Here is a 213,500-nt window from a genome sequence, read left to right on the forward strand (position 1 = left end):
ATTTATTGGTACACAATTCAATGACTGAAATCTGATTTCTGAGTAGTATGAGGTGAACTTTTTAGTAAAAAGTGACTAATAGTGCTACATGTCTCCATTTTTAGCGTAATCCAGAAAACGCCCCTAATTTAGGTGCAGAAGCGCTCACATAAATCAATCAAATAATAATCAGATCTATTTAGCAGATTATTTAGACAAAATCTATTCGCGTAATTATCACATGTATCATGCTCATAACTTAAATTAATCATGCTTTAAGAATATTGAAACCTAAAACATGCTTTTCTACGGAGAGAAAAATACTTAATTAATTCTCCAAAGAATTGAAGATGGCTAGCTTCTTCTCCACGTGATGCTTTGAGTACTAGACCACAAATCTTCTCTCTGGTTCCCGAACCGTATCCCAATATCGTGTGGGCTGATCTTACTAGTAATACTAGGACTTAAATAAAGAAGACAAAAGAAATCCTTTTGATAGGAGAGAATTCGAAAATCTCCTCAGCTGGGGAAGGGAATTTTCGAAAATTACAATAATGAAAATTGTGTTCTTTCTGTCTCCTTTATTCTCCTATTTATATTAAGTTCCTTTTGGGTCCAATGACAGGGGATCTATGGAAGGTTTTGGATATGGGCTCATCCAATTTACTTTTTACTAATTAAATTGAACCCACAATTTAATATAAGTTATAATTGGAATATTACGAGCAACCACTACGTAAGTAATATTGAACTCTCCTCATCCAAATCCGAAATTACAAGTAATCCGGGTTTCCGTTTAACTTTTATTTCCCGTGCTTAAGATTAAAATTAATTAATTAATTAATGTCTGCTATTGACTTAATTAATTAACTTCTTATTATTTCCAAGAGTGGACTTAGCATGAAACGCTTATTTATTATCCATAGAGTAATCAAACTTCAACTAGCTAGGTTCCGAATAATAAAACCTTGTTTCACGCCTCCTCTTGAGGACATTATCAAACGAGACTCAGCTCGTGCACGATTCAATATAATAGCAATCCTAGCACCGCTAGATATTGATCACCACTACCCAATATATCAGGATAATTGGGTTACGAAAAACCCGCACCATTTGATAAGTCAAAGTAGTGCATAATCAATACCGTATGCTCAATGCTAACCTACATTGATTAAGAAATAAATATTTATCAAGACCTCGCCTTTCAGGTAGATAGCCTAAGGGCAAGTCTTGCTGTTAGATCCGTTCAGTGCTATACCACACCAATGTCATCTTATTTCGAGTAAGGCTTAGAAATATGCGGACTGACATTGCAACCTTTCTCGATGGATAGTCAAATTCCAACTAGGTTGTGAAATTCATCTTTTTATTTGTTTAGAACTGACCGTGTTACCTTAAAGTGGACGACGCCCACAACCGGTCTACTAAAACAAAGACTTAGACTTTGTTAAGTTAACTTATACATTTAAACATGCATTAACATCCATTAAATGTAAAACATAACAACATTATGACAAAAACAATCTGTTTTATTTATTGAAAAATAAAATAAGAGTTTTACAGTATTCAATCACTCGAAACGTGATTTCTAGTATACAAACTCTAACAATTTAAACACTCCCGTAAAAAATAACCAACTTTTAAGTATTTAATTTAATAGAGTATACTGTAAAAATCACCAACTTTTAAGTATTTAATTTAATAGAGTATACTGTAAAAATCACCAACGTTAAAACTTCCTCATAAAATGTCTCACTATAAAAATTCTGATGACACATGGTGGATTCCGCGGTGCGGCCCAGTTGGCCCGAGAGTCCAGATTTGTCTCGTTACATTCCAATCGATTTTAAGTAGATGTCGCATTGTTTAAATTTTAAAATCATATTTGTATAATATATATAGTACTCCATACAATGCATGGCTTAAATAACTTTTCAGAAAATTAATTGAAAATTTGAAACATCAGTATATAATACTTAAGATACTACTATTCTTTCTAATTCATATTCATTTTTAGGACGTCTTCATATGAGTTTCATATGAGTGGTTCATTTCCTTTTTTGATATTCTTTCTCTTACTTATTTTCTCCATAATTTATTATTTCTCAAATTTTATTCTCTTCACTTAAATAATAAAATCTCAAATCAAATCACTTAGTCAAAGACGGAAAAATACAAAGAAAAACAATCACGCTTTAGCATATTATAATGTTTAAAAAATACTAACGTAATAATTGTAAAATAATAGATTGTAATATTTGGATAAATTACTTTTATGCAACATTAGCAGTAGAATCTCCAATGCTATTTACTTCCTCATTATAACTAAAATTTCCAATCATTCACGACTAGATACTCTTGATACAACAAAATGAAGTACAATTTTCCATAAAAAAATTCTCTCCATCCACCAAATAATGTCTACATTTTTCATTTTAGTCCATCCATAAAATATTGTCCATTCTGTTTATTTTCGTTACGGACTTGACTCGAACTTGATTCATTTGGGCCCAACTCGAACATGGGTCATCCAAGACCTGACCAATTCACCTCGACTTTGGTATCATTTGTTAGATTGTTTTTGGGTCTTTCCAAAAGACCTCACGCTAATTAAAATTGTGCAATACTTATATAGCTTTCAACTTTCTTCAATCATCGTACGTTGGATGAGTGACATTATTGTTAGTTTCATTAAAATTGTCATAAATCAATTACTCTAAGCATATATCTCAGACTTCACCAATAAAATATAGGCAATTTTGTATATATTCATTACAATGCACTTTTAAGAGTTAAACAATTTCCAAACAAATACTCCCTCCGTTCCATTTTAAGAGTCCCGGTTGAGTTCGGCACGAGTTTTAAAATATATATAGGAAAGTTGGTGAAAAAAGATAGTTGAATGTGAGTCCTACTTTTATATATTAGTTATATGATACAATGTGAGTGGAAAAAGGTGAGTGGAATGTGGGGCCTACCAACTATGAAATATTCTAATCGGGACTCCTAAAGTAGGACATCCGAAAGTAGTAAACTGGTACTCCTAAAGTGGGACGAAGGGAGTATATTATTTACCCTGAAAATTTGTTACTTATTTCTATTTTTATTTATCCAAATTTATCCCCTTTTACTTTTACTATTTTTGGTAGTGGACCATACATATTTTATTATTCCCTCTATCCCTGAAAGTTTGTCATTTTTCTATTTTTGTCCGTCCCACAAAATTTGTCTCATTCGCTTTTTACCATTTTGACAGTGGACCTCATATTCCACTAACTCATTTCTACTCACATTTTATTATAAAACTAATACTACTATAAAAGTAGAACCTACATTCCACCAACTTTTTCAACTCATTTTTCGTTACATTTCTTAAAATCCGTGTCAGATCAACGTGGGACAACATTGGGAGACAAAGGGAGTATAAAAGTAAGACCGACATTCCCCTAACTTTTACTCCATATACTAGTGGACCCTACACCCCCCCTAATATACTCCCTTCGTCCAAAAAAATAGTCTCATACGGCACGAGTTTTAATAAGAAATTGGTAAAGTAAGTGCGATGAGGAGAAAAAAATGATAAAGTAAGAAAGATAGGGAGAAAAAATAGGTAAAGTATAAGAGAGGGGAAAAAGTGAGAAAAGTGTGAGAATTTTTCACTTTAAGAAATAAGACTATTTTTGTGGAAATCTCAAAATAGAAAAAATAAACTATTTTTTATAGAAGGGGGAGTATAAAAGTAGGACTTACATTTTATTAATTTTCTTAACACATTTAATAATAACATTTATTAAAATCCATACCAAAAGACTGACAATAATAATCGAAATTTAGCTAAGATGAAGCTCAACATACACAAAGAAAAGTAAGTTTAATTATATACGTTTATAAGTAGTATATATAGTAGTAGTAGTTGAAATAGCAGTCCTGAGAGAAAATGTATATTTCCTGATTTGTCCTAATTATTTTGGTGCGCTACAATTGATGGACCAGAAAATATCGACACGCAACTACAAAAACAATCAAGTGGTGGGGATGCAAAGTCACATGCCCTCGTCACTCTCTCACCCACATATCGCCTCAAACATAAATATGCTAACAGCTCTCAATTTGCAGAGCATGCAAAGACAAAACCAGAGAGAGAAGAGATCTATTGTGATGATAGCCGTAAATATGCAAAAAGATTACTTTGCTGAAAAGTTGAAAGTACATTGTGTATGATTGTTGACTATCCAATCACCTCCACACTCCACAAAACCCTAATACTAATTATTGTTTTTCTCAGATCTGAAGCCATTGATTCAGCTCGTGAGATCAAAATTGGTGTGTGTGGTGCAGTGAGGAGATGGGGAAGGGGAGTTTGCAGAGTCATGACAGAAGAGAGTGAGCACACGCAGGCATTTCTATAATCAGTATATATATTTGTTTAGACGTGTGCTCACTTCTCTTTCTGTCATAAAACTTTCCACTCCCACTTTTTTCCATCATTACTACTTTCACTGCACCACCTATTTCAAGATTGGCCTCTTTCTGTGTGTTTATTCATTAATTCAAGAGATAATTATCAAGGGAAATAGGCAGAACATCTCAAGTGTCACACGCCTCACTCTGCAAAACACACCTACACACAGTGAGATTTTTTTTTAGAAGAACATTTTCGCAAAATGTATATGAAAGTTTGAATCTTGAAACCCTCTTAGCTCTATCTCATGTAAATTGTCTTTTCAAGTTATCTTTTTTGTATAATTAATTCATGTGGAAGCAAATTTCGTTGATCTAGTTATGACTTAGATTACAAATTGAAAATAAAAGTTTGAATCTTGATGAAGCCCTCTTAACTAGGTTTATCTAATGTATATCGTTTATTCAAATTATCTTTTTCACTGTTGTTTTGTTCTCTCTTTTATGTTGGAGGAAATTTCTGATCATATGTATCAAATCATGAAAATAAATTGTAGATCTTGAAACCCTTTTTACTACCTCTATGTATATGTTTCTTCAAATCATCTTTTTGACAATTTTTTTTTTTTGTATTTTTATGTGGAAGAAAATGAAATTAAAGCCTGAATTTTTTTTTTTTTTTTTATTAGCAAAGTCTTGAATCTTAATACAAGTAGTAGTAGTATATAATTAATTATTGTAGGATAGAGGTTATGCAGTGATTAGATTGCTACTACTTTCATTTTTAAAAAAAAATTTATACTCAGAGGCGTGACTTTTGATGTTGTCATTGTTGGAGTTGAAGATTTGGTAAGGTACGCCTGGCCACTGTTCTGAAATAACGGCAAAGTGTTTGTTGGTTTCATTTGAGCCATACTCATTTTCCTCATTAAAATACTTTATCAACAAAAAAATCAACATTTATGCCATACCCAAGTTCAAATTAATTCTTAGAGAGCAATATCTGGATTTTTTTGGCTTTTAGATTTAGAAAAATTGATTCTTTTGTATCTTCGCCTCTACAGAAAATATGGGATTTGTGATTACATTACCATATTTTATGTGATTTGTTCGTTCCAACCACATTGGTTTTCTGGGTTTGTTTCTCTCTTGAAATTGGTTATGGTAACCACTCCTTTCCTATGAAGCTTGGGTGCAGCCCAGAAAAATAAAAGGTTTTTTTAGTACTCCATTTCATATGTGAAGCTGATGCGCATAGAATTATGGGTGTCATCAAGAATGAAAATTTTTCTTACACAGGTTAGGAATATTGGATCTTTTTATTATATGGAGTACTATTTATTTATTTTGTTTCCTTACTGCAAGAATCCCCTCTAATAGATTTGGTTAATTCCGTTTCTATATCTTTTTCTTACTTTCTTGCAATCAATTTCTTGGACAGCCCTTGTTGCTGGAGGCTGAAAGTTGATTTTCCAGGTATTCTCTTTTCATGTTAATTTTATTACTATTTGTCACAGAATATTCGAGATTTGTAGGAAGCAAGTGATGCTGCTGAAAAAGAAACTCCCGAAAGTTAATTGCTTAGTTAGTGTTTGTTTTATGTAAACTAGCTAATCTGATTTTAAAGCTCCACTTTGGGTGTGTTACTGATTTTTCTTTTGTGTGTTACTGAACTATCTTTTTGGCTTTATTATCCTGCTATTTGGTGCATGTTCTTTCATGATAGATTTGGAACACAATTATGTTTGTTGGTATATTTAATCGTTATACTCCATAAAGATATCTATCTATGTATAGGTTGAATTGTGGTTCAGAACCTATGAAGAGAAACTGCTGATGGATAAGGTTTCTTATGGATATTCAAATTTTATAGACTATTAGGATGCATTGATCAATTTTTGTGTTGCTAGTAAGTTCCCTTATGAATTGAAAAAAAAAGATTACCTAATGTTGGCTTTTGTTCTAACTGGAACGTCCTTGATAAAGGCTTCCATGAATTTGTGTATATGTGGAGGATACCTAAAGATTGTCATAAATCAAATCTTGATGCCCATAGTTTATTACAACATCTTGCTTTTTTTCAGCATCTAATTTTGTTGATGTTTTCAGTCATATTATACCCCTTCCATCCACAAAATATAGAGCAATTGGTGTATGGCACGAGTTTTTAATGTAGAATTGGTAAAGTAAGAGAGAAGGGAAAAAAGTTAGAGAGAAGGAGAAAAAGTAAGTAAGAAGTAGTGTTAGTGGAATGATGTGTGAGGTTATTATTTGTTGAAAACTTTCCATAAATGAATGTGCTCTATTTTTTGTGGACGGCCAAAAATGGTAAATGTGCCCTATTTTTTTGTGGACGGAGGGAGTATAACATATGAAGAATTTTTGCTTGTCACAAAGTTTTGTAAAAATTGTTTTTTCAAAGGTTGGGATAGTTCTCTGAAGTATTTAAGAGCGAATCACATTATCCCAATCAAATGGAGTAGTACAATTCTTGGTCTTCTCAGTAATCCACCAGCTATCAGTTTTCATCGATATGCATCACCTCAAGGATATACTCTTATATTAGAAAAGAACGTATCAACTGAATAAGCGAGTATGTAATGTACAATTATATATGGCACTCATATTTACTAGCTTTATGTTGGAAACTTGATGTGTACCTTGTTGTCGTCACTGGCTCACTTAACTTTAAGTATTGTTATTCTTCTTCTTTCTCTTTGAATGAGCTAGTGTTTAGAAGGTAATACAATATCTTAACTTGTGTCGCTTATCTTATCATTTGTTATATGGAATGGATGCGTCATGCAGGAAAAGATTGAAGTATAAATTTTCTTTTAAGGTTGTTAGGCTTATTTTTGTTGCAGCCTCGGGCAGATCTCACTGAGTTATTTTGAGTTTCTTTTGTTCTTTATGGAGTTAGGAAGGGCGTGGAGTTGGAGTTGACGGGACTTGTTGTGTGGGGTGATTTTATTATTTTTGTTTGAAGTATGATTCTAGAAAAATCTCTTGCTTGGGAAAAATAAAGCATTCTAGCATCTTGTGTTTCCTTAAGTATCTTTGAACTGCATAGAACCCAATTTCAATATGCTAATAATTGACCGTTGTTTTGAACCTGAACTTGTTTTCGTATCTTCCCTTTTTTATCAATCGTCTGTGAACTATATATGTTTGAATTTAAAAACCATCATTATCCATATTCGTTTAGTATTTATTAGGAGACGTTCAACGGTGCACTAAGACCACGCTCTATGTTAAGAGATCTAGTCGGCATACATTTTGGATGGACTAATATTTTCGTTCACCGATATCCAAGCCAGACATGAATCTGGGTTTCCTTTAGTGGGAGGTCCTCATCATCTTTACTCTACTTTACATATAAGGATAACACTATTACTAGTACATAATCTGATTTGCTTTTCTTTAATTTCATCAAGTTAACAAAATAATGGAACAAAAAATTCTCCAGTTAGAAATATGCTGCATTTTGATGTCTCACTTTTTACTTCCATACTTGATCTCTCAATTTGTTTACATTTAATTATCTAATTTGAGTTAATTCTTCACTCTCCTCTACATAGGTTTCTCATGCTTGGCTTATTTAGTGGATCCATTTTTTTAAAAATTGATTGATTCCTTGTACAATGCACAAATACTGTTATTTATATATATGAGAGAAAAATTGAGTTTGATTGACTGTCTGCCTTTTATGTTATGATCATCTGATTGATTCTAATATCAAGTTTAGTGCGATGCTTGACTGAATAGATTATGATGGAAGAATCAAGTGGTAATACCAAAGATCTGTTTGGTGAAATCTCTGATTCCAACAGCTGCAGTGTAATCGGTGTGGCATCCTTGCACGACCCAAGGGCCTCTGGCTAGGTTGAGGTTTCTCTTCGAGAAGAAGCTCACGCCTAGAGACGCTGGCAAGCTCAGTTGGCTTGTCATTCCCAAGAAGTTTGCTGTCCTAAAATCCTTCCCTGTCAGGTAGGGAAAGAGGTACATAGCGTTGTTCATGATATCGAGCTTCTGTTCTTAGATCGTTCTATACAATCTTGGAAGATTCGATATTGTTATTGGAAGAGTAGCCAAAGCTTTGAGTTAACTAAGGGTTAATTGGAACAGGTTTGTGATCAAGGGATAGGATTATTTTATCTTCTTATGAAGAGAAATACTATTGGTGTTGATGGAGATGAAGGCAGTAGATGTCATTGAGAGAATGGATACTGACAATGTACAAGTGAAGGAATATGTACTTTCTCTTTGGTGTAAAGGCCTTAAACTATTTGGCGTCGAAATTGTGTAGTCGACAGCAAAGTTGGTTAAGTTGCCCTTTTCATTCTTATTATTTTCCTAATTGCAATTATATATTTTGATTTGGAATAAAGGCTTGATTGTAAGACTCCATTCGTCAACGAAAAGTTTAATTATGAAAAAACAATTGTTCAACGTTGTTTTCATCGCATGATCTGAATTGACAAAAAGTCAAATATTTTCTACTATTAAGTCACAGTTCCAACTTTTTATTATTAGTTAGAAACACACTCGTTAATATTTCATAAAACTTTCCATACACAGATATACTAGCTACTGCATACGTTTCTTATATTTTTGCATATATATGATCCTTAATTTTCTTCTTCTTTTGAAGGTACTACCAAAAAATATGACTAAGTTATTTTTTAATGCAATTAAGAATGTTAATTTGTGTCTATAAATAAAAAAAATGTCTTTATTGTTAATATCTCAACTAATATTAGTGAATACAAATAGAACTGCTTAAAAAGGATTATTTTTCAAAAAAATTCAAAGCAAATCTATTTTTTTATCATTCAAAGATAAGTTTTTTTTTTTATAGTGAAGGAAACAAACTTGTAATTAATTCAAACTCCTTGACCAAGGAGGAAACCCTAAAGTTGAAGACAACTCAAAGACGCAAGAAGTCAAGAATTAGCAAGCTCATGAGATCATATGGAAAATTACCGAATACAAAATCCAAAAAAATAATTCCATCACTTCGTCAATTCATGTTAGTAATATTCTAGTTTGGCTGAGATGGGCCAAAGTAGCGCCCAATTGGTATTTAAACACTATGATCATTTAAAGTTTACATATTTTAAACAATAAAATAATCAATTCGCATTTTAAGTATATATACGTGATCATCAACATATTCATGTGGTACGTTCAAGGTTAGTTTACACTTTACATAGTCAAGTCATAATCAATTTGCGAAATCGAAGATGTCGATGGCCTAATTTGTGTGATTAGGTAAACTCCTGCATCATACTAGTATCATGTAGTGAATATTCTGATTTCTGAAGTAAATCAAAACTCAGTGACGAATTGCAAAGATAATTCAGTTACTTGAATCATAAATATTTTAACAAGAATGTAAATAACACTTGATTTTTAAGTGAAGGGTCTTTTTGAACTCTATGGAACGAAATTTTACATTTTACACTAAAGTTTATGAAAAGAAATTATTAGTATATCTAATTAGTAGAATAAAATGTAAAGATAGAATTGTTAATAATTGCTCCCACTTGTACATATTGGAGGTCCATAAATTTGTGGCCTGCGCACAAGCACACATATTTCCCCTTGTCCAGAAAAAATAATATTTTCCGTTCGTTACGCCGTAATAAAAGCCATGACGCAATTAAACTAAGTTGAAATTAATTATTAACTTCAACTCTTAGCATTCTTAATTGTGCATTAGTATATATGTGGTTATGATTCACTGTTAAGCGTATAGACGAAACTCTAATTGTATAATCGAAGAAAATTATTAGTAAAATCGAAGAGAATGAACTGGAATGAATAAAGACGGAAATTGCAATGAAAGATGCAGTTGAAACTGGGGGTGGGGAATACCAAAATTATCGTACCGAAAATATCAATTTTTCAGTATACCGTAGTTTTTGGTACGTTATTGATAGTCTCAGGTTTTGATCTCGTGTTGTATTAAATTAAGTGGTGCGTCCAACTGATCAGGATGAAAGTCCTAACCCAGCTGAGTCGTTGGCACGATGACCGGAACCTGGTGTATGAAACAAATTTCCTCAACCCACTTCTACTGGCTAGTTTAGTGGAGGTAAGGGTCGAATCCCATAGAGATGGACACGTTCGGATAATCGCGGTAATAATCTGGGAAGGTTTTGGTTAGCTACCACGCTTTTGGGTTGAGGTTTTATCTAGACGGAAACTAAAGATGGTACTCTACTGACTAGTGGGAGTGAAAGTGACTGACATGTGGTTGTGTACGTGAAAGTAGGGGACAAAGTATCTCAGAGACATGTGGAAAGTAGACAGTTACTAAATTAGGAAACTTAGAACATCAACGTATATTTGGTGACTGGGTGGCTACTCTGACAGGTCTGGAGGGTACAATTGAAAAGTAAAAGACAAAAGCAAAAAGTAACTAAAAAGTAAAAGTGGTCTAAAGCAAAAGTAGATTGTGATGCTTTCTTCTTCAACAAGTATTAACAGAAATTACATGAACTCAAACTCCATGGATGAACTCAGATCACAAATTTAAACACAAGATCCATCGATTAAAAAGCTTAAACTTAATGATTAACGGCTAAACTGCAGATTACTCCTACTGGCTAACATGCAAGGTGGCGATGACAACGCAAAACAGGAAACTCATGCACGAAAACTTAAACTGAAACATGAACTTGAAATCTCGATCAACAACTCCAGATTTAGCCTACTCAAACGAGAACATGCGCAACACTTAGAAATTAAAAGCGACAACTAGATCTAACTTTCCTAGGCAGAATGAAACAATTTCAAACCAAAGAGAGATGTGAAATAAGAACTTCATAACTAAAACGATCGCATCTTAACGAAATACTTCAAAAGACAACAAGATTAAATGTTTGCAAGAGATCCAACGAAGAAAGCAAGTAAACTTTAAACTAGGAAAGCGATTAAATATTGTTTATGCCACTCCGGGCGAGGAAACTGCTACGGTAACAAACTGGCTGGAACGGTGGGATGATAACTCTCCGGTGGACGTCTGGACTTCATGTGACCATAGCTGCGGCGAGGAACGAGAAGAACTTGGATAATGCTAAAGGAACTGATCTTCGAGAGAGAATTCTAACTAAGTGTGGTGGTTGGACTTTTGAACTCCGGAACTCTCTCTATCTCTCTCTCCAAGTGGCTTCTTTTATAGGGAGGCTTGCCCTTGCTTTTAGGGTAGACTTCCTTCGCCAATTGACTTTTCTGCCCTTGTTTATGATCATCCCAGCTATCCTTCTTCTCCATCTCGAGCCTTTTCTCTGGCATGCATCCTGGTCAGTATTGCACCCTTCTAGCTCTCTTTTCACATGCGTCGTCCGGACCGTCTCCTACTGACTTGGACCCCTTTATCCTGCACACTTAAGCAACTATTTTGCGGATAATACATGCAGATCACGACATACTGACCAGTAACCAAGGTTTAGAATACGACTTATCAGGTATGATATCATACCGAAAGATTCGGTACGGTAACGGTATTAGATTTCCTATACCGCGGTATACTGTGGTATACCTGTGACATCCCTAACTCGAAACATGCATTATTTTACATATTATCATATTATATTGTCATTTTTAGTATAGAGATACTAAGCATGTCATAGAGAATATATTTATTGTTATGATGACTCAATATAGTCGAATATATATAGATAGTTTTGATTATAGAAATTGTTAAATGAATGTGTATATATAGATTATATTATAAATTAATATATATGTAAAATATTTACGTAAATGTGTATGTGCATGTGTTACTAATACTTATATACATACATATATATATAAATAGTATATATATAAATATATATTATGCATGTATGAATTGTGTGCATGTATGTGTTGTTAGTATATAGTCTGTATTATAATTTATGTAGTTGACGTGTCACGTAGTTAGCAAAGACATGACACTTGTAGTTATGAAATTCATTATAGTTAGTATGAGTAGGCAAAATAGCCGACGTACACGTGTACAAATATGCATATAGTTTATCATGTAGAAAAAGGGTTTAAAAAGAGTTTATAGAAAAACAGAGGTATTGAGAAAATTTTCGTTTGAGAATTATAAATCAAAGAGTTGGAATCAGGAACTCAATAAGTTTATCTATCTTAACCAGGTGTGTATAAATCACACTTTTAATTTTACATATTTTATGTGATTGATTGTTATGAGTTAAATTGGAGTGATTATTTGAATTATATGATGTGAGCCTAAAATAGTTATGTGTTATTTGATATTGATGGTTGATAAGTCGTATTCTAAGTCTTGGTTACTGGTCAGTATGTCGTGAAATACATGTATTATCTGCAAAACAGTTGCTAAAGTGTGCAGGATTGAAGGATCCAAGTCAGTAGGCGACGATTCGGGTGACGCAAGTGAAAAGGGCACTAGAAGGGTGCGATACTGACCAGAATGCATGCCAGAGAAAAGGCTCGAGATGGAGAAGGAGGATAGGCTGGGATGATCATTGACAAGGGCAAAAAGGTCAAAGTGCGGGAGAAGTCTACCCTAAAAGCAAGGGCAAGCCTCCCTATAAAAGAAGTCACTTGGAGAGAGAGAAGGAGTTCGCAGTTCGGTTCGGAGTTTGAAAAACACACTTAGTAGAATTCTCTCTAGAAGATCCATCCTTCAGCATTATCTTACCTCTCGTTCCTCGCCACAGCTATGGTCACTTGACGTCCAAGAGTCTGCCGGAGAAGTCATCAGTTCGCCTTTCCAGCCAGTTATCGCAGTAGTATAGTAGTATCATCGCCCGGAGTGGCACAAACAATCTTAATCGCTTTCTTAGTTAAAGTTTACTTGTTTTCGTCGCTAGTTATTTTTGCAAACACTCATCGTTAGTGCTCTTTTGAAGTACTTTGTTAAATTCCAGCTTCTACGTTATGAAGTTTCTATTTCGCATGTCACTTTGGTTTGAGTTTGCTTCATTCTGCCTAGGAAAGTTAGATTTAGTCATTGCTTTCAATTTCTAAGTTTTATTTCTTGTCGAGAGCAGTTGATTCGAAGTTGTAGCTAAGTTAGTCAAGTTTGCGTGCATGAGTTTCTTTTCTGCACCGTGATTACCACCTTGCATGTCAGTCAGTAGAAGTAAAAGTTGCAGTTTACCGTTTAATTCAAGTTTAAGCATTTTAATCGATGGATCTTAAGTTTGAATTTGTGAATCTGAAGTTCAGTCATGGTGTTTGTGTTTATCTGAATTCTGTCAATACTTGGTGAAGAAGAAAACGTCAAAATCAACTTTAGTTTGAACCACTTTTACTTTTAAGTTACTTTTTACTTTTGTTCCCTACTTTTCAGAGGTACTATCCAGACTTGTCAGAAAGCCCCCAGCCATCAGATACACTTTGTTTTCTAACTTTCCTCTTTTAGTAACTGTCCACTTTCATATGTCTCTGATACACCTTGTCCCCCATTCTCACGAACACTCCCACATGTCTGTTATTTTTTCCGCCTACTAGTCAGTAGAGTACTACCTTTGTTTCCTGTCTAGGTAAATCTCAACCCAAGCGTGGTAGCTAACCAAACACCCAGGAAAGTCACCACAGTTATCTAAACGTGTCCATCCTCGTGGGATTCGACCCTTACCTCCGCTATACTAATCAGTAGAAGTGGGTTGAGGAAATTTGTTTGAAGTCAGGTCTCGGTCGTCGTATCAACGACTCAGCTGGGTCGGGAATCTCTTCCTGATCAGTTGGATACACTCCAATTTCACATACGAAACCATCGAGGATAAACAACCTAGGCCAAACTCCCAACAATGGTGTAATATGATGTGGATATGTGATTTGTACAATGGATATATTTATTGATAGTATTGGAGTTATTGATGGAATATATGTATATGTAATTGGTGCAATGGATATGTTTGATGTATGGTATTGGAATTATTCGAATCATGAGATTAAAGAGAATATGTGACTGTCTTGCTCTGGATCTTATATACAATGGAAAAAGACCTACGGGTCATATACAATGATAATAGACCTACGGGTCAAAGAAAATATGCAAAGTGGGACCTTCGTGGAAAGGTCAAATCAAAGAGGGGCCTTCGTGGAAAGGTCAAGATGCAAAGAGGGGCCTTCGTGGAAAGGTCAAATAATAAAAAGGGACCTTCGGGTCGTTTACAATGGAAATCCCGAGCAGATACCAGGCTTGACCAGTCACAGAATAATAAATTGAACAGAGTGGCATATGCATATGTATATAAAATTGTTTCCAATATTTGTGGGTTATTATTATATATATTGATTAAAGAATATGTTTGATTTTGAGATGTGGAATAAAAGGTAAGGTTTATATACACTGAGTTGTGGCTCATATAAACCACTAATATTTTTCAGGAATAAGATATCAATGATGCGTGGGATGACATGAGTTACAGTTATTATAAGGGTCGGCGGCTGACGCATTTTGGCAACTTTTTCCTCCTCATCATTTTTGTATGTAGATAAATGTAGTATATAGAGTGGTGAGAGGGTCCCACTACAGTTTAGAATATTTTGAAATATGTACCTGATTTAATATGTGGATTTTATGTAGTTGACACGTGGATTATTTATTTTAAATTTTTGAATTTACTTATAGTACGTGTATAAGTCATAAGGGTTGAGGTGTGACAATACCGGTATATACCGGCATACCGAATCGTCGATATATACCGACGGCTCGGTATACCGAATGATTATTACATATATACTACATATCACACTTGTGGGATGACACGAGATTTTAGGAGGTTTTATTTTGTGTGTTAAATGAAGAGAGAAATTATAATTTTTATATTAATGTGAGAGAGAACTTTTTTCAAAAATGGAAATGTGACATCTTTTGTGCGACAAACTAAAAAAAAAAGTGTGGCATCTTTTGTGGGATGGAGAGAGTAGTTAAAAAGAATGACCGTATGAACAAGATTTGATTGTAATAAAGTTTAATTGTTTTGGACATTTTGAAGTAGTTGAACATTGGAATTATTTTTTTGAATATTTTTGGGTATAATAGATTTTATTCGGTATAACATGTATAACGGTATGTCGTATTGCAGTTCGGTATACCGAGAAAATACGATATACCAAAATGTGGTACGACATGCCGAAAATACAGTATGGTAATGGTATCAAAAACTACCTTACAGAATTTTTGGTATACCGAAAAATATAGTACGGTATCGGTAGGGTGTTTTGTCATACCGTAACTTTGGTACAGTGTACGGTACGGCGCTCACGGTACAGTTTACCGTACCGAACCACCCCTTGTTAAAACAATCCACTGTGACCAACTTATAATTTTATACTACCATAAATGAAATGGGATAGGAAGATGTGATTAAATGATTAAATCATATAAAACCTATTAACAAAAGTTCAATGACCTAATATTATAAAAACGCATTAGGTCAAATAAGCCTTCATTTAACCCAGTATAAGCCGGGCTCGGGCCAATAGATTTTCTGCCCGAAGGAGTTTCAAGATGCATGGAACAGGCCAAACCAAAATGATAAAAACCCTTATGGGCTTGGGCCATCCGGTCCGATTGAGATGTCTCAGGCTTGATTGGGCTCCATTTTCTCCAACTCGATTTCAAGTAAAAGCCCAGGTGACAACTGATAGCTGCTGGTTAGCCTGGTACCAAACAACCGGAGCCCGTCATTCGCCACCATTGGTAAAGGCCCATTTGTGATGATATCTCATATATTGCATGATCTGTATGTTATATGGTCCAGATAATAGAAACAGTTGAGAGAAACCAACACCAAACATCTAAAGAGATGTAGAAACTAACAAGGCATAACTAATCAACACACAAATAGTAAAACCCAATAGTCATAATGAACAGTGAGAAATGTTAAAAAAATCCAATTTATGAATATATATATAAGAAGTTCACAGATCGTAGTGCATAAAGCAGAATTGTCCTCTCAAGAAAAACACAGGTTTTTAGTAACTATGGATGAGGAAAAACAGAGATTTCACATCAGAAAAAGATCACAGAAAATGCATATAATCAATAAATATGTAAACCGGAAGATATGTGTTAATTTAAACAGTTTGATCTAAAGCTACTTTAACATTTTTGTCACGAACCTTTTAGTTGTTGCACATCAATGCATGCATACACAACAGGCCAAGTGGACTTTTTTTTACTAAGTTAAATTGGCCAATACTATATTAATGTCAATTTGTATCATAAGAGAATTACTAAAATTACAAATTTTGCATTGAATTGTACATATAGACTAATTTTCTGAATCTTCAGCAATAAACCAAAAAAGATTCTTATTAAGAACATTCCTCATAATGTTGCAATGCATTTTAGTAAAAATTGAAGTCCACTGAAGTTGTTACTCTATACTGATAGTTACTTTCTTGATTAAATTTGACACTCTATCATGAAGTCAAGAATGGTCGCATAAAGGACGCACCCTTGTCTGTTGTCATGAGACAATCATTCTTGACATAGTAAGAATATCACTAGCACTCTTGTCAAAACATAATGTCATTTAGTGAATCATGTCATTTGATGGTCATTCTTCACATCAGTTTTTCTCTATCATTTTCTTCACAACCACTCCCTACTTCTATCTCTAATCACTAACTAGTGTATTACTACAATTATTTTTCTCTTTTATTCACTTGTCTTTGTATTGGTTTTAGATCTAAAAGTTAAGCGGCCAACATACAGTGCAACATATGTATTCATAGCTCCAACTTAGATTTTGGTTTTAAGAAGGGTTTTGCACGTGTGTGGTAGGCACGTGTCCCTACATATTCAACAAGATTTATAAGTTCCCACTTTCCAAAATACTATTAATTAGCATATGGTAAGTTAGGATGTCGAACCCACGAAGAACGGTAGCATCCGTTATGTATTTCCTTAGAAAAGTTTTGGCGATGCCGTCACACTCTAAATTTGGGATAGGAACTAAAGTACGAAATATAAATAACACTTAAGCTAAGATTGGGAACTAAAAGTGCAAATAAAATACAATTAGAAGAAAGCAATTAAACTAGAACATAGACTGGGCAATTTAGCAGAGAATTTTGCATTTGGCGAAAATAAGAACTCTTCGAAAATAAAATCAAAGCAACATCTTGCACGAATTTTATTAAGTTCAGAAGCAAAATAATACAAAATAGTTGAAGTGGAGAAAAAGCAAAGTAAGAGTAAGAATTATGTAGAGAAGACTCTCCTCTACATAATTCTCTCTCTTACTTTACTTTCTCTCTTCTTACTCTTACTTTACTTTCTCTCCACTCTAACTATTTATTATCATTTTTCCAAAACGAAAGCCAAAAAGAAGTTAGTCGCTTATCTTGGGACGGAGGGAGTACTTGAAATAAGCTTTCAAAACAAGTCCAACAACAATAACTAAGAGTAAGAAAGATGCAAAAGAACTACAAAGGTTAAGAACAAGCAACTAGAGAAATTAAATACTACTCCCTCCGTCCCGCTTTAGAAGTTCCGGTTGAGTCGGGCACGTGTTTTAAGAAAAAAGTGTTTAATTATGTAATAAATAAATATTGTAGTGGATGTTGAGATCCACTTTTAATTGAGTGTCCAATAAATAAATGTTGTAGTGAATGTTGATATCCACTTTTAACACTTTTTTATTAGTTGTAGTGAATGTTGTGACCCACTTTTAACACTTCGTGACATTTTTTATTAAGTTATCCCAACCGGAAGTCCTAAAGCGGGACGGAGGGATAACTATAAGTTACTACTACTTCAACCCATGATGAACAAAAGATCTTGGCAGCCTTGAGTCTGAAATCTCTCCTCTTAAGGAAGAGAGAAAAGTTTCCTAGAGAGAGAATTAACTAAACTAAACTAAAGCTAAAGTGATAAAAAGTGGGTGTTGGAAAGTTAAAGTCTTTTTAAAACATATATCTAATTAAAGATATTTCTTTTTCTTTTTTACTCTCCAAGGGCTGATATGGGCATGTGTAGCAAGTGAGAGTTGTCCTTGATAAGTGTGTGGAAGTGGCTTTAATCATTTTCCCGTCGGGTTCAAGCTGGCCAGTCCAATAGCTTCGGCAGTTTGGGTCATCTTTGCCTTCTTCCTTCACTTTCTTCCATTCCTTGTCATTTGCCCTCTTTCTTGCATGTTTTCTCTTCGTGCCTTCATTAAGCAGCTTCTGAATTTAATGATCCATTCCCTGCCAAAAAGAATTTTTTTCATGCAAATATTCAACATATAGTGCAAAAGGTAATCAATTCCAAGTGACGAAAACTAGTCTATCAAGAAGCAAACCTGCATCCAATTCCACTAAGCCACACCTTCTTGTGGCATAACATCCCCTACTAGCTGGATCAGTATAACTTTAGTGCTATATGGCACAAAGGCTTGCGAATCCTGCATGTTTTACAACTATGTCATAGTTGACCATAGAACAATATACATAGTATTGTTTGCATTACATAAGGTTACCACTGCTATATAAGAACCTATAACAGTAGAAGTTGAACCAAGGATACTCCACTGAATGACATTTAATGCACCAATTCAAGAGGATAAATTTTATAGTACTCCTTACTTGGTAATTAAATTAAAATATAGTTTTCCCATAAGCAAATGATTTAAATATGTTGATAAGGGTGCATATTTAGCCTTAGGGGTACATGATTTTAATAGTAAGATATTTTGAATTATAAGATGCATAACTTAAGCAAACTATAAAACACTAAGTATGCAAAAAAAAATATCTTACTATTAAAATCATGTACCCCTAAGGCTAAATATGCACCCTTATCAACATAAAACACCAAGTATGAGAAAGAATCTTTGAACAACATTAATATCATCTTGTTAAAAGAACTGAAGTACTACAAAAAGCCACATAAGATTACAACTACTCAAAACAAAACTTCTAATGAACAAAGATTGCAACTAATAGATTCATAACATTTCCAGTTTGCTACAAGTATAGTCGTGACTCAACTTAATACATGCATGAAGGTCATAGTAATGAAGAGTAGAGACCTATGTAGCAAAAGGCAAGGTATGAAAGAAATGCACTAAATTATGCCGCTCTTGGCAGTTGTGTCCAGCCAAACAAAGTGAAATAACTAGGAACACGCTTATGACAGCTGACGAATTACTCCTGTGAACATAAACTTGCCCTGAATACAGATATAAGCTTTGACATGTGAGTGTAATTCTATTCTGATTTCTTGTATATTCTGCACATATGAAAACAAAGACCCCTTGTTCAAATATTCAAAACAATACATGCAATTTGAAACAAGACAGCTCATGAATGATCTTGGAATTTATATGGACAAAAACCAAATAAGCATATTAGTTAGAACGGGTAGAGCTTTCCTATACTTAATCAAACAGCATCAACTATACGATCTTTACACAACTATTGCCCAACAGAAAAATGAATATAAACCAAGATACAAAAATGTCCTCAAATTTTTTGTTTAGAATAAAACATTTCCTCTCCAAATAACATTCTTGGAACAAGGGATTGCCACCCTTGATTAGAAAACCCCACCTCAAAGTCTTAAATTCAAAACCATTCATATTATTCACAAGATGGGCAGGGTTATATTGAGTAGAATCATGATCAAATGAGTTCCTACAACAGACTGAAAATGGACATCCTCTATTACCTTTCAATACAAACCATGAAGGAGGAAAAGTGCACGGTAAGCAAGCAATTCAATACATGTCATTGGGCTTAGGATTCCATTCTTATTCTGTCTCAAGTAACCCATATGTAAGGTGAATCCACAAGTAAAAAATAAAAATAAATAAAGACATCCAATCTAATAAACTATAGCATAACTTGCATGAAGGACAAAAAAATTGAACTTTCAATAGCCACTAATTAAGTCTCCATTTGCTAGGTGCTATATAACCTGCGTAGCACTAGCAAGTTCCAGATAAGCAACTTTCCCCAAATAACTAGCTGATATCCCCTCCTTCACATTCGTAACTTGGGCTTTTGTCACAAAAGCAAACAGGTTTTTTATTGCCATATAATTTTTTTAATAGAGTTTTCTTTAGAACTTATAAGATACTAGTAGATTATTGAAATAAGTCAGTGTTCAAATGAACTAAGACTGCATCTACTTCCCAAAAATAAAGTGTAATATCTTATTGAGTACGTATTTTTATCTTAAGAAGATAATTAATAAGCTCCTTGCATCCCTTTTTAAGAGATCAAAACTTATTTTCTAAAGCATGGAACTTTTAAGGTTATAACAACTTAAACATCTTATAGAATAATTCAAGGTGCTAATAATGAATTTGCAAATAGTACCTTTTAAATCAGTACATTGTGATCATCATCGTTCCAAATCATGGATGATTTCTTATGGAGTATAGTTCTGCGTTTGAGTAATAGAGATTATATATCTCAATACTCTACTGCTTTCCAATGTATAAATCAAGTCCTAATGAAGTTTATAACCTGCAAAATAACATCAATTCAAAATGAAATTATATATTACTCCAGTTCACAGAAAATGTGAATCATCCACAGGGAACACTCACATGTGTGAACAAGGAAGGTCTCAAGCCTATTCTGAGATAAGTCTCAACTTTTTTTCCCTAGATTATTTATACAATCATTGCATGAGACTGGAAGTGCACCTACAGAAGGATGAGTAGCATAGGGTACAATGTTAGGGAGCTAGAAGGTCTAACAAATTCATACCCAGACAAGTGGAATTGAAAAGTGCAATTTTCAGATTTAAAAGGAGTCCTATCGTAGCCTAAGTAAATTCTACTTGTAAGGTCATGCAAAATGTTGTCACTAACATTATTCCTTCCCACAACACTTTTTACCACGTTTCTTATTTAAGAAACAGTACACACAACCCATCATCAATTTCCTTAAATACTCATGGTACCATCTTTTTATTTTGTATCCATTATTTATATCAATTTATTTATTATGTAATCTAATAAATTAATTTTTCAATTTAAATAAATATGATATTCATTAAAAAATAAAAATACATAATTAAAATTCTAATTAAGCTGAAAATTACATAATTAAAATCCTAATAAAGCCTAAAAATTAAATAAACAGAATCTATATATTTATTTGCATATAAGAAAATAAAACAAACTTCAATTCAGATCCTAATTGATTAAAAGGAAACGAAAACAATTTAAATGAAAAAAAAAAGATAAAGGTGAAGAAAACAAAACAAAAAATAAAACGAAAAAGAAAACCAAAATAAAACAAAAAAAATAGGCACAATTAAGAAACGAGGGTGGCAACTTCAAAACCTTAAAGCCACTGCCACCACTAGTCCAACCATTTAATTTGTAATTTAAAACGTCGAAAAACTAATAAAGAAATCAGAAATCAACAGGCTGTCACTTAACATTTTGCTTGAAAGAGTAACACCATTCATGCCAACCCACCCGAGTGGGCCGCGTGGACATGATAAACATCCACCTTTGTGGATACTCTAAGCCACGTGGCAAAGTTACATAGGGATAACATCTCAGTCTAACTTAGACTAGTTTTCTAAATGAAAAGCAACATAAGAATTTTAATTTCGTAGTAATAACATGGGCAGTAGGATGATGATAAGTTATACAGGGAAGCTAACCTAACCTGACTTAGTTAACAAACTTTATTGGTACACATAATTCACAGTTAATATTGTGTTTTCCTGCATATTTGTAGCTCCATCAATAACACTTGGTTTCTCTCATACTTTTCATCCATCTATACCGTTTTAACTATCCCCCTTAAGAAACCTAGATTTAACTCTTTCTCCACCTTTAGTTCTACATCAACACTCAAAATGACAAATACATATATAAACCTATTTATCTTTCTTAACAAAACCTAGTTTTCACTACCTCTCTTAAGAAACCTAGTTTCAGGTTTCAGGTTTCAATTCATAAGAAAACGTTTTATTAACATTGGAGAGTATATAGGAGGCTATAAAGTTCTTGCTATTGCAAAAATAATTATGTGACGCCAAAGCCGGACCAGACATTAATTTTCTCTTATGTTTTCCTGTTTTTTACTTGTTGCTATTTTCATAATTTTATTTGTCATGATTATATGGTTTTCTTTATGAACCTCATGAATATAAGTTTCACCAGAAATTGCTATCCTGGCAATAAAACTAAATACATAATTTATGATGAACTTCTTAAGTCCATTTCATAGGACATCATGGGTTTATCTGATCCTTTTCAATTCATAACAGTATAAAGATTTCAAAATGATTCGCTCCAAGAAAAGTGAAGTTAATTTCACATTGTTTAGAAACTAAGTTTAATTAATACCTACTTGGAAAAGATGAGCAACTGAGAAAGTTTATCTCTAGAATTTAACATAGATAGTCATAAAACACTGGCCATTTAAGAATAATATTAGAGGGTAAAACTCAATAAGTAAGGATGATGAAAAAATGGGATGAAATGGAAAGCTCATATTGGTTTCTAATAAAACATCTTCTGTAATAACACATGCATGAAAACTGCAAGTTACTAAATTGAAACCATAGCAACATCCATGACCGCATACACACTAATCAAGTGCACAATACAATGAATGTTGTAGGATCTTTCCATCTTTTATCCAGAATATTTCATGATCACCTTAATTCAACATCAAGGAAGACTTAAAGTAATTAGAGGGCTTGAAAGGACATTTCAATGCATTCCTTGTTTCATGGTTAACGATTGTTAGCATTTAGCCAGGGAAATATATTATTCTCATCAATACATCTACCCAAACAAATAATATGCGTACATTATGAATCCACCAGGTGCAGCTAGCATGCTCATCACATCAGATGCAGTTATGTGTCAGGATATCCACAAAGTAGGTCTACGGTGCATGGATACTTCTCATATTGAAAAGGAAACACACACATACATATACCTCACTCATCCATCCTTTCCAGTCCATAACCTGATATGAGATCTTCATCGGCCTTTGGCAGTTCGTGGATGAGATCCCTTACAAATCAAGGAGAAAGGCTAATATGATGTTAGGGGAAAACTGAAACTTGTAGCAATACCAAAGTTACTTATAATGACAATAGCAGGTTCCAGGCCAGAAAATTAGATAATAGTCAAGGCTCACCAACGTTTGGTCTATTGAATCAGTGCGAATTAAACACATATAACATGTTGCACACAGAGTTTTAAATAAAAATTTTCAAACTGATAGTGGAGCCTACATTCTCGTCAATTATTAAACTCAAATCTATAACATACAAATTTATAGCCTGAAGTCATGATGATATAATGGATTTGAATATTATCACCCTCATTTTGAAATATACTTACTTTGCAAGGGCTTTACCGGAACAATTAACTTATTATGAAGTCATTGGACTGCTCAACTATCTCGCATACGGCATAAGGTATATCATTCAGTTAACGATGAACTTAAAGATCGTCAATGCACATGGGCTTCCAAGATTTCATAAAGCCTTCAAAACCTAAATTAGTTGTTATTCCTGGTATATATCATGAGCAGTCACCGTATCAAAAATCAGAAAGGTTGAATACTTTTCATGAATTAGATTTAATAGTGATCTGCAAGTTTTGAGAGACTGACTATTATCTATGACCATGATTTGGTAATGACAAATAAAACCAAAAAGATACAAATCCTCTTTTAGTGGCAGTATTAAGGCAAGATTAAAGTTAGCACACAATTTCAACATCACATTCGAGCACATTTTGTATGAATAAAATCCCTAGACAGTACTCTCTCTTTCTAATTTATTCAACGGACTTTATTTTTCATTAAGGAAACCCTTTATAAGTAGTTACCATGTTTACAAATATTAATATTAATAAGAGTAAAACTGAAGAATTGCAGCAATGATTTTACACTAATCAATAGGGTGGTGTATACCTATTTCTCCATTTTAATGAACATACATAACGATTGATATAATACGAACTTTTGAGTAGGACAATGTTTTGAATTTGCTATCACTAAAACATTATCATACACAGTATTCTTAATAGTTTGACTAGCTGCCCCCCCCCCCATCTTTTCGTTTTGGAAAGCACAGTAGCGAAGTGGAACTACTTACTAATTACTAACTAGAACAACTTTGATGGTGGTTAAAGTTGACATTGCACTCAAATTTCTACAATTGAGTTGAGCCAACAAAATATTGATCGAAGTTCCTACGAGTTGGAGTTTCATTTGTATTTTGGACAACGTTCACGTCATATTAGTTTACTTTTACTCCAGTCATTATACATATTCGATCTTGCAGATACAATAGTATAGAATCTCACAAGTTCATCCTATTTCTAGATGGTTCTACAAACAAAGGCACAGTCATCGAATGCTATGTCTATGTCCAAATTGAGAAATTCATTTTTGAGGCAATCAGGACGGTTTTGACCGTCGTGCTTAAAGTTTTCAGAACCATATTAATGAATACATCAATCTCTTATAATGTCAATTCATAGAAGAGAACGTTAATTCAAATAGTAAGAAGTAAAGAACTCCAATTTAAGTTTTCAATGGCATAAATTTCAAGTATTGACATAGCTTAGCCACAATCAAAGACAAAGATTAACAGCAAACAAGGTTGACTATATGCTCAGAAACTCATAAGCTAATGGACACCATCTCAGAGCTCACCCGTAGTATCAAAATATCTCAAATCGAGTTCCAATAAATCATAAGAAAAAAGTGATCAAGAAACTACATACCTGAGGATCCGGAACTAATCACGAGAATCAATTAACTCATAGGCCTATAGCAACGCAAATTGTAAGTGAATTAAATTAATTGTGTTGTAGGAGTATATGATTGAATAAAGCTTTGGTAAAACATAAAAACATGATCTTCGATTCATACCTAAATATGAAAACATAATCAAGGACAACGAACTCCGTGATTCACACTCTTATCACAGACAAATCCAACAGAGAAACACAAACAAGATGATTAATCACATAAAATATACATCTTTTTTCCTGCAAGAACAAGATAGCAATAAACAAATCCTTCCACTCGAAAGGTGAAAGGTTTTGTATCAGGGAATCACTGTTTTACTCATGATAAAACTGACAAAAGCGCAGTAAAAATCGATACTTATCTATATGAACCTAGATTATAAAAAAAAAAAATTAAATTAAATCATATAATCACAACTCCCGAAAAAGAAGATGAGTACAAACTGGGGTTCGTCATTTTGTTGATGTACGTTGTTTGCAAAGGATGGTGTATCTTTGGCAGGTCCCCAGATGTATCAGATAGGGCAATGACGCACGCGTGCGGCGTGTATGTGTGTGAAGGGAGGAGGGATGGAGGGAGGCAGAGAGAGGCGGTGGAGAGAGAAGCTGACAGAATAGAAGTGAGCACACGCATCCACAAAGGTATAACTCTATACAATTGCCTGCTTGTGCTCGCTCTCTTCTGTCAATTAGTCCTTTCTCTTCTCCCCTCTTTCGCTCCAATCAAAACAATCCACAAACAACAACCTGAAAACCGGCCGCTGCTGAGGTCTAAACCATCCCATCAATTAGGGTTTCCGTTTCCCCGATTTTTTCTAGTGAGAGGATTCCCAGCAGAACCAGTCCCTCCTACTTATAGTAACACAGTAGACCTTTGGCTTCATTCATGCAATATATCAAACAGTTGCTGGCAGTGCCAACTCTCCTCCACGCCACCATGCCAATCTCCATACAAAAGAGGAAAAAATTAACATCAAAATTGTGCAAAATTGTGCGAGGCCTTTCCCCTCTGCCCCCACCACTACTGCTAACTTGTTCCTCACATTCAATTGAATTGAATCCAATCAATGCTATCGAATAAGACATGAACGGATTGTCGGACACACAGTGGAGAGGACTTTTCTTTGTTTCGATGTGATGACGTGGGTGAATAAGGAGCGTTGGATTAGTAGTAATGGCGGGTCATTTCCGTCCTTTGTGGGTGATAAACTTTGGGAGTTGTTCCACTCATTAAAGTACCATCTACTTTTGGGATTAATCCATCAATTAGTACATTCTCCAGACATAAAACTAAATTCAAAACTTACTTAATTACAATGGACTAAAATCATAGTACTAAAAATAAATGAATTGTTTGATAATCCAATTGTATTATCGATGATATGTCATATGACTATCTTTTCCTAATTATTAAAGAGTACTACTAGTTATGATCTTAACTAAATCGATTTACATGGGACAATGAAATACTCCTCTAACCAATAGGTTGAGGGTTCGAGTCAATCATGGGAATAGATGAGGAACCATTGTATTTGAATCGATTACTACTGAATTAGCGCTTGTATTTGAGAACCGTGCCATAGTATATGGTTATTGTAATTTCTCCTCAAAGCATCTTTTCGATGAGGCACAAATGGAAGTGGGATGACGAGTGGTTGGAAATTATGGAGCATGCAATGCAGTCGCCATGAGTGCGGGCGGCTGCATTGCAAATAACCTATAAAATTGATCGAGGCATGATCCTTGGCTTTTGGGCTTTAGTTTTTATCCAATGTATGCCATAAATATATTGAGCGTAGTATTGGTCGGTTTTAAAACAAACTATAAAAAAAATTTGTTATTTCGTGGCGAAAATATCCGCTACAAAATCTTATATTTACGAAAAGTAACCGAGTTAGTGGCGGATCTAGTAGCTAAACAAAATCACGACAAAATACTTGTCACTAAAATATTAGTGGCGGAAATTTAGAGACCTACAAAATAAACTAGTACTACTAGTATTATTTGGATTGAAAAACTTGCTCAATGTTATATAAAGAAACAAGTATGAGACCTGATAAAGAACACTAGTAGTCTTATTTGGACTGAAAAACTTACCCAATGTCACAAGGCTGCATGTTGTGTGTGAGAAGTAATGTCTTTAGATTTGTGTTCGTACGTTGTCCTACTAAATTTTACTTCATCAGTACCCCATCAAGTGTCTAATTTCTTTTCGGCATAGTTTTAAAAAATGTAAATGAAAATGGGTTGAAAAAGTTAATTAAAAATACAAATCACACTTTCAGTAATAAAATGTGAGTGGAATGAGTTAGTGGAATGTTATATTTACTTATCATTTATAGTAAAAATAAAAGTGAACACTTGATGGACGGAAAAAACAAAAGTGAACACTTAACGGGAACGAGGGAGTATTGTTTATTTTGTTAGTCTGTTTAAGAAAAGAGGATTAGACCTGTTAATGTTTTTTACTTTTTTAATAAAACTAATGGATTTATGAAGTAGTGGAGTTTTTAGGAGGATTAGTATAGTTTGGATTCACATGATTTCGACATATAAAGTCATCATGCCAATTAATGTCTTAACATATACCCAGAAATATTCGATTTGAACATGAAAATCCAAACTGAACTGAAATTACTGGTTTGATTCGATGTTCGAATGGTTGATTTTGCACATCTTTAATTGCAACAAATAATTCGATATATTCTTGTTTCCGATGTTCTTTAATGTCTCAATAGAATCGATTAATTTAAAATATTTAATTTCACCAAATCGTTGAATAAATCATACTACCAACTTGTGATTCTACGTTGACACAAAAGATAATGCCACTGTAACAAACAACACCTATATAATGAAGAGTCTTGAAATTTATTTTCTAGGTTCCATAAAATATTTCCCCAGACATTCTTTTACGCGTGTTTGGTGTGTGTCCATATATGGTTGAATTTTTCAATTAGACGTGCCTCCAAGTACCAAGTTGGAGGATCTGAATTTTCTAAAACTTCTGACTTCTTACTTTTATTTCTGTTGAAATTTGAGGATTGAACGTCATTTTGTTCAAGGAATAAAAGTTGTTAGTAGATCATAACTCAGTTTATTGATGTGGATTATATACACCAATTTTATATTATACACATGATATGCAAGTATAAGAAAATGAAAATATAAAAATATGCATAGACACTAACGACAAATCCAATTGATAAAGATACAAAAATAGAGATGCAATTACTTAATTGGAAAACTTTGAAAATTTGCCAAAATTTATGGTACAAAGAAAAATATCCTTAAGTTGAGAACATAATTTTCAATTATATTTTAGTAGTATATCATTTTTGGGAACACTTCCATTTATGTTCCTTAATTTTATTTGGAAGTTGGAACACTAAGAATGAGAATATATTTTGAAGCTTAGGTGAGGTATTTACCATTTTTTGTGAGAACATAATCAATTTGACAATGTAACACCAAACCTAACTGTTGTAAAATATAGTACTTCATTAAACCTAATTAAGTTCCTTTTATGTCAATGGATGATTGACTAAAACCTAATCCTCTTTATTCCGGCAATCATCACCCATAAAGCTAAGTGACTTTTCTAAAGAGGTAAATTTAAAATTAACAAACAAGAAATAGGAAAATGGTGCCCGATTTTAAAAATGGGATGTACATTGTGCCCTATTAATTTGGATAAAGAATTTAAAGTCGGATAGCATCATTCTTATATAGTTATATTTATGCTCCACCTTTGTGAGTTAATTATGTGATTCGGTTTTTTTTTCACTTTTCATTTTTTTTACTCCGTATTTGTTAAGCTGTCATTCACCAGAGACTGGTAGTTGAAGCTTGTATTCAATGTGTCACTAAACCAACAATCTTGGTTTTCCAATTTTAGTTCATTTATAAAGTTCACTATAATATGTTAGAGATATTGAGGCGAGACAAGATGGATAAACACTAAAACAACGTACCATATTATTTCGAAATTTCCACAATAATTCATTCGAAACTAATAGTACTACAAATTTGGTAAAAGCAAAATGCGGGTGGAAAGCATAAAAAAGATATTATTTCATTAGTTAGGACATGCAAACTTGGTTTACATTTTAAAAGTTACGCAGTTAATACTTCAATGCACATGCATTGATCATCACTCCAACTTAGGAGCAGCAATGGCTTCCTGAAGGGACATCTTTCTACCGATGGTAGTAGCTGATGATTGGACGGTCATAACCGATGTGCTAGGCGATGAAGGCCCGCCTCCACCAGCCTCTCCAATGTGCGGGGGGTTACGGGAGTGTGACGTGGCAGTGGAGATGGCGGTGGCAAGCGAAATCGGCATTAGGCACAGCCCCTTTCCTTGAAGGTATTGCATGGCAGAACCCATGTCCTCCTCCAGCAGCTTCGCCACCTGCTGTTCCGTCGCCGCCATTCCATCCTTATTGTTGTTGTTTGATGCCGCCGGCTGCCTCCCCTGCGCGCACACGCACATACATACAGCTTTAATGAATCCAATCTTCTATTTTGATCAACATTGAACCTCATTTATAAAATGATAATGCCATGTGAAAATATAATCTTGAAAAATAAAATATGAAGAAGGCATGATTATTACCTCTGGTGACTTGTCTGGAGCTAAAGGAGCCACAGCTGCAGCACCTCCTAATCTGCTCATGCTAAGAACCTGTACATTTCCACATAATTAAATATAAATAATAACTTTTGATAGAATAATAGTAAGATTTTTTTTTAAAAAAATTACTCCATGCTACAGCTCATACAACTGTCTTATTAATATACTACAACCCATACAATTTGTCAACCCAAAACAGATTTAATTAATATATTTAACAAACAAATCTAGATGTGTGAAAGTATATATTAATGCATACATATATCTATTTATAGAGGGAGAGAAAGAGATACTTTGACTTGGAGCTGGAGGAATTTGACATAATCAATTATCTCATCCAGCATTGAGGCCTTGTCCGTCTGTCATTCAAAGAAGCACCAAATCATTAGCTTAATCTCCCCCAAATCTCATATGATTACATTTCAAACCCTATTTTTTTTATAAATAATTATCAATCCAACTAGCATCATTATAATTTAATCAACAGTACCAGTAATATACCAAGCAGGAGTAGATTGCATTATATACCACACGAATAATCTTCCAGTTAATTATTGACCAATAATTTTAGATGGTATACATTGTATAATTACAGATGTGTAATATCTATAGAAATAAAATTACATGCAAATCAGTATACATTCTACATTTGAACACGTTCGCAAGATATTCACTTTGATTTATATTCCAAAGGTTCATTAAATAGCACGTGGCTCTGCAATTTGATTAGCAAAAAAATGCAAAAGATTTCTCTTTGTTATTAACAAGGAGCTCAAGACGAAGCTTCATCTTCCGCATGAGGAATGAATGCTACTAATTCCCTTTACTCTAAATTATTAGTAGTAATTAATACTCCTACAAGGTTAATTAGCTTAATTATCATATAATTACATAATTAAGGGATTGACGTTAGTATTAAAAATCAGAAGCGGGGGTATCACCTTATTAGCATTGGGTACAAGCTCCTGTAAAGACTTCATCCTCTCCGCAATTCTCTCTCTTCTTAACTGCTCATTAACCATTTCACCCACGTAAGGGAAAAACTAAATTAATATAAATAATATTCTATCAACAATGAGAAAAAAACAAAGGCAAAGAAATGACGTCACAATAAAATCAATATGGAGGAGACAAAAAAGAAGCTGCTTCTGAAGTGTATAGTAAAACGATTCGTACTCTTTCAGCGATGCTGTGAGGATCGGTAGCCTGTCCTCTCCTTGCTCTGACCTTCTGCTTCGACCGCCCCGCCGCCCCGTCTCCACTCGTCGCTGCCGCGGCCCCACTGAGACTCTGAGACTGTTGCAAACCTCCTCCCTTTCGAATATTTTAAAAAATCAATCAGTATTCATTTCCGGAGATCCTCGATTTCAAATCTAATGTTCATGAACACGCAATTTATCAGTGATGTATGAATGGGCATGAAATTGGGGGAAAACCTGAAGGTGGTGAAATTGCTGAGATTGATTGGAATTTTGACCAGGCAATCCAGTGAAGGCGTTGAATAGGCCTTTAATTGATGCATCATTTGCCTGAATTCATCTCACATTGATTCGAATTCAATTGTTGGCACAAAAAAATGAAATTAAAAAAAAAGGAAAGAGGGGAAAAAGGAGAAACGGCAGACCGGATTAGCGGAATTGGGAGACGAGGAGTCAACGACGTCGTTGTGGTCATGCATCGGCGCGGAGAAGCCTCTGGAGAGCAGCAACTGCTGCTGGAGCATCAATGCCTTGGCGGCGCCGCCGCTGATCTGGTGGTGCCTCATCCGCAGCGCGGGCGAATGATCCTCGGAATTCCCCGGCGGCGGGTGGTCGTCGGCCCAAGGGAAGGAGGAAGGGGTGGGAGGCACGGAGGAGAGCATCTGTTCGAGAAAGTCCTCGTGAGACGACGTGGGATCGAAATTGGAGGGCTGCAGCATTTCGTGGAGGAATTGGTGATGATTCATCACTGAGTTGATGCTGTTCAACCCAGGGGACTCTGGTTCTCTGCTGGCTTCCCTCATCGCAGATTGATTTTGCAGTTGAAAGGAAACTGCAATTGAATAAGTTGCAGAGGCGAGATCTTGATGGAGCACCGTTTTCTAAATTGGGAACAAATATATTATGCCACCAGAAAGATGAATCATAGTAATGAGTTATGTTTCTCGAATCACCTCAATATATATATAGCCAAAAAAACTACGCAGCCAGCTTGCACAACACTTTTTTTTAATAGAATACATAAACTAATAAACTTAATTAAAATTAATTTATTAATATTTAAAAATCTAAATTTAAATTTAATGTTATAAAATTAAATCTAAAATCATACTCCCTCCGTCCCTAAAGAGTATGAACTTTGGGTTTGTCACGAATTTTAATTAATAAGGGGAAAAGTAAGAGAGAGAAAAATGCAGTGGAAATAATGTTAGTTGAGAGTGAGGTCCACATTATAATAATGATATTATAAGTGTTAATAGTAATGGTATAAGTTGTAAATAAAATGATGTATAAGGGTATTATGTTGTTTGAGTTTTTCAAAATTAAAAAGTTTATACTCTGTAGGGACAGACGAAAAAAGAAATAGTTCATACTCTTTGGGGACGTTCCATTAGGTGTCTCATTTATAAGCGGCACGGGTTTTAATAAATGTCAAGAAAAATGGGTGGGAAAAATTAGTGAGATATGAGTCTCATTTGTATATATTAGTTTTAAATGAAATGTGAGTGATATGAATTAGTGGAAGGTGGGATCCTATTAGCATTCATAGTAAAAGTAATTGGGACTCCTATTCGTGGACGAACTAAAATGGAAAAACGGGGCTCCTATTCACGGACGGAGGAACTAGGGAGTATGTACAAGCGTATTATAGCTATTTAGGCCATCTCCAATCATTTATGTCAAACTCAAAGCCATTTTGAGTAGCTGTCACACCAAAAAATAGTTTTTACTCCAACAATTTAAACCATTTTATAGTATTTGTCTCACACAAATTTTGCAGTAAACATATTTAGTGTTATTCCATTGAAAAATCTAAAATTAAGTTACAGTTTAGCATATAAATAAGTTTTGATATATGATTGGAGATGGTCTTAGCACTTTTGATATTATATTTTTGAATACAACATTCATGGTGTGCTTGCGAATGCTTTAAGCAAGTCGTTGTAGATCGTCATGCCCACCCCTTTCCATTGCATGCTTAAAGCATGTAGTGAAGACAAACAATTGTGACTCTTCATGGAGTAGTATTTTAGATTTTTTTTCAGTTTGAAATCAAATTTATCATGTAGTTTTCTTTATTTTTTTAGAATAACATATAATTAGTCCCCACACAATTGAGATTTCACTTTCGTAATATCTACTAAATTTTACTCCAATTAGCATAAATGTGTCATTGATATAGGGAATAATCACATTTGAAACATTTATGCTTTGTTTCATAAGTTTTTACTACTTTTCCATTTGTTTATAACGTTTTTCATTTGAGTGAACTGCATGAAAGGTCCCTAACTTTTCGACTTGTTGCACGGTTGACCCCTAAAAAAAAAAAACCCACCATAGGGCTCTAACAAAAAATAAAATCACAAACCAGGTATTTCGGACAATAACACCCTTAAGCCCTTAAAGGGCATTTTCGCCTATTTGTCCATGCCGCCTCTGTTGCATGCCTGCAACATGCAGTTTGTCTGACATCCGCCCAATGATGTGATTGGAAATGTCATCTGCGACATCTCTCTCCCTTGAAATTTTGCAGGCGACGTTTGGCTTCTCACACGCAACATAGTGTGTTGTGTACCTGAATTGAAATATATTAGATAGTAGTAGGATGTGAAATTAAATCACTTACTTTCACTTCCCTCCAATTCACTTTCCTTTGAGCTCTCTCAGACGTCATTTTCATCAATGCCGCCTAAACGAAAACGAGGTGGTACCTTTGGAGCGTCCTCGTCCCGTCATTCGACGCGGCAGAAAAAGCATTCGGTACCGTCGCCGTCTCGGTCTCCGTCTCCGTCTCCGCCACCGTCACCCAGACGCCGTCCGGAGGTAATCGACGTAGACCCAGAAACATGGGACATCCGCGATCCTGCGTTGGATATCTTTTACCCCGAAGAAGAATACAGTAAGTTCAATTTTAAATTTCACAAATAGCTCACCTACCAATTTTGTGATTTAATTTAGGGTTTCGAAAATTGTTAGTTTTGGGAATTTGTTTTGATTTCGTTGCGTTCTTCACTGATTTCAGACTCTATATGTGACATTTTGGTATTTTTCTAATTTTCTAATAACCCTAACAGAGGAGCATCCAGGGAGGTTTTCCGTTGCATTTCATCACGGTGGTTCACTCTTCGAAATCAATGGACAGAAGAAGTATGTTGGGGGTCACCTGACATTCTTTGACTATTGCAATATTAACCAATTCGAGCTATTAGATCTGTCTAGTATGGTGTTGAGGTTGAAGTATGATAGGAAAACCGTCTGCGAGTTCTATTACGTTCATCCAAAGTATAGTGGTGATTGTATGGGCGTTGACATACACGGTGAGTTGATGCCCATTATTGACGACCCACATCTGGCCGCTTTTCTCAAAGTTGCGGCTACTAGCACAAGGCTAGTTCACATTTACGTCGTCGAGATAACGGCGGCGGCAGCCTTACTTAAGAAGCGAAGGGAAGAAGCGGAGGAGTTTCTAAAATTTATCAAAGATAGGAAAAAATCTAAAGTTGTGATTGAGGAGATTGACGAACCTAAAACAATTATTGTGCCCAAACCTAAACCAAAGAAGAAGAAACAACAGCCGGATGAGTTTAAGAAAACAGTGTCACCATTGTTGATGATTGAGTGGTACCCTAGGGATGTTGAGTTTGAAGAGTATTTGACCAAAAGTTTAGAAGACAAACGTCGGGAATGGAAGAGGGAAGAGGAGGCAGCCCGTAAGAATTTGGAGGAAGCATTTGCATCATGTAGGAGTGCCGAAGGAGCACAATCCGAAGCTGTTGTTGCCGAGTGTGAAAAGACTGATGCAGTAGTGGGAGTTGATGGACAGGGAGAAGTACATGCATGCGTGCAAGAGGTAGATATGGTGTTTGTGATTTATGAGTTACATTGCAATAATATTGGGTCTTCTCCTGTGATTTATTTATGATGTTTTGTATTGTACAAATATTGTAGGATGTCACGAGTATGCCAGAAACAAGTATGTCAACTGGGCAATCTGTGGGCAATCTGTACCAGATGTACAACTTGAGGTTGAAGTCGTTGAAGATAATCTTGTTGAAGAAGTTATAGTAGGTGGCCGAGATGCCCATGAATGCATAGCAGAGGTTACTACTCAACTTGGAACTACATTTGTGATTTATGTTTTATGTTTAGTATGCATTTGAGATTAATCTTTTTCATGCATTGTAGGTTGTAGTTTCAATGGAGCTTCAGAAGAACAATGTATTCGAAGTCCTCCGATGGAGCAATCAATTCCTACTCCTTCACCTGCACATCCTCGTGACCAAGTGTCTGACTCAGTGGAAGTGGAAGAGCCAAGTACAGTTGAAGAGAATATGTACCAACCGAGCATGGACTTTTCAGCCGAACCACATTGTCAACCGCGGTTGAAAGTTCCCATTGTCGAGGACATATCGGATGAAATGCTAATGTCAGGATTCCATCATGATGTGCAAGATGGAGCTCCAACGAAAGAAGTATCTGAACTGCCGGAAGTACCACATGTTGTACCGGATATACATGCTGAGCCGGAACTAGAAGCACCAGAGGAGGTTTACATACCATCATTTGATTATGTTCCGGACGGCTGCCATCTCCATAACGAGGGACCTCCGAGTGATGATGAAGATGAGGAGGTCGACCATTTTATCTCGTTGGCACACATGTGCCGAGATGAGCAGCTGTTTACGTCGTATTATGAATCCATATTCCAGCAACAACATCCGTGTCAGGAGCAAGAGAATGTACACCAGCCGGGGCCAGGGGAGAAACGACGGAGGAAGTATTCACCTTATGTGGAAAAGAAGAAGACGACAGAGAACCCATTATGCGAGGATGAAATTGTGGACGAGCTACAAGATATTGATGACCTTGAAGATTTGGAGGGTTTGAAGAAGAAAGGCATCAAGTATACCCCGTTCAAGCTCAACCTTAATGAGATACCGATGTGGAAGCCTGGTAATGTTTTTTAAGTATAGAGATTTCTTGTTTGATGTGTTGAGGTAGTATGCAATCATGACTAGACGGCGGGTGCATGTGAAAAGAAATGACGGCGACAAACTACGTGTCGTGTGTAAAGGGCAAGACTGTGAGTGGTATGTGTTCTTGAGGAAGCTCGAGACAAACAATGGAGCGGATTATGTACTGAATATGCAACGGGATCACGCGCACACATGCTACCAAGTGCTGGATCAGAAATGGCTCACTGCAAAGTGGCTAGGTGAGCGTTACATGGAAAAGATCAAAGACAACCCTCACATTCCACTAGCAGCTATACGGCAGTGTGTCGATGAAGATTTTGGGCTAAAGATCGGTAGGATGAAGGCATATCGGGCCAGAGAGCACGCACTGGATGGCATATTCGGCTCTGCGGCAACCCAGTACAGGAACCTGTTCTACTACAAAGCCGAATTGGAATGGACACACCCTGAGTCCAGTGTACATATACATTATGAAAATACGAGGGATACTGGTGCCGTAGGCCCGAGATTACTGAGGTTCTACTGTTGCCTTGGACCATTGAAAAAGGGGTGGACGCGGTTATGTCGACCAATTATCTTCTTGGACGCGTGTTTCTTGCGAGGATTGTACAAAGGGCAGCTAATGACAGCAATGAGAATTGATCCCAACAATGGCTGGTGGCCGATTATTGCCTGGGCTGTGACTGAAGCGGAGAGCTATGTCCAGTGGAAGTGGTTTTTGGAGTACTTGTCCGACGACTTCGATTTGCACGTTAATGGCCCACGATATGTCTTTATGTCTGACTAACAAAAGGTATGTACATTTTTGTGATTTCACTGTTACGTATTATACTTCGGATGTGATTTAAGTTTAATACTTTATCTGTGATTTTATCAAATATTTAGTACTGTCATTGTGATTCTATGGTAATGGTGTTGTGTTGTGTTGTGTACGCCTGTGGCAGGGTCTTGCAAAAGTGATTACTGAGGAATTCCCATAGAGCGAGCATCGCTTCTGTGTTCAGCACATATACAATAATTTCAAGAAGAGATTCGTTGGGGAAAATTTCAAAGAACGGTTGTGGGAGATAGCCGCGAGTACAACCTTCGAACATTACGTGGACAAGATGGATGCTCTGCAGATTGAGTACCCTTCAGCACATCATTGGCTTTCTGGGGTTGCTCCCAAAGACAAATGGGTGAAGGCTTTTTTCTCCCCACATACTTGTTGTGATGTGCTCCTCAACAACATTTGCGAGACCTTTAATTCGAAGATTGCATTGGCTCGAGAAAAGGCTATTATCAGTATGTTGGAGGACATCCGAACCAGTCAGATGGAAAGGCTCCAGATCAGAGGCCAGTGGATCAAAAGCTACAATTACGCAGTCCCTCCTGTTATCAAGGAGATTATTGATAAATGGTACGCGGGGGCTTCTTCATGGAGAGCTATATGGAACGAAGAGTCTTCATGTTGTGAACATGCGCGATTTTACATGCTCATGCAGACTGTGGCAGCTGACAGGGATTCCGTGTACTCATGCTATCGCAACAATCAACAAGAATGGCGAGGATGTCACGCGATACGTCTCCCGCTATTATTTGAAGTCCACTATGACGTTGCTATACGAAAATGTCCTTTACCCAATCAATGGGGTGGACAATTGGCCCAAGAGTTGTGATGGTGCATTGGAACTGGCGCCTCCGAGGACAAAGCGACAGCGCGGACGACCGAAGAAATTGAGGCGTGAGGAGCCCCAGATTCGTCTTCATGCCGACGGAGGTAAGTCCCTGCGACGAACCTTCATAATGAGATGTCGCCGGTGCGGGCAAGAAGGCCATAACATGAGGACTTGCAAATGATCCTCGGACAGATGCTCGTGCTGAAGTTGGAGAGAGTTCGCAGCAAAGTGGGTCGCATACGACGGATAGGAGGGGGAGTAACTTGCCCGATTCATCAAACAATCGCCAAAGCCAAGAGGTAGTATGCATTATATTTTCGCATAAAATAATACGAAGTGCTTTTGTATATCATATTCTTTCTTGCAGCCTAATGTTGCGGATCCGGGACCTAGCACTAGGAGCAGGACCAGGGCCAGGTCTCAGCCTCAGCGTTGTGGCCGCCGCGGTGATCAAGATTGACTATCTTACTTACTGAGACAGCAGTGCAGTGGAGGTGTTTGGAGGTATTGGAGATGGTTTTTTTTGTCATGTATTGTGAATTATGGTGTTTTTGAGGAAATATTTTGGTGCATGTATTTTGGTACGTATTTTGGTAGCAGTGGTGATGAACTGAAGTTAGATATGTTAAATTGTGGTGTCAAACAATATGGTGCATGTATTTTGGTATGGATTTCGGTGGCACAGATAAACTGATGATAACTGATTCTTAAAGCTGGTTATGAAAGCATATTCATTTGATGGTCATCTTCGACAATTCGTAGTGTGTTATTTCATCCAAAGTAGAATACCTCATTCGTGATTTTATGTTATAACTTCAAATTTGAATCGTGAACTGAGTCGTGATTTATGATATTCCATGCAAACTAAATACTGATTTCTCACATAGTTTGTGTCCTGAACTGTGATTGTATCCTAGTTTGTTTGTGGCTTATGTGATTGTAAACTAGTTTGTGGCTTCTGTGATTATATCGTATAATAAGTAAAATACTGCTATGTGACATCGAAAAATGAAAATTAAAACATGATGAATTATATTAGATAACAAAATATAGTACGTCCCACATACCATAACAAAAGACAGTACGTCCTAGTTCGTTACAAAAGTAGAAATATTACAATGCATAACAACAAGATTGTGAATTTATACTTTCGGGACGTCTTCGTTGTTTTAGCAATTTTCATTGTCAAAGCTTCACACTCGTCCGTTTTCGCTGTCAATTGTAACTTCAACGCTTCACACTCCTCACTTTTTGTGTGCAATTTCTCTTCAAGAACACCTTCAATTAACGATTTGGCTCTAAGCTGAGATTCGAATTGGTTTCGTTCAAGTTTCACTCTTTGAAAGTAACTATCTTGGCTTGGGGACAGGCTCGCATCAACCCATCGAAAAAACTTGCAATCATCTTCCTGCCAACATAACTTGGTAATTAAAGTGTCTGCCAACAAAATTCATTTTAAAATACTTAATACAATACAAGATTTTAACCTTCCATATTGGGCAGCGATAGTACCGTCTACCCGGGTTAGCAGCCGTCCTAGATATCACAAGCTCAGCCTCAAGATCATGATTACAGTTCACAATTTCTGGACGAGGCCAATTCCAATTGAAGCTTGACCCGTAAGATTGAGAAGAAGAAGAGGACATTGCAACAGGGCCTGCCTGCCTGAATTCAATTCAACATAACAAAATTCAAATCAGCATTGCAAGTTCGACGAAACCAAAATTAAATCCAGAATTAGAATATAATATGCTAAAGTTAACGCAATAGCCAAAAAACAACAACAAATGAAATCCCAAAAATTTCCACACTACTGTAACCTTAAATCGTTTGCTAAAATGACATCCCCCAATATTTGCAAAATATAGTACTCTCTAAAATGAAATCCCCCAATATTTGCATAGTACGGTAACCCTAAAATCGGAAATCCCTAAACCCCTAATTCGCTTTGCAAATCGTTTAGCCTAAACGGGAAGCAGTTCACTCTATAAAAAATAAACAGAACCACACTAACTCGAGTTAGGGATGACGATTCGTGGGGTTCACAAAACTACGACGGAGAAGAAAAAAACGAGATGGGAAGAAGGCAGAAAAAAACGAAGACGAATGATTAAAGAGGGAGAGATAATATAACTCAACATCATAACAAAATGAAAACAAATAGACTGTTTGATTTTTGACATCTCTTACACACCCTAGCTTTGTTGTCACAACATAGGTGTGCAGGCTGGCAGGTTTCAGGTATAATGAGACGCAATTGCCCTTCAAGCTATTTGGGCAATTTCGTTCGAAAATTGGCAAAATATGTAACGTTTGTGATTTTATTTTTTGTTAGAGCCCTATGGTGGAATTTTTTTTGTTAGGGGTCAACCGTGCAACAAGTCGAAAAGTTAGGAACCATTTATAAATAATATGCTAAAGTTAAGACATCAGTGCAAAAAAAGTCCTTTACAAATAAGCCAAATATGTCAACAAATGCATTACGATATATGAAATATGTATACTCTGTCTCGAATCTCTATTTTGAATAAACATATATACTCGTGTAAACTTATCAAATCTTATATGGTAGGTCAATAATTCAATTTAAAATATGTGAATTGCTACGAAAGTTTAAAATAAGAATTTGCTGTAAGGTGCGTTTGATATTTTGGAACTGAGGGTATGAATTTGAAAGAGCTAGCATTCAATTTTAAATTTATAGTTCATTTCTTAGTATAGTTTGATACATAAAAAAAAAATTGAATTAGGAATTGAATTATATAGGTAGGGTATATATTTGAATTTTAAAATAATACTAGTAAATTTGAAGAATTAGACTATGGTCGGTATAATGAGTATTCAACCCGCGATTTGCTTATGTACTATGGTGGCATTCGGTTGCCATTACTAATAATCATGAGACTATCCATCAAGGATTAAGTTGTGAGATTATTTAAGTTGAAGGGGGAGGCTATGACTAATTATCAGGAGACTATCCATCTAGGATTAAGTTGTGGGGGTTAATCTTATGAATCAAACATGATACATATTTAATCATGAGATTTAGTATTGCCAACTGAACACCCCTATGTAGACTGTCATCGGACTGATTTATCAAATTAGAAATACTGTTGGTTAGACAAAATACGTATTTGTCAATACATTCTTGTATTAATATAATAGGTAATTCGTGAATTAACAGTTTTTATTTGCAAGTTCGAATTCTTGTATTAATATAATAGGTAATACGTATTTGTCAATACATTCTTGTATCAAATTAGATTTGATTAAAGTACACATTGGTAATTCGTGAATTAACAGTTTTTATTTGCAAGCTCGAATTCCACAACACTACTTATTGGTAAGTAGCGTGATTTTCATGAGAACCTATAACGCGATTATGAATAAATAGTAGGAGTAGTATTTTTTAACCTAATTATTTATTTATATCAATGCTTCAAATTAAATAATATACTGTATTAAGTTACTCTCTCTGTCCACAAAAAATAGAGCACAATTACCATTTTTGGGCATCCACAAAAACAGAGCACATTCATTTATAGAAAGATTTCAATAAATAATCATTCCACTAACACCACTTCTTACTTATTTTCTCTCCTTCTCTCTTACTTTTTTCTCTTACTTTATTAACTCTACATTAAAACTCGTATCATACACAAATTACTTTATTTTTTTTAGGGGAGAGTATTATTTTCTATCTATCTAGGTTAATCCTAAAATACGACCTTTATACTCCTCAAACCTAATGGATTGAGCTTAGCATTTTAATGGGCCTAACCTGTGGCCCAATCTACAAAGTTGTGAAAGTGACGTCTGGAATCTTAATTAAATACTCACTTAATCATGTTTATATCATCTTAATTCCAAATAAATACTACTACTATAAAACTATTGGGTTACGACTTACGAATCTTTTGAGAAATAATGAACTTTTAATATTGTGAACTGGGCTTCGCTCTAGGCTCAATATATTAGCGCCCTTAACCTTTTTGTACATTGGGATATGATAGCGTCATTTTACAAATAAAATAAAAGGCCTACACTAATTAGTCTAATAATTATCGTACAAATACTAAAGTATTTAGATTCATAGTACTTCTTTATAAAAAAAAAATGGGGAACATGCAAAATACATTGTTTAATGCGTCAACCTTTTTCTGTTAACGAAGGAATTTTGTGTCAACATGTTTGTCTCATTTACGTCAGATAATATTGTAGTATTATTTTATTGTATTTAAAAGGAATAAAGCCTTGATAATACTATCATTTTTCTGTACTTTACCATCTTAATTAATACAGTAATTACTATGTTTTAATGCAATAATTGAGATGTGTCGACCATCGACCGTTCCCTTGATCATATTTGTAAAATCTAATGTTTTTTTTGTCAATTGTATTGATATCGACATGATAATTATTTTAACTAGTTTTTTCCTGCATTCGATGCACGAAAATATATAACTAAACTAACTAATAAACTATATGCATATCTATGATCGTTGTTGTACATTCAAATTTAATCCAAATTAATTGCCTCTATTAATTCGTAAGAAATTGACATCAAAATTGTTGTTAATGGACATGTTTATTCAAATTGACATCAAAATGACAAAATTGTTGTTAATGGCACGAATTATGCATTATGTATAGTACTTAAAATAACATAACTCTTCCTTCCCCAAATTGAAAAAGAAAAAGAAAAATAGCCTAGAAATAATTATCTTCAATAATAATCTTCGCGATATGTCCTAGAAATAACACTTTATTACTTAAAATGAGACTTTTATCCAAAATAATCATTATGCCTAATTTCGCTTTATTACTTAAACTGAGACTTTAATCCAAAATCACCCATAATTTCGTTATAAGTTATTATCATTTGTTACTTATGAAGGAGCAATTTGACAGTATACGAACCTATTGTCTCAAACTTATTGATCAGAGTATGAGTTGTAAAGCACTAAGATGTTTTAATTAGTTTGATAAGGATGTGTTATATTTTAGGAAGTTCAAATTATTTCCCAATACAATCATATTATCTTTATCATCATTATTCATAAATAATAGATATGCGGTGTCGCAATGTTATTCATTTTGCAACTCTGAATGAATAATTAAGGTATGCCCCCAACCTCTCATTTCTGATTGATGTTTATGTTGTCAAGTTTGGGAGAAACAATTTCATTATATATTGCGTTTGTTTTGAGTGACTTATTGCAAATTTAGGAAAGGGGAACATGGGACTTAAGCAACATAACTTCCACGGATAGAGAAATAATCATCCATATAACATAATGTATATATGTTACTTCTACTAAATCAAATACTATGAATTTTAACAAAAAAGGCACAATATCATCCAAAAAATAAGAACACAAGTGTTTGCATACGCGGTGTGAGCTCTACCAAACAATACACAATACAAAAAAGAGAATTTAGTCAAGAATTTAGAAAATTAAAATATATTTCAGTCATGCATCAAGATTAATCTGGTGATAATTATACTTGAAATAAGAATAATGAATTATCCAAGAAGGGCACGTATAGTTTGAGAGGAACCAAGGACATCATTGCAAAAAAATTGTAGAAAAAAAAAAACAATATCTTTTTGACATCACTTCCCTCGAAAAGGAAATTTTTCAGAAAAAAACAATATCCTTTTAGTTCTATAAGTGGACATGCCATCAAACACATGATGCTCATCCACCTTGCCCAATAAAAATAGAGACAACCCCTATCATCATTTTATTTTTCATGTTGTCATATACAATTCAATAATTGCGTTATTAATAACATCCTAATTTATTTGGGCGATTTATGATGCATCCACCACTTTCAATTCGGCGAGAAATTTACAAACGATATTTATTTACAACTTTATTCAAAACCTAGCATCACCTAAGAGCATTCCTATCCGTGGGATTCCAGTTGACTCACCGACATGCAAATACTCGTCGAAGAGGTCAGCCGTTTGCCCAGTAGCAAGTTGTCGGATGGCACAAGTACACTTTTGTAACGCCGTGAGACTTTGCCGACCGGTTGTGTCTGCACCTTCTTGAAAGTATTCAACGCGGGTGGGCAATGTGTTGACAATACGCATAAACAACCGTTTTGACATGCGAAAACGGCGCCGAAAGTAATCTTCTGAATACCGCGGCTGGTCGGAAAAATAGTCGGCAACGAGCCTTTCATGGGCTCCCTCTCGATCACGAGGGATGTAGCGACGTTTTGCTCTAGTTGGTTGAGGAGGAGGGGCGGGGGTATTGGCGGCGACATAGGCTTCATAGGCGGCACAATATTGTTCATAATATTCTTGTTCTTCGCGCTCCGCTTCCGCAATGAGATTGGTGAAATCCATTTTTGAATTTTTTAGAGAGAGTTTGGGTGAGAGGAAGATGTAGATGATTTAGTATGAAAAAGTATGAATGAGAGATAATGTGTGAAAAGTGGATGATGAATGTGTGTATTTATAGATGATTTTGGGATTAAAAAAAATCACAAAAATCCAAAAAAAACGTCCATAAACGGCTCTATTTTTTGGGAATCCAAATTTTATTTTTTATTTTTTATTTTTTGGTATTATTTTGAATTATTTATGAATTTTTGAAAAAAGAAAGAAAATTCGAATTTACCAACAGCTATGCCGTTGGCCAATAAGAAGACGCCACGTAGGGCTGCTCAGCGTCACGGACGTGCTCTTAGCTAAGAGCAGCGGCGTGCCGCTAGCACGGACGGACAGTTCGCAGCGGCGGACGGACGAGCTCGTGCTCAGCGGCACGGACGGACAGCCCACCGCTGCATATGCTCTTAATATACTCGTGATGAAAAAATAAAATTCAATTGATCATCACCTATGTGAAGCTAACAATATTAATGATCACATATATCTGAGAGGCTTAGTTTAACTAGACACAAATTCAAAATGTAATCGACTGACAAGGTTGATAAAATAAGATACCTTGAAGTTTGATGATGATTCGTAATCATTTAACTAGATAATTATTTATCACCTAATTACTGGTAGTTAATTACTTAATCATCCTTCAATTCATAGTAGTTAAGTAGTACAAAATTCCAAAACTGTCTTCATTTTGATTTTTTGCATTTTGTTAGGTTTATCATAAGGAAATCTTATTTTTCTCTGTTTTTCCATTTTAATTATACCACAATCCATTTGTTAAAACACAAAACTAAATAATCTAAATGACTCTATCCTTTATATGTACATTCTAGCGTATGGATCGTGTCTGTTTTATGTTTTATCCATTAAAATAAACAACTCTCGAGAGTTAGGAATAAGCCTTTTATTCTTATGAATGGATAGAGTAGTAGTAGTAGTAGTATATAAATTTTTGATATTCAATTACTAAAGATTGAATTCACCCAAGAATGTTGAAAACTGAAATGACCTAGATAAATGTCCAAACAATATCCTTGAGCGCCGGTCTCAGCTCTTTGCTGCAGAACTGGTTGTACTCCAACGTATCACCGCTCGCCTTCTTCACCTCCACCACCACCACCGACGCCCCCACCGAGAATATATCCGCCGCGATCCCCAGCTTCCCCTTCCTCCCCCTCTCCATCCCCTGCAGCCTCACGCTCGATTCGCTCTTCTTCACTCTGAAATTCCGACTCTTCCCCACCTCCTCCAGCTTCGATATCACGCTGCTCGCCGGCGTCGTCGTCGCAAACCTCATCTCCTCCTCCTTCTTCTTCTTCTCCTCGAACAGCGCCGACAGATCGAACCCCTGCGACAGAGATATGATGTGGAATGCGTTTAGACTCTGCGCCTCTTTTCCTTTCCCCAAACTCTTCTCATCCTCCGCCGCGAATTCCTGCTCCTCTTTAGATCTATAAATTTTCACCGACGATTTTTTGAACCACGCCGAATCTATGATTTTGGCGATGCTTATTCTGGTCGACGGATTCGGATCCAGCATTTTCGTGATCAGCTTTCTCGCCTCCGCCGAGAACCACGGCGGGCACTTGAAGTCGCCTCGGTAAATCCGGCGATACATGGCGACGATGTTTTCCTCCTGAAAAGGCAGGTATCCGGCGAGTAAAACGTAGAGAATGACGCCGCACGACCAGATATCGGCCTTGGCGCCGTCGTAGCCTTTCTTCCCTATCACCTCCGGCGCGACGTAGGCCGGCGTGCCGCACGTGGTGTGGAGCAGGCCGTCCTGGCGGAGGTGGTCGGAGAAGGCGCTGAGGCCGAAATCGGTGACTTTGAGATTGCCTTCCTCGTCGAGGAGGAGATTCTCCGGCTTGAGGTCGCGGTGGTAGACGCTGCGGCTGTGGCAGAAGTCGATGGCGGAGATGAGCTGCTGGAAGTACCCCCGCGCTGCCTCCTCCTTGAGGCGTCCGCGGGAGATCTTGGCGAAGAGCTCGCCGCCGCGGACGTACTCCATGGCGAAGTAGATCTTCGATTTGCTGGCCATCACCTCGTGGAGCTCGACGATGTTGGGGTGGTGCATCATCTTCATGACGGAGATCTCGCGCTTCACCTGATCCATCATGCCGACCTTGATCACCTTCTCCTTCCCCACGATCTTCATCGCCACGTTCCGCCCCGACTGCATGTGCCGCGCGTGGTACACCTTCGCGAACGTGCCGTGGCCCAGGAGGCGCCCGAGCTCGTACTTGCCGTGGAGCACGCCGCTGCACTTCTCTTCCGACGCAATCGTCATGTTTTTTAGAAAACTAGAGGATTTATATACTTACTAGACTAGACTGCTAAAGGAAACAAACAGAAGCTGTTCACTAGTGGTGGTGGTTAGTGGAGGCGGTTTCACCCGTCTTCGACGTGTTTGCGGTGGCAGTTACGGCCGCTGGTGAGCGGTTTCTTGGCCCTTCCGCCGCCTAATTGGGGGTTAGAAACCGGCGATCTTATCATCTCTCTGCATTCCCTGGTAGGGTTTCCTCACCAATTTTACCAGATTAAATTGGGGGAGAGGAGAGGAGAGGAGAGGAGAAGAACTTTTTTCTTGGGCAATATTTTTTCTTTCTCAATTTGAGGATTTCCAGTTTCTCTAAGCTTTCTCTAAATCAGAGGGAACTAATGAATTTATAGACTGGTTGGAGGGTGGTATCGTCATTATAGTGATTTTAATCGGACGGCTGGAATTGGCTGCAGCAGTGGCGTGTCGAAATCGTAGCAGTGAAAGTGATGCAACTCATCATTTGGCGGTATCTGAATAATTGACGACTCACGTGCGTCGCACATGCTCAACTGAAACCGTCTGCGCTTCGGTATTTTCCATTTTACCGTTGTTGGGCAAATTGCATTTCTTAGTATATTCATTTCTGGAAAGCTAATTCTGTGGGTACCATGCGTTAATTTGTGCTTTATTTGGGCAATACATTGATTCTCCTTGTAATAATGTTTGCCTGTAACAATGTCTGCTCTCCGGAACCAACTGCGCTAAGTCCGGGCAATACATTGATTCTCTATGTATGTAGTATATTGAGCTCTATATTAGTACTTGTAAAATTTCAACTTAGTAGTAATAACTGTAAAAAGTATTCTATTTCTGTTGTTATTTTTATTTCTATGTGCAAATATAATTATTGAACACACAATTTCACAGTAATGTATCCGGACCACAATGCATATTGTCTATTAAGTCAGCCAAATCATTCAAATTTGTGGCATTAACATATGCTAAGATTATGGATGAAGCAGTTATTATCCATGGTTGAACAATATTTTTATAGATCATCGATAATCATTAAGAATATAATGCTCAAACTCAATAATAAATTAGTACTCCGTATGAGACTAATTCTTTTTATTATCAATCGTTTGACCTCTATGCCAACATAATTCATATTTCATGTTCAAGGCCAAATATCACATGCTCATACTTATCATAACGTAAACTTTAAATTGAAATTGGAAATAAAAAATAAAATACTTTATTGCTGTTGAATTTTGTCAATTTATACAAAAGTACTCATAATGGATGTTGAATGTGTCACTTTATACAAAAAGTAGCTATAACGTATGAGTTCTATCTACATTGTCTGGGACACCATGATACAGTAGAAGTGTAGAACAAACTAATTTTCAATGGCTGAGAAGTAAATTGACATGTAAAAAATTTCATGAATAATTACATGAAAAAAAAAATCTAATAACTAGTATACGAGTATATGTTTAGAGTTACACCGTCTAAAACTAGTAAAAATACGGTATCCGAAAATAATTACGAAGATTCGGGTGGAATATACTTTTTGAATTTTTGATTATCCAATAGTAGTAAAAATGGTTTGTTATTTTCTGTTTTCGGAGAATACGCCTCAGACAGTTGAGTGGGCCCCAGCCCCCCTCAAATGAAATCACCTTCACCAGATGCTGCCCATCCCCACATACAACATTATCATTTTTCTTATCTCTATTTCACTTTTTTGATAAATAAAACTTTTAAACTGCTACTGTATTATTAGGTATATACAACCTATCCTTTCTTTGTATCTTCTGCCATCGAATCAATTTCCAACTTGCCTCGACTTGTAATTTCTATATATAATAAAAATATTAAAATTTACGATTAATAGAAATTTAGTTGCAATTTGCTCTGATTGACTTAAATAAATTGGTAGGTGTGCCCATTCAGGCCGCAGAGATTCTATTCAGCTGTGACGGCCCACCCAACCCACATGATAACAACGATAGCCTAACTCGTTTAACCAATAATAAGCAGCCACTTCAATTTCATTAAATTGATTGCCTTTTTTAAATTTTTCTGTAAATAAATTTTTCATTAAAGTGCTAGTAATAATTTCCTTAATATTGTGTATTAGTTAGTGCGGTTTGTTTTGCAACAAATTAGTTTTCTTCTAATTTTGGTTTTGGTTGGTCGATTCATATATGGCATGCTAATAATTGCTACTTTAATTCAGCTTTAATTTGTAGTCCAATTCAACCTGCAAGAACTAATTAGCTTTCAATACATAAGAATAGTGCGCTCTTCAATTCAATGTAATTGATCACCTTGTTCTCTATAAATTTCTAGTGTCAATAGACCACTACCTAAAAAAAATCAAGACATACATAAATACCTAATAGTATGATTCGTTATGCACCACCTTAAAATTAAACACTTATTAACCATTATTGAGATGGAGAGAATAATAGTTTATAATTATGTCCTAATACGATATTTCATTCACATAAAGACAAAGCATGCATGTGTGATGTATATACGAAATCAACACTTAATTGATATACGATGATTGTTATTTAATTATTTAATTTAGTTCTTAGTAAGAGTACGTACGAGAGCATGTTAGGAAATTTCCCTTGAAGTTCATAATTATATTTGAAAACATGAAATCCCATTCAATTTTGGGGTTCGTTATCAATTTGTTTAATTTTTCAACATAAAATCTTAATTAATAAAATAATTGGTAAATATTTTATTAAAATTTGGTGCTTTGAATATGCAAGTCAACAGTTGCCAACTAGAGATGTATTTTCTGGTTGACCGTAACTAGTCTATGAAGTGTGCCTATAAATTAATTAGATCATCTTCTTGTATTTTCGGATTGACTTGATTGACATTCAAAAAACTTATAAGTTGATATGAATAGTTCGATAAATATAGATGAAAATGATTAAAAGTTATAAGAGGAAAAAAATCGAATTGTAGAAATTGATAATGTTGGCAAATTTGATCTTTTATTATTCCTCTTATAAAGGGGGAAAAAAAAGACTTTGAATAATCAGTTCAATTTATGTGGCCTACAACGAACAACAAAAACTATTTTGTCAAATAAAAAACTGATATTTCGATTTATGTAGAATTTCGTACTAATAATTTAATAACGTAACATGCATCTTCAATCTCAACGACATTTTCATTTTGTACCTGGATGCTCACTGAACCTTCACTTGTTCTAATTGGGCATTTAAGACTAATTAATCAAGTCAAAAACTTAACAAACCTTAGATATTACGACGGGGCAATTACTCATAGTACATTTTAATCGTATTGTGTCACTTGATTTTAGACTGTATTTTATGAAATAATTAAATACACTACAAATTAAGGTTTATCGACAAACAAATTCTGTCAGTTAATACTATAATTTAACAGAACTAGAATAATGTTTATGTGCGACTACCAATTATAAACAGTTGCTTATTTTCCTCATTTTACAACTTGATGACTTGGCTAAAATCTGTGGCAAGGAACAAAATTGAATTTCTTGCGTGTCTTTGTCTTATAGAAATTCATGGGTTCCATCCTAAAACCAATTGGTGATAGGAGGAGGGGTCCATAAGAGTTATATACTAGTTTCAGTTTTCTCTTGACATTGATGTAGGACAGTTATATGTTATATTTTTAATTTCAATTGCCAACCCTATTGAATAATCAAATATTATTAATCAAAACTAATGGAGTATTCAAATTAGATACTTTTGTACAGCACAACATCTAATTATTAAGCTAAACCACCCACCAAACGAATTTTCAAAAAACAAAAGTAATTAGAAGTATATATGTCTAACACGTAACCATAATAATTTGTGCGCATATTTAAATCACCTTAGTTTAATAGTAATAATTAGTTAATTAATAGTACAATCATGTTCTTGTTCGTGAACCTTAATCAGAGCACGTGGCAATTGAACACTAAAAAAACAATCAAAGCCACGCGTGCCGAATTATGTTGCCAAAATGCCAATCGTATTGATCGATTCCATATACTATTTATTAATTAATTTTGACTAAAATATAGTATAGCAATAGGCTATATTCATAAATTGTCAAAAATAGAAGTACTAGCCCTGATTCTTATTGAGCCACCTGTGTAAATATAACTGATTTTTTAAAAAAATCGTTTGTTTTAGAGCATTTGAATGGACAGCCAAGTCAATCAACAGTAGTTCATTGAATGTATCACTATCCTATTAAAATTTTAAATTTTACTCCTATCTCTTTTGGTTATAATTTTTGGTTTTTGGTTATAATTTTTGGTAGACTTCCGGTGTTCTGAATCTGAGTTTGCGTATCACAGATAAGGTCAAAAAGTCTCCCAGCACATGGCTGAGTTTGAACTTGTAACCACAGCCTCGTGCTGTCAACTGTGCTGCAACTCGTTAGTTATAATCCTATTTATATTCATTACCACGATTGAAATTAATAGATTTTAATTAAAAAAGGTAATAATAGTACAAGATTAATTATAAACATTAAAATATCAACTGTTAATTATGCAAACAAGTTTTTTTCCAGGCATGATTGAAAAAATATATACTTATTACAAACATAGTTCACCTCAAAAATCTGTCATAGTCTCGTACTACATAGTATCCATTCATCAATTGCAAATAACTTGAATTTTCCAAAATATAATTAGACAGGAGGAGAGGACGTATATAATAAAAGACAGATGAACCAAGAATTTCACATGGAATTGCCAATCTGATTTGATTGTCCAACAATGATGCACACCCATCAAAACCATCATATTCATTTTTCATTTTATGTGCTACATTTTCGGAATCAGTTTGTTTTGCGTATTGCTTACATTACTCTCTAATTTTGATTTATTTTATTAATTTTTTCCTTTGATATTTCATAAATTATGTAATTACCTAAAATCACAAAGTTAGCAATGTGCCCAATCTGGAATGCATGATGATTTTGCTCACAGAAAATATGATACATTCACTAAGAAATATACTCCTTATACATATATTATTACATGATATCTCGGATTTGATAGTGTTATTGCGCTGTTGGTTTTGTGACCACTGAAACTACATGTGCAGTTACAAACCAGAAAAAAAATAAAAATAAAAAATTCAAAGCCCTGCAAACTTCCAATTCTATGGCGACATTGACATCTCAGAGATACTAATATCGAAAATATTAAAATAATTTTTATGCCCAGTAGTATTTCATATAATCATGACATAAATATTAATTTTGGTTGGAGAATCACATCTGCTGTTTGTCTCATGATAGCATTGCGGTTGATCTCTGGCATGATGTTAATTCTTCTCATAATTAAACTCTACGAAATTAAGGCTTGATTAACAGTATATATACACTACATATTAGTGAACTAATTAGATCAGTTGGTGTATTCAATCAGATGTGTAACGACACCTATATGCATAACAAAGACGTTCCATCTATTACTAATTGTGGGGTTTAATCACAATCAATTGATCTTTGAAGGAATATTGTACACTTTCATGTGTCTCAATTGTATAGGCTGATTTGATTTTTCACAAGGATTACAAAAATTACTAGTATTAATGAATAAAGTTTTTAATATTTCTGCATTATTTAAAGAGTAAAATTCATAATTATTTTAATGATAAAACAAGTAGTAAGTACTAGTACAATATTATAGTATATAATTGGAATGGAGGAGTGGTGATTATAGCTAGATTATTGAAACTCAATTACTGATGAAAGTTTCTCAATTAACCATTGCTAGAGATAGCAATGGATCTACTAAATCCAATACGACGGGTTTTAGGATTTAATTAGGCAAAGTACTAAAAATAGGAAGAAAATAAATTTAATATTATCAATGAGATTATTGAGATTACAGTGTGGCAAAAAATAGAGTTTTGGGGTGGAATTATTTGAATCTGGATGCTTTATTGTAGTCAGAATAAATCCATCAGATTCTATTTAGTTTCACTATTTTATTAAATTATTGAGGGAATATGTCATTTTCTAATTATTGTGTCAAGAATGGGGGCCATGCCCATTCCTGGAATCTACACTGCCTCTCCACGCCATCCCTGGATATAAAACCAGTTATATTTTATTCCATAAATAAAGTATAATCCAATATTATATTAGCTTTATGCATGATCTGTGTTTATTTGGTGAATGTCGTCTGTGTTTATTGGCCTGCACCAAGAGTAGAGGAAACCAATAATTCATTGATTAATAAATACACCAAATCAAGTGCTCTTTTTCTTCACAATGTTGAGTACTAGGATGAAGGAGTCTGAATTTTGATTACAACATATAATTAATGCAATAAAAACCCACTAACTACACTATCATAGTATTAATTCAAAATTAATTACAAATACATTGAAACTAAAGGAACCTTTAATTTTATTTTTTTATTTAAATATTTGAGTATCTTTTTAGGGCTTCAATTAGTGCAGCATGTAAATATTTTAAATTTGGAAGAGACGATCTTATGATTAATTAAGATTCCATTACAATTGAGGTGCTGAAATTACCTTCCCCAGATAATACTACTACAATTATTTACAACATAGGAGTACAATGTTTCTGTGCCAATTATTTATGTACATGATGATATATGTCTTTGTGTCAGGTGTGTACATATTCAGAAATTGATAATGCAAGAACACAGCAGAAAAATAAAAGTATGTAATATAAATGTTCTTTGCGGTCTGATTTAAGAGTGTTTCTATGTCCCAACATAAGCATAATAACTAATCAGTTCATAGTATTTTAAATGAGCTTTTGTTAATGTTGTTAGAGTATCCACAGTCGATGGACTTTCGCCATGCCATTTAATTTCCTTTTACCGCATCAATCATTCCATATTTTTCAGCGTCTGCTTACGACTCATACATTGAGACTTCCTCTTCCCAAACCTCTCACATTAATTTACAATATCCATTATTTTGATTTTAAAATTAAAATACGAGGGAACAATATTTAATGTCAAAGTACTTCTTAAAAGATCCCAAATTTTTTTCAAATTCTAAAAACTATATTATTGAAGAAGTTTGTCAAGGCTAGAAAACGTTGGTGCGAGACCAAACAATTCCTCAATCATGTCTTCTTGGAGGCAAGCACGGACTTGTTCTTCATGCATAGAAGCACGGCGGGTTACTAACTCTCGAAATTATGGAGCCGCGCCTTAAGTTGGGGGCGAACATCTAATTTTTTTAAAGAGATCGCAATATAATATGACAATTTACCTCACATATTTTGAATTGCAGTGTTAAATTAATGTATATCTGATCTCAATCCAAACTCTATCCTTGTATATCTGATCTCAATCCAAACTCTAGCAAAGGATAGGATGAAAAATAAGCTATGCCAAAAGCAAAACCTCATCAACCTACTCACATCAATGGATAAAGTTAGTAAGTAGAGAAAATAAATGTTACCCATTAATAAGATATATTTATCCATATATGCATCTCAACCTCTAAGTCACACGGCTCTTCTTTTATTTGTTACCATCCGATATTGCAACTCAAATACTATTATTATTATAATAGTAGCATTAACTATCACATGTATAGCAGTTAGATAAAACACAATATCTTCAATATATCGTTACACTTAAATCAATACCGAATAAAATAATGACACATATGCATCCATGGATTTATGTCTCCACGTGAATTCCGTAAAAAAATAAATTCTAGAAAATGACATCTTCCACAAAATTGAACACTAGTTGACGAAGAACTATATATGGTAGAACGTAGAAGGATGTTTTTGTTGTGATAGTTACGTTTTAGTCTTTGTCTATTACTAGTATCAATTTGTATGTAATTACGTGCGATGCATCAATGCCCTAGAACCCACCATATTTTAAAATAAAATGCAATATGTGGTGCAAATTCTACTATATGTACACATGTCAGTATAGTAGTTGAATTTTAAGTTTGTAACGCATGTAATTAAGGTTGAACATCAATGATTCAATATGACAAGAAAGCCAGAATATTCATTGTCTCACCAATAAAAAAGGCAGACCATTATATATATTTATATATGTGGGTGAGTTATCTTCAAATTATGTTTTTCATGAGTACATAACAACACTACACTAAACACATAAATTCAATGAATTCGTAGTAGAATTAATTGCATTTAAAAAAAATAAAAATTTCGTTCCCCATGCTTAAGTTACTTATTCGTTGAGTGAGAAAAATGCATTCATCGTAGATTATCTTAATCAAATGAATGGACATGATTCTTCATGCTCTCACGGATCGGGTGTCCGGTTCCAAAGCCAGTCTCGGGTTTTACCCGTCCACGCAATGATGGCACACTCATACGTATTTTTCTTATGAATTGGGAGATAATGATTAAATCTTGAAGATTTCTATTTGCCGCTTAAATTTAAATGGATATTTATCGGGACTTTTACGTACAGTTAACTTATCTATTTTGGAGTTATATAAAGAAAATTAAGTTAAAATGAGTGTTCTTATCGTATTATGTTTATTTATCTTCCGTGTCAAATATGCATCAAGTTATAGTAGTATTATTGCAAATGAGATTATAGTGCCGAAGTGAAATAAAATCAGGTAAGTAGCAGTTTCCAATTCGTTTTGTTTCAAAAGGTATGACCACCGAGATTTTTATCTTATCTTGTTCACTTCACTTATAATGCATAGATAAGATTTTATCAAAATTTTTAATATAAGCCAATAATACCCAATTAAGTGCAAGACATATCCGAAGAGCTTTTCTTGCTCGCGAGTCTTTATCTAATTAAACATGAAAGTTGAATTCTATATCACTCCAAGTGTTATACTCCCTCCGTCCAAGATAATTCGCCTCACTTTGATCGAGCACATGTTTTAAGAAATAATAATGAAAAGTGAGTCGAATGTGAGTCTTACTTTTATATATTAGTTTTATAATAAAACGTGAGTGAGAATGAATTAGTGGAATATGAGGTCCACTATAAAAAATGGTAAAAAGTGAAATGAGACAAATTATGTGGAACGGACCGAAATAGAAAAATAGGACAAATTATCCGGGACAAAGGAAGTACTACCTTTTACTTAAAATTACAATATTCATAAGATTTTAAATGTTGCTATTATAACATCATAAGTATTTAAATAGTTTTTTTTTTTTTGGTACCTGTAGCTTTATTATTAATTGCATTATTGGGGCAAAATGAAGAACTTGATAACACTGAGACCAAAAATGTCAATAATAACTAAATGATGTTATAGTGAATATTACGAAAATTGAAACATATTCTGTTTATTCGAAGACTTATTGTTTGCCAATTTTGCCACACCGGCCATACAAAGAATCGGCTAATCGCCTACACCCTCCCAATGTATTAGTTTTTTTCTCTTTATTTGGGATAACTTTTTTTTTGCTGGGGATAATTTTTTTTATTTGGGAAAAAGGAGTAGGGACATGTGTAATGAAATAGTTGGTTCTACTTGAATGCAATAAATCAAGTAAATGTCTGCTTACTGGCATGGAAGTTTAAGCTTATTAGTTAACCGTGTTCAATTGGAGTCCAAAAGGTTGGATGTAAGAATTAAAAAAAATGAGATGAATATGTTAATTTAAGACAGAAAGTAATTAAATGTATTAACTGGAGCGAGAGAAAATTTTCAAAATTAAAAAATCATCTTATTCGTTACGGATTGAAAAAAATGTATTACTATCATTTTAATAGTGACAAAGTATACTAGTAATAGTACTATCAATAGAATGAGAATCTTCATGAGTTTAGTTTGGAAAGTTAGACTCTGTGAATTTAAACATTTTGTACTGTTGAAATTACGGTGTCCCGCAATGATTATTATCTAGAAGTAGTCATCTTATATTCTTATTCCAAAATCATAAGATGGAATCTCGTAGCACCACTTTATTGGCTGTGCGTGGGACAAATACTCCACCGCAGGCACTTTATGTCATTAGAGTCGTCAATTTAGAACATTAAATAGTAGTAATAAATTAGTCATTGATGTACGATGGTTATATTTGAAGAAGCCAAAATTTGTGATGGATTAATAGGGATTAGATCATTTTTATCCAGAAAACAATTCAATTTCCATTAATCTTCAGCATTTCAAAAATATAATGTAGTCAATGGGTCGATTACAGATTCTATCCCATTATCCTCTTTCTATGAAAAATAAAAGTTAGGAGCCAACCTTTTTTAATTCGTTTCAAATGATCAAACCATAGTTGGATCTATTCGTTCAGCCATTAAAAAAACACAGCCTGTAAATAGTAAGTAGTACTAGTAAATTTTTACCCCAGAGAAATAAAAACAACTCACTTGCATTCAACAAACATAGGCTCTGGCAATTTGCAAGCCATATTGCTGATTTAGTTAGCCCCTTTCAACTGGTTACTATAGACAAAGGCCAGATTCGAATCCATTGATATCTATGGATGTACAAAATCTTGAGGCAAAGGCTAGGATTGAATCCCTATCGTGTCATTACAAAATCTTCACCAACTATTTGCTAATGTAAATCAAAATGAGTTTCAAGCCTTTGCCCTTCGAACACTAGCACGGTCTATTCTGACTTGTAGTAAACGAGTATGTTAGAAAACAAAGCATAGGTTAGAAGTGGAGGGAGTAATCTATTGCTTGCACCTTGCAGGACTGACAGGGAATTTTTCTTCGGGCTGCTTTCTCCACAAAATGTTGGAAGCTTCGATCCACCCTGGATTGACTACAAACTTGTTCTCCCTCACGGCCCAGCGCGATTTATCTGTCCCGGCATCCCCAGACACCACATGTGTGACAGAGTGATCAACTTCAGTTGAGCACGTAGCTCCCAGCTGCTCTGCCATTCTCCACAAGTGGTGGTGCTCAGCTGTGAAGTTGACTGGGAAAACGTGGGTGAAAACTATTTTGCAATCCTTCAAAACTTCCTTCCTAACAGTTTTAAGCACCTGCAAGTAGAAAAGCATGAAATATGATAATCTCATGTATCGGCCAGAACATCTACATGTCAAAAGGTAGCAACTTCTAAAATAAGTAGACTATCACTCAAGACTGCAATATTTCGCTGGATCATGATGACAACTAGAGGAAGAAGATGTGAACAAAATAACTTGGATTGCCACAATGTAGATAACAGCTCTGTCCCCACTTCAGCTACTTTATGTGCCAAACAACATTCCATTCATCTATAAATAATAACGTGGATATGATCAGAATTACTAATAAATAAGCTTGGTTAATATTGATTAAACAGACTCGGCTTTCTTGAACTGATGCCCTAAATGGAGCCATTCTACTTTCCTGTAGTTGGTTGTTATATTCGCACATATGGAGAAAATCCTATGTGTAAAATGTAGAAAGAACAGAGCCCTTTCAGCCATTCAACCAAGAGTTACCTGTCTCACATCTCGGTCCTCTAGATTATCCTTGCATTCCTGAAAGAAAAATGATAATTAACAGATGCAGCTAACAAATAACCAGCTATAAACTTAGTTAATAATTAGGGAGAAAGAAGAAACAATACCTTGTCAAAGAACAAACTGTGCGCTTGCTGAAGCACCTTTAAAACAGTGGCAAGTGCCCCCTCGGTCTCACTTTCATCAGTTTTTAGCAGAGAAAGTGATTTATGGCTAAAGCCAAAGTTCTTACAACTTGAGGCAAAAAAGTGATATCTATCCATCAATATCAAATTTTCCTTATTCTCTTTCCAAACCTATAAACAGATTATGGAAATCTATTAATCATGTGCTAGCAAACAACAAATTTCATGTGAATTCAAGAAGTTGCTTCAAGATTAAAATTATACTCCTAATTGAGCAAAAATATCTTAGTTGATATCTAACTGCAAGCATTTTATAACTGCAGGCTAAAATGACAGTCCCAGAATTCAAGTGACGAACCGCTTCTGTGTCGTCAAGGATTAGGACTGTGCTTTCTCGACCCAAAACAATATCAAGACCCTTTTGAAACTTCTGAGTGCAATCACCCTGTGCAATTATTCTGGAATGGAAGTATTTATTTCCAGGATCAAGTAGATCTGCCATTTCCAAAGCATAGGGACGTTCACCCATGGTATATATATACATTTCAAACAGTTTACTAGCTTCTTCCAAGAAAGTGTGTACATATGGCCTCAACTTAGTCATCATGTGCATCCTGTCAAGTCTGAACAGGCTGGTCTTCAAGGTATCTAATATTATAAAACTGTGAGGCAAGGAAATAGCATATAGGACAGGTCTTAAAACTGAAACAAGAACTAAAATCCAGCTCCCGTCATAAAAGTAAAACGATTTCACCTATCACAGCAATGCTAGATTACCAGACCAGATAACATAGAAAATCTTAAAAGGAAAATACCTGGCAGAGAATCTCTTTGGTTGTTTAAATATGCTTCTTCCTCTGTAATATCAGTTAGCCTAGATGAATTGAGTAGCGTGTGATCTAAATCAAGGACCAAATAAAGCTTCTTTCTATTGAAGAGTAAATCCTTGAAATCTTTGTCACGTAATCGAGTCATCTCATCATTAGCAAGCCTCAGATTCTGCATGGGGAATAATTTACGTCATAAGATTTAATGTTACGATTGCAATCTTATATATTTACAGCTGTTGAAGAATTTGGTGACAAGATAGGGAAGTTTAAGTTTATCAAAAAGAATTAGGCAAACATAGATAAGACCACTAACACCATTCATGTCAAAATAAGAAGCAAAAGATATAGCTAAGATGTAAGAAAATTACACAAGATGTTCTAGAGAACCTTATCAATGTATTTAAGTGCAACGCCAGAATCATCATCTGCTCGCAAGCCACATTTCATACACATGCCAGCAAAAAAACCAGGATGTGTACATATTTCCTCCTCAGACGATGACACTGCACAGAAGATTCACAATGAAGACTATGACACATCAGGGAGACATGAGAGTTCAAACTGTAATGTTGGTAGGTGCAAACAAAAAGTCAGAGTGGAAATGCAATGAAAGGAAAAGTAAAATGGAGGATACAAGGGATTGCCCCAAGGGAAACAAATGAAGTAACCAATGCCATTTTAAAATTTTAAAATAATTTATCACAATCACCTATCCAACATAACTCATATCTAAATTACAACTCCAGTAATGTTTTCTTACATACACATATAATAATCAAGTTATTTTGTGTCATCCATGTGATGAGAAAATTAATGATAACATACACATGAATTTCATCAGATACTGAAAGTGGGTGAACTTATGTTACTTCCATAAAAGAGAACCAAATAATAAGAAAGCGCTTTCAGCAGGAGACATAGAACAATGACAAAGAGAATCAAGCACCTACTACAACCATTTTCTATTTTCATGTTCTCCCCTTTCATTAGAGGGGAAAAGCCAGGTGGATTTCTACTAATTTTTAGTCTTTCAAATCATTTTACATACACAAGTAAAGTGACCAAAGAATAAAAGAATCTCAATGGATAATGACCAAGCTACCTATATTTTCTGAGGTTGCACCTTGAGATGAGGAGCTCTGTGGATTTACTATGCCTGTGTTTAACTCCACCTTCTGCCTTTTAACCCTGCAATAATGAGATCATGTTGATGGTGATGATTATGTAACATTATTTGCAAACTATAGCATAATAATCAAAAGTAGGACTAGCAGCATAAACACACCACTCAAAAATATTCTCTAGAAAAAGGTAAAAGAAATGGTATTAGCGTGGTTGTTTTGCAAGTTTAGAGACTACAATTAAATTATTTGCAGATGACTTCAAGACAAGTCTCCACCAGTATGGGGACAAGATAATTAAACACACCTCTCATGATCCAAGTCAAAGTCACTTATGTCATCGTTGTCTTCAGCACCACTCTCCTCTTCTTCCGCACCTTCTACAGAATCACCTGATGAATTAGAAGCAGCATCCAGCTCTGCCTCAAGAATGGCTGCAAAGTCATCGCTGCTTGAAGAGTGTACGGGTGAGTCTTCTGCTAAACTCATCTGTCAGAACATCCAGCAAATTAGTGATTAACAACTTTGTTCTAACAAATTCTCTCCTTTAAACATGTTATAGGCTTATAGCACAGCACATACAGTGACTTAGTTTTCATGAAGGGCTCCTTCAACTTTATAGAAACTGAACATTCATCCTATAAAACAACTATCTCAAAAATCAGCCGAACACATTTCAGTGATTCTCCAAAAGCATAACTTGCATTATTGCCAACTTATGCAACTTACAGTACCCTAAGATCAACTTTACCAGTTCACGTTTCACTATGTCTCAGACTCTCAATTTTATCAGCTGTCAAGGAAAAAACAAATCATAAGCAGCAAAACCTAGTCTCAAAAGGCAGAGTAGAAGAGAATGTAAACTACTCCGTATTATTCTATAAAAGCTCTTACAATCTGATTTCTTTCAGCGCATACTGTGACCGAGTTTCACGAAGGGCTCGGTCAAAAGTAACAATGATATATAGTAGCACATTTGTATTATTGGCTTCGAAATATCTCTTAAAACCAAATATGCTTAATATCATGGCTTTAGTTACTCAAACAATTAGGTTATACTCTCCAACTTCCAAACTGTTCGAGACAATTTTAAGCATTCCAATAATTAGAAATTGCTATAAACTGCATGCTGTTTTCCAGCTACACATACATTTTGGTATACCAATAGATTCAAATTTACACTAAAACACACACACGAAGAAATTGCAGCCGGTATTACCGTATGCTTCGGAAGTTGAAGAGTGCAGCTTGAACAGTGATGCGAGTATGGAGAAGAAGAATCTGCAATTGGTTTAGAAATTTTAGCTCGTTATGGAAGGGGAAAATGATCAGATCGTGGGAAGGATTGCCAGCGGATCTGAAGGGGCTGAAGGCGTGTATATATAGAGACAGAGCTGGCGGGCCCGGAAACCAGCCCGAGAAAAAATGATATGATTTGAACTCTCAGAATTGACACAATAATCAAATTCAAACACAATGCTAAACTGTAATCCCACATTCCCACAGAAATCACTTTAATTTTTGTGAGAATAAATATGACTCGACATTAGTGAATGCCCAAACAAAAAAATCATTGACTAACCTAACCGCCTAAGCTGTGGATGAGAGAAGCGAGGAGCTGCGATGTGGATGAATATTCCAGAATCGAGCTTTAAACTATGCCTAGTTCCCGGTTTCTTAGCCAGCCAAGCTCAGACGGTGGTCGGCGAGGTGGCTGGTGGCGGAGGCGGTCTAGGTATTGGCCGGATGGGAGAGGGGTTTTTTCGGGTTTTCTTTTTAAAATTTTGTAGGATTAATGGATATTGTTAACATTAACGAGGGCCCGTGGGCAAGGCTTATATACGTATTGTCTTATATTTGTCTTTTTTTATGGAAATTATTATGTATTTGAAAAGGTTTATTATCTAGTATTGAAAAGGTATACTATACTCCTATTGTAAAAGGTATGTTTACTTTTTCATTGATGAGAGGTAAAATTTATAACTATCATATATTCATATTTGTCATATTTTTATGAAAAAATATTCTTCAATAGGGAAAATATTTGAGAAGGTATTATATGTTTTAGAATGTATTTTATACTATTTTTAAAATTTTAGAAAATAATTTACATTTTTGTTTTAGAATGTATTTTATACTATTTTTAAAATTTTAGAAAATAATTTACATTTTTATATATATTTTTCTTTTGAAATTTATTACTTTTTGGAATGATACTTTTTTTTTTTTTTTTTTAGTTGAAAATAATTTATCTTTCTATATACATTTTCCCTTTGAATTTATTATACTTTTTCCACACATCTTACCGCTTTCTATATACATTTTCCCTTTGAATTTATTATACTTATTCCACACATCTTACCCCTTTCGAGGTGCTCATACGATACTAGTGATATTAGTGATGTGTTTGAAGGGTAGGAAACAAGAAAGAAAGTAAAAATTGTCATGTTTCTTTTTATGCCTAAGTATTAACTTAAAATTAAAATTGAAGAGACATAGAGAGAATATTTCTTATAACTCGCATACATGAAAGTACGAGTATGAGATATCTATCACGGCTGAAGAGAGTAGAATAATGAATTGTTTCAATTTGACTATGGAGTGGGTTTCTGTGCATGTATTCGAATTGAGGAGAGTTTGGTTTGAATTGTTATCGGCCGAATTTGGTTTGCAACACTTGAATTGAGACGATGATGATGTCTATACAATTTTTTTGTTCATTCAATTTTTTTGTTCGAATTTTTTTCTTTTTGGTTCAATTTTCATGTTGGTTTATTTGACCTAAGCAGAGACTAATTCATACTATGGTATGGTGAATAATCAGCTTTTGTTTAACTGTTTTGATGGTGGACCCAATATTCAGTTAATCAGCTATGAGTGAACAAAATTGAGATGATAAGCCTTTCTAATACTCCTATTAATTGTTATTTGGATAAGTCTTTAATATAAATATAAAAATTTGACTTCATTGAATTTTCGCTTGCGACAATTGGTATTGAATTCCGTTACTAGATAATCATGCATGATACTACTTACCGGGACAATTGTTTCCAGCTTTAGTTTTGTGGGTACCAAACATTACGTATCGTATTTATTTATAGTACTATTATTCAAATTTCTTTTTATAGTCGAGAAATTGAAATATTGCAGGAAAAATAAACAAAATGAAACGCAATGCCAGAAATTTATACTAAAAAAAATTAATTGAATATCTCAACACTCTTTCTTTAGTTTGCCTCTATTTTGAAGTGTAGTTGTAGGAGCTTGGGAAGAAGAATGGTGACCGTTGATGGCTTCGTGGTGGGCCCACCCCTCCGCAATGAACGACTGCTGCTGATAATGCTTGAACGCCACAAATAACATGAACACTGGTTGCCAGATTAATATTCAATTAAAATGCGTATAAATATGTTACTCCATATAGCATGCGCAATAATAAATAAATAAATACAGTAAATAGTTAGGCACAAAACATACCTGCCCAAATACGGTAAACCACGGATGACAAATTCCAGCCAAGAGCCAAGACGCCAAATCCTACTGCTTTTTTGTGACTACATGACCTCCATGCTTCTCCAAATCGTTTCATCCACATTGTACCTTCGCATTTATTCTCAAACAATTTTACACCAATCTCATTGCTAAATCAATGTATCAAATTCATCATAACCTACTCACCACCTTCACTTTTTTAACACATTGCTATTCCTATAAGTTATAAACAAAAGGTGCATTAATCGTGTATTAAAACGCATGTCGTCGATACCAACACTATTGGTACTAAAAAGGGATAGTGATATTTTTTTGTTATATTTAAATTAGTGTTTCTTTTTCGACTAACAAGTAGTACTCCATATGCATTGTTGTTTAGCGTGTTAAATGGAGAGGGAGTATTTGTTTTACCGTATGCAGTAATCTGAGAGGAGTATGGTGAGCAGATTTTAGGCACTGTAAATACTCCAATAAAACCTGCATACCAAAGGGTACATCCACATTATTATACAAGCTATACTCAACCAGAAAAGAAAATAAAGTAAATCAAAATAAGTGATGATAATAATAACTCAATGGCCATTTATTCCATGCTCATCAATCAACCATAAAATTTGAGACCGAATCAATCCTGTGATAAAATTAAATAAGCAATACAGAAACATGTCAACATCATTTTACATGTGACCTCGCAATCTCAATATAATTACACCTAATTTATTAGTATTCATTAAATGGGATAAACATAGAATGGAAGAAAGCAAAGAAACCCACTATATAAACGCGATTAGTTGGTCCAATTAAAAATAAATCAAAGTGTTAAAAGTAAATAAAATTGACCTAACTTGGCGGTTGTCCAGATAGTAAAGGAGCTTCCACACCTTGCCAAAATGAACAGCAGCACTGCCAACTGCCACAGACACAACTTGTTTCATTTCAACTGAATTTCATTTCACAGCCCCAAATTATTCTAAGCATTTACTCCATCTTACATTGTGTTAAATGTATATCAAACAGAATATTTTTGGATGTGTAAATGGAGTTTAATTACCTTCATCGTGGTGGAAGGGTCGCCCGAGAAAAGGGCTCTCAGATTGAGAAGAAACTCATTTATAAATGGAAGAAGCATTTTTGTCACCCAAATTGCTTCTTCTTCACCAATAACACAATCTTGATTTGCAGTCTCATTCTCCACTGATCCTCTGCCACATTTCAATAGAAAAGCATTCAATTTTTTCCCAATCAAAATGGTTATAGATAAAATCTGAATAAATCAGTAATTACCTGCTAATAAGGATTCTAAAGAGGAAATTTGCAGCAAGGTACACAAGTCCCAAGTAGGAAAGCAAAGAAATGAAGCTGAAAATGCACAAAATTATTTGTCAAATTTTCAGTTCCTGATAACTTTAGCTGGAAAAATTAATAAATTAATCTAAATTAAACCTGATGTTGAGATCCTTTGTGAATGAAGATGATATGATAGCAAATGTTCCAATCCCAAAAACAAATGCTGATTTTGATACGTCTCTCCACATTACAAGGTCGACTGATTTCAACCAAACCAGTGAAAAATCATTTAGTAATTGCGAAGAAAAAAAAAACCATAGTAGCTTCAAAAAACTCACCAAAACTTTGTAGTTTGCTGCTTGCTCTTGGAAAATTTTCTGAGCCTTGAAATCGGAAGCAAAGAGAAATTACACAACATCTAATTAGGTTATACACATATTTGAATACGGAGAGAGGTGAGACTTACTATTGTTGATCTTTGCTGGGATTGGATTGAATCTAGCACGATTTGCAGCAGGAGGAGGCTGATTTCTGGCAATTGATGATGAAACGGGCACTGGTTTTGGATTTCTCTGGACCGATTTCTTATCCACAATCACATTTGTCTTGTGCTTGTGATCACCGACACCAATCTCTTCAACATCAACGCTCTTGTTTTCAACTTCGATTTCCTTATCTTCATTTAAATCTGATTCACCTCCGCCATTGATTTGGGGCACAAAGCTCGTAATAGCAGCCTTGTTCTCCTCACAATCCTCGTCAGATCTCGACTTCCTCTCTCTCTCAGCATCAGCATCAACAACGGAATTGGATTTCGCCTTTCTCACACTCGAATTCCTGATCGAAACGGGGCTTTTCTTCGCCGATTCGCTCATCTGTTCATCGAAATTCCTGCTCAATTCAGATCTCAGAGCCGCAATCTTAACCGGACCCCCATCAGAACTTTCGGATTTCCATGTTTTCCTCTTCCCGCTAGGGCTCTGTTTGGGCTTCGCATCCCTGCAAATCTCAATCTCAGAGTTGGTCTCTGTTGTAACATCATTTTGAGTGTTTTGCTCGGGATTTTGATCAGCGGCCTTGAAAACTTTGATGCCGCCTTTGACTTTATCGAGCTTCATTCTGCTCTCCCAAACAGAGCCTTGTTTTGGGGCGGCGCCTCTTCTACCTAAATCCATTGATTCTTTACTACTAGTACTCATTTTGTTACTCAATGTGCTATTACCTCAAGAAATTGCAGGCGCTGCTCTGAAAGTCATGTAGCATTGGGGGAATTGAGGGAGAGAGATTATTCCCGCTTGTTTGAGTAACTCTGTTTTCTTCTTTTGCCCATAAATGGTTACTCTTTGAATTTATTGACGACAACACTACTACTACTACATCATTTTGTTGCTATCGTAATTTGGAAATTTAATTCTCAAACAATTTCAGTAATTCATTAATATCATAGTATTTGTTTCTTTTTTGGTCGAGTTTTCCAAATATTTAGTGCAGATGTTTACAAAAAGGCTGTTCTGGAACTGAATTCAAATTGTGACAGAGCATTGTGTTGGGGTGACAATGAAATGGATTAGAATGAAATAGGACGTCTTTTTTAATTTTAATATCCCTTTTGTAATCGCATCTGTGTGTTTTACGAGGCACTACAAAATGTCACATGCTACCGACTAAAACATTTTCAGCAAATTATAATTTCCGTAGAATAAAGTTGCCAAATACTAAATTATTACTGTATTTAGTTAGTTAGGAGAAGGTATTTATTGACTTCTTAACTTACAAGAAAAGTTTGTATCTTGTTACAAATAAAGAGCAGCCAAAATCTTCGTAAATGTTAATTTTTCTATTGACTTGATTGTTCATGAGAAAACGACACAAGTTTTAATTTTGCCAATATTTTTATAGTATTATATACATCTTTTTAGTATATGTTTTTATATAATTTACATGTTAGACATAGTTTTATAATTTTATTACATATTAGCAAGATTTGGTTGAAGTGAATTTGTAATAGACTTGATCACCATTATTTTCTTTTTTCCTTTTTCACTGTTAGGATTGCGATATTATGTGTGTGCGCGCGCGTGAAGCTAACTTAGGTAGAGATTCAAAATAATTATATGATTCTTCATATAAAAGCAAGTATTTTGTTTTCATAGCATTTGTCATTTGAATACTAGTTTCTCCTACTACTATACAATATACATTTACTTGATCCATTCCTGTGTATGGATATCGACAAATTCTGCCTCTTTGTACCCACCGACACGCCACATCTTTTATTTCGTGTGTTTAATTTCAAAACTCAATTTATATCTAAATTATTAGATACTACTATGTGATACACGTACCAATCGGTGAACCCTTTATTACATTACATATTGCTCTCTGTCTCCTATTAGGAGTCACTCTTTGACCGGATACGGGTTTTAAGAAATGTAAAGAAAAGTTGGTTGAAAAAGTTAGTAGAATGTATGACCCATTTTTTTGTTTGATTTTATAATAAAATGTGAGTGAATTGAGTTAGTGGAATGTGGGACATACTTACTATTTATGGTAAAAACGAAGTGTGACTCTTAATTGGGGACAGACCGAAATGAAACAATATGACTCTTAATGTGGACGGGGGGAGTATTAGTCTTTATTTAGACAACAATCCTCACTAAATAATTTTTATAATCTACCATATTCTAAGCATTTTCACACCCGTTATCAATTTGCTTTTCTTTATACTAGTATCATTTACCTACCTAAACTAATCCATATTTTCAAAAATTAAATAAAAAGCACTCAATATGCTGTTAATAAAATGAATGGTTTCAAGACGGATCTGTGATAAGCTTTTTAGTCAATCAATTAGTAAGTTTTTTAGTATCTTTAAATGTGGGTTAAATAATTGAAATGCGTATTTCCTTTAATGAACATCTGGAGATCAAACTCCACTATTTTTCTACATAATGGTATAAATAATCAAATTAATAGTACTATGGTGTACTTAAATATTATAGTACTACTACTAACATATTTTCCTAGTAAGCAGTATCATATTCTTGTTTGGTCCAGGGGCATTTTCATATTTAGTGGGCTTAATAATATCGGCCCAAGTGAATAAGGCACATTTTTTTCAGAGTAATTCTGTTAATAGTCACATTATTTATTCACTATAGGCCCCGATTTGGAAAAAAAAATACTTTAGAATATTTTATGTGCATTTTTACCCTTATAAATTACAGCCTCTAACTTAAATTTATAAAAATAATTTTTTTCATGTTAACCCCCAGATCTAAAAAATCAAGAGTTCAATAGATCTTTGCATCCAATCCCTATTTTTGGACACCGATTTTGATACTCGAGCACGTCAAAGTAAGACAATTACTCAAGGAGTATTCATTTTGGGAGCCGTAAGGGTAAATAGTAAAATTTCTATTTAGTATTTTTTTTATGAATAAAGGTGCATGCATATATAGAGCCTTTGCTTTTAACCATCTTCTTAAATATAGGTATATAGTAGTGGGGGAGCACTAGACTCCCTATACTCTTAATTTGTGTGGTCCAACCAATTGTTGTTAATTTGTTATTATATATTTTTTTTAACATCTCTCGAGCTTCAAAATTATAATTGTGTTTTATTAGAAATGGGTCACTCGCCCCTTAAAAGGCTTCATAAGGGGGAGGGTTATCCACACTTATATAGATTAGATTGGATCATCACCAAGTCGATGTGGGACAGAATTTAGAGAATTTAACACGCCCCCTCACGTGTGGGCCGGAAAGGACATCGGTCTTCCACTCGTGAGGTAGATAAGAGATAAAGAGAAAATCCATCATCGACTTGGGCCCGCTCTGATACCATATTAGAAATGGACCACTCACCCCTTAAAAGGCCTCATAAGGGGGAGGGTTATCCACACTTATATAGAATAGATTGGATCATCACCAAGTCGATGTGGGACAGAATTTAGAGAATTTAACATGTTTAATTGTTACTAACATTAGTCAAGCTAAACATATGTTGAACTTGGGCGAGTATGTTTTCTTTTCCCCAAATTTTACTTCGATTACTAAGGGTAACAATAGTCAAGCTAAACATATGTTGAACATGGGCGAGTTTGTTTTCTTTTCCCCAAATTTTACTTCAATTATTAAGGATGTCCACGGTAGTTAGCCCGTGCCCAAGCCCAATCCATAAATCCTTGTCCAGGGCAAAAAAAAACTTGTTCAGCCTTATAGTGGACAAGCCTAAGACCACAAATCACATTATTTTTAAAATTGATTGTATATTTTAATTCAATATATTTTAATTCTATTAAAATAAAAATTATCGGACTATAATAATTAGAAAAAAATGCATAATTTAATAATAATAATAATAATAAAATTTAAACCAAATCTTCGTTGCCAAATCCCGAGTCTCCCGCCGGGAGAATCACCATCTCCACCATGCATTTTAAGACAATAAAAATATAGAGAGTAAAAATTAGGGTGTAAATTGTGTGTTAATTAAAAACGTGTGAAATGGTGTATATATAGGAAACTTTTGGGAAAAAAAAACGGTTGGCTGAGCCGCGGCTCTCGGCCCTCCATAATAGAGCGGCACAGGCTCTGCCGAGTCTCGCCACCAGAGCCGTTTCCACGCCGAGTTGACAGCGTGCCCATGTCCTCCCTTGTCCAAGCTATAAGGAGCCGCTTCTTCGGGCGGAAGCCGCGGCTCTCTATTTTGGACACCCTAACTCTAGGCACTTATAAGTGTGTGAGTATACATTTAAATCACATTTATTAAATAGTCAGTTGAAAGTTCAATATTTTTAATTTAGGTTGGGTGCCACCGTCCATTTACACCGCCATTTGTTGCGACTCCACTTAATACGGAGTAAGATATAATGCATATGGAATCATCATATTTCTTGACTTATTATAGACACAAGAAATGACTTTTATAGTCATAGGAGAACAGGATCAACTTATTTATTACATTAGACCTATTTTGTCACTTTTAAAAACATAGTAGCATAGCGGAGTACTATTTACTACTACTAATTCCTAATGCAAAAACCAACTCTCGTAGGGAAGACTCAGGTATATCATTTTGCTATCACAAAAGTGTGCAAAATATTCAATCTGACCTGAACAGAATTTTTTTAGGATAAAATGTCTCATAATCTATCGGGTTTGAAGAATGGCGCGCCATTGGGAATTGGCAGCAATCTTAAAGTGTTTTATCTATAAGATCACTTTCAAAGTTAATGGAAATACCATAATTCGCCTAAAGCTGTCATTCCGACTTATATATGGAGTAGAATTTTTTTGGCACACTTTGATCCTCCGTGGCTAAGATTATAAATGAAACAATGTTGTTCGACACTATAATTCTTGAATACAAAGTTGAATGATACTTCATGTGCATAATAGGATAAAATATGTCTTGTGGATCTATCGGGCTAGAAGAATGACACGCCGTAGGAAATTGACAGTAATCTTAAAGTGTGTGTGATTTATAAGATCATTTTTAAATGAGTAAAGGCCAAACTGGTCCTGAACATATACTCATTTTATGATTTTGGTCTTATACTTTATTTTTTGAATTTTTGCATCGTGAACATTTCAACTCAGATCACAATTGGCCCTACACTAACAATTCCGTCAATTTTTAATCGGTTTTAACCCGATTTTGACCGATTTTTAAACGGTTTAAACCCGAATGGGATTGTTAAAACCATCAAACTCGGTCAAAATCGGGTTAAAACCGTTTAAAAATTGACGGAATTGTTAGTGTGTGACCAATTGTGATCCGAGTTGAAATGTTCAGGATGCAAAAATTCAAAAGATAAAGTATATGACCAAAATCATAAAATGGGCATATGTTCATGACTAGTGTTAGCCTTTACTCTTTTTAAATTTGTGCAAATTAGTCCAAAATTTATGTTTTTAAAAACCAATATCCTTAAATTCTTTCACTCATTTTCTAAAACAGTTATTGACAAAATAACATATCACATGCAAAATAGACCCCTTTCATTTTCCAGCCCTAATTTACATTGTGTCTTTGGCTATTTGCATTGGAATTGTGTGGCAATGAAAAGCACAGTATTGCTTTGATTGGGTGGATTCTGGTCCCAAACAAATTCTAACCAACTGTATGCTTCGCAGCTTTCAACTTGCTACTTAAACTAACGCTATATAAACCCCTAACCATAACATCCTTAGATTCAGGCCCCATTTTCAATTCTTCCCCAAAATCCTATCTTCAGCTCTACTGCTCACCACCCGCGTGCTGCAAACGCGGAGCGGTGAGAGAGAGAGAGAGAGAGAGAGAGAGAGAGGGTGTGAGAATTTGAAAAGGGTCTCGAGAATTCGGGTTTTTCTTGATTTCCATGGCGTCTAGACTCGCACACTCTGGCTTTCTTATCTTGGTAAGCAACCATTTTATGTGTATCGCTCTGTGTTTGCACCCAATAAAGAAACTTTTGTGAGTTTTTTCTGTTTATGTAATGTATCCTTGATTTATGTAGGGACCCCATAAAAGGCCAAATGAGGGCAACAGGATTTTTCCTCAGAGCTCTACTTCATCAGGTATTGATACACGTTGTGTGTGTGTGTGTGTGTGTGTGTTTTCAATTTCAATGATGAAATTTGGGTTGAGGACTTGAGGGTGTGGATTACGTGATGGAATTTGGTTCGTTTTTTAGGGATTTATAGAAGCCATTGTTTCAATTTTATTGTTGATCCTTGTTTTTCAAAAATGGTGAATTGAAGGTTCATATCTTCTGAAGTGGTGGGAGAGTTTTCCTCGGTGATTAACCTATATACTAGGTGTGTGTGTTTGTGTTTTTTTCTTTTCAAATTTTGACGTTGAAACTTAGATTGAGTGTATGAATAATTGTGTGGTGGGATTTGCTTCGATCATGAAAAGCTTCAATTTTGATTGCTATACTGGTTTGTAGGAATGGTTTGTATTTGAGGATTATGTAGAAATCGAAGTCACTATTTCAATTTCATTGTTGATCATTGTTTTTGAAAATTGTGAATTGAAGGCTCATATCTTCTGAAGTGGGAGAGTCTGCCTCAGAGATCAATCAAACAAAAACAATGCTTGAAATCCTTGCAAAAGCGCCAAGTGGTAAAAGCTGTGGCTGTAAATGTAGCACCTTCTCCATCAGCAGATAGTGCAGAATATAGACAGCAGTTATGTCATGAATATGGCTTTCGACAGATTGGAGAACCCCTTCCAGATAACATAACTCTTAGAGATATAATCGATACACTTCCAAAAAAGGTACTCTCTTTGTTTGCTCTTAAGAGAGCTCTAGTTTCTGTATCTGCTATAATGCTTTTAGGAAGTCATGTATCTTTCCGAACAGAGTTTCAACTGATGATCATAATTTTTTCTGTGAAAGGTGTTCGAGATTGATGATGCAAAAGCTTTGAAGTCTGTGTTGGTATCTGTAACATCATATGCTTTGGGGATCTTTATGATCACCAAATCCCCATGGTACCTGCTTCCTCTAGCTTGGGCTTGGACTGGAACTGCAATTACGGGGGTTAGTTTTGTAATCTTGGAGTACTTTTTGGTTTCATGCTGATTAATTTTCAAATGCTTGGTGGGTTAACTGGTTTCTGAAAATCATGCTAGTATCTATTACCTATAATTTCAAGCTATACTTTTACATATTTTTTCCAACAATTTCTTATTTCAGTTTTCTCCTTTTGTTATAGTTCTTCGTCATAGGACATGATTGCGCGCACAAATCATTCTCGAAGAACAAGTTGGTGGAAGACATTGTTGGAACTCTGGCATTTATGCCTCTCATTTACCCTTATGAGCCATGGCGTTTTAAGCACGACAGGCATCATGCAAAAACAAATATGTTCGTACTTTATCCTGAAACCTTTTCATAAGTTAAATACGTTGAGTGAAGTTTTGATAAATTATTGTCCTTTCCGATATATGTGTATTGGGAAGTGGTGGTTTTTTGCTTTTCAAACCAACACTAGATATATGATGTTATTTAAATGCTAATTCTGCTCTCACGGCTAGCTGAAAACTGTATCTTGTACTAGTATATAATGCCTTCAAACTAAGTACTCTAAGAGTGTCTTTATTTTGATTTATATTATCAATCTAAGTGAAAGAACCGAGTTAGGCTGTGTTATATTCCTCTACAATCTGCATAATGTTGATATTCAGGATATTTTTAAGAAGTATTGGAGAAAATGTGGGTCTCATCGTTTCACTTTATTGAAAGTCAACGAAATATCTTTGTGCAATAGAAAGGCATAGTGACACCATTCGCAATCTGGAACAGCACATCATACGACCGAATATCCGTTTGTGTTTGTGTGTGTGACTGTGCGTATGTGTGTTTATCCCTTCAATCTGATTAGACTTTCCTCACACTTCAGAACCATGAAAAGATATTTTGTAATATTACTGTATGAGAAAATCTGAACCTTTGTTCTCACGTTCATTGCAGGTTGGAAGAAGATACAGCCTGGCTCCCTGTTAACCCAGAGGAATTTGAGTCCTCTTCACTTTTCCGGAAGGCAATAATATATGCTTACGGACCACTTAGGCCCTGGATGTCAATAGCACACTGGTAAAGTCACATAATTAAATGTTTTAGGCGACGCTAAACTTTTTATTTACTATATCTCACTGTGTTTTAAAAGAACCTTGTTGATTGTAATCTGACATTTATTCAATATCTCATAGGTTGAGAATGCACTTTGACGTCAAGAAGTTCAGACCTAATGAAGTCAAACGAGTGAAGATAAGTTTAGCTTGTGTGTTTGGTTTCATGGCAATCGGATGGCCTTTGATTATTCTCAAAACCGGGGTCATGGGGTGGATCAAGTTCTGGTTAATGCCGTGGTTAGGTTATCACTTCTGGGTATTGTCTTGCTCTCACTTCTTTCGTGATTCTTTTGCAGAATGATTAGTTTAAACATTTATTTGCATTTCAAAAAGTTGAGTATATGGGAAGGAAATCAAACAACTTGCATAAGCCTCACATACATCTTTATCAACATGTTCTGATCTATTCATTCGATATAACATATGGATTGTTTGAATCCATCTATTTGTATCATGAACAAAGTTTTTCTAAATATTCTCTATTATTTGCATAATCTGTTTAGTTCATCTTCTGAGGGTTTCTGTTTGAAATTTCAGATGAGTACTTTCACAATGGTGCATCACACAGCGCCTCATATACCATTCAAGCCCTCGGAGGAATGGAACGCTGCCCAGGCCCAGCTCAACGGCACAGTCCATTGTGATTACCCGAGCTGGTAACTGAACTATGTATTGATTGAGGAGTATAAAAACTATATAAACACTAACCGGAAAATGCATTAAAATCCTGTCAGTAGGATTCTAAAATGCAGGAACACTAACTAACATAATAATACCTTTTCTCCTCTACAGGATAGAGATCCTTTGCCACGATATCAACGTGCACATTCCTCATCATATTTCCCCCAGAATACCGAGCTACAACCTGCGAGTAGCTCATCAATCTCTCCAAGAAAATTGGGGAAAGGTATGATATACGTGTGTGTGCTCGTTTATCTGTGTTTGTCAAACTATTTTCTCATCTCTTTATCAACACTTGTTCCCCATGATTGAACAACAGTACTTGAATGAGGCTTCGTGGAACTGGCGTCTGATGAAGACAATACTGACTGTCTGCCACGTCTACAGCAAGGAGAAGAACTACATCCCCTTCGACGAACTTGCACCTGATGATTCTCAGCCCATCACGTTCCTTAAACAAGTAATGCCAGATTATGCTTGAGTCATGGTATGCCATTAAGGCTTCAACAACAGCCAGTTTTGGTCCAAATTCTTGCTCCCTTAGATCAATTATTTCCTAAGTTAGGTTAATATTATTTCATTCGATGAATCCTATTATGCATCGCGTACTGTCTTTATACAGATGCAGATTCATTGTCCAAAGTAGCACCATTAGTCTTATGTTTATGTTATGTTTCTGTTTATTGTCTTTTTTGCGATCAGAATGCACTGTTGAGATAAAATCATTCAAAAACGAAAAACTAGAATATTCTTAGAAGTTTGATATTTAAATTTAGTTGGATGCAGTAGATTATGCAAAAATTATAATGCCATTAGCATTATTAATTTCAACATAGATTGAGGCAAACTTTTAATTTATCTTCTAGACATAGTAAAGTTTTTTCTTCTGCCTTTGTTGAAATCTTGAATTCTAGTGGATATCATTATTTGTCTTGCTAGAAATTATGTTTGAGGCACACTATGGTCTATGGTCGTTTACATACTTTACCTGAGTATCCATTATTATAAAATTTAATGGTGATTAATAAACTCTAGCTAGTGATTTATTAATCTTAAAAGTTAAAAGACATTGGTGAGTTCTTATTAGGTTGAATATAGCTTGTATGTGGATGTACATAAAGTGTTGTTTTTCCAAAAATTATTCTCACTTCTATAAACTTCTCACCATTTCAAAGTAACAATTCACGTTAACAAAGAAAAACCAAAGAAATAACATTGCTCAATTCTCGACCCTGGATCATCGTAACAATGCTTAATCTTCTATGTAACCAATATTCATATTCATCTTCAAATATTTTATTTCTCTACGAGATTAAGTTGGTTGAAATAAAAAATGAAATTCAAATTGTACTTTTCATTAGCTAAATTATGTTTCTTTTGTGATCTAGAGTGTTAGAAGTGAATATAACATACGCAATAGTAAATGGACAGTTTGAAGCAGTAAAACATTATGCAATTGCAGGTCATGGCTAATACAAATTTCACAAACCCTATGTACCATCTTCCAGCTTCTTCTCAAAATGAAGCTGAAAGCGGAAATTAATACACCAAAACTAAATTCATAATTGACAATACAAACCAATGATAAATACAGAATTCTGGTGTTTTGAAGCTTTGTGACACCCCACCTCCACAGCAAAAATCGCTATAACTGAAATAGGACTAGACAAAAATGATGCTTCTCTCCAATGGAATGCTTAACATTCCCCCATCATCATCAACTCATCATATCCTAAATGGCTGGTTCGCACCTCTGGATCTGTCAAGCTTCGTGCTCTTTGTTTTCAATCTTTTGTTTGCAACTTCTTGGAACAAATTTGGTCCATCGTAGCTATCAATGGGGACCCTTACCTTCTTTCGCTTTCCTCTGTCGTACTCTTCGTCCCTGTAAACAACCATCACACAGTGTGCTTCAGAATTGAATAAACTTCATCTTCCATGGAAGATGCTTATATGTTTGTCATAAAAAAAAGGAAAAAAGTATTGTAGTATATAGGAAATGTGCATGTCTAAACTAGGATTTCAAGATGCTCGAACAATTGATCTTTCTTTAACAAAAACTGTCAGTAAGTATGAGGTTACTTACCACTCATCTCCAATGTAACCGATTTGGGCAGTCCCTGCTGCTTTTCTTTTAGATTTAGTAGATAGTGAAACATCAATGCCATCCCAGCGACCAACTGTAATCAGACACACAGATTTAAGATGTTTAAGAAAATAAAATAGGAATTACTATTAGTAGGTAAACGATCACAGAAACTGTTCTTTACCGGTTGTCTCTTCCAAGCCCCTTGTAAGCATGTTCATCACATCATTTTGCCTCAATTCTTTTTGGCGCTCTTCAGAGACTACAGTTCCTTGAACTGTTGGGTGCTTTGTATCAGGTTGCTTTTCAGCAGAACCTGTGGATCCATTGAGAAGAATCCTCTCTTTAAAATCCTTATCAATAGCAACACTTGACATGCCATTATCACCACTAGTGTTTTTTACGCTTGAGTTCTGGTTTTGGCCATCTGAAACACATTTGGCTTTATTTTCCCGAGAGCATGTGGATTGGTCAACAGCTGAAGGCATTGATTCTACGGGCGCAGATTGCCCTAGCTTTGATGGTAAGCCGTTTTCAACCAACATATCCTCCTGATCAGGAGACTTCTCCTGCATAGAACTGTGCTTTTTCTTCAGTTTCTTCTTGTGCTTTTTCCTTCGTAAGCAAAGGCCGGCACCTAATATAATGTTGGAGCTGAGTGATGTGGTGACTGCCTGATACTTAAAGAGCTTCCTCTTAACTTTAATGTCCCGCCTTTTCTTCTTAGTTTTCCCAGGCTCGAGAGGCTCTGTGGTGGCTGATGGTAAGTCTGATAACTTGGACTGCACATCTATTCTTTGCCCATTTTTGACAGTCATCTCAGTATTTGGAACAACAGTCTTCATGGAGGAAGCTTCAATGCAAGAGGTGTGTCCCTGTCCATCACGAATGTTTTTCTCCGGTTTGCCAATTGCTCCCATGAGCATGCTCCTCCCATTAGCATTCTGAATTGATGAAAGAAGCAATAATAAGCATTGTCCCCCCATATATCAAAAGAACGAAAGAAATCAAAAAATGCAAAAGAGGAACAGTGTATACAATAATGCTAATAGCCTAGCAGGCTATATACAAGAAAAATACCGTTTCAGAAATGGGGCCATCCATTTTGCTTTTTTCTCCAGATAACCTTCTGAGCACAGCACTGTCCGGTGCCTTCTCAGCTGATTCGCTAGGTTTTTCCTTGTCACTCTCCTTGTAGCTTGATGGCATGGCAACAGACAATACAGCAGAATTTGTATTATGCTTTTCTACGGTACTCAACGTGTTCGCTGCAACATGACCTCCATTTGAAGCACCACCAGAGCCATTTACGCTTGAATTTAATTCCATTGCAGAATCTTCCTTCTGCGGAGCCTTTAATTGTTGCACCATCGATTTACACTTGGCATTTCTCGCAAGATCCTGATGCTCAACTGTCAATTTTTCCTTAGGTAGAGCAGTCATTGGTGCATCCCTCCGTGATAAAGCTGCAGAACCATTTATCTTTCTCTCATTTGAACCATTAACGATTTTCTCTTTTATTTCCAAGTTCAATTTCGAATATGCTGCATTTCCAATGGCATTCATGTTATTTTTCTGAAGGGCATTAGCATGATTATTTGTTCCAACATTTTTCCTATCACGAACATAGAACAGCATATAGGCTTTCTGTTCCAAAACTTTCCTCTCATTCACTTGAACAACCTGTTAAGGCCAAAATGATGGTAATGTGAATTAATTGTCAACCCACAACTGAAATAATTTTGCAAGTAGAAATGAAAGAGGTTTATGTTTGAACCACATTACAGGCTTACCGCAGAAGCGCACAAGCATTTTAACTGAAGACTTATGAAGATCCCTACATTAAAGTAACAATTATTTTTGCATACCTGATTGTCATCAAGGGAATACCACATGCCACTTGATGTGCGAACAAAGCAGTAATAATGGCCAGAATGAGTGCTCCAACCATAATGAACAAGAACTCCATAGAGAGTGTATTTTAGATCCCCATCCTGAAGTCACATTAAAGAAAAACATAAATATCATATAGTACAAGACTAATCAGTGATCATAATTCTGAACAAGCAAGCATGCAGGTATCAAGCCAGGATTTCCAGGGTAGATTGGTGGCAAGTTGTACCTGTGGTACCCCATAAGACTGTTGCTGAAAGCATGTCGGAAAATATGACAAAAATAACAAATCGAAGCCATTTACAAGAAATGGACAGAATGAGGGGGGGGGGAGGAAAATGAGGACAAAAAAACAAGTTCTTTATAGCCAAACAAGGACGAAGATGATGATAAACAGCTGTATACAACTGAAGTCTCTACAAAGACAAGACACAAACAGGAGGATAAGCAGAAGGTTCATGAGCAGGGCAGTAGTAGGATCACTATTCACTAGAATAACAAAAAGGATATCAGATTGGTCGCAAACTATTAAAAACAAGAGTAGAACTTACATAGGAGCCAGTGACGAAAGGTTTCATGTCCAAGGTAGGTTCAAAAGTAACTTTTTTATCAACTTTTTGGCCAGGAGCATGTGAACTAAAACGCTTCAGGTGAACAGCAAGTACTTGAGGTGCCTTGTGAACTGTTAGCTGCTTGGAGGCCTTTACTTTCTGCTTACATTGATCACACTGATATTCCCTGGCACCTCCATCTAACAGTTCTTTGGTTGTGAAATGAGAAAGTGCTTTATACAATGAATCTGCTCTATTGATTTCTAGACTTAGATCCAAGAATGGATCGAATTTGTTAGAGCAGTAGGAGCATTGTGTGCATTTCACCTAGAAAATGGCAAACTATAATTAGCACATAGTATATGAGAAAACAAAAGCACTTAGAGCCTCCACTTCAGACAACAAGAAATAGTGAATCCGTCAAAAAAATTACCTGACTACGCAGACGACCACCAAATATCTTGTGGACCAAACTTTTCTCATAAGCACTGGGAGATTCACTAGGCACTCCAGATGGTAAGCAGCACTTATGCATTGATTCAAGCAAATTCACCATATACTCATGAGCATCTTCTTGTCTGGCATTTCGAAAGCTCCGAGATATGCCTAATATTTTAATTAAGAACTTTAACAGAGCAAAGAGATCAACATGTCTATGATTACGTGCGGCTCTAAATGACTACCTACACATGAGATACTTCAAGAACTGAGCAATATCATCAGGAGGAACTGGGAAAAATGATGCTAGAGATGTAAGCAAGATTAAAGTGCTAGGTTAACAGAAGAGAGAAGTGGTAAACAAATATTACAGTAAAGACCAAAGAAAGAAATCATTGAGCTTAACTTAAATAGATAACACTTAACAAACAGAGAGAAGCCAGTGAACATCTTAATGGTCAAAAGTGCATAACCAATCAAAGAATTTTCATTATATAGTTTTTTAAATAATATTAAAATTGAAAGTATATAATTAGTGACCAGAGAGAATGTGAAGTAAGGATAGGTGAAAAGTAAGAGTTGGTAGAGTGACTGCAATTTTTAATCCGAAACTAATCCAAGGCACATCTCTTTGATAGGATACATCTTAAGTTCGAAACAAGATCCTTAGGCTCTAGAATCCTCCCACTTGACTGCAGAGCTCGGCTAACATGTTTCTGGATAGCACATAATGCACAGAACCCCGCAGTGCGACCTTGATAAATTACAGATGGTCAGAATATATGTGCTAGAAAATGTATGTTACAAAAATATCTGCCCGGTCCTTTTTAAAAATCAGATAAGAAACCAATAAGAGATAAAATGATTAAACGAAAAAGACTCACAAGAATTTTGATGCTTCCCACTTTGAAGATAGGCAGCTAGTGGTGCAGTATAGGTCAGACATTGCAGTACTGAATTAAGGAAACAGGTGTTTCCAAGGTTACGCAAACCTGCACCCTGAAATAGAAGTTTGAGCCTTTTTACATGCTATGTGACTCCTTAAAAAAGAATTCAAATCAAAATATCATTTCATCAAAACCATTCAGTAGATATCTCATCCATAAATGCCACTGAATGGGAATGGAATGGAGATTGAAATTTTAACAAAAGAAGCTGAAACAGAACTAACCACCAAGTGTACAAGTCAAACTGGCAGATGAAGCAGGACCTAGTTACTTTCATTAATGTTGGTCATTATGTTCTTTCTTTAGGAACTTAATTTCAATCGTTACATTTGAGAGGGCCAGTCTTACAGGTATATTAAGTTTTGAAATGCATGATAAGGGCCAGTCTTGCAGGTATATCAAGTTTTGAAATGCATTATCATGCATTTCAAAAACTCATCATAAATTAGAAGAAGCAAAATGGAGCCTATGATATATGTGCATTTAAAATTTTAAAGGGAGGGCATTCTCCCACTCCCCACAAAGTGAAGTTTGTAGGAGCATTACTATGCATGACTGCTAGTCTCCTACTTTGCAAGAAGAATCCGTTTTAGGGTGATCTTAAAAGCATTGCTCTAGTATACTTAGAGCAATCATGTGGAGGCAAAATACATTCTTAAACGAAAATAGCCAGAAGAAGTCACAGGCATGGTGTGATGGGATGAAAATATGCAGTAGGTTTCATGCAACAGTGGAAAAAGAATTCAACTGCAAACATGTAAAATCTCCTTTCTCCAATTGGCAGTGAATATGAATTTTCCACATCACTGGAGCAAGGTATCCTGCATTTAGATTTCTATCTCATCCCATCCCAACACACCAAATTACTGCCATCTTTTAATAAAAATAGCCCCAAAAAAATGAAATTTTAAATAAAATAAAACTTGAAATAACAGTTCATCAAAAACAGAGACCGGAAATACTTCACAAATCCATAATAAATTAAGGAAAAAGCAAACAAAGAAACACCTTTACTGAAATCAATGAAGCTAAAACCAATTAACGTTGAAAAAAAAGTAGCCATAATTTAGTAAATTCAAGCATGAATAAAATATTTCTAAACTCACAATTCTGCGAAATGTAATCTCGAAGCTGAGCTCGGGATCCAACCCGGCCTCTGAATGCTCCGAGGATTTTTCGGTTTTTTTCCCCAAACCGGAAGCCTTGAGCGGTCCGGATGTAGGGTTGAGCGTTACTAGCTTAAACCCATTGCTGCTTTCATTTCCGAAGCCATTGAAATGCTTCCTCGCCAGGTGGAACTCAATTCTCCTGTGAAACAGAGCCGAATCGGACTCTGGTTGGAGGTTCCCCGCCCCGTTCATGATGGTCGGCGCCGCCGTCTCCGCCATGTATAAATCTGAGCGCTCCAAAAACCCTCGTCTGAGCTCACAAACACATAAACACGCAAAAATTTATGTATTTGGATTGAGATTTCGTGGAGATTTGCACGCACTCTGCTGTGAAAGTGCGTTTGAATGAATCAGAAAGAAAGACGGTGATGATTTCGGCGGCCGCTTATAAAACCCTACATACACACAAATAGAATACACACGGAGTTGGATGGAATAATTTGATATGGGATTTAATCGTATGCGGCGAGGTTTATGTTATGGAAGACAGGTCGTCGGCTTCGTTGACATTTTAAATTGCCAAGACTTTGCTATAATTGTTGTCTTATAAATTTTGAATTGATTTCTATAAATAATATTGTTACAGATAACTATATGTAAATTTCGTAAGTACGAGTACGAGCATCAGCAGTGGGGCGCCCTATACTTCGCAATGTCAGCCTTTTATCCTCCTACCTATTCACTTGCAGTGGGGTGCCCTATAGCCCATTCTATAGTATTTTATTTATATTTTGCATTTATTTTACTTTATTAGTATTTGAATATAAATAAAGTTGCAATTTAAGACTACAAAATTTAAAAACTTCATTTTATTGAGAAAGTTGAAAGCGTACAATGCAAAATACCTAAAAAAAACTACAATTTCAATGGCAGTTATGTGCCCAAATTTCTTCAACCATGTCGGACATGAATTGAGTAATGGTATAAAAAATTAAATGAGAAATGAGGTATATATAGAGAAGAAAATATAAAACAAAAAAAACAAAAAAAAAATCAAAAATGCGTTGCATCGGGCGTGTCGGTCGGGTGCGGCGGGGCTACAGTGGCGCCCTATAGGCACGCCCGATGGCATTAGGGCGCGGAGGATGGTTCAGGCTTCGGGTGGAGGCCTGCAGTGGTGCCCTAAGGTGCGCCTGATGCATCGGACAGGCTATAGGGCGCTCCACTATGGATGCTCTGATATTTTATGAGTAATTAATATTCTAACCTCTATATATCAACTTATCAAGCGAAGAGGAATAGCATGATAAAATCTAAATTCACTTATGTATGATTTTATCTACAGCATAACTAAATGTAATAACAATTTCACAAGTACTAGTAATATTTCATTGGCCATGTTGTTATTTTAAATGTAAAAAGCTATAGCTTATTCAAATAAAAAAATGATTTATGTCAATGGCTCCATTTACTAATAAATTATAGTAGTAGTATTGTTTTAAAGTATAGTATAATGGTATAATGGTTTTATTTAAATAATAATAAAAGGATTTTTAACAATAACAAATGTACTTCTAAATATTTTGTTGAATACGTGTCTAAATCATTAGTTTTTCATACGTATGACAAAGATCTTTTATCTTTTGATTAATTGACAATAAAATTCTTTATAAAATGTTTTGATAGTCATGTCTTTCCACGTTTCTAATTGAATCTATATTTAAGTGTGTGAGGTCGGGAGATGCGAATCGACATACATTGAACACATTTTTTCTTTCTAAATGAATATCACATCTAAACGAGTTAGAATCCATAAGTATAGTTGTAGATTTTGTGTTCCAGAATGAATTGATCAGATTGTAACTTATGCATTTGTGATGACAAATTCTACAAATACAAATCAGTTATAATTGTAGTACTCAATTAGAAATGGGCTCTACATTTGGAATTCAATTAATAACTTGGTTAGTTAATATGGGCTGTGGTTTAGCTATGCATTATGGCCTTATGGCCTTATGGGCTTCTATACATATTCTACTACCTATTTGCATAGTCATGTTAAAAAATGTTATAAATACAAGTTATTATTACTGGTATTAAATTAGATTTTTTAATCTAAAATATCGTCCAATGCCACGTAAAATTGAAATGATTCAACTGTATATAGTTAGTAATTTTACTTGTCACGTAATATAAAATTGAATGAATTCTCATTCAATGATCCAGCTTTGTTGTCATAGTTTTGGCTGGATGGTAGTACATAGTTTTATTGTTAAATGTAGATTTGAATAGGATAGTAGTGTGGATGAAGCCATCCTCCACCATAAATGCAAATCATTAATCTCTCATACTTGCTTTGTTTTCAACCTGTCATTATTGGAATGCCGCTGCATCATATCCATGCGCCAATTATGCTGTTTATTCAACAAAAATTATACTAGTAGCTTTTAATTATTTATTTATTTGGGTATTTAAGGTTGTACATTATTTTTACTAGTGTTAACCCACGTGCGATGCACGAAGGAATATTTTTTCATCATACAATTTTAAATTGTTAATTGATTAAATAAAATAAGAAACAATATAACTATATAAGATTTAAAAATATAAATATATACTATATAATAACAAATCAATAATTTTATACTCCTCCATTCATTTTTACACCTAAAAACATAAAATTAAACATATTCAAAATGGAATCAAGACAAACACAATTATTTGCACAACGATGAAGAGAGTATATCAAGTATTGACACTTTTGAAAAATATGTTTAAAACAATCTTTCATATCTTTCTACTAAAAAAATGTAAATCACACTTTTAACAAAATAATGAATCGATAACTCATAATATTCAAACCGTCAAAATTATGACCATAAAAAAAAATCTGAATGATAAAGTACACAAAAATAACATTACCTTAATGGGATGAATTGACATTATTACATTATGACTGTTTAAATGTTGGACATTTGTCTTTATTAAACGTGACTTGTTGAAACATGAAACATCTATACTATTTTTTACGCTACTTTATAATTCTCAAAATACTGCAACTTTTTTTTTTGTAAAAATATATTTAATTACTGAGCATGTTCACCTATAGATAAGATAATTAGATTCTCCATATAAAATCAGTTGTATCCCATGACAATTAAGTGATAATCCTAACTTCAAAGTATTAGTAAATCAAAATTTGGTAGTAGACTATTTTATTTTATTTGAACAACTAAAAGTTTGATCAACTCGATTTTGCTAGGCTTAATTATCTCATTGCAAATATACATATATACGTATATATACATGAATTTATTAATTCATCATAAGTGATCAAATATTATTTTTTGTGACACCACTTAATAAAATAGCGCCATTGACAATGTGAATATACAAAAATAATAAATTGTGAAAAGATGAAGATAGATATTAATATATGTTTCAATTTAAGGATATTACAAATCCTCCCTCTCCAAGAATTGTAGTAAGAAATATTGTGATAGAATTCTTAAACCATATATACATGTGGTACTCTAACTATTGCAATCAAAGAAAAAACAAAACAATAAATGTAATGGAAAGTGAAAATTATAAAATAAACATAACTATTAAGTTTAGTCGAGAAAAATCATCTTCCCGCAAGACAAATTACATCATGGTTAGTGCTCTCGGATTGACATATCATCTCCAAAGATGAATACACTTTTTCCTAACGTATATTGCATCTCAAATCCGCTAGACACGATGAACTTGATGGGGCTCCAAAAATTGAGCAATACAATGTTCCTAAAATGTATAATAAAATGTTGAGAACTTAAAAGAGAATAGAGAATGTTTTTATTGGTGTGTAATTCATCCACGATGCAATGTCTTTTATAGGCACAAATGTAGAACATTAGTGATCATAGAATTAAAATATTATAAATTATAAAATTAAGACATGGAGGTTACAAATATTAATTTATGATTTAATGCGTAAACATGAATCTGCTAGCAGTCGCTATTTAGTGAGATGCACGACCTATGAATTAAGTTTGTATTTGAAAGTTTTATGCATTTGATAGAAATCGTGTACAACCCTCAAGAGGTATAATTATTCCACCAATCAATGGCAATATTAATGTCCGTAAATATAAATTTGAACCGTTTCATTTTTTATATTAATAATGACATATTTTATAAACATTCAAATTCATCACATAACTTGTAAATATTTCAAAATGAGTCCAAAACTGGGCTTTTATATATGTATAGATTTTAATGCACAGGCGTGGTAGTTTCAGAATTAAAGAAAAATGTGGCTGAAATAATTGCATCATATGTATGACCGAGGACCAAATTTACCTAAATACTAGTACTAGTAATTTAAAAGGCCATTGAACATTAAAATTATAAACTATTTGTGTTAACATATTTAATATACTATATTGACAGAATGTTCCTCAATCCTAAATTTGGATAGCTATTTTTATTTTTTCAATATTAAAAATAAAAAATAAAATTACACATTGCAATTTATAGACTATTAGATCTAAAACTTTTATATTCTAAAATTAATTATAATTAGTAATTAAGATTTGAGTTAACAATTCAATCACGTTCACACTCCTCAGCAGCTATAAAATATGTATCAATTACTATTCATGTGAATAGATTAATATCATGGCATTAACTCCAAACACTTGATTATAAAATGACAAAAGTGACAAAATATCAGAAATATGGACCATTAGAGACGTAGACAAGAGTGGTCCATTTTGTTTACCTGCCTGCTGCTACACATTAATGTACGTAAATTTTTTTGTAACTTTTTTATCTTAAGAATTTCTATCAATAAATTTTTTTTTTCTCTTTGCATAATACAGTAATTTCAACATGTTCAATTTCGTAGATTAAAAACGTCCTACTAGTACCACTTTATTACATTGCTTAATTAGGTCATATTGATTTGAACTTCAAACGGAATGAAAATATACCATGAGCGAATGTGAGCAGATTAAAATTATTTTTATTGATAAAAATAGTACTCCAATACAACCAAACTTCCTAAATATATCTCAATCATTCACGGTGTTTTATGTTTTACTCCAATAAACAAAAATAAGCTGACTTCTATTTTAACGTAATCTAGATAACTAGAGCAATTGGAGTCCTACGATTTTACATAACCAATACATTATTTTCTAGAATATGACTCATAGATGAAAGCAGACAAATAAAACTTCTAACTTCTATTAATATGTAGACTTTACCACGATTACTTTATTCCAATAAAAATTAAGTTTTAGTTTTTTATATAGTTATAACAACACTAATTGTAGGATTAGAATAAATAATACGCGACATTTTATTCCTTTTTGGTAATATTGTACATTTTCACGTGCTGATTATATACAGCAATAAATTAATATAGTGGGCATGGAATTTGGTGAAAAATCATATATAGTGGAGAATAATCTAATAACCTTTCTTTTTACCAACTTGTGGGTTGAAAATTGGAAGCATAAGAAACGAATTCAAAAAAGTAGGATTCCATTGCCCAAACAATATGTGGGCGGTGAAGAAAAGTTAATACTCCATCTTTTCAAAATTATACAATCCATTTTCTAGCCCAAATTTATATTACTGCTAACTTGATATATATGGGATATAGTAAAATAATTTTTAGTATGAAAGTATTTTTTATAAAACACTGAAAAATTGAGACCATAAATTATGACTAACTTGTATATATTGAAATTTGTGAATATTACACTATATAATTGTATAATACTATATTTATGCATAGTTTAATTATGCAAAATCAAGAAAGAAAATCAGACATCAATGGCGATGATCATCCACCACCCATAATCATTAAAACCAGAATGATTTAACTTGTATTTTGTTTATTATTGTGTTTGTTAAAGCTTGGGGGAGAGCAAATCATGAAAGCCACACCTAAACGATATCATTGAAATTCCCAACTCTATAATTTACATGATCGATTACTAGTGGTAAAAAAAATCCTTAAAAAAATTATTTACATGATAAATATAATTTGGTTACTCGAAACTATATATTGATCCAAATTCCAATACTCCACTATTAGAGATTTGGTTAATTACTAATAAAAATCCTTAAAATTTTTATTTATATGATGAATGTCACGAGGTTACTTCAAATTATAATGATCCAATTCTATTTGAGAATAATTAAAACTAATCTTATACATATGCCACTTTTTTCGAGTTATACATTGCATCAATTACACCCAACCAACCAAAATCATAGTAGTACAGTATGAAATTATTTTATGCCGCTGCAATTGCAATTGTGTTACTCTCGCATACAAGTCACAAACAAGACTCACAAAACACACAGGGTAAAAATAGAGAGAGATGTTTTTTTTTGGGCGAGAGATGGAGAAAGATTAAATGATGTAAATAAAGAAGGTAATACTGTAGACCCACAAGCTTTTTCTCATTTAAAAGGTCTCCGATTGCAGCAAGGAGAAACGGTATTCTAGTGTTGTGTGTGTGTGGTAAAGACCAAAACTTTTTTCTCGAGTTTAGTTGTTTACTTTTCTTGGCATCATTAGTACATGCACAAGTCCACTTAATAGTCTTCTCTCTCCCTCTCTCCACATTCAAGAAATTTTTAGAAAATCTCTTCCAATATTCTGGATGATGGTGTAGAGCTGTAGAAGCACCTCTCAATCTTGCAGTCTTCACTTCTGAGACCACTTTGGTGTTTTCTTGAAGCCTCACGTTTCAGAGGGCTACGGCGGCGGCGGCCTGTATACTAAATCATCTGTGTTGGTTGATGAGGCATTAATGGTGCAATAGTTGTAGTCTTGAAGGGTTTTGGAGGGGTAGGTAGTTGGTAAAAACAAAAAAAAATTCAATCTTGTTACAGTTTTTCTCTGTTTAGACCAAATTAGATATGGGTTTGGGGTATTATGGCTCCCTTATGCTTCTTGCATTGCTATTCAGGCCTTTTGTCTGCCAAGAACCTAACCCAGATGAATCTTTTGTCCTAGAATTCTTTCACAAGATGAGCCAAAATACAAACTTTTCTGGCCCATTCTGTTCTTGGAGGGGAGTAATTTGTGATAGTCATGGTGGGAATGTTGTGAAATTGGAGGTTTCAGGTTTTGGTTTATCTGGTGCAATCCCAGATTCCACCATTGGTAAACTCACAAAGCTTGAATCTTTGGATCTCAGCAACAACTATATCACAGCCTTACCTGATGATTTCTGGGATTTGGGCTCTCTCAAGAATCTCAACCTCTCACATAACCAAATTTCTGGGGTGTTACCTAGTAACATAGGCAACTTTGGCCAGCTCCAAAGCTTAGACCTTTCTTTCAACAAATTATCTGGGAGCATCCCTGAAGCAGTCAGCTCACTTCCCACCTTGCAATCCCTCAACCTAAGCCGAAACATGCTCGAATCAAGAATCCCTTTGGGGATTCTGCAATGCAAATCTTTGTTCTCCATCGATCTTTCAGCAAACAAGCTGAATGGCTCTCTTCCTACTGGCTTTGGTGCTGCATTGCCTCAGCTGAGGTTCTTGAATCTTGCTGGGAACAGCGTTTTAGGCCGGGATTTGGATTTTGCAGGGATGAAATCGATTAAGGTTCTTAACATTTCAGGCAATCTGTTTAAGGGCCCTGTCGTTGGTGTTTTTGTAGGGCCATTGGAGGTGATTGATCTGAGCAGGAACCAGTTTCATGGCCACATTGCTCAGGTAAATTTCAGCTCCACCTTCAATTGGTCGAATTTGCTGCATTTGGATGTATCTGAGAACGCGTTTAGTGGGTGGTTTTCGACTGGTTTAAGCCGTGCTGTGAATCTTAGACACCTTAATCTTGCACACAATAGGTTTAGAGAGCAAGAGTTCTTGCAAGTTGATATGCTTTCTGGTTTAGAATATCTGAATTTATCAGCAACTAATTTGATTGGTGAGATTCCTAGTGATATCTCTCATTTGAGTAGTTTGAGGATTCTTGATCTATCCAAGAACAATCTTAGCAGCCCAATACCTCGAACTATTGCAATGAATCTTCGTGTTCTTGATCTTTCTTACAACAAGCTAGTAGGAGGGATCCCATTGATGCTCATGCAAGAACTCCATGAGTTGGAGAGGTTCAACCTCTCTTACAACAACCTTAGCTTTTGTGGGTCACAGTTCTCCTCCGAGATTCTCCAAAGTGCGTTTATTGGATCAGTAGACAGCTGCCCTATAGCTGCCAATCCAGCCTTCTTCAAGAAGGACTCTCCAAAGCATAGAGGGCTAAAGCTCGAGGTGGCTCTAACCCTCTCGATGGTTTTAGTGCTCGTGGGGCTGCTCTTTTTGGCATTTGGGTGTCGAAGCAAGACCTCAATGTGGGCAGCGAAGCAGAGTTCAAGTAAGGAAGAGCTCACTATCTCGGGCCCCTTCTCGTTCCACACGGATTCGACTACTTGGGTGGCTGATGTGAAGCAAGCCACAACGGTGCCTGTGGTGATCTTTCAGAAGCCATTGCTCAACTTCACATTCGCGGACCTCCTGTCTGCAACGTCTCATTTTGATCGAGATACATTGTTAGCTGAGGGGAGGTTCGGCCCTGTGTACCGTGGCGTGTTGCTAGGAGGCATTCATGTTGCTGTCAAGGTCTTGGTCCATGGATCGACAATGACAGACGAGGAAGCTGCCAGAGAGCTCGAGTATCTTGGCCGTATCAAGCATCCAAACCTTGTTCCTCTAACCGGATATTGCTTGGCCGGGGAGCAGAGGATAGCCATCTACGATTACATGGAAAACGGAAACCTACATAACTTGCTATACGATCTGCCCCTAGGCGTGCAGGTCACGGAGGACTGGAGCACTGATACTTGGGAAGACGAGAATCATGGGATACGGAATGCTGGCTCAGGAGGCTTGCTCACGAGTTGGGGATTCAGGCACAAGATCGCGCTTGGCACTGCTCGTGCGCTTGCATTCCTTCACCACGGCTGCTCGCCTCCCATCATCCACAGAGATGTGAAGGCCAGCAGTGTTTATCTGGACTTTGAGTTGGAGCCAAGGCTCTCCGACTTCGGACTAGCTAAGATATTCGGGGATGGCCTTGACGACGAGGTTGCTCGCGGATCACCAGGATACGTGCCTCCCGAGTTTCTTCAGCCAGAAAGTGGCTCTCCGAAAGCCCCCACCCCAAAATCTGATGTGTATGGATTCGGAGTGATACTCTTCGAGCTCATCACCGGGAAAAAGCCAGTTGGAGACGAGTATTCGGACGAGAAGGAAGCAAACCTAGTGACTTGGGTGCGAGGGCTGGTGAGGAGGAGCCAGGGGTTGCGAGCCATCGATCCAAACATCCGTGGGACTGGGCCAGACAAGCAGATAGTCGAGGCCTTAAAGATCGGATACCTATGCACGGCCGATGCTCCTTCGAAGCGGCCGAGCATGCATCAAGTGGTGGGACTGCTCAAGGATCTTGAACCAGTTACACAAGAATGAAGAGAAAAATAGTCGGTACATTTAAGCCTTTAGCCTTGTTCTTGTTCTTGTATTTTCCTTCAATGATCTACTTAGTTTTGTTTGTGACTTAATTGTCTATGTTTCTCTTGGTTACAATGTCCATTTTATATACAAATGCTTTGTTCATTCAATTTCTTACAATACAACTACTATTTGTTTTGGGAGTGCTGCCAAAATGTGATTTTCACTATGAATATTTTTTTTACAATTATAATGAATGGTTATATTTGTAGGAGTACAACACTATACAATGGAGGGAGATAGGATAGGACCACTAAAGGATATTTGTATCTTTGTGTGAGTGAGACAACTAGCTAACTAACAAATATTAGTGACAAAATTTCTTGGAAATTTACCTAGGAAAATGAAAGTGATAAAAATATTAGAAAAACCATTCGAGTTCAGGGCCAAACCTAAGGTTCATGTGTTCACACAATTTTAGTAGACTAGCGCCACCATGCAATATCCTCATGTGAATTAATTATGGTGATTGTGAATTGATCAAATGTGGGGATTAGGTTCCTATCTATGTAATGATGAAATGACATTACTAAATATAATAACATATGATTGCTGCTAAGACCAGCTTTGATAAAGTATCAAAGTTGTTTAAAAGTGGCAAAAATGGCTGAGGCGATTGATAAAGTTTAAGCTTCAAATACAATCTTACAACTTCCCCCACTACCAAAGGTAATTATGCATCATTATGAAAAAGGAGTCTTAAATCTATAGTTTTATATAAAGTTACGAATATATTCAACAATCATATGGAAAAAGAAGATTATAGTATGGGCTTATTAACTACCAACAGCTTTCTATTGGGCTTATTAACTAGTACTAATATGGGCTTCACCCAATCGATAAACGGGTGGCTAAGCCCATTGGACACTACGTATTGTAAATCAACAATATGATCAATTAATATGGAGTACTACTTTTTAAAAAAATTTACTCGACTCAATAAAATTCCAAGTAAGCCGTTTCGATTTGATTTTAGATATGTTGAATTGAAGTTTGGTCAATTTCTATTTCTTAAATATCTCAAAACTTTAAATAAATTTGACTTTATTAATTTAAATAATTTTACACGTCAAATTAAATCTCTTTATACTAAAATATCGAATTAAATCTCTTTATACTGAAAGATTGAATTAAATAAAGTAATATTTTCAGAAATCGAATAAAATACTACTAGTATATCGTAATAGTTTGTACTTTATAATTAAAAAGTGAATTTACTGATGTTTAAGTAATTAAGTTATAGCTTTTGCTCTTGTGGAGATTGGTTAAACAATGGAAAATATTGATTTTTGTTTTACTCCATATCCATGAGCATTTATATAAATAAATTTTTATTTTAAATCATACTAATAAAAAAAAGTGACATTTATTGTTAATTTGTAAACTACTAAGGGGTGTTCGGTTGACAAAAATTAAATATGTACTCCCTCCGTCCAAAGGTATTAGACCAACTTTCCTTTTTGGGATGTCCCAACATATTAGACTCATTTTCTTTTTTAGCAAAAAACATCTATCTTATTTTATTCTCTACCTACTTTTTTCTCTCTTCTCTCCCCTACTTTTTCACTCTCTCATACTTTACTCTCTCCACTTTAATTATTTAAAAATCAATTCCTTAAATCATGTGCCCAAAAGAAGTGAGTCTAATACTCCGGGACGGAGGGAGTATCATGTTTGGTTCATAAGATTAACCCCCTCAACTTAATCCTAGATGGATAGTCTCATGATAATTAGTCATAGCCTCCCTGTCCAACTAAAATAATCCAACAACTTAATTCTAGATGGATAATCTCATGATTATTAGTCATGACAACCGAATGTCACGTAATAGTGTATAAATGAAAAAAAATTGATATTGTTATTATCAAATTAATTATATAAAAATATGTAACGAAGGCGAATTAGTAATGGCATGATAAATTAATAGTAATAGAATTGATTTAATGGAAATAATCCAATCCGATTTTATGCTTGAGGAGTACATCCAGCCAAAAAAGAATAATTAAGATTCTAGCACATCACATATTCAAGAAAACGAATAAAAAATCAGTGTGATATTATCTCAAAAAAGTCTTTTCTGGAAACAGTGAAACAAGGTTGAGAGAGAGAAAAAAATGTCGGACGAGGAGCATCAGTTTGAGTCCAAGGCAGATGCCGGTGCCTCCAAGACTTACCCTCAGCAAGCTGGAACCATCCGCAAAAATGGCCACCTAGTCATCAAAGGGAGGCCTTGCAAGGTTGGATTTCATTTTTGTTTTGTTTTGTTTTTGTATCAGATTTGATTTACAGATTAGGTTTTTTTTTGTATATGTTTATGTTGCTCAATTCGAACTGGTTGTTACTGATTTGATCAGATCTCGTGTGCTATTGCGTTTTTTGCCTATTGCATGATGCCTTAGACGTCTGTTTTCGTTGATTTTTTTTTTAATTTAGTACTACTGATATTCTGTCAATTGTGTTTCCATGAATTGTTTTTTTTACCGATTCAGTACTATGTCTTTTTGTCGTTATTTGGGAATCGATGCTGTTGAATTTGCTTAATTTCTTGATTTAGGGCTAGAAAATACTGTTCACTTATCTTTTTGGAGTTTGCTCTTCAAAGTTTGTGATTTATTGTAATTGCTTCTTCAAAAACTTCATTGTCGAAATTCCTCAGATGGATTTAGTATTTAAAGGAATACTTCCACTTGCTTGATAGATTTTCTAGGGCTGTGAGGTGCTTGTTTGTATGTTTTGGGAGGTAGAAATTTGTAGCATTTCATTTTGTTTAGGTTCTTTGGGGATCAAACAATTTCAGTGATATGAACCAAACATTTTGTATGCTACTACTATAATTCTTGCCCCTGCCCCCAAATTCTTATAAAAACACGATATGCTTTGCTAAAGCTATCTAGCATATTCATATGTGTAGTCACGAATGAGTTCATGGATTGCGTTAAAAAGCAAATTTTAAAATGTATGTACATGAAATCATTTTTAGTAGCACTTAAATGTATTGTCGGGTTTTAATAAGGAGTACAAGCAACCTGTGTTTGACACTGCAGATATTAAATGAGCATTTTCTAGTCTTATATACAAATGCTTCTGCAGCTGATGCCTGCTATTCTTAGTTATTATTATACGGAGTAGTGTTTTAGTATGGTGTGAGTTTCTTAATTAAACGACCATCTGTTATTCTGGAAATCTCCAAATGAGACTCTGACTGTCATTTTACTTGAATAGGTCGTTGAAGTCTCTACCTCAAAGACCGGCAAGCACGGACACGCCAAGTGTCACTTTGTGGCAATTGACATATTTAATGGCAAAAAGCTTGAAGATATTGTGCCATCATCTCACAACTGTGATGTAAAGTGGTTTTGTTCTTTTATTGTTTCTCAATCCGTCATTGTTACTCTTACCATTGACCATACCTCGCCTTTTGGTTTCATACAAAATAAATTTTGTTAATCTTGATTACTGGTCTGCTGTCTCTTCTCAGGTGCCTCATGTCAACCGTACTGATTATCAACTGATTGACATCTCTGAAGATGGTTTTGTAAGCTACCTATGCTATCCATATTGCCTTACATATCATATCTTTGATAGTACTATTTGTTTAGAAAACAGAGACATTCTACAGCTAGCTCAAGTCCGTAATTGAGATTTTGTGATTCACAGGTTTCTCTTTTGACTGAAAATGGCAACACTAAAGATGATCTTAGGCTTCCAACTGATGAGACTCTGCTTGGCCAGGTGAGCAAATTGTATTTACTTAATGGGGTGTTTATTTTGGGTGATAGGTTAGATTGACAGTACGAATGATTGAGTATTTGAAGCATTGCATAATCAACAAGCTCAAAATTGTGTCCCAATGGAAGCACCCTTTTGCTCTGCTAATTAGCAAATTCACTCATTTAGATCTCAACTTATGGCCTTAGGCAAATGCTTAAACCTTAAAGCATGGAGCTTTGGTTCATTTTTCTTTCTTTCTCTAATTATTTTGGCGGCAACCTCGTGCAGATTAAAAGTGGGTTCGAGGAAGGAAAGGACCTTGTGGTGTCAGTCATGTCTGCAATGGGCGAAGAGCAGATCTGCGGCCTGAAAGATATCGGCCCCAAGAACTAGATCTGTTGCTTGTTATTGCCATATATTGAGACAAACTCCAATATTTCCTATTATGGGTGTGGAATGTGTATTTCATAAACTTTTATTTGTCTTTGTTGATGGGTGAAACTGAAACGGTGATTATGTTGAACTTGAAGCACATATTTAAGCTTATATAGATACCTATGCGGCTATGCCTATGGTATTTCGTTTTATTTTGTGTATTTCTCTATGCCTGGATATGCTGAAGTTGGCACTGCTGCGATGCAATTTAGTGATGTGATTGATTGTTAGGTGTTTTTAGGGAAATATTTGTAGATTGCTCAAAACCTTTGGAATCTTGAATACCCTTTTCAGTTTTCACTAAGGCTTGTTTGCTTTGAGATAGATGGAAAAATATCAGAACATAATTTCATAATTCAACTATAATTTCATAATGACATGTCTCACACGCGGATTGCTTTAGAATGGATTGGGCACCTACATTATGAAGTTCACTAGAGCAAATTGCTCAAGTTGTCTTAGAGCACTCCCAATGGCACTCCCTTATTTCTCCTTTATTTCTCCCTAACTCCTGCCACATCAGCACATCAGCATCACATTTTATCCCCAGTTTTTAGCCAACTGCTACATTGGTTTCTCCCTTATTTCTCCCTAACTCAACATTTCATTTTTACATCATTATTTTTTATATTATTTAATTTTCCCTACAAATGTATTTAATAAATAGACTAATAATGAACAATTCATCGTTGTATTAATCATTGGAAAATATAATACAACGAGAAAAAAAAAACTACAAATAAAAAACGCAAATAAACAAAGATTTAAAAAAAAAAAAAAACTAAGACGGAGGGGCCGGAGGGGCGTCGGGATCGAGGCCCATCGTAATCTGCAGGCTTTGGATGCATTTCCAGAGGGCCGCCTTTCCCCTTACCCTTACCCTTACCCGAGCGGGAATTTTTCTTCCAAAAGCTCATAATTTTTGGAAGATTGATGAAGATTGAAGATTGGGAGAAGAGATTGAAAATGGAGAGAATGAAGATTGTGGGTGATGAATGGAGGAAGTGGAGGAAATATTTATAGGGGTGGTATGTAAAAATAGCCGTTGGGCCGAAAAAAAAAAAAAATTAAATATCGCCGATTTATCACCGAGCGTCGCCCACAGTGGCCGGCGATCGCTCGGCGATAATCCGGCGAAAAAATGCCGCTTGGCGTAAAATCGGTAGGATTTTCGCCGAAAAATCGCCGAAATCCTCCCAATGGCCGGCGATAAGTCGGCGATATCCGGCGATTTTTCGCCGGATTTTCGCCGGATTTTCGCCACCCCCACTGGGAGTGCTCTTATGCCTTAATTAAATTCGTAAATTCGTATCAAATCTTTTAGCCTAATCATATGAATTGTTTATGGGAGCTTGAAATGGGTAAGGCGAACAAAATCCACCTGCTATGTTACACCAACCCAACTAAAATGGAGGGGAGGGCGATCAACTCACCTAAGTCAAATATACATGCTCATTTTTCTAGTACTTTATTTGAAAATTATCTAAAGATTAATAATTGGTGCCTTTTGAGGCTACCATCAGCCACTCATTCTATTTTCCTTTAATCGGATTCATTATTGATATGGTCAATTGAGTGTATAACAACCGAATACACATTATTGTTTTTTTTGTTGTACTCTTCAATTCTCGCATATTAAATTTTATGGTTCAATTAAAGAGCAAAACACGACTCTAGGCTCTAGCTATCGCGTCCGTCCAAAATCCACAGACCGAACCGGGGTCAACTCAAGTCAACAGAAAAACCAAAACCGGAGTAAATGTCCGGTTCACTACAAATTCTGATGCGATACATTTGAACTTTCAAGTTCACTATTGACAGTCCAAAATCCTTCCCTCCACTCCCCTCGCACTACCTTAATTCCCGATTCTACCCCCACACTGCCACGGCATTCTCCGGAGATGAACCTGTAACCGGAGGTGCTTTTGGTCATTGGGCAAAAATATTCCGAAACGGGAATATCGCCAACTAATAAAAGGTATGATTACTACTACAAACGGTTCTTCAAAAAGAAAAGCTTTTTTATTATCAGTGAGAGTCGCAAAAGCACGCACCTCACACACTGACTCCGTGAGAGAATCCGCCATGGAAGGAGCGAATAATCGGAGCCCTGATGCTTCTCGGGAGAAGGTGCGCGAGGATTCGGAGGAGGGAGAAGCGGAGAATCGAGACGAAAAAGCGGAGAAAATTGATGAACAGACGCGAGTGAGCAGTGATAGCAGCACTGATTATACACTTGGGGACACTTCTAGAGGAGAATCGAAAGCTTCTCAATTACAAACCCTAGCTTCTGCTGAGCTTCCTGCCGCCGATTCCCGAGTCGAATTTGATGATTCATCCGATAACCTATCAGGTAGTGTGTTTTTCCGTTGTTATATTATTTTTGGGTTTTGCTTGTAAGCGGCATTCTGCTTTTAGTTTGGCATAGCTGAAGGTTTATTGCACATGTATAATTGCGAGAGAGAGTGAAATGTGAATGGATATTGAAGAAAATGTTGAAATTTGCAGAGGTTCCAGTGGAGTACTCCTTGCAACCGGTACCGCTGGGAGGAAAACTGAAGGTTTGAATTTAATTTGTGTCACTATGTCTTTGTTTCTATGTGAACTTTTTGGACTTCGCTTTTATCGTTCATTGTCTATAAGTAGGACAGAGAGAGGAGGATTTTTTTAATGGTTGTTGCTCTGGGCGCGAAGCTAAATTTCTTCTGTTGCTGCTTATGCTTGTTATTTAAAGCATGTTCCGACATTGAGTTGAAGTTGCATAATACCGGAAAGGTTCACAAGAAGCAAAGGTTATTCGTTTTGTGATTAAGTATGCAAACATCTTGTTGATGCTTGCTGGAAGTAGTTAGCTATAGATTCTTCCGTTTCTTTCACTTTGCAAAATATTCATGACAATATTTTCTTAGGTTAGTTTGTACATGGCAGTTATAGTGCTTAGTTAAGTTAAATGTCTTCACTTTAAAAGGAAGTTGGACGCCCAATTGCATTAAAAGTTATGTAAGGTAATTGAATGCAGTCAGTTCTATCTAAATAGCGTTCTTCTGCAACTGTTGTATTCTATTTAGTCAAATCTCTAATACTGCAACAATATAATGAGTCATTTATTATGCTGCTTGTATTTCTTTAGGCACTTGCCCTGATGCAGCAACCAACTATATTGAAACTTTGGTTGATTGGATTCAGAATAACACTATCACTAAGCTTTTAGCTAGTAGTATCTTATAATATTCCTTTTAGTCTAACCTTTTATTAATTTTTACCAGGATCAAGTAAAAGCAGTGAACAAGGGAGTGCCGAAGGATACAGGTGGTAAAAGTAAAAGCAGTGCATCTGCTACAAAATTAAGTTCCTCTATTGCAAGTTCAAACCCACAGGAACAAAAATTGCAACCAGTAGAGAGTGAGAGCAATGTGTGTGTTCCAGAACCGGATAAGCAGAATACTAAACGTTTATCTGTTGTGCCTATGCCAAGAACTCCTTCTGATGGGTACAACTGGCGCAAGTATGGTCAAAAGCAAGTGAAGAGTCCAGAAGGTTCTCGTAGCTATTACAGATGCACATTCTCAGACTGCTGTGCCAAGAAGATTGAGTGTTGTGATATCTCTAGTCGTCTCATAGAAACTGTCTATAGAAGTCATCACAATCACGATCCTCCCCAGAAATTAAATAGCACTAGAGAAAATAAGCCCACATTATCAACTCCACCAGTCAATCAGGGTATTAATACAAGTAATCTAGTGAGATATGTAAATGATTTGGTACCATCTACTCCATCCAAAGAACATGTAGTTACCCTTGAGGAGACACCTGAAACTAAACAGGAGTCAAGTGATTCTGAGGAGACCACTGGACCTGATACAAAAGAGATGCATGATGGGCCTGAATCAAAGAAAAGGCATGTTTCTTTGATGGCCAGTCATTTTTTAATGTTATGATCTTCCTTTCTAAGAGATATTATCAGATGATTTGACATTTTCTAGTTCTTTATAAATCACCAGGCAAAAAAGAAATTCCACAGGTGAAGTTGAATCCCTTCATAAACCCGGAAAGAAGCCTAAATATGTTGTTCATGCAGCTGGTGACGTGGGAATATCAGGAGATGGCTACAGATGGCGCAAATATGGACAGAAAATGGTGAAGGGGAATCCTCATCCGAGGTACCATCCAATTCCTAGTTAACTTTATGCTGACTCTTGCATTGACTTAGTTATGATCATTCCTGGCTTGTTATTTTCAAGCCACCAGAAACCTATCTTCTGCAAATGAGGCGGTAACAGATTTTTATAGCTGAACTTCACCACTTGTTATGTCCATAGTGCTAAATTATCTTCTCAGTATTTGGCATTTCCCAGCATTCTATTTGTATGTGATTCCCAGACTCACACAATATTATTGTTCTACATATTTCCTAATTAAGGTGGCCAATTTGGGAACAAACGTCTGGATGCATCAGTGCACTGCACTCATGTCCATGAAAAAGTTGCCAAAACAAGAGAAAAAAGGATAATGTTTTCCCTTGCATATACCATATAAATAGTCTTCTTTTCATTCACCATTGATTATAAGAATTTTGCAATATACTACTATGAGACGAAGGGCGTTACTTGTGAGGGCTCTTAGAATGGCAATTACTGGAAAGGCTATATTGACAGTGGGAGTATTGATATTGGAAGTGGCGGATCATCTTCAACCGAAGGCAAAGAGGTGTTGTTGCGGTTTACCATTAGCTTGAGGATAGTTTCATTTGTCTTCAATGCTTCTCTTTAGTTGTTAATTGCTGTCAAGAGTGTTAGAGATAGGTTTATCCATGTTAGAGTCAAGTTAGGAGTCTTTGGTTAATTAGGAGTTTTATTTGAATTAGAGTCTTTGGTAGAGTCTTATACTATAAGTTTATGTTTCTCAGTTTTATTTGTGGAGAACTATAGTTTGAGTTCAGCAATTGCTGTGGTCCTCTTCGGATGTATGTGCCCCTTTTTGAAGGTCCCTCTTCATATATTCCCTATTCTTTTACTGGATATCATTGTGTCATGCTCTCTGTTTGTTCCTGGGTTAGTTCTCCAGCCATTTATCCTTCTCAGCCGCCTTAACTCTATCAGAGACAGAAACTAATCGCCCTGAAAAAGAGAATGAAGAAAATGAATCTGAGTGGTAAGATACTTGCCAAACTGAAGAAAGCTTTTCTGCTTAACTGTATAGATAGCTACATCCTAGACTTGTGAGTGTTTGAACTGTGGGATTGAAAAGATCGCAATCCCCAGACAAAACCGAAGGAAGGGGTTGGGTTCTTCTCTCTATCTCTAGAATCACATGTTATATCCTTTTCCCTACGTTTCTCTTTTTTCTTATTTATGCAATAACCTAAGTAACTTAGGATTTTAAACTTAAGATTTTAAGGATGATTATCATATCATAAATTTTATTGAGGATGGATCAGTGTGGAGTTCTGAAATCTCTGAGAGTTTTAAGTGCTGGAGAGTTAAATCCTAATAGCTCATTGATTTTGCACCATGACTTGTATCATTTTAGTACTTCCAGCTTAAAGCTGTGAAGAAATATGGTGCCAGTTGTCATGCTAGCATACAATAACATTTTCTGATTCCAAGGGTACATGTGATGGCCAATGATAGTAGTGTTATGATTCACTGATGTTATAAGTTTCTGTTGTCTCTGCTCTTAGTGAAAATGTTTGACCAAGAAGCACATTCCATGAAGTTGGCACTAAGTTTATGTAATTATCCATTTGTGAAAGTTGAAATTCCATTTATTTGGATCCGTTGAGATGGGGATTTCTCCTCTTTACTAGGTAGCAAATCTTTGGTGCAAACAACTGAACAAGCACTCCAGATTCATTATACATAGGTCTTGGATTCTAGAGATAAAATGTTTGTCAAAGCCACATTCTAAGTCCATTTAAGGCTTAGTTGCATTATTTGCATAGGTGAGGTCTTGCACCTCTGATACATCCATGTCATGAACTGAAATGTCTGCATCAATATCTCTGCGTTATAAGCTCAAATAGGACCGGCGCCTATTCAGTTAAAGAGCATAACGCCCATCACTGTTCTTCCATAAATTAATGCACATCATGCTTGTATAATCTGAATTCTAACATAGGTTGGACATGAAAGAATTAAACCATTGCTAGTGTGCCCAAAATACTTCTGAAAATGTTGTCTTTTGGCCATCTGCGCCCCCACCTTATGCTTTAGGAATCCTTGATTAAAGCTGTACAGAAAGATCAAACTGTTAAACAAGATTCTATTACTTTCTGGATTCATTTGATTTAAACACATTGTGTATGAATTTTCAGGAACTACTATAGATGCACTTCAGCTGGATGTCCTGTTCGAAAGCACATTGAAAGGGCCGTTGATAACTCCAGTGCTGTAGTGATAACATACAAGGGAATTCATGATCATGATACACCAGTACCACGGAAGCATCACGGGCCAAAAGGTGGTACTGCTGTCGCTACTTCTCCCATCTCGTTAAACGATATGCAAAGTAAAAGCAAACCGCACAAGACTGAACAAACCCAATGGTCAGTGGGCAAAGAAGGCGAATTGACAGGTGAGGCTCTCGTTGGCGGGGATAAAGCATCAGAATCAGCAAGAACACTTTTGAGCGTTGGCTTTGAAATAAAGCCTTGTTGAGACCAACACTGCCACTCAAACCAAATAGTGGTGCGTGTTTCCTGATCAATTTTATTTTCTAATAACACGGCTGATTTCTTTTTTTTTTTTTTTTTTTTTTTTTACTTTTCCTCGTTTTCTATCTTTGTATGTTATATTTGTTGTGGTGTTGTGATAGTTTCAGCTAGTGTGGTAATTTCTATAAGCGGAACTGAGTAATAATAATAGGTTGATTGTAGTTGTAGCCTGTAACATTATTATATTAATGGGGTAACTTATGTAATATTATTGTGATCTTAATGAATCAAATCCTGCAGTTAGTTTGGGCAGTCTGTTAGTTTATAGTACTACTTTGGCATGTAACACTCTTTAACTGTGGTTTTAATAATTTGAGCGTATTCATTGTTATTTGTGAATTCACTTAAAACTAGAACATGCATATTTCTTTTTAAAGAATAGAGAACATTCATGTCACACCTATTACATTTTTTTAACCTTACGTGAATGATAGTACGCCATTACATTTCCATTTTCCCATTATTAATCAAAATATTTGAGGATATAGTATTATAAATATGCCGAAGTGAAGGCAAGTTTCATAAACTAAAATGATTTTTGGTAGGAGTATATTCCCTCTGTCCCATTAGAAATGAAACGTTTTCCTTTTTGGGTTGTCCCAATAAAAATGAAACATTTCCTAAAATAGAAACAACATTTTCTCTACTTTTTCTTCGCTCTTACTTTACTCTCTCTTCATTAATTCACAAAACAACACTGCATAAAATCTCGTGCCGGAAACCAAATGTTGCATATTTATTGGGACAGAGGGAGTATAATTTAAGCTAAAAGTGCACTTCAATACTTGCACTACCTAAAAAATGATAAGCATCACCTAATTTTATTGTATAGTGGCCTGAACTTTATGGTATTGTCCACAAAACGTAAAAATGCCTTTCATTTAAATACGAATAGTCTCTATGGTACTCCAAGTTTCTTGCCATTTATATCTTCCATATGAAGGAACAAAGTGCAACAAAAACTAAATAATGCGTGTTGCTATTGGTGGTTCTTAGAAAATGCCCTCCATCCTGAAGAAAATGACATATACTTGGTAGATGGAGTAAATACATAATTTAGGGTATTCAGTCGGAAAAAAAAGTAATTGTACATTGATATAGAGAGAAAATGGTGATTAAAGTTAATGAAGAAACAAAGTAGATAATTGATGATGATTTTTTTTTCAGAAATGAATATGCGACAACTTTTCGTGAGGAAAACAAAAGTAATTGAATATTAATGTAGAGAAAAACGGTAATTGGAGTAATAGTGAGAGCAAAATGATAATTAGATATATTAATGATGATTTATTTTTTTTAGAAAAAATTGTTATATGAGTATTTAGAAAAAATTGTTAGTAGTATATGAGTATTTTTTTTTGACAGATACGAGGAAGATATGACATCTTATTTAGAATGGTGAAAATGGTGCTCAATAAAAACATTATGTAATGCATGTTCATATAATAGTGTAGTCTATATTTGTATTTTAGTGGTATAATGCATAGGATTGTGAGAATGGCGCCCAAGAAAGACATTCATTAGTCGTGCTGAAAAGAAACAATGCACTTTTATTGAGAGAGAGAGAGAGTATAAATGAAGATAGATTGCCTCAATTAGCGATGCATAACCGCGGATTAAAATCGAACTAGATCAGCATTTCAAATTTTAGAAATTGGAATCGCCTCTCATGGGTTGAACCTGAACAATATATTGGTTCTGTCGGCTCGATTTCACTCTAGAATTTTTGTATCATAACTAATGGTTAATCACCAACTATGTATGACAAAAACAATGGAAAAATTGAAAATTCGAGAAAATCGATGGAAAATCCACAAAAATACCGATGACTTTGAACCAAAAAAGGAAGTTACAAATAATTCTGCTTAAAATTTGAAACCTTCGTAATCACTAAAATCTAGACCGAAATCGAAACTGTGGATTGTAAATAGGAACAAACGATTGTTGTATAACACGAGCATCATCCCTATAGCTGTGCGTGAAAGAAGCAAAAGACGGTTCTTGTTGTCATCTCCTCAAGAAGACGTGTGACATTATTATATGTATCCGAATCCGAATCTATCTCTATACCGCTATACGTATTCAAATATGTATCTATATATATCGCCACTATCAGACTAACACATTTGCTTCCTTCACTCTTCATTTCGCCAAATTGACCGCAAAGCGCATGGCTCACCCAATTGCTCGCGCCACTCTTGGCCTCACCCAGCCTACCAACATCGACCCACCAAAGGTCTCTTTCTCTCTCCATTCCTACAACTTCACTGCTTTTTCATGAGAAAAGTTTTGATTTTTTTGCTTGGTGAAGTGTCTGTGAAAAAGATTGAATTTTTCATTTGGATCACATGATTTCTTGGTAGTCGATTGTTAAATTATTTGCAAAGTGATGATTGTGCAAAGTATGTATTTTTTCTGCTTGTTTTCTTACTAGATGTGTTTGTGTATATGTGTAAGAGTTTGATTCATCGATTGATTGATTGTTGGGTTTATAAGTAGACTAATTTGTTTATGCAATTATGTTAGATCTCATTTGCTGCAAAAGATGTTGATTTGGTAGAATGGAAAGGAGATATATTAGCTGTAGGTGTCACAGAAAAGGACTTGGTTCGAGATGACAACTCCAAGTTCAAGAACTCACTTCTTAAAACACTAGATTCCAAATTACAAGGGTTGTTGTCTGAAGCTTCAGCCGAGGAAGAGTTCACTGGAAAATCTGGACAGTCGACTGTTCTTCGACTTCCCGGTCTAGGTGCCAAAAGAGTTGGTTTGATTGGACTCGGCTCAGGTGCATCAGTAACATCAACGTATCGCAGTCTTGGCGAGGCCGTTGCTGCAGCCGCCAAGCTTGCTCGCGCGAGCAATGTTGCCATAACTCTTGCTTCCTCTGAAGGGATCCCTGCAGAATTGAAGCTCACCATTGTTTCAGCTATTGCATCAGGTAAACTTCCACTTGTTGGCTGCTAGTATATTATTAGCATTTATCTTGTTTTGGTTGCAGGAATGTGATTTTGGTTTGATTTTTGAATTTTCAGTAAAATATTGGAATAGGATTAGAATTGCAAACTTGCAACATTTTCCTTTTTGCTGACAGGGAAGTGATTTTGTTTGATTTTGATTTTTGAATAATGCAGGAACTGTGTTGGGCACTTTTGATGATATTAGGTTCAAGTCAGAGTCGAAGCAACCGGCTCTCAAGTCTGTGGATATCATTGGTCTTGGTACCGGGCCTGAGATCGAAAAGAAACTCAAATATGCTGGAGATGTTTGTTCTGGGATCATCTTAGGGAAGCAACTTGTAAATGCTCCTGCTAATGTTCTTACTCCAGGTTGGTTTGTAGTATCCGACTGTCCAATAGATTTATGTTGCTTATTAAGGTTTGAGTTGTGCGTCTATAGTAGCTTTTCATCTTATGATTTCTCAATTTTATAACATTGCAGGGGTGCTCGCTGGGGAAGCTGAGAAGATTGCTTCCGATTACAGTGATGTGTTATCTGCAAAGATACTGGATGTGGAGCAATGCATAGAGTTGAAAATGGGTTCCTACTTAGGTGTGGCCGCAGCATCAACTAATCCCCCTCACTTCATCCATTTGTGCTACAAGCCACCAAGTGGAGAAGTGAAAAACAAGCTGGCCTTAGTTGGAAAAGGCTTGACTTTTGACAGGTGATAAGAGAACCTTTTGGATGTTCCATTTACTCAATAATTTCAGTGAAGATTTTCTTTTTCACACTCTTGGATTGCTTGCTACATTTCAGTGGGGGCTACAATATCAAGACGGGACCCGGGTGTTCCATTGAAATCATGAAAGTTGACATGGGAGGTGCAGCAGCAGTACTCGGTGCAGCAAAAGCTCTTGGACAAATCAAGCCTGCTGGAGTAGAGGTAGATAGTTTTCTTTGTGTGCAGATGCGTTTGCCTCGTCTTGTTCCAGAGTGTGCAGTACTTTTGCTTAGTTGGTGAACAAATGTTTCATACAATCTTAAGTCATTCTTACACATGATTTTGACATGGATGTGTATGCAGGTTCACTTCATAGTTGCTGCTTGTGAGAATATGATAAGTGGAACAGGTATGCGACCGGGAGACATCATCACAGCTTCAAATGGAAAGACAATTGAGGTAAACAATACTGATGCAGAAGGCAGACTTACGCTTGCGGATGCTTTGGTATATGCTTGTAACCAAGGCGTTGAGAAGGTAGGCTTAGGTGCCTTCATGTACGAATATTACTACATTCTTTCAGGTTTAATGCTCTTTTAATAAGGCTTGTATTTTAATGTGCAGATAGTTGATCTTGCTACACTGACCGGAGCCTGTATCGTTGCTCTTGGACCTTCTATTGCTGGTAAGTGCAGTTGCTAAAAATGGGGGCAAAATCCCATTTGAGATCCGGAAAGCAAGCAAATTTACGCCAGTGACATTTTCAATATCATTTTATACACAAGCTCAATATGATGAACTTAATTTCACAATGATCTCCAATCTTCTACACATGGAAAACAGGTGTTTTCACTCCTAGTGATGACTTGGCAAAAGAGGTCGTAGGTGCCTCAGAGGCCGGTGGGGAAAAGCTTTGGAGAATGCCATTGGAAGAAAGCTATTGGGAGTCTATGAAATCAGGCGTGGCTGATATGCTAAATACCGGTGGCCGCCAAGGTGGCTCCATTACAGCTGCTCTCTTCTTGAAGCAGGTAAAAGCTTCAACACTTTGACCATTTTTAACCAAATTCACTTGAACTAGGCCAACATATTTTCTAGTGAATATTATGATACATACTATATACTAAGTAAAGCAGACCATACTTGATCAATGATGAATTCTTGGGCCCCATTGTAGCTATGAAATGTGATGAGCAATGATATGTTTGCAGTTTGTCGACGATAAGGTGCAGTGGATGCATATAGACATGGCCGGCCCTGTCTATAGCGACAAAAAGAAGGGGGCGACAGGGTTTGGCATCTCCACATTGGTCGAGTGGGTGCTGAAGAACTCTTCTTAGGAGACGAATTAGTCTAGGCGCTACAAGGTGGGTGAGATGGATGGTTAGATTGTGTGGGAAATGTGGTTAGATTTGTCTTTTTCATGGACTGTACTCCTTATTGATGCTCCATAGGTTTGGTTGGGTCGGGTCAGGTTGGGTCGGGTAATAAAACTGAACTCATGTGTGTGATATTGTGTACATGGAATGTAGATATGAGAAAGGATCTGATTCAGTAATAAAACTGTGGCTTTTAATCTGAAAACTTAATTGGTCTTTATTATATAATCAAGAACTTTTTATTATTGAATTGAAACTCAATCAAGTTTCAATACATATTACAGATTTTTTGCTGAATATAAATTTGGCTTCAACAAAATATTTGTTACAGTTTTGCTCTTTACCTTAAAAATGAATTACAATCATTAATTTATAATGACATTGGAGAACAAATAACTCTAGAAAATTAAACAACATCAGACCAAAATCCCCACATTTTTTGTAAGACATAAAAATAAAAATAAAATTTGAAAGGAAATGTACATAAGAAATCCCCGTTTTTTATGATCATCAAAATAAATTGAAATGAAAAAATACATAAACGTATAACGTATTACTCCATAAGATTATTGTAAAAATTAAAATCAGAAAAAATAGCAAAATAAATATGGTGAATTACTGCCTCACGTGCCCATCGTCAAGACTCACGTGCCATTTCGACACAAGCCCGCATGATGTCATGTTTTACAGTGTTGCATTTCTGAATCCAACTGATTTCAAAGTTGACTTCAATTTCCAATTCCCGAGAAGCAAGCAGCAATCTCTGCAACTTTTCTTCATCTCACTGTGTGTGGAGTATGTGATTGATTGAGTCAAGAATGAAGTAAAAGGTGCAGCAAGCAAGAAAGATGAGCGTTTCATTGACTGTAATGACCTTTAATCTCCTAGAAGATCAGGCAGAGGACTCCCCCAATTCATGGGATAAGAGGAAGGATTTGTGTGTTACAGTCATCACAAGCTATTCCCCCATGATTCTCTGCACACAGCAAGGTCTCTCACTATGTGTGTGTGATTATTGTTTAGACTCTTTGCAGTTGTCGATTGTGTGTTTGTTGAAATGCTGATCTAGATTTCATTAGGGCTTTGTTTGCTTTGAAAAAAAGGTGTGATCTTTTTTTTATTGTTTCTTGTTTTTAGGGGTGAAATCACAGTTGGACTACCTACAGCAATGCTTGCCAGGTAACTTTCTTGATGATTTTCTCCTATATAATGCGCTTCATTGTGATTGCCAAATTTGGCTGAATCTGTTTTAAGTAGTTAAGTTGAGACTTTGTCAAATAGTAGTACTATTTAATTTGTTCTTTTGTATTGCTCTGTATTTTTATTTTGCTACAAACAAAAGTTGATTTTCAGCAGTTCCACATTCTTGTTTTGTCAAATAGTAGTACTATTTAACACAAGTTCTTTACCAATGCTGAAAAGGTTATGAACAATTTGGAATTTCAAGAAAAGGACCTGAAGATACATCTGATCACCATTGCACAATCTTTTATGAAAAGGAAAAGGTGAAACACAAAATTCTTATTTGAATCATCATTCGAGTGCTGTCCTATTTGTCTACTTAGCTACCAAATGATTGGTGCAGATAGAGCTTATAGAAGGCGGAACCTTTTGGTTGTCAGAGTCACCTTCAGTCCCCGGAAGCATGTCGTGGGGTTCTACAGAGCCGTGTATATCAACATGGGCTATATCCTTCAGCTCTTTCGTATAGGCATCTTAGATCTTAGAAATGTCTGACTAATTATTGATGCATTGTTTACCTTGACTAATTGTGTACACATTCCAGCTTAAAGGTGTTGAGCCACCGGGCTTTTCGTTTCAGATTGTGAATACGAACATGGATGAATTAAGTCCTCGTGCTCGCAGGCGTGGTGCTTTACTTACCTGGCAGCACATTGCTTCGTTGCCTCCTAATTTGCCCGTTTTGTATTGTGGAGGGTTTAACACACAAAAGGAATCAACTACTGGCCGTTTTCTTCTCGGAAGATCTAGGTATTACTTTTCTCTTCCATTTCTTTTTGGGACGAAGTATGACTTCTTCCACAAACAATCCTATCGATTAAAATAATATAGCGACACATTTATCTCTCAAACAAGCGTATATAGTTAAACAAAACTTTCACTCTCTCAATAACTCTGTCTAATTTGTCATGTTATTTGTGCAATTAATTCTATGTAATTTAGAGTTAGGAGTCTATTTTGACAATATGAGTATCTTGTTACTTTTCTTGCCTTGTCGACAATTTGATTGATATTATTGATAGTTTAAGTTCAGGACATATTTGTGAAACCGCTAATTGAGGACTTAAATAGATAATTGCGCTCAACCAAACCAACTCTTGCTCGTTGCTTCTTTATTCTTCAATGATGCATTGTCTTAATTGTGAACGGACATCGCACATCTTAATCGTCTGCACCTTGTAGTTTGAGTCGAGTTTTAATAGTATGGGTTGCACTTCCACGGCTATTGTTGTCACCTCTCACATTTTCAATATGTAAACTACTTGTGTTTCAGGGAACACGGAGTTGTTGGTGATATGAGGGACGCTTGGCCAAATGCTCGCGTGAGGAAAAATGTCTCCCTAATCCGCACTTATCATGGATTCAAAGGTACATATTATTATCACAATCTAATACTACCTCCCTCCGTTCACAAAAAGTATACCGCACTTGACAAGAAAATAGTTGGTAGATATGGCAAATAAGCCAATTGTGATAATACTTTATGCGGATTGAGGGAGTGTCATTTACTAAAATCTGATTACAATAAGCTTATATAAAATCCATTATCGCTGTTAGGTGATAAACAGGGAGCTCTCGAATTCTTGAAGCTGATATTTCGAGCTCTGTGTCTCTGCTGGGATCGCCAAACTCAGGACCTGCACGTCGACTGGATTCTCTTCAGAGGCAGGTCTTTGATCCCCGTCTCGTGTGAGGTGGTGAGTGACAACGTCGATGGCTATTACCCTTCGTCCCACTATCCTATTTTTGCTGAGTTCATGCTTCCGCGCACAGTGATATTGACCGAAACCCCAACTCAAAATCATCAAAGTTAAACTCAATCATTTACATCTTTATTTTTGTGAATTATTTTTTTTTGTGCAGAAGATTAATTGGAATTAAATGGTGTGGAGTTCTTCCGATGTTCTTGTTTTCCATTAATTGTGTCTGAATATTATATGTGAAAATGGTTGTTATTTGTTAGAGCAACTCCAAGAGAGAGGTAAATGGGAAGGTAAATTATGTTAATTGCCAAATTTATCTCCTTTTGAGAGAAAAACATTCTCCAAGGGGAGAGGTAAATAGAGGTATTATACATTTTCCCATTTTGAGGAGGTATCTTTACCTCTCCATCAAAGAGAAGGTAAAATAGAAAAAACTGTTTTTTGAGTCTGGCGGGAGAAAGAAGAAGCAAAATCTCTACTATAAAACTGAGCATATATAAAATTCTCTGAAATTGGTTGTTAGTTTTATGAAATAATCCCAACAACAAGAAACAGAATACCATTAGATTCTTAACCCTAATTTTCGAAATAAAAAGATACCAAGAATAAACTTTCACCTAAGGTGCTACTCCCAAAGTCAAGCAATTCCATTTCAATATTAGGCAAACGAAAATCAAAGGTATGAATGTAGAAAGAAGATAAAAGAAAGAGATCTGTGTCTGAGAGTTTGAAGACTGCGCTTTGTAGAAACAGATATGCGCCGTAGTTCTGTAGAAACAGACGGCATTTTTGGTTAATAAGTAGGAGTATTTAGTTCATGGATTTTTCATGTTTTAAATATTTGGTTTAGTGATTTTTTATGTTAAATATTCGGCCTGCCTTTAATAGTTTAGGGAAATATTTAGTTTAGTGATTTTTTATGTTAAATATTCAGCCCGCTTTTAATAGTTTAGGGATTTTTTATGTAAATATTTGTTTAATACTTTATATCATTTGGTAGATATATTGTTTAATATTTAATATTTTATACCTAGATTATGGTTTAATATATCTCTTTTAATTTGTAGTCTAGCAACTAACATTTTAAAAAATAATTATTTATATTTTTAATATACCTTTATCCTTGAAGTTGATTGTTTTTCGGAAAGGTATATTGTATTTTTTGAGAAGGTATAAACATGATATACCATTTTCATTTACCTTCTCCCTTTGGAGTTGCTCTTAGTATCAATTAGAAACCAGTGAAGGTAGTCAAAATATTCTTCTAATTTGTTTTTATTTACGAATACTTTTTCCAGTTTAAAGAGATCGAGGAATAATGAATAAATGATGAAATGTTCTACTTTCAGGTTTTGTCTGAGAACCTAATTTCTCTAATATTTTTAGTTGACTTACGACAAAGCCATTTATACGTATAAGCATCGACTACATATGCCACTAGCCAACGACTACATAACGATTACCGAAAACTTAAAAAGAAAATTTAGGGTGGGGATGTGTATAATATGAAATATATTCACAAATTCATATTGGACTTTTAAATAACATTAAATGTTAAACTATTTCTTAAATTAATTACAGTTTTCCAAACATTGGAAATTTTATGCGGTATCAGTATCATATCATTAAAATGAAATGAACTTCAATATTTCAGACGTTATTTTTGAATTGTTCAATTACGTTTAAGTTTATATTAATTTTTTTTTTTAAATTAAACTTCCTTATTTACGTTTAAGTTTATAGTATTATTTTTGAATCGTTCATAATTACGTTTAACTTTTTAGTAGTATTACTTTTGAATTGTTCAATACGACATTGATTCGTATTAAGAGTAGTAATTAATTAACTTTATCCTAATTGAAAAAGCATTTTAACTAAGAAAAGCTGAAATTCAATTATAAGTTCCAACTGGTAAAGGAAAGATTAATAATCCAACCCAACTATTTTAACTAAAATTTTAAAATAGTTACTACTACATTTTTCAACAACAAACGAAAATAAGCACTATCTCTAATTAATCATAAGCATAAACTCGGTAATCAATCAGACTACTCCATATAATCGAATGTACTTAAAAATAGGAATAACAACCTTTGTTATTTATTACACCATAATACAAAAAATAATTAGATTCTTACTAGTTAGCATGTCCCATGGAATTAATTAAGATCTTCCCGTAGTATATAGTACAGTGTATTCTTAGTACGAAGGAGTACAAAGCAAGTAGAAAATTTTCATCACATTTGTAGAGAAGAATTTTACAACAAAATTAAAGCTGATATGTCTCTACATTAAATAATGAGAAGGAAAAAAAGCACATGCATCTTTTTTTCCCGGTCAAATGGTCAATGGTATATTCCCCCGACCTTACTAATAACAGACAAATACTTCTATCTCCCTAAAACCCTAAACCATGAAAATGACTAATGTCAAAAACCCTAATTTCCCAAGATTTAATTTCAACCACACCAATCAAGCTAAAACCCTAACACATTTTGAAAACCCTACACTTTTTTATATGATTATTATTGAGCCCCAAAATCCCACAAATGAATGGTAGCATCATCACAGCATGCAGCCACAAACCTCCCATCTGCAATTAGGGCATTGCACTCTCCAATTCTCTCTCTAAAACTATACAAATATTGACCACGCTCAATATCCCAAACCCTAATCACCCCACCACCCCATGTCACTCCATACCCACCATTCATGCACCCAAATGAAACCCCCTCTCTCATTGTGAACCTACACACCTCCTCCATGCCACCCACCCGACGCACAGTCGCTTCTCCCTGTGCGTCGGGCACCAGGGCCAAATCGTTGTAGGCGTCAAAGGCGCCTACAACGATTCCTCTCTGAAACTCCTCTTCCCTCTCCTCCAATACCCCTTGGTTTAGCAAGTGGAGCACCACAACCCTATCCCTGGTGCATGCCACCGCCATGTCGCCGCTTACCACCCTGATCCGGCCAATGATTCCGGTCAGCTCCGTCAGCATACGCCACCCCATCACTGCCTCCGGATCGGTCAGCCTGCCACCGAAAGAAACCAGCTCTTCCGTTTCTCCGTTCCATATGCGGAATGCCCGCCCCGGAACACCTTTTGTAATTAAAGGCACTTAAATCAATTTCATATGATTACAAAAGTAAAGGGATAATAGTGTCATTAAAATCACAAAATTTGATCTTAGTTTCATTATTTTTGAAATTGGAATACATAAATTTTTAGAAATGTAAAGAAAAGCGGGATGGACGAGTTAGTGGATTATGAATCTCACTTTTGGGGTGCACTAGGGTGCCACCCTTATATATATAGGGGTGCACTAGGGTGCCACCATAGTTAAAATAACATCATACCACCAATATAGTCCGTTAGATCTCATCTATGGACGCCTAGGATTAAGTTTCGTGAAAAAACACGGGTTTGCAGTCTACTGTATTAGATATTGCAGTCGTGGTAAACTGCAATATTGTTGTGGTAAGACTGCAATATTCAATGAACAACACTGCAATCTGGTAACGTAAAATTAGAAATTTCCTATTTTACCCCTCCGTGTTTTTACACGTGGCAGCATGACAAGCACACGATTTTCAGATCCAATGGCCTAAAATGGTGGTATGGTGTTACAATAAAGAGGGTTGTCATCTTAGTACATCCCTATATATATATATTAGTTTTATAATAAAATATGAGTATAATTGGTTGTAGAATCTACTTACCCTTTATTGTAAAAGTAAAATGTGACTCTTATTATGGTACAGACCGAGTGACAAAATGTGACACTTATTATGGGACAGAGGTAGTACAAGTTTTTAATAATGTTAAAAGATAGTAGTATATTTTATTAAAACAAGTGGGAGTATTTTTTTCTATTAATTTATTTTCTTATTTTATTGAAATATTGTGGTTTGATTCAGAAAAGACCTACCTGCGTAGAGACCGACCCACCAGCGATGGCAGCCGGCGAAGTCGACTAGAACGCCGTCCTTGACGACATCGCCGAGGTGGGCCCTACGGAGGGGAGAGACGGCGTTGAAGGCGGCCATGTGGATGTCGCCGTCGAGGGTGGCGAAGACGAGGCGGGAGTGGAAGAGGATGATCCCGGAGACGGCGCTGGAGCGGCCGAGGCGGTCGCGGTACTGCGGGTAGAAGGTGGACAGGTGGAGGCGGCTGGGGATGTGGAAGAGGCGGACGGCGCCGTCGGAGAAACCCGCCGCGAGGTGATGGTCGGAGAGAGCGAGGCGGCGGCAGATGAGGCCGTCGTCGTTGACGAACTGGAGGGTTGCGTGCTCGTACCTGCGCGACCGGAAAGCGGCGGCTGTGCGGTGGCGGTAGACGTACTCCTCCCGCCACGACGCGCGGAGGACGAGCTCGCCAACGTTCCAGATGCTTCGCGCCAGGTTTTGCCACAGAAGATCGGACCGTGATATGGCTCGCCACGTCGAACACACCTGTCCTTATCATTATCGTCTCATTGTTAAGTAGCATTAATTCATTTTCTAAGAGATTCGTAACGTGTTATAACAAATTCAACTGAACTTAACACGAATGCAAAGATTGAGGAAATTTGAAGATTTTTTGTATCATAATTGAGCTTCTTTTTTTTATTTTTTATTTTTTAATTTTAGGGACATTAATTAGGAGTACTACTATGCACTTCATGTTCTGATGTGTTTATGATTACAAATATCATTATATTGGAAAAATAATCACATTACATAAATATTTGAACTAATTGACATTAAAATATTGTTTGCACATATATACTCGTCTTCAATAATTCCTATGACTTAGAAAAACTAAAAGGAAGTGCATTTTTCAAAGCACATGCCCTGCAAATGGATGCCGGCATTGGAAAGGAAACCCCTCTTAGCCCATGCTTGTGTCGATTAATAAGTAAAATGAAAAGAGAAAAATATTAATATTAATAGTAGTAATAAAAAGGGAGCAGAAGAAGACAGTTTGGGCATTAATCCAAGAATTTATATGCAGGCATGCCCTCTCTCTGCATTGAAAAAGCTGAATTTATATATTAAATGAAACTGTGCATGGAAACTGCAGTGGGATACAAATACAAGAACCACTTTATCAATAACTATTATAACCAGACAACCTAGACGACTTCTACTGCGAGAAAGAGAAATTAAAAACAAACAAACAAACAAACCATTCTCTCGACATAGATTATGCGAATCTAACTGCATAGTGAAACAGAACCATATATATTCAAGCATTCTTCAAAGAAATATTTGAGAATATAAATGGATGCAATTCGGAAGTGGCTGAAGACACACTCGACAGTGTAAAGCAAGCCTAAACATACATGTAGTAAGAGGAAGAGAGAGAAGAAGAGTTGTCATGGGAGCAGGCTAAATAAAGTAGGGTACTAGGGAAATGTATGTCTTGTATTATTCGAGCTGTCCCATATACTAGTAGCTATAGACATTTAAGAGAAAGAAATCCGACAGCTTCCATTGTCTTAAATGTGATCATTCAGGTGAAGAAGATAAGCTACGCAAGTACATAGATGTATAGATACAGACAGCATCAAAAAAAGTGGAGCTTACCTGAGATCTGACACACCATGCATTTTTTGTTACTTTTAACGAAACCCTTGTTTTTTCATCCAACTACAAATTCAAAGCTTCAAATCTTTATGTGTGTTGTGGGATTTGGTCAAAAAAGTAGGGGGGTTTTTAGCTCACTAACTCAAAAGGAGAGGTGGGGGGGCTGCTTCTGCAAAGTAAGCTCCATACCAACAAAAGCATCTTTTAATATAAGAGACTACTAAAATGGGAAAATTGTCTGCATTTTTTTCTTACACGTCTAGAGATAACAACATATATAGGGCATGTTAACCATGTTCTTGTCTAATAAATTTGCACCCAAACATACTTATACTACTTTTCAACATTCTATCTCATGACTCTCTCTCACTCTCCCTCAAGCTTCACAATGGGATTTAATAATTAATTCATTCATAATTAAGAAAATTCAACTATATAAATTGAAGGGCACCTGAAAAATGTTGAAGAGGGCTTGAGCAGCGGCGAGGCGGCCGATGGTGCGAGAGGCATCAACGGCGACATGGACAGCGAGGGCTTCGAGGAAGGGCTCGGGCCAAACGTCATTGCTTGACCTCATTCTACTGCGAGAGGATGAAGGGCCAGCTTCGAGCTCTCCTCCTTGGGTGGAGGACGATGAAGAGGAAGTTGACATGTTTGGTGGAGTACTTCAAAAGTGCAAAGAATGAAAAATCGCAAAGATTTCGAGACAAATAAACTATGCAAAACAGAACACACACACACACACAAATATGAGGGGCCCAAAATGTTGTGTGTATGTGTGTTTGTTTTCGAGTTTCAAGGCTTGTGTATTATGTTATGTGAATTATTTTGAAATAGTAACATAACTAACAAAAAGATGAAATAGTAATATAACTAACAAAAACGAACAACTTCCGGCATGCAGATAAAGGATGTTGGAGGACTCATCTTTTTTTTTTATTATTTCTTTTAATATTTTATATATACGTAATAAATAAATAATTTGGGAAATTTCAAACAAGTTACGACCCATATTTGTGTTATTCATTGTGCTGCGCTGTTAATTTCATTTGTTCAATAAGATTTAGTATTACTAAAATTTTGACATTAATAATTAAAACTGTATATTATATTGATGCAAGAGAATAACTATAATCCTAATTAGATTAATTATAGTTTATAGCTCGAGAAAGAGTGAGTATATTGGTTTTACATGATCAACAAAATCTTAGGCATCAATTAAATAGATTTTATTATAAAATAATCTGTGAATTTGACATTTGTTGTTACCGATATACTACTATATAGTTAAATAAATTTTTAGGTTATAGAAAAATAAATTAAATTTGAAGCTATGAACTGAAATTCGCTGAAAGTTCAATCTATAAACAAACTTTAAAATTAAACTGAAACACGGAATAATTGGTTGTGAGCATTCTAAATCTTGGAACAACTATAATTATGATTTTGACTAGTTATTAGTAAGTTAATAAATGGGGTTTGTAAAAAGCTGCTTCAAACTTTAGCTCACTACTGTTCATGTCTAACCTAATGAACTGTCTTGTTTTGCATACTACTTTTAAGAAAGATAAAAACATGTTTTTACTGTTGTTAAAGATTTTTTGTTTTCTTCCCTCGTGTTTTGTTGAGAACATATTTTGCTCTAAAGAATAGAAACTTGCCCCCATTCCCCTTTGATAATAGTAGCATTATTGCTAGAAAAAGTTCATATTTGGGATCTTGCAACATTAAAAAGGCAAAATATATAGAGTAAATATCTAAGAGTATCACTATAATGTAGGGATGTCAATTGAGAAAGTTCATCGGATTTTGGGTCAGTTCTATTCGAATTACACGTAATCAGGCTAAAATTTTATTGATCAAAAAATTTCAGTTAACTGTGCCTCAACATTTGGATTTTAAGTTAACCAAAGAGCTAATTGGACATTAACGATGAGAACTAAGTTGAGTACATTAATTTATTTTAATGGATTTTATATTTATAACTCTTAACATGTAGTACAAATTAAAGATATAAATCATATGACAAGTACAAAATATAAAGTTACGAAATTCCAAAAAATTCAATTCCATACCATAAAATAATTATCGCTTTATGGGTGCATGCATGTCTTGCATTATAGATGGTTGGTCATATGCATGACTGTATATTTTCTATACATAAAAAAAAGTAATGTTGGTATATGAAATTATGATCTTGATATGTAAAAAAATAATGTTGGTATCAATTTGACAAAATATACTTGAATTAAAAATAGTGCATGCATGGTTGGTCAGGACTATATTTTCAAATCTTAAATATAATCTTCCCTAATTATTCTCTCTATTACCTTACTATTTCTCCACCTTAACTATCTATTACTCCGTATCATTTTCATAAAATGATCGAGTTTACAAAAGTAATCGGGACTGCTAAAGTGGGACGGAGGGAGTACTACTATTACAAACAAGTAATTAGAAGTATTACAGTAATATATAATATGAAATCAAGCTAGCTATAAATATATGAAAAATATTTTTTTTAAATATGACAAATTAGAATTTTCTTTAAGGAAAAGAGTGAATGAAATAATAACCTAATTTACAAAATAATTAAGTTATCATCCGAAAAAATTAGTAGAACTGAAAGCTGCGATCAAGTGGGAGGAAAGATCAATATATATTGCTTTTTGACTGAAAAGACCAAGAAATATAGCATGCTTATGTCTAATCAAAACATTATAGTCTATATCTCTCTCGGTATATGTATCTATAATTTGTGGTTGATATAAGTGGAATTGAATTGGGAATATTGAATGTGGACTGAATTTTGTCTTGTTATCGGAGATTACAGAACAGCAGCAATAGCAATGAAGGTGTAAACATAAAGTACAAAATACTACTGACGAAAAGTTATTTAAAATGATCTCACTCAGCTTGGCTAGGAGACACAGAATTTAGGGCATTAGTCCTTTTCCATCTTCATATTTATTTCTCACACTCCTTTCATCCGAATATGTATATCTTATCTTGACTAGCGCGGCGTGAATTTTAAAAAATACTTTTAAAAGAAAAAATATCGATCATATTATATATATATATATAATAATAATTTTCAAATTAAATATTAATAAAAATGTGATATCAACTTACGTACACAATATAAATATATAATGCTCCTACAAAGTAAATGGGTATATAATGTCAGTCGTATTGAGAGGTAGCTAGTCTTAACATGAAAAATATACTAATGCTTGATCGGTAGTCAGTACTTATATAAGAACATTTATAATTTTTAGTATAAAAGTTTTACTAAAGGTCTCACAAAGTAGAAAGTGCATATGTTGTTCATAAATAATATACTACTAGCATTAATTTCATTCTATTGTAATTGAGAGGTTTCTATTACGCACAAGATTAAATAAAATTGATGATCAATGGTTTAAATTATAAAGAGAGGAAAAAACAAGATAGAGAAAAAAAGAATTGATGATTAGTGGTTTAAATAATAAAGAGAGCCTAAAACAAGATCGAGAAAAAAAATAGATAAGAAAAAGATTATACTAAAATAAGAGAAAGAATAAATAAGAAAGAGTAAAACAGAAGAAATAATTAAACCTAGTCCCATAATATGAGTCACGTTTGGTATTGGCACGAGTTTTAAGAAATGCAAATAATCGTGAATTAGAAAAGTTATTAGAATATGAGGCCTACTTTTTTATATTGGTTTAATTATAAAATGTGAGTAAAGTGGGTTTAGTTAAATGTGAGATTTACTTACCATTTAGGTAAAAGTGAAATGTGACTTTTATTAATGGACAGATCAATATGGTAAAATATGAGACATAGTAATAAATATAGTCCTATAACTTTTTATTATTAAAAAGAATGACTTAATTATATTGGGACAACTTAAAACCAACCTTATTGGGTATAGTAGAACGCATAGATTAGGTGTTTGTAACTTTGAGATGTAAAATAAAGTTGAGATTGTATCCTAAAATGAAAAAGTGACGTACTTTATTTAAAGATAATTTGAACTGTTTCCTCAGTCAAATATTATTCACACTTTATTCGTCTGATCATTTCAATTAGTCATCTTATTTTATTTTGACATTAAATTTCTATAGGCTAAAATTCAATACATAACAAAATAGATAATTTATTATACATCTTTGTGTCATTGGACTAGGGATGTCAATCGGGCCGGCCCATCGGATTTCGGGTCAATCAGGTGCAGGCTAATCGGGTTGTGGTTTCTTTCGGGTTATAAAAGTTCAACCCTAACCCTAAAAGCTCGGGTCTTGAGCTAGCCCAACAAGTTAATCTGGTTGCCACCAATAATATTAACATGCGATCAATTCAATAAATAATGATAAAAATAGTTATATTTATAAAATGTGAAATATTTAATTATGATAAATTTGAGATATATGCTTAAATACAATCATAAACATGATCAAATACTAATATTTGAGATATTTTTTAAATTTTTAACGCATGTTTTAGAAATTTAATTTTTTTTTGTGAATTTGAAGTTTTTAATTTATTTATCAATTTTTATATTAATAAAAATTAAATATATATTTTGTATATTTAACATAAAATTGAAAGTTACTCCCTCCGTCCGCCATTAGGAGTCCTATTCATTAATCAATGAAATGTCGAATTAGGAGTAAAAATATTGAATAATAGTAATTTTATCGGATTTTCGGGCCAACCTATCGGGTTTTCGGGTCTGGCCCTAACGGGTTGCGGGATAATCGAGTTTTAATTTTTTCGGGCAAGAAATTTCTGGCCCTAACCCTATAAATTTGGTGGGCTATTCGGGTCAGCCCACAAGTTGCGGGCTACACTGACATCCCTACATTGGACACACTTGTCTGCCTCTCTATCACTATTTGCGTAGTGTCAAATTTTAATATCTCGAATATGCATTAACTAATTTAAATTTCCTGACAGCTTATCATGCTAAAAATGCATCCAACCCGATTGAGTTTTGTGTAAGCTTTCTTTGGAGTCCCTCAAAGGGATATCAACAACTTGGGTTCACCGAGGACACAATTATACTCCTTCCCGATGACACATTTCTTAGATTGCACGGGATTTTAGAAATCTGGCAACACTACTCACTACTGTAAAAACAGTTTCTCACAGCTGCATAGAGAATGAATGCCTACCTTCAAGATTCTAGTGGCTTTCATCAACAAGCCTCGAAATCTACTCAACCTGATGATGCAGCAATATGAAAACCACGATCAGTCTACCTCGATCAGGCTTATCATACTCTTCTTGCTCCGAGCATGTCCTGTAACCTACCATGGAACAGATGATAATTATCGTGCCTACTCGAAAATCTTGACTTGAAATCCCAATAATACATATTAGCATCATATGGAGTACTTTCGATTGTTGCGAATACATTGTGCTCGAGTGGAGTGTTACAGTAAGACAGAAGGTAATAAGTGTTTCTCATGATGTTAGAATACACATACAGTGTTTTGAACTAATTTCAGATGGTGCATCATTAGTCTTAACTACTTAACCCTTTTGGATGCTAAAAGAGGGATCCCACTGCACATTTTAAGGGGAAAAAACTCAATAAACAGACAATCCGAGATTATACAATGTATCATATCAACTACTTGGTTTTCCAATAAGAAAACATGATGTAATACCGCAAGAGTACCTTTTCTTCTTTGGTGCTTCACCACGTGGGGCTCTTCATGAATGATTGGTCGTATAACAATGTAAATTTACTGTTCCACCAATCCAGCACAAACAATAATCACGGGTACATCCCTTCCAAGCTTAATCACTTAACTGAAACTTGATGCAATATTAGAGAAACTAAATCTGCAATTTAGAAGCCATACAAAAATTCGATGCACTAACGATTTGCTTGATATCACAACAATAAATTTCACCTCAGTGACAAGCCAAGACATCAAATCATCATGCTACTTCTTTTTGGTGCAAGGTCAAGATGTTGAACGAATCAACAAACTAATTTGCATACAAGTTGTTCTATAAGTCTAGACAATACCACTTTGACTAGTATAGCTTGAATGAGTTATGTGAATCTTTAATACACCTCATATAATATCCCAATGATCCTGAACTAGAAAATTATACCTAATCTGCATCGGCGGTAAAATCAGGCTCTGATGCCTTTTGTAGCTTGACCAGCTCCCGGGCGCTCTTGAGGTTCCGATTTCTGTGGACCCCACGCATCGCGTTGGCAGCGAAATTGGATGCCAAGAAAGTGGCACCAATGCTGTACGAGCCACTGCCAGAGTTGCTGCTTGCCCCGGCTGCTTCCGCCTCCTCTTCTTCCTTCTTCCTTAGCTGCTCGAGGAGTTTCCTCTTGGAGTAGCGTCGCCATGCTGCTTGAATGAAACAGGCGGCCCAAGTGCGCCACTGCTGCGAGTAGAAACGGAAGGTGTGCTGGACCTGTAGGCTGTGGAGCCGTCGGAACTGACTGGCGACGAACTTCAGCTCATCAGCTGTCAGGGCGAAAGCCTCCACTTCAGTCAGTGCCCTCACGGTCCGAGTGGAGGACGGCAGGTTGGAACCGGACTTAGGATCCAACGCCCATGTCAGAAGCTCCTCGCCACAGAAATCTCCTTCTTTGAGTAAACTACGGTTGAAAAAACCACTTCTTCCACCATCAGTGGTAACACTCTCGAGGTGGCCCCGTATGAGAAATATCATCTCATCGACTGGATCGCCCTCACGTACAATGTAAGTGCTTTCAGTGTATAGACAAGGTTTCAGCCTCTCACAGATGGCATCAAGCAATCTCTCATCCATATTCTCAAAGAGTGGGACCCTCTTGACTAATGCCAGACAAAGATGGCGTTTTATGTCTCTTCTGAGATCTTTTGGTAAACTCTCGACCAAACTGTGCTCGTCCACACCACGTGTCTCTAACCACTTGTACTGATCACAGCGTCTAACCCGCTCCCTAAGGTCTGGCGGGAGCAAGCGGTGATGCATCCATTGCTCCGAGTCGCGCCTTTTAACTCTCATCTCTTCAAGGCGGATAGTGAGCGACTGAAGGTATGTCTGTGGAAAGATCAAAACAGCTAAAAAGTTGAGGCACTTAAATATCAAAGGTTTGCATTATAAAGATCACAAAAATTAAAACATGATACACCAGAAAAAGGTAATTTAGATAAATTTCTCTCCAATAATGACCCCTCACAAACAGGGGAGGATCGTATTATTTTCACTTGGACTAAGAAACACTCATGGATGCATATCAGATCTGTTTTCATAATTCAGTATAGAACTTCACGAACTTCATGTGCCCCATTTTAGAACCCAGAAATGTTTTAAATTAATACATATTATTTCACTTAACAACACTGTAGAGAAGATGAAGATTGTTGCATCAAATTACAAGATGGACAAAGGAGGGTGAGGAAGATGCTCATTTGTAACATATCACTGTTTACCTGCATATTCCCAATCAAGAGTGCAAAAAGAATGAGTCCAAAGATGGCTAGTGCAATGCTGAATATAGACTCTCCAGGGTAAGTGCTGGTTTGTAATCCTTGTCCAAGAGTACTGCAGATAAGACGAAGATTCATGTCTTTAAACTTGATTATCTGACCATATCATGTTGATTACAAATATCCATGAATACACTCATCAGTGAGGGTGTATGAAGAACAACTAAACCAACTTATTGAAAAAAAGAGCAGCCAGAAAGTGTAGAAAAACTCTTCATTGGTAAAACCCAATTGTTATTACCAAAGCCTCTCTAGATGCTCCAAATCCGATCAGCATAGGTATAGCAACAGTGGTAACCAAAGACACAACAATATCCGAAATGGTAGTAGTGAAACAGAAAGCAAATTGACAATGATATCAAGCGTATAAAATGCAAATTCGTGTGGCAACATAAATTTAATTTACATGAAGATTATGGATTATACCATTCACATAAGATCAGGTGTCTGTTTACCTCAGATTCTGCAGCCCCCACCATAAACAGTAACAATACTTTGACAAGAACTTCTTTGACGAAACTATTTCAGAAGCCAAAGCCTGCCTGAAAATTCCAAAATCAAATGGGGGATTGTCTTCATCCCCCACAGGGCACGCTGAGCTTAAAACTCTCTCACTAATGTTGCTCCAGATATTATAATTAGCCATATCTTGATTTCCACAATATAAGAAATCAGTGGTACAGTTATTTTCTCTACGTTTGCAAGCTTTTTGCCAGCATGTATCATTACGCTCCACAGATAACAAGTACCAGAAAGCCCCAACTATCTGCATATAAGACAGAGAGAATATGTTCTCTTATTATTATTTCCACCGGACGGTAGTATGAGATGTCATGCAACAGTTCAAAAGGATGCTTACATGACTGGCAAGCATGTACAGCAGTAAGTAGGACACTGCACCAGCCCATGCAGTTTCAGCAAAGACACCAGAAGTTCTTTTTAATTCTGAAGTGAGAGGCATAATTCGGGCGAATCGAGGAATATATTGCAGCAAAATAATGAAAAATAATGCTTGCTTTGTAGCCAGTACATCTGATCCATTTGACCTCTGTAGAAATCTCCAGACAACAATCTGCAAGTATCAAAGAAAATGATGTTTAGCAACAAAAAACCAAAATGCTAAGGAATAACATGTTGAACCATTGAAATAGATATAGTTATTTCAAATAAGAGATTGAAAAGCTCAGACACTAAAACGTGCAAGTAAATATTGATCTTAAATATCCCCTGATTCCATGGCTGCGAAAGCTATAGCCAACCTATAAAGTTCATGCATCTAACTAAGATGTCTTACTGAAAAAATCTAGGAAAATTATAAGGAGAAATAAACTCAAGAAAGACAGCAGCAAACATTCTACATTAATCACCTCTGTTCTGGTATTGATTATAGCTATCCTGAAATCTAACTAGAAAGTAGATATCAATCAAATTTTTTAAAATTCCAGCAACTGATCCGTAAATAAAAAGCCATTTTATGTTTCGGGGAAGGATAAAGACTAAAGATAGTAGTACAATTCAAAAGACAATAAAGAATGCAATTTTTTAGAACCTGTGGAAGGGGAAGCACTGCTAGAAAATCAATGATGAAATAGCACTTCAAGTACCGCTTAGCAATTTTTCCATGATCAATTACAAGTTCACCTCGCCCAAACACACGGGATGATGGGGCAATATAAGCAGTCCGGAATTGGAGAACCATGTGAATAAGATAGAAAGCATCAACAACTGTGCGCAATGTTGTAGCTGTGATAGCCAATTTTCTATCTATGTCCAGGCACTTTTCTGATTTGTTAAAAACTGGAAGAAAGAAAAATAGAGGATCAACAGATACTGCCAGAATACATGACATCACAAATAGCTTGTTCCAAAGGGTAAGGAGTTTGTCTTGGGGGTCAAAAATCCTCTTCTCTGACACCTTGAGGTCCTCTGGGAAAACTGCTTGCGAGACACCAAAACCAAGAGACCGGCCAATAGATTTTAGACCTTGAGATCCTTTCTCCATTCTTCTCTTAAAGGACTTCGATGGAGCAGGATTTCTATGATTACCACGGCCCAAACCATCGATACTAAAGCCACATTTGTTTGTAGCAACTGAAGTAGATGGGGATGAGAGTCTGGAATCCAACTCATCCAATCTATTAACAAAAAGAAGAAAGAAAAAACCTTCATAAATACTTGTCTAATAAAAGACAGTGAAACAGCATCTGGTACTTTATCCCAAGTGCATTGAGAACACATAGTTATTGTACAGACATGATTGAAGAAGCGTCCAACATTGCAGGAAATTTACAAATTATATTTTCTCAAACCTCACTTTCTCAGAAAGCATCTTTAGCATAAGCAGTCTAAGCTCCGTGAAGCCAGCGAATTAGATAACTCTACAATTCGAGAATTATATAGAAAATGAAAAGGATACCTTACAAACTTGTCCCGCTGCCCAGCGGTGTATTGAGTCTTTGGACCACAATCAAACATTTTGTATGATGAAATTAAATTTGACTGCAAGCAGAATAGAAAGATAAGTAGTCTGAAGAAGGTATTACATGCTAAAAAACTCTGATGTGCTATACGACTGAATTGCATTTTTTCTGCCCATGTTATAGGCAATCACTCTAAAACAAGTTAAGCAGTATGAAAAATATTATCACAAGCACATGTTTTAACTCATATACATGCACAATTATCATACAAGATGTGCACACCCTTGCGAACCACTTCCTGATATACTCCCAAGTCCCAAATAGGCAAATCATGCATTACTAAAACACAGAGCTAAGCACATCAAAAGTTTATCTTTAAAAATAATACGGCATGGTTAATCAACAAGAGGAAGACATACTCCAGATGAAATTAATATTTCCACATGAATCTGGTAAGAAGTATATGTATAGCAACATGTCTAGGAAAAAGTAAAAAACTGAACTCAGAACATGCAACATAGCACTATTATGCTCTCATCAATTCCATTTCTACCTGAGTCCTACATCAAATTAATGAGACACACATACCAGAGGCTTGAGAAGATCTTTTAAATCAGTTACCACAAGCAACTCTAAGCTATAAGAGTCACTCGATGTTCCACCACCGGCAATCTTCCTAAAAGAAGCCCCCACCAAAAAAAGAAATCCATCTCAAAATTCATTTCACAAATTTAATTTCCCAAAACACTCCATCCCCAAATATATGGAACTCGTCTCTCGCAATTTTCTACGAAGAACACTCCAAAAACCTATACAATTGAACCAAGAAAACAGTTTCTCTGGTCAAGAGAATCTATCCCTCTAAGGACATCAATTTCACTTATCCTGTTCAGTGTTTTTGTCCCCTGCATATTAACTGCCTTAACCTTCACTATACCAACAAATCTCGCGACTAACAAAACAAGCATTCAAATTAAAACTTAATCACAAACTCAACTGTTTCTTCATTATACCCAAAAAACGGTAAATCGACTACAGCTGTAAATCCATCTACTGCATAAAGCCAGCTCTGCGTCAATCTAAATTTGCTCAAACCTTATTATTACTTGACGATATTGCAAAGCACAACAGTAAACTAACAACAAAATCAATCACCGCCTAACCGGAGTGGGAGGGAGAGAAGCAAAATAAATCAGAGATAAGGAAATAAAATAGATAGCGAAGTACAGAAAACCAAATCAAACGAAGAGACTTACAGCAAAACTGCAAAGAGATTAATTCATTATCCGCGCTTGTTTCAGTAACAACATGAGAGGGAGATTGCAGAGGCGAAGTCAATTTTAGAAGACAAGTGAATAGCTTCTTTGTATTTTTACATTTATTAATATATTTAAATTAAACTAGTAATAAAATTACAAATTATTCTGGCAATCGTTTTAATTGGTTTATATGGTCCAACCGGTTTATAAAATTTACAAGTAGATATTGTAAATAATAATATAGACATCAGCGAATTACTAATGTTTTAAATCGAATATGATGTCATTTTATGCATTTATTTAATGTAACTTTCAGCATTTAATTATATAATTAATTAACTAATTTTTAAAAATTTAGTCTGAGACTACCATTACACATTTAAGGATCTTATTCTAATGCTTATAGCACCCTAATCCAAAATCAAGACTAAATCTCCACCATTGGATTTTAAAATGAGTGGATGAGATTAAAGCTCACAAAATCTCAATAAATAGTAGACAAAATATCAACAAAAGGGTAATATCGTCATTATGTTATCATATGAGAATTTTCGTGAGTGTTTTTTTATATCAACATTGTGTATTATAAATATCAACAATATGACATTAGAATATCAACATAAGGACAATAAAATATCAACACATTTTTATTGAGATTGGACATGCATAATATTGAGATTTTGCCTACAATAGATTTTTTGTTGTATTTGTTGAAAATAACTGCTTATCAACATGTACGAAAATTGAAATATAATTTATCAAATTTCATCACCCGAACATCGTCGGAACATATGCAATTGAGATCTCGTTGGAATCCTTATTAAATTATCTTTAATTTGATATATTTTTTGCGAAAAAATAATTTAAATTGAGAGAGTTACGTAAATTTAAAGATTTGAGATAATTTTGAGGAGAGAGAAAGTAGTTAGTTATAATTACTACATTTGACATTAATATCCTTTTAATTTAATTAATAATTATTTAAATTTAAAATATATTACACTTGCCATTATATTAACTACAAGATCTTCTAATTTAATTGTTAAAAATTGGTCTCAATTTGGGATTAATAATTAGTTAGCAATTAATTACATCCCACACATTTAATTATTTTAACATTTAATTATTTTAAGTTTTTACTCTGCATTTTTGCAAGTTCATTGTGAGACAGCCATATTATAGTAATCGTTAAGACAGAGCAGCTAAATTATTTCCAAAGAGTATAATTTGAACAGATCCATTAATTTATAGTACTAGTACATAATTCCACTTGATGAAAATGGACCCAGTCTGTTTGCTAGCGCTTTCAGCTTCTTATTACCCAATCAAAAACCGGGTTGGTAACTGTCCAAATCTCAAAATTCAGCCTCAAATATTGGTATTATCTACTGTATTAACATACTAGCCAAATGAACATATTATAAATAAAAATGCGCCAACCATCACATCCCCCCACTACAACCATCTTTCTCACTATCTTTTCCTTGTATCAGTAAACACAACACACTTCAAGAAACCTAAATTTGTACCAGTATCAGAGTAAAGATGCAATACAAAATCTTGTGAAATTGAAAAATCCAAATAATACCAACAAAAGTATTATTCAGATCATTCCATTCCACGACTCTTAGTCTGTGAGACGGTTTCGCAAAAGACCTACTAAAAACGATTATCAAACACAAACTTTTTGCTTTATTGCTGCTCAGGCTAAAACCAGGAGTTACCACCGGAGCAGAAAAACACAGAGGATGCGCAAAAACTCTCAGCTAATACTATCTCAATGCTCCTCAAAATCTTAATTTTTGGAGAGAAACAAAATGTGATATGGTCACCTAGCCTTGACGAATAAGTTCCTGAGCAATAATATTTCTAGCCTCCTTGCAGAGTTCATCTGGATTATTTCCTACTATGTAAGGATGAATGATTACTTTCACCAATCCTGGATTCACTTCTTGTTCCATTCCAGGAGGCATGATTTTGCCTGTCCCAATCAGAGTAATGGGAACAACAGGTACCCCAGTCTTCGCAGCAATTGTGAATGCTCCTTTCTACAAATTAATCAACCATTGATCAAAAGTGATTAATTACTGTATACTTGTAGTAAACCAATATCATGCAAAGAACATTACAACTGAGGACAAGAGTATAACAATGTGGGGATCTCACATAGGCAAAAGTCACAGAATATATAACATATATTCATGAGGTACACCTTTCCTACATGCTGAATAAATCAGTCAAATATTCTCAGCACAATGGACAAAGTTCCCCTTGTTTGTGTTCAATATCTTACTATACATAAAAGCAGAAAAGTAGGTAAATATAAAATCAATTTAAGCGTAAATTTGGAATTGAGGGAAAATATGTATTTAAAATTAAATTAACAAAAAAACCAAAAAATTCACAATCAAATTAATCAAAAATTAAAAACGGCATAAAAATACAAATTAAACTGTCAACTGCTATTTTTACGTATAATTTCTTTTTTTTTTCATTTTGATACCAAGCATATTTTTTATATTTATGAAATTTGATCTATTGGATAACATATGCAAGTATTATGGATCTTAAATGAGATATCACGAAAAGATCTTTAATTTGATATGCATAACATAGGTTTAAAATAAGTGAATTGTGATTAAAGTTTTCACATAATAAATACTTTACATTTTTTTTATCAGTTTTCTCCTCACTGAAACTAGAATATTACTACTAAATCATTAACTTTTCAAAATATACAGAAAGTTTGTGAGTTTGTAAGTTAAAGAGAGATAAATAATTCACATTTAATAAATGTATGATTATAATGTGTGCAAGTATGCGTGTGGATTATAAAATGTACAAGGAATTATCATAAATTATCACTGTTTATAAATTTCAAAGGCTAATAATAATTACTGATTATCAGTGTTTATAAATTTCAAACCAACCCCTGTCAGCACTCAAAAGGAAAATGACTTTAAAGAAAACACTCAAACGGTCAAACCAATCTCCAGCTCCTACCAACATCGGTGTAAAGTTATGACTACTGATCAAAGAAAAATTGCAACTTAACTTAAGCAGCCAGAAATGCTAGTATTTAAGATAAAAAAAAGCCATACCTTAAAAGTACCCAACTTTCCATCTCTACTCCGAGTGCCCTCCGGAAAGAAAAAGACTGATGCACCCTTCTTGATCAGGGACATGCACTGCTTGAGGCATTCCTACATTTTTAAGTTGTACCAATTTAATTCCCTGACAGATGGAAGAACCTATTGCCTGTTCCTTAGTTTATCTAGTTGAGTATACAATTGAAAGACATACATATACTACTATATTAAAAGAAGTCACTTACCAATTGGCTTCTGCTGTCTGTGCGCTTTAAAGGAATGACACCCATCAGAAACATGGCCCATCCAATAATTGGATAAAGAAAAATTGATGTCTTGCTAATGAATTTAAAGCTTATCCCAAGGGTCAGAAGAGTATGTATATCTAAAAAGCTTTGGTGGTTGGACACATACATGGCGGGGGTATCAGTTTGAGGGAGATTTTCCAATCCCTCGTACTCGATCTTGAAGAAAGGAGCAACCGTCAAAAAGGCCCAGGCTTTAGCGATACGATACTGGGCTTTTCTACGATATCGATCAAACATGAGGACAAATGGATGCTGCAGAACCATTGGAACGAATAAAGTGATGGCAGCAATAGATGTTACGATATAGAAGCAAATTCCTCTAAACTTCGAATTGAACCAAATATCTGCAATGAGGATCAGAAAATTGAGTGGTGGGACTAATAAGATTACAAAGTTAGATAGAAACAGACCAGGGTAAAAGCATGCCTGATGATGGATATGAGGCTCCAGCAGTTCCGGTATCTGCAAGTTCAGACCTAACAACTAAGTCTCTTAAAACTTTTCTCTTTCTACAACTTCCCCAACCATTATATGTTCTGTGCAGCTCCTCTTCATGGTTGAAATAGCTCTGGGAAGGATAATGGCCTTCCCTCAAAACACATATTGTTTTGTGTGGACGGCCATCTACAAAAGCAAAAGGGAAAACCAATTAAGAGCAATTGATAGCACTAAGATTTGAAATCACTTGTAGCCTAGCAGATACTACTTCACAATAGCAGTATACCAAAAATAAATCATGCCTCCAAAAGACGACCCTTAAAAGAATTTCAGATGAGTTTTCTTTACTTACTGGATCAACATAATAAAGCAAAGGAAAAAATGTTGAGCAATTTCCAACTACAAGAAAATAGAGGAACTAACGGAGAGAGAAGAGAATGTACAAGGAGAAAAGCCACACTATTTTTCCAACGTGAATTTTTTCGAGAGGGCATTTCATAGTGTACAATTTTAATTCAGAATATGAAGTCTACTCTTTACAGTTAAATACACGGACCAAATTGACTAAAAACTTTCAAGAATTATCTCTAGATGCATAAAAAAGGTTCACTCACATGTGTCTGAATATCTTTGAGTTTTCCGTTTAAGAGTAACATAGCCAGACTGGAATCCATGAGGAGAAGCCAACTGCTTAAATCAATATTCAGCAACAGAATGATCATTGATTGGCACAAAAAACAATCAAGAATGCAACCCTAATCACTCTAGAACATCCTTTAGACCTGATAGCCAAGTAAACCTCATTTATATGAACAAATTAGCACTATACACATTCCTTCAATCAGACACGCTTATATTTGCTGAATTCTAGTATACTATCAAAGTAAATATTATGTTGATAAATCTAACGAATTCTATTTAAATTATTCTCTAAACTATGGGAATGTCTGAGAAGGCTTAAGCTGATATGAATGATTAACACTGCATGTCACGCATAAGTTCGCCATACACGGGGCAAGGTTGTCAAGAGGAGTTTGCATTACCAATAATTACTTTAATACTATTAGGGGTTGTTAGGTTTGCAAGATTATATCTCTATGTATTGTGTTTGGTTAAGATTGAATCGCACAACTTAATCCTTGATGGATATTCTTATGATAATTAGTCATAGCCACCCCCTCCAACGAAAACAATCCCACAACTTTATCCTAGATGGATAATCGTACGATCATGGGTCATGCCAACCGAACCGCACCTTAATGTCTTATCTCTACGTAGCTTGTCGCTAAGCAAACTGAGTTAGCATACCTTAAAACATATTTTTGCATACATAAATAGTTAGTATGCTCCATCAATTTCATCAGATTTAACTTTGTGTTTCTCAGCAAGCATACTTTAGATTAATATTAAAGCATAAACAAATTCATTGTAAACAATTAAAAAATAGGAGCAATCAGAACGCAAATACACAAACGTCTAGAGCGCGTGAAGTGATAATTACCACTCCACTGCAAGCCCCAGAGAGAAACGATCGACCCTTCTTGCCTGCAAAATCAGTAATGATCCAAAACAAAATTAGAAAGCCGAGAAAATAGAAATGCACAAAATTGATGCATAAGCTCTAATTCGCACACAGACACGCCCATATATACAAGAAGAGAAGAGAAGAGAGGAGAGGAGAACTCACACGGGTGATTATGTGAATAAGAAAGCGAAGAAAAATGAAAACTCGAGCGCCTAAAATCTATCGATAATTCCATCCGTGTTAATTTGTGGAGTAAGGAATGCTACCTTGCTAAGTCTATATTCAATTTTTGGGATTAGCTTCGGAAATTGTGCTTTGCAGCAGAGCAACATCCAAACTTCACCGCTAAATGGGAAATATCCATTTTTTATATGTTTTATAATGTTTGGAGTGGTATTTTTGAAATTAAATCTATATTTTAGCATATGTAGTGTCAAAATACGGAATTTTAGGTGGAGTGTCGTTTTATTAAAAGTAAATCCAGTATCAATTTAAATTTAATTACCAAAAATGAAATATTTTTTCCTTTCAACTTTTGAGTTCACTTGTTAGCGTACACAAGTTCAGTTTTGATTTAGTAGATTAGAGCTATCATAATTTCATATAATTGCAACATAACTCTAAAATGTTAATCTACTCCCTTCAAAAGCAAAATTCATTTGCTAAATTTAAAGATATTCGTGCAACTAGAACATACGGTCTATTTCCTGATTAATTACTAGACTAAAGTCCATTTTAATTTTAACATACGTTCGATTTAATTCACATCATTATGTTCGGTAGCTTTTAATTTTCAATATTAAGGATTGGTTATTTTCATTTAAAAATTGACAAAATTATTAATTACAATGACCAAATTAGTCAATTAAATCGTTAATTGGAACATATTTGATTAATTCTATAACGAGTTAGATTACAAACATGTCTCACATTGCAAACGTGTAAGAAACTGTCCAGCTCCATTATAATTGTAATGCTCAATAGCTAAATATAAATATTCGAACCCCTTTGAAAAATGTTAGATTATTTATGTAGTTTTATAAGTACCAAAATAATGATGGTGATAAGATCCCAAAAATTTGAGTGTAGCTAGGCCCATGACCAGTCGGAACCAACACATCGATGGCCCGGCCCAAACAATTGATTATTTGTTAAAAAACCACATGAAAAAATATAGACCCTCAATAAAAAAAAATGTGACAATAATATTACAAATGAACATAACATAAATTAACAACATGCAACAAAGAACAAACAATTCGCCGTCGGTCGGTCTAGTTCCGGGGGCGAGTGTTCTGAGGGGTGGCGGTGCCGGAGGTGACCTTAGCGACGTCGAGGGCGGTGGCCTCCGGCTTCTTCTTCGTATAGAGGGTAAAATAGCCGATCACCGACATGAACGCGAAGCCCGCGATCGCTGCCTTGGCCGGGCAGACGGGCAGCTTCTTCTGCTGGTGGAGCACCTCCTGGTAATGCTGCGTGGCTGACCCGGGCCGCGGCGTCCCCTGGTAGCCCCCCTCCGGCGGAGGTCCTTGCACTTTCTTAGCACTATCCTGTCCCGGTGCAGCCATTTTCGCTTCTTTTATTCTTCAAATTCTTTTTTTTTGTTCTTCCTCTTTTTTATTTTCAGTGTAGATCTCTATATAGGTATGGGAGTTATGCGACAAGTGGAAAATAGGGATTGAAAGTAGTATACTTGTTTTGAGGATTGGTGTGATGCTCAATGTGTTTTTTTTGTTGGTGGTGTTGAATATGTTAGACGTTTGTTTTCAAAAAATTTGGTAAACAATGTTTGCTATATATAGATGCTATATTTGGCGAAATGTTGTGGAGTAACTTATTTCATCAACATAAAAAAAAACTTGGTATGTTATTCGAAAAATTGAATAAACTTGCTATATATCATCTTTCATTCACCTTAGATAGGCATGCTATTTAGCTTGAGGTGGACATTAAACAGATTGTAGGGGAATTATTGTGCAATTTACCTAACAGAGTATAGAAGTTTTCCTAACATAACAATCAAATACTATCAAGTTTTGGCCTGCGCAGGATTGTGATTTGTGACTATATATCATCTTTCGACTTTCATATAAATATTTATTATTATACACTTGACTTCAAAACGAAATCAAGAATATAAATAGAGGAAGCATATCCGACACAGAGAAAACAAGTCAATAATAAATATTTATATAATATGATAATCACGTTACAGAATAACAATAGCAGCAACAACAAGAAGTAGCCGTAGTAATTATAATAATTAATTAATTTATTACTACTATAATAATATCACATTCCCATCAACTTATTTATAGCATCTCGTTAAGGCGATTCTGGCACTTCGGGTTGGACCAATGTTGGCATTGGCAATATTTCTCCAAGATTCGGAATCTCGAGTTTCGGCAATTCCGGAATCTCCAGAGCCGGAATTTCCAGTTTTGGCAATTCTGGAAACTCCAATTTTGGCAGCTCCGGAATCTCAAGTTTCGGAATTTCCGGCACCTCCGGTTTCGGGAGAGCCGGAATTTCCAATTTAGGCAGCTCTGGAATCTCAACCTCTGGAAATTCCGGAATTTCGAGCTTTGGCAGAGTTGGAATTTGCGGCAGGGGAATCGGTGATTCGAGGAGGCTGCGGGCCTCGATCATGGATGAAAACGAGGCGATTAAGAGCAACATTAACAATGAACAAAAGCTACGACTGTAGTTTGCCGCCATTGTTTGAGTTGATCTGAGGAAGAGAAATGTTTAAATTGATCGTGATTTTTGTGTGTTTGAAGTGATGAGTGGTGGATGCAGTTTATATAGAGGCAGAAGGTGAGACGTGAAGAAGTGTGAAAATATTTATCTCTGCTTGGTGGGAATATTGAGAAAGTTAGTTCAACTTCTAACTGCTATACTAATTGCATATGCTTAATTAACTACTCTTACTTTATTGCTTATGGTCTTGTCATTTTCTTTTAATCAGATTAAATATCATCTATTTCAGGTTAATTGTCTTTATTTTACTATTAACTCTGTAGTAGTATAATTTTGCGATCATAAATAATTTCGATTAATATTCGTATTTAAATAGTTGAAAATTTGACGGGAAATAAATTAAACGTTAACGGTTGGCTAGTAAAGGATAGCGTCGTTTTATCAACAACGTTAAAATCTTTTCCTTCTTTCATAAAGGCTAAAATCTTGTTCTCTCTTCCTTCAAATTGAAGGAGATGATACAATGTCATAGCTTAAAGTGACATCATTTTACTTATCTTCCGATTATGCTCCCTAATTTTTCAGTTGTCCAAGTTGTCACTGACATTGAAAATTGTAAAATCAAATGAAAACATAATAGTTAAATAATTTTGTTGACATATTTTCTAATAGGTAGTTAAATCAGAAAGTGGAGGATTTCGATAATTAGTAGGCAACCAGCGCAATTATTTTTATATTTCTAAACTTTACTAAGTTGATTCGTGGATTTTATGATCTAAAAAGTGATAAAATAAAAAAATGGAACCAGAACATGATTTGTATGATCGTATTGATATTTGGAGCTGACGTCATATTTTAATTTATGAAGATGTAGGAGTATGTCAATTTTTCATTCAAAACCTGTCATCAAAGCTTACCTGCATAATTAACCACAATTAAGATGTTCTGCATACCTTAATTTTTGAAGTGAACTGCACAAATGGTCCCTGGACTATGGGTTTATCTCGCCCATAGTCCCTGGACTTTAAAAATATCGCCAATAGTCCCTGGACTAAGGGTTTATCTCGAAATTGGTCCTTTTGGCTTTTTTTGATACGAAAATACCCTTTGATATTATTTTGGGGGGTTTGGGCAATTTGGTCTTTTTACACTTTTAACATTTTAAATCTGATATTATTTTAGTTATGTACTAACTTTGATATTATTTCAAAATTATCATTCTTCTTCCATTTTGTTATCCTTCACTGAATTTGTTTTTTTAATTTCAATATTAGATTTAATTTTACAAAATTTTAAATTTTATTTTTTAAATATCAATAAATTTTTTTAATTATAAAAATTATTAAATAGCAAAAATTAAAATTAATAGTTATAATCAATATTTGATAGTGTATAGTACTATGTAATCAATAAGGTATGACAACGCCTTAGTTTTCATCAATATTTAAATAGCTTTAATCATAAATAGATTATATAACACAATTTATTCTGAAATAAATATGCATCTAATGTAAGACTAATATAATTTTTGTTTATTAATTTGAAAACAATCAAAATTTACTAGAAAATTTCAACAAAAATACTCCTATATAAAATTTTAAGTAGGATCAAATTTTTAGTCAACTTCATAATATTTAATCACAAGCAATTATAATAACCGAACGAAGGCTAAATAGAATAACTCTTATTTTTCCATCATGATTAATATTATTTTTCTATACTTCTTCAATTCAATTGAATATTATATTAAATAACAAAAATTAATAGTTTTAATCAATATTTATAGTGTCCATGAATTAATAGTTTTCATTAAAAAATTTATTGATATTTAAAAATCTAAATATTAAATTTAATTTTATAAAATTAAATCTAATATTGAAATAAAAAAAAATTCAGTGAAGGATAATAAAATGAAAGAAGAATGATAATTTTGAAATAATATCAAAGTTAGTACATAACTAAAATAATATCAGATTTAAAATGTTAAAAGTGTAAAAAGACCAAATTGCCCAAACCCCCCAAAATAATATCAAAGGGTATTTTCGTACAAAAAAAAGCCAAAAGGACCAATTTCGAGATAAACCCTTAGTCCAGGGACTACTGGCGATATTTTTAAAGTCCAGGGACTATGGGCGAGATAAACCCATAGTCCAGGGACCATTTGTGTAGTTCACTCTAATTTTTGTAATAGAATGCTTATACAACATTATAGCATGTATAAAAACAAACTTTGAATTATATATATATGTATAAGTTTTTATTATTATTTATTGTTGTTGTGTAATCTTTTGTTGTTTAATTAACTGTATGTCAAGTGCATGATCACTAACCAGGTTATACTGCATCAAGTTTAATTAAATTTATGCTCAGAAACAATATACTGTATCTCAATTCTGAAAAGATATTTTTATTGATTAAAAGCTGAGCTATAGATCGAAAGCTACATAGCCTGTTATAGGCAAATTATAATGAAACATATGGAGTAGTACTTATGTAACCTATAAAATGAAGAGTAAAAGAATAAAATATCACAGATGTCGAACTTGGGCGGAGCTGAACACCTTCTAGCTGCATAAATCACGCCTTGGGTTCTTGGTTGCAGTCATGATATCATGATGGCCCCCTAATTTATGAATAAAAATTCCATAGTCCGGATATATTGACACGCGATGTGTCCAACCAATCACAATTACTGCAGTTATCATTGGCTGGACACATCACGTGACAATATGCCTGAACCACTTAATTAATTTTTACTCCCTAATTTATTGGTCTATCCTAATTAAATCACCAGAGATATGAATTAAGACGAAATTATCATAGCTCCTCCAGGTGTTCCAGTGAATGGAAGGGCGGCGGCGTTGGGTGGTGCATCATAGAGCTAAAATCCACATAGATATCTTCATTGTAGGTGCAGTAATCATTGGATTCAAACAAGGTTTGCTGCTGCTCACGATCTTCAACCGCTGGCGGAGGTTGAAGTTGAGTGGAAGGGTACTCTGCCGCCATGTTCATTTCCATCAGTTCTTTGAACTTGGAAGATTGCAGCAGAAGCCCTAGTGCCGAAGTGGCCGTGGCTGGCCGCGTCTCGGATATGGGAGGAGGAGCTTGGTGGAGGGGTGGTAGGGAGGCGGAGTCATGGCATGAGCCAGTGTTGTTGGGGTTGGTGGAGGCCGAGGCTGCAGCTGCATCGCCGGCGTTGGCGTCAGGTTTTAACCATTTTATGTAGCGGCTGAGATCAAAGTTGGTCACGGCGTTCAGTCCACGGTATTCTATCGCTGCCATGTCGTATGCTATTGCAGCCTCTTCTTGTGTAGCTGCAATAACAAATTTCAATGATTATGGAGAAAACAAATTAGTACTCATCATTTTTTATTTTATTATTCTTTTATAAATAGATTGATATTTACCATAAGTTCCAAGGTATAGGTACTTATTTCCAAAAACTCTTCCGATTCGAGCTTCCCATCTTCCATTATGATGGTGTCTGAAATTGCCATAAACAAAATCTATAAATGTTTCATAGATCATAGTAGGAAAACTAAATTAAGATGAATAATTAAGTATGCAGATATATATTACCTGGCAACTCCTCTATACTTAGAGACTCCCCTAGAAAATCCACTACTTTTCCTGTAATTAATTTTAATTAAGAACATATTATTTGTATATAAATTCAATTATATGCGTTAATTAATGTAGTAGACGTACCTTCTCAATGATCCAATGTATTCTTCTCTGGATTGACGCTCCATTTCTACGATCTCTTTCTCATAAGTTGATACCTACATTATCATGAAAACACTTATTTACCAAAAAAAAAAGGTTTAATTATTTTAAGTAAGATTTTTCAAGAGGGAAATTAATTAACCGGAAAATTGAGAATGGTATCTCGACCCCAATACTTAAGTGCAGCCAGATCATAAGATCGAGCAGCAGCCCCTTCATCATCATAAGCACCTAATTTATCAACAATAAACCAAATTCAAGCATTAATTTCTCTAAACGAAGATCACCAATGAATCTTAAAGTAACATTATTAACATACCAAGATAGACTGCGTTTGCCATCAAGATTCCATCGGAAAACCACCGCACCACAAAAAGGCATCAAGAAATTAGAAACCAAATACCATCATACGAAAAAAATGCTAATAATGATAATTAAATAGCTTTAATAATTATGATCAATAAGAAATTAGAAATAATAAACCAACCTTGTCTTCCCTTCTTATTCTGCGCCTCATTCCAACAATTCTTGTCCCACAAATGTGCTTCATACCGACCGGTCCAACGATGCCTAAATTAAGCAGCAACAAATTAAGAGTTAATATTTGACTAAACATTAATGCAAATCAAAACCATGAAACACAACAATGTGGATGCATATAATATAAGTGAGAGACTAGTCCTGTGTCAGGCTGTTTGATGGGTCAGAGCTATCGACGGTACAATTCAAATCCTATATGAATGTGTAATCCTTTTAATTTTTATACAGTTTTACACAAATTTGAATGATGTTACAGAACCTTGTTACGCCACGATAGATGGAGCTGCGTTTAGGTGGAGAGTCTCTAGGAATTGTTTTCCTGGTGCGTTTAGGCTTCATTGCGACGCCATTCACAACATTCAAATTAGTATTGTTATTACTATTGATGTTGGAATTCGTATGAGGTGATAATTTGGCCATGGGAAAGTATCAGAAAAGGAGATAATAGGGTTAAACTTAATTAAGTATGACCAAGTCTTGGAGTGAAGGCGCTTTTAAACAATTTGAAGTGGATTTGCAGTGTAAGTGCCGGCAGATTAATTGCTTTAGATTGCCGTCTAAAACGGCAAATAAACTACAATTAAATTATTATAGCTGGATTATCAAGTTAATTAAATGCTTGTACAAAATCATAAATTTCTTCTGCTAACTGTATTGTCAACTGATAAGTACTAGAACTTAATACTTTAGTAACACAAACCATGTTAAGGTGCATGAACATTTATAGCAGTCACACACAAAATATGAGATGAAATAATGTACTTAGCAAACCATGATTGCAGTTGCAGAGATGAATTTACGTACAATTAATTGTAACTTATCATGTGCATTAGTATGGTATTACTCCTCTGATTTAGGCCTAGCTCACAACACTGTTTTCAACTCTCTTTATTATCCAATGTTATGTGATCAGTTTACACCTTATATTATTATCACACGAAATTACATACAAATGTAGTAATAAAGGTTTGGATAAATTTCTTTTTGAGAATTACACATGTTTCCAGCATGTAATCAATAAGAGAAATTATGGGATCATATAGTAGATGTTTATCCCTCTTTTCAAGCAATTTTTAAGTTAATTAAGGGAAAATTGTAACTATAATTTAAACTGTTGGTAAACAAATTTAGTATGAGATTATATATATTTGAGTTGAAAGTATCAGTAAAAATTTCTAATTATAAAATACAATAAGTGGCTGAAGCTAAGTAGTAACGATTTTCAAGTATAACAGAAAGAAAAACAACAATTGTAATATAAGAGATCACAGTTGAAAATTTTGGGTGCATGATACATCGGTACAATTTTTCTAACACGGCCTTTTCAAATATATTGAACTTTAGTTAATTACAATGACAATCAAATCTATTTAATTTTCTCTTGGATACATGGTGAATTGGCTATTATACATTCTTTAAATATCTTGAAACATTTGGAAAATCCTCTATAGAGAAGGCCATATTTATGCAAATATCAATGAACTAATCAATTTACTGACTGAAATTCGTGATCAGGCTTTATCATTTTTTGCAATGAATTCATAATATTGTATAAGTATCAAATTTATATGGTACTTTATAACGTTTTTGCTAAACCTATATATATAATGAAATAAACAAATACGGAGTACAGTAATTGAGATTTGAGCATGGGCAAATCTGGCATGTACGACAGCAATTTGTGACGAAATTGGAGGTTAAGTGTGATTTTGTTCAAGGATAAAGACAAAAATAATATAGTTATTGTTGGTTATTGGTAATATCAATACAATTGTTGTTATTAGCTGCTTTTTGAAATTTTAGTTTAGATTATCCTCAAAATCGATCCTAGCTGCCTTTTGCACTTACCATCCTCATATATTCCATTTTCACAGTTAAGTCCCTCATTCAGAAACTCTTTTATTACCATTTAAATGAAATCTGTTTAGTCTATGCTATATCATAAGGTGGTGTTCGGTTGTCAAGATAAAATAATACCAAGATACAATCTAGGATTGAGTCGTGAGATTATTTTAGTTATAAGAGGTTAGCTAAGACTAATTATCCCATGATTATCCATCTAGGATTGAGTTGTGGGATTTAATCTCACGAACCAAATACACTACAAATTTAATCCCGATTACAATCTTGCAAACCAAACACCTCTAAATATATAAGTGTTGTCAGATGCAAGGTAAAATGGAGAAAAAATTCTCTAGTCATGCCACACCACAGTAGCAATATGATGTGGTATGCCTTATTAATAACATTGTGGTAAATAGAAGCATTTAAGATATCACTTCCAACTAGATAAACTATAAAAGTAAACTAAGATATCAGATTCCATATATGATAGATGGACCATATATATGTAACGCATGAGGGAGCTCCATATTTTCAGAATTTTAATTTAATTGATACAGCATATATATTCATATATTTACATGTTCGTAATAATTTTAAATAAATGACTATATCCTGCAACAATCATCTATTATAGTACTCCATATTTTTATTAAGTTTTGACATGATATATTATTATGATTTAAAGTAGTGAAATTTAGGTATTATTATTAGTAACTATTTGTATATCTTAACATAACAAATTTTCATTTATATAGTTAATGTGCAATACTGAAAAAAAAATAATTACATTATATAATTATTCATATAGACTATTTAATTTTTGGAATTCAATGCTAATAAAATTTAATTATTATTTTTTAATTGTGTAGATTTTTGCATATATGTATCCAAAAAAATTTCGTCAAATCTTAAATGGGGTGCAATATTATCTTAACACTCACTTGACTTTTTGACGATTATTCATTTTATTATCAATTGTGTGTGTATATCTATATATTTTATGAGTATATGATTTTTCAAATTGGCATATAGTTTCCATAATTTACAATAGTACCTTTTTCTTTAGAAATAATAAATGTATATGTATAATTTATGCATCTAGTTGGAATGTAGAGGAAAGTTAGAGTTTATATGTTTCCACATGTTAAAATTTTGTTAGTAAGATATACCATATCATATTGCCACTTTGGTATAGCATGACTAGGGAATTTTTTATCAGGTAAATGAGCTTTTTCTAGTTAATAGTAAATGTGTTTGCTAATTCTAAAAATCTTTAAAAAAAGGAACTAGTATGCTCCCTTTGAAAAAAGTGTGGGATCAAACTGCTATTTATGTATTCCTGTTCAGTCGTGTTTGGCAAATAAGTATATGTTCCGAATAGATAAAAACAAAAATTAGAAGTCCCTTTTTGTCATTATCTTAGTTAATCAATTCCAAATTTCCAACGCACACTTTGTAGCAAAATTAGAAGTATATGAGATACTGTTTGTTTGATGTAGTAGTATATTTTATTTTTGATGTTTTGCTACTCACTTACTCGTGATTTAAGATCTAATCAAATTCTGATTAATTAAGATTTAAAACAACTACTACTAATCTGGATGTGGAAACTGAAAACCATTATAACTTGCTGGTAACAGTAGGCTCAGATTTGGGCCTCCACTTTTAGGCCCAATAAACATTTGAGTCGGGTCAATTTTGGGAGTCATAATTTGTTGAAAAATTTAAAATATAGACCAACCAAGAAGGAAGAAGTCTATCCCTTCCATTTCTCACAAAAATCCAATCTTTCTTTCGTAAACATGGCTACTGCATCTGCAACAATGGCTGCCATCTTTTCTTTCCGCCACACGCCGCTTGCTCCGCACAGCGCAAAAGTCCCATCTACACCGTTAATCAAGAAACGCGCCTTTACCCTTAATCTCAGTTCCTCCCGCTCCATTTGCGGCCTCCGCCCCCTCGTTCTCACCAAAATTGTCAATACCTCCACGGAAGTTCGAAGAATTCCACAACCGCTCACGCTGGTGTGCGCGAAAGGCTACAAAATGAAGACCCACAAGGTAAATTTTTTGCCCACTGCGTGGCCTTCAGGATAAAAATGATCTTGACGTCGTTTGAATTTTGGGATTGTTAGGCTTCGGCTAAGCGGTTTCGCGTGACGGGGAGCGGGAAGATAATGAGGAGGCGAGCAGGGAAGCAGCATTTGCTTAGGAAGAAGAATACCAAGAGGAGATTGAGACTCTCTAAATCGGTTAGTGGTTTTCTATATACTTCCTAATTTTCTTGCTGTAGATTGATTTGTGCAGTTTTTATGTAAGCATTGTGGTGGTAGTAGCTGAAACTGTCTCTAGCAAATGTGGAAGCGAATGTAGGTTTGGATAGAGTTGGTTTGTGATTAAGATGATTGGGTTTCAAGTAGATGATTGTGTAGTGGAATTGGGATTTTGGCTTTGACATGCTCTACTAGCAAGAAAAATGGGCGTGGAAAGTTTTCTGTTTAGAAAATTTGTATATTGAAATGTGATTTCATTAAATAAGGTCTGTTCTGTAGAGTTATCTTTGTTGGTTTGAAACTGATTAAGTAGGGACCGAAGAAAAGCATGTCTAGATTAAGATTGTTCATTTAGTCTCTCATCTCCGACTCTCTGTATTATCAACATGTTATACCTGCACAAGATAACATCATTGAAGCATCTGTGACATGTAGTAGTGATTTGTGCATTTGGAATAGGGGATCGGACATTGTTTGGATTTGGAGAATGATTGACCTAGAAGGGCAGGATGAATTGGTTGCTATGATTTGTTGAATGGTTCTATCACATTTGATTGAAAGGGGCTTATAATTGTTCAAGATTGTTACTCCATAAACTAGTTGAGATTGTGGGAGATTATAGAGCTTGATGCAGAGTTACTGCAGGAGAAAAAGTAGTTGAATAGGAATGAGTGTCTAATTTTCCTCTGAAAATTGTGAAATGTCCAGTGCCACTATTTTCGTCATGAACTATATGCACGGTCAGTAAATCACGTGTTGCTACGTTCAAGTCAATAAATATTCTTTATCTACAACTTAGTGCCTACTTCGTAAAAGGAATGCAAAACTAAAGTGTTGGTATTTTCTTCTGAGTAGATTGAAGGGCTCTAGTCCCTGCTCCATTGTCCTAAACTATTATAGAATCATATATCTCATTTTAGCTCTAGCACACTGCACAGTGCTCGTTACCATTTGGTTATGTTGGTTTGTGATCAAACGCGTTAACTGAATCGGGCTCTGCAATGAAGTTTCTAGAAGCATAATCCAGCATTGATCTTATACGTTGCATTTAGCTGGCTTAATTCACCGGTACCTATGCTCTAATGAACAACTATTTGCTTCTTTTTACAGATCCAAGTTGATCGCAGCGACTACGACAACGTGATAGGAGCCTTGCCGTATTTGAAAGTAAACCGAGCCAACTGAAGCTGATGGATATTGCCACTTGTAGAGAGCTTCTTGTTTCAGTGCACTCTTCAAAGTAGCCTTCGCCTTTTGCCAATTGAAAATTTTTCTGTATCATTTGTAAATTTGTTAAGAGCATCACTTTTTAGCTTTTAATTGTTTGCTGAGACTATAGTTTTTTTGTGGAATGACACGAGATGTAATAAAATGAATCAAGATTAAATCCTCATCATTAGCATCTAAAAAAAAACGAGTACCATAAAGAGATGTAAAAGATAATACTTTGTAAGTTATTGACAAGAGTTGCAAAGTCTATATACAAAAAGATTGGATTTTAGTAATTGATTCTCATCTTTAGAGAAGGGACACCAAGCCATACTCTCACTAAACTTCCGAAATATTTACACTTGGTCTCTTCCATCACATCTTTCTGCAACAAGATCAGGAAAGAGGACGGCTTCGGGTAGCATGGCTATAGTCACTATAAAATATTCACACCCAACGGGAAGACCGTAGGGATTGGGAATCGAACCTTGATCAACAGTCGACTGGTTGCCTCCACTCTCGGAGGAGGCCAGTGTATCACTACTATCATCAGCTTGCTCTAGGGTTGGCGGAGGAGGCTTCACTACCCGTCGTTCAACATGAACCACCTTCCCTATAATGTAACTTTGATTCGGGGAAGCATTTTCAGTAAATAATGCGACAGATTCAACTGAAAGAAAATAGTAAGGGCAGCTACGGTTGATGGCCTCATAGTGCCCGGAGGAGTTGAGGACGAAAGCAGCAAGCTCGTGGATTTCTAAACGACCTAAACAAATCTTTTCTTTGTTCGCCTGTGACAAGAATTTTGATGTCTATATAAAATGATTGTGTAATGAAATGATGAGAAGAAATGGAGCATAGAATAGCTACCTGCTTTTCCAAATTAAGCTTCACATAGAGTGTGTTAACCAACTCTTTTTTCTCTTCTAGCTCTTTCTTAAGCTGCTTATTTGCAGCTTCAGCTTTCGTGGATCTTTCTAGGAATTCTGCACGCTGGCTTGACAATAGACCAACCTTAATGGCAAGTGTTTGAAAGGCTCGCACTTTCAAGTTAGTAATGTACCTGAGATTCATCGAGTAGCTTCTGATTGGCGTCCAAATCACCCCTGAGTCTGGAAATTTCATCAGTTGATGCTTGAATTTTGGCTTTCGCGTCGTCTAATTGGCTTGATTTATCTGCTAGCGCATTTTGCAGCTCCGCCAAAAGTCCACCATTTCCTTTACCATCTAAATCTGATGTAATCAGCTGAGACATGCAGACAGCCATATTACTTGAAGCGATGTTCGTCTCAGCATTTGACTGTGGCACTGCCATCTTATCTTTATCGCAAAGATGCCCTTTCTCAAGGTGTAGATCTAGCATCAATGAATCCAGCTGAGAATTCAGCATACTAGAGGAATCAGTCATTTTTTCATCCAATCCTTGTGATTTGTCAACGTGATCATTTAAAATCCCAGATTTTGAAGTTCTAGATGCACACAACACCTCCTCCACTACTCGGTGTATGTGAACCGATTCAGACCCCGATACCTCTGGCTTGTTATCATCAGTCTTTGTAGTTGAAACTGTCAAACTAGGCTCATCATCACCTTGCATATGATGATTAGAGAGCCTCTGCTCCAATTCTTGAATCCGTTTCTCATAGGATTCACACTGCTTCTGCTTCGCCTTCAGCATCGATTGGAGGTGTTTTCCGTATTCATCTTTCAGATTTAATGCTTCGGAAGTCTTTTCTGCCACGTTTTTCAGTAAATTATCTTGTTTACTTTCATCGAGTGATTCATAATCAAGCTCCACACTCATGGAACAAATTAGGGCAACTTTCGAAGCAAGTTCAGCTTTCAGCATTGCATTCTCGATTTCCATCTTGCTAGTGCCTGCAATCCCAACCAACTCCAACTCATCGAGCACTTCCCCATAATCATACTTCTCAAGGTGGCCCGGTACCCCTTCTGCTTCAACTGCTCGATAACTATTATCAGACATGGACAACGAGCTTTTGAGAGTCCCATGCTTCTCACTCTTTGAGAAGAGCCCTAGCAAGGACTCGGGAGCATAACGCTCCAAATATACAAGGTCTATGTCAAGCAAATTAGAGTCAAAAGGAGCCACATTTATGTCACAAGTACCTGGGGCGTCATACAATCCCATAGATGCTAAAATATCTCGAGGGATAAAAGTAGAATGCACTCTAAGGAACTCCTCACGTCTCCTAACCTCAGTATTCCTCCCCATAGCAAGTTTTTCAGCCAACTGACCCGCCTTGCTCATATAGATTTTCATAGCTTCTTTTCTCCTCACGACTTCAGCAAGACACGCTCTGTACGCAGGAACAATTCCACGAACAACTTTTAGTGGCTTAAACTGTTCATCTTGACGCTTTAAAGCCTCACGGAACAAAGAAAACTTGTAACGTATGTCCTTAATCTTGTACTGGCTGTATGCAATTTTTTGCAAAAAACTGTGAACAAAGATATTCATCTCATTCTTTTTATCACTGCAGAAATCGAGCAAACTGGAAATTTCACCCTCGCATGCCTGCATCCTCGGAAGATGATTTTGGTCGTGGCTATCATACATTGGCCCAAGTGCTGAGACTGCATCATGAGGACGCAGTGAAGACGACATCTGACAGGAAAGACAGTCCTCCACGAGCTTCTTCACAGTATTCACATCTTCACTGCATTAAGAGAGATTTTGTGTTCATTAAATAGTCCCCTCTTCAAGAAACTGCCATAACAAAGAAATTACATAGAAGCAGAAAAATAAAATAAATGATAAATATGATGATGTCTATGGATGCCATGCAGAATCCACAACGTGTTTCGAATATTGAGAAAAATTGCATGTGCCATCCAGTGGACTAAGTAAGTTTCTATGTTTTTCAGATTTGACAATTCCAAAACAAAAGGAGTTCTGAAGGCATCTCGACAGTTTCACAAGGCTGGGACGTTAAATGTATATTACCAATTTCGTCAATACTTGCCCATTATGATAACAAAAAAAACAATGCTAATAATAATAATGGTGATAATACCTCATTAGTTAACATGTACTTGTTTCACAATTCATATTATACGGTTACCCCAACCCCAAACTAGACCCAATGTATTTTTATGTTGTCACATACATAGATAGCAAATATGCATGTCAACTGTCAAGCCAATCAAATATACTTATAATACTAAATGGATATAAATTTCATTTACAATAAGTCTTATAATAGAAAATTAATTGGGACCTATGGACATCACGCAACTTCCACTCACCGAAATCATTTACTGACTGACCCTCTTCATACTGTATGAGTTTAAGTATTACATCCATTATATAGAAAACTTGATTTGAAGTTCAGCCAGGAAAGAGGCATATAGTTTGTTGAGTAATAAAAATGAGCTTATGCCTAAATCCAAGAACCATCCCTTGAATTTCCTTGTTAACCAGCTAAACGCATATTTCACACCTCAATCACTAATTTCCGTTTCCTCTTCACTTTTGTCATGTTTTTTTGCATTTCAATTTTCAAGCATTCAATTCTTTTACTAAGTAGAAAACAAAAGGATTGAATGAGACAAGATGACGCTTGAAAACAAAGATCTTTGCAGTTACAGCCACTTTCTACTTTTGCATACGCTAGAGAGAAACTAGAAAAATAATCAGAAATGTCGTCATCCTAAACGACAAAACAGTCGTGACAACAAGTTTGGTCCGGCTATCCAGGTGATTCTCAGTCATAAAAGAGTTACGGAAATGGTGTCAAGAAAACCTAATCTGGTCCATGTTACCTAAGGCAGTGAATTACCCAGAGATACGTTATAATGACTCATACATAAAAGGAATAAAAAGATGTGAGCATCATTATCAACAATATAATCAAACTTAATACATGCAAGATTGGGCAACGGGTGAAGAAAGAAGCGGACCTTAACGTCTGCATTATGCTCTTCTGCTCAGCGATAATCGGTTGGCCATCTCTTATAGATGACTCCAAGTCTTTGATAAGAAACGAAGCTTTGTCAGATAATATATGTTCTGCATTGTTCCTAAGCTCTCCATATTCAAGTTTAAACTCCGAAACCTTATTCTGGAACTGCTTGTGCAAACTGCTGCAATCCTTCCATGTCTTCTGCAAGTTTTCTTCCTTCACAAAATCCAGCAAGCACTTGCAATTAGCAGTCTGTAAGGCCGGCAGAACTCTTATAGATCTCAGTTTCTCCGTATCCCTCACGAACGTGGCTAGAAGGTTGGTATGATAACAGTGCTGCTGCGAATAGGATTTCATAAAATCAACGTAGTTTCGATCGATCCTCTTATAGTAATTATCCAAATTACCGCTAGCAATCGCCAAGGCCTTCTCTTGCACCTTCAGCTCTTCCAAAAGCCTCTCACATATCTCGATTTTTGCTTGAGTACGACTATAAATCGCATGTCCACGATCAAAATGATATCTGAACTGCCTCTCATACGAAGGCAAGGCCTTGAGAGCAGGGTCAGAAGCATCATCCAGAGCAAGAGAGTTTTGAGATGGAGATGGCAACGGGGGATCAGGAATATCAATGATCTCAACCTGCGCGGGCTCAACATACGGTGACTGACTCCGCATCCTCATCCTATTAAACAGAAAAACCACCCTTTCATCAGACGGAAGCTTGTAAGCTGAGAGGGTTCTATGGGGTTCAAGCTTCGAGTCCAAGCACAGAAGAAGCTGATCACTGGCCGGTATACCACATGCCGATTCTAGGAAACTCTGCACTGCCTCAACTAGAGTGCATTCATCACACTCAATCTTACACGAGTGCCCATTCTCAGCAATGTTAACCACGAGCTTGCCCGTATGAGCAACGGCTTCTGAGACACTAGAACTCATTCTCAGATCAAATGAATCCACCACAACAACCCTCAAGATCAAACTACTCTTCAGCTAAAACTCAATTCCTCATACTAAAGCACTCAAGACCTCAAATCTAACAAGTATATTATCAGCAAAACCCTTAACAAAAACCCCAATTTCTCCGATTTCAACAAAATCACAAATATCACAAAAATCCCAATTTATCCGAATTTAAAACACATGAGATGGTAACTTCCCCAGATTGAACTGGGACTCTGAAGAAAACTCCAATCGGCACCGACTAACCGAAAACAGAAAAGAGCAGAGAATTCAAAGCGACCCACCTACCATGCCATCAGCAAACTTTATCCACAACTGCAATGCACCACCGCAATCAAGCAAACCACCAAAACTAGACCATCAAAATATAAGAAAAAGGAAAATCGCGAAAATAGGGCTTAGGTGCGAACCACTCAACTACCTTAAAAACATGAACTTGCGCGACAAGAGCGAGATACTTATGTCAAAGCAGACGCGAATTTAATCCGTAAAATGCAAGAAAAAAAACTTCAACACGAAACCCATGCAGTTTTTATTCCTTCCTCTTGCGTCTGCGTCGATACATTTATATGCGCATACCTATTCCTCTATCTCTCCACCTCTAGCAATGGCGCGGAGAATCGTCTCTGTGATCAATGATTGATTGATTAATTGCAGTGTTGCAATTGTCTTCTCTTTTCCTTTTCACATATATTCTTTTGTTTTTTTCTTTCAGCACTTCCCTTTTATTGTGGAGAAATCAGAAAGATCGCAGCTGCGAGCAACCGAATAAGTTGGGATTTGAGTCTTTGCAGCAGATGCTGTTGATGTGTATGAATCTTCCAATATATATTTGAATCAGGTGGAAACTAGGATTGTCGATGACTTGTTTGATTATATTACTCCTACTATATATAAATGTTTAATGTAAATCGCAATTCATTTAGTTAATTAATCACAACTCAGGCTTATCACCGTCATTGTTAATTATGATCATGACTGGCTGGTTAATCCGACTTTGCCTCACTCCATTATTTTATCGAATTTGACAAAAGATTTAATTTTTCCGAATACTATATGAATCATGCGTTAAAAGGTTGAATTGTAGGAGTAATTGTCACACGGTGATTATGTAAATATAAATATTAAAGCATACATAAGGAGAAATATAGGATATTAGGATATGACCCTTCAACAATTTTGGCATACGGCGATGAAATATAAACTAAATAGAGCACAAACAAATCGAATCAATTGGAGTATGTATCTAGATGTATATTACTTTTACAAAATTGGATTTTTGTTATATGGAACAAAATAGATACAATCACGTGTTCGAATTTGAGAACCAATGATAAATATTGGCTCAATCTAACAACATGTGAATGTGAACAAAATATTAATTAGTCTAGATAGATTTTGTTGTGTGCTTAAAAAGTAGTATGATGTGGAGTGTGGACCCTTCACAACCTTCACATTTTAACGGTCTAGGCGCATTATTTATAGATCAATTGTCTATTTTAACATTGTTTGTCATCAAATTTGTGAATTAATTGCAAAGTGAATTTTAAAATATTGTAATTTCATAAAAATCTATCTAATTGTTATAATTACAACATTCTTAAACATTTTGAAAGTTATGCCAACAGGACATATATACTTATCCATCAACACGTCGGGCCAAACATAAAATACATACTCTCATTAACGAAAATTTGGTGAACTTTACCTATATTTTTTTTGTGGGAATTATATTATTACAAACGGTTTTATTATGTGGTGTAATTAGATAGATAATTAGTTGGTACCACAATACGTGTAGACGTGTAATAACATAGAATATACAAACTCACAAATTTTAAGGAGGTGCACGGCAGCCTCTGCCGACATCACACACCACTGCTACACATCTTTATTAGGACATTTTCAACGTATTCGTCGTGATAGCTATTGTAAAGCTCCAGTCTTTGAGCTGCAACAGCAGCAGCTTCTCGTTTAACCAGCAGCAGTTGGACAGGGTGTGGAAGCTCCCCGGCCAGAATTTCAACGTGAGCTTCGCGCACTACGCTGGCTACATCAATGTCAACCAAGAATTTGGAAGGGAGCTTTTCTACTGGTTCTTTGAGGCCGAGGACGACCCTTCTTCCAAACCCCTCGCTCTCTGGCTCAATGGAGGTCGTTGTTAAGAAGAGAATGCGAATATATCTGATTTTCTCATATGGTTTTGCTGCACATTTTCATCTTCTTGATGCGGTTGTAAGTATGATCTTGCATTTGGAGTTCTATGTTGAATTTCTAGAGTTTCTTGATACTCCTGCTAGTTTTTGATATGTAGGCCTAGGTAAATATTCAATTCTCTCTTCAGCTTGTGAGTATGTGTTTGTGTAAATTGTGAGTTGTTGGTTTTCTGGAATTACAAGAGATAACCAGGCGTAATACAATCCAAGAAGGAATACAGAAAAGAACTGAAACGAAAATTACAACCGGAAATCGAAACTATAAACCGTAGAACAGGAAATAGCCGAGTCGAGGAGGTCTCTTTCCGCAAGACGAGATACGCCCCGGTAGTGCTCTTCGGATTGACGTTTCGTCCCCAGAGATAAAACGGCTATGTCTCTGGTGAAGAAGCACCGCTATCAACAGAGCTCCGGCGAACTGGATGGAGGAGAGGACAGAGCTTCGACAGAAGAACAATGCAGAGGGATGAGAGAGTGTATGATGCAGAGTGTGGATTCTAGTTTCTGTGTCTAGACTGTAACGGTCGTCATCAATGCTAGACCGTAACGGTCGTCGATTACGAGGCATTACAAGCCGTTACAGAGCTGAGACTCTGAATCTAGAAGCTTCTAGATTCGTTCATGACCAGCCACGTTGGCTTACCGCGTCATACTGACGAGGTGTCATCCCGCTTGGCTCGCTGACATTGAAACGGCGGTGGTCTAAAAAGAACTAGACCTACTAGCCTTGGGCCAAGCCCAAGCACCAAGCCCACGACCAGGCCCAAAAAATAGCCTAAAGACCACCCAAAGACCAATTGTCAAGATCCAAGTCTAAGGACACGGGCACGGGCACGGGCACGGGCTCGAGCTCAAGGCTCGAGGCTAGCAGCTTGCGGCGGGGCGGGCGGCGCGCGTGTGCGTGCGTGTGGCCTCTTACAGCCCATCTTAGTCCACTATAATTATTACATGTAATAATCCTTCTTATTAAATACTAGTTTAATAAGGTTGTAACTTCCAATGTGGGATAATTAACTCTCTTAATTTTTCCCTAAGCTTCTCTCATAACTCATTAAGTTTGCAATTTTGCACAACTTTAATCCATTATTTCTCACTCACCGGGAATCGGATTTGAGAAAATGAATATACCACGGTCATCTACTCCGAACGTAGATCGACGCTATATCATTTAATTTCACAAAATTAAATGTCTCGTTAAAATTATAATTTGGTCAAAGTCCATTGACCGACATAGATTCCAACAATCCCCCACATGAGTGGAAATAGCCAAATGCATATGCATGCAGACACAAGCTCAACCCTCGAGAGGTATATAAGCATAAGGATAGGTAGCTTTTAGATTTGAACCTTCCATAGTCAACGCCATCGGATACACAGACGGCCTAGTAGCGCGATGCTTTGAACTAGTCCCCCACGGCGTGCACCGAGACAATGGTGTTAACACTTAAACACCTCAACCTCATCTGTTCTCACGTTTTGTGTCCTTTGCGGCCTTGGACACCACTTTGGATTCATAAGTGTGTAATTTGAAGCGGCCACACTTCACACTTACATAGGTGATTCCTGCTCGAGTATCTTGCCCTACTCGGTCTCTTTGAGAACTTAATCTCCTTGAGATCCTTAGAGCACTCCCAATGGGCTCGGCGTTAAACTCGGCGATTTTTCGCCGAAAATCGCCGAGTTTTCGCCGGCCAATGGGACGATTTCGGCGAATTCTCGGCGTTATTCCTCCCGAATTAACGCCAACCGGCGATCCATCGCCGAAACATCGCCGCCCACTGTGGGCGCGATTCGGCGATGTTCGGCGATAATTTTTTTTTTTTTTTTTTTTTAAACGGCTATATCTATAATTCCACCACTATAAATACTTCCTCTTCCTCCTCCATTCATCACACACAATTCTCTCAATTTTTCAATCTCTTATCTCAATCTTCAATCTTCAAAATTATGAGCTCTAGTAGGAAAAATTCTCGAAAAAGTAAGGGTAAGGGCAAAGAGTCGAGTTCGCAAATTCCCAACACTGATGAAGCAAATGAGCAGTGGATGAGCTCGTTGTTGTCGATGGGTTCTCCTCCCGGCCAATATCCATATGCGGGTCCGTCCCCATTGCAGACTCCTACGCCACGCAGACTTTCTCCGTACTTCCACCCTCAGCATGCCCTCTCCAGCCGACGATGTGTATCGCCCCCAGATAGTCACATCGTTGTTCGACACCCCTGGATCAACCCCAGGCGACGAAGAATCTCAGGCCGCGACGTACACAACGGATCCGACACTCAGCACGGACGACTACGAGGTGGAAGAAACGCCCGCCGAGCCGCCTTCCAGGAGCGGGAAGGGGAAGGCGCCGGCGTCGACGGCTGCGACTGATACGGCTTCCGATGAGAAGCCGAAGCGGACAAGGACTACTTACACTCTCGAAGAGTCCGAGCTGATAGCCAACTGCTGGGCGGACACGACGCAAGACGCGGTGCGCAGCAACTACCGGACTGAGATCATGTTCTGGGCGCAGGTTACGGAGAAGTACACGACCAACAAGACTGCCTCGATGAAGGACCATGGCAGTGAGGCGATCCGCCGGCATTGGGAGCGCCTCATGAGGGACTGCGCCCATTTCAACGGTATATATTCTAACTTGATGACGAACATGACGAGTGGCCAGAACGAGCACATGGTCCGAGATGAGGCCATCCAGATGTATAGTGGCCAGTTCTTGTCGAAGGGCTTCAAGTATTGGAAAATCTATGATAGGCTGAAGGATCTCCCCAAATTCCGGACGGAGATGCACAGCGCGCTGCACGGGAAATCGGTGCGCTCGCGACTTAGCGGTGCGGAGAGTGAGGGCAGCGCGATCCCCATCGACTTGTCTGAGGATGGTCCGCACGAGCGCCCTGTGGGAGCGAAGAAGGCGAAGGGGAGGCGGAAGGGGAAGGGCACATCGTCAGATGCCCAGTCGGAATCCCCGTTCTTACAACAAGCCACGTTCTCTTCCAATGCCGCCACTCTGGCGCAGTTGTACACGCTGTACTTCACCGGCGGCGGAACCCCAGAAGAGAAGCAGTCCCTCTGGTCGACCATCCAAAATATGAAGATCAAGATGGGCCTCTCGCCGGACGCTCCTCCCTCTTAGTTTTTTAAATCCTTGTTTTTTATGGTTTTTTATTTGTAGTTTTTTTTTTCTCGTTGTATTATATTTTCCAATGATTAATACAACGACGAATTGTTCATTTATAAATCTATTTATTAAACACATTTGTAGGGAAAATTAAATAATATTAAAAATGATGATGTAAAAATGAAATGTTGAGTTAGGGAGAAATAAGGGAGAAATAAGGGAGAAACCATTGGAGCAGTTGGCTAAAAGTTGGCTAAAAACTGGGGATAAATTTTGGTGCTGATGTGGCGCTGATGTGGCAGGAGTTAGGGAGAAATAAGGGAGTTTTTAGGGAGAGCATTGGGAGTGCTCTAATTCTTTAGTTTGTGGATTTCAAACCCATTCCCTCTAGCAACTTATTCATCTGATCACGGTTTAACCCTTTGGTTAGCGGATCCACTAGATTATCTATTGACTTCACATAGTCAATTGTAATCACACCTGTTGTGATCAAATGTCTCACGGTATTATGTCGTCGACGAATATGTCGAGACTTACCGTTATAGAAGCCATTGTTCGCCCTCCCGATAGCGGCTTGGCTATCACAGTTGTCCTTTGCAAGGAAACGTATTTTCGAGAAATACGGCATTCCTTGACTCGATTGTTGTTCCTACGTAATAGTCGATATTTCGCATTTGTGAACAACAAATCTATATGCACTTACCGTTATGCATATCCAATGAAGATGTATTAAATCAACCGTTTTAGGTCCAATTGTGACTCTATGAGGGAACCATCACCTTCGCAAACAATTCCACACTTTCAGGTATTTAGAGATGGTTTCGTTCCTTTCCACAACTCATATGACTCGATGTTCTTCCTCAGTGGATTTTGTTGGGCGATATAGTTGGCTGTCAAGATATTTCCCCACATGTTCCGGGTAATCCGAACTTAGTAGCAACGCTTTCATCATCTCTTTTAGAGTTCGATTTTTGCATTTCGCTATACCATTAGATTGCGAAAGAGTATCGAGCAGTTGTTTGATTAATTATACCACTTGCGTTGCATAACCTCAAACGGCTTAATTACTTGCTCTCCTTCATCATTTCAACGCTTTGATTTTATAACCAAGTTGATTCTCCACCTCATTCTTATAATTTTTGGAACGCTTCACCGCTTCATCTTTACTTCTTAAAAAGATAAATGTAGCAATATCTTGTGCAATCATCTATAAAAGTGATTAAGTACTTTTTACCACCTCTAAAGTTTGCACCATCCTTAAATCACATACATCCGGCAGAATTAGTTCATGCTCTTTGCTTTTCCGTTCAATTGAGTGAAACGGTAACTTAGTCATTTTTTTGCCTCAAGACATATTTCACATTTGTCTGGGTATCCACTTCACCGCCTTTAGTAAATCTAAATTTACTAATCTTTTTATGGCTTTTGAATTTATGGTTATCCCACCTACAATGCCACAAATTTGAAGACTCGGTCAAATAAGAGGAAGTAGATGCTTTATTATTATTGAAAGCTACCAAAGGCTTCGGGAACAAGGCGCATGTCACACTAAGCTTGAAAAGTCCGTTTCTACATAACCTTTTCCGGTGGACTTCTCAAACTTGTGGTAGCAACCCATCGACTCGAATACAAGTTTAAACCCTTATTAACTAGTATTGATCCCCACACTAGTTCTGCGGATGTCTCTGACATGCAGCACATCCTTCAAAGGGATAGTGACGCTGTACGTCATCATGGTAATCACGTTTCCAATGCCGAGGACTTCGGACGATGCTTGATTCTCCATGTTGATCTTCCTCCCTTCTCAACAAGTAGCTAGAGTACAAACTGCATTCCTATCTCGAGTAGACATGAGCAAGAATACTTGATGTCGATGTACCAGCCGCCTTGTTGTCAACAATGTTGATTTCTTCAGCACACCATCAACGAGGTCGGGCCACCTTTTGACCTTAGCCCTGAAATCTTCAACGACGTGGGTTGCCGGTTTTTCTTCTTGCTGTGCGGCAATCTTTTGGCAAAGTGGCCATTTGCCACACTAGCATTCTCGCTCAAACCCTTTTGTAGTCGCTTCCTTCCCCTTGTCCTTCGATTGGGCGCAGGGCGTTTGTCGAGGGATCGCCGCTCCAACAAGTTGGCTTTGGCCTCAAAATGGACCTTTAGCCTTTTGATCAATTTTGCGCACGCGGCCTCGATGCCTCAGCGCTTCACGATCAAATCTTCAAGGCTCATCTTCTTCGTCAGTTTATGATATTTCAAGTCCTTCCAACTAGACAAGCTTCTGATGAGTACGCACTCCATATAAAGTTGTCGCAAATTATCCCTTCAGCCTACGAGTCCGTGGATGATCATTTGATACTCTTGAATTTGTTCCATGACCGTCCAGAGTCGACTATCTTGTAGTCCGTAAATTTGGATACTAAGCAACATGTTCAAGTACCACATCATTGTCGATACTATACTTCTTTTCTGTGCTTTCCCACATTTCTGATGTGGTTACATGGAGTATACATTGTACAAGCCATCATCTAAAGCACTTGAATTAAATTTCTTTTACAAAGATAACTCATTTGCTTCATGCTTCATAGTCCTGTCAAGATCCATGATGATGATGAGACAAACAGTTTCCATGATAATGTTAAATTAAACATTATAATGTCATTTATACTGCCTTCCTTTGTGTTCACCATATCCACACTGCAAACACCTGAAACATGTCACTGTGGTCCTGCAACATTTCATGCTGCTCAAGGAGACAACAATATGGTTGGGCATGTGGCGCCCCACCATTCATGTTGGGCATGTAGCCTGTCATGGTCGCACCGGTCCCGAAGGAGCTAATACCCGTGCTCTAACCCTAAGGTTCCAACACTCGTATGAGACCCGAAGGCCCCAGCAGTCAAGGCAGACTCCGCCAAGGTCCCAGCATTCGTGTGAGACCCGAAGGCCCCAACACTTGATCCATTAAAGGATCCGAAGGAACCACTAAAAGTGTGGAGCCAACCGACCCACTCAAGGTGGATCCACCAAGGTGTCCTCTTGGCATTAGTATACACCCAAGGGGTTGCTGATGAAGATGGATAGAGTCTCCAGCTGAGAGTCTGAATCTAGAAGCTACTAGATTCGTTCATGACCAACCACGTTGGCTTACCGTGTCATACTGACGAGGTGTCATCCCGCTTGACTCGCTGACGTGGAACCAGGGGGGTCTAAAAAGAACTAGACCCACTAGCCTTGGGCCAAGCCCAAGCACCAAGCCCATGACCAGGCCTAAAGAACACTCAAAGACCAATTGCCAAGATCCAAGTCCAAGGCCACGGGCACGAGCACGGGCGCGGGCGCGGGCTTGAGGCTCGCAGCACGTGTGTGCTCTTACAGCCCATCTTAGTCCACTATAATTATTACATGTAATAATCCTTCTTATTAAATACTAGTTTAATAAGGTTGTAACTTCCAATGTGGGATAATTAATTCTCTTAATTATTCCCTAAGCTTCTCTCATAGCTCATTAATTTTGCAATTTTGCACAACTTTAATCAATTATTTCTCACTCACCGAGAATCAGATTTGAGAAAATGAATATACCACGGTCATTTACTCCGAATGTAGATCGACGCTATATCATTTAATTTCACAAAATTAAATGTCTCGTTGAAATTATAATTTGGTTAAAGTCCATTGACCGACATAGATTCCAACATGAGTAGCATTTCGGTGGATGTAGTTAGGGGTAGCAAATCGTGCGTGTTGTTGTGTCGTTATCATGTCGACACGATAACGACACGACACGATAACAACAAACACGAACACGAACACGACCCGCTACCCTCATATACGAATACGACACGAACCCATTAACGACACGAACCACCTCGGGTCAACACGACACGATAACGACACATATACGACACAACACGATAACAACACTATAATAATATTATTATAATATATTAATATTATTTCTAATATGAAAATTTTAATTTTAATTTTAAATTTTTAAAATTTTAAAATAAATAAAAATAAAATGAATATTATATATACTTAAAGTGTAACACGAACACGACACGAAATAATATTATAGTATACTTAACGTGTAACACGAACACGACACAAAATTTTCGTGTCCTTATCGTGTCGACACGATAAGGACACGAACCCAATAAGCTTTGACACATACACATTAATTTCATGCGGGTTCGTGTCGTGTTATCATGTCGTGCCAAAAATTGTCAGCCCTAGATGTAGTGATGATCTATTTATGTGACTTGCATGCATTTATGTTAAACTCAAAATTATGAATTTTGTGCTTAAATTTCCTGTTTAAATATTTGTGTAATTGTTTTGAGCTGTATGTGATATTTCGGGCCTGGGTATTCATCAATTGCCCTTGGGCTGGCTGAGGAAATTGGACCATTGCATATTGAGAAGGATGGAAAAACCCTTTATTTCAACCTTTATTCTTGGAATAGAGGTATTTCTATATCATCATCTTCTAGTTTTTGTTTGGTTGCATAAACGAAAGCAGTCGAAGATTTTGTTTAGCCTGCATTTCGTCAGCTTTCCAAATACTTCTGAGGGCTTCGAAAATTTTTATACCCTTAACTTTGAGCTTCAGATATGGCAAATATATTGTTTTGGATTGTGTATGTCCACCTAAAAACTGTTCATTTTCATGATGCTTTTGGTCTTTGCAGTTGCAAATATATTGTTTTTGGACTCTCCTGTCGGAGTTGGTTTTTTGTATTCAAACACTCTGTCTGATATAGTGAGCAATGGTGATAAAAGAACTGGTACAGTTTCTTCTTATATCTTCCATCACATCATATTCTGCATATTTGATTCAGCATCTTAATTGCAATTTCTGTTCTTTCAGCTGATGATAACCTAATATTTATCGAGAATTGGTTAGAACGTTTTCCACAGTACAAAGGAAGAGAGTTTTATCTCATAGGAGAGAGCTATGCCGGTAGGTTAATCATGCTACACTTTCCTCTATTTCTAGTTGCAGTTTCTTATACCAGATGATGGGAATTACAAAACAGAAATTTTTAAATGAGCACGAAATGTCAATATATGAATTCTTATATTTCTATTGTTGTTACTTTATTGATTCAGGGAATTATATTCCTCAACTCACTCATGCTATTGTGAAGCTCAACGAGAAACACGGAGCATAAACTATCAATCTCAAGGGTTCTTGGTATCCTCCTCCTGATATTTTAAAATGTTATGTGCTTGTGTGAAAACAGATAACCTTGAAATTGGCCTCTGCATTCAGGTTGGAAATGTTGTAACGGATGACTTTCATGACCATTTCGGGGCTTATCAACTCATGTGGTTCGTTGGCATGATTTCGGACCAAACCTACAAGCAGCTGGACGTCATGTTGGGAAAAGTGGTGATAATTATAGTATCAAAAATAAATTGATACTTGCGCAGCGGAACCAGGATAATTATTTTCCCTCCTCTGGATTAAATAATGGGACCAAACCAAGAAAACAAATTTGATGCAGAATAAAAACGTGAGACAAGAATTTTACGTGGAAAACCCAAATCGGGAAAAACCACGAGACCGAAGTCTAAATCTTCCACTATGTATATAGTAGGTTTACAAAATTCTCCCTACACTTTATAGGGGAAACACAAGTCTCAAGTTAAATAACTTGGAATATACACGAGAGGATTGAGCTACAATTCGAAGGGAGATAGGAATTTTTCCTCACTTTTTCTTCTCTCAGAAATGCACTCACCGCACTCTCTCTTGCTCTCTCTCTCACTAGCTGATGTGATTTTCAGCTCTTGCACTGCTCTTCATCGACGGAATGAGCTCTATTTATAGGAGAATTTGAGCTGCAAATTTCTACTCCTATAGCCACCTCTACCACCGCCCTATAGCCGCAACATTTGAGTTTTTGAGGGAGTTGTAGCAGCTTTGCTGCATGAAGTTAGAAAACTCATACGTAATGCATTTATTGCATTAATGCCCACTTACAATTGTTGACATTCTTAGTCAACTTTGGTGGCTTCCACACGTCAAATGTGTCTACGAGTCGTTCGTGCACTACTCAGAGGAATGCGAGAAAGTCCTTATGATCGCTGATCTGGAAGTCGGGGACATGGATACGTTCAGCATCTATACTCCTCTTTGTACTGCTACTTTCAGCAGATTAAGCCATCTTTGGAGAAGCAAGACTTATGTGTTCACATCTTTTACCTTTTCTTCTAATATTATCATATTTGGATTATTAATAGTATTTATTTTCTTGAGCTATAGAAGGCTGGTCTTCTCAGAAAACCATACGATCCATGCACAGAGAATTATTCGGTTCAATACTTCAATATCCCTGAGGTTGAAGACGCTCTTCATGTTCGTGGCCAAAAGTCCCCTTGGGAGACTAACAGGTATGCAAACTACTAGATTTTCTTTTTGATTTATTTAAGACATATGTATTGTGATTGCAGTGAAATGGTGCATGAGAACTGGTAGGATTCATCTAAATCGGTATTGGATGTCTACGCTGAGCTCTTGAATTCGATCGGGACTTTGTATCTGGATGTTCAGGTTTTTCTGTCTAATTCTGGAAATGTTAGAACAGAATACTTATAACATGCACAAAGCCAACTATTTTGTTTATGAATCTCCATATTTATGTGAAATAGAACAAATATAAGAATATGAATTCATCAAAATAGAAAATAGCTTTGTTTATTTTAGAGTATGAATTCATCAAAATTGATTATAACTTATGTTCGAAATTGGCTCCATTCTTTGGCCTAATCTTCCATTTCAAAATATTTTTGTTTCAGTTGCAACATGCCTTTGTGTTTCTTGCAAAAAAAGTAAATTTAACACTACAATGTTCCACATCTGGACAGTGGTAACACGGATGCTACGATTCCGGTGACTTCAACCCGTTACAATATAGATGCTATGGAGCTTCGGACAGTTAGGCCGTGGCACGCTTGGTATGAGGATGGCCAGGTCAGCTTTCTATCTTAACCTCACCACCTCCTCTGATTCTGGTCAGTCAGTGATTTTGGCAAACAGGTAGGCGGATGGACAGAAGAATACGAGGGACTGACACTCGTGGTAGTGAGTGGAGCCGGCCATGAAGTTCCCCTGCATAAGCCGAAGCAAGCTCTGACACTCTTCAAGTCGTTCCTATCAGGGAAGTCCATGCCGGAGATGGAACTGGTGAGCGATATGTAGTTGGGATGCGCCTCCCTCGTAGAATACAATGCTAACAATTATAGGTTTCATGAGTAAACTTTCCAGTTTTTTGCCTTTTCTCCATATGATCTGCACAATCAGATCACTTATCCTTGCTTCATCACAACATTGAGAGAGAAGACATTCTTGTTATATGTATATATTATGTACTATGTACTCCTACAAAAGAATTATGCAGCTGCAACCAAAATCCAAACTACAAAAATCTAAAATCACAGCATATATATCTCAACGCCAAAAGGTTAAACTGTACCCTCATCATGGCATTTCACTATTTTGTAGGAATAGTAATAACTTCGTCGCATAATACCTTACCATCAACATTAATTATCCCATTAAAAATAATACATATATGCACCGGAAAAGATTTATTTTCAAATTTGAACTGAATTCAAGGTGCTAAGTTTGCAACCGTGAAAATTCAATTAGAAAATGGGACAATCACACAATTTTATATTGGTATAAGATATTTGAAATCTACATACACAATTCAAAAAAAATTATTTGTGTTTCATTGTAGAATACAAAATGTTTATCATTATTTTATGTTTATGCAAAATATTCTATTACTATGAGTTAACAATGACTAATGGGTTTGTTATATTCCTAACTCACCGTTAAATTGCTAAGTACATTAATTCTTAAAATCAAAGGCTAAGATTATTCTACTAAGAGTATTAATACAATAAAAATAAATGTCAATTAGGATATTTATGTCAATTAACAACAAAGTAATTATAACTAACTTTTAAAAAATATCTCAAAACTTTAAATGCATATGTCAATTAAAGATAATTTTATAACGATTCCAATGAGATCCTACATGCATATATTTCGAGGTCAAAATTTGAAAAATATTCTTGAATTTTCGTATTTTTGAAGAAGCAGTTTTATATCAATACAACTTACATAATATGTCAATACACAATGTCAATATGAAATTGTGTTGACATTGTCATGTCTTCATATTGATGTATTTCATGCACTATATTGACATTGTGTTTCTAAATCCTAAATTTGATAGTTGCTATTATCATTTTAATATTAAAAAATTGAAAAACGAAATTACATTTCAAATTATAGACCACGAGGTTTCTAAAATCATATGATGTTAAATTAGTTGTAGTTAGCATTTAAGAAATGAGTTAGCAATTGATCACATCCCTATCTAAACATATATACATAATATATTGGGGGAGTGATCAATTGCTAACTCATCATTTAATTGCTAACTACAACTAATTTAAGACCATATGATTTTAGAAAACTTGTGGTCTACAATTTGCCACGTGGAATTTTCATTTTATTAATTAAATCGAAAAGGATAAAAAAACTACCAAATTAGAGTTTTGGATGAAAATGTCAATATAGTGTTTCGAAAATATCGACACAATCCTTTGAGAATGTCAACACAATGCTTTGAGAATGTTAACACATTGCTTATATTGACATTCTTCATATATTATATTGACATATTTTATATATCATGTTGACATTTGTTGTTATACGAAAAAATTGAAAATTTTTGAAATTTTTTTCAAATTTTGACATCGGAACATATGCAAGTGAGATATCATTAGAATCTTTATGAAATTATCTTTAATTTGATATATGTTGTGCGAAAAATAATTTTAATCGAGAAAGTAATATGCGTTTTAAAGTTTAGGGATATTTTTAGAGAAAGCAAAGAAGACATTGAAACTAAAATTTAGAGAAAGAAGGAAGAGACTCAATTTGGTGAAGAAGAGAAGCAGATAAGATTTCGATAGGAAATTTGGAACAAAGAAAAAGGAGAGCTGGGAATTTTACGGAAGAGAAGTTTGGGAAGAAGATGCGTCGGTGTTTTAACTTATTCGATTCAACTTTCATTCTGTAATTTGATATATGGGCTTAAAAAATGAGAAAGTGAGGATTCGGGTTGTGCATATTTATAAATGAGTTTTGCTTGCTGTCAAGAACAATGGAGGATGTTGCTTGTCATTTCCTTTCCAAAAGTAAGGTCATTTTAGTCATTACAGTAATATAATGTTGGTCTACAACACATAAATCATACCCAACAATGGAGTAAGTGCATAAGCATCTTCTACCAACCAACAATTTACGAAGAATTGCTATCCCTAATTATGAGAAAAAACGTGTTATTTATAAACTCAATAAAACCTTTTCAGTGAACCAATCACACGGGGTGCAAATTACCCCTAAGAAACTACATTTCCATTTGAATGGAGTTATAGGCTAATGTTACCCAAGCAATATTGGCCGATTTATCCAACAAAAAAAACAAAAAAGAAATAAAAACAAAACAGCGACATCACACACCACTGCTGACTGCCCCTCATCTTTTATTGGAACTCTCAAACAAACACTTTCTCCCCCAATTCAATCGCAGGAGCATTCAAGAAAGATGCCTTTTCTGAGATGGGTTTTCCACGTTTTCGTCGTGATATCTGTTGTAAAGCTCGAGTCTTTAAGCTGCAGCAGCAGCAGCTTCTCGTTTAACCAGCAGCAGTTGGACAGGGTGTTGAAGCTCCCTGGCCAGAATTTCAACGTTAGCTTCGCGCACTACGCTGGCTACATCAATGTCAACCAAGAAACCGGAAGGGAGCTTTTCTATTGGTTCTTTGAGGCCGAGGATGACCCTTATTCCAAACCTCTCGTTCTCTGGCTCAATGGAGGTCGTTATGTAGCAATTTTCTCTTTACTGTGTATAAATTGTGAGAAGCGAAATAGTGATTTTGATGTTGTTGAGAAGACAATGCAAATATATCATCGTGATATGCTTTTACTGCACGTTTTCATCTTCTTGATGTGGTTGTATGATCTTGCATTTTGAGTTCTGTGTTGACTCTTGTTGGAGTTTTAGAGTTTCTTGCTACTTTCTGATATTTAGGCCTAGGTAAATATGCAATTCTCTCTTCAGCTTGTGAATGTGTGTTTGTGTAAATGGTTAGTATCATTTTGGTGGATGTAGTGATGATGTTGTTGAGAAGAGAATGAGAATGGATGTGATCTAGGAGTATATTATATGCTTCGTCTTTTCGATGTGATTATGTGACTTGCATGAATTTATGAATTTTGTGCTTAAATTTCCATTTGAATATTGGTGTTAATGTTTTGAGTTGTATGTGATATTTAGGGCCTGGGTGTTCATCAATTGCCTATGGGCTGGCTGAGGAAATTGGACCACTGCATATTGAGAAGGATGGGAAAACCCTTTATTTAAACCCTTATTCTTGGAATAAAGGTAGATCGATATCATCATCTTCGAGTTTTTGTTTGGTTGTGTAGACGAAAGCAGTCAAAGATTTTGTTTAGGCTGCGTTTCGGATGGGCTTTGAAACTTTTTATACCCTAACTTTGAGTTTGAGATATGGCAAAAGATTATGTCAAGTTAATCTTCACTTGGATTGTAGATGTCCACCTAAAAACTGTTCATCTTCATGATGCTTTCGATCTTTGCAGTTGCAAATATATTGTTTGTGGACTCTCCTGTCGGAGTTGGTTTTTCGTATTCAAACACTTCCTCTGATATATTGAGCAATGGTGATAAAAGAACTGGTACAGTTTCTTTTTATATCTTCCATCACATCATATTCTGGTTATTTGATGCAGCATCTTAATTGCAATCTCTGTTCTTGCAGCTGATGATAACCTAATATTTATCGAGAAATGGTTAGAACGTTTTCCACAGTACAAAGGAAGAGAGTTGTATCTCACAGGAGAGAGCTATGCCGGTAGGTTAATCATTCTACACTTTCCTATATAGAGTCGAGGGAAGAGCAAAGCAGAAATTTTTAAATGAGCATGAATTGTCAATATATGAATTCCTTTATTTCTCTGTGCAATTTCTTATATTTCTATTGTCGTTACTTTATTGATCCAGGGCATTATGTTCCTCAACTCACTCATGCTATTGTGAAGCACAATGAGAAACACGGAGTAGAAACTATTAATCTCAAGGGTTTCATGGTATCCTCTTGATGTCTTAGAATGTTATGTGCTTGTGTGAAACCAATAACCCTGAAATATGCCTCTGCGTTCAGGTTGGAAACGCTCTGACGGACGACTTTCATGACCATTTTGGGGTGTTTCAGTTCATGTGGTCCGTTGGCATGATTTCAGATCAGACCTACAAGCAGCTGAATGTCAAATGTGACTACGAGTCGTTCGTGCACACCTCAGAGGAATGCGTGAAGGTCCTTATAATAGCTGATCAGGAAATTGGGGACATTGATATGTACAGCATCTATACGCCTCCCTGTACGGCTAATTTCAGCAGATTAAGCCATCTTAGGAGAAGCAATGCTGTACGTGTTCACATCTTTTGCATTTTCCTTTAGTTTTATCATATTTGGATTCTTAATTGTATCTATTTTATTGAGTTTTTAGAAGGTTGGTCTTCTCAGAAGACCTTATGATCCATGCACAGAGAAGCATTCGATTCAATACTTCAATCTCCCTGATGTTCAAGATGCTCTTCATGTTCGTAGCAGAAACTCCCCCTGGGAGACTTGCAGGTACGAGATCTATGCAAACTACTAGATTTTCCTTTTGATTCATTAAAGACAGATATATTGTGATTGCAGTGACTTGGTGAGTGAGAACTGGCAGGATTCGTCTCAATCAGTTTTGGATGTCTACGCTGAGCTCTTGAATTCGGGACTTCGTATCTGGATGTTCAGGTTTTCCTATATAATTCTGGAAATCTATTAGAACAGAATACTTAAAATGCGCAAAGAGAACTATTTTACTTTTGAATCTCCATATTTATGTGAAATAGAACAAATATCAGAGTATGAATTCATCAACTAGTAGATAGCTTTGTTTATATTTCTGTGTTCAATACCCAGAAACATAGCATCATAGCTTGATTATAACTTTGTTCAAAATTGGCTCCATTCTTTGGCCTAATCTTCCATTTCACAATATTTGTGTGTATCAGTTACAACATGCCTTTCCATTTCTTGGAAAAATAAGTATTTCTAATACAATGTTCCACACCTGGACAGTGGTGACACGGATGCTGTGATTCCGGTGACTTCAACCCGTTATAACATAGATGCTATGAAGCTTCGTACAGTTAGGCCGTGGCGCGCTTGGTATGATGATGGCCAGGTCAGCTTTCTATCTTCACCTCACCACCCCCCTCTGATTCTGATCAGTCAGTAATATTCGCTGTGTTTGGCAAACAGGTAGGCGGATGGACAGAAGAATACGAGGGGCTGACATTCGTGACAGTCAGAGGAGCCGGCCATGAAGTTCCCCTGCATAAGCCGAAGCAAGCTCTGACACTAATCAAGTCGTTCCTATCAGGGAAGTCCATGCCGGAGATGGAGCTGGTGAGCGATATGTAGTTGGGACGTGCCTCCCTCGTTGAATACAACGCTAATAATTCTAGTGTTTCATGAGTAAAGTTTCCAGTTTTATGCCTTTTCTCCATATGATCTGCACAATCAAAACACTTATGCTTGCTTGATCACAAGATATTGAGAGAGAAGACGTTCTTGTTATATGTATACATTATGTACAAAACTATGCAGCTGCAACCAAAATCCACAGTATAAACCACAAAAATCTAAAATCAACGCTTCAATGAAATCAGCAGATAGATCTCAACTTCCATCATAAGGTCAGAGCCAAAAGGAGAGCATTTCCTGAAACACAATACACGAGATTTATTTACTCAGAGCTTCAATGGAGAGAGAGAGAGAGAGAGAGTACCTCTGCTAGAAGAGCCATAGCCAAGGATGGCTCTTCTTCTTCTTCTCTAGTAGAGAATGCTTTTGTCGCCTTCAAACTCCTGATTTCATCATGCAACAAATTCACCTTTTCAGATATCTCATTCAACAAGTTCAGTTCTTCTCTGTTAGCAGTACTACATTTTACTGGTCTGTCATCTTCAACAATCTCTGATCTCATACCAACTTTACTCAGCATCCTATTAAACTGAGCAGTGCTTGTTTCTGGCGGTGCAGCAACCAAACGACACTCAACATCACTCACTTGGCTCGACGGCAACATCATATTGAGCCACTTGGGCTCGTCTCTAGCACACAACTTCACAGCCTCTGGCAAAACGACATTTTCTTTTTCAAAATTCTTGATTTCATCTTTCTCCATCAGTTCACACCTCCCTTCAACTTGTGGAACTTCAAACACGTCATGAGTGCTCATTGAACAAGAATTATCAGCAGCAGCTACACAATCTGAACTCTCAGCCTGACCACTTCCATCCATCATCTTGCTTGGTTGACACAAACTGCCCTCGTTCCTCGTTGAATCACACGAACTCCCTCTACTCACACGAGAATACAAGGACAAAGAGGGAGACCGTGTCTCACTCCTCCCTCCTGCAATCTCCTTCACCCTCTCATTCAACCTCCTAATCTTCTCCCAATAGCTATCGATCTTTTTCCCCGAATCCAAATACATTTCCTCAACCGCCTTCCCCCTACATGGCATGCGGCTTGTCTCCCCATTGAAGCCGTGATCAACATAACCAATCCTCAACAACTTATACCTATAAGCCTGCACTTGATAGTCCAATGCAGCCACCTCCATTTCCTTCTGATAAACTGCATCTTCAACCATGGCTAGAGATTCCTCAGCGTGCCATATCTTCTCCTCTGCAAGCCTCTTGTAATGCTCGGCCTCCATCTTCACCGCTGCCTTCTCCCCCTGAAGCCGGAGGATCACAGCCAGCGCCTCGCTGGCAGCGGAGGCAGAGGCCTCCCTCTCTGCATCCAACTCATTGTAGAGCTTCTGCAGAAGCTCCTGCTGATCACATAGTGCATCTTTTAGAGCACAAATCTCAGACAAAGCATCATTATCATCATCACCCATCGGATTCCCACACATGAAACACTATAATCTGAGAACCAATACAGAATTTTCATCAACTAATTCAAGAATTAAAATTTCTGCTAATTTATCTATATAAGCCCATTTTCTTCAAGAAACTCAAAATATTTGCCTCATCTCTATCAATGGCATTTATTTTTGAAACAAACCAAAAAAATAATTCTTACCTAAAGGTCTGCAGCAAATGAACTGAATTGTGAGGATGGTTAGAACAAATTTTGAGCATGAACGGGAAACAACCGAGCCCAACTCCTCTTTTCTTGAAGAAGAAAAAGAAGAAGAAATTTGCAGAAATAGTAGTATTTACAAAGTTCTACGCCAATGCGTATCAAATGCGAATGCGTGTGTGAAGTGTGAAAAATAAATAGAAAGCAATAAGATAATCAAATTAGGAGTATTTCCATTTTCCAGTATAAAGCTGTTGAAGAAAAAGGGCTCGGAAAGAATCGGAAAAAAAATGGAAACTGTAGGCTTTTCTTGTAACGGTTTATTAATTTGTCTTTGTACAAGAACACCTTCTGTTTCCAGTTTCATCTCTATTTCTGTTTCTAATTTTCTTTTGTTTCTCAACATTTTCTCACATTTAAGAAGAATTATCCAGGTTTAATTACTGGAATTAAATTTAGCAACATAAGTAATGAGATATTTCCATTACATGAATTGGATTGGTGAAATCTGATATAAATATATTGTGCTTTTGTCAAATAAATCAACAATCTGTAGAGTTTGATTGTTTAATTTTTCATTATATTAATTCGAACTGGATTTGGCTTTAATTATTTGACTGATTTATTGCGATTTTAAGCCTGCCTAAAAAGGACAATTCTTTGATGCATTTTCTGAATCATGTCGTAAAAAAGGACAATTTATAATCCAAAATTATTCTATCCATGGTTTGAACTTTGAATGGTTCGTAAAAAATCCTTTATTGTAAATTATTCTGTAAAAATAAATTAGATTAGTTTTAGTACGAAACTGACTCAACCTTAATTTTTTCGGCCAACTAAATTATGTATATACTTTTGATAAGTTGATGTTTACCACATTAATGCTGGGCCACATTAATATCGATAAATCTTTTAAAGTTTATTGAAGTTTATTTATTTTCCTACGTCTGATTTCAGAATCCCAAATCACGTTGCTGGAGGCAACATCGTGGCAAGTAAATGGAGTACTCTTTTGAGTAATCTACACAAATATTTTGTCCTTTGGGATAAAAGATTTTTGCTAACCACTAGTGATTATGCTGTTTATTTTAGTACTATTTTCACATTTGTTTGGTAAATTAAATAAGCCAATGTATCGTAATTCGTTGCACGCTGTAGTATAGATATAATACTCGGTCACAAATTGTGTACACCGGCTACAATTATATACTACTCTACTCCGTACTAGTAATTAATACTACTATATATGTAAGATTATTTGCTATCATCAAGGTAATTACAGCGTATGCATAAAGAAAGACACTGAATATTATAGAAATATATTTTAATCAATGTGACACCACCATAATAAAAAAGGGACCTTTTTGTGGCCTCCATGGGGCTTTAGGAGCCGAATTTCGTGCAAAACTTTGATATGATTATGCTTTGAATTTGACATTATAGTGCATTCTACTTTGTAGACAGCGATTTTTATTGTTATTATTTTTTATACACTAATTAAAAGAAGTAGTAATTCATTGATTGAATAAAGGGGCCCTTATTTAAATTAATCCAATTGGAGAAAGTGAAAAATTATTTGAAGTAGTTATTCCAACGTGTAATTATTTATTAAAACCGAAAAAATCTATATTGATAAGGATATTAATTAATAGTAGTATAAAAATATATAAGCCCGTCTTAAACTATCTATAATAGTAGTATAAAAATATATAAGACCGTCTTAAACTATCTAATCACGGTGAAGCATATTAAAATTAAAACCTGAAGAAGTCATGTCAATTTTGTTAATATTAATAGTAGCAAAATTATGAATGATGGAGTACTATTTTAGGGTGAAAATTATATATTAACTCAGACAAAAGGACAACTTATCTCATAGTAGTATTATTTATTTATATATTAACTCAGACAAAAGGACAACTTATCTCATAGTAGTATTATTTATTGTTGGTTTCTGGATTATAAGAGATAAAAAGCCGGGCGTAATACAACCCAAAAGGAATACAAGAGAAATAACTGAAACTGAATTACAAGGAGATCGAAACTATAAACCGTAGGAAAAAGGAAATAGCCGAGTCGAGGAGGCCTCTTTCCGCAAGACGAGATACACCCCGATAGTGCTCTTCGGATTGGCGTTTCGTCCCCAAAGATAAAACGGTTAGCGTCTCTGATGAAGCAGCACTGCAATCAACAGAGCTCCACTAGCTTTGGGCCAAGCCCACGACTAGGCCCAAAGAACAGCCCAAAGACCACCCAAAGACCAATTGCCAAGATCCAAGGACAAGGGCAAGGGCACTGATACGCCCGGATTTTGCACTGTTTTAAGGCCATTATTTGGTCCGTTTTTGTTATCAAAATCACTCTACATGTCCATTATTTGCATATTCTATACATTTTGGTATTTTGACGTGTTTTGTGAGAAATGTGCATATTTGAGCCGAAAAGGGGAGTAAAAACGCATAGTCTGGAAATCTGGAGTCGACGGCGACCAGCGACCGCCGCGAAGTTGTACGGCGACCGCCGGCGCCCGGCGGTTAGAGCTATGTGGCGGCCCGCCTCGGAAATTTACGCTAGGAGAAGAGTCTCGCCCGGCGACCGCCGGAGGACATGTGGCGGTCCGCCACCGAAGGGTCAGAGTCTCTGGACTCCAACGCGGCGACCGCCGGCCAAGGTGCGGCGGCCCGCCGGAGAAAGGCGGCGAATCCGACCAGCCCTAGATTTGATCCAAGATTTACCAAATTTTGAAGATCTTTTCCTTCTATGATGAAGAATAATCTTCCCCTATAAATAGGACCTCAAGCTTCATCAAAAAGGAGTTTTTTTTCCGACACACAACAAGAACACATTCATAGAGATCAAAAGCTAGAGTACTTCAATTGTGCAAGGAGTTGAAGAAGGATTTCAAGAACATCAAGAACGACAAGGATTCAACCTACGGGTTTTATTTGCTTTAGTTTTATGTTCAAATTGCTTTCCCTTCAATCTATGTTTTTAGTTTATTCAGTCATGTGTAACTAAACTCATAGGATTCTAGGGATGTGTTAGTAGCAACTTTGGTTATACAATTCCGTTTTCTATTTAATATCCGTTTTGTTTTTACTTTGTTTCTTCCCTAAGTTAATCATGATGCTTCATAATTAAGGCGCGTGTGGGCTCTTCCCAAAAATGGGAAGGGGTTAAGGGGGGAAAGCGTGCATAAAAAATTTCTAATAATCAGATCTATTTAGGGGATTATTTAGACAAATTCTTTTCCGGTAATCATCTCACATATCATGCTCATAACTCAAATAATCCCAGTTTTTAAATTAAATGAAATTAAAACATCCTTTTCGGGGTTTAAACCTTATACCTTGATGTTTTCCCAAAGAATCAAGATGGGCTACCGCCCCCTCGTGAAGATCTTTAGTACAAAACCACGGATTTTTTAAGGGGTTTTTGGGCCCGTCCGAATTTTGGGCCCGATCTCACCGCACTGGGACTTAAATAGAAAGGTTTTTCTTTCCCCCCAAAAGGAAAAATTGGCCTCACTAGGAATGAGAGGGCCGAAAATTTTGAGAAAAAAAACAAGTGTATTTTATGTCTCCTTTATTCCCCTTATTTATAATAAAATTAAATTTAAAAGGGGGGTTTTTAGGGAAGGTTTTGGATGGGGCCCCCCTTAAATTTTTTCCCAATTAAATTTAAACCCAATTTAATATAAGCTTAAGATTGGAATTTTAAAAGGGAAACATTCGAAGAAATCCACCCCCCACCCCAAAAATTACAAGTATTTTTCCCAAAATATTTTAAATATTTATTTCCCCCGGAATTTAAAAGATAAAAAACACCCAATTAAAATTATTGCCGGGCTATGGACTTAATTAATTAATATCTTATTTATTCCAAGAGAGGACTCAGGCCAAAGAAAATCTTATTTATTATTCATGAGAAATTTAAAACCCAACTAAAAAGGTTGAATAATAAAACCTTATTTCAAGCCCTTGAGGATGTTATAAAACGGGACTCATCCGGGGCCGATTAACATAATAGCAATTAAAAAGGCCCCGTAAAATACTAATCCCCCTTTACCCAATATACCAGGCTTTTTGGGTTAAAAAAAACCCCGAAACCATTTGGTAATTTGAAGGTCAAATCAATACCGTATGCTCAATGCTAACGTACTTTTATTGGGGAAAAAATTTTCGAGCCCTCGTTTTTGGAAGAAAAGATAAAGCCCTGCCTTTGTTAGATCCTTTAAAAATTAACATACCACACCAACGTCATCTTATTTCCCAAAGGCTTAGAAATAATCGGGTGACTTTGAAACCTTTTCACGATGGAAATCTTTTTTATCAAAAGGTTGTGAAATAATTCTTTTTTTTTGTTTAAAACGTGATTCCCCCAAAGTGGACGACGCCCACAACCCCCCCAATAAAAAAAAGGGCTTATTTTTGGGAAAATTTAAACATACATTTAAATATGCAATAAACATCCATTAAATGTAAAATATAACAACATTATGAAAAAAAATAACTGTTTATTCTTTTGGGAAAATAAAATAAGGTTTTAACAGTATTCAATCACCGAAAGGTGATTTCTAGTATAAACTCTAACAATCCCCCCACTTATACCCCAAAACTTTTTTTCGAGTATACAAAAAAATGTGCACTACGTCTAATTCTCCCACTTATACAAAACCCGAGTTGGGGTTTCCCGGGGGAAGTCCCCCTTTTCCCTTCTACAGGCGTTCAAACCCCAACCCCCAAGCCTTAGTGAAGGGGACCCGCGGTTGTTAAAGAACGAAAGTTAACGTCCACCCGCCATCCCCAAAACAGAAGGGCCGAAAAGGAAATAGTACCCGGGATCGATTTGAGCATGGCCCCGGGGAAGGTCTCGTCGTAATCGACCCCTTTCCCTTTTTTGGGGTATACCCTTAGCCACTAGTCTTGCCTTGAAGACTTTAATTTCGTCCAGGACCCACGTTTACGTTTGTATATCCTTTTTTAACCGTTTGTTCCTTGGGGAAAAGGGGAAAATCGGGGGAACGCCTTTGCCCAATCATAGATTTATTCCGAATCCAGCTTTCACCCATTCGAAAGATCGAACCCCCGCCTCTAACCGGGGGTTTCCGGTCCCTTTTCCGCCCGGGGGTGATCCTGGGTTCTCCCAAATCAATGTACCTTTGGGGCTCATGAAAACCCCCCAATGCGGGGGAAAACTACAATGTTAGGTGGGTTAAAGGGTTTGGGGGGAATTGGTTGTACTAATGGTATTTTGTTCTTGGTTAATGGAATTTGATAAGGAGTCATAAAGGGGCTACCTCCCCCGGGTTTTTATGATTCATAACAAAGTCTTTCAAGAATGTCGCGGATTTTAAAGACTTTCGTCTGGGAAAACTATAGAATTCTTTTCAAACCCTTTTGGGGGTACCCTATAAACAAACATACCCCCCGAGCCCCCCTTATTTTGGACCCTTTTTCCCAAAAACTTTTAAGGGACCCCCCCATATCTTTGAGATGTTTAGATTAGGTTTCCCCCGGTCCCCCTTATGGAGGGCGGGGAAAGAGTTTTGATAAAATTGTCTAAAATATGACCCCGGGAAAGAAAAGGCATGCCCCCAAAACGAAATGGGCTGTGCATAAAAAAATCATCGATCAACCATTTTTAAACCAAGGTCCTTTTCCCTTTTTAAAATATTTAATTTTTGGAGGTGTCCCCGGCCGCGTTTGGGATTAATTCCCTCGGAAAGAGCCCAAAAAACTCCCAAGAGGTATTCGCCTCCACGATCAAATCGGGGTTTTTGATACTTTTTCCATGTTTTGCCCCCAAAAAACCCCCAAACCCCTTTAACTTGTCAAAACCCGGATTTAAAAGCGCTAAATAAACATTTTAACTTTCGAGTAATCATCAATAAAAGTGATGAAAAAAGAAAAAAAGGCCTCTTCCCCTTTTTACTTTGGGTACACACATCGATGGGATTTCCCTAGTGTTTCCCTTTGGCCTATTTCCTTTCACTCTAAAAGGTCTTTTGGGAAAAAATCCGTTCCCAAAAAAGGATTCGCACGTGGAAAATGATTAAATCTACCCCTTTTAAAGAAGGTCTTGATCCACAAATTTTTTAACCCTTTCCTTTTGGGCTTGCCCAAAATCTAAGGTCCATAAGTACTTTTGTTTTTAACTTAAGGTTTCTTTTCTTTTCTTTAAAATTTTTCGATGCATTATTGAGTTCTAATTTGGATCATTATTTTTGGGTAGATACGTTTGGTACAGTTTTTTTCCCCTGATCCCACAGATATAAGAACCATCTTTCTTAATAAAAATCCGTCTTTAAAAAAAAAAAAATATCCATCAAAAACCAATTTAGAAACTAAAATTAAAATTTTCTTCAAAAAGAAGGTACCCAAAAAAACATTTTTTATAATAAAAAATCTACCCTTTAAAAAAAGGGGAAAAAAACGTCTCCCCCCAACGGCCGCCATTTTAAATTGGGGCCCGAACTTGATCTCTCCATCATATGGCCGTTTTCCCCCCCGCTTTAAAAGGGGGGATCAAAACAAATATGATCGGAGCTAAAGGTCAAAAACCCCAATATGGGGAAAAAATTGAACCCAAACAGGCCTAAACAACTAAAGCTTGGTGCATACCGTTTGCCTTGCTCCTTTTGGGCAACGGGTTTCCCAAAGCCCCTTCTCTCCACACTTGAAACACTTTCCTTTGGGTTCTTTCCCGACCTCCCCTTTTCTTTTCCCCTTTGCATCTTTAAAGGGGGGAGGTTTTTTCACTTTCTTTTTTTCCTTCCCCAACCTTTTTGGGGGGGAAGGGAAAATTTACCAACCATCGGCCCCCCGCTTGGGTTTATAAGATCTTCGCGAAAGTTCACCCAAAAATCCCCCGGGGGGTAATTCCTTTTGTTCATCTCAAAGTTGAGCTTGGGCCGGGGAAACTGGGGGGAAAAACTGAAGGATAATAGCTTGGGACTGGCATCAATGCGCCTCCCAAAACCCCAATTTGATTGAGGTGGCTCATCATCTCGAGGACATGGTCCCCGGACGAGCCCTTTCCCTTTATGACTTGAAGATATGGGGGGGAGAGACTTGGGCCCTTCGATTTTTGAGTTAAAAAAATTTGTGAGATTTTCCATAACTTGGGGGTTGCCCATGGGGCATGCCCATGTCTAAACCGTTGGGCATGGAGGCCAACATATAACACTTAGCCATCTCATTTTGCCTTTTGGGCCCCCGTCCAAAGGGCATCTCGCCCCGGGGCCCGCGGGATTAGCCCGGGCCCGGGGCCGAGGAGTAAAGGGGGCACAAATTTTGCTCATGGCCTGGAACGATGTCCAAATTTTGTTTCCATTCTATGTAATTTTTGGGTTTTAGTTTTTTTTTTTTTAAAATTGGGGGAAAGAGGATTGAGTGACATTTTGACGATTTAGGTTGCCTTCAAAAGGAATTTTTTTATTTGTCATAAACTTATGGAAGAAATTGAGGGATTAAAAACCCAAAAAATTTTCAAATTCTCACCCTTTTAAAAATTTAAAATTTTTTCCCTTGCCAGAGGTCAAACCCTTAAAATTTTAACATTTTTCCGGGGCACAACAACCCACGAATAGTCCGGAGACAAGACGGATGGGGCCGCCCAAAAGGCCTAACAGCCATCCGATTTTAGATTACGGAACCGTTTTTACAACACACTCCCCTAACAATGCTCCGGCGTTGATAACAAGACCCTATCTCGTAAATTCCCGAACTTGAAACTTGAATTTCTTAGGGTTATTTTCCAAAAAATGGGTGGGGATAATATTAAACCACTTTCTAGTCCATACTATTTTCAAAGAGAAGTCCACCATCGAAATGCCATTTTTAAGGATTATTTTTCCCCACAAAACAGGGGCGATAATATTAAAAACCCATAAGTTGTGGACCAATCGATGGAGACCATATACAAACATAGTTCGTAATTATCGGTTTTGATATTTAAGTTAAGGGTTTTTTATTAATTATCCTTTGCCCTTTGTGGAAAATTTAAAGGTTAATTAAATTTTTTGGATTTAATTATTTTATAATTAAATCTTTTTTTAATCTTTTAAACATCTTATTAAAGGATAATATATTAATTCTTTAAAAATTAATCCATATTCATGTCTTTTTAAAATTTATCTAAAATAATTAATTATTTATATCTTTTTAAATTAATAAATAATCTTAAATTAATTCCCTTTTTAAGATTAAAAAAATATATTTTATTATTTAATGAAATCCTACATATCATCCCAATAAAAGGGTTCTAGATATATAATATAATTTAGGAAACTATTTAATTATTTTTCACATCATCTAGGATATAAAAATATTCATAGATATAGAAAAAAATCAAAATATTCCCAAAATCTAAAGGGAAAACTTCCCAAAATATTTTATTTCAATTAAATAATAATATTTTAATGATATCTATTAATTTAGGAATTAAATAATCATTAAAAAAAAAAAAAATTTCATCGATATCTGTCGCCCCGGGGACGCACGCACGGGATTAAAAAACGAAATCCAAACCGGGGGGGATCCGCCGGGGCGCGACTTTGCCCCCCCCGGCCCGGGCCCCCGGGGCCCGGGCGAACCGCTCCCCCACCCACCGCGGGCAAAACGCGCTTTTTTCCTTTCCGGGGGACGCCCCCCACGAGCCCGGCCCCGCCCGCCCCACCGGGGGACCCCCGCCGTCGCCGCGACATTTTCCCCGGCCGGCCGCACCCCCCGGAACGGCGCCCAAACGGCGTCGCCCCAACTTGGGGGCGAACTTGGGGCTGTTCTTTGGGTTGTTTGGGGTTTTCCCCGGAAGGAATACCCCCGGCCCTCGGGAAACCGGCTACCGGGTTACCCCCCGCGACCGTCGACCCCCGTTAAGGGGGAAGGTGCCTTTTGCCGGCGGCCCCCGGGCGAGGCCCCCGCCTGTTCCCGTTGCCGCATGATCGCATTCTAGGGTCCCCGATCGGGGCCCCTGAGTGCCCCGGGGACGCCCGGCCCCGGGGTCACGCCGGCGGGGCACACGAAACCACTTCGCCCCTGCATCGCCGGTCGATCACCCTTCATTCTCCCACTCGCCAAACCCTTACCCCGTGTCGGGGCGCATTCCTTGCGCCAAACGGACAAAGGCCCTCTTTTAGCGTTCCCAAAAAATTTTAAATTCTTTGTTTCATAGTTCTTGGGGTTTATCTGCCCTAATAAAATTACAACTAAAAACAAGAACATGCTTGAAAACAAAAACGCATGCATACAAATTTTCCCAAAAATTTTAAAACTAAATAATCGGGGCCCAAAAACCGGCCTGATACCAATTGGGAAAGGGGGAGGGGAAGGTCATAAATCAATTACATAATAATCGGGTCTATTTAGCGGATTATTTAGACAAATTTATTGCGTAATCATCTCACGTATCATGCTCATAACCTTTTAAAAAAATCCAGCTTTTAAAATTTAAAAGAAATCTAAAAAATGTTGTTCTGGGTTTAGCCATTATCCTTTATGAGTCTCCAAAGAATCGAAGATACCCACTTTTTCCTCGTGAAGATCTTTAGTACAAAACCCCGGGGTCTTATTTTTTCCGGGGGGTTAACCCATATCGGGGGTTAATCTCCCAGGGTTTGGACTTAAATAGAAAAGAGGAAACCCTTTTCCCAAAGGGGGGAGAAAAATTGACCTTCTTTGGGAAAAAAGAGGGCCGAAAAATTTTGGGGAAAAAAAAAGTGTATTTTATGTCTCCTTTTTTCTCCTATTTATAATAAGTCACATATTGGGCCCCCACGGGGGTCTATGGAAGGCTTTGGGTATGGGCTCCCCCAAAAAGTTTTTTTCTAATTTAAAATTTAAACCCAAATTTTAAAATAAGCTTAAGATTGGGAAAATTACGAACCCCCCCAAAAAATATGCACTCCCCATCCAAATCCGAAAATTTCAAGTACTTCGGGTTTCCAATACTTTATATTTACTTCCCCTTTAAAATAAAAAATCCTTAATTAATTTTTCCGCATGGATTTTAAATTTAAAATCTTTTTTATTCCAAAGGGGGACTCCAAAAAAGAAAAAACTTATTTTTTTTCATGAGTAATTAAACTCCAAATAGCTAGGTTGAATAATAAAACCTTATTTCAAGCTTCTCTTGAGGATGTTATCAAACAGACTTTACTCGGGGACGATTAAAATAATAGCAAACCTAACCCCTTAAAAAACTTAAACCCCCACTACCCAAAAATACGGGTTATTGGGGACGAAAAAACCCGCACCATTTGGAAGTCAAAAAAGGCATAATCAAAACCGTATGCTCAATGCTAAAGTACATTGATTGAGAAATAATTTAGAGACCCCCCTTTTGAAAATAGCTAAAGGAATGCCTTGTTAGATCCTTGGCTTTTACCCAAACCCAAAGTCATCTTATTTTAAAAAAAAAAATAATGGGTGAATTGAACCTTTCCCCGATGGGAGTCTAAGCCTATCTAGGTTGTTTAAATAATTCTTTTCTTTTTTTAGAACCGGCCGTGTTAACCCTTTAAAATGGGCGACGCCCATTAAAAGGTCTACTAAAACAAAGACTTAGACTTTGTTAAATTACTTATACATTTAAATATGCAATAAACATCCATTAAATGTAAAATATAACAATATTATGACAAAAATAATCTGTTTATTCATTTGGAAAATAAAATAAGAGTTGAACATTTAAACACCCCAAAGGTGATTTCTAGATACAAACTCTAACACCATCTTAGTTCACTATAATTATTACATGTAATAATCCTTCCTTTTTAAAATTTTAGTTTAATAAAGTTGTAACTTCCAATGTGGGAAAAAACTCTCTTAATTTTTCCCCTTTTCCTACTTAGCTCTTGTTTTTGAATTTTGCAAAACTTTAATTCATTATTTCCCCTTTCCGGGAATTGGATTTGAAAAATGAATTTCCAGTCATCTAAACGTAGATCGACGCTATATCATTTAATTTCATAAAATTAGATGTCTCGTTGATATTAAAATTTTGGGTCAAAGTCTTTTGGGTAGGCATAATTCCAACAACCCCCCACATGAGGGGGAAATAAAAATCTATACATCAAACCCCCTTTTCAACCCCAAAAATTAAAACCTTCCATAAAGGTGGGTGTTTTAGCTTTAAACCTTCCATAGTCCCCATCGGTTACACGTGCGGCTTTGGGGTTTTTGAACTAGCCCCCCACGAGGCGGGGAAAACAATGGTGTTAACTTTTAAAACACCCGGGCCTCACCCGGTTCTCACGTTTTGTGTCCTTTAGGCCTTGGCCCCCTTTTTGGATTCAAAATTTTGGGGTAATTTAAGGCGGCCACACTTCCCCTTTTACATATGTGATTCTTTGGGGAAGTATCTTCCCCTTTTCGGTCTCTTTGAGAACTCGATCTCCTTGAGACCCCGGGGAGTATTAAAAGTCTAGATTTAGCCCAACAAGACAAGCTTTCTCAACACTCATTTTTTTTTAAAGGGGAATAGATGAAAGATGAGTGTTTCTCACGAACTCTATTTAGTTGATCCCCGTCATCTTTTTGGGTTACCACTATAACAATTCTTTAGTTTGTGGATTTAAAACCCCTTTCCCTCACAAAAAAACTTATTCATCGACCCGGTTTCCCTTGGGTTAGCGGTTTAAAGGGGGTTTTTATTGACTTCCATAGTCATTGTAATCACGTTTGTTGTGATCAAATGTCTCACGGTTTTTGTCGTGGGCGAATATGGGGGACTTCCGTTATAGAAGTCATTGTTGGCCCCCCAAGATAGGGCTTGGCTATCAGGTGAATCCCGATGGCGGCTTAGCCCCGCTGGAATATCCCCCAAGGAAGTTCTTAACCCCTTTTCCGGCTTTTTCCCCCGGGTTTTATCAAAAGGCATGAACTTTGTTTCCATGGTTGAGCGGGCTATACATGTTTTTTTTCGTGGTTTTCCCCGAAGACCCCCCCAAATAGAAAAACGTACCCCACTTGTTGAAAGTGAGCCCTTTTTGGCCGGGGATACCCAATTTTAGCATCCTTACCCTTCAAATTTTGGGGGTATCTAAAAAATTAAACCCTGATTTTGAGTATGTTTTAGATATCTAAAATCTTTAAAAAAACTCTCCGATGCTCTTTGCTTGGACCCCACTCGTGTAGTGACTCAACTTGTTCACGGCCGGCTTTTTCCCGGCCCCAGTGTAATTAGTCAAGTACAAAATTTTGCCCCCTTGACCCATTATTTTTCTTCTTGTGCAAGGGGTTTTCCCTTTTTTTTGTTTAAGTGAACATCGAGTTAATTGGAGTCTTAGAAAGGGCCCCTACGTAAGCATTGAATTTTTTCCCAATATCTTCTCAACATAATGAGTTTGGGGTTTAAAGATGTTTTCCCTTGGATGTTCTTAAATTTTCTTTCCCAAAGAATTACATGCTAGACCTATGTCTTTCATGTCAAATTTTTCTCTTTAACATGGTTTTTGTCTGTTAACCCGGGCAATGTTCTTTCAAAACGAAAAAACCTTTATAATGTGCAGTTATGGGTTTTTTTTAATATAGACACATTTGTCAACCTTTGAAAACCCTTTGATAACATTACATTATCAAACTTAAGTGTCGTTACCTTCCCTTGTTTCAATAAATATGGGGACTTTTACCATATTTTTTTCTCTTGTCCAGGAACACAAACCCTTCGGGTTGTTCCAAAAGTTTTCCCATTATCTAATTCACCTTTTTAAAACCCTTGTCTTAACATCCTTTGATGAATCTCAAGATTGTCAATGGGGGAATCGGGGGCCTTCGGATAGATGTAATCCCGTTCTGGTGAATAGGTATAAAAGGTCTTTGTCACTTCCTTTTTTTTAAAAACCCCTTTTAAAACCCCAATCGGGCTTTATACTTACCCCTTTGTTCCATGGGCCTTAAATTTTCTTTTAAGCCCCCGGTTTATTTCCCCCAAGGTTTGGCACCCCGGGCCCAAATCAACCCAAGTGTGGTTTAGCAAAATTATCGATTTCGTTTTTGGGCCTCTCCCAATGTAACGCCCCGGGCCATCAAAACTTTTTTTATTGCGTTGGCTCTTCATCCAATTTTGAATGTAGTCGGGACCAAATTTTTTTGGTGTTACGACCCCTACCATCTTGCACCCACTTGGAGGGGCCCTTTTAGCCCCCGATTTAGGCTCTTCATCGCGGTTTAAAATTTAATTGGTTTCACCCATTTTTTTGGGGCCCAATGGCCTCATCTTAATTCTTGTCTGGGAAATTGATTGGGATTTCTTCTTTGCCCTTGAAAAAAAATTATTTTAAAATCGGCTTTTGATTTCCGATTGTTTTTCCCAAACGTAATGTCGATATTTGATTTGTGAACAACAAATCCCAGGGTTTTCCCTTTCCCTTTCCCAAACTCATAAGGCCGATGTTTTTTCCCTTTTGAGTGGGATTTTGTTAAGGATATATTTTTTTTGTCAAATAGCCCCCCCCACATGTTGGGTAACCCCGAACTTAGTAGCGGAAATTCTTTAAATCTTTTTTAGAGTTCGTTTTTTGCATTACCCTACCCCATTAGAAATGGTAGTATAGGCAGTTGTTTGTTTTTTCCCTTTTTGCGTTGCATAACCCCTAAAAGCGAGGGCTACATTTTCGCCCCTACATCACTTGACCCTTTGATTTTAAAACCAAGTTGATTCTAAATTTTTCGTTCTTATAATTTTTGAACATTAAATTCTTCATCTTTTTCCAAAAGATAAATGTGGCAATATCTTTTTGAAATCACCCAATAAAAGTGATTAAGTATTTTTTCCCCCTTTCTAGTTTGCACCTCCTTAAATCACATACATCTGGGTGTGAATTAGTTGGGGGGGTTTCGTTTTCTATTCAATTGAGTGAAACGGAACTTAATCTTTTTTTTGCCTCAAGACATATTTCACTTTTTGTCTTGGGTACCCTCTTAATTGTCTTTATTCTAAATTTACTAATTTTTTTCATTTTTAAAAATTTACATGTCCCGATCTCAATCCACAAATTTAAAGCTCGGTCAAAAAAGAGGAAGTAGATGTTTTATTATTATTATTAGCCGTAGCCACAATAAGCTTGAAAAGTCCGTGGGGTTAAAAACCTTTTGAGGACTTCCCAAGCTTGTACAAATCAAACCCCATCGGTTTTGAATACAAGTTTAAACCTCTTTTAACTTTGTATTTATCCGACCTTTTGGGGTTCTGGGGTGTCCGGGGCATCACCCAAAACCTTTAAAAAAATGATCGTGACGCCCGGGGCGTCATCATGGATCATATTCCCAATTTTAGGGACCTCGGGGTGCTTTATTACCCTGTTGATCTTCCCCCCTTCCAAGGCGGTGTAGGGGCAAAATTGGGTCCTATACGGCGGACCCCTGGCCGTAAACGGTGGCCCATGTCCCGGGCCTTTTTTGTCAACAAAAGTTGACTTCTTGTGAACCACGGCAAGGGGGTATCCCTTCCCCATCCTTGAACTCTTTCTTAAAACGGGGAAATTTGGTTCTTCTTCTTGTTGTTTGGGGTCTTTTTTAAAAATGGCAAATTTTGCCACACTTTGTTCCCCTTTAAACTTCTGTGGCGGGGGCCCCCCCCCCACTTTTCCTTGGGTTTTGGGGGGCGTTTGTTGGAGGGACCGCCGGGTCGACAAGTTGGCTTTGGCCTCAAAAGGAAATTTCTTTTTGAACAATTTTTTCACACGTCGGCCTCGTGGCGCGGTTTCACGATCAAATGTTGGGGCCCTCCCCTTTTTCCTTTTTTGCGAGATAGTGCTTAAATCCCCTTCCCCCTAGGAGGAAACTTCTCGATTAAATTTGCAGATAAAAGTTGTCGGCAAAATCATCCTTTAACCCCGAGTCCGGGGGGATGATCATTTGGAACTCTTAACTTTTTTTGGGGGGGTCAAAGTCGACCATCTTGTAGTCGTAAATTTGGATACTTCTGACATGTTCGGTCTGCGGCATTATTCCCATCTTTTTCTTTTTCTCTAGGCTTTTTCCCCATTCCCTTTTAATTTTGGTTTTCAACGAGTATACATTGGCCAAGCTATCATCAAGCACTTAAAATGAAAAATTTTTTCAAAGATAATCTCCTTTTCGCCATGCTTCATAGTCGCCCGGGAAAAGAGGCCCGTCTCTTGATCAACAGCGTTGGGGGTAGTTCTCGTTTAGGAAGTTGGCGGCCCCAAAGTTGTAAAAAGAACAACATCTTTTGGTAAACCCCTTGAATCCCCGGGTCCTCAATTTATGTGGCTTTTGGCGGGTGGCATCCCTTCTAGGTGCCAAAGGGGGCCTTGGTCCTTGGAAGGAACCTTTTGTTGCCCCCCGAAAGGGCTTTACAACATGGTTGGGCATGGGGGCCCCCCCCATTCATGTTGGGCGTTGAGCCGTCATGTTCATGACCCGGGGATGGGAAAGTCTTTTCGTCTTTATGGGAAAGGGGCCCTACCTCTTTGGACCCAAAGGAAAACTTGTGGAAGAAGAAAAGCCCCGCCTGAAACCGTTAAAAGGGTCAGGTGGAACCCCCTAAAAGGGGGGAACCAACCCCGGCCCCCTTGAGGTGGATCCCGGTGAAAAACCTGGGTGTTAGAATACAGAGGGGTTGTTGATGAAATGAATGAGCCAAAAGTTGGCATGCGTGGTGGATGCCATGGTGGAGGGAAAGAGGGGCGGTGGTGGCGGAGTGGTGGCGGCGGTGTTTGATTCGATCGACATCTCGAAAAAAATGTATTAACGTTTGAAAGTTTTAGGTTCAATTATGTCCAAATTCCTTAAAAGCAAGTTATTTGTCTTGCATTTTTGGCTTAAATTACAAGAAAAAAGTCGGGGGGTAATACCAACCCCAAAAAGGGAATTAAAAATAAAACCCCAGATTACAAGGAGATCGAAACTATCCCCTAGTAAAAGGAAAAGCCGAGTCGAGGGGCCCCTTTACTAAAAACGGGTCCCCCCGGTAGTGCTCTTGGTTGGTTTATTGGGTAAAAAGGTGCTCACAGGAAAAAGGGGGACCCAATCAACGAGCTAGGCAAACTGGGGGGGGAGGGGGGCTTTTAAGGGGAAAAAACAATGTAGAGAAAAAAAAAAGTGTATGATGGATTCTAGTTTTCGGTGTGTAGGGAAAGCTAGAATGGCCCTTTTTATAGGCTCGGTCCCTTTTAGAGGTTACGCGGGCCCTTTATGGTTTTTCATCAAAGGAACCATAACGGGGCCCTGGTTCAGGCCTTCAAGCTCGGGGAAACTAGGAGTTGAATCTAGGCCGGGTTCTAGGTCGATCATAAAGTGGGGTACGTTGGCTTACCGCGTCATCTTGACATAGGTGTTTGCTTGGCTGGGGCGTGGAAGCGATGGTGGTCCAAAAAAAACTAAACCCCTTTGCCTTGGAACCCCACCGGGGGCCCAAAAACGGCCCGAACCCAATTCGGGCAAGGGGACGGGCTCGGGGGCCGCGGGGCGCGTGTGGGCTCTTTTGACCCTCTTAGTCCCCTATAATTATTAACATGTAATAATCCTTCTTAAATTTAAAAACTAGTTTAATAAGATTGTAACTTCCATGTGAGATAATTAACTCTCTTAATTATTCCCTAAGCCTCTCATGGGTCATTAAGTTTGCAATTGTGCACAACTTTTTTTCAAATTTTTCACTCATAGGGGAAACGGATTTGAAAAAAAATGGGTATCCCGGTCATCTACTCCGGCGTAGATCGATGCTTTTTATCATTTAATTTCACAAAATTAGATGTCTCGTTGAAATTATAATTTGGTCAAGTCCATTGACCGACATAGATTCCATCATTTATTTCTTATTTGGCTTTTAAATTTATTATAGTAATATAATACTATGATTTAAAAAAAAAGGATTTGCATCGACACTGAAAACTTGACTACCGTCGGTACTACTATATTGAAAAAAATTGTGGTCTATGAAAACAACCTTACCAAAATTTTCAAATTGGGAGAAGCTATCCTTTTTTACGATAAATGAAAAAAATTTTTAATAATACAATATCCCCTTTTCTTAAGGAATTTTTAAAAATTGGTTAGGGTTTATTATATCTCAGCAATTTTTGGTTATAGCTAAGTTCAGGTTTTTTTTAAACCCGGGGTCCCTTCAATTCATGCATGGATTTCGCCGACTTAAAATTTTTAAAACGGGGTTTGGAATACTTTACAATTTTGATTGTTTATCCCAAAACAAATTTTGGTGGAGACGTGACAATTTTTTGTTTTTGAATTTGGTAAAAATTCTTAGTTCTTACTGATTACATAACCAAAATTGTCCCCGTATATGACGTTTAAAATCTTCGTCTCCAGGTTTTGCACAAAATTGACACCTGCTAAAAATGAAGCTAAAGGGTTCTTTTTTTTACGTTGATTTGGGTTAATTTTTTTTTTTTTTTTTTTTTTTTTTTTTTTTATTATCGTAAAAATCTGGTCCATGAAATTAAAAGAATATATAGTGCATTGAAATAATAAAAGTGATAAATTTATTAGGTAGACTAAAAAAAAGTTTTCTTTTAGAGTTGAATCATCAAGTCACATATATACCAACTTTAATTTATACAACTACCTTACAATTGTGGTCTTATAAATACCACACCTACTAGTAGCATTTAGGATCAAATTATCAAAATATATTTATTCCAACTACACATCAACTGCATATCTTTTTCTAGGCTCTTGATTTTTGTTTCACTTGTAATTTGCTTCTTGTCGAGGAAGAATCATAAATATTTACAAGAATAAACATATCATTATTTTTTAAAGGAAAAAATCGTACACATCAATGCTATTAGTAGTATATGGTATATTTCATTAGCCCAATTAGTTTGATACTGAATAGGCCTGATTCAAATATACATTGGGCCCGTAGGTTCTGCCCAATTGGATTAATAATTTTATTAAACTGAATAACATATTTCTCAAATAAATTATTTAAAAAAAAACTAGTTCCACCATTACTCTTCATCTTTGGACACGAAAAAATTCAGGTTTCAGCGGTAAGCATTTTGCAGTTAACTTCGAATATTTTCTCCCTGAGGTTACATTTATGCGATTAGGAAGTTAGAAGCGTAGGGAGATAGGGACGAGCATGTGATTAACTATGTAATTCTGAGTAAGCATGCAACATGTTCGACGAAATGCGTGAGTAGGCTGGACTTGTTTGATTCGTGTTCAGGTACATTGATGGAGGTGGGGCATTGCTTCTTAGATGGGAGCGCAGATGCTGTGGAGTTTTGTGGCCATGAGTCGTACCACAACGTGCTTGCAGCCTCTACTTACGTGCTTCAAGAGGGTGATCAGCCCACTCGATCAGGGAGCATAACGCTCTTCGATGTAGATGCTGAGGCAGGCCGTTTTGAGTTGATTCAGAAAGTTGAAACAGCTGGGATTTTCGATATCAAATGGAGCCCAGGGCCCCTGCCTTTGCTTGCGCAAGCCGATGCTGATGCTTGTGTAAAGCTCTATAGCCTGCCTTGCTCTGGGTCAGAAACTGCTGAAATAGGCAGTAAGTTTTTTTTTTTTTTTTTCAAATTTTACTTTGCACTATTCTTCTTCTGGTTCAAGGCAATTTGTGGTGTGATATTCTCATCATCCTTGGGTGCTTCGAAATTGAGCCTCTCTCTTCTTCCTAAAATGGTCTTGCATCTTGATTTTGTTTACTTAATGACTTGTTCGTATCACTTTTCTGGGAGTTGATTGCTTTGTCAACAATGTTACTTGTGCTCTTGTTATGATTGTTTGTATGCTCAAATCTATACTTTGAAGTAGGGAATCAAGTTCTTCTATTCTAGTTTAGTTAAATTGTTAAATTCATGTTTAGTTAAATTGTTAAATGCGCTTGCTTTGAAAGTGCATCAAGCTTTCAAGTACAAGGTTTTGCCAGTTCTTTTTATGGCAATTCAAAAGTAAAAACATAATAATGACTGAGAGCTTGGAGTCTATGGAGGATCACTAATTTTGTTTTAGTACAATGTTAAGTTGAAGGGTGGAAATTAATGTCTTATCATATCAATTGTTGCTTGTACTACATTATAGGAAATGATCGCTGTGTAAATCTAGACTTCCCAATTGTCTATTCAGGCAATTTCTTCAAGCTCCGAGCATCATGACCCTTATTTCCATAGAGCATCAAACAGCAGCAAAACTATATAAGTTGCGAAAGAGCATGCACATTGTGGTGAAAATTAGACTTTCTCATAGTTTAACTCAATGTCGGTTGGTACTGGTACTTTACCTGTGCAATGACAATGAGGAATGTTGCATATGGTGCTTTGCTTGTAGTATAGATTCTTGATACATGGCCTCTTTGTTCATTATCTTGCATCACGATCGTGTTTACTTTGAGTTGAAGATCTTCTGCTTATTGCAGGTAGTTGCTTAACTGAAGTTCAGGGTAAATGCATCAGCTCCTCCATGTGCTTGTGCATAGATTGGAATTCGCATGCCACATCCATGGCAGTCGGCCTCTCTGATGGATCAGTTTCCATAGTCTCATTAGATGAGTCGCAGCTCAACATTCTGCAAGAATGGAAAGCACATGACTTTGAGCTTTGGGCTGCCTCGTTTGACATCCAGCAGCCGATGCTAATATACACAGGTTCGGATGACTGTAAGTTCAGCTGCTGGGACCTACGCGAGGACCCTTCTCAGTTGGTTTTCCAGAACACAAAAGCTCACAAAATGGGAGTGTGCTGCATAGCAAAGAGCCCTCACGACCCCAACGTTCTGCTCACTGGTAGCTACGACGAGCACCTGAGAATATGGGACACCAGATTAACTTCACGACCGGTGAGTGAATCTTCGATATGTCTAGGTGGAGGAGTTTGGAGGGTGAAGCACCACCCACATATACCAGGGCTGGTGTTAACAGCTTGTATGCACAACGGTTTTGCACTCGTTAAATTTCGAGCGGATCAAGTCGAGGTGATTGAGACATATACGAAGCATGACTCACTTGCATATGGAGCTGACTGGCAAAGAGGAAATGCATTTGTGTCTGGAAAGAAGAAGAGGTCTGCAATTGCTACATGCTCGTTTTATGATCGACTGCTTCGTGTCTGGACACCACAAAGCGATGATGTATTTATATGATTTTAAGGTCTTTTTTACCTGATAATGCAAACTTATATTTCTGTAACTTGTATACTATACCAATAACATTTCTTAGTACCTCTTTGGAAATTTGTCTCAATACTCATGATTTTGTGTTATCGGACGTCCTTCGACGTGCTACAAATTGAAAATCGGCAGGACTACCATGATTGCAGCACTTAATAAAATTTTAAAAATTAAAATCAGGCCAAATATCGTGATTTTTTTAACAACTAGCCCTTCTTTTCTGTCCCACAAACTTGGAATCAATTATCAGTGTATGTAAATAATGATGCAATTCTCAAATCAATGAGATCTTGATAATTTATAGAAATAGTATTTGCTTACAAGTACAATCAAGCATCCCAGAGATGTAGCACGTGAAGTAGACAAAAAACAGCTAAGTGGCTTAAAACATGAAGGATAAAAATGTCACGAACACGAGTTTAACGGGAAAATATGTATCGTTCTCATCTCTAATCTACTGGAACTTCAACTTCCATCTTCAGAACAGAACTGCCCAGGATCTGCAGGTAGATGATAACAAGCAGTTAGCAATTTATATCAAGAATACGTGCTAATGATGTAAAGTGTGATTTCTCAATGCGATAAGAGGCATGGCAGCAGCACAAGCAGCATATGTATATACAGACAGAGAGAGAGAGATATATAGAAGCAGAATACGCAACTTGCTGACTAAGATAACTATCCATTGAGATGGAACAGCCTTTCAAACATCATTAAAGTGCTTTTAAGCATTCTTAATTGATATAGAGGTGATATATTACCTTCATGAAGTCAGCTGGAACTAATACAGAATCTTTTCTGTAGCCTGCTTCCTCAAGAACTTTGGTAAGAACACGCTATATATAACAATACAGAACTTCAGATTAGCGCAACTCAGCAATTAATTAGCAACAGGATCCAGAAAACTATGAGAAAGCAAGGAAAGTACCCCTTGCACATGGCACAATAATACTACATTAAAACATTAAGAAAAATCATGGTGGTTCTGATTTAGAAGATTAATATTCATTTGATTGCTTCAATTAATTTATTTACTACAGTTTTTCTAGTTTTTGTCATTTTGTGAACAAAGGAATTGGAATTTTTCACAGCTTCTGCGTGGCAAAGAACAAATAAGCAACAGAAAGTTAGACATAAAGAAAAGAAAGTTAAAACTAATGGTAATATATAAGAGGGAAATATGAATAGAGTAGGAGACTAACTCTCTCTGATGTTCAGCTATAAATTGACCGTCAAATCACGCAATATGTCCAGAACGTCATTGAAACTAACCTTATGGTTACCATCAGAATCATAAACCTTAAAAATAACTGGGTTAAGGAAATTATACTCAGCATTGGCCAATTGGAAAACAATTTTTAACGTTGAAGTTTTAATTTACGGAGGAATATTTCTATGTTTTGCACAGCTTACATTCAACTTTCAGCTGCAAGCTCGCTCGAGAACTAAAAGCAGATAGAAATAACACAAACTCCTTGAAATTTAGCCCATCCAGCATTCTCAAAAGTCTCTGCATATGTAAATAGGAAAACGAAAGCTAAGTACAATCACCACTTCATGAACAATAGCAATCTTTAGTTGAAATAATACACACAAGCTACCCTGATTTATACTCATTTCTATTTTGGCAAAGTTGCCTAGTCTAATTGGATTTGTAGGATACTTGATCCTTTTTAAGTTTTCATTTTTCCTCCTGATAGCCCATAATCATCACTTTAATTTATAGGTCAAGGGCCAACACAAATGTTCCAAAACATGCATGCTTGAATATAGCAGTTAACCAATAAAATACTTTCCTACTCATTCATGAATCATGATTATGTTCCAAGTAGCCTGTAGCTTCCGAATACTTCATACTATCTATTGACTATTTACGGTCGATCTCCCATCAGTAGCTCATATCACCAACAGGAAGATATGTACTGGATTGGAGATTTTAGCAGTTTTAACATTTAATCAAAGTGTATATCGTCCTAATAAGGTCGTGACCACTTATTTCTCTCTCCCTCTATCCATCATAATTTATTGATTTAGGGAAAAACCGAGACAGTAGGACCAACAACAGATACACATAAATTAGATATCAATATACACTGAAGAATGCTCGTTCCTAGACATACAACGTGATCATTTGTATAATCGACTATCTCCAAAATTGTACACCTATCTCTTCTTTAACATTTCCTGTCATTAAGAAATCTACTTAAAGTCATAACATTTTACCCCCACTAAAGACCATACTTTTTCTATAAACTATGATACTACTACATTTATGGAAGCACACAAAGATTTGATTCTTTCTCCAATTTTGGTTCAAAACTTACTGCAAAATTCAAATTCGGAAACAAGTTCTTAGTTGATTTCTTTTGCATTACCCCATCAAAAACAGTTTGTACATATGATTGTAGGATTCCTAACATAACAATGCAACCAGAATAAAAGAGGTTCAAGCAGCTGTTTGTCCAACCTGAGAGAGGGGATTCATGGCAAATTCAGGCACATTCATAAACTCATCGGCGGAGATGAAGCCCCCTCCGCTCCTGTCCAGCTGGCAGAACCTCTGGTACAGTGAAACAATCTCCTGCTGGGAAACTACACAACAAGCACCAATACGCATCATTTATCAAAACTTAGCAAATAAATTAAACCAAGAACAATGCACAATCAAATGCCAATCACAATTCAATTCATTTGTTTCTTATCACTGACCCTAATCAGATCATAACTACGGGCAATCATTCATGTCTTTATCGTGACACCCACGAAAAATCATATAAAAACAGGCAAAAATAGAGAATTGAAAAGGCGAGAATCACAGAGACATGAAAACAATTATGGGATTATCATAAAAAAACATGAAAAAAAAGGTGGAATTGAGCAGAGGAATGTATTACAGGTGTTGCTGCAGTGTTCTTGGACCCCTTCAATGTCGTACTGAGTGAGCATGGAGGAACCGTTTCCCATCACAAATTCCACTTTCCAGAATCCCAGAGCGATAACAAACTAGGTTTGGTGTAAAATTAGAAACTTGGTATCAGAACAAATGGTGGATCAAGAAGATGAGGGTGGCAGATGTAGGCCTTGTTTGCCTAAGATTTTGGACAAAATAATCTGATTTCAGAGTTAATTTTTCATTTAAAATAACAAATAGAACTACTAAAATAAAATTCCTAAAATTAGAAAAATCGCGCAAATTTATTTTCTTTCTTAAATTTTCTTTTTTCTAAATTCCTTGTTCTTACTTACTACTTACAAATTGTTAAGATGACAACCCTTGACAATTGATTCTTACGATCTAGCTTTCAGCATACTACGTTATCCATAATATTAGAGGCGTATTCAATAATATTCATTTATTATGCATTTATAATAGTAATAGATTGATTACAGTGTAGATTGTTAAGTATTGCGGTATAGACGTAAGAATGTTTCGGTCGCGGTATATGTAGAGCAGTTGCTTTTATACCATTATTTTGCATTTATAGACAATAATGCAATATTCAGGCATTCTACACTACAATCACGTAAGTCTATCAGTATTCGGTAGAAATCGATCTAAACGCTTCACTGATATTTACGGATTCGCTCCAATATTGCGAGGATAGGCGTGTCACGTGGCGGAGACGGGGTTGGTGGTCGTTGTCATCTAACTATGCTAGCCCTAAATCCTAATGCTCCCCTTACTTACATATTTAAGTACTACGAACTTATTTTTTTATTAATTACTCTTCCGTCCATAAGTTGAGTCGTATTCTTCTTTGGGACGTTTCAACTATGTTGAGTCATTTTTAATAAAAACAAACATCTAATTATTCTACTTTATTCCATTATCTAATTTACTCTCTTTATCTTTTCTCCTTTATTAGTAGTAGGTTTTAAGGATCTAACTAGTAGTAGTACTACCCCTAGTCTCATTTAATATGGCGTTTTTTTAGTTTTCAAATAAGATATACGTTTCTTTTTTTTGTTAACTTTCTCTCCGATTAATGCATTCCAAGTCCCAACAATTTTTTCACACCTATTAATATTCATCTTTCTTTCTCTATTTTAATACTCACACAATTTTTCTCTCTCGATAACTCTTAAATCAATAACTCCAAAATCGGTGAATTTAAAAATACTACTAGTATATTATCCTATTTTATAGTGGTAAATCGATAACTTACAAAAATCTCATGACGGATGAAGTCGGTTTATACCACAAATGAAAAAGGAATACACTTTATTTTTTTTGTTTTTAATGAAATTTAAATGTGAGGACGATTGAATTGCAACTTAAGAAAACAGAATAAGAATTGGTGTATGACATTTTAAAATTAATCGAATCGTTTCTATCAATCTAACCAATCGAATCCAAAAAATATTTGGTTCGATTTGGTTGTACTAAATTTTCCTGGACCTTCACAAAGTTGAAATGGAAATGTAATTTTCTGATTTAATACTTTGTGCTTCTTCAAAAACATGGATTTTGGGATCTTATCATCTTATCTATAATAAATACTCTAGATCAATACATGAAAATTAGATTACGGAAAAAAGAAAAAAGAAAATAAAAAAGAAAGAAAGGCAGTTTCTTTGAATACACTCAGCTGAGCTGGCGAGGTAGATAAACTGGTTAATTTGAGTGAGTGCCCTTGTTCATCAAGCAGCTTCTCACAAATTCGCCACTATGTCCAGACATCGCGCCCAAAAGCCCCGATGACCCAAACTGTATGCTCTCCTTAATCTCTTTGTTCCAATCAATCTCTACTTTTCGAATTTCCTACTTTTATGCCCAATTATGATTCAATTGGATGGAATCAATTTGTTCGCATTTACTTGAAATTCAGTCGAATCGGCGTCTAATGTAGAAACTCCTTTGGCAGTTTTGCTTTCAATTGTATTTTTAACTTCACTTAGTAGTTTCTTTGGTTATTATGGGTGTACAAGTGTGAGTTCTGCATATAATGTTGGAATAGTGAAGAATGTTGGCCTACTTAAAGCTCTTTTCTCGGAGATGGTTATGTATTGTGTGAAATTTCTTTGTTAGCTACACGATCAATGTTTTTCAGCATTTTTGGATGTACAGGAATTGTGTATTTTTAACCAATAGCTTTTACCGAATTCAGAGACTATGGATTGGAAAGGGATGGGAAAAGGACGTGAGTCACGTGATGAGTTTTTAGTGCTAGGAGGTGAATCACTTCTTAAGAGTTAAGATCTGATCAGGAATTGTGCTAAGAAAGTTGAATTTTAGGTTAAATGAATATATTATGTGTAACATGCTAAGATTTTTGGGACAATTTTGTGTACTGTTTGATAAGTAGGTGTGACTTTCTTGATGCAACTCATCTTCTTATGGGACTGTCTGACTAGCTGTTGGGATGGCAGAACATTCGAGAGACTACTTTTTTTACATTTCTGTCTCTTCGTAATTTTGCATTGCATTTCTCTGATTTTAGGATATACTTAGTAAGTTATGTTATATAATGTTGTAAAACTGTAACGATTCGTAGTTTCTGTAGGAAGAGCGGCTTTCTCCCCGTCTAATGCTTAATTGTGTGATACTTCTGAATTACTATCGCATGTGGTTATACCTCTTTGTTTTCTATTCCTGATAGTATGATTTATAAGGGATGTCAATGCTCTTGTTCCATATGGTGAATTCAATTTGTTGTTAGTACCCGAAGGGACTTGATTTTCGATCTGTAGGTTTCATCAGTAAGTAGACCGATTGTATGTGTCTGTCTTCTGATTTGTTTTATGTTGCAGGGGATGTATATTGGGGTCAAACGCAACAAAACAACTTACTTTCTGCAATGTGTGCCGAGTGAGACAATTCTGCAGATTAAGGAGAAGTTGCATGAGATCACTGATCAGCCCGTTGAGACCAGCGTTTGATACTACTGCCAAATCGGGAAATGTTGGAAGACTCGAAATCGCTGGCTGATCAGAAGGTTTTTCTTCACTATCTATGTAGTTTACGTAAAAAAGCATTAAGAATGCTTCAAATTTTCTGAACACAGCTAATTCTCTAACACAGCCAATCAAAATATCATGAGTTTGGTTATGGATTCATTCCTGAAGGTTCTATCTTCACTATCTATATAGTTTACGCAAAAACGCGTTAAGAGTGCTTCAAGTTTTTTCTGAACATAGCTAATTCTCTAACACAGTCAATCAAAATTCACGAGTTTGGTTATGGATTCATTCCTGAAAATTGCAAGAGTTTTGATATATATATTCAGTACCTTGGCTTCAAACCTTATAAGTTATTCCTTGATATGCATTTTCAGGTTGAGAACGATGCTGTCGTTGCCCTGACACTGAGAAAAGGTACCCTTTCTGGTCACAGTCACTAATTTGATCTGCAACTGATTTTTCGTTTCTTGCCAGTAGAAAGTCTTATACTTATCACATTACGCCTCTTGCCATGATCTCCATAGTATGTTTTAAACCTGTGCAAATTTATTTTATTTCTTGCAAAACTGAATCCGAGACCAGAGATTTTAGTTCACCTTTCAATTCACCCAAAAAACTATTTAGATACTGCGTGAGAGGATGCAATACACAAAACTGAGTATTTGAAATATTACATGATCCAACAAGCTCAAAGCTGTTCAATCCATCAAACTATTTACTATGTAGTGGATTTGTCTATATTATTTTTGACTTTCCAAGCTATCACCCAAGTAACATTCCTCTTTTAGTTTCCAAAAGCCTTATATTGCACATTCTAGGCAACACTTAACTTATAAGATACGATGTTCTGAGCTCTGGCCTTGTTTGAACCCTTATGCATGAAGTAATAGTTGAATCATTATAATGAAACGAACATGGGGATTGCTGCTATATGAAAACCTAAAATGTTGTTGTTTGGCTGTTTTCTTCTCTTGATCTTTCCGCACAGTCCTTTTTTTAGTTGCTCGCAAGCTCTTGGCAAGCTCTTGACAATCTTTCTGATGTGATTCACTGCTGCCATTCATTTATGAATCTGCATAGAAATGTCCCTTTCCTGAACTTAGAGCCTATTGAATTGTGTTTTTCAATGAAATCGGAGCAATATCATACCGATTCTGAAGCTTAATTTTTACCTTATTTTTGTCAAAACTGCTGCTCTTTTGTGGAGTAGTTTATACTTAACATCTCTGTAATTGAATGTGCTCCTTTACACTTTGTGAAAGAGTAGGCAGTCTTTTGCTGCTTTCTATATTATATTTGGTCATAGAAGGTGAAAACTTTTAGTTTCTCCGATAAGCATGTGGAAATCAGTGTTCAATTAACAGAAACCTTGGTTTTTTGTGTGCTTTTGTATCTCTAATATCGATTTCTTTTTTCTTCATTGATTCATTTTTGCAGATGATAATGAGTTTGAAGAGGTAAACATTGTGAGACCAAATGATTTTTACCAATCGCGGGAGGCAGATGGTGGATCTAACTGGTGAGGCTGCTACGGTAGTGTTGAAGAAGGTCCGTCGTTGGTCAGTGTTTTTCTCAGTCGGAGAAGAAACTACTGGTCTTATATTACTTTGATTGGTTGATAAGATTTGGAGTTGGTTTATCTCCTTGTCTGCAACATGATCATTACTTGATTTTCATTTTCACTGCAAACATTTATATGCTAACTTTTCATATGCGTGTGTTTTTTTCAAATGCATGTGCTCTCTCTCTCTCTACCAAGACTACCTAAAAAGTGTATTTAGCTTAATTACGAGCATAATCTTTTCTTTCATAATCACCAAAGTATCACTAATACTTGAGAGTCAAGAGTTTAAGAAATCAGTTACCTATTTTAATAAATTTTCTGCCTGGCACAACTATATTCCGCAATGGGAATGTATGCGGCTGTTTTATTCAACTTCTAATTTATCTGCTTGGCCTAGGGAAATTGTTTAGAAACATTTTTATTATTAATGCCAATAGTCAAAAGGCACTATAACTATCCAAATGCTTTTTGCTACAAAAATGCCGAAAATCTCACTATAAACTATCATTACATTAGTAACACTTTTTTAGGTGTAGATCGTCAAAAGTGAAAAGTGAATGTGAAAAATAAGTATAATGATATGGTAGAATCAAAATTCAAAATAGACGCTTTGAAAAGAACATGCGAAAGCATGCCACATTATTAATTTGTTTTGTCATTATGTTTTAGGCTTTAGCACATGACGTCCTATCATTTGGTTCCTCTTTATCACTCCAATCATAATATATATCCATTCCCGTCCAATGTTCCTACCAGATTATAATGTTTAGAAGGGAACATGAGGAAATGCACATTAATATAATTAATTACGGGGTACGTTTTAAGCAGAAAAGAAAAACATTAAGATTTTGGTTCCTAGCCCCACGGATGATGTTACTCGATTAAAACTTTAAATTCAAAATAATTTAATACTACTAGTCTACTACAATAAGAGCATCCGGCGCAGGGGGGGAACCAGGGGGATATGCCGTGGGGGATGCCGGGCGGGGGGCAGGGGAGCGGTGGGCAGTCAGTGCCCGGGTGGGGGGGATGCCCCAGATGCAGCGAGATGATCTTTGCGGCGAGATGATAAGGGATGATGTGGTAGAGGGGCGGGGATGCGGGGGGATGCGGCACGCGGTATGCATCCGAGGTCGGGGGAATGCGAGGGGGTCACCGGGAGAGGACACGGTATATCGGCCCTCGGCGGTTGCGACGGCTTCGTCTCACCGTCGACCCCGGGCCCGGTGGAAGCGGTTCTCTGGCGATGACCTCTGTCATTGCATGATATGGAATCGATCTCGAGGATCCGGATACTCCCGTTCCAGCGACGCGGGACGCGAAGAAGAAGAAGACGAGGGGAAGGCCAAGGCGGTCGGCGAGTCATCGCAGCCTGCTGATGACGACACGCCCACGGACGGAGGATGAGTACGCCCGGGTGGCCAGGGGGTGGTCGGAGGTGGGCAAGGATGCATCCGTCGGCTTGCGAACAACCAGCCGGTCATCAACATGTGGGCGAAGATCGAGGCTCGCCTGCATAGGAGGCCCTATCCCGCACGGGAAGGACTTCAGCAACGAGGAGGTCCGGAAGGGGTGGGAGCACACTCAAGGCCGCGGTGGGCCGTTTTGAGAATTTGTACGCCAACGCCCTCCGTCAGCTCAGAAGTGGGCAGACTGAGGATGACGCCCGGAGGATAGCCGCGAGTCAGTTCTCCGTGGAGGGGAAGTATAAGGAGTTCACCTTGCTGGGGAGTGCTTCTTGTTGCTTTGAAGGGCTCCGAGAAGTTCCGGGCGCGGTGCGACGCTGGGTGGCCCGAAGAAGCAACGACTGAACTATAGCGGCGACTCCGGCGGCAGCAGCGGCGGATCCCACGACCTCCACCCGGACGCCGAGGAGTTTCCATCCTCTCCTTCATTCTTGAAAAAATTACGCCCCGCCCAGGTTGGGCCCGCCCCACTCGAGTACACTCTCCATTCGCATAACCATACGCGGGATCGGATGTACAAGGTATTCCAAGAGTGGAAGAACGCCACCTGACCCCACGGAGAAGATGTTTCTTCACGAGATGCTCGAGAGCATGCGTGTTGATTTGGAGATCGCGAGGGCACGGCTAGCGGGTTCCGACGTGGGCTCAGATACCACGGGTGGCAGCAGCGGCCAGCGGCGGCGGCGACGGCGATGAGGAGTAGAGAGTGGCGGGGCTCGTGTGTGGAAGCCCTTTTTTTAAAAAAAAAAATCATGTACTTTTTTTTTTAAAATCTTTGTACTTTTTTTTAATGGAATGGATTATCTTTCCCGTATATGTCTCGTAAATTTAATTCCGTATTTTAATCGTAATTTTAATTCCGTAAATGTAGTATATTTTGAATTATTATTATTGCGGTGGCCATGGCGGCTGACCTAAATCGATGTGGCGAGGTGGATTTTTTAGTGTTGCTGACGTGGCGGGGAGAGAAATGGTTGGCCTAAGCACCATTGCGGATGCTCTATATCTATAATCAAATCCAACTGAATAGACTCCACGAGAAGGGAGAATTATTTGCAGTTATTCGGTAGTGAAAATATACTATAGACGCATTTTATTCTAAGAGTGAACTACATAAACGGTACCTGATCTTTATTTTATATCGCTTTTGGTACCTATAAATCACATTTTTGGTACCTGATGCAATTTTCTTCCCAAAATGTCCTCTAAACAAATTTATTTTCTCATTTATGTCATAAAGGATATTTTAGGTATACATAAAATTAGTACCAAAAGTGATATTGTAATATCTTCTCTCATTCTCCATACTTTTTATACTATTATTATTAATCAATATTAATATTATCATTTTAATGTTATAAATTAATAATTAATTTTTTTTAATATCATTCAAATATAGTTAATTATAGTTATAGTTATACTTATATTTAATTATTATAAAAATATTATTTTTATAATACTAAAAACTAGCAGTAATTAATAAATAATTATAGTATAATTATATAAATTATGAATCATATAATATTATGTAATATAACTGTGAATTGTATTCATAATGATATAAAGAGTTGAATAATTTTAGTTAGGTGTTTCATTGTTAAAATGAGTATAAAGTAATTTAATAAAAAATATTAAATTGATTTAATTATTTTAATTAATTAATTTAATTAGACATTTTGTTCTTTATTTATATTATTAATGCAATTGATGTATGTATAAAAAACTAAAAGGAAATAAGAAAAAGAAGATAAAAGAAAAAAGAAAGAAGAAGAAATATAAACTAAGAAGAAAAAAAGAGAGAAGAAAGAAAGATAAAATATCAAAAAAAAGAAGAAAATGAAAAAAAAAAAGAATGAAGAAGAAACTAAAAAAGAAATAAGAAAGGAAGAAAAAATAATCACATATTTGGTACTATTTAATTGAAACATCCAAAAATATCCCCCATAATAAAAAAAATCACATATTTGGTACATGAGGTTATTTTTGTCACAAGGTACCAAAAACGATATAAAATAAAGATCAGGTACCATTTATGTGCGAAAGTGAAAGATCGGGTACCAATTATGTAGTTCACTTTTATTTTAATGATTTATGATAGACACAAATTCTTTTACAAAAACTATCTTAGGAACAAGGAAAAGTGAGAATACAAATAAGACCGTCGTACTAAGTTGGTTTTTAGTGTTAAAACTGGGTCTTGATAGGGATCCATAGAGTAAGATAACATTATTGTTGAGTCAACCTTAGATACTCGAGTGTAGCCTACGGAGCCCAGTAACTGATTTTCACATCTCCTCCATTAATACAACAAGGTAAGAAGTTTTGCAGAGAGGATCACCTACGGCAAACTCTAATCCATCTCTTAATACATACACACATACATAATAAATGATGGTGGGGTCCATCACTCATGTATGTGTGTATGTATTAGGAGATGAATTAGGAATTGCCGTAGGTGATTCTTACCGGAAATTTTGGATGTAATAATCGTATTTTTTTACTTTAGGCATATTGATCTTATTTTTGAGCAACAAAATATCAACCATTAATTATAGAATCTAGAAGAAAAAGAGTTAGCAAATCGAGAGCGGTATCAAGTGGATTAACCTTTCTTTCTCAGTATCAATATCTCCTAGTCATTTAGAGTTGTGAGTTAATAATTCATGCATCACCCTGAAACATACCACTTGGAAGTTGTCATACAAATTGTAAAATGTCGAAATGGAATATTCAGTTATAGACAAGAAGAATGGACATTTGAAGATCCATGACTACATATAAAGATTGGCTTGGGAACCCAATGGAGAAGAGGTCTACTTCCGGCTACCTCACGTTTGTTGGAGGTAACCTTGTTATATGACGAAGTAAGAAATAGAAAATAATAACCCTCTTGAATGTAGAAGTGCGATTGATAAGGATCTATATGGATTAGAACCATCTAATAGTCCCAAAATATGCTCAATACGAAATGAAAAGTTTTTTCTTATACTTTTTCCATTTTTTCTCCTCTCTCATACTTTACCCACTATGTTTCTCCTCCCTTTTACTTTATTTAATTTTTCTTCTCCTCTCACTTACTTTACTAATTTCTCATTAATACTCGTATTGTCCACAAATGAGACTATTATTTTGGACAAAGTGAGTACATATGACTTGAAATTCCTACTTTGTAGGTTATTTAGATTATTAATAAGGATTTTTATATTATATTTATTTTTAAAATCTGTGCTAAGTCAAATATGAACAATATTTTGCAGACCGAGATACTCCGACTATTTTCTATTGAAGCTCAAATTGATCACAATTCTTAGATACGTATGTTTAATTACGACTAGGCATTATTTAGTCCTTAGACTTAATAACTTAATCATATGATTCTAAAAGTGTTACGTTTTATTAGCATATAATAAGAAGGTGGTTACACTAAATGATGGAATCCATGTGATGGCAATTTGAAAATTGATGCAATAAGCCTCTAGTGCAGGTAGCCGGCTTAACTTCGAGGCTAAATTGTCAAATTTGATTTCTGATTATCTAAATATAGATTTAAATATCGACATTCGATTCATTTGTATAAAACCGAGGGCCCCAAAAAGCAAATCTAGTGATTACGCAAAATGAATGACATAGAGAAACCTTTAATCATTAATGAACTTTATATCATCATAGACTAAAATTTAGTCAAACGCCCTTCCCCTTCCGCCCAATTTTATTTAAATTTAAAAGCCCCATAAATTATAAACCCAGTCCAATTTTCATTACTTTAAGAATTGTGAAATTTTATTATTTCAGAGAGCTATCAATTCATTGATAAGTTGATGATTTACTATTGTTCAATGTACTAATTTATTTAGAATGTGTTATCTTTAATTCGTTTTTTTCTTCGTTAAGTAGTAATTTACACACACGGACTATTGTTAGTATGTTACTTATTGTGTTTGTGTTTAAATGAATAGATAGTTTGCAAGTTAAAAATGTTGCTTACTGATTATAAATTTCAAACATAAATGCTAAATTTAAGAAATTATCAACATATACTCATGAATCCATGTATCTTAAAATAAACTTATGGAATTCCGTTTTTTCTTTCTCTTGCTAAGTCTTTTTGGCGGTATAGTAGTATTAGATTTTGATTGATTTGAAATCAAAGTAGTATACTTTTTTTTCGGAAATTAATCCGTGATTAAATTGACTAATAATCAGGCAATAATAAAGTACTAAAGCCTATAGCCTCTCAAAAAAGGAAATCTATGAATATTTTTTAAAAATAAAATTAATAATTACGTAATAAATCGTCACTCCGTCTCAGTATATTATTCTTAAATTCCAACGTCTAAAACTAAAACTTCCACCATTTCGATCACGGCCGATCAAATCTGTCGACAGTCTTTGATTCTTACCGGAAAAGGTACACATTTATTCTATTGTTTCAGCTTTTGCTTTAGATTATTAGTAGTATTTTGGATTTGTAAAAAAAATTGATGCTTATTGCTGCAATTCGGTTTCAATCGTTTAATTCTTTTTTTTTTCTTTGAGTGAAATTGAGCAAAATCTTACTTGGATGGTTTTATTGATCGGAAAATGTAAAATATTTTTGGATTTTTTGGCTGCGCAATCTGGAAATTCAAGCTGATTAAACTGGATTTACTGGAGCTTCTTTTATGGAAATGATTATTGGAGAAATCTATGGTGCTGGCAAATTTAAGGACGTGCTATTGGCTATTAGCTACTTGGTGCATTTATTCATGTAAAAGAAACAAATAGAAAGTTCCTCGATGTTTAAATTCTGATCGTTTCTAAAATAATCTGATATGAACCAGATTCTGTTCCTGCATCCGTAAAAAGAAAATGCAAAAAGGACAATGCCAGATATTTATCTCAGCAATTTATGCCATTAACGATGCTTAATCGATGCAAATTAATGACAATTAGCGGTACGATTGATTATTTTATTGTTGTTGTAGTTTGTATGGGGTTGTGTGAATTCATGGGGATAGACAATGATCCTTCCAGCACGTGGCCTCCATGTCCCTGTTCTTATATTTTAGTAATGATTTTGATTTGTTTACACTTAATGGCGGAAAGAAAGTTAAATATAGTATGGATTCTTAATCATTTGTTTTGGGAGTATTAAGTTTTTACCAACAAGAAGATGTGATTTTCCATCTTGTTGGTTGGTGATCAGAAGTAAGTTAAAGAGAGTTATGATGCTGGCTTATTACTTGTTTTCCCTTCAATTTGTGAGAGAGAAGAGTGGAAATTTTCGATTATCTGTGCTTATGTGATGATCATTGGGGAGTGTGTCTGTGATGTTGACTTCTTCAATCGAAGAGATTAAGATCGACAGAATCCCATTTTGTGTGATCATAGGTTGGGATTAGTATAGGGGCTATGAATGTGAGTCTTACTTGATGTGTGTGTGTGTGTGTGTTGCATGTACAGCTCCAGCCCAGCCAGCCATGGCATTCCCGTGACAGGGACAAAAGGCTGGGGACCATAATTCAAAGAGGAAATAAGAAAAGGAGATTCATAAAAATTAAAATCTTAAAGCAAAAGAATGCACTCTTATCCAACTCTTCCCTGTCCCCACCCTTTTCCCACTCTTCCTTAATTTAAAGGAAGATTTAAATTTGCTTCTTCTGCTGCTTGGTTTGTCTCTGCTATTCATTGATAGTTTCTACTTTCTACTTCCCCCATCTTTCTGCTGAGTTGTATGATGTCAAATGCAGAAAGTACATTTCTATTTGTTGGCTGAACCCAAATTCATCCTTCTGACTTCTGAGATCTCTATTCTTTTTCATCATGACTCAATCTTTTCTCTATCTATTTTCTCAGCTGTGTCATAATTCTGGGTGCAAATTTGTTGGCAGATTTTCAGGACGGTAAAGTTCTCTTGTAAGAGGCATTGGTCCGAATTGTTGATAGATTAACTGGGCTAAGCGAAAGCCTGTCGGGTATTGAATTTAAGGTGGTCGACTAGTATGTGAAGGGGGCCGTCAATGTGGTCTAATTTGCACAATTTGGATGGATGTATATGAACCTGAGCAAGAGCAAGCGTTACAGAAGCAATCTGCTGCTGAGAGAACAAGACTACCACTGGTTTCAGCTGACAACAAGAATGGAGTCACTCCACTTGCCCAAACAAGAGAAGTTCGTTCGAGGTATAGGTCACCTTTACCATCTTCACCCACGAAACGCTGTTCTTCGCCAATCGCCAGCAGGACATCATCAACCTCAACGTTTTCAGCAGCAGCAAAGAGGGCTGTATCAGCTGAAAGAAATCGCCCCTCTCGACCATCATCGCCTCGATCTCCATCAACCCCAATTCAGGATACAACTGCAGAATTGTTGTTGGCATCGAGAAAGGTAGCCGGCATTAAGATACCGGAGTCCTTATGGCCTTCCACAATGCGGAGCCTAAATGTTTCTTTCCAGTCTGATAAGAAAGAAAAACCAGCTTCTTATATGCCTGATCGAACTCTGAGGCAATCATCTAATGTTGCTCATAGACATGCTGAACTTCCAGCTTCAAGAAAGCCTACACCTGAAAGGAAGCAGACTCCACTTAAAAGTAAGAATTCTTCTGTTCAATCCGAGAATTCTAAACCTGTTGATAGTTTGTATCCACGTATGGTGGATCAACATCGATGGCCAATCACAACAGCTGGGAAAGTTCCCACTGCCCTGGATGATAAGAAAAGACCTACATCTTCCCTTAGGAAGACATCCCCTACACCTTCTCTTAGGAAGACATCCCTGGATAGGATCACTGTTTCAAGCAAAAGTATCGACCTGGCTGATATGAGAAGCAAAACTTCACCTTCACCCCGTTCGGAAACAGGTACACCTTCCCGCAGGAAACTATCTCCAGATAGCACCGCCGTTCTTACTAGAAGTAACAGCGTTGCTGATAAGATCAGCAAAACTTCATCTTTATCCCGACAAGAAACAGGTTCACCTCCCCATAGGAGACTCTCCCTGGATGGCACAGTTGGCCCTAATAGAAGTATCGACGTGGCTGACAAGACAAGCAGGCCCTCATCTCTATCCTATGGTGGAATAGGTGCACCTTCCCATAGGAGACTATCTCTGGATGTCACTGCTATGTTAAATAGAAGTATTGGCATTCCAGATAAGAAAAGCAAATCTTCATTGTCTCCCCATTTGGAAAGAGGTACATCTTCAATGAAGAGACTATCTCCTGATGGCAATGCTGTTCAGAGTAGAAGTATAGATTTAGCTGACAAGACAAGCAGAACTTCATCTACATTCCATCCAGAAACGATTACCTCTTCAATCAGGAGGCCATCTCTGGATGGAAGCCCTGTTCCAAACCGAAGTATTGATTTGGTTGGTAGGACTACCAAAACTTCATCTTCATCCCATACGGAAAGAGGTACACCTTCCCCCAGGATAGTATCTCTGGATGGGAAAAGTAAACCTTTGGTCAAATCTACAAATGATTTGTTAGTATCTCATGATGAGAGTGGAATAGCATTGGTGAATGGGTGTTTAGTTGATGATTGTTCACCACAGATTGTAAGACCTAATTCTTCAAGTTCATCAGATAAAACAAAAATGTCAAATGCTGCCGCTAAACATCTGGTTGTTCCAACTCTTGGATTGATATCTACTGTGTCTAGATGGATCAGTCCCTCTCGAGCAAAGGCTGTCAATTCTTCAAGAGGATCCAGCCCTGCTCGGATAAGACCATCCAGCCCCACCAGAAAACTTCAAAGTGCAGCTTCAGTTCTTAGTTTCATTACAGATATCAGACATGGAAAGAAGGCTGCAAATCACATTGAAGATGTCCATAACTTGCGTCTTTTATACAATAGACTCTTGCAATGGAGATATGCAAATGCTCAGAGTGATGATGCATTGCAATCCCAGAGAGTAAAAGTAGAGGTATGAGCTTATCTAGTGTCTATAGTTATGTCTCTTCATTTTAATTTTCCAGCTATTTATCTCTTCCATCGTTAGAACAAATTGTCCATTCTCTTAGATGCATAATTTCTGCATATTTTGAACCTTTTGGACCTCCATTTTGTATTTCTGTTCCTTTTCTATTAGCTATTTTTCATTTAAGCACATCATGCTTCTATACTCCATTGGACAAAGTAAGACATGCATATATAAATTTAATTTCTTCCCTCTTGTCTTATTTCATTTTTAACTTTTAACAAACTCCTAGAAATTATAAGCCCCTCTTTGATTTGGGTGATGCAGAGAGTGATGTGCAGTGTGTGGGTGGAAATCACTTCTCTTTGGGACTCAATAATGGAGAAAAGGATTGAGATTCAGAAATTAAAGCTCAAGTTGAAGCTTTACTCAGTTTTGGACAATCAAGTAATGCATCTCTTATTTTGACCATAATTCTGATGAACAAAGATGCACCTTGTTTTGATTCTTTTCAGCTTCCTTAGTTGATATTACTCTCTTCCATTTTCTGAAACATTTCATCATATTCATTGTGTTTCCTAATTTCTGCTGTAAAACTAAACTAGTATAGATGATATATTTCTCTTTATTTACCCCCAACATGAGATTATGTGTGATGCCACTAATAATCCCGTCATGTCATGCTATTCTATCCAATGAAAAGGATTCATGCATTTTCTAATCCAAATACAACATATTCAGATCTGTGGTCTTAACGAGTGGGCATTAATTGAAACGGATCATATTAGCTCATTAACTTGGGCCATAGAGGATCTGCAAGCTAGCACAGTTCTTGTTCCAGTCATAAGAGGAGCAAGGGTATGTAGCGGACTACTCTGTATGGTAAATTATTGAAGAAAAATGAACAATTACTTTTGTATAAGAGAAAAAACTTGACTAAATCTAAATTTTTCAGGGTAATATTAAAACAATAAAGGAGGCTGTATGCTCTGCTGTTGATGTGATGCAGGCAATGGGGTCCTCCTTATGTTCCGTACTCTTGAAGGTGACATGTTGTCTTCTAATTAATTTACTTCTGTGTTTAACTAGTAACTACAAGTTCCACTTAGTTGATCCAGTATGAGTAGACCTATTTTTGCCCAATCCATGTTGGTGCTTCTCATATCATATTCACATATCAATTTTCTGGATGTAACTAAGGGACCTTATTAGGAGTTGGTGCAAATTTTCAACTGAGCAACTCAAGTTTAACATCTGGAAGCACTCATTGCATACTGATTTTCGATGTGGTTGAATATTTTTTGAGCTTTGTTCTCATACAAATAATAACATACTTACCCAAGCAAATATAGTTGCCTAAATTTTGTGGATGGTGGCTTGACCAATGAGTTTTTTTGTGACTTATGACCTTAGAATGAGTATATTTTGTAAAATAAATACTTTGATCCTTGTAACTCTATTTAAATTGTAGGATCATTTTTATATTTTTTTAGTTTTATTGGTGTAGACAGATATCTCAAAATGTTTGTTCTACATTTCAGCATTATGTCCTATAGCTTTGCTTGTCCTAGAGGTTTCTAAAGTATTCTGTTCCAAATTCTCAGAAACGTTTTGTGTTTATTTTATTGAGGATGCTACGTACATGGGGGGCAAAACGAAAATAATGCATTGAGTTCATTATCTTTTCACTCTGTTAGACTGGCCATGTGTCCCCTTGTATAATTTGAGACGAAGTAATCATTGTATTAAGTAAAAATACTTGCTCTGCTAGTAAATTAATCACCATGGTACAAACAGACTCATAGTTTACAACCACTTCAAAGTATTTTCTGTGCTTTTGTTGTTATCATCCAGAGCAACAGCCTCAAGAATTGTGCTCCAATCATGCAGGTTGACAAGATGAACTGCTTGGTGTCTGAACTTGCTGATGTAGTAATAGAGGGAAGAGCTATGTTTGATGAATATGAATCAATGTTGATCTCCATCGCTGAATTGCAGGTAAGAACAAGCACTGTGGTCAAAGGATTGAAATATTCCTGTTATCTTCCCTATTTGTGCTTTCTTGTGCAAAATATAATGAGACTCAGTGGCACTTCAATACTCATGCTCAGTTATTAAATAGTTCAGTTTGGGTGAATAAAAATATGAGGATACCATATATGGAGTATAACTTTTTATGTTTGATGATACTACTATTTTCAGGCTAGCTCCAAATGAGTATGATTTGGCATTTTAATTCACGGTTCTTGTAAGTTTGAACCAGGAAATAGCTGATTAGGTTGAATGTATTTGGCAGGTGGAAGAATACAGCCTTAGGAGCCATCTACTACAGATGAAACAAGCTTGGAGCAACGATGAAACGACAATATATGGGTATTAAGATAGTTCCAAAGTTCTTGCATGCGAGAAAGCTATGTAAGAACTTGAGCTTTTTGCGACTGTAAATGGATGTTTTGTTGCCCATTTTCTTGTCTCGCTTCAGTGTTATAGGTAGGTTGAAAAAATAAGTTATATTTATTTTTTTTACCCTTCTCCATAGGGCCTCTCCTCATTTTATGTAGTTTGTACTTTGTATTAACCTCCGGCAAAGAATTGACACAAGTTGAAATGCAAGGAAAATTACAGAGGTATTCTGATGGTGATACTAAAACTTTTTATAAAATTGAATTACTTGTTTGGTCTATTTGTTTACAAAATATGGAGATGCCTAGACTGGTCGATTTCTGTTTAATGCCTAGAACGCAATGATATCTTTTTAAAGGTGAAGCTGAGCAATCACTGCAGATGTTTCAACTGCTTTCATCAGAGAACAAAGTTAACTTGAATAGCGTAGTTGGTTTGATTCCGGTTTTCCATCCGTTTGGATCACACTCGAACCATGCATGGCTTCTGTGTGAACTCTGGTTTTGCTTCTAATTCCCGTCTACACGAGTTAGAGCTTGCTAGGACCCTCTTCGATCAATTACCCGAGAGAGCGATATCCCATTTTCATGTTGCTCTATTCGAATGTCATTTACATCCAAACTAGAAAATAGAAATCAATTCCTCCAGTTCTATTAATCCAATTGCTATCTTCATTTCCAAGTGAATTTCTAGAGAGTATATTTCAAAAAAGAAAACCAATTAAGTTTACTTGCAATGATGGAAAATTCAGCAGAAGAAAGAGAAACTTTACTTTTCCCAAGTTTATTACCCAACAACATCAACATACATAATTGTCACAAACAATTCCCAAACTCAAAGTAAAGTGAGACAAATTGTGCTACTAAAGTCTACTGAGAAACTATAATGGCTGTTCATTTGTCGTTTTTACTCAAGGCACACCATTCTTGTACAAGTTTTGCTCTGAAACTCTATACACAGACACGAGCATAGAATCATAAGAGGATAAAGTTTAATGCTACCTGATCATTTCACTTCGTGAGGATACAAAATCGCCTAATTGCACTCAAACACTAGCTGAAACCTCATTTGCTACGGCATCATCCTTTTTCTTTGGTGGTTCTTGAGACTTCTGTACAACAACCTTGTTTGGCACCAACACGATGAAGATGTTTCTGTCCTTGAAACTTTTGGCTTCCTCAACTGCCAGCTGTGAAGATAACAAGTCATTAAAACTTACCGTTGTCGAATATATACACACAAAGACACGCACAAAACCAGGCATGACTATCCATGTCATACAGAGAAATTAAATCAATAGCTAAGCAGCAATGAAGCTAACTTCATTATTGAGTTTTCATCACAAATTCTACTCAGTATCTTTCACTTCGAGCTAATATTCAGCTTACTCCAATATGAAACAAACAGTCTATGTCACAAATTGCTGGATAAGTAATATCAAATTCACTAAAATCAAAAAGGGTCACTGGTAGTACCTCCCCAACGTCAGCCTGAAACCGTCTGACAAGCTCAATAGCATTATTTCTGAATTCGTTTTCACGCCCCTTCAAATTCACCATGATTTTGACCTGCAGGAATGATGTTGAATTCTCAAAATCTGATCCTGCAATAATTAGAGTTACATTTGCTTTTCTCAGAAAAAGAAATTGAAGCAACCTTGTCTCCATCAGCCAAAAATTTCTTTGCTGCTCTCAAACGCACGGAATAGTCATGAACATCAATGTTATAACTGCCAAAGGAAGGAGAAGGTAACTAAAATCGAGATGCCAAAAAAGTAGATAGGCAGATAAAGAGAACATCTTCTAAACTATGAGATGTAACAGAGTTCATCATCCAGGCATATGATTACTGCAGGTTTGCATCAAAGAAAATGAAATGATGAAATCTGTTACACTTGCACAGGTACAAGATATTCACGAGTAAACTTTTATCATGGGCCTTTATTCGAAGTTGTGTTGGGAAAATCCATTTCTATGATTCTATAATTTCTATTTACAAATATTTTGAACTACTATTTGATGCCTCACACAGTTCTAAGGAACTCCATAACAGAATTGAGAATTGATGGCAAAATAATAATGACCACAATTAAAGCTAAAGCTCTTAACACTTGCATAATGAAAACTGGTCTAATGAGATCACTTACCCCATCTTTAGTTCCTTCAAATCCATGCGGCTAGCTGCCATTCACGTCAGCACTTTAAAAACCAATGGCTCGATTGCTTATGACTAATACAAAAATAGAAAAAAAAACCCAAAACAAGAAAAGATCTTTACCCAAGCTTTTCTTCTGCTGGTCTCGCTTCTTCTTCTGCTGCTCATACTTATATTTGCTGCACAATTTAATAAAGAAATATGTAAGAACAATCAGCCCATCATAATTAGCTTAAACAACATAACATAAAATAGATAATACACATCTGGTTTTTGACGTAAAACAAGAAAGCAATAGCCTCAACAGTGAATTTTTATATTACGGATCAGTTGGATTATAAATTCTAATATCGCTGTTACAGTCAGAGGCATCATTCCTGGCAAACACGTCAATGATTAACTTGAGAGAGACTAGTTTGATGCTCAAGATCATCCTTAACAAAAGAAAAGAAAAAACAAGGGCCAACAAATGTCTTACTTGTAATCCATAATTCTAACAACTGGAGGCTCTGCGTCTGGAGACAATATCACCTAATAAGATACAAATCCAAAACATGGAGAAACATCAAACCCTAGCCTAATACTTGTCATTGATTCATTACCATTACATTTTTATCCTAAAGAGACATAATGAAATCTTGAACTCCCTCAATATGAACCATAGCTATGAAGTATGAAGGGAGGCAGAGGAACAAATTCAGCAAGAAAGTATTGAAAAGGATACAAAATAGACCAATAAATGAGCATACCAAGTCAAGCTCAGCATCCTCAGCCATTTGAAAAGCCTGAGCTTTTGTTACTACTCCAACCTAATAAAGATCACAATTTTCAATCAAACTAAACCTTCCTCCATAAACACACTAACCACACACACTCACCATCTTCTGCTGCTGATCAATAAGCCTAACAGTATCCGACCTATTCCAAACCATAAAGATTAACACCACACAGATTAAAAAATACAAAAAATAAAAAAATCAAATCTTTATCCCGGGACCACGCAAATTCACAACTCACTTAACCGAAGAGAAATCTAGGGCTTCATCCTCCGGGGGCTTGGACCTCCGTGGCGCGCCTCCGCCCCCTCCGCCGCCGCCGCCGTAGCGAGCGGAGATAGTGGTACGAATTGAGGGGCAAGGGGCGGTTTTGGGGCTGAGGATGCGGATGGAAAAGGTGTGGAGGTGGATGGAAGAGGGTTTGAAGGATTTGGGCAGTTGGGATTTACAGGGATGATGGAAGGTGCTGGTCAGACCAGCCATGGCGGGAGGGTTGGGGGTGGGGGAGGGTTGAGCAGTGGGGGTGTTGAAGTTTTAAGCCCACCAACGCATGCAGGAGTCGATTATCATCTTATCCAGAAAATTTTTGAGAGATTTTTTGAACTCAGCTTTTGATATTTTTATTTTATGCTTGGCGAGATCAAAAAAAAAATTATTAGTAGTAGCATCTTTATTAAAAGGGTCAATTTACCAACGGGTTGGACAGCAGTTGGTAGCGTGGAACTGTGATGATCTTGAAATCACGGGATCAAACTCCATCACCAATTGAGAGACTTTCAGCCTTAATCCGCAAACCCGATTGAACAGAATTAGTCGATTACAAAGGCGGACTCGGTACACATGTGGTCAAAATCCCAAAAAAAAATTAAAGGGGTTTACATTTTTGGGACAATTGTCTCAATCTTCAAGGGGCCTACAAATTAACATGAAGAATAATTTTTCAGCCCGTCGTGGGTATCCATGGTCTGATAACATAAAACATCTAATCCCTGGCATTAGGTCAAGGATTCGATTCTTGAATGGAATATATCATTTGATTAGTCCCATATATCACTTAGGATTCGATTGGTTGTCTATGTTGGAAAATGTAAGAAAGCAAATACTATCACTAGTTTATAATACTTTCCTACTTTTCATGATAGAGATAAGTAACCCTTTTCATTGTTTGGTTGCAGTTTAGGAATTCTGCAGCCACATTTTTGTAGATTTTGTTAAAATAACAAAATAATAGAATATGCAACCAAAAAGACCACTATGTCCCTTGAATTAATTTGTAAACCCCATGTTACCCTTAAACCTAATTTAGCGGTAAAATAGGGGCGAAATTTCAGATTCCTAATTTAGCGATAAAAATAGGTGACATAGCCTTCCAAAAGTGTTCCTGTCCATCCTGAGATTATCAATGCATGCCCTGTTTGTAAGCCTAACCATTCTGTTGATATGGCATACTTGTTTAGGCCTTTTGTTTATCAAACTATAACTGACATTGGCCCAGCATGTTCCTGTTAGAGTTTGTATACTAGAAATCACGTTTCGAGTGATTGAATACTGTAAAACTCTTATTTTATTTTCCAATAAATAAAACAGATTATTTTTGTCATAATGTTGTTATGTTTTACATTTAATGGATGTTAATGCATGTTTAAGTGTATAAGTTAACTTAACAAAGTCTATGTCTTTGTTTTAGTAGACCGGTTGTGGGCGTCGTCCACTTTAAGGTAATACGGTCAGTTCTAAACAAAGAAAAATATGAATTTCACAACCTAGATGGAATTGGACTATCCATCGAGAAAGGTTGCAATGTCAGTCCGCATATTTCTAAGCCTTACTGAAATAAGATGACATTGGTGTGGTATAGCACTGAACGGATCTAACAGCAAGACTTGCCTTAGGCTATCTACTGAAAGGTGAGGTCTTGATAAATATTTATTTCTTAATCAATGTAGGTTAGCATTGAGCATACGGTATTGATTATGCATTGCTTTGACTTATCAAATGGTGCGGGTTTTTCGTAACCCAATTATCCTGATATATTGGGTAGTGGTGATCGATACCTAGCGGTGCTAGGATTGCTATTATATTGAATCGTGCACGAGCCGAGTCTCGTTTGATAATGTCCTCAAGAGGAGCGCGAAACGAGGTTTTATTATTCGGAACCTAGCTAGTTGGAGTGTGATTACTCTATGAATAATAAATAAGCGTTTCATGCTAAGTCCACTCTTAGAATTAATAAGAAATTAATTAATTAAGTCAATAGCAGACATTAATTAATTAATGGACATTTTAATCTTAAGCACGGGAAATGAAAGTTAAACGGAAACCCGGATTACTTGTAATTTCGGATTTGGATGGGGAGAGTTCAATATTATTTCTGTAGTGGCTGCTCGTAATATTCCAATTATAACTTATATTAAATTGTGGGTTCAATTTAATTAGTAAAAAGTAAATTGGATGAGCCCATATCCAAAACCTTCCATAGATCCCTGTCTGGGCCCAAAAGGAACTTAATATAAATAGGAGAATAAAGGAGATTTTGCAAAATTTTCGAAAATAACAAGCAAATTTTATTTCTCCTATTCCAAAATTTTCATTTAAAGTATTCTAGTAAGATCAGCCCACACCGATATTCGAGATACAGGAACCCGAGAGTAAGATTTGACATAGCTGCATACGTCAATTTTCGCTAGCCAAAAAGGATCTTCGATTCTTTATTTAAGGAGAATTAATTAGCCCACACTGTGTATTTTTCAAGCTGGGTTAGACTTTCCGGTTTAGTAAAAGCATCACGTGGAGAAGCTAGATCTTCAATTCTTTGGAGAATTAATTAGGTATTTTTCTTAAAGCATGTTTTAGGTTTCAATATTCTTAAAGCATGATTGATTCAAGTTATGAGCATGATACATGTGATAATTACGCGAATAGCTTTTGTCTAAATAATCTGCTAAATAGATCTGATTATTATGTGATTGATTTATTATGCGCCCGCTTCCGCTGCCGGTTCCAACAGTTCCTTCCTTTTGGATTTGCCTCTAATTAAGGAAACCACGATGCGAAGAAGAAGCAAGTTTGTTTTGTAATTACGAACAATTTCCTCTAACAC

The 213,500-nt window shown here is 36.1% G+C and overlaps 24 protein-coding genes, 2 long non-coding RNA genes and 3 pseudogenes across 57 annotated transcripts; 14 read left to right on the forward strand and 15 right to left on the reverse strand.

Moving 5' to 3' along the window:
• The first annotated feature begins 4,097 nt into the window (after positions 1 to 4,097).
• LOC125190477 lies at positions 4,098 to 8,840 on the forward strand. Of its 5 annotated transcripts, none has more exons than XR_007170922.1 (5): positions 4,098 to 4,185; positions 4,265 to 5,679; positions 5,822 to 5,856; positions 8,126 to 8,367; positions 8,506 to 8,840. It is a non-coding gene; the product is annotated as an uncharacterized LOC125190477 (long non-coding RNA). The 5 variants fall into 5 exon arrangements; XR_007170923.1 differs by having other exon boundaries at positions 4,113 to 4,194; XR_007170924.1 differs by having other exon boundaries at positions 4,113 to 5,234; positions 5,568 to 5,679; positions 8,506 to 8,787.
• Positions 8,841 to 18,147: 9,307 nt separating this feature from the next.
• Positions 18,148 to 26,166, reverse strand: LOC125188216. Of its 15 annotated transcripts, XR_007170712.1 has the most exons (9): positions 25,234 to 26,166; positions 25,086 to 25,129; positions 23,281 to 23,378; positions 20,916 to 21,014; positions 20,683 to 20,832; positions 20,030 to 20,116; positions 19,392 to 19,512; positions 18,663 to 18,764; positions 18,148 to 18,567 (listed from the first exon to the last, which is right to left on the reverse strand). It is a non-coding gene; the product is annotated as an uncharacterized LOC125188216 (long non-coding RNA). The 15 variants fall into 15 exon arrangements; XR_007170713.1 differs by lacking the exon at positions 19,392 to 19,512 and having other exon boundaries at positions 25,234 to 26,164; XR_007170705.1 differs by lacking the exons at positions 19,392 to 19,512; positions 20,030 to 20,116 and adding an exon at positions 23,707 to 23,863 and having other exon boundaries at positions 25,234 to 26,163.
• A 2,996-nt stretch (positions 26,167 to 29,162) lies between these two features.
• LOC125187089 (bHLH transcription factor RHL1-like) lies at positions 29,163 to 31,868 on the reverse strand. The gene is made up of 7 exons (XM_048083601.1): positions 31,373 to 31,868; positions 31,185 to 31,277; positions 30,925 to 31,062; positions 30,690 to 30,755; positions 30,042 to 30,107; positions 29,731 to 29,799; positions 29,163 to 29,589 (listed from the first exon to the last, which is right to left on the reverse strand). The coding sequence occupies exons 1-7, from the start codon at positions 31,748 to 31,750 to the stop codon at positions 29,266 to 29,268; spliced, it is 1,134 nt and encodes a 377-aa protein (XP_047939558.1). The 5' UTR covers positions 31,751 to 31,868; the 3' UTR covers positions 29,163 to 29,265.
• Positions 31,869 to 35,957: 4,089 nt separating this feature from the next.
• LOC125189283 lies at positions 35,958 to 36,710 on the forward strand. Its single transcript, XM_048086576.1, has one exon. It carries the CDS (start codon positions 35,958 to 35,960, stop codon positions 36,708 to 36,710), a length of 753 nt encoding a protein of 250 aa, XP_047942533.1.
• An 8,283-nt stretch (positions 36,711 to 44,993) lies between these two features.
• LOC125189284 (CBL-interacting serine/threonine-protein kinase 6) lies at positions 44,994 to 46,639 on the reverse strand. Its single transcript, XM_048086577.1, has one exon. It carries the CDS (start codon positions 46,272 to 46,274, stop codon positions 44,994 to 44,996), a length of 1,281 nt encoding a protein of 426 aa, XP_047942534.1. The 5' UTR covers positions 46,275 to 46,639.
• A 9,951-nt stretch (positions 46,640 to 56,590) lies between these two features.
• LOC125186048 (RNA polymerase II C-terminal domain phosphatase-like 4) lies at positions 56,591 to 61,573 on the reverse strand. Of its 6 annotated transcripts, XM_048082361.1 has the most exons (11): positions 61,357 to 61,573; positions 60,994 to 61,055; positions 60,526 to 60,567; positions 60,082 to 60,263; positions 59,756 to 59,841; positions 59,041 to 59,156; positions 58,639 to 58,822; positions 58,182 to 58,471; positions 57,806 to 57,994; positions 57,678 to 57,716; positions 56,591 to 57,230 (listed from the first exon to the last, which is right to left on the reverse strand). In XM_048082361.1, the coding sequence occupies exons 4-11, from the start codon at positions 60,261 to 60,263 to the stop codon at positions 56,916 to 56,918; spliced, it is 1,401 nt and encodes a 466-aa protein (XP_047938318.1). In that variant the 5' UTR covers positions 60,526 to 60,567; positions 60,994 to 61,055; positions 61,357 to 61,573; the 3' UTR covers positions 56,591 to 56,915. The 6 variants fall into 6 exon arrangements, with proteins under 6 accessions (XP_047938318.1, XP_047938321.1, XP_047938322.1 ...); XM_048082364.1 differs by lacking the exon at positions 60,526 to 60,567 and having other exon boundaries at positions 59,777 to 59,841; XM_048082365.1 differs by lacking the exon at positions 60,526 to 60,567 and having other exon boundaries at positions 58,182 to 58,318.
• A 1,366-nt stretch (positions 61,574 to 62,939) lies between these two features.
• LOC125191273 (reticulon-like protein B21) lies at positions 62,940 to 65,995 on the reverse strand. 4 transcript variants are annotated; one of them, XM_048088789.1, is made up of 10 exons: positions 65,776 to 65,960; positions 65,020 to 65,718; positions 64,892 to 64,936; positions 64,710 to 64,812; positions 64,551 to 64,625; positions 64,318 to 64,468; positions 64,107 to 64,176; positions 63,678 to 63,743; positions 63,252 to 63,374; positions 62,940 to 63,142 (listed from the first exon to the last, which is right to left on the reverse strand). In XM_048088789.1, the coding sequence occupies exons 2-10, from the start codon at positions 65,669 to 65,671 to the stop codon at positions 62,988 to 62,990; spliced, it is 1,440 nt and encodes a 479-aa protein (XP_047944746.1). In that variant the 5' UTR covers positions 65,672 to 65,718; positions 65,776 to 65,960; the 3' UTR covers positions 62,940 to 62,987. The 4 variants fall into 4 exon arrangements, 3 of the variants coding, with proteins under 3 accessions (XP_047944746.1, XP_047944745.1, XP_047944747.1); XR_007171075.1 differs by having other exon boundaries at positions 64,111 to 64,176; positions 65,020 to 65,992; XM_048088788.1 differs by having other exon boundaries at positions 65,020 to 65,962.
• Positions 65,996 to 70,747: 4,752 nt separating this feature from the next.
• LOC125191028 (omega-6 fatty acid desaturase, chloroplastic) lies at positions 70,748 to 74,549 on the forward strand. Its single transcript, XM_048088487.1, has 10 exons — positions 70,748 to 70,957; positions 71,057 to 71,117; positions 71,579 to 71,820; positions 71,942 to 72,085; positions 72,261 to 72,412; positions 73,019 to 73,141; positions 73,258 to 73,435; positions 73,717 to 73,835; positions 73,972 to 74,086; positions 74,180 to 74,549. Exons 1-10 carry the CDS (start codon positions 70,919 to 70,921, stop codon positions 74,339 to 74,341), a joined length of 1,335 nt encoding a protein of 444 aa, XP_047944444.1. The 5' UTR covers positions 70,748 to 70,918; the 3' UTR covers positions 74,342 to 74,549.
• Positions 74,550 to 75,284: 735 nt separating this feature from the next.
• LOC125187995 (ubiquitin carboxyl-terminal hydrolase 23-like) lies at positions 75,285 to 81,349 on the reverse strand. Its single transcript, XM_048084708.1, has 10 exons — positions 80,882 to 81,349; positions 79,713 to 79,827; positions 79,472 to 79,582; positions 78,824 to 78,996; positions 78,391 to 78,717; positions 77,815 to 77,940; positions 77,027 to 77,629; positions 76,131 to 76,890; positions 75,947 to 76,040; positions 75,285 to 75,745 (listed from the first exon to the last, which is right to left on the reverse strand). The coding sequence occupies exons 1-10, from the start codon at positions 81,161 to 81,163 to the stop codon at positions 75,586 to 75,588; spliced, it is 2,751 nt and encodes a 916-aa protein (XP_047940665.1). The 5' UTR covers positions 81,164 to 81,349; the 3' UTR covers positions 75,285 to 75,585.
• Positions 81,350 to 87,412: 6,063 nt separating this feature from the next.
• Positions 87,413 to 90,523, forward strand: LOC125190183 (probable LRR receptor-like serine/threonine-protein kinase At2g24230). The gene has a single exon (XM_048087399.1). It carries the CDS (start codon positions 87,809 to 87,811, stop codon positions 90,365 to 90,367), a length of 2,559 nt encoding a protein of 852 aa, XP_047943356.1. The 5' UTR covers positions 87,413 to 87,808; the 3' UTR covers positions 90,368 to 90,523.
• A 1,932-nt stretch (positions 90,524 to 92,455) lies between these two features.
• Positions 92,456 to 94,707, forward strand: LOC125190178 (eukaryotic translation initiation factor 5A-2-like). Its single transcript, XM_048087394.1, has 5 exons — positions 92,456 to 92,646; positions 93,632 to 93,754; positions 93,888 to 93,944; positions 94,067 to 94,141; positions 94,409 to 94,707. Exons 1-5 carry the CDS (start codon positions 92,524 to 92,526, stop codon positions 94,511 to 94,513), a joined length of 483 nt encoding a protein of 160 aa, XP_047943351.1. The 5' UTR covers positions 92,456 to 92,523; the 3' UTR covers positions 94,514 to 94,707.
• Positions 94,708 to 96,553: 1,846 nt separating this feature from the next.
• LOC125188775 (probable WRKY transcription factor 32) lies at positions 96,554 to 101,519 on the forward strand. The gene is made up of 5 exons (XM_048085826.1): positions 96,554 to 96,908; positions 97,064 to 97,116; positions 97,822 to 98,453; positions 98,557 to 98,715; positions 100,869 to 101,519. Exons 1-5 carry the CDS (start codon positions 96,641 to 96,643, stop codon positions 101,209 to 101,211), a joined length of 1,455 nt encoding a protein of 484 aa, XP_047941783.1. The 5' UTR covers positions 96,554 to 96,640; the 3' UTR covers positions 101,212 to 101,519.
• Positions 101,520 to 103,351: 1,832 nt separating this feature from the next.
• On the forward strand, positions 103,352 to 106,515 carry LOC125190792 (leucine aminopeptidase 2, chloroplastic-like). The gene is made up of 9 exons (XM_048088192.1): positions 103,352 to 103,503; positions 103,794 to 104,208; positions 104,402 to 104,596; positions 104,709 to 104,934; positions 105,027 to 105,153; positions 105,295 to 105,468; positions 105,556 to 105,616; positions 105,775 to 105,962; positions 106,143 to 106,515. The coding sequence occupies exons 1-9, from the start codon at positions 103,438 to 103,440 to the stop codon at positions 106,269 to 106,271; spliced, it is 1,581 nt and encodes a 526-aa protein (XP_047944149.1). The 5' UTR covers positions 103,352 to 103,437; the 3' UTR covers positions 106,272 to 106,515.
• Positions 106,516 to 107,001: 486 nt separating this feature from the next.
• Positions 107,002 to 109,514, forward strand: LOC125187744. Its single transcript, XM_048084378.1, has 7 exons — positions 107,002 to 107,300; positions 107,448 to 107,489; positions 107,733 to 107,815; positions 107,896 to 107,997; positions 108,088 to 108,302; positions 108,826 to 108,920; positions 109,110 to 109,514. Exons 1-7 carry the CDS (start codon positions 107,159 to 107,161, stop codon positions 109,364 to 109,366), a joined length of 936 nt encoding a protein of 311 aa, XP_047940335.1. The 5' UTR covers positions 107,002 to 107,158; the 3' UTR covers positions 109,367 to 109,514.
• Positions 109,515 to 111,620: 2,106 nt separating this feature from the next.
• Positions 111,621 to 115,475, reverse strand: LOC125186198 (transcriptional regulator STERILE APETALA-like). The gene is made up of 3 exons (XM_048082544.1): positions 115,275 to 115,475; positions 113,185 to 113,707; positions 111,621 to 112,355 (listed from the first exon to the last, which is right to left on the reverse strand). Exons 1-3 carry the CDS (start codon positions 115,473 to 115,475, stop codon positions 111,781 to 111,783), a joined length of 1,299 nt encoding a protein of 432 aa, XP_047938501.1. The 3' UTR covers positions 111,621 to 111,780.
• Positions 115,476 to 120,688: 5,213 nt separating this feature from the next.
• On the reverse strand, positions 120,689 to 126,110 carry LOC125188779 (probable cyclic nucleotide-gated ion channel 5). Its single transcript, XM_048085832.1, has 7 exons — positions 125,996 to 126,110; positions 124,736 to 124,818; positions 123,869 to 124,454; positions 123,179 to 123,391; positions 122,775 to 123,085; positions 122,263 to 122,374; positions 120,689 to 121,870 (listed from the first exon to the last, which is right to left on the reverse strand). Exons 2-7 carry the CDS (start codon positions 124,792 to 124,794, stop codon positions 120,938 to 120,940), a joined length of 2,214 nt encoding a protein of 737 aa, XP_047941789.1. The 5' UTR covers positions 124,795 to 124,818; positions 125,996 to 126,110; the 3' UTR covers positions 120,689 to 120,937.
• Positions 126,111 to 127,505: 1,395 nt separating this feature from the next.
• On the reverse strand, positions 127,506 to 131,679 carry LOC125190351 (1-acyl-sn-glycerol-3-phosphate acyltransferase BAT2, chloroplastic-like). 2 transcript variants are annotated; one of them, XM_048087630.1, is made up of 7 exons: positions 131,521 to 131,678; positions 131,335 to 131,378; positions 130,448 to 130,520; positions 129,822 to 130,019; positions 129,333 to 129,739; positions 129,100 to 129,201; positions 127,506 to 128,046 (listed from the first exon to the last, which is right to left on the reverse strand). In XM_048087630.1, exons 1-7 carry the CDS (start codon positions 131,591 to 131,593, stop codon positions 127,831 to 127,833), a joined length of 1,113 nt encoding a protein of 370 aa, XP_047943587.1. In that variant the 5' UTR covers positions 131,594 to 131,678; the 3' UTR covers positions 127,506 to 127,830. The 2 variants fall into 2 exon arrangements, with proteins under 2 accessions (XP_047943587.1, XP_047943588.1); XM_048087631.1 differs by having other exon boundaries at positions 127,911 to 128,046; positions 129,100 to 129,232; positions 131,521 to 131,679.
• An 802-nt stretch (positions 131,680 to 132,481) lies between these two features.
• On the reverse strand, positions 132,482 to 133,089 carry LOC125186689. The gene has a single exon (XM_048083103.1). The coding sequence runs from the start codon at positions 132,924 to 132,926 to the stop codon at positions 132,633 to 132,635; it is 294 nt and encodes a 97-aa protein (XP_047939060.1). The 5' UTR covers positions 132,927 to 133,089; the 3' UTR covers positions 132,482 to 132,632.
• Positions 133,090 to 136,875: 3,786 nt separating this feature from the next.
• Positions 136,876 to 138,747, reverse strand: LOC125189285 (AP2-like ethylene-responsive transcription factor At1g79700). Its single transcript, XM_048086578.1, has 8 exons — positions 138,587 to 138,747; positions 138,275 to 138,357; positions 138,107 to 138,115; positions 137,930 to 138,018; positions 137,770 to 137,843; positions 137,641 to 137,691; positions 137,469 to 137,545; positions 136,876 to 137,375 (listed from the first exon to the last, which is right to left on the reverse strand). Exons 1-8 carry the CDS (start codon positions 138,745 to 138,747, stop codon positions 136,876 to 136,878), a joined length of 1,044 nt encoding a protein of 347 aa, XP_047942535.1.
• Positions 138,748 to 141,916: 3,169 nt separating this feature from the next.
• On the forward strand, positions 141,917 to 143,837 carry LOC125188665 (50S ribosomal protein L35, chloroplastic-like). Its single transcript, XM_048085657.1, has 3 exons — positions 141,917 to 142,232; positions 142,307 to 142,423; positions 143,555 to 143,837. The coding sequence occupies exons 1-3, from the start codon at positions 141,975 to 141,977 to the stop codon at positions 143,627 to 143,629; spliced, it is 450 nt and encodes a 149-aa protein (XP_047941614.1). The 5' UTR covers positions 141,917 to 141,974; the 3' UTR covers positions 143,630 to 143,837.
• A 40-nt stretch (positions 143,838 to 143,877) lies between these two features.
• On the reverse strand, positions 143,878 to 149,387 carry LOC125189286 (autophagy-related protein 11-like). The gene is made up of 5 exons (XM_048086579.1): positions 148,967 to 149,387; positions 147,578 to 148,860; positions 144,717 to 146,334; positions 144,524 to 144,682; positions 143,878 to 144,444 (listed from the first exon to the last, which is right to left on the reverse strand). Exons 2-5 carry the CDS (start codon positions 148,519 to 148,521, stop codon positions 144,010 to 144,012), a joined length of 3,156 nt encoding a protein of 1,051 aa, XP_047942536.1. The 5' UTR covers positions 148,522 to 148,860; positions 148,967 to 149,387; the 3' UTR covers positions 143,878 to 144,009.
• Positions 149,153 to 161,265, forward strand: LOC125189288 (annotated as a pseudogene).
• A 2,153-nt stretch (positions 161,266 to 163,418) lies between these two features.
• Positions 163,419 to 166,614, forward strand: LOC125190282 (serine carboxypeptidase II-2-like). Its single transcript, XM_048087548.1, has 10 exons — positions 163,419 to 163,779; positions 164,241 to 164,348; positions 164,567 to 164,662; positions 164,746 to 164,838; positions 164,988 to 165,073; positions 165,148 to 165,411; positions 165,494 to 165,621; positions 165,691 to 165,786; positions 166,114 to 166,219; positions 166,297 to 166,614. Exons 1-10 carry the CDS (start codon positions 163,509 to 163,511, stop codon positions 166,456 to 166,458), a joined length of 1,410 nt encoding a protein of 469 aa, XP_047943505.1. The 5' UTR covers positions 163,419 to 163,508; the 3' UTR covers positions 166,459 to 166,614.
• LOC125190281 lies at positions 166,591 to 168,418 on the reverse strand. 2 transcript variants are annotated; one of them, XM_048087545.1, is made up of 3 exons: positions 168,133 to 168,418; positions 166,826 to 167,975; positions 166,591 to 166,758 (listed from the first exon to the last, which is right to left on the reverse strand). In XM_048087545.1, exons 2-3 carry the CDS (start codon positions 167,960 to 167,962, stop codon positions 166,735 to 166,737), a joined length of 1,161 nt encoding a protein of 386 aa, XP_047943502.1. In that variant the 5' UTR covers positions 167,963 to 167,975; positions 168,133 to 168,418; the 3' UTR covers positions 166,591 to 166,734. The 2 variants fall into 2 exon arrangements, with proteins under 2 accessions (XP_047943502.1, XP_047943503.1); XM_048087546.1 differs by having other exon boundaries at positions 166,826 to 167,878; positions 168,133 to 168,417.
• A 17,639-nt stretch (positions 168,419 to 186,057) lies between these two features.
• Positions 186,058 to 188,307, forward strand: LOC125187613 (diphthine methyltransferase homolog). The gene is made up of 3 exons (XM_048084235.1): positions 186,058 to 186,112; positions 186,292 to 186,621; positions 187,486 to 188,307. Exons 2-3 carry the CDS (start codon positions 186,300 to 186,302, stop codon positions 188,205 to 188,207), a joined length of 1,044 nt encoding a protein of 347 aa, XP_047940192.1. The 5' UTR covers positions 186,058 to 186,112; positions 186,292 to 186,299; the 3' UTR covers positions 188,208 to 188,307.
• A 198-nt stretch (positions 188,308 to 188,505) lies between these two features.
• LOC125190794 lies at positions 188,506 to 191,338 on the reverse strand (annotated as a pseudogene).
• Positions 191,339 to 193,988: 2,650 nt separating this feature from the next.
• On the forward strand, positions 193,989 to 195,845 carry LOC125190626 (annotated as a pseudogene).
• Positions 195,846 to 201,504: 5,659 nt separating this feature from the next.
• LOC125187515 (QWRF motif-containing protein 4-like) lies at positions 201,505 to 207,707 on the forward strand. Of its 4 annotated transcripts, XM_048084120.1 has the most exons (8): positions 201,505 to 201,573; positions 201,986 to 202,099; positions 203,036 to 205,073; positions 205,395 to 205,514; positions 205,809 to 205,949; positions 206,023 to 206,112; positions 206,958 to 207,065; positions 207,364 to 207,707. In XM_048084120.1, exons 3-8 carry the CDS (start codon positions 203,190 to 203,192, stop codon positions 207,445 to 207,447), a joined length of 2,427 nt encoding a protein of 808 aa, XP_047940077.1. In that variant the 5' UTR covers positions 201,505 to 201,573; positions 201,986 to 202,099; positions 203,036 to 203,189; the 3' UTR covers positions 207,448 to 207,707. The 4 variants fall into 4 exon arrangements, with proteins under 4 accessions (XP_047940077.1, XP_047940075.1, XP_047940076.1 ...); XM_048084118.1 differs by lacking the exon at positions 201,986 to 202,099 and having other exon boundaries at positions 201,507 to 201,573; XM_048084119.1 differs by lacking the exons at positions 201,505 to 201,573; positions 201,986 to 202,099 and adding an exon at positions 202,295 to 202,352.
• Positions 207,708 to 208,223: 516 nt separating this feature from the next.
• On the reverse strand, positions 208,224 to 210,936 carry LOC125187517 (translation initiation factor IF3-4, chloroplastic-like). The gene is made up of 9 exons (XM_048084122.1): positions 210,642 to 210,936; positions 210,503 to 210,542; positions 210,374 to 210,433; positions 210,103 to 210,155; positions 209,748 to 209,803; positions 209,617 to 209,650; positions 209,127 to 209,199; positions 208,946 to 209,038; positions 208,224 to 208,659 (listed from the first exon to the last, which is right to left on the reverse strand). Exons 1-9 carry the CDS (start codon positions 210,881 to 210,883, stop codon positions 208,516 to 208,518), a joined length of 795 nt encoding a protein of 264 aa, XP_047940079.1. The 5' UTR covers positions 210,884 to 210,936; the 3' UTR covers positions 208,224 to 208,515.
• Between the last annotated feature and the right edge of the window lie 2,564 nt (positions 210,937 to 213,500).

The sequence above is a fragment of the Salvia hispanica genome, chromosome 5, assembly GCF_023119035.1.
Source record: "Salvia hispanica cultivar TCC Black 2014 chromosome 5, UniMelb_Shisp_WGS_1.0, whole genome shotgun sequence".
Lineage (NCBI taxonomy): Eukaryota > Viridiplantae > Streptophyta > Magnoliopsida > Lamiales > Lamiaceae > Salvia > Salvia hispanica.

Coding starts and splice junctions, on each gene's coding strand:
- LOC125190178 (XM_048087394.1), top strand. CDS start 92,524: ATGTCGGACGAGGAGCATCAGTTTGAGTCCAAGGCAGATGCCGGTGCC. Junction 92,647..93,631: donor TCAAAGGGAGGCCTTGCAAG/GTTGGATTTCAT, acceptor TTACTTGAATAG/GTCGTTGAAGTCTCTACCTC. Junction 93,945..94,066: donor ACATCTCTGAAGATGGTTTT/GTAAGCTACCTA, acceptor TGTGATTCACAG/GTTTCTCTTTTGACTGAAAA.
- LOC125190282 (XM_048087548.1), top strand. CDS start 163,509: ATGCCTTTTCTGAGATGGGTTTTCCACGTTTTCGTCGTGATATCTGTT. Junction 164,839..164,987: donor CACAGGAGAGAGCTATGCCG/GTAGGTTAATCA, acceptor TTATTGATCCAG/GGCATTATGTTCCTCAACTC. Junction 165,074..165,147: donor TTAATCTCAAGGGTTTCATG/GTATCCTCTTGA, acceptor CTCTGCGTTCAG/GTTGGAAACGCTCTGACGGA.
- LOC125188779 (XM_048085832.1), bottom strand. CDS start 124,794: ATGTTTGATTGTGGTCCAAAGACTCAATACACCGCTGGGCAGCGGGAC. Junction 124,455..124,735: donor CAGCGGGACAAGTTTGTAAG/GTATCCTTTTCA, acceptor TTTTGTTAATAG/ATTGGATGAGTTGGATTCCA. Junction 123,086..123,178: donor TGTACATGCTTGCCAGTCAT/GTAAGCATCCTT, acceptor TCTTATATGCAG/ATAGTTGGGGCTTTCTGGTA.
- LOC125187613 (XM_048084235.1), top strand. CDS start 186,300: ATGGAGGTGGGGCATTGCTTCTTAGATGGGAGCGCAGATGCTGTGGAG. Junction 186,622..187,485: donor AGAAACTGCTGAAATAGGCA/GTAAGTTTTTTT, acceptor TGCTTATTGCAG/GTAGTTGCTTAACTGAAGTT.
- LOC125186689 (XM_048083103.1), bottom strand. CDS start 132,926: ATGGCTGCACCGGGACAGGATAGTGCTAAGAAAGTGCAAGGACCTCCG.
- LOC125190183 (XM_048087399.1), top strand. CDS start 87,809: ATGGGTTTGGGGTATTATGGCTCCCTTATGCTTCTTGCATTGCTATTC.
- LOC125188775 (XM_048085826.1), top strand. CDS start 96,641: ATGGAAGGAGCGAATAATCGGAGCCCTGATGCTTCTCGGGAGAAGGTG. Junction 96,909..97,063: donor TTCATCCGATAACCTATCAG/GTAGTGTGTTTT, acceptor TGAAATTTGCAG/AGGTTCCAGTGGAGTACTCC. Junction 98,454..98,556: donor GGGCCTGAATCAAAGAAAAG/GCATGTTTCTTT, acceptor ATAAATCACCAG/GCAAAAAAGAAATTCCACAG.
- LOC125187744 (XM_048084378.1), top strand. CDS start 107,159: ATGAGCGTTTCATTGACTGTAATGACCTTTAATCTCCTAGAAGATCAG. Junction 107,301..107,447: donor GATTCTCTGCACACAGCAAG/GTCTCTCACTAT, acceptor TCTTGTTTTTAG/GGGTGAAATCACAGTTGGAC. Junction 107,998..108,087: donor CGTGTATATCAACATGGGCT/ATATCCTTCAGC, acceptor CTAATTGTGTAC/ACATTCCAGCTTAAAGGTGT.
- LOC125190281 (XM_048087545.1), bottom strand. CDS start 167,962: ATGTGTGGGAATCCGATGGGTGATGATGATAATGATGCTTTGTCTGAG. Junction 166,759..166,825: donor CTATGGCTCTTCTAGCAGAG/GTACTCTCTCTC, acceptor ATTGTGTTTCAG/GAAATGCTCTCCTTTTGGCT.
- LOC125187089 (XM_048083601.1), bottom strand. CDS start 31,750: ATGAGGGAAGCCAGCAGAGAACCAGAGTCCCCTGGGTTGAACAGCATC. Junction 31,278..31,372: donor CTCCCAATTCCGCTAATCCG/GTCTGCCGTTTC, acceptor AGATGAATTCAG/GCAAATGATGCATCAATTAA. Junction 31,063..31,184: donor AGCAATTTCACCACCTTCAG/GTTTTCCCCCAA, acceptor AATATTCGAAAG/GGAGGAGGTTTGCAACAGTC.
- LOC125189284 (XM_048086577.1), bottom strand. CDS start 46,274: ATGACGATTGCGTCGGAAGAGAAGTGCAGCGGCGTGCTCCACGGCAAG.
- LOC125188665 (XM_048085657.1), top strand. CDS start 141,975: ATGGCTACTGCATCTGCAACAATGGCTGCCATCTTTTCTTTCCGCCAC. Junction 142,233..142,306: donor ACAAAATGAAGACCCACAAG/GTAAATTTTTTG, acceptor TGGGATTGTTAG/GCTTCGGCTAAGCGGTTTCG. Junction 142,424..143,554: donor GATTGAGACTCTCTAAATCG/GTTAGTGGTTTT, acceptor TTCTTTTTACAG/ATCCAAGTTGATCGCAGCGA.
- LOC125190351 (XM_048087630.1), bottom strand. CDS start 131,593: ATGGAATTATCGATAGATTTTAGGCGCTCGAGTTTTCATTTTTCTTCG. Junction 130,020..130,447: donor TCAAAGATATTCAGACACAT/GTGAGTGAACCT, acceptor TTGCTTTTGTAG/ATGGCCGTCCACACAAAACA. Junction 129,202..129,332: donor CAGACAGCAGAAGCCAATTG/GTAAGTGACTTC, acceptor TTAAAAATGTAG/GAATGCCTCAAGCAGTGCAT.
- LOC125187995 (XM_048084708.1), bottom strand. CDS start 81,163: ATGGCGGAGACGGCGGCGCCGACCATCATGAACGGGGCGGGGAACCTC. Junction 79,828..80,881: donor AGATTACATTTCGCAGAATT/GTGAGTTTAGAA, acceptor CTTCTATTTCAG/GGTGCAGGTTTGCGTAACCT. Junction 77,630..77,814: donor ATTCCCTTGATGACAATCAG/GTATGCAAAAAT, acceptor TGGCCTTAACAG/GTTGTTCAAGTGAATGAGAG.
- LOC125186198 (XM_048082544.1), bottom strand. CDS start 115,475: ATGTCAACTTCCTCTTCATCGTCCTCCACCCAAGGAGGAGAGCTCGAA. Junction 113,708..115,274: donor CCCTCTTCAACATTTTTCAG/GTGCCCTTCAAT, acceptor TGATAAGGACAG/GTGTGTTCGACGTGGCGAGC. Junction 112,356..113,184: donor GTGGGTCGGTCTCTACGCAG/GTAGGTCTTTTC, acceptor TAATTACAAAAG/GTGTTCCGGGGCGGGCATTC.
- LOC125187515 (XM_048084120.1), top strand. CDS start 203,190: ATGGATGTATATGAACCTGAGCAAGAGCAAGCGTTACAGAAGCAATCT. Junction 205,515..205,808: donor ACTCAGTTTTGGACAATCAA/GTAATGCATCTC, acceptor CAACATATTCAG/ATCTGTGGTCTTAACGAGTG. Junction 205,950..206,022: donor GTAGCGGACTACTCTGTATG/GTAAATTATTGA, acceptor TAAATTTTTCAG/GGTAATATTAAAACAATAAA.
- LOC125187517 (XM_048084122.1), bottom strand. CDS start 210,883: ATGGCTGGTCTGACCAGCACCTTCCATCATCCCTGTAAATCCCAACTG. Junction 209,651..209,747: donor CCAGCAGAAGAAAAGCTTGG/GTAAAGATCTTT, acceptor CGTGAATGGCAG/CTAGCCGCATGGATTTGAAG. Junction 208,660..208,945: donor TTCAGGCTGACGTTGGGGAG/GTACTACCAGTG, acceptor TTATCTTCACAG/CTGGCAGTTGAGGAAGCCAA.
- LOC125189286 (XM_048086579.1), bottom strand. CDS start 148,521: ATGAGTTCTAGTGTCTCAGAAGCCGTTGCTCATACGGGCAAGCTCGTG. Junction 146,335..147,577: donor AGCATAATGCAGACGTTAAG/GTCCGCTTCTTT, acceptor CTCTTAATGCAG/TGAAGATGTGAATACTGTGA. Junction 144,445..144,523: donor AGCTTAATTTGGAAAAGCAG/GTAGCTATTCTA, acceptor TTCTTGTCACAG/GCGAACAAAGAAAAGATTTG.
- LOC125191028 (XM_048088487.1), top strand. CDS start 70,919: ATGGCGTCTAGACTCGCACACTCTGGCTTTCTTATCTTG. Junction 70,958..71,056: donor ACTCTGGCTTTCTTATCTTG/GTAAGCAACCAT, acceptor TGATTTATGTAG/GGACCCCATAAAAGGCCAAA. Junction 71,118..71,578: donor TCAGAGCTCTACTTCATCAG/GTATTGATACAC, acceptor TGTGAATTGAAG/GCTCATATCTTCTGAAGTGG.
- LOC125190792 (XM_048088192.1), top strand. CDS start 103,438: ATGGCTCACCCAATTGCTCGCGCCACTCTTGGCCTCACCCAGCCTACC. Junction 103,504..103,793: donor CCAACATCGACCCACCAAAG/GTCTCTTTCTCT, acceptor CAATTATGTTAG/ATCTCATTTGCTGCAAAAGA. Junction 104,209..104,401: donor TGTTTCAGCTATTGCATCAG/GTAAACTTCCAC, acceptor TGAATAATGCAG/GAACTGTGTTGGGCACTTTT.
- LOC125189283 (XM_048086576.1), top strand. CDS start 35,958: ATGACTAGACGGCGGGTGCATGTGAAAAGAAATGACGGCGACAAACTA.
- LOC125189285 (XM_048086578.1), bottom strand. CDS start 138,747: ATGGCCAAATTATCACCTCATACGAATTCCAACATCAATAGTAATAAC. Junction 138,358..138,586: donor ATCTATCGTGGCGTAACAAG/GTTCTGTAACAT, acceptor TGCTTAATTTAG/GCATCGTTGGACCGGTCGGT. Junction 137,376..137,468: donor CCTATACCTTGGAACTTATG/GTAAATATCAAT, acceptor TTGTTATTGCAG/CTACACAAGAAGAGGCTGCA.
- LOC125186048 (XM_048082363.1), bottom strand. CDS start 60,263: ATGAGTTTAGCAGAAGACTCACCCGTACACTCTTCAAGCAGCGATGAC. Junction 59,157..59,755: donor TGCAACCTCAGAAAATATAG/GTAGCTTGGTCA, acceptor TCTTCTGTGCAG/TGTCATCGTCTGAGGAGGAA. Junction 58,472..58,638: donor CCAAAGAGATTCTCTGCCAG/GTATTTTCCTTT, acceptor TTATAATATTAG/ATACCTTGAAGACCAGCCTG.
- LOC125191273 (XM_048088788.1), bottom strand. CDS start 65,752: ATGAGTACTAGTAGTAAAGAATCAATGGATTTAGGTAGAAGAGGCGCC. Junction 64,813..64,891: donor CAGCAAACTACAAAGTTTTG/GTGAGTTTTTTG, acceptor GGTTGAAATCAG/TCGACCTTGTAATGTGGAGA. Junction 63,744..64,106: donor CTGGACAACCGCCAAGTTAG/GTCAATTTTATT, acceptor TTTGGTATGCAG/GTTTTATTGGAGTATTTACA.